Source organism: Mytilus trossulus, chromosome 2 (assembly GCF_036588685.1).
Source record: "Mytilus trossulus isolate FHL-02 chromosome 2, PNRI_Mtr1.1.1.hap1, whole genome shotgun sequence".
NCBI lineage: Eukaryota > Metazoa > Mollusca > Bivalvia > Mytilida > Mytilidae > Mytilus > Mytilus trossulus.
In genome coordinates, this window is record NC_086374.1 from 55,153,274 (window position 1) to 55,415,760 (window position 262,487).

Below are 262,487 nucleotides of genomic sequence, written 5' to 3' on the forward strand. Positions count from 1 at the left end.
ACTTTTCTAGATGCACAGATAAGTCTTCACTCAGAGATGAGGCGAAAGCATAGCAATTTTAGCCAAGGGGTCCACATGCACCTTCAGACACTGAATAGCAATCATTTGAACAGAATTTGAATACATTTTGGTAAACCGTTGATGACCTATATTCGCCTATATATTGGGGTCAGTATCTAATTATCTCATTTTCCTTCTAATTGTAAACTGATATGTATTATTCACTGTTTTCGATTCTAATTTTGTATTCCATTCACAGTTTTTCCATATATTGTTTGATACATTGTACATCTGTTTACTTCTCATCTGTAAACTGATGTTTGTTACTCTTGCTGTTTTCTATATTGTTTAGTGCACTTCACAGTTTCAACCGTTCACAATTTCATTCGTAACAGAGTTTTTTTTATCTTGCTTTACCTTTTGCTAATCTGCAAACTGACATGAAGCACTCAATGATTTTATTATATGTTGTGTTTTATTCAGTTTCATTCGTGACAGATTTTTATCCCTGTTTACTTTCTTCTGATTTGTAAAATAATATCTATACTCACCGTTTTCTATTTTGTTTGTGTACCCCATTCACATTTCCCTATCACAGTTTCATTCATGACAAGAGTTTTTATTCATGTTCTCGTCTATTAACTGATTTTTACTACTCATGCTGCGTTTTTCTGTAGCCATTTCGAGTTACAATGTATATGCATGGCAAAGTATTTTGCTTCTACTCATCCTATAGACTGATTATAACAATTTTGTTTTTCCACGTTGTTTTGTGATCCATTCATAGTTACATTGATAAGAATATTTGAATTATATGTTTATCTTTTTCTCCTCAATATTGTTTAATATTTTGTTAGTTTTTGAGTCTCATTAGCAGTTTTAACAGTTTGGAAAATGTCATCTGACATATTACTTTAGTCTAATTATCAAGTGTTTTATTTATTTGTCAGTAGATAAACCAATTCAAATTTTGGTGTGGATTCGTGTTTCTTTTTTATCTTTATTATTTTATTAGTATTGTTATTATGAACTATGTTGTTTTTGGCCATTCAGACAGCCCTTTAATATATCAGGGTATAATGTACATGGACAGCAATTTCTACGGATCCACCAAATATAAAAAAGAAGTTGTGGTATGATTGCCAACTAGACAACTATCCACAAAAGACCAAACTGACACAAACATTAACAACTATAGGTCACCGTACGGCCTTCAACAATGAGCAAAGCCCATACCGCTATAAAAAGCCCCGATAAGACAATGTAAAACAATTCAAACGAGAAAACTTTCGGCTTTGTTTATGTAAAAAAAAATGAACGAAAAACATATATGTAACACATAAACAAACGACAACCACTGAATTACAGGCTCCTGACTTGGGACAGGCACAAACATAAATAATGTGGCGGTGTTAAACATGTTAGCGGGATCCCAACCCTCTCCCTAACCTGGGACAGTGGTATAACAGTACAACATAAGAACGAACTATAAAAATCAGTTGAAAAAGGCTTAACTTATCAGATGGACAAAAATACAAGTGGAATCTTCAGTACTGTACCTAACGGTCTTAACCACTGCGCTTCACCTTAAGTTGTGTGTGCTGGAAATTTCGATACATTAACAGATTTCTCATTCATTTTCACCATTCAATACATCTCCGGAACTAAGACCGAAGTTTTAACTGGAATGATACTTTGGGGCCCGGGATGGTCAAATTGACTCCGTCTTTGACCTGCAGATCAATCTGAAGATATCATCTCTTCGGTATAAGTATTTCCGTTGAGGAGCCCGTTTGAACACTTAATATGTTTCCTTCACCATAATTACCGACTTCCCGATTTCCTATCACTTACTTGATGTTGGGAATTATATTGTCCGTGATGATGGGCTGCATATAAGTCTGTGAAACCATGGGCATCTTTGTTAAGATAGACATCGCAGATTCTTCTGTTCCCTCGTGGCCCTCGCGGGTTGCCTTGCAAGTAAGCAAAGGAGTTACATGCCAGGATCCCCATAATTTTTAGAGACATGTGCCTGTGTAACCATCATATATATTTTCATGAACATATTTAAGAATTGAATGCTTCTTTTTGTGATTTTATTCGGGTGTAAAAGCGTTGACCAAAGTACATTGTGTATGATAAAAATGTACATACAGTCAACGATTTTACAACACTATATAATTGCTTATAATTACATTTTTCTTGATAGGATAGTAAAAACACGATTTCTATCAAGTTGTTCTTTTATTTACCATGCACTTTATTGTTGAAGCGCGTGTCATCTTGAATGTTACATTTTATTTTGAAATTAAGATCAATTTCAGAATGCTGCTGTTGACCAATCAAAATAATGTACTATAATGAAACATACATGTGATGGAATTATAAATTATTGGAGGAACATATTATATGTTATATAATGAATACAAATATTGCTATGTATATATAGACTATCTTAAATTTATCTTGTCCAAATCTTCAGATGTGTACTGCTTTGAATTGTTATCTTCTCGGACTCTAATAATTCGTAGAAGATTTTCTATAAGCATTTTTAAAATTCTTACCATGAGACCTCGCATAAGAAATGCGGTCACCGCACAGTGCAAGTGCGAAGGAAAAACGTGATGAAATAAACGGTAAACATACGTGGAATGCAGGTGGTGCAAATTGATTCCTTAAAAATACGATTTTTTTTTACACTTAATCATTTAAAAACTGAAAGGTACGACAAAATTTGGTAAACAAATAGAATTGCATGGAAATACAAAAAAAAGACATGACACCTCGCACATGTCGCATTAGAACTTCAGCGAACGCACAGTGTTAGTGCGAGAAAACACCCGCGTGGTGAAATAAAAAGTAAACATATATGATGAAAACTTAAGCGTTAATTAATTCTAAAATCATGTTATAATTTTTAACCCCGCCGCATCTTGCGCCTGTCTTAAGTCAGGAGCCTCTGGCCTTTGTAATTAGTCTTGTTTGATTTTAGTTTCTTGTGTATATGGGGAATGTGTCAAAAAATATTATATTATATCAGAGCCTTTAATATGACGTCCATTATCACTGAACTATTATACATATTTGTTTAGAGGCCAGTTGAAAGACTCCGGCCCCCGGTTGGCTTGCGGGAGTCAGTTCTCGCTGCATTGAAGACCCATTGGTGGCCTTCTGCTGTTGTCTGCTCTATGGTCAGGTGGTTGTATATTTGACACATTCCCCATAATGCATAAATTTTCCATTATCAATTTTATTTTAACACCAGCTTGAAACGCAAGGAAATATCAGAAAATATTCGTATCAAATGTTTTACAAATAAAGTGCACAGAGTTAAGTTAATAAGTTAAGTCTTGGTTCAACAATATCTTTCACATTTAAATTACTAGAACATCGTTTCGTGTCTTTAAACAAAAAAAAACAAAAATATTTTTAAGTCCGGCATTTAATTTTGAGTAACTGGAAAATTATGTAAAATATTTGATTTTACTGATTTGCCACATTGTAAATACCAAAAAGAAAATGAAAGAAAATAATACCTTCGACCCTGATGGGACTCGAACCCACAATCTTCGGCTCCGGAGGCCGACGCCTTATCCATTAGGCCACAGGGTCATCGCTTTGCCTAGATAATATTTTTTATTTTAATGTGGCAGCTGGCCATAAGATATTTAAATTAAGATATTTCATTTCACAGGAACGGTTTTTGCAGTTGATTAGCTGAGCAACAATTTGAAAGTATATAAATGTATTGACCATTCCACAAATCGTTTTCAAATACTTGAAATAACGAACTTACAACAAAAAGTAAAGTCCCGAAAAGTCCGAAAGTAATTTTTAACATCTTGACTCGTGATCAAAGACATCCTCGACACTGTTTTCCCAATAAACTTTGAATACTGATAAAAGGGGTTCATTATAACCGAGACTATTATAAAACTGTTATAATAGTCTCAGATTATACTAGCATGAAAAGCGAACATTCGTGCACAAGTGCTTTTTTCTCCAGAAAACTCTCTATATCAGTTTATTATACAATGTCAATGATCAATAATACACAATCAAAGAGAGATAACGCAAATTTGTTTGAAATATTTTTTTACATGTATAAGTATTTACAAAGATAGAATTGTGTCTAAAAATACATGCTCCCATCGTCATTTTTCTGTATTTTTATCCTCAGAAGGACATATATGATATATTCACCGTGATCCAGTTCCTAATTTAATACACTCGGTATAATAACAGAAAAAATAAATTATTTACCATTTATCATTTATACTCGGAAAGAATATGTAATAAAAGCACAGGCACTTGTCTCAAAAAATATTCCTGTATACCTTAATATAACAATATTAAGGTATATAGGAAATTTTTTTTTTGAGACAAGTGCCTGTGAATAAAAGGGACGGGGAAAATATTAATCAAGACCATAACGTGTTGGATCACCTAGTCTTCAAGAGCATGTACTTTGGTGTGGACCGTGATCGATCACCCCCCACCCCCCAATCCCAGAAGTGTTAAAACAATTTTGATGAGTAAACTTGATTTGGGACTATCAATGCACACCGAATAACCCGCGTAGCAGTTAACTTATAGTGAGCACCACATTTTTTGATGTTATTTCGTAAAAAAAATAATTCTAAATTCCATTTTTAACCGTAGTACCAAAAACGTTGATGACGTCACAGTCACATAAGAAAATTATGTCTATGAGCTGATAAACAAAAGGACGTCATCCAATCAGAAGACGCTTTACATACAAAATTCAAATACCAAGTAGTCCAAATGTCGGGAAGAGCATGACCAGCATATCCAAATGTCGAGACACCATGCATATCAAGCATATCCAAATGTCGGCAAAACCTGGGCTAGTATATTCAAATGCCGGAAGACCATGACAATCATATCCAAATGCCGGTGAATGCATGAAAAACATATCCTAGAAAAAAATCATTAAGTAACACAAACACAATGTTAAAGCTCTTGTTTGGTTCTATTTTGCATGATGAAAGTTTTATGTATCTTATAAAATCATGCCGTCTTTCATTTTCTCAAACAATCGCAAATGAATTTGTCACGGTAAATCGTATATTTTCGCTCAATAGTTATACCAAAATTTATATCTTATTACTCTTAAAGTAAAATGTGCAGTATGTGGATATATATATATATTGCACATTCTATAAACTTTCTATTAGAAGAGAAAACGCCAAAAAATAACTTAAAAAGTAGATCCTCTTAATTTAATTGAAAGAAGTCCCCTTATAGTAAATAAAGCCAACAGTAGTATACCGCTGTTCGAAACTCATAAATGAATAGAAAAAAAACAAATCCGGGCTACAAACTAATTCTGAGGGAAACGCATTAAATATAAGAGGAGAATTAACAACGACACAACATTAAAATGTAACACACACAGAAACGAAATAAGCATTAGACAAAATCCGATAAGAATAAAAAATATAACGCCAAAACTAAATACATGAATTTGGGATAGAAAAGTACCGTCCCACGTCTTATAGTGATGTGAATTCACACTCAAATATAAGAGGAAACAAACGACACAACAGTAACACAACCTTAAAATGTAACACACGCAGAAACGAACTATAATATAACAATGGCCATATTCCTGACTTGGTACAGGACATTTTTTAAAGAAAAAAATGATAGGTTGAACCTGGTTTTGTGGCATGCCAAACCTTCCGCGTTAATGGCAATGTTAAATATAACATTAAAATGACATCACAACATAACAGTACTACAATTCAAATAAATAGGAGAACATATTGGACAAAGAAACAATCGAATAATAGCTAACAAAAGGCACCAGATTTAAAATATAATACGTCAGGAGTGCGTTGCGTCGACACAAGACTTACCAGTGACGCTCAGATACAAAAGTTCGAAAGCCAAAACAATTACAAAGTTGACTGACAGCAAAAGTTTAATAAAAGCTGATCCAAATACGGCCATGGTTTTCTGCTTGGGATACAAACATCCTTATTATTTAAAATAATTTATAATTTTGCAAACAGTAAATTTTATAAAATGACTATATAAAAGACATACATGATAAAACTGAAGTATTAACTAACTACAGGGGGGTCGGATACATTATATAAACCAACACAAAAAATTGACACACCCGATTTAGTCAAGACCTCAGCGCAAAAAGTGATGTCACATTTGAAATTGTAAAAAAGGAATATTAGCCGCTGGGATCCTGGCTCACTGCTCTACCTATCGACGAAGTAATATTAGATTGGTCAGGATGCCGAGGATCAAACGTTTTAATCAAAGTCAGCTATCCCTATATTTTATGGTTTTATGATTAAAACGACGTTTTTTGTAATCTTGATTTGAAGAAAAATTCTTTTTCACCCTATCATATACATAAGATTTTTTTTTAGAAAATGACACCTGCTGAATATAAGGATATTGCAAACTTTATTTCCACATCTGTACCTAGTGCTCAAATGTATAGCATTCTAAAAGAAAACTGGAATCCACCTAGTTTTTTTCCGAAGTTTTCATAAACGATGTACGGGTTAAAATGATGCTTCTAATATGCGTGGCTGCACTATTTCTAATGCATTGTCTATTCAACTTCACAGGACAGAATTTATTGCAAATTTTGCGTTTTGTTCGCTACTGACGACTACCCCGGACAGTTTGTTAAAAAAAAACACGCTCAGAATTGGGTAAAGCAAATGGTGAATGTTAATCTCACAAAAAATACCAAAAATCAGCCTTATTAAGATATCAAAACTTTACCAACACACATGTGACAAGACGCGGCTAGAAAAATAGATGCACCCCCCTTTTTTTTAAATGACTGGATCCGCCCCTGAAGGGCCGATACAGCAAAACGAGCAGATACGATCTGCAATTAAATAATTAAACTAATATAAAAAGTTTATTTAGAGAACACAGTCATGCGGATGAACAAAAAGTGTGCCAATTATTGAAAGAAAGAAAAAATATGGTTTGGTCAAAAAAAATTCTCTAGTGTTCAAAAACATTTGTCACAATCAAAATGATTTTATATCACATATGAAAATAAATGATAACTTATGATCCCTCTGATCTGGCTTCCATGCACACTTGAAATCCGTTAATTCAGTGATAAAGTGTTATTCTGACTTATGATGCATAACTGCGAAAATGCACGCAACTTTTATATCAGATCAATTTGAGGTTCCCGTGATTTCAAAAGTTAGGGGCAACCAACAATCAATCAATAGTTAGGGGGAAATGACACTAAATTATACCGCGAGTGACCAATACAGTGACGAATTTTAATAAGGCCGAGGTTGTCTTAGTCGATTTTCGAATGTCTCTATGTTTTTCTATGAACAAACCTTTGAACCAACGCCTGATCGGTCCAAATACTGTTTATCACTGTTTATATAAGAACATGTCGAAGGACAGGCTAACTGTTGCGAACAAGCACATTTGTGGAAATTCAAGCAATGGTTACAGCTTGACACAATGCAATGGTACAGAGAAAAACAATGTTGCAGGACAAAATGAAGCCCCGTCAATGCCAAAACGCCGGTACGTGATATATAACACAAGCATGGATAGTTTTCTGTGCTTATTACTGTTAGTTATAACAAAAATTTATGGCACATTTGAGCAATAATCCAAATAATTATTATCAGCTGAGAGTAATCAAATTTTCTAAATGTGACATGAATTTCTTATGCAAATAAAAAATCATATTTTTTTTTCATTTATGTCTTAAACCACAGGCACTTGTCTCAAAAAATATTCCTGTATACCTTAATATAACACAAGGTACTTAACTTAATTTTTGAATAATGACACCCAGTCCCAAATTCCCGTTATTTTTTTTATTTCTCGGTTGTCAAACCTACTTAAACTTAATAAGCTGTAAATCTAAATTGATTTATCTACACAATGGTATATGACACGACTATCATTGTTGTCGGGATCATAAGTAGCAGGCCTCAGAAGTCGGTCAACGGGATGTTTTTTTGCATTCGTCTATTTTTTTGGCAACACCCAGTCCGCATGTAATTTTTTACTGGTTTCTCATTGGTCAATCGTCTGGCTAAAAATAAATGTGGGAAATTTTGGTCAATTTATAACTCTACATTAGTGTCGTTGTGTACACGTGTGTTTCAAAACAAACTTATTTGTGTTTGTTTCACATAATCTGTAAAGAATTTACAATAAAGGTAATAATTCATAGTCAGAGGGAAGCTAACAGTTTTTATTTTAATAATTTTTTATAATAATTCAATCACTGCGGGCTGGGTGTTGCCAAAAAATTAGACGAATGCAAAAAACATCCTGTTGACCGACTTCTGAGGCCTGCTACTAATGATCCCGACAACAATGATAGTCGTGTCATATACCATTGTGTAGATAAATCAATTTAGATTTACGGCATATTCAGTTTAAGTAGGTTTGACAACCGAGAAATAAAAAAAATAATGGGAATTTGGGACTGGGTGTCATTATTCAAAAAATTAGTTAAGTACCTTGTGTTATATTAAGGTATATAGGAAATTTTTTTTTTGAGACAAGTGCCTGTGTCTTAAACGGAGACTACATGTACTATAAATTAGGGACTTGTTTCTATCCATGAGAAGATCCAATGTTTCAACATATATTTCTGACTTGTAAATATATGTGTACTTTGATAATGGATCTTCCCATGGAAATGGATAGATATAAGCGGTCCTACTAAAAAGAGCCCGGGTGTACATGTGAAGTAAAGGCGCTGGGGGGAAAGAATAAGCGCCCAGGGTAGAAAAAACAGCGCCCAGGAGAACAAAATAATAATATTTTATAACAATAAATGTTTTCCCATGGCATGATAGCCAGTCAGATGAATACACATACATAACTGGCACTTTTTTTTCTTCCCCAGGCGCCTTTTCTTTTCCCTGGGCACTTTTTATTTATTCCTCAGGCGCTTTTTTTCACCTGGGCACTCCCAGATGGGTTTTAGTAGGACCTGAAATAAATGAACATGATGAAGGTAGTAATGGTGTTACCTTCATGATGAATAACGGTAAAAATTGTTGCCAAATAATGTTTACAGTTATTTTTGGTGCATGATGATAAAAAGAACACTTTCTTTTAGATGATAGAAATTTGGATGATTTAGACGAATCAAGTTGAATTTAACCCAAAAATGATGTAACAATAATTATTTGAGACCTCAGATAAATCATGATAGAATAGTTTGACGAATCATCTACTTTGATGCTTATGATAGCTGAAAATGACCGTTTGACGCCTGATGTTAAAGGGCATTACTACCCTCATAAGTGCCTGTGGCTGTTACCATGATAACAGGCTATAATAAAGGTAGTTTTTTAAAGTTTATTATTAATTTTTGGTTGGTTTGGAAATGTTCTAATCTTGTAGTTGAACATGCATACATGTATGTATATGGAGGGATGAGGAGTAACTTTGTTATTTGTAACTGGTGCAGTACATGTAGGATGCTTGCATGTACCAGATTAAAAACATATAAAAAAAAATAATAGCATATAAATTTTTGAAGTAATTAATTTACTTTCAGACAAGAAGTATTAAAGTGGAATGGTTGGGGATACAAAGATTCAAAGTTCAAGGTCAACAAGGATGGACTAGTAGAGTTCACAGGAGAAAGGTACACATGATTTAGATGGACATTTTGTGCATAGAATTCAGTTGAAATTACAATTTGTAGGTTTTATTCAGCATGTTCAGCAAATACTAGTGATTATGGATGATTTAGTTAGTTTCAAAATATACCTTTGTATATTCTATAGGTAAAGTATAACAGGATCAAATATTAGAGTTGACCATTTCAATCACCAGCATCTGACAGCTGGTTTCACTATGATTGACTCAATGCAAAAAAAGAGGATTTTTAACTTCATTATTTAGTTCATAAAAATTGTGTACATCAGGTATAAAGGTTATGGGGAACATGGGAAGATGTACATGTACAACCAAATCCCTTTCTAATGAAACAAAATTAAAATATATATGTTTATTTGCAGGTTTGACATATTTCGCTAGTTTCATCATAATTGTAGCAGCGTCCAAATATTACAATTATGTCATTTGGATATTCACTTTTTTGTTGATGGGTATTTAAAACATTCCTGACCCCCCCCCCCCCCCCCCCCCCATAAAAAACATAATACTTACATTATCATGATTATACTCTACATTTTCCAGTTTCCTGTGAACATTTTGTTAATGAAATCACAAAAAGAAGAAAAACTTTGGCTAGTGCTTCAGAGTTCTAAAGAAATACCTTTTCTTGATTAAATATGCAAGGATACATTTTTTTCGTTCTTTGTTCATGTTGTATGAAATTTGTGTCTTTGTATTGCTTTATAATAAAATATTGTAAATATTGAAATATCGAATTTCAATATACAAAATGATATATGGGTATACTAAAAATAAAAACATAAAAAAATCAATAAATAATTGGTCATTGGGCATGTTCGGTCGAATGGTATCATTCATTGTATTCATTGTATATTTCAGATACAAACTAAGTGGACAAACCATGCCAATGTTAAAAGAATGGATGATGGCTACAGTTGGGATAAGTCTAGATCATAAAACACCTGCACAGGTATGTTGGTAATGTTTATTTTCTTCAATACCACAACAGCAATGATTGGCAGTTGCATGGGAAACAAACTTTTACAATAATTCTCAGATTTTTCCACTAGTGCTCTAAAGGGGATTCATCAGACATCATTTTGAATGAATACACTTAAATTTACAACAACAACAAAAAATGTATTACCAGCATGTATTTTATTGTATTAAATATCAGTGGAGAATATCTTAAACGTAATGCAGTTTTAAAATGTCAAAAGAAATGCATGGTTGTATTGATATTTATAGGCAATAACAAGACGTCTGGAAAATGCCATGAAGCAATGCTTTACCAAATGTTCTGAACAAATTACCATCCTTTTACACTTTAATGTATAAACTGTACTTCATACTGTTCAGTACCATTACTAAAAATAATATTAAATGATTTATTTTATTATAGTGTCACATATTTGATCAGACATATAATATGTATATGTTCCGGACCATATGAGTATTTGGACCATACGCGTATGGTCATGACCATATGCGTATACTCATATGGTCCGACCATATGAGTATAATACTCGTTTGGTTATTAACGGGCAGGACCATATGAGTATTTGGACCATATAGGTATATTTATTTTTTTCCAAATGACATTATAAACGTTTCAATAATACAAGAACTTTATCTAAAAAAAACAGTGATGGTTTAAAACATGACAATTTTTTAATTTTATAATCCAAAAAACTACGTAAAAATTTAATATTGATGCCATAGTTAGTTTTCATCGCTAGTAACATTTGTGCATGTAGGCTTGGATGACATTCACTTCCACACGGTATCATAGCTTTTTTGCATTTGCAAGAAATTTGTGCACGATCTTTTTCATTTACACATTTCGTTTGCGAGTGAAAAACAAGCCTTTTTTGCAGCTGCGTACAGTGATACCGAGGTCTTTGGCAATTCTGATGTCTACGGTGTTTTTAAGAAGCTCTAGATCTCAAGTATCGTAAAATGATTGACTGCAATACACCATCTTCACAACACAACTTAAATAAACTAATAGTATGCTACTTTCCAGTGACTTCTTATGTAACAGTTCATTAAGAAATTTTTGGAATTTAATTTTTTAGTCGACATATTGCCATTTACTCGTAATAACAAATCGGTAATGACCATCGGTAATGACCATCGGTATAAAATGTGTTTACCTCAAATTTGACAATTAAGTAAAATAAACAATGTGAAACTTCTTATTTTTATTTAGCTTATCTTTTTATTATAATATAATGATACAATAACCTATATGATAGCGTCTTTTGAATGAACGGTCATACCATATGAAGAGTTTAGAAGTATTAAAAGTAAACTGTAACAGAGTGTTAATTACCCCGACCATACGCGTATGGTCGGACCATATGAGTATATACCCATATGGTCATGACCATACGCGTATGGTCCAAATACTCATATGGTCCGGAACATATATACACAATTGCTTAAACAACACAAAATAAAATGACCAAATATCCAGCCTTATGTAGACTTATGAGACACTTATGTACATACATTTCTAAAATCAAAAAGTTAAAAGAATTCACTAAACAAGTCATTTTAATCTAAATGTGTAAAAATTCAAATTCTAAAACTTAAAAAAAAAGATTTAAATAGATTTACTTATCAACATACTGAGCGTTAAAAATAAGAAATAGCAATCGAAAAATATTAATTATCACAGATAAACTTACAAAGAAGTAAAAGATTTTCCAATATGACTAAATAATTTGAGTTAAAATCACTGTTTATAAATATAAATAGAAAAACATTAAATATTATTGCTTGATAAATTCTCATGTGCTAAATAGTTTTCGTCTCTGAAAAGATTTAAAAATTGCATATGACAAAGAAGTTTGTATATCTTCATTCGACATTATTTCGATAAATTTACTGTCCATATCCAAAGTATTGAAACCATCAATTAAAGTTCTAGCTTTAGCAAACAATTCAAATCTAATATCGTCATATAATGGGCAAAACAACAAAAAATGTTTTTCACTTTCAACATCGTTTCTATTACATAGTCGGCATAGTCTTTCATCTACTGGTGTTTGCGGTCGGGCATATCGTCCTGTCTCGATCGCCAACGGCAGAGACCCGCTACGGAACAGGGAAACAGTTCGACACATATTTTTGGGTGATAGTATGTCAGTAAGGAGATGTGGTATGATTGACAATTAGACCTCACCAGGCCAAAGGATGAATATATAAATAGATATAGGACTCTACAGCCTTCATTAAAAAGTAAACACTATTCTGTATAGTGCCCTGTGAAAATAAAAATATATTATTTCTTTCCTGGAAATCTAAAATAAAAGACAAAACTGTGTTCTGTTTGTTACACCTTAAAAATTACAAAAATGTATGTATTTTTGATTACCAGTGCATCTGCACTGATTGTGAAATTTTATTTCATTTTAGCCTGAACTAACCGCTAAAGATATACAGGCACCTATAAAAAATGAAGAATTTATGTCAGACCTGAGACGTACAGGAATAAGTAATACAGATGACTGCCAAGACAGACTTTTCAGAGCTCACGGTAAGATTATTTACTTACACAAAATTCAGTCTTCATAATGTTTTTTTTTTTTGTAAATTGTCAGTCTAATGGACTGTTTGTAGCTTAACTTCATGATCTTGATAAAATTGAGAATGGATTTGGGGAATGTGTTAAAGAGAAAACAAGCCGACCAGAGAGCAGTTAACAGCCGAAAGCTACCAAAGGATCTTTAATCCAACAAGAAAATCTAGCACCTGGAGGCATGCTTCAGCTCACCCCAAAACAAAAAAAGTGTACTAGTTCAGTGATGTCATTATAAACTCCAACTTTAAACTTATGATTTATGATATTTATGTGATTATAAATGACAGTCAATGTAAGATAGATGATGTTGAGATATTTTGTATTTTAAGGCTAAAGGGTTCCAATTTGTGGAAAATGAAAGCACCACAATTCATGCGTTTTTAGTGTAAAAATCAATTAACAGATATTTGCTGTGAATATTTATTATAGTATTTAACAAGATATGAAAGTCAAAAGATGGCATATAATTAGTTCCAAAAATTTGCAAGTAAAAAGCAATAGATTAATCATTTGACACATCTGTTAGTGTGAAATTTTAATACACCTTATTGCTATTTGTCCGCCATTACTGGATATCACACAGGTTCCTGTAAAACTTGACGTCAAAAAACAAAATATCTGACGCCACATTGGAAAAGTGATTGTGTATGACATCAAAAGTTCAAGGTGTATATTTATAGTTGTTAGATTTAAAATAAATAGAAATTATCATTGTTTTCAAAATTCCAATAGGGAACATACTTTATATAATTGTTTGAATAAACCAATTTTTTAAGACGTTTCGGCATTTTCCTCTCAACTACATGGCTGACATTACATTCAATCATTGATAAGATGTTATAGGTATAACTATATATCTTATCAATGATTGAATGTAATGTCAGCCATGTAGTTGAGAGGAAAAATAAAGAACTGAAGAAGGCCATTGGCCGAAACTTCTTGAAAAATTGGTTTATTTAAACAATTAAAAAGAAATTAGTTAAGGATTGACTGCATATTTTTTCTGTCTACGAAGAAATAACATAAAAAATTTGGTGCACACTGAATAACGCATGTAGCGGATTATTTAACAGTATGCACCACAAATTTTATGTTTATATTTCGAATAGACAGAAAAAATATTACAGACATTTCTTATAATTTAATTCTAAATTCCATTTTAAACTGTAGAAAACCATGAAAAATCGTTGATGACGTCATGGTCACATGACTGAATTATGTCTATGGGCTGATAACAAAATAATGTCAGCCAATCAGAAGACACACTTAAACATCCAAAATAAGTAGTGATCTTGCCGCTGTCGAGTCAAGATTTCATATTGAGTCATTTATATGTTTTGAAGGTCATACATTACATGAAGTGTTTCTTCTTCGAGAAGGGAAATTTAAGAGAATTCCAGATCTTGTGGTTTGGCCAAGTAAGTAACAATACTTAATTTATAGGGGGTGCCGCTGGGGTTCAGTTACCCCACCCTTTTCATATAATTTATATTTTTAAAATGTATACCTTTTCAAATCTTGCATAGGTAAAAATGTAAAATTTTCCCATATTGTTTGGGTTTCATGTGGTGTGTAATGTACGAATGGAATCTCAAAGTGTCAAAAGATGAAAAACTGTTGATCCACAAAAACACAACCGAGAACACCAAGAAAGATGACAATGAAATATTTTTGATAGTTTTCCTCAACCTGTTCACATATTTTTAAGCCTATTCCAGGGGCATGTCCTATCGCCTTGTATATGAGTCTTAAGAAGAAGAAAAATGTGTGAAAGCATATCAAATTATAAGCCTGGTACCTTTGATAACTATTTATTAACGATTGTTTTGAATCCTTGATTATCTAAGAATGGAATAGAATGTTAATGAAGTAAAAATTATATTTTTATATTGGAAGGTCCACATGCATGCCTTGAACATGTTAAATGACAGTAAATCATTAAGCTATTTTCCATATTTTAAGATATTGTAACTCTTTTTTTCAGCCAGTCATAATGAAGTTGTAAAGATAGTAGAACTTTGTTGTAGGCATAATGTTGTGTTGATTCCTTTTGGAGGTAAGATAACAATCAGTTTGAATGTCGAAAAAAGTTTGGATTTTATTTATCAGACAGTTTGCTACTTTTGAATTGATGTTCGCAAAAACTAGTTCTGCCTATCTCATCTGCTTTTTTGTAACTCTTTGTTTCATTTAAAAAAAAACTTATGTTTATGAAAGAAAGCTTCCACATATTCCATTATAAGCAAATATTTCAAAGAGAAAATGTGTTTATCATCATGTTTATTTCAGATTTCTCTATAAATATGACATAATTTACATTTAATGTTTTCTTTGTTCTGGAATATTTCTTATTATTTTTCATATAAATATTTGTAAAGGTACTGTGAAAGTATTTAAATTCGTGGGTATCAATTTTCGTGGTTTGACCAATATTTACATGTTCGAGGAGTTTTAAATTCGTGGATTTCAGTTTTCTAAAAAAGTAAAAAATAAATCTTTTAGAAATGTAGGTTACAAATATTCTGGATTAAAGGAAATTGCAAAGTAAACATTGACCTGTGTATATCGTAGTGACAAGACTTATTAACCCAAGGTAAAGTGATCAACAGATTAAGGACCATCAAAGGTGTTAATTAGGCCATAAACATGTCACCTAAAGAAATCAGTATTATAAACAAATGCTATAAACGTATCTATAATAATATTGTCAAATAATTCAAGCCCAGCATGAAATTATTATTTCCCATATGTATGAGAATTATGAGGATATAAAATGAACACTTTATCATACTTGCATATCAATACCGGAAATCTGACTTTCATAAAAAAAAAACTTTTTCATGAGAATTAAGAGATCAAAAGTTGTACAGTTTAGATTATTAAAGATTAAATGGGTATAATCCTGCATAGAGTTGTACAGTACAGTTTTCGCGAAAGCCATCCCATACTCCATACACCGAGTTTTTTTCTGGTGTTACACCAGGAAACTCCGACATCACTCCCTAAATTCTCGGAGAAATTTGGGAGTATTCCCTCCGACTTTCGCGTAAATCCGTTATCTTTTGTTTATTGTATTAGCGACATCTCTCCCAGTCTGGAGTGACGCGGTGTCACACCAGGTAATTAATTGCCCTAATCCTTCTGATCTATGCCGGCAAGCGACAGTCAAGGTATGCGAGATTTCTTATGTAATTAAACAATTGCATTTCCCGTCTATTGATTATCAGTTTATATCTGATTGCTTGAAACAATTGAAAGATAAAGTAAAAATCAAAACGTTGTTTGTTAATTCTTTTAATTGCACTGACTCTGTACATTTAAATCAAGTTTTAAAAACAAACTATATTTGATTTTGACTTCCGTTTTTTATCAGTTAATAAATATATAATTTACTTAGTAAAGAGATATAATTGTGTAACAATAAACAGAGACTAACGCTGAATAAATTTAGGCAGTGTTAAGAAAAATTACAGGTCTCATAATTGTTTATACAAGTAAAAAAGAAAGTATTATTCACTATCTGTTATGCTAATAAGTCTACGTAATTTCCATTTTACGATTACAAAATAAAAGTTTTAAAAAGCAAAAGGTTGTTGTTAATGATTACAATTGCATTAAAGTTTTATAAAAAAAATCTAAACTTGATTATGATCTCGATTTATTTTATCGGTAATTTATATAACTTAAGTTACGAAAAGAGACATACTTGCGTGAAAATAAACGAAATTAACGCTGAAGGTATAAAATGTGAGAAAGAAAGAAAATAACGTTTTAAAACTTGTATTTGCAATATGCAAGAAAAAAAGAAAATACTATTCACCATTCCTTGTGCTTAATAAGTCTACGGCATTTTCTCTTCACGGTTTGTTAGCACTACTTTAGGATAAATAATACATTTCGGCTACAACAGGATTACTTCTATAGCTGCATCAACTTGTCGTTGCATAATATTCATTTACGCACAATGAATGCAAATTTTTGTGTTGTATTTAGAAGAGTGATCTTTAAATATTTTTAAAGCAATTAATTGCCATGGGAAGAAGATACGCATCTCAGTGATCAACAGTGCGTAGTTGAACTTGAACTTGACTTCACTCACAATATTGAATGCTAAAAATAGTGACATCAATTTTTTTATTTGGCGGGAAATAGTATCATGTAACAGTAAACTCAGGTGACCTTTCTGGATAACCGTGGGAAAGTTCATTCAAGGTTTAAACTTGCTTTGTAAAAAATTGACATAAATGTGTGTGCGTTAAGATTGAGGCTCTAGAAGGTCCTTTTACAATTGATTAACCGGATTGTAAATTATATTCCTTTTCTGAATAAACCAACATCAGTCTTTTATTTTTACATTTCTCAGTCAACAGAGGACATAAAACCGGACATTATTTATACATCCATAGTCAACACTATATATTAATGGTAGATGAAAACAGGATGCATGTTGTTCAGTTCCTAATGGGCGTTGGTAGAGACCCTCTGTGAAAATTTGTCGATATCGTAAAAATCCGATCCACATTTTTTTTTACATATTTCTTTCTTGAAATACAATATAATTTCATTTTAATATTCTATTTTATAAATTGTTGAAATACTTCTTTTTATATTTCGCCGAGGATTTTAACAAGCAGTAAGATACGGACGGATTGCGGTAATCCAATTTTATTTTAAATAATTAAAGATCAATAACAGATCATTACGGACAAAAAACACATGATTTTTTTCTCTATATAAATAAATAAGGTTGTGATTATTGTGTTGTGTCTAGGCGGCGAAATCATTTCAGTATTTATGAATATTGGGCTGCCACATTGCATGCATACAAAACTATTTGTCACTTTACAGTTTCTTTTTTAAATTCAAATATTTCAAGTCGGTAATCTAGCGAGGTAGTGAAACATAATATTTTACATTTCAAAATAAATTGAAAGTATTAAACAGAGTTCACTTGTTGATCTGATAAATTAACTCTTGGGTTTAATTTAGATTGAACATATAACCGTAAAAACATCATTCTGTTTGAAGCCAGTTGATATTAATTATATGATATTGAACTATTAATGAACCGAATATTGCTCATACATATAACCGTAAAAACATAATTTTGATTTAAGCCAGTTGATATTAATTATATAATATTGAACTATTAATGAACCGAATATTGCTCACTGAGTAGGTCATAAAAGGTTCTGATTGTGGTAAAATCATCTTTGTTGAAAAAACAAAAATTATGACCGGATCAGCTATAATGAAAATACAAAACATGCGCGTAGCTGCGTTTACGTCAAAACGCCCGGGCGTACACTTGAATTTTGAAAATAAAACAAATAATCGACATAAAATAATAAAAACTGGTCAAAAGCACACCAGCCTTGTGCGTCTTTTTTCAATGGATTGTAATTTTGAATAAAAAGGGACTAAATTTACTCAAATAGATCATTTAATTTATTTGTTGAAATCTTTTGTAAAAGTCTGATTCTACTATGAATTCTACGTACTTTTCTTGTATTTTTAAAAAGCAATTCACTATCTGCTCAGATTCGATATGATGTTTGTATTTTTGTCGAGCCTGTGATTTATGTCCCAAAAACGAGACAAAGTGGCGTCAATATTTGGGTTCCGAATGTGGATAAAGTCTTTTGAATGACCCTCCGTGAAATTTTACGAAAGATGAACAGAAACTGTTTATGATCAAAAGAGTATTCAGAGCAATATAATTATGCAATTATATCTTTTATTTTCCTGCATTTTAAGGACAAAATGTATTTCTTTCTGCAAGTAATAAGTGGTCACAGTTTTGGCTTACATTTTGTTATTTTCTCAATTACAGTTAACTTCTTGTCAAACCTTCAACGAATTTTATGAAAATGCTGAATGTCTAAAGCTGAAATTTTGAAAGCATTTGTTTTCATTCATTTTTCTGTTCTTTTCTGATAGACAGATAGCCGTACTATTCTTAACGCAATTAATTGTTTTACATGCTCAATTTATAAACCTTTCATAGATTGTCGTGAAATATTCCAGATCAAGAAAAAAAAACGTCAAACGAAAATTTTAGATTTTTTTTTAAATCCCTTTAAAGGAACGATAAATTGATTCACTTTTTGTGTCAAGAAATCCTAGGTGTTTCAGAATTATTTTTTTTATATTTCCCCTCTTTAATAGATATTTCAGTTTTCGTGTTCATTAAAAGGTGCTTTTGTCGATTGTATGCTCACTAACGGCATCCTTTAAACTTATTTATAAGTGATATTGGTTTGGACGTTTTCTGTAAAACCAATGAACATTACCAGCTACCTTCCAGGTTAATACGATGAATATAAAGTTAACATATTACAAAATTTAACCAAAACAAATAAACCATTTAGATTCAAAAGTATGTTATAATCTAAACATATTTATGTATAGTGGATTGGGAAACAAGTTTTGCAACTTATATTAATCCCTTTCCACTTTGCGGGTGCGAGTGCTGCCTTGTAGCAGCATTAGCCTACTCTTTTTCGAAATCTACAAGGGTGTCTTTAACGTGCAAGAGATATGGCTCTCTCTTAAAACGAGTCAATGATTTATCGTCCCCTTCCGACGTACTATCATCGTTTCCTTAAGTATGTTGCTATCAATGATTTTTTACTAACAGGAATCATTACGGTATCTCATTCTCGATAGCTTTCGGGGGCTTCGTCCTTTACGAACACACTACCAGCAGGTGCTTTATCATTGAGCGGTTGGCACCCCTCATGTCCCTCGCCAAGGTTCGGGCGTACACGTTAAAATAACTCAGCTACGCCACTGCAAAATAAGTGTTTTATTCGTATTTTTATACGTTGTATGTTGCCTGTCATAAGACAATGACATGGGGATATACATACAAAAATAATTATCTTATTTTAAATAAAAATGTCACACTTTTATCTGACAATGAAAGGACATTTAAATACCGTATTTTAAAGAACACAGGTGCAATCAAGATCGATTAAATGTACAAAGGTAATAAATCTGGCTAATCCGATGATGTTGTCACGCTTCATTAATTTTCAGTTCATACGATGGGCAATAAACCAATTAACAGCCACTCGGTGTTGGGAGGGAATCTTTGGAGGAAATTGGGAGTATAATCTGTGATTCGCGGTGTCAATCCGCTACACACGGAAATCGGTGATTAGAGTTCGCGATTACATACTCTCTGGGCGTACTGTAGTTCTGTGACTGATATTAAAGTATTCTCAGATTCGAGGTTGTTCAATATATTCTCTGGAACATATCAGTAGTCACACCTTCATGGGGATCTTTCCATGTTTTGATTTGGACAATGGTTGTTTATTCATGGATTGAGTCATCCACGAAAACCACGAAAATTGGTACCCCACGAATAAAAGTACTTTCACAGTAGTTTAAATTCACCTACTTTAATCATTTTTTCTATAAAACCTATTTTTCAAGTCGAACAAGTTTAATTTTTTATAAAAACTCTTTTCAGGTGGAACAAGTGTATCGTCTGCTCTAGAATGTCCGTCGGGAGAAAAAAGAATGATTATCTCCCTTGACACATCACAAATGGTATGTATATTTTATTGAGATAAATGCAATGGGATCTAAAGACAATTATGGAGTAGGCAATACTAAAGAGACTTAACTCTTCAAGTCAAAAGAATGTTAAAACAGCTTAAGATATTCAAAATTCCAGAAATCTGCAGTTTTCCTTGATGAATATTTTGTGTAAAATCTACTTGCACAATTTTACTAAAATTTGGTTCAGTTATTAATGCTGAGTTCACACGTAATTCAAATTTGATTCGCATTATCTAATTCGAATTAGTTTAATTTGCATTCGAAACGTTTTACGTCCTAACGTCAATTCTAATTCAAATAAAAAAGTGCATCAAATTCACTTTACTGTCTGATAGACGTTAACTTAAATTCGTATTAACAAAAACATATTTCTAATGCGAATTGGATAATTTGAATTAGCCAATTCAAATCAATATGAAGTAAAGTAGAAGAGTGTGTGAACGCGATTAGTGAATTCGATTCAAATTCAATTTAAATTAAATGTACGTGTGAACCAGGCTTAAATAGTTTATATTTAAAAAAAAATTAAATCAGAAAATAAATATAAATAAATAAAAATAAATAAAAAATAAATAACAATGGGAATAGAAGTATCAAGATGGTGAGTGCTCTTCATTTGATAAAATCTATAAGGTCTATAATTTATTCATATTAGTTATAAATTATCATAAATAATTAACATTGCTGCACACATTTTTAAATGATTGTCTGAAACTAATTGAAGATTAGGCAAACTTGTTTATACCTTGAATACTTGCAGTATTATTAAGGCACATTACCTGACTGTATTATTCAAGCACTTATATTATACTGAAGAAAATTTGTTATACAGAAGATTTTTGATTTTTTTTCACTTGAAAACAATAGTAAATTTGTGCATTCGTTTGTCTGGATATAACCTTAAGAAAATGTAACAATCTGATGCATTTATTATTGTTTCAGAACAAAATACTTTGGGTTGACGAAAAGAATTTAACAGCTTGTTGTGAAGCTGGCATAATAGGTCAAGATCTAGAACGAAGGGTAAGTCAAGCATTCAGGTTGAGATTTAAAATATATACCAAAAAAGATGTTGATTCAATTCATCTGCTATCATTTTGTACTGCTAGGTCAATACTGCACCGATTTTTAGCTCAAGTGAGCTTTTCTCATCACTTGTCGGCCGTCGTCTGTTGTCCGTTTTCTGTTGTCTGTCGTCTTCGTTAACTTTTACAAAAATCTTCTCATATGAAACTACTGGGCCAAATTTAACCAAACTTAGCCACAATCATCATTGGGGTATCTAGTTTAAAATATGTGTGAGTGACTGCGTCAACCAACCAAGATGGCTGCCATCGCTAAAAATAGAACATAGGGGTAAAATGTAGATTTTGGCTTATAACTCTGAAACCAAAGCATTTAGAGTAAATCTGACAAGAGGTAAAATTATTTCTTCCCTGAAATTTCAGATTAATCAGACAATTGGCTGTTGGCTTGCTGCCCCCGAATTGATAATTTTAAGGAAATTTTGCATATTTTGGTTATTATCTTGAATGCTATTATAGATAGAGATAAACTGTAAACAGCAATAGTGTTCAGCAAAGTGAGTTCTACAAATAAGACAACATCACCAAAATGATCAGTTGACCCCTTAAGGAGTTATTACCCTTTATAGTCAATTTTTAACAATTTGTATAAATCTGGTAAATTTTTACAATATATTTTAACTACTGGGATAGATTCTTAGGTTCATTATATATAGAGATAATTGTTAGCAGCAAGAATGTTCAGTTAGGGTAGTTGAAGATCTCCAGACACATCACCATCACCAAAAACAGTTTTTGTTATGAATCAATCTATGTCCTTAGTTTATGATATGCACATAGACCAAGGTAAGCGACACAGGCTCTTTAGAGCCGCTAGTTTTTAATTTCAGAGTTTTCAAAATAACATAAAAAGGCAAATATTAAGAAATATGTAGTGAAAAAAAGTAAATTTTTCATCCAGATACACCTTCAAAAAAATAATTTATCATCCAGACACACTTTCAAAATTTAACCATTATGTTTAAGCTTTGTTCACTATATAGGAAAGAGTTGGGGTTTTTTTTTTTCAATAATAAAATTAGCATGTTTTGATTGCATTCAATGTTGTAAATATTTGTTATTTTCAGTTATCTGAAAAAGGATTTTGTACAGGGCATGAACCAGATTCTATGGAGTTTAGTTCTCTAGGAGGATGGGTAGCTACCAGAGCATCAGGCATGAAAAAGAATATCTATGGCAATATAGAAGATATAGTAAGATTTTTATGAAAGATTCAAAAATATTTTAAACTTAAGAGTTGAAAGTTACTCTCATTAATTTTCAGCTATCATGCTTTCTGATTAGTCCTATAATATAAGACTCTGGAGGTTCATATCATTTACATTCAACGTTTTTTATCGGATATTTTTTTTTTACTATCAATGTTGAACAAGACTCTGGAGGTTCATATCATTTACATTCAACGTTTTTTATCGGATATTTTTTTTTTACTATCAATGTTGAACCCCAGAGTCTTATAACAAGTATCCATTTTCTCGTAGTGGATTCCCAACGAATTTTTGTGGGAACTTTGAACGACAATTTGACAATGTTTACGGAAGTTTTAAGTTTACTTATGTCACTATCCTTTCAAGTGAACATCTCAAATAATAAATAAAATGACTTACCTTATCATATGTTGGATTTATATCCTTTTTTTTAACCACTTTTCAAACTGTCCCCCCTTATTTCAAATTGTCAAGCGGATCAAGTACGAGAAGTTCCGCAGGTCTTTCCGAATGTTAATCAGTTGTACATATTCCAGAATATTCATTGGAAAACGAATTTTGTTTTGACTTTAAGATGATTATGAATGTTGAATTTTTATTTCGTCATCAATAGAAAAGGAAGCTTACCATCAAATCTTTCTAAACCCTTAAGAGACGTCCATTTAGTATTCATAAAAAGGTAAAGGATGGTTGTATAAATGAATGCTATGTCCCGATGATAACAGGAATTACACGGTGATAATTTCTACAAGGAGTTATTGAAGGAAAAAAACCCTGTGTAATGAAAATAATGGTCAAAGCTGGAAATGGTGACTATTATTACATACACGAATAAGGCAGTTGGCTTTCTCGATTTACTTTCTTTACAGATTTTTTTTCATGTTGGAGATTTGCACTACAGCGTCTTTTTTCCTCTCGCGGAAGGCCATGTGGTATAAACTGCTTACATCAACTTCATTTTAAACTCTTGTTAATGTAACATTATTTTGTCTCATCGGCTTCAATACCACATCTCCTTTTAGAAAACACAACAAAGGCATTAGACGACCGTTTTTGTCAGATCGAGTCCAGTACACAGTATATCAGTAACGAATTTGAAACGCAAAAAACCTCTATATCAAATATTAAAACTGAAGTTGACAAATTAGCAAAGAAGTTAAAAAACAACCATGTGAATGATGAAAAGTTAAGCAAAACAATAGACCAAGTAAAAAAGGAAAATGACAGGTTACAAAATGAGTTAACTGATGTCCATATGAGTTCTATGAGAAATAATCTTATATTTTACAATATTCCGGAAAATGAAACAGACCTGTGTGCGGATGTGGTTTTTGAATTTTGTAGTAAATACTTAAAAATTGAAAACCCTGCAGATAAAATTACAATACTTGATTCGTTCAGATTAGGAAAAAAAGCTGAAAAAAAGAGACCAATCCTGGTAAAGTTTGCAAATTTTGAGATGCGGGATCTTGTAAAGAAAAGTTCAAAGAATTTGAAAGATTCACCTTTTGGAATTTCTGAACAATTACCGTTAGAAATACAAAAACGTAGAAAAGAAAAATTACCATTGCTGAAGGAACTGCGCTCTAGGGATATCAAGGCATATTTTGTGAAGGACAAACTTTTTGTGGGTGGTAAAGAGTATGTCCCATAGGGGCATCACAGGGAACAATTGAGCAATTTAAAATGTTTAAGTTGGAATGTACATGGTTTAAATTCTTGTTATGAAGACAATGGTTTTTTGAATTTTGTAAATACTTACGAAATTTTGTTTTTATGTGAAACTTGGTTACAAGAGAAAAATATTATAGAAATAGAAGGTTTTGTGAAACTTATATGTTTGAATAGAAATGTTAAAATTGGTACTCGAAGTGAAGGTGGATTAGCTATTTTTTGTAAAACAAAGTTATCAGATGGTATTTCTATAGATAGAGAGATAGAATGTGGTATTGTTGTAATTAAACTAAATCATGAATTTTTTAATACTGCAAATGACATCTACATATGTTTTTCTTATATTCCACATGAAAAATCAAACTTTTATAACAAATGTGATGTTGATTTTTATGATATTATAGAACGTATTTGTTTAGAGTATAAAGAAAAGGGTTCATTTTTAGTGTGTGGCGACCTAAATAGTCGTATTGGTGAAATTGATGATGTTTTATCAAATGATAACTTAGATCTGTATTTAGAAAGTGTAGACCACGTGGAAACCCCGATTGTTCCGAAAAGGCACTCCGTAGACAAAACCGTGAACGCATTTGGTCGAAAACTTTTACAGTTATGTTATAATACAGAACTTACTATTGCTAATGGAAGACTCGGAAATTGTGTTGGAAAATTTACATTTTGTACAATGAATGGCAGGAGTGTCAACGACTACCTACTTGTTTCACCTAGCGATTATAAACTTATTAAGAATTTTGATGTGCTGAATTTCAACGAATTTTCTGATCACGCTCCATTATTATTTGAACTTGAATTTCGAAATTTCAGACCGGAGTTATCGTTTCCAAAGATTCGCAATTACATAAAGTGGGATATAAAAAGATCTAAAGAATATATAGATATTATACTACAAGAACAAAATAATTTATTGTCTATAGTGAGTAACATTACCAATGAAAATAACTTAAATCATGCTGTTAAAGAAATTACAAACATCTTATTTGATAGTGCTAATAAAGTTTTTGGTAGATCTGTGTTAATACACCAAGATGAAATCAAAGTTAGGCCTAACAACGAGTGGTTTGATAACAATTGTGCGATTGCACGTAAAGATTTTCATGTGGCTAGAAACTTTTTCCAACATCACCTGTCAGACGTCAACCGAAAGGCATACGTTATTTCACGAAACAACTATAATAAAATGAAACGAAAAGCACAATTTAAATACAAACGTCAAAAAGGTATCGAACTTTGCGACTTAGCTAGTACCGAACCGCGAAAGTTCTGGTCGTCGTTAAAACGAAAAGTGAACAACAAGTGTAAAATTGATAACGAAACCATGATGAAACATTTTGAGTCAATACTAGGAGACAATTCGGAGGATCTATGTGAAGAAGTTCGTAATCTCATAGACAATACGGTATTTGGCGATATAAATGTTACACAATTAGACTCTGATATAACTGAAGACGAAGTAGTAGCATCAATAAAAAAAATGAAGTCCGGTAAAAGTTCAGGTAACGATGGACTAATAAGTGAAATGTTTTCTGCATGTCCTGACGTATTTGCGCCAATATTAAAGACTCTGTTTAATTACATTTATAGTTCGGGAATATACCCAGATTCATGGTCAGAATGTCTAGTAGTTGCTGTCCCAAAGAGTGGTGATCTATCCGATCCTAATAATTATCGTCCGATTGTATTGATCAGTGTTTTATCGAAACTTTATACTACTATTTTGACAAATCGTTTACTCAGTTGGTCCGAAGAAGAAGACATATTAATCGATAACCAATTTGGATTTAGACCCGGCAAGTCAACTGTAGACGCTATATTTATTTTATTTGGAATAATTTCGCATACACTTCAAAATAAACAAAAACTTTATTGTTCGTTTGTGGATTTCTGTAAAGCGTTCGACAAAATTAGCAGGAGGATTCTCATTTATAAACTATTACGAAGTGGTGTTAGCTCAAAATTTGTAACTATGGTTAGATCAGTATATTCATCTGTAAAAATGCGTGTCAAAACTGCCGATTTACTGTCCGACTCATTCGAAAATTTTCTTGGTGTAAAACAAGGGGAGCCCTTATCACCTTTACTGTTTTTATTTTTTATAAATGACTTGATTGAAGACATGAACATCAGTCCTTCAGCTGACATAGTTAACATTAATGAAGTTCTGATATACTTAATACTATTTGCAGACGATACTATATTATTTGGGAAATCTCCTGAAATTCTACAGGAACTACTTGATAAACTACTTATTTATTGTAATAAATCGAATATAGAAGTGAATATTAACAAAACGAAAGTTGTTGTATTCAAAAATGGCTGGCAACCCGTAACTGCAAAAATTTTCTATAACAACGAAGAACTAGAAATTGTCGATTCGTATATATATCTTGGTATGCTGATACAATGTAATGGAAAATTTTTAAAAACACAGAAGAGATTAGCCTTACAAGGTTCACGATCTTTGGCAGCTCTGAATAATTCTACAAATGGTTTATACTTGACGAAGAAAAAGAAATGTGATTTGTTCGATAGTATGGTTGCGTCTGTGATAAATTATGCCTCGGAAATTTGGGGTTTCCATCGTGGAAATGATGTTGAAATTATTCATAACCGTTTTTGTCGATCTATTTTGAAACTGGGTAAAAGTACGCCAAATGTATTTTTATATGGCGAACTAGGGCGTTTGCCAATGTATGTAATAAGAAAACAAAAAGTTTTAAAATACTGGTTAAAAATTGTAACTCATAAACCACTTATTGTGTATGATATCTATATATTGTTACTCAGAGATGCAAATACTGGTAAAACTAATTGGGTTTCTAATGTTCGTGACCTATTGTTTAGTATTGGTTTAAACTTTGTATGGTACCAGCAGTCTGGTATGAATATATCATTAGATGTAATAAAAACTAGATTAAAAGATCAATATATTCAAAGCTGGTCTGCATCTATGCAGGACTGTGAGAAACTTACTATGTACAGAATTTTAAAATTAGATTTTTGTTTTGAAGATTACGTAGATTATAACTATAATTCACATTTTTTCACAAAGCTACGTAGTGGTACTATGAAGTTAAATGTTGAGATAGGCCGTTATACAAATATACTAAGAGAAAACAGATTATGTACTTGCTGTAATATGAAAAGTGTTGAAGATGAGTACCATTTTACTCTAGTGTGTCCTGCGTATAGGCATGAACGACTGCAGTTTTTACCAAATTATTACTGTTCATGGCCAAATGTGACAAAACTTATGTATTTGTATCAAACCAAATCTAGATCTTTAGTTGGAAAATTATGTAATTATTTGAAATCTGCCTGGCAGATTAGATCACATTTAATAAGTTGATCATTTTTCTATTGTACTATCTTATGAAATTGTTCTCTGTTGTTTATTGTGTGTCACAATGTAAATATGTTTGTGTTGCTATAGCATGTAACTACTGCTTTGCAAATAAAGAATTCATTCATTCATTTCAATTTTGATTAGGGCTAATTGCATAATGCTTGTAGAGTAAAGCTTTGGTCGACTTGCTACCTAAGCTTTGTAAAAAGATTCACAAATTAATTCAATATATATGTATATCTAGTTATATATGTATATCTAGTTATACATTTAATACATAGCTCACCGGTAATAAGCAGTCTGGGGTCAAATGTAAATAAATAAACTGTAAAATGTGATTCTATAAGTATTGTGTAACATGTTAAAAAGTGATTCAAATGATATGAATATTACACAAATTACGCAAACCAATAATTTTATAAATTTGAATTTATGCATTACAATATCTTTCATGTTTCTTGTGCTGTTAATCTGGCGGCCACTTTTCCCTTTCTTTTTCTTATTTATAATTTTAAACGACTTCATGTACTATTTCCAAAAAACTTATTTTCTTCTTGTCATATTCAAACAATAATAATACTTTAAGCTCTTCAATGAGACATCACACAAAAAAACTAAGGTAAAATTGCGAGATCAACATACAAGGATGAAAAGTTTAAATATCAAATGTCCAAAATCAGTGTTGTCCTATTATATTGGCAATAAGCTGACAGATGCGCTAGGGATGGATTCAGTTTTATTTTATCATGATAGCTTTACTTTGTCGCTTAAAGCCACCGACAAATATATAAGCGATATCATAAACTGCACCAGCACTTGTATCAGATGTTAAATTGTAAATGCATTGACCGTAGACAACTTCATAGAAGATAAATCAGATACAAAGAAAGACGAAGGATGCGTTTTTCAGCACTGTCGGTGTCCTTCTTGTAAATGTTGTGCAGAGTGTTTAAAAAACTTTACTTGTCGAGAAAGGAGCAAATGTAGTGGACGAGTTTCTAAAAACACCCAGAGATTTAAATTGCATTCTTTCTAGAACTTTCTCTTCTAACAACTTGCTATTATTCTTTGTAACAACTCGGTTTTTGCAATACAAATATTGCCTCGCCAGCTATTATTTATTTCTATTGATATATACAAGAAAACGTTTGGTGAATGAGAATTGGCTCGCTCACCCCCGTTGTTGGAACTCGTATTTTGAAAGATATTAATCTACTCATCCGCCCTCACAACTAGAAATTAACTTCTACTGATGCTTAACAACTTGGACAAGAGAACTTTTGGTGAATGAGAAATGGCTCGCTCACTGTTGTATGAACTCGTATTTTAAAGGATTATCGCCTCGCCCGCTCTCACGACTCGCAATTGATTTATGTTCATTCTTAACAGCTTGGACAAGATAACTGGCTTCCTCACTCCGTTGTATAAACTCATATTTTGAAGGACATGTATGGCCCGCTCTCACAACTTGAAATTAATATCTTGTGATGCTTAACAACTTACTAAAGAACATTTGGTGAATGTGAATAGCTCACCTCTGTTTTATGAAGCTGTACTTGGAAAATCATGTATTGCCACGCTCGCTCTCACACTGGTGCACTTTCATGGAACATTGCAACTTCATACCGTTAGCAGCTAGCAGATTTCATGAACATTTGAACTCGTATTTCGAAAGAAATTCATCGCATCGCCCGTTCTATTGACTAGAGAACATTTATTTTGTGAATTTGGCTCGCACGCCTCCGTTACATGAACTCATATTTTCAAAGACATTTATAACTGTATTTTGGACATTGTTCTTTTCAACTGGGGGGGGGGGGGGGGGGGGGGGTTAAAATAGAACCATGCCATATTTTTTTTGTTCTTTATGTATGTTTTTTGCCGATTGTTCTCTATTCTGTTAACCCCATTCGTAATCTCTCAGCACTTTTTATGGTTATCTCAATAATTGCATGACACCATTACAATTGGTCGTGTTTTCGTACTTTGTTCTATACTGGTTCTTAATATTATCGTCAAATTCGTTTTGTTCACGAAATCCTTAAAATAAAGAATCGGCACATATATTTGAAATAAAATGGCGTGAAAAAAATTGTTTGTCAACTCAGGATAAAAGTGATGGATTAGGAACATTATTTTTAACAATTAATACGGTAAGAAGTTACTTTTATTCATATTTAGGTTGTTCCTAATAATTTTATTTGTTTTGGCAGTGGAATATTAATTTAAATTTTTGCTACGAGAAAAAATGACAAATTTTATAAGACTCTGGGGTTCAACATTGATAGTAAAAAAAAATATCCGATAAAAAAACGTTGAATGTAAATGATATGAACCTCCAGAGTCTTATATTATAGGACTAGCTTTCTGATATTATCAGTTATATATTTCTGACAAAAATGTTCAAGATCTCATAGAATAATATTTATATTTCATAATTAGATTGAGAATAGAAATGGGGAATATGTCAAAGAGACAACACCCAACCAAAGAGCAGATAACAACCGAAGGTCACAAATGGGTCTTCAATGCAGCAAGAAAATCCTACCCCCTGAGGTGGGCCTCAGCTGAACTCTAAATAAAAATGTGTACTAGTTAATTGAATATAGCCATCATACTTAACTCCAAAACATAAATGAGCTAAAATTTAAAAACATACAAGACAAGCATAGGTCTGAAGTTAAATAGATTTTAATTGATGTCTGTTCTTTATCTTTAGGGCTGTTCCAGAAAATACTATGTCCCCCCCAGGGACGGCACTTTTTTTAACCCCCACCACCCACAGAAATAAAATTTAATTAGAACAGCACTCCCTTTGCATTTTGGTATTTCAAATACAACCACCCACATAATATTTTAAAAAATTGCCTTCCCTGGGGGGACATAGTATTTTCTGGAACAGCCCTTAGTGTAAAGGAACTTTATTTATTTTATTTATTTTTGGGAAGTGGGATTTAACAGATGGCCATTTACCTATTTAGTTTATCATAGCATATTTGTGGGTTTGTACTGTATAATGATAAAATTACAAAAGAGGTTGAGTTGATTGAGTTGAGTAGGATCTGCTGTTTAAGATCATTAGGTTAAACTTAGTGCATGCTCAAAATTTGACCTGTCTGGCAAAATTTTGTACAAACTTATTAGTAAATAAAATTGTGTAACTTGTCTGAATCTAGGATAATACATTTTTAATTTGTAATGATTGCAAAGTTTCTTTTTATTTCAGGTCGTCCATATTAAGTTTGTAACACCTAAGGGTGTAATGGAAAAGAGTTGTCAAGTTCCTAGAATGTCATCAGGATTGGACATCCATCATTTCATCATGGGGTCAGAAGGTCAGTCAGACAGAATTTGTTAGAATGAAGAAAAAAAATGTTTGTTAAAGGAGAAGTATTTTCACAAAAATATAATATTTATGACAGAAAAAAACCCATATATACATTGATGAAACAAGTGGAAAATGGCTGAAGGCTATCACATCAAAATGTAGGTGGGAAGGTAGGAAACAACTTTCAAAATATTCCTACAACCTATAATAATTTTTTTGATAATTTGCATGATGGTAATAGACTCATAATGAAAAAAGACCCATGACCCACATTCAATAATTAAACATCCCTTCCTACCCTGCCACATACATTTTAATGGAATAGCCCGGAAGGAAAATAGCAAGATGTTAAATGAGTGTGTTTTGGACATTAAGAATATGATTAAAATTTCTCAATCATTGAATGCAAGAAAGAATTGTAGTGTAAGATATTGAATGTGTTATAATTATCGATTGCACATGTCAATTAAAATATGAATTAAAAAGATGCAGTCAACTTTAAAAAAAAAAAAATAATATTTTATTGAAACTAAAAAATTTCTTGACCTTACCCTGGTTAAAATAAACCTATGCGAGTTTTATTTGAACAGAATATTCAGTCTAAAAGTTTCATTGTAAATTATGTAAATTTTTTAAAATTCAATGTTTATGAAATTTATAACTGTTTGTTTTGTGGAGGTTGAAGTTCTCTTTTTTTTCTGAATATTTGGGCCAATTCAAAATAAAAAAAAGTAGAATAGTTGGTTCATATATAGTTATTTTGTAGGCACATTAGGTGTAGTAACAGAAGTAACATTAAAGATCCGACCAATACCTACATGTAAAAAGTATGGTTCTATTGTGTTCCCACAGTTTGAGAATGGAGTTAATTGTATGAGAGAAGTAGCCAGACAGGTGAGCCGATGTATATTTTTACTACAGTAGACTCCGGCCAATCGGATACCCAAAATGTCAGCTAAAAATATCCGATTGTCCGATATATTCAATTAGCCGATGAACGTATATTCCTCCAATTTTTTTTTCAAAATTGACAGACACAACCCTAAGATACCAATAGCTATTATAGCTGCTTTATTAATGGAAATTTGTAACTAATCTCAATGTTTCTTTTTCAGGTACAAGTTCGGATAATTCGGTTGATTGAGCAATAGATCGATCAGTTGATTTTATAATGTATCGTTTTTGTTTATCTATCAGTCTGCTGATTTTTTAATTATGTGTTGATTATCTGAATAAAATATGTACCTCTTAAATAATGAGACTTGTTGTTTTTGCGTGATTTGTTTCGTTTGTGTGTTAAAACAGGTAAAAGCTAAAAATAACTATGAATTCTCGGAAGTAGGCCACAGGTAAATCTATTAATAGCTTAAGAAGTTGATCGAACTCGGATCTAATTTTCTACAGTTTTTTATTTATGAAACACATTTCCAATTTCAAGTAATACAACTACTTTTATGATTATAAAATTGGACATCAAGATCAGTAGAATTAATTTACTTTTCTATCTTATCTGTCATGGTTCAAAATAAAAAGCTGAATATTATGTAAATTAGGAAAATGGCGTACGTGTGTACAAGTTACATAATTCTATTTCACCTGGGATATGCTATTGACACACGATTCCTTATTTTTACACGGGACTTTTATATATATTTTAATAAATTGTTGAGAAAGAGGTACTTTTCATTCATATTTAATAAATATTGATGAACATCACGCACAGTTTATTATTTCTGTCGTGTCCTTGTTTGTGAAGTAAATGGGTCCAAGTAAATGATAACGATCACATTTGGATAAACACATAACAAACACATCTTAGGCAAAATATAATATCCGATTCATAATATAAACAAGACAACAAGAAAAAACATGTTTTATTTGACTATAAAAGATCGTTTTATTAATAAAATGAAACATTTCTGTACTGAAGTTTTCTTAAATTTCGTAATGGCGCAACTTCCGGCTTCATTTCCTGTCAAGAAAAATATGAAATTATTTCAAAATATTCGATTGTACATAGTTTTCAAACACTTTTCAAGAATATTCCTATCCAATTAGCCGATATATTCTAATAACCGATATTCGATTATCCGATGTATTTTGACTGAAATGTATAGGGAATGGTTCGGTGTTTTGAAATAATATTACAATATCCGATATATTCGTTTAGCCGATATCCGATTAGGTGGAGTCTACTGTATAACTAGAATTATTTTGCATTAAAAATATTACATTTTAATATATATATCAAAGCAAACCTATACTTTTCTAAGAATTTTATCAGAAATGACAGTTAATTTTTTTCCCTACAAAATTTTCTGAAGCCTTCCTAATTTTTTGTATGATGGATCAGACGTAATTCTAGGAAATTTATTAAAAAAAAATCCAACAGTAGTACATAGGATATAAATATAAATGTAGAACCCTCCTTCATATTCTTCTAAAATTAGAAGATTTAGGCTGTAAGTCTCCTATTAGAATTGACAATCTATCTATCTACTAGTCAGAATTCATGATACCCTTTATTTTTTATGTAGCGTATTTCTGTGTCTGTTTTATAAAGTTATAACAGTGAGTATTTTATTCTGTATTTTTTCAGCGATGTGCTCCAGCATCTATAAGATTAATGGACAATCAACAGTTCCAATTTGGTAGTGCTTTAAAACCAGAGAGTAAATCACTCCTTCAAAGTTTTATTGAGGGAATCAAAAAGTTTTACATTACAAAACTTAAAGGATTTGATCCACACAAGTTGGCAGTGGCTACTTTATTGTTTGAAGGTACAAATGAGGTGAGTAGACACTCTAAGGGACTTTTTTATTTCAATTTTCCTTTGAGTTCCGTTTTTTTGTTATTTTGCATTTTAACATACTCAAGTAGACTACTGACTAGGATATAAAATTAAGGAAATTGGGTATTATTGCCTATGAGAAAACTTTCCACCAAAGTTCAAATTAAGAAGATGAAAAAACAATTATTGGTCACTGTACAGTATTTAACATTGAGAAAACCATCATAGACAAAATGAACTTAATCATGTTAATTGAATGTTTTAGTAGTACAAATGTTTTGTCTTCTTGTAAAATCAAGTCTTCAACTTTAAACTTTTGTGAGTCCAATACTCCAATGTGCTTTTCTGCTTTACCTTCATCAGGATTGCTCAGACCCAACAATTTGAAAGCCATGAAACTCTTGAAGTTATAATTGTGCATTGTTTTTTACATTTTTAAAAATTTTAAAGTTTAATGGACATGTTAATCTATAATTTGCTGTCTCATTACAGGAAGTTGCTGCACAGGAAAAAAGAGTATATGAAATTGCTGCACAATTTGGGTGAGCAATATACACAATTGAACTAAAAGTCTTTTCTTTTTTAATATATTTCCTATATATTTTATACATAAAAATTGTGAAAATACTGAAATCCATTTTTATAAGCAAATTTTGTTTTAGAAAGTTTTAGGTAAATACTATGCAAACTATTGAAAAATCTGTTCTTATCAGTAAGTAGTACATTTTACAGATAGAATATCTATGATTTGAAAAAAAATATTAGACTTAATTTAACAGATACATCAATTATGTTGTCATATAAACAGCTTATTGGAAACCATTGAATTGTATTAATTTTACAGAGGTCTGCCTGCTGGAGCTGAGAATGGAGAGAGAGGCTATATGTTAACATTTGTAATTGCATATCTTAGGGTAATTATAATTTCAAATAACTAGTTTGTACTTTAAGGAAAATTAGAATTATTAAGGAACAATATGTCATCATATGCATTGATTGGTGGATATTAGACCGTTGGTTTTCCCGTTTGAATGGTTTTACACTAGTAATTTTGGGGCCCTTTATAGCTTGTTGTTCGGTGTGAGCCAAGGCTCCATGTTGAAGGCCGTACATTGACCTATAATGGTTTACTTTTTAAATTGTTATTTGAATGGAGAGTTGTCTCATTGGCACTCACACCACATCTTCCTATATCTATATTTATTATTATAGAGAAATTCATTAGAGTTTTCAGTGTTTACCAAGACAGGAACTCCATAGTAACTTTGTAATGGTTTACATACAACAGGTACTAGTTTTATCTGCACCTTATATATTTTGAGCTTTACGGATTTGAATACTAAACAGTAGTTGACAATTTCATCCCATTATTAGACTTTGAATTTGAATGAAATGTGAAATTACAGATTTTTTACCTATTTGCAGGACTTGGGATTTGAATATTATATTGTAGCTGAATCCTTTGAGACATCTGTACCATGGGACAGGTAATTTATATTGTAGCAAACATTGACTTAGCTTAATTGGGGTTATAACTTTGTTTAGATGTTTGTAAGAAACATTGAATATCCGACATTACGTGAAATGCATTAAAGTGTTTATTTGATGAATAAATGCATATTTTTTTTATTATAGCTTGTACATACATATAAAGTTGATTGATGTAAAATGAGAATTTCTTTCATGTTGGATGATGATTTATTTTGCATTAAAAGAAGTAAATTTGAAAATCGTTAAATGAAGTATCATCAAAACAGCAAATTTTTTCCTTAAAAATCTGTTGAACCAAAAATTTTGGATCTATAACTTAAGTCAAGTCAAGTTCACAGCAATTATTGAGACTGAAATATGGGCAAATTTTGGGTTTGATGTGTGATTCTGATATAATATTTTCTAAAATATGAAACATGGGAATAAAACCAAAGAAAACAAGACCTCCATTTGTTGACCTCCTCTTTTGATTTTAATGTGTTGTTTTGTAACATATATGCAGTCAGGGGTGCTACTTAAACAAGTGATTTCATTATCAACTATTTCAGTGATTTTTTTATATTCAGTTATCACCTATTTAAGTGATTTTGGTGTTTTCTTTGATGTTTAAACGCTAATTTTATTGATTTTCCATATTTTCACACACTTTTCTATGATTTTCCTACATAAATCAATTATCCCTTTATCTATGGATATCATATGAACTTCATCAGTGGGCTTGGGCAGTAATTTAGTGTGCTAAAGCTTTTAAAAGTATCATTGGGAATTGTTCTGTAATCAAATATTCATTAACATCTCTTATTATCAGACAACGGTCAACAATATTAGGTGACCTGATTTGTTTTCTTTAGAATTATAATGATTTATTTTAAGGATATGTGCTGATCTACAAATTATTCCAGTTTTTGCATATTCAAATAAACTAAAAACTGTAATCAAGCAACTGACAATTTCTGCATGAACATAGTTTTTTTTTCAATGGAACTCTGGTCTTTTTACCAATAAAAAAATCAAGCTTGTGGGAAAAATATCCAAAAAATGTTATAAACACTTATTGGTTTGATTAAATTTTAACTTCTCAAATTACTTGTCTCAGTGATTTTGAAAAGTCTGTGCAAAAATTTTAAATATTTCACAGCCACAATCACTCAAAAAAATGATTTTGAAATCACTTGTTTAAGGACCAACCCTGACTGATATGCCACACACAATGACACATCATTTATTCCCATGTACAATACATTTTACAGATGTTTAGACTTGTGCAATAATGTAAAGGATAGATTATATAGGGAATGTAAAGAACATGGTATTCAGTTTCCACCATATATAACATGCAGGTAAGAATAGGTAAAGGATAGACTATATAGAGAATGTAAAGAACATGGTATTCAGTTTCTACCATATATAACATGCAGGTAAGAATAGGTAAAGGATAGACTATATAGAGAATGTAAAGAACATGGTATTCAGTTTCTACCATATATAACATGCAGTTAAGAATAGGTAAAGGATAGACTATATAGAGAATGTAAAGAACATGGTATTCAGTTTCTACCATATATAACATGCAGTTAAGAATAGGTAAAGGATAGACTATATAGAGAATGTAAAGAACATGGTATTCTGTTTCCCCCATATATAACATGCAGGTAAGAATAAGAAAATCTGGGCTCTCTGTCATAAAACTTTACTCAGTACTCGGAGTACAAAATTTTTGACGGAAACACCTAATACAGTATTTTGGTCGAGTCTGAGTACAAAACTCATGCTCAAAAGTTTTATGACTGCATGGCCTGAATATTGTTATTTTGAACACTAGAAGGTTTTTGTAAGAATATGCATGTTTTTATGCTGTTTTAATTGTTGAATAATAATAATGAAGGTTTTGGTTTGAAAATAAAGGTAGTTTAATATAATGTAGAGACAACTTTAATTATGAATAATTAAAAAAAAGTTTGAAACTTGTTTTACTGTTCAGAGGGCAATGTTACATCTAACATTTTAGTATCATAGCAGGCACACATTTATTAATAATTTATCAATCCTTTTGAAAAATAAGATTTTTAATTGCCATTTTTTTACATATTGCAAGTGGGGAACCATGTCTGTTGAATAAATGTATTCTTTTGGCTTTTTTTTCTTTGTTCAAGCTTGATTAGGAAAGATTTATATTGAAATGATATATTGTTTTCTATTTTTAGAGTAACACAGACATATGATGCAGGTGCTTGTGTTTACTTTTATTTCGGCTTTAATTATAGAGGCATTTCTAATCCTGTTCAAGTATATGAAGCAATAGAGGTACGTAATATTATGTGTAGTTGGCTTTGATTTTCTTGTACAATTAGTCACATGACTTGTACAATTGGTCACGACTCGGACGAAATAATCGTTAAGAGCAAAAACATTCAATGCCATTTTCATTGAACACATTGGCTGATTCCTTTTTGCCTTTAATGCAATTTTTGCCTATATATTGAAAAATATAATAGATAATTAGAAACTGTATACTGCATTAACTACAAAAATGCTTACTCGACAGGTTTTTGACGTTACAGATTGTGCAAAATTGTCTGATTTCATATAGATTATGCATGGAAAACTAAATTCTAGAAGTATAATTAAAAGAAAACTACACCATAGAATTAAAAGATAAATTATGAGAAAATGTCTCTTATAATATGCTTACAGATAAGAAAATAAAATGGGTTCACCACTCGTCCAAACACCTGCTATTATATATTATAAAAGTTATTATACCCCACGCAACGGGTTGTCGAGGGTATAATGTTTTTGACCCGTCTGTCTGTCATTCCGTCAGTCCTGTTTCTTGTCATTGCAACTCCTCTCGAACCACACAACAGAATTTAACGAACCCTTTTCTGATAATAAGGACATACTATGTAGTTGTGCATAATGACGGGAAATTGCGATTCAATTTTTTTTCTTGGAGTTACGCCTCTTTGAACTTATTTTACTTTAATGTACTACTGCAACAGTTTGTCATCGCAATTCCTCTCAAACCACACAACAGAATTTCACGAAACCTTTTCAGATAATAAGGACATACTATGTAGTTGTGCATATCGACGGGAAATTGTGATTCGATTTTTTTTCTTGGAGTTACGCCTCTTTCAACTTATTTTACTTTAATGTACTACTGCAACAGTTTGTCATTGCAACTCCTCTCAAACCACACAACAGAATTTCACGAAACCTTTTCAGATAATAAGGACATACTATGTAGTTGTGCATATCGACGGGAAATTGCGATTCAATTTTTTTTCTAGGAGTTACGCCCCTTTGAACTTATTTGTCTCACTATACTGTTGACTCCTCTCACTTGGAATTTAAATTCCCCAAAAATACTTGCGAAGTGAGATTTTGTTTCTCCAGTGCCAATATGAAGATGTGGGGTATGTGAGTGTGCTCACATAGGTTCTTTAATTTTATTTGAGTTATCACCCTTATGTGGCTAAGTTGATATATATTTTGGTATAATACAGCTGAAAATACGATAAAACACATACTTTTCAATATTAACATATATAGTCTTACATATAACTCAGGTAGTTGTAGTTATGTTCTGTACTTCTAAGGTTGGGGCTATGATGTTTTAATACATGTAGATTTCTCAGTTATACAAACTTTATTTTTTTTACAGAATTTAGCGAGAGAAGAGATCTTAGCAAATGGAGGAAGTGTTTCACATCACCATGGAAGTAGGTGTACTACTACAGTCAAATTATATATATCAACAGAATTATGGAAAAATTTTGGTTGATCAATAATTCAATATGGCTGCTAGTTTTAAAAAGTTCAATAATATTTTTATACCTGTCAAAATTTTGACAGGGCGTATTATGTTATACAGGTGTCCGATGTAAACATGTTGCACCATATCTTGAAAACGACTTATCCAAATTTCATGAAACTTATAGTTGTTTCTTATGATGGTCAAATGATCTGTATACTTTTTGGTGAAAATAAGATTAAAACATTTTGAGTTAAGGCACTTTGTAACTAAAACAGGGGGGGTTGTTTCACATGTCACACTGTATATCAAAAGCGATTTTTTATTATTGCCTAAAACTTTACACACTTCTTAGTTATATTAATCTTAAGATCTGCATACTTTTTGGTGATGATTCAAAATTCCTTTTTGAGTTATTGAGTATTTTGTAAAAAAGGGGGAGGTATTTTTTTACATGTCGCGCTGTATCTCAAAAACAATATATGGTTATTGCTTAAAACTTTCTCAGAAAATATTTATGATTATTGCATAAAACTTCCACATAAGACGACAGGCCTATCATGTGCCTATGGCGCAGCTGTTTATTTGAATACCAGAATCTATTAGATTGAAATTGATGCAAAATTTTACATCTGAGTATAAATTTTACGTTGTAGAAGGCTTGTTTGATATCTTTCAGTATTTTGCAGTCAAAATGGGTTTTTTCTCACTGTTGAAGGCCGTATAGTGACCTATATTTTTTTTTATTTCTATGTCATTTTGGTCTTGTGAAGAGTTGTTTAAGTGGCAATCATACCACACCTTCTTTTTTATAAACAGGAATTTTTCGACTCATATGCACAAAAGTACTGAGAAAAATTGCTACACTTAACTTCTGTGAAAATTGAGTTAGTTTTAGTATATACAGTCTAACCTGATTAAACCGGACCCTGAATAAACCGGTTTCCTGTCTATTCCGGCCGAAAATGAAAGTCCTATATTTTTCCATTCAAAGTCTTTGTTAAAATACCCTTTGTAAACCGGACCCTGTGTATTCCGAATTCCGGTCTTATTATGAAGTCCCAATACTCTTCATTACATTAATTATTACCTGTCAAAACCAGTTTGTCTAAATAATTTCAATGATCGATATGCAATCAAAACATATTTGATAATCAATTAGTCAGGTGTCAAACTGTGAACCTACAATCGTACAGTGGTGAGCTGTATTATTTATTAAAACATTATAAACGTGTCAAATAAAAGAAAAGACACACCGAATATATCTCGGATTGAACTTACTTTTTAACTTGGATAAACAAATTAAAATCGCTGAGTAGGAAATTCACATCGTGATTTTTTGGAAATCCTAGGTTCTTTGTTGTGAACCCCTAAACAAATGACCTTGATAATGATAAACACACGGATGACAACAATCAATGGATATTGTACACTGTACGACAACGTATCGAAAGTGATGAAATAATGTCTGATAATATTCTGGCTGTTTAATCGGTCATTCCAACATTTCAAATTATTGATCATGGAAGTAAATCGAAACTCTCGTCTTACAATCCAAACAACGTGAGCATTATGATGCAAATGCAAACAATGAAAAACGAAGTGAAAGTATTTTAATTTATCAGATATAATTTACAATCAGAGAGAACTTTTACATGCAAAATGTTGGACGTCACAAGTGATTAACTTCTGGTAAAAAAGGAAACCTGAATAAACCAACTCACTGTCCAAACCGGCTCTTTTCGTAGTCCCGTAGCTGGCCGGTTTATACAGGTTTTACTGCAGCTGGGTAAAAAGATCAAAAAGAACACATTCAAGTTTCTTTCCACATCAGCTATATATTTTATACATTATTACAGCCTTCTTGTGAACATTTCTGCTCAAATATCAGTTTATTACTGTGGATATTTCCAAAATACAAAGTTTCTGATCATGACTTATTTATAATGATTCAGGCTTTTGAAATCAGTTCAGATCAAAATGGCTGCACAAGTTCAAAATCAATCTGCTTATATATCAGTCATTGATTAACATTTTTTGTATTAATACCTAATCATCTTGTTTTTCAGTTGGAAAGATAAGAAAACAGTTCTTAAAACAGACAGTTGGTGAAGTTGGAGTAGGAACAATGAAAGCTATAAAGAACTACATCGACCCAGAGAACATATTTGGAAATGATAACTTAATGATTGGAGATCTTTCTTCTAAACTATAGACACTGGGCTATTTAATTAAAAACTATCTGTGATATCATTCTTCATAATTCTATTTATACATATTGAACCATGATATCATGTCATTCATAATCGCTTACGCTAGATAAAAGCAAACAGAGTAGATTTGAGAAGGGTCCATACTGACCCTTAAATTCTGTGACAAAACAAATTCCATAAGCTCTGATGCATTTGAATTAATATGATGTCATATTTGTGCACTCTAATGAAGAAAGTAATGTTTTGACTCAAATTTCTCAACCTTTTCTTGTTCTACAGTATAGGAAAATATTTTGAAATACACAGACAGATTTCAATTGTCATAGCTGTAATTTTTTGCAATTCTTTTGGTCAAAATTTTTATGTTATTATCTCCCCTATTTATAATATTATGTCTTATATTATAAGCAAATTTATTTGTTGGTTGTGAGAACAAAGCAAAATATAGTACACATCTAATAGATAATCTATCTATTCTGTCTGTGTGTCATTTTATTAGAGGGTAACATCTAGAACCTCTTACCTCCTTAAAGTGGTACATAACACAACAGGGAGAGAACTCTGCTGAACATTTTATTTTCATCAATTGTTAAGAAAATATAAAACTTCTCAATTATCAAATTTGGTGATTGTCAAACTATCTAATGAAATGTTCAGATAAAGTTTTTTGAAACAATTATATTTTTGTCAAAGTATCAAAATTTTATGAATATTAAAAGAGAGTCAAAATTTATTTTGGTCAATGTGTTTGGTACCACCTTAAATCCCTTCAGAAAGAATTATTACCACTTGAGAATCTGAAAACAGCATTAGACTTTTACAAACTTTAAACATTCATAATAAATGAACAAAATTACAAATTATTTTTATTAATCAGTATTGCACTAAATGGTAATATAATAATACAGTATAATTAATATTTATATCATGTAATTCATAATATGTAGATCTACAAAAATAAATATAAATCCAAACATAAAATGTGTTTCATTTGTTTAATTTTACCTATTTGACAGTAGAACTAATATTACAAGCCTGGAAGTTACAGGGGAAAGAAAAGGCTATGAGATTTATGTTTTGTACTTAGATGCAAGGAAAATCTATGTTAATTACATTCTAATCTCAGCACCTAGACAATTATATATTGAAAGTTATATATAATCATGTATATACAAGACATATCAAGAGACTTCCTATGATTCTATATCATTTTAACTGGTTGATAATGAGTTTTAATAGGAAGATAAGTATAGATTCCACAACTACAACAAGTGTATTACGATATTTATCAACTCAAGACAGTTAAATTTTAATATTTAAAGCGTGAGGCTTGCCGAGCTTTTTAAATAATTAAAATATAACTGTTGAGAGTGGAGAAATATTGTAATATTAGAGTTACAGAGGTGGAATCTGTTTCTCTTATGACTTTTATCCTTCCTTTTCAAAGATTAGAGGAAAATTGTGTACATTTGATGTGACGTCATCAGGCATGGTCGCCTTTTTCATGACATCACAATAAGAAAATTTAGAAAAAACAAGAAAATTTAACGTCATAATTAAATTTCAACCAATCATGTGCCGGGAACAGATTTTTCACTAGTGAGGAGAAATATTTGTTCTCACATCGGTCAGGAAATGTGAAAATAGCACAGAAATTAGAGAAACATATATGCATTATCTTTGTAAGGTCAACTGTGACTATAGGAATACATGAAATACATACATTTGGATATTTTTCAACTTCTACAGACAAGGTTGAATATTGTATTGGTGATGTTTCAACATGTCATAATTATTAAACTACTGAGATTCTGAGTTTGGTAATTTATACAGAAGAAAATCATTATCAGCATAATCATTCAATAACATAAGTGTCAATTCAGTTGTACATGTACAAATATTCTACTTTTATAAATGGTTTACTCAGAAAAAGTCACTCATTACTATTCAACTGTACAACTTTTTTCATATTTTTTTTAGAAAACATCTAAGGATTTATAGCAAAATACAAGTCTACTATAAGCTTGTATGCTGAATTATTTTTTTATCACAAAATTAAATTTCCACAGGAAAAAAATATTCAATCCATTAAAATTGGTACCCTGAAACTATATGAATCAACAATATATAGAAGTCAGTTTTAAGTACACATCATTTTGTTACTTGAATATCTGAGTACATAATATAAACAAATGGGTGACATTGGCATGACTAAGATTTAAATAATGTGTATCTCACTGCACTATGTTTTGTGTACTCTAAAAGACAAGGCCTGAACTATAGAATGCTTTAACAGCATTTGCAAGGGGTTGGATGGGGGGTCATTTAATTTGTATTCTGTAATTTTGTAAGCCATATTTCTCTATTCTTTATAAATTCTACCCATTATTCACTATCTGTTATATTTAAGCACCCCAATTTTTCTCTATTCTTTAGTTTTTGACCTATTTTTCTGTCATTCTTTATTTTTTAAAGGGCCATTATTCTCTTGTTTAAACTCCACCCAGACCCTTCCTCTAGCTGTAAAACTGTTAAGATATGCCTTAAAGTTACACCACACAAAAATATAAAACATACTGTTTCAAATCAGTCAATTCATGAAATTTTCAATAAAGTATTTTTAAATCCATGTATATTGTGTCTAGTAAGTACTTTTTAATGATCTTCATTTGTTCATACTTTTGGTTCAAGGAACTAAATAATCTTCACAGACACTTTTCACATGCAAGGTTCAACATAGTTTCCTGGAAAAAGTCCTGTAACGCCATTACATACACCCTCGTACCATCCATCATCGTTCTTCTTTAAAACATAGACCACTGAGTTCTCACTGAAGGAGAGTTCATCTGCCTTGTCAGCATCATAGTCATAAATAGCGATAACTGTAATGAAATAGAAAGATGTTTTTTTAATTGAATGAAATTATTAAGGTATTCTGTTTTGTTTCCCAATATTCCAGGAACATATTTTATAGGAATTCCTTGATAGTTGGTATGTTTTCTGTGACACACTTAATTGTCTACATCTTGCAGCAGACCAAGAATACCCATAGCCTCAACTTCAATTGTTACAGAAGAGGGTAAACAAGGAATTAGTACAAATGTATCATTGTATGTGTACAGAAATATCAAATAGTAAGGCCACAACTGCAAAATCAATAAAAGTCAAATATTTGTGTACCTCATCTCATTAATTATCTGGCCAGCACTTACAGACAGAGAATATTGACCAATTATAAGTTTCAGAGCCTGTAATTCAGTAGTTGTTGTTGAACCTTGTTGTCTGTCAAACACGATTGATTTGGATTGATTTATTTATTGATGTTTGTTATTTGATGGCTAAAACTCAATTTTAAAAATCCACAGGGAAGCTGGAATAGTTATTGTACTTCACATGTGTCAATTAAAACCTCTAGTCATTGAATAGTACTGTTATATGTATACCTTTCTCTAAATACTGGTTAGGCACCCAATCTTGTGTCAGCAAATTAAGGGGTCCAGTTGGTGCATATGGATCCTCAGGTGGGTCATCAACATCTGTAAACTGTGGGGGTGGAGGTGGCGCTGCTGGATAGTCAAAATTTGGGTCCGTTGATGGAGGAGGAGGCAGTGGTGGAGAAGCTGCAATATACAATCATTTGTTGCATTCTTTATAACATGTGTTGTAGAAACCTTCAACTCTTTCAGGAAAAGAGTCATTTACCCTACAACTTTCAGTTACAATTTTTGATGTCAGACTTAATTAAAAGTTCAGTACAAAATACATAAATGCATTTTTTTAAGGGGCTACATTGGAAATTTTTTATGTAAAGTTGCCACCAAAGACAATACATTGTATCAAGTTTTAAAACCGTTGATTTATATTGACCATGGCCAGTATCCCTTATGCTTTTTTAAATTTTAAAATAAGAGCAATTTATTCTGCATTTAGTCAACTCTTGTACAAATAGCTGATGTAGAGTAATTTTTTGTTTAATTTGTTTGTACAAATAAAGTCATACCGATTCTATCTTGACAAACAGTAATGTAACATTACAATTTACGTAAAAATTCATTTTGGGGTCCTTTTATCTAACCAACAACAACAAGTCAAGCATATACATGTTTATCTAGAAGTATTCATTTATGCAGTGTATGAATTATATGAATAGATTGGAAATGAGATTTTTTTGACAGCGTCATCCATTTTGAAAATATCATATTTGATAGAAGTCGACCTAATGCAAATCAATATCAAAACATCTGTTAGTCTTTTGCAGGTTAAAACATTTTGCAAAGTCTGTATTTTTTTTTAAATTGAGTTGTTACAAAAACCTTACAAAACAGACCAAATTCTTGCTTTTTATCAATTGGTATTGGAATTTTCCAAAATCAATCAAAGTCTTGTACATGTACAAGTATATTATATGTGCAGGAGATCTATTTCTATCAGACGCAGCTCACATACAGGAGCATCAAGTCAGCTTTATAACAAATGCAAGAAGATATTGCCATGTGGGCTAATGAGATCACTTGTCACCAGGTAAACTAAAATGAGTAATACTGAAATGAAAATTTAACTTAAACTTCACCCAAAGATGTAAACAAACATTAAAATCACATGCACACCTTCCAAAATATCGCTGGTCCTGGTGTTACCAGCTATCCCTGGAGATGGCGGTGGTGGTAAAGCATCTGAAAATACAACATCAAAACATTCATGCATTACTACCGATAATAAAGCCATTCAATTAATGCAACATATACATTCTACCCTACATACAAACACAACAAGAGGCTGTCAGAGTGACAGCAAAACAGATTTTTGCATTTATTTGTGTCTTGGTTTTTTTCAATTTTTGCAAGGACCTTAACTCCTGAATGGTAAATGTCGTAAATACATCTTCAAATCGTTAACCAATTTTTACTGAGAAAATCCAGTTCAAAATATTGATTAGAATACAAAACTTCCACTTATTTTGAAAGTGATATATCTTTTCAATTTAATTTATTTATATGTGCATTTATTTCCTTTATTTCCATTTTTAATAGCAGTAAATGCCAGTGATTTACCATCTGAGGTTTTAAATCTATTTCGTTATTTATACTTGGGCTTTTAATTACTATTTAAAATATTACCATAAATATTACTATTTAATGTTTTCCTATCTTTAAAACAAAGCTAAGGTACACATTGATTTTATTAACACATTTTGTGGTGATTTGTTTTATTTAAAGTTTCAGAATTTTGAGGGAAATTTTCTTTAATTATTAAAAGTCTTAGAACCTCTCATAAAATATAATGGCAGATAGAAATTCCTTGAAATGAAATACTGTACACTTATTTTGTCTAAACCCAAAGAAATGTCAACTACAAGTATGTTCAAAACAGAGTAATCTTTTTTATACATAATAATAAAGACCAGCATCTGAAAGCAAAGCAACAACAGTGATTGAATAAACACATGTAGCAGTATGCATTATTATAAAAATAAACATTAGATCTAGCATTTTAAATTTCAAAAAGTTACTTTTGACTGAAATTAAGACTTAATTATAGACATTATTATTTGCTTTATATATAGCTATTATTGTTCTAATTTAAAAAAAAAAAATAATGCAGAGAGGTGAGACTATAATAACATATTTGATTTGATTGGCTTTGCAACTGTTAATAAATGAACTACTGTACGAAAACATCAGTAAAAAATCAAAATTTCCAAGCATGTGTCAATGTAAACCTACCTACAAGTATTAATGAAATTTGAAATAAAGAGAATAAGGAATAAGTATTACAAGTAACTGTATATAGCCTGAAATTTTATAGACTTTAGAAAAAATGTTAATGTACTAAATTATTCATGCATGAGTGGATTTTGTTGGTTTTTCTGTTGTTGTTTTTTTATATTAAAGTCCCTTTTAAGTTTACGGTAGTTCATTTTAATCCATTTGATTTGTAACCAAAACTTTGATTTGCAACAAGATTGAATTGTAGCATTGTTGATATGAATGTAATAAAAATAAAAATAGTTACATATATATTTGATTTGTTTGGTAAAGTCATCTATTATAGATTTATACATTTACATAAAATGTTCTCATAACATATGGAGATTCTGACAGACAAATGCCATTTTTTTTAATATTTAGGCAAACTGCATTGACAACAGACATATGTCAATGTATGTTTGGTTAAATGCTCAAATCTTTTCTCAAAAGCCAAGTTTAGCAAATTTCTCTGCAATCTGATGTGTTGTAGCTCTTTATATAAACCCTATTTGATTATGCCTTTACTTTCAGTTGATTTGTATATTTTCTGTTGTTATAAAGAGTTTGACATAGTGAGAGTAATATTTTAGATTGCAACAACTGCTGAGCTCACTTTTTAGGCAATGTCTATTGTTCATATCAAGCTAATTTTAGACAAAAGATAATTCAAACATGTGTGAACCATAAATATATTACCTTGGGCTGCTCCAGAATTAAGAATGGTAGGGCATTTTATAATAACCCATGCCATCCACTATATTATTTTTTAAAACTACAAAGAATTGGTGTTAAAAATTAAACATCCTTTTATTTTTAATAATCAAAGTCCCTATTCCCAAAAATAGAACAGCCCTTTGTAGAACAGATAAACCCAGTAAGGTGCCATATCATTATATAAGGCAATGTGGATTTCTAGAAATTTTGTCTTAAAACAAAACATGAACAAAAAATTTACAGTACATGTATAACCATACCAAAGAAAGTAAAATGAAACTGAGACACAAACAAAACAAACATGCAAAACAAAATGTACAAAACATGCTTAAAAAGTATCATGTCTGAAATATTTTTTGATAGTAGCTGTGTTATTCTTTTATTTAAAAATTTTTAATGAAACTTTTAGTTGAAGAATATGTAGATATTTAGAGGGTCTACCTCTTGCATGTCTACGCCTCGATCCTACAATACAAAACTGTTACATTTACATATCATCTAGTCAAAAAAATTTAGTATTTTTTTAGTTATAGACGGTTTCCTTCCTGTAATTTGAGCTTCATATGTGGAAAGACTGTTTTCTTCCTGTACTTCTAGCATAATATTTTGTAAATAATGTTTGCTTCCTGTAATTTGAGCTGATGGTAATATGTTGGAATGTTTACTTCCCTTTCCTGTAATCTTAGCTTAATATGTTGTCAAGAATATTTGATTCCTGTAATCTAAGCTTAATCTCTTGTAACCCCTCTTCCTTTTACCTTGAATTGTATTAAAACCATTTTTTCAGCAACCTTTACAAATTCAATTTAATAATACCAGCCACATCAGCAATTTTATCTGAAAAAAAATATCTTTACCTCACATCTCCTTTTAAAAAGGCTTTAATTCATTCTTATGCATGTTGTGTGTCAATCACACTTTTCACAGCCAACGGTAGTTAAGCTAAAAGCTGCAAAAGACTCACAGTTGATTCTTAAAGCTTTTTTTATACATACAATATTTAAGTTACAAATAATAAAGCTCTCTTTTCCACTAATTAAAAGTATTGCATGTATAAAAACTCAGTGCCTTTGAAAGCATCAATATTTGATCTGTAAAATGACTTACCAATAGAAGTTTGTGATATAACTTGAGAAGGTCTGGTCTGAGGATGTGCCATGCCTACAGGAGGTGGTCCCTGTTGACTATATCTTGTGGCACTTGCTCTTCTCTGTCCCTCTTGGTGTTGTGCTATTAATAAAACTTGTGTTTGTAAAATGGTAAACAAACAGAATCAAACTTAATGTACATTATAAAATTCATTACATTTTGGGGTTTTTAGGCAGTTAAGCTGCCTTATGCTAACATCCAGTTCATTTTTTTTGCAAAAATTGTTTTATTTCAAAATTAATTTCCCATTCCCCCTATAACACTGTATAATTTTTAAACAAACCTTTTCTTGGTTGAAATGTGGAAACATAGTTTTACTAAGTATATTTGACTTACTATGCTGTCCAGGTAAGGCTGTAATCTGTCCCATGGAATAATTGCTAGCAACAACACTGTTAAAAGGTCCTGGACCACCAGCCATTGGTATTGAAGGTGGCGCCACTGGTGGTGCAGGTGTCCTGTAATGACCTTGAGGTGGACCCTTTACAGGAGGAGCAGCTGTCTGGGGTGGAGTAGGTGGCCGTGCTGAAGGAGGGGGAGGAGCCTGATGCTGATGTGTACTACTCACTGATGGAGTACGACTTGGCTGCTGTCTAGGCACACCTCCAGTCTATAAAGAGATTACAGAATACATGTACTTAAACAAAGCAGCTTTAAGCTTATCAAATAGTAAAAAAAAACAGCATTAGATTTCATTATATGTTGAGGTCAAGGTAAAATCTGACACCCAGTCAACACTGACCAAGTAATACTTGAAATATTTCCAATACAATGAATCTCTAGACATAAACATCACTGCCATTGGCAGACACCATGTACTAGGGAAGGCAAGACATGGTAAATCCCAAGAAATCGGCATATATTTGTTTCATACAGGATAAAAATCTGGTCTATTCCAATAAAATGCATATATGTACCTGTTATGTCATTGAATTCTTATGGAGTAAAAATTATATTGACAACATGATTGAGGTAAAAGAATTACATTTATTTCTATTTTCACCATAAATTCATGTATTTGTTTTGGTCTATCTATCTAATTACAAAAGTTAAAAGTAAGAAAGTTCTATAAATACCTCCATCATCCCTTTAATATAATGTAATTTAAATCATTGTTATAACATGTACAGAAATCCCTAACCTGCAAAAATTACTTCCTCACCATTTATTTTTTTCTAAATTACTGTGACTTGAGTGTAAGACTAACAAGACAATAGAGATATTTAAGTGGACCAGTTGGTATTGTAAGAGTTTCTGAATGGGTGATCACACATGCATTTATAGGCTTCCTTGATGGTAATCCATCTTTTTATCTGTTTAATTGTCAATGTTGTGCAGTATAGGGTTTTATGATAGTAGTATCCCTGAGTATCATATCCTTGTTTTTTAGTGATCAAAATGTAGACTTGAAATTACAAAATATTCATTCATAAATTTCATGTAAATCAATGACAACATTTTGCCCACATACACCATAACTCAAATATAATCTGAATAAAAGTTAATAGCCTTGGGAAATATGATTAATGGAGGCCATTATCTTCAAATTCAGTTCTCACTTGAACTATCATCTTTTAATAAAGAGGAAATGTTCCAATCAATATGAATATTTGTGACATGACAACCATTTTCTTGAAATACAAAATTGGATTTATTATTACTAAGAATTGATGTTTTTCCTGACTTTTGAAGTCTGGAAAGCTATATTCTACTTTATCCTTCTTTGCAGACCTATAAAATTTCAATACATAATTCTTCTCCAAAAAGAGATAGAAAAAAAAACATAATAGTAAGACATATTTTATTTTGAATGTCGCACATTGAATGATACAGTATTATAAACAAATAAATTTCAGTAATATATCTACAGTCCTTCTATAAAAGCTTACAATGCAAACCATTGATCAACTTGCTTGTTATGTTTGTTTGGATGTTTGTAAACAACAGGTAGATAGTATGTGTATTATATACTGGAATTTGTTGGACATTAAACATAACTTGTTTTATTGTCTGATCAAATCCAAGTATATATTGAAACTCTGCCTACCTATTGTATGCAAATATCCAAGCAAAAATAGCAAGCAAGTCGATTAAAGTTTTGTTTTGCATGCTTTTATAGAAGAACTGTAAAATTTAATCAATGCCAAGCCAAACAGTTGACTTATGAGACACATAATATGTAATAGGGTGCCTATATCATTATGAGCTTACCTTGACTCCATGACCTATTTCATCATACACGGAAAAGTCAATTGCTTTCCGTTGATATTTTGTTGGTTTCTCTGCTTGTTCCGGAAAAATGATTCCATTTTTAACACCCAAGGGTCTCGTAGAACTTTTGTTAGTAGTAAGAACACCAATTTCTCTCCTAGCAACTTTTTCTTTGTGTATATTTACTGTCTGCAGGGAAAAAAAGAGGAATTTCGTTTAATTTGGAGCCGTAGATTTTAACACTGTGTAGCATCATCAACGGATATATGTACCCCCAAAACTGTGGAAAAACCAAATGTGAAAATCAGGTAAGGTCAAATTCTTCTTTCCTACATTTACATTAAATTCTACATTTTGCTGACAAGTAAAGTTTTCTGAAACTGATTCCTATTAATGAAGCTACTTCATCAGACATGTACTTAGGGTTGATTATGATACTTAATCTTAAAATTGTCAAAATCATATAGAGGGTACATGTTCAACGAAGCATGGGAACAGTTACTCCCAATGTGTCATGTCAAACATGTTTATCATGCTGTGAAAGTAACAATTAAACATCATAACTTACATTTCTTAATTTCCAAAGAATATCTACATCATACTACATGTATCTAATTATGTATCAATCATGTCAATTGAAGTAACATAATTTTAAAATTTAAAGGATTCAGAATTTTTTGTGATGTTTTATTTATTGCAAAAGTGCAACAAGATATATACATGATTGATTGCTTGTTGGTTGCTTTACGCCGCATTAGCACAACAAGGATATATCAAGGCAAGTATACATATAAGATAAGATATATAAATGTAAAAATAAAAACTTTCATGTTAAATTTTGATAGCAATATTTGTTCACATCATAATATTGCTAAATTTGAATTAATCTAAAATACATTTGCGCAGATTGTAGAATAATTCATAAATAAATGAATTTACAGTATTTTTGTTACTTCAAAGGTCAAATGGTAAAATAAAATTCTTTAAAAAGCTTGTCTGAGTTCTCCTTTCATGGAACTTATGCTGTAACATCTCAATCTCGTCCCTACCCTTGTCAATTAGCAGCGAATGCTAAATTCCACAACAAGAAATACATACCTGTGATAAGTAGTTCACACTGGACTCCATCTCAGAGACAACATTTTGCTGTAGATCTAATAACTTTAAAAAGTTTGTAGCTAAACTATTTATCTGGTAGGCAACACTGGCTAGAGAATGTGTGGTGTAATTCTTGGTTTCTTCTAATGCTGCTTTCTTGTCTGGTGACTAAAACAAACAAAAAATCAATAATTAGTCAGATTTAGTTTTTTCAATTCAAAATGTGTTTTTTTTTTCGTTTTTTTCTCTAATCATGCTAATTATTTTAACATGTTTAATCACAACAAAATTAATTCCATATCATATTATTTAAGCTTTTTCAAATATACAGGGTTTAACAACATTGTTTGTAAAGGGGGGACAAGAACTATGAATTAGAGGACATAAAGGAGGGGGCCTGAGAATTATGAATTAACATGATTAAGAAGACTTTATATTGATTTAGAATAGATGTAAAAGTAACTTTATTACATTTTTTTTCCTTTGAATAAAGGTAGACCAAGGTGCTTACTCTGCCATCTGCATATCTTTCTTTCTTACCTGTTCACCATTGTTCACTCAGTGGTGAATTCATTATAAAATTCTCTATGGAAAGATCTATTTTTGCGTCCATCATTGCAGTAAGCTGATATCTAAACATACATTTTGTATGTGTGCATGAATGTTGATTAGTTGGTAACATGATTTTAAACTAAATTTTTAAGCAGCATTAATGGATCAAAATGTGAATATAAATTTTGCTGTACGTCACTACAATGCTGTATAAACTTGATAAACATACATTTTTGTCATTAAATCTACATTGATATTGATAAATTTCTTGTACATGTTGAGGAAATCGAGATATTATGGTTAAAGAAGCTCAGTGGCAGATCTAGAAATTTTCATTAGTGGGAGCGCACTGACTGCCTAAGAGGGGGCCTGCTCCTGTCCTGCTTCAGTGATTCCCTTTGCCATATGATTATTAATGACGCTGTCAAATCTTCAGTCAGACTTTTTGCTGATGACTGCCTGTCTGCCTTCTTGACAGAACAGTGAAATCTCAGAAAGACCACGACATACATGTACTTCAAGAAGACCTCAAAAACCTTTAAGTATGGGCAGATAACTGCGGAATGTAGTTCAATGCCAAATAATGCTACATCCTAAGCATCAGAAACAAGAGTCATATATTCTAGTTTAAATGGACACATACTACAGCATACATGTAACCCATACCTACATGACCTACAATGTAGGCCTACAAATTTCGAAGGACCTAAAATGGACCACCCACATATCAAAAGTGGCAAAGAAAGCAAATTCAAAACTAGGCTATCTAAGAAGAATCTTCAAATACTGCTGACAAGATTGCAAAAAAACAGCTTACATTGTTTACACCACTGGGTCGATGCCACTGCTGGTGGACGTTTCGTCCCCGAGGGTATCACCAGCCCAGTAGTCAACACTTCGGTGTTGACATGAATATCAATAATGTGGTCATTTTAATAAATTTCTGTTACAAAACTTTGTATTTTTCGAAAAACTTCTTATCCCAGGCATACATGGCATAGATTACCTTAGCAATATTTGGCACAACTTTTTGGAATTATGGATCCTCAATGCTCTTCAACTTTGTACTTGTCTGGCTTTATAAATATTTTGATATGAGCTTCACTGATGAGTCTATCTGATGAGTTCAGCCTTTTTTAACTGATTTTTATAGTTCATTCTTATGTTGTACTGTTATACCACTGTCCCAGGTTAGGGGAGGGTTGGGATTCCGCTAACATGTTTAACCCCACCACATTATTTATGTATGTGCCTGTCCCAAATCAGGAGCCTATACATTTTAGTTCAGTGGTTGTCATTTGTTTATGTGTTACATATTTGTTTTTCGTTCATTTTTTTACATAAATAAGGCTATTAGTTTGTTTTACATTGTCTTATCGGGGCCTTTTATAGCTGACTATGCGGTATGAGCTTTGCTCATTGTTGAAGGCCATATGGTGACCTAAAGTTGTTAATGTTTGTGTCATTTTGGTATTTTGTGGATAGTTGTATCTTTGGCAATCATACCACATCTTCTTTTTTATACTTAAGTAGACGAAACGCGTGTCTCACTATGGCTTACTAAATTATAATCCAGGTACCTTTGATAGATATTGTACATCTTGCTTGTCTGGAATATGGAGTCATAGTATGGGACCCCATACACAGTAACAAACATAAACCAGTTTCAAATGATACAAAGTCAAGTGGCAAGATTTATCATCAGAGATTACATTTTGTACAAGTCAAGAGAGGACGTGTACATATGTGTTTCCAAAATGCTTGCCCAACTGGACAAATTCCTCAAAAGAGCATGTCCAGAGGGAAGCAAGTTAACTCGTACCAACGGAAACTCGTACCATGTTAACTCGTACCAAAAAAGTTAACTCGTACCAACGTAAAGTCGTACCACTGGGAAGTCGTACCATTAAAAATAAATTAAAAAATATGAATGTTTTGGGAAGCTGGCTTGTCATGATTTAGATATTTTGTCAGATTTTCGGAATCCTCTGGTTTTATCCATTTAAATGCCTTGAAAAAATTTGCCCAGTGACCCCCATTTTTCTTTTATTAAATCTTTTACACGTATAATGATAAGCCATAAATTTGTAAAAGTCTTATAAAATTTTAATTACTTTTTAAAGAGTTTTTGAGAACTTCTTCTTGTCAATGATAAAGCTATGAAAAGTCAAGAGAGAATATTTTCCCGCCAAAATTTCAATTGCTAATATCTCGAAAACAAGCACGGTGACCTTTATAATTTTTTTGCTCTTTGGATTTCTTTATTAATCCTCTACCTATATAAACTAGTGTTTTGAAAAGTTAATTACTTTGAAACTGAGAAGCGAACTCCCTTAAAAAAAGACGTTTTTTTTTAATTAAGACACTAATATAATTTCTTCATTACCTTAATACCCTGCTAATTAATATATGATATTCCTTTGATTGTATGATCAAATTAATACATTCTTTTGATTGTGTGATTATTGGTTGATTATTAACTAATCAACTTGTTTAATCATATTATTACATTTTTATTGTTGTTATATACTATGCAAGCAGATGATGAAGATGACAGTATCCATGCTTCATTCAACGTAGAGCTGCCTTTTGATATTCCTTCTGACGTTGAAGAAGAGTAAGTTAATTTTATCATTTATATTGGCTTGAAGAATGATTAGTGTTTGCTTTATTATGCGTCCTACCTAAGTTTGATATTGTTTAATAATTTGTTAGATATAAGATGTGGTATGATTGCTTAATGACTCAAAAGTACCAGGATTATAATTTTATACGCCAAACCTACATTAAATTTGTTCCAGATTATTAAAAAAGAGACTTATTATGTTCATATATTTATAACTTGTAAGATAAGATAATTATTTATTAATTTGTATACCATGTTCAGTTTATATCATTTTTTTTAAATATACAGCATGTAATTTTATTGATTTTTTTTTTTACAGCAACATTGCAGATGACTCAGTTTACGACGATGATGAAGATGTTCCAGCTGGCCCAGTCACATACACTGTCATTGACAATGCAACACAGCGAGGGAAGCCCAAACTGGTAGACAACATTGGATTTTCATACACATTGAAGGTAATGAATTTATATTTATTTTGAGTATAAAATAAAATTAACAATGAAAATGGGGAATGTGTCAAAGAGACAAAAACCAGAATATTTGAATAACATTAAGAAAGGGACATCAAATTTATTTATTGTATATGCTTTGAAATTCATTTAAAACCCTTTTTTTTAACTATTTAATTTTGATGTCTATTACATGTTTTATTTTATGTTTAAAGAATTAATATACAAAATTTAATTATACTTTGATCTTTTAATTGAATTATTTAATTACTATAATCTGATAATTGGATTAAATGAGATGACATTTGTATTTTGAATTATCCTTAAATATTGATAATTAGATAATTAGATAATTGGATTAACTATTATGTTAATATTTCGTAAATACATTATATTATATGTAAATGAACAGAACACAGTTTATTTTGTCCACTATATATAATATTATAAATGTTTAATAAATTATTAACTGTTATTTTTAGAGAGAGAAGAATGGTGCTAGAACCTGGTGGTGTTCTGTCAGGAACAAGACTACACACTGTGGTGTTATAGTACATGAGAAAGACGGTGTCTTCATTCCTCCTTCCATACAGCACAACCACACAGCTGTACCTGGTACCCTGACAGCTACAAAAATCAAAGTGACGGTAAGATTATAATAGTTTTATGCTTTATGACAAAATTCACATCCCTTTTTGTTTTTAAATATAAAAATAAAGATGTGGTATGATTGCCAATGAGACAACTGTTCACAAGAGACCAAAATGACAAAGACATTAGCAACTATAGGTCCCTGTACGGCTTCAACAATTAGCAAATCCTAACTACATAGTATAAGACAATGTAAAAGAATTCAAACAAGAACCCAAAGGGTATGTTTTTTTAACATGTATATAGATAAGTAGACTGAGTAAGTTGTACCAACATCTTCAACATACGGCTTTCAACAATGATTACCATTTGATGTAATAAATATGAACAATATTGTATACGTAGATTCAGTAAAATTGATAATGAGAAACAAGAACATGATTGCAAAATAAATATACAGATATACTTATTCCAACTTAGGAGTCCATGGAGAGCAAAGTAATTTATTACAATGATTTTATAATTGTTACAATAATGTTGACATAAATTATTATCAGGCAAATATATATATATATTCTCAACGTCAACGTCTTCAATAAACAATTTCTATACTATTTTTGATAGTTTTCTTAGTTCTCAATATATATTATTTATTGATATATCATTATTCATAACATCTCATTTTATTTCAGACAGCCTACTACCAGAAGGACACGGTGTATAAGTTTGTCAAGAATCTCATGGCCTTACCATTTCTACCAGCAGAACACATCCCTTCTACCTTTGAAGACATTGCCACCAAAGCAAAATCCGCCAGAACCAAAGAGCTTGCCGAATACGTTAAGAACACTTGGCTGTCATCAACCGTTTGGCTCGTACCATCGTGGAGTATCTTCATGAGACCAGTAAGAACCAACAACGATGTAGAAGGGTGGCATAGACGTATTAACGACAAGGCAGTAGAGTGCAACAAACCTTTTTATGAACTACTAGAACTACTCCATACCGAAACCACTAAGGTCCCAATGCAGGTGAAACTTATCAGTGAGGGCAAGCTTAAAAGGTGTCAACGAAAGAAGGTTCGAGCAGTCCAGGGAAAGGTATTCGCTTTGTGGGAACAGAACACCACCCACTCCATCACAACAGCAGAACTTCTGAAACAGACCATGCGTTTGAATGGCCCTGTACCAACACCAGAAAACACCGACCAGTAAATTGATAATTGAACATGAACTATTAGTGCGACCATTAGTGCTTCTTGAATGTTTATTTTTCTATATGTAACAATAGTGCCAATTATTATGTAACAATAGTGCCAGTTATTATGTAACAATAGTGCCAGTTATCTTTGAAAACATTATTGTATTAATGTAATACCATGTGAAGTCTTAAATGTAATAAGATGTTATAGATGTGAACAAATAAAAATTAAAATATATATCCTTTGTTATTCTGCCAGTACTACCATTGACCATTCACAATTCCATTATTCACAATACAGATGGACAGTCAATCTCATAACTCATAAGTAGAGATAAATTAAAGAAGGTTCTGCTATCACTACCATTACGTATACTGGCTATTCACAATACCATTAAAACCATAGATCAAATCAAATCAAATCAAATCATTTTATTGGTGTAAAATCCAAATATTGGATTGTTACCAGGACAAACATGACAATCATTACAAACATATAATATATCAATTTAACCAACATTCATATTCTTATAAGACTAATATAAGACTATATATGAACAAGAACATAAGCACCATGGCTTTATAATAGTAGCTCTAAAGTCACACTGACACAGCAACCAATTGATTATTTACTTTCCAATGTATCGTGACTATATATAAAAAGAATCATACTTTTAACATGTTGGTCATAAACAATTTACAACTTTTAAAACACACAAAATTAATTCTTTTAGTGAATAAAATTCCTTTGGGAAACAGAAGAAAAGTACCCAAATCTATTTAATGTAACTGATTTGGAATGATTAAAAATTAATTCCAATGGTTATCAGTAAAAGTTTTAAAAAGGGTGTATTCAAGGGAGACAACAAATCAAATCTGCCAAGGTATTGTCTACATCTAATACACATGGAACATTGGTCATTGTACTTTCAAAATTATATACATTTTATATGGGTATAGAGATAAATAACAGTATATATTCATAATTTAAACACCAAACAAATACATTTAAATAAGTTGGTACGAGTTAGCAGTGGTACGAGTTTACATTGGTACGAGTTGTTTTTTTGTGGTACGAGTTAACGTTGGTACGAGTTTACGGTGGTACGAGTTAACTGTAATTCGTCCAGAGAAGCATTGCTGCCAAGATATTTCGAAGAATATCACGCAACATTTATTGTTGAAAAGCAAATCACTTTAAGTGATTTGACATTCCACCAAGCATAACACCACAACATTCAAACTCATTCTTTGTTAAGACAGTGATTTTGTGGAATCCGCTTGAGGACACTGTAGGAGGCACATCAAGCGTCGAGGACTTCAAATCGGCTCGCACGCCCTGTCAAATAATTGACAGGACTCCCTCAAATTGTTGTATCCATAGGATTTTAAAGCCAGCGTATTCATACCAATAAAGATTATTGTGTACGGGTCATTGACATAGACAGTGTGACAGTTTCAGTTAGAAATAATTTATAGGAAGAGGGTTCGCTGGCTTAATTAATTACTTCAATTAGGCAACTGGCGTTTTTGCAGAAATAAAGGACTACCTTTAGATAATTGTCCCTACAATACTGTGCAACTTTATCAAGATTGATATAACTTTCTTGTAGATGTTGGCGACCTTCTGGAATTTCTTGGTCAAGAAGCTGCGTTACTTCTGCCATTTCTACTACTTCCTGTTTATTATTTAAAGGTTAACTTGATTCGGTAAACATCGGCGTGCGCCAACATATTATTACCGGCGCGTATCAATAACATACATTCGTCCCTTAAAATTCGCCCCTGTGAGTCTTGATGACATTTAAAAGGGACATAAGTTAAGCTGTGTAAATTTTTACTTGGAGGAAGAATTAAAAAAAAATCAAATATGGCATCTAGAGACTCAGGGTTCATTTCCTACACTTTTTTATGTTTATATTAATTTGATTATGAATATGATCAAATATAATTGGAAGTTCATCTTTATCATGTTTATATGAAATAAATTGAACCTTCTAATATTATCCTATTCTGTGAACAAATCTAACCAGGAAACTTGGATAGGAAATATTAAACATATCTTTAAATTAATAATATATATATTATATGTCATGGTGTGTGTAAACCAGTCAAACTTTAAACAACACTGAAAAAGTATGATAATCTGTACTAGAATCAAATTTGATGTTTTTAGTATTCTATGTTGTGTACTAATATTTGTCGGTTTGTCTTTTGTATTTTTTAGCAATAGCGTTGCCAGTTTAGTTTCAATCTATGAGTGTGTCTGTCCCTCTGTTATCTTTCGCCCCTCTTTTAATTGGGTTGATCGTTTAAAAAGTAGTGACTGGCCCTCTGTTATCTTTCGTCCCTTTTTTAATTGTGTTGATCATTTAGAAAGTAGTTCCTGGAAGAATATCAATAACCAGTTTTTTTTGTTTTTTTAGGGACAACATTAAAAGTTCAATGTAGGATTAAAAAAAAACTTAATGCATAGTCTTCTCACTGTTCACCACCTGCTCTGCCATCATGATACCAGAACCCGTGGTTCCATGTCAAATAACATCAGATAGATAAGGACCAGACTGGACTGCTTTAAATATTCATTCATCCCAGCCACCATCAAATCCTGGAACAATATACCTCCAGATATCCGAGCTTCCCCGTCTGCATGTAGAACACTTTCGACACGCCATCCAAGATGTCAGTGTGTCGACACTACTCCACATTTAAATTACAGCACCGTTTTAACTGTACATACAGATCTCTTCAGTTTAACTGTACACACTTGAAGGTTTTTAGCTGTTCACTCACGCCGGAGTATATACACTCAAATATGAGTCCACTCCTTGACGGGAAGATAGATAGATAGATAGATAGATAGATAGCCACCTACCCCCGACTTCACTTAATTTGGGGACAAAACTGACAAATAAGGATATATATAAAATCGATGTCAATTAAACAAAACTTGCAGCAATCCCCCCCCCCCCCCCCCCCCCCCCCCCCTTACCAACTATTTGAATTCAGTTTTTTATCCTTAATTGATTTTTTTTATGTCGTTTATTACTTCAAACTTATATAAATTATTGCACCCCCTTTTTTGAAGAACGAAGCAGTTATTTTCGGCTACCGTTAGCGTCAAATTGGTTATAAAAATTTACCGTGATTCGTCAAAATATCGTTATCGTGATTCATCAGAGGTCTAAAAAAAAATCTCGTTAGCGTCATTTTCAACAAAATTTAACGTGATACGTCAAAATAAGTGGTTTTTGTTATCGTCTAAAAAACATGTGCATTTTATCGTCATGCAATTAAAGTTATCGTTAACGTCATTTGGCAATATTTTTTGTTACCGTTATTCGTCATGAAGGTACCTCATTAAGAAACATAATTTCTCCAGGTCACAGTGGCTTTCAAAATGATTGAATGACCGATTTGTCAATGACATTCTTTAAAATCATATATATTTTTTAATTTACTTTATTTAAATGTGTATACATTTTTATGGCCCCGCAACAAAGCTGTCGGGGCCATATAGTTTTACCCTGGTCCGCCACTTTAATTCCGTCTTTCCGTCTTTCCGTCATTCTGTCTTTCCGTCTTTCCGTAATTCCGTCATTCCGCTATTCCGCAACAAACCATTATACGGAGTTTTTTTCTGAACGCCTTCAGATATTGGGCTGATTTTTGGTATGTGAGTAAATTACGGGCTTTGCATGGACTTTGAGAAATTGTTGAAAATCACAGTTATACAGACTTTTTAAACGCCTTCAGATATGGGGCTGATTTTTGGTATGTGAGTTAACTATGATGGGTTACAGATCAAGTTCAAGTTTCGTTCCGCTCCACTAATTTTTACTGAAATTACGGGCTTAAGACTTTGAGAAATTGTTGAAAATCACAGTTATACGGACTTTTTTCTAAACATAAAAAAGAAGATGTGGTATGAAAACTTTTTCAAGAATTAGAGAATATAATTCCAGATTTCACCAAAATGTCTGATGAGGAAAAATTTGTATTTATGTTTACTTTTAATGAGTATGATGTAACTGAAATTATTGTCAAGGATGTAAATGATTTATATGTATTAAGAAACAGCCTAGCTGATAAGAAAAACTAGTGTACGTATAATTTTTTATAGTATTTGTAATGATATATTTTATAACAACTGCATTGATATGAATGTTTGTACTTGGACTTTTAATTTGCAAAGGTATCACCTCCTCCAAAACATTTAAATAAATAGTCTTATAAGAATATGAATGTTGTTTAAATTTATATATTATATGTTTGTAATGATTGTCATGTTTGTCCTGGTAACAATCCAATATTTGGATTTTAAACCAATAAAATGATTTGATTTGGTATGATTGCCAATGAGACAACAATCCACAAAAGACCAAAATGACACTTAACGCTTTCAGATATTGGGCTGATTTTTGGTATGTGAGTTAACCATGATGACTAACAGATCAAGTTAAAGTTTCGTTCTGCTCCACTAATTTTTGCAGAAATTAAGGGCTTTGGACTTTGAGAAATTGTTGAAAATCACAGTTATACAGACTTTTTTTCTTAACGCCTTCAGATATTGGGCTGATTTTTGGTATGTGAGTTAACCATGATGAGTTATAGGTCAAGCTAAAGTTCCGTTCCACTCCGCTAATTTTCGCTAAAATTACTTTGAAAAATTATTGAAAATCACAGTTATACGGATTTTTTCTTTATTCCCCTCCATATTTTGAGCTGATTTTTGATATGTGAGGCTACTATCATGTTTGTGTCCACATGTGTTTATATTGAAATTGCAGATCTTTCAACTTTTTGGGACGGGGCCATTCGTGTTGCTTTGACACATCTCTAGTTGTTTAAATGTACTTTTATCACTCTAATCGTTTTAATAATTTACTGTGCTTCATTTTGTAATTTATTTGATTATATAGCTTAAATTTTGGTGGAAAAAGTATCTTATACAAGATATGATTTTTTTTTTAAATTGAATCATTGATAACAGTGAAAAAGTGAAAAAAAAATTAAAAAAATAACTTTCAGCAGCTAATAGATATAGGAAGATGTGGTGTAAGTGCCAATGAGACAACTCTCCATCCAAATAAAAATTTATAAAGTAAAACATTATAGGTCAATGTACGGCCTTCAACACGGAGCCTTGGCTCACACCGAACAACAAGCTATAATGGGCCCCAAAATTACTAGTGTAAAACCATTCAAACGGGAAAACCAACGGTCTAATCTATATAAAAGAAACGAGAAACGAGAAACACGTATATATATTACATAAACAAACGACAACTATTGACATCAGATTCCTGACTTGGGACAGGTGCAAACATTTGCAGCGGGATTAAACGTTTTAATGGATCCAATCCTTCTTCCTTTTTCTGAAACAATAGCATTACATCACAACATAGAAAAACACACGATAAAATATCAATTGGCAGACTTTACTCAATCAAAAAAGCTATAAAGTGCCCCAAAATTACTAGTGTAAAACCATACAAACGGGAAAACCAACGGTCTAATCTATATAAAAAAAGTTGGTTCAATTTGATAGAATAAGTAAAAAAATCTCGCTGATGAATTTTACACTTGCAAGTGAATAATTTAATCGAATTAAATCCGTATTCATGTGCCCTTCGATGCAACCCTTCAGCTGGAGATGGTATTGCATGTTTTCAGCTATTTAGATTAAAAGAATGTCTTTATTGAAAGGGAATTAAGTATTAACCATTTTGTTGGCTGATTAAATCCATAAAGATAATTTGTGTATAGGTAGAACAATGTTAAATGCACTTGGAATACTTTCTAACGTACAATATGGAATCAAACAGAGCTATATGACCTATATAAAAATCCAATTAAAATTTGATACCTAAATTAAAGTTTTCTGTCATAACTGGAATATTGATTAAAAATAAGACATATAGTATAGTGTTTTATATATATCTGGTATCTTATACTACTATAACACATAGTAGAATCAGCTGGCACTACCAACTTGGCTAGGGTTTATATATATAGTAAAATATATTACTACATATTAACCGTGAAATCCTTGCATATGTGAGAAAAAAAAAACTACAATCTAAAAAAAATGTATTTAATCCTAAACATGATGAAATATGTTAATTTCGCCTCGTCCTATTTATTTTTATCCTATAGAATGTAATAGGTAATTTTTCGCATATACTTCAGAAATTCAGGCCGAGGGATTATTAATATAAGGGGCGAAACTGTCATATAACTTACGTAGGATATCGCCGGTCTCAGTCAATCGAGTACAGCCGATCTTAACAAAACTGTTTTGCAGAAAACAACAACAGAATGATTCAAACAGCTATGGTATAACTTTTTTACCTTGATTTATCTATAACACCGAAGGAACAAATAAAAACACAAAAACTCTTAGCTGATCTTTCAGAAATCAAATGAGTGCACTAAAAGATCGTTGTCTGTTGAAAAAAACAAGTGTCTGTTTTTAAAGGACTAGTATCTGTGTATAGTAAGACAAAATCCTTGGTCTATTATATATGATTGATTACAAACAATGGAATTGTAGACAAATGCATCTATGCTATTCTGGTGTAAGTACAACTAATTGACTATTCTGCTACAATTTTGGAGCGAACACAATATTTTTTTAATTTGATATCAGTGACGGATCCAGGGGGAGGGTTTCCGAGAGTTAGAACCCCCCTTTGTTTGACGATCAATGCATTTGAATGGGGACATATAGTTGGAACCCTCTTTGTCCTGGGTTGGGAACCCCCCACCAATCCCCCCCGCCCCCACCCCCTTTTTCAGTCAGAGCTCAGACATAAATAAGTATGAATCTGCTTTTGATTCATAGAGGTCTAAATTTATATGTTTAAGGATTTGTCTCCCTTTAATGCAAAACAAAATACAACTTTAATAAGTCAAATATTATTAAGCAAGAAATAATTGACCAGAATCAAAAAGTTGACAATATCGACTCCTACAAGTCGATAGGTTACCAAAATTGGTTAACTTCAAGACCCATGCATATTTATAAAAAGGTCATGCATCTAAATCAAATAATGACAACAATGAAAGACAATGCTTTGTCTTCTAAAGAAAAATATGAATGAGAGTCTAAAAAATCAGAGATAATGTTGATTAACCTTACAATGCAACCACCTGGAACCACACTTAATGAGGTAAAACATCTGTGTTTAGTAAGGATGTTTATTTAGATAATTAAATATAGATAGCTCAAGTCCTTGTGAACTCTAAGATGGTCCGAGAACACAATTAATTCGTAGTGCATTTCTTTTAGAACATAAATGAAAATAAAAAAAATCCCACCTGCGCTTTCTCAAAGAAACTTTTACAGTGTGTTGTACTACTTTTGGGACAAATCATATCAAATTTATAGAAAACTTCATCGCCTCTAACTCAAAATATAGACAATTTTATGTTTAGGGCGTCTTGAAATCTTTTGACAGCTTCCGAAGTGCTCATTTTCAACCTTTTTCAGCTGGACCAAATCACTACTTTCCTTTAAAATTCTGGACCCAAATTTTTTTACAGTGTAATTTCATCCCCTTACTTGCAATTTGAGGCATTGAACATGGAGAAATAAATTTGGAAGGGGTATAAAAATTAATGGCAAGTAACCCACTGTCAACACTAGGGACTATATTTGTGAACAACGAAAATCAAGGGACGACAATGGTGGTCTCGGACCTAATAGGGTAGAAAGAGTTGACAAATCTTAAAAAAACTTGGTATGAACAAAGTTTAATGTATTATAACACTGCTTACAAAGTTTCATGACAATAGGATGTATATTATATATGACATTAAGTTAAGTTCTATACTCATCTTTGCGTGTAAAATTTTGACGTTAAAATTGAAAAATTTCAACTATCAACATTTGGGGCTTTAAAAATTAAAATATTGCAAAAAAATTCTTTTTAAATGCCTTCATATATAACTTATCATGTACTAAAAGCAATAGAGTACTCATTTGATTTATCAGACTTGGCATAATTATTAAAAAGTCTAATTTATATGAGCCCGCGCCTAAAAATTTAAGTTTTTCAATGAAGGGGGGCCTTACATAAAGATGTAATATTTTCCAGCAATTTTAAATTTGTGAAGCTTTTTGGTTATAAATAATCCTTACATATGTATTTAAAGTACTTTAAATGGAAAGAAAAGTTACAAATAACATATCATATTAGTTTAAAAGGGTCTTAGGCCAAGTAAGACTAGAAAAAATTTAGGGTCAATTTAGGTCGTGCCACATATTTACATTAAAAAATGCATATTGAGGCTATAAAAAATAAAAATTTGTGTCTTTTTTATCATTTCTATACTCATGTGACATGATACAACAAATCTGAACACAAAAAGACTCTTACAATTAACTTTTCTTACAAGCAGTATGGGCTGAAACAAAGATTTTTGCCTTTTTAGGGAAAAACTTGCATGCAATTTATTCTCAACAGGCTTATATTTAAACCACTTGCTATCCTACAGAAGAAAAGAAATATATTATGTGAAATGGAACAGGTACAATAGACATTGTAAATTGCATTTGATACAAATTTAGTGAGGTCTCTAATATGGACATCAAATTTTATATACCAAGCTCCCCACTATTGACTTCATCCAAACAAGGCGTTAGACAAGGGTCATTTATACAACACACTTTGCACATTTTATCTGAGATAAACTTCTTTTCTGTAGATTCAGAGTTCATAAATAAGTAAAAGAAGCAGATAAAGGCATAGAAACACAAATATTGACACATAAAAACCTGTCAGATAGAAAGTCAGGATGCCATTTATGCATCAATATTGGAAAAGTTATAAAATGCCTATTTTGACCATAAAATGCCAAAATTGGTCATTTTTGCAGAAATTCTATAAAATAAAAGTTTAAATCCTTTAGTTTCATGCTATTTGACAAGTTGACACCATCAAATCATTTAGGGAAGTTGCCAGAGTACAATTTCTATATTTACAGATTTTACCTCTTAGGTCCGAGAACACAATTAATTCGTAGTGCATTTCTTTTAGAACATAAATGAAAATAAAAAAAATCCCACCTGCGCTTTCTCAAAGAAACTTTTACAGTGTGTTGTACTACTTTTGGGACAAATCATATCAAATTTATAGAAACTTCATCGCCTCTAACTCAAAATATAGACAATTTTATGTTTAGGGCGTCTTGAAATCTTTTGACAGCTTCCGAAGTGCTCATTTTCAACCTTTTTCAGCTGGACCAAATCACTACTTTCCTTTAAAATTCTGGACCCAAATTTTTTTACAGTGTAATTTCATCCCCCTACTTGCAATTTGAGGCATTGAACATGGAGAAATAAATTTGGAAGGGGTATAAAAATTAATGGCAAGTAACCCACTGTCAACACTAGGGACTATATTTGTGAACAACGAAAATCAAGGGACGACAATGGTGGTCTCGGACCAGATAGGTTTTTGCTATCATAGGTGGTGTACTTTGGCCACCAATTGAAATTAAGTTTTTTCATCAACATTTTAATAGACCTACATGTAAACAAGTCTGTCATTTTCTGACTTGGATAAGTCTAAAATTGAAAACATTTTTTATAATAAATACATGTTTTGACTTCTTTAAGTCAAAAACAGAAATCAACTTGTTTATGTTTGAACTCTTACTGTTTTTTCAAATGGCTGGAACCGCCACTGGATATCATAAAATGATAAACATGATAAACAATGGGAACAATTTATATTTGAACATATTACAACTAAAACTATATCATTTAGATGAAACATATTTATTTAGAGCGCTTAAAGCCATGACAGACGATAAAGGCACATAAGGTGTGATCCATTTAGGATAAAATTACCCCTTCTATACACGTTTTTTATGAGGGAATTCTAAATGCCTCTTTGTTGTTATTTCTGGTAGGCCTGTCATTTGGTGCCAGCTAAGGCCCAGCTTACAAATGTATCAGTTTTGACATAGTTGTTCTGAGGTCTGTGTAAAAGGTGATTCTGGACGGTCAAATAATAACAAGTCCATTTCATCTTAGTCTAGGGTTCTTTATTCAACAAAGATGTAATCATATAATTATAAACCCTACAAAATATAACATATTAAACACATACATTTGTACATTATTGTTTACCCTCTTGCTGCAGAAGAGACATGTTTTTTCGTATCAGTGCTATAATCTATTTAAAATTAGAAACCGAGGATAAAACCATTTGATGTTTTTCTTCAATGGATACCCAATGTAACATAATTTTGGCGAGACTTCATCTATTGAATTCAATGACCTCATGACAAATGAAATTACTGCACAGAATCATAATGTACATGTAGATGTTTTGCAACGTGGTATAATTTATAATAATAATAAAAATAATCATGTTTTGAGAAAAAAAATACTATAAATTATAAAGTGCCTTCAATTTAAGTTAAAGGGCAATAAATCATGTTCTAATTAAGTAATTTCTGATAATCTGAATTTCTCAAAATATTTTTTCATCAGAAAATAAAGCTTTTTAGATGGAACAATTTAATTAATTTTAAGAATGTTTCAGTAATTAAAATCACTGCTGGATAACTAACATGACTAACTCAGCCTTAAACAACATGAACAAACTGCCTGTAGCATACTATAATTACAAACACTGTCCAAATGAATAAATACAATTTGTTGTAGGAGGTAGATTCTGGATGGGAATGTGTGAATATTATACTGGCAGACGAACAAGATAAATGGATGGAATCAATTGTGTGAGTATAATGTAATAGTTGTGTATAGAAATAAGAAGATGTGGTATGAATGCCCATGATACAACTCCCCATCCTAGTCACAATGCTGTAAAAAAACCAACATTATAGGACTTATAGGTCAAAGTACATCCAGAAACAGTTGTATGTTTATTTATACATTTTGTAACTTACCCACAGAAATCAAATGTGTATGCTAGATTTCTTAAACAATGAGGGGTCTTAATCCCGAAACCATGTATTAAAAATACGATATCCTGAGGTCTCGATTTAAATAAATCTAAATCCTGGCATCCTAAGATTCGAAATAAGAATTCCCAGATCCAGAAATCCCGAGCTTAAAAACAATGGATCCTGTTGTCCCCATAAAGGTCCTATCCTCCCTCAACAATGTTTCCAGATGAAAACATCAATATCTTTTGTGCTATTTTTAAAGTGTTATTAGCTGAGGTAATTAATACATAAGGATTTTAAATTGTCAGCAGTGATCAGTATGTGTATGAAGCCTTTAAAAAGACTTGATTTTTTAAAAATGTACAGTACCTGGTGTATGTGATCAAGACATTTTTATTTGGGGGAGGGAGTTAATGATTTTTTTAAATCAGTAAACTGCATTATTGTGTTTTTATTATATTTTTTATTTTTTTTATTTTCAACAGAAATGTAAAGAATTCTGTGATTGGCAATAATAAACACAAGAATTTAGCTGTCCAACAGGGAATTATACCTAGGTAAGACATACTCAGTTGATGACCTTTCTATTCTAAGCACTTAAATAATTGTGAAAGATGAAACAGAAAGACGAGAAAGTTGATGTTTTTACTACAAAGTGAAAGAAGCATAAAGTAAAATAACAAAACCACTGAAATCAAAGCAAAATAAAAACAGAAAGTCCCTTATCAAATTGCAAAATCAAAAGCTCAAACATGTCAAACAACATTTTTAACAAATGGATAACAACTGTCATATTCCTGACTTGATACAGGCATTTTCTTCTGTAGAATATGCTGGATAAAACCTGGTTTTAAAAAGCTAGCTAAACCTCTCAGTTGGGGATGACAGTCACATAAAATTCCATAACATTGAGTAACAATGTGCGAAAAAGACAAACAGACATAATAGGTAACAATGTTGAAAACACCATTTCAATATTTCTCAGATTATGCGTAAGCAAAATACATTGTGTTCTCGCCTTCGAAGAATGAAGCAGAATGCAAGCAGAATGCAAGAAATAAGGATGATTAGATCTATTATTTTATGAACAATACAAAATCAGTCCTCTAAATATGCAATGTTCATCCTACTTTGACCTTATTTTTATAGTTATTTTGACAACTTGGTCAATGCCAATTCTTCATGATTAGGTCTGTTTATCAGATACTATTAAAAATAGGTCAAATATTCTTATATGGAATAATTGAAAGAAAGAGATGTTTATTGGGTTGAGTTTTTTTTTTACCATGACCTGATTTTCATGTATTAACTTTTATATATTATACTGGTAGCAAAACCTTCATCTTAAAGACTTTTAAAATAAAATTTAGGTTTACTTGAAATTATTCTATGGTTAAATCACTGAGAAATCTCAGGTGTAAATCACTTTCCTATCACAATACATGCAGTGTCAGGATAATTTTGAAAACTTGGAGGGACAATTCTTACAAATAATTCAAGAAATTAGAGACAACCTCTGGCAGTATCAAAATAGAAACTATTATAATACAAATGAAATTTCCCAAAATGTAAATATAATGAAGTTTAAAATATTTAAAAAAAACATCACAAATTTAAGTATTGAAATTGTTTTACCAGCTTTTGAAATGATTATTTATTTATTTATTTAATCGAGATAGTTAAGTTATCAATTTTAAAGTTCGAGCCGCCTCGGCGAGTACTTTAAAATTTATAATTTAACTATCGAGATTGGATAAATCTGATAATCCACGAGTAACTATGTAATAATCTGTTTCTCTAATGATTGAAAAGACATTTTCTTTTTTTGTTTACCGAAAATCCCCTTCGAGTGCCTTTCACATTGCACGAAGTTGTCAATTTCATTAACACCTGTTATCATATTTTGGTTCATCCAGTCAGCCGAAAAGGTCATGACCCTTAAAATCATCCAATGATCTTCTGAGATCACCAGCAACCACACGTTGATTAAATTTGTTTATACAATGGGTTCGAAAAGGGATAAATTTCCATAGAATTAGAGAAATACATATTATGCCCTATTATTGTCAGGTTGTTACAATGGATGATAGATGATGGTATTCCTATAGAACTAAGAACAGAAGCAGCCATAGTGCTAGGAAGTCTTGCAAAAGGTTCAGAAGAGGAACTACAAACTTTAGTCAATGCAGGATCTGTTAACGTTTTATTAATGGGTAAGATCTGATGTTCAGTGGTTGTCGTCTATTGATGTGGTCCATAAGTGTTTCTCGTTTCTCGTTTTTTATATAGATTAGACTGTTGGTTTTCTCGTTTGAATGGCTTTACACTGTACTTTTGGGGCCCCTTTATAGCTTGTTGTTCTGTGTGAGCCTAGGCTCCATGTTAAAATCTGTACCGTAACTTATAATGGTTTACTTTTATAAATTTTGACTTGAATGGAAAGTTGTTTCATTTGCACTCATACCACATCTTCCTATATCTAGGAACATCTGTATTCTGTGTTTTCCATGTAAAAGAAAAAAAATAGAATAAAGTTGCTTTTTGTATCATGTCATCATAGTACTAGATATGGGATCTTATTGACAAAGAACGAAAAATACTTGTACTGTGAACTTTTGTTCTTTTGACTGTGATAAAGAACAGCAAGAAAAGTGCTAGACCTTTCCTCTTCACAGGGAAGTAAAATTTCTGGTACCTTTTGTAATTGGTTTAGAAAGGACTAAAAGCTAAATAAAGTTTAGAAAGGACTAAAAGCTAAATAAAGTTTAGAAAGGACTAAAAGCTAAATAAAGTTTAGAAAGGACTAAAAGCTAAATAAAGTATATATATGCAAATAAAAATAGTTTGTTTCCTGATATTGAAGATACAGACAATACAAGCTTTTTTGGAGGGTTCATTCAACCTATGCCAACATTTTGAAATTTAGGTATAAAATTGTATGAAAAAAAGTTGGCATAGGTTGAATAATTTGTTACAGATTAAGTGTTATAAAAACATAAATTAATCAGGGGCTAATCAATTTACAACCAGTTTAAACCCACCGTTAAAGTATAAAGTTTTTACAAGTACAAGTGAAAATGTAGTTATAATTGTGTGTGTTGAGGATCTCTTTTTCTTATAGGAACTAGTTAAAAATTAATATAATGAAATGATGAGGGAAAAAAAAGAATTTTATGGATTTTAATTAAAGAAGCAATCATCTTGTCATATTAAATATATATTCAGTGTCATTCTCATGAATACATGTTATACAATATATGATCAAAATATTAAATTTTATATAAGATAGTTTTCTTCAAATTCAATGACATAATACACTTTTGATACTTTGTTGCACTGTCCAACTGGAAAGTCACTGCCTATAAATGAACCAAAAAATATTCTATTTGATATTTATTTTAAGTTTTAAATTGAAAAATTAATTTGATTTAAAAAAAATCTGTTGAATATTGGGAAGTTTGTATAATTGTTAATTGTTTAAGTATATTTCATATTAAAGACAACAAAATAATGAACAAAAATTATCATAAAAATTTGCACCAATAGAATAGCTTTTTATCTCTTTTTTTTCAAGTATTGTTATATTTAAGTGTTTAATTTCAGAAAGTTAGTCTATTTTTTTTCATTATGATTTTTTTATTTTTTTCAACACAATTTTGCTAGTATCAGGGGTTCTATTTAACAATTTTTGTCCTTTTTTTTACTACAACACAATTTTCCAAATACTTTATTTTTGTTTCTGAATTTTCAAAGAGTAATATTTTAATGCTTAAATATACTGACTGTATTTTACCTTTTATTAATTAATAATTGCTATAACAACACCTATTGTATTTTGTTTGTAGGCATAGATTGAATATATTTTTATCAAATGTTGGCATAGGTTGAAGACACCTTTTGGAGAACAACACAAATGTAAATTCTGTTATTTGATGACCTTATAATAAAAAAAAAATAGTAATGAGAAAACATTTTTCAACAACAATGTAGCCATCTTTAATTGTAAGATTTGTCTTTATTTATTTTCTAGGAATTACCAACAACAACATAAAATTTGTTGAAGCTTGTTTGAGATGTTTGAAAACCATCTTTTCGATAAATGATCCACCTGTCCATCTTATTTATGAGGTTAGTATATTGAGATGGTCTCAAGTTTTATTTTTTTTTAATAATAACATGTAAACATATGTTTTCAGTGGTTCTTTCTTGTCAAGTGATTTTAGAAGATTGCTATCATGTAAGAATCATGTCATCTGACATAGTATGTTTTTTTTTTATTCAGGACCAAATATGAATATTTTAATCACTCCCCTAAAAATATCACTAGGGACTTTTATAGCTACAATAAAGTTTTGGTTGTGCTCACTGTTGAAGGCTGTAGGGTGGTCTGTATTTGTTTACCTCCATGTCCTTTGTATCATACGCATAGTTGTCTCACTGGCAATTGTATCACATCCCAAAGTGCTCTGAAAGGCTTTTTCTTGTGAATCATTTATACAAATCTCCTTTTTTTTACCAAAATTTTATTTTACTTAACACAATTAGTATTGTTGGTTGACTTCTTTAATCAAAAAAACATGTACAGTTTAATTTGCTATAAAGGTAGACTATATTAATAAAAAGAATTGTCTTCAAGGCCCCCTTTTCTTTGGTCTCGATTGTGACCTTTTTACAGTGGTACAGGTTCAACTGTTGTCTGTCGGGTCCGTCGAACAAGGAACTAAGTTGGTGTGGCCTAAATGTTATATATTATAATGAAGAAAATTTTTTTTTGTTTTTTTTTTGTTTTCTGTTTATTAAAGAAGATATTATTTTTAATAACTTACATGACATAGTACTGACATGTTTTTTTTATATAGCTCAAATGAATACAGTAAAAATATTTCTTTGATGTTGGTTTTTTCAGAATAAGACAGTAATTCCACACATGATAAACATAATATCAAAGTCACTATGTACACAGGAATGTATAACTACATTATTCTCTAGATGTTGTAATGTAAGTATGTTACATCTTGATCATTGATTCCCAACTTAAAAGTGCTTAAAAAGGGAGATAATTCTATTTGTCAAAAGTTTTTTAAAAAGGGAGATAATTCTATTTGTCAAAAGTTTTCTTATACTCATTATAAATTTATATATATATCAGATATGAAAGAGGGGCGAAAGATACATGTACCAGAGGGACACTCAAACTTTTATTGAAAATAAACTGACAGCACCATGGCTAAGGAAAGAAAAAGACAGACAGACACACAAATATTAGTACAAACAACACAACATAGAAAACTTAGCAACACAAACCCATCCAAAAACTGGGGGTGAAAGTTAAAATACATATTAAAATTTCAGTTAATACATTTGAAGAAATTATGGCCACAAATTGATTTATGTAGACATTTGCTTGTTTTAAGATAACATATGACATAGATAGGTTTTTGAATGAAGAAATTTATTTTGGAGTTATTTCCCTTGGCTACCATTTTGGAGGGTTGTTTTTCTTGTTTGACTTATTAAATTGAAACGTATCCTTACTAGATCATTGTGATGAATTAAGTAAGGATAAAAGAAATAGAAATATTCAGAAGACCTCTTTTTTTTGAAAAAAACAGTATAACATGTTGGATTGGGCTGATGTATGTATACATTTAGACCTTTAACTTGTCAACACAAGGGTGGTAACTCTTGCACATGTTGTGTCAATCAACCCTTTCTATTATGTGCTGATGTATGATTACTGTCATGCTCAGATAGCGATGAAACGATAATGAAAAGTATTAGATGACCTATTCTCCTTTTTCAAATGCATTTGTATGAAAACAATTATTTTGACCCTTTAGAGTCAGCATAGGTTTTCTAGTCATCAAATTTGTTAAGCGTGAACATCACAGCACAATTAATATTTATTTTAATATTTCAAAATACCACTTAATAAGTAAGCAGGTCTTCTGACATATTTTAATATGTTTTATTTTCAGACAAAAGAACATCAAGAGAAATTATGTATGAATGGAGCTTTAGCTACTCTTGCACCACTACTTACCTCAACCATTTATAAAGTAAGTTGAAGTATGATGTTTTTTTACAAAGCTAACCCATTTTTTTTTATGCACAAAAATTATATTGATCAAAGTTTCATTTCAAAAAATCATTTGACAGAAAGTCTCTTTTTTTAAATTTTACTCATTTGTTATACCAAAAAAAATAGCACTACATTGTATTCAATGCACTTGAAGCCTTCACTTTTTTTTCTCCAAAAATATATCATATTGAATTGATTTGAAATATAATGTCTGAAGCCTAGGAATATTTGATTTACAAAGCACCCTTGCTTATAATAAGGCCTATGGCTGATTATTTTTAGTGGTACAAATTATTTTGCTTACATATTCAATAAAATCAAAATTCACCTAATACTGTGCATAATGATACCTTCTGCAGCTGATGACTTTCAGGGTTATTCCTATATAATGCAGTCAAAACATTTTAGCATGAATGCAAAAGGCAGATCTTCAGTATGTAAAATAACTTTTCTTTCCTTGACTTTTACAAATTTTGAATATAAATTGTTTGAAGAAACTCAGAAGAATCTTTTATAGTTTTTGTCTTTGAAAATTTCTAATATTTTTTTTGGTAGAGCCAAGTTTTCATTGGTTGCTTTCATAACAGCAATTAATTTTATTGGTGGCTATATATACCCTATATATATATTAACTTATTAATAAATGAGAGTCAACATCTTCCTAGGTTTATAGCTTTAATAATAAGGATGACTGATACCTGAAATGAATACACAGTATATTAGTAAATGATTAGTTATCTCCTCCCCGGGGGACAAGTTTTTTGTATACGAAAATAAAAACTTAAACCAAGTCAAGTCTATTAGAAAATAGATCTTCAGGAATGTTCTGTTAAAGTCATCCGGAAGCGAACAAGATTAAACGTATGGTGTCCTTTCACCATTTTAAACGCAAAGTCTCTAGATTCACTTATAAATGTCTTTGCATATCTCATTAATCAGTTCCTGATTCATCAATGTTATGTTCTGTTGTGTTGCGGCGGCTCAGTCTTCGTGGTGTCAATAGTTCCTTTTCTCCAGCTTTATTATGTGGCTGAAGACGGGATAGAGCACGTGGTACTCTAGACATTGAAGGTACATCTGGTTCAGGGGTCTGGTGGAATGACTGGTCCAAATCTATTTGTGAAGGCTGTTGAATTGTCTGAGTCTGTGTACCCTGTTTTTGAGTGGGGACTATAATTGGTGTCTCATTCAATGCAGCTGGTTGACTTAAGATTCTTGTTGGTGATAAAGACACTGGAATCTTGGGTACTTGTGGCTGTGTGGTCTTGGGTGTAGATGGAGAGCTCAAGATCACTTCTGGATGTTGAACTGCAGTAGGTGCCATCAAAGTACCATGTGTTTGGTTGGTTTGAAAAGGAGTGAACTTTCGAAGGTGTTGGCGGTTGCGGATAGTTACTCGGCCTGTGCCATCTACACGTATAACATACTGGTGGTATTGGCGTACTTCAACAACTGTTCCTGTACGTTCCCATCTTCTGGGATGGTTGCCTACCAAGTTCTGTATGTATACATGATCTCCAACCTGTAGTGTTGGCAGGTGATGAGTGTGTTCATTCCACCGTTCATGTTCCCTTGAATGACGTTTGGCAAGAGCCATCTCTCGGTGAGACATTAACTCAGTCCATGTTTCATGTGGAGAATATCTACCCATCAGTATGGGAATGGCATCACGAATGGGTCGTCCAAACAGAATCAATGCTGGTGATGCTTTTGTCTCTGGGTCAATAGAATTTCTGTACATTAGTAAGGCTCTCTGGAATTTGTCAACATCCAGAGATCCAACAGCAGTAATGTTGTCCACCAGCATGCGTTTTACTGTTTTTACCGCTATCTCAGCCCTGCAGTTAGCGTGTGGGTTTGCAACTGATGAAAGTCTATGACGAACTCCCCAGGCCTTTAAAAACTCTTGAGTCTTCCCTGCTGTGAACTGTGGACCTCCATCAGACGTCAATTCTTCTGGGATTCCAAATGTCACGAACGTCTCACGAAGTCTCTTGACAAGTCCTTCGGCACCTGATTCAGACTTGTATACCATTGGCCAGTTTGAATACCTGTCAACAATAACTACATAGTCATTACTGTTATATGTGAAGTAGTCACTGCAAATCATCTGGAATGGATAATCTGGAGGTGTAATATCAGATGGTGGCTGCATAGGGTTTGACTTAGCCATCTGATGGCAGTGAACACATTGGTCTCTCACCTGGGCAATATCTACTGTGATCTCAGGCCAATATACAGAGTCCATGGCCCTCGCACGCATAGCGCTGACTCCTTGGTGGGCTGCATGTAAAGCATTGAGTACTGGTTTGCGAAGAGCTGGAGGTATAACAATTTGTTGGCCCATAAGAACTACACCATCCACTGTGCATAAACTGGATGCAAAGCGATGGTAAGGACGCAAGTCTGTTGGTAGCTCCTTGTGGTCTTCTGGGAACCCTGCTTCCAGCTGCCTGATTAGATTTACAAATGTAGGGTCTGATGCAGTGGCCTCACGAACCATGTTCCAAGTAACAACTGTGATAACAGCATTCAAGGCACAAGTGGCAGCAGCGACTGTGGAGGCGTCATTAGCTGTATCATTATCCTCTGTATGTAGACATAGACTGGTAAGTGTATCTGAATGATAATGAGCAGTCATGTTAACTAGGGAATCAAGTTCAGGTGCTTCACCAGGTAAGTTCAGACGATCTGGTGGTCCAACAGGATACCGTGACGCTGCATCTGGCCCAAGGTTCTTTCTGCCTGGTACATGAAGAATTGTAAATCTGTACCCTAAAGTTTTCTCTTTGAGGTTGAGAAGTCGCCTGTTGTCGATGTCTGTGAGTGATCGATCGTTCAGAATCTGTAGTAGTGGCTTGTGGTCAGTTGCAACAAGAAGGTCTTTGCAGCCAAGAACATAGTAGCGTGTTTGGTGAAGTGCATACACAACAGCCAAGGCCTCACCTTCAATAGGAGCATATCTACTTTCTGCTGGATGTGTGAATCTGCTGCCAACTAGACATAGTTTCCAACCGTCATTACAGCAGGTAGGGGTTTTACTTGAGCACTGACAGTACTTCTGCATCAAAAAGAATCCAATTCCGTCAACAGACCAGTCGGTAGCTAGGCATGTCATACGAGCAGGGTCAAAAAGACGAACACCTTCCTTCATCTCCTGGATAATGATCTCTTTTGACTTGTGAAATACTTCGTCTAATTCATTTGTCCAGCAGAATGTGGTGGATGGTTTCAATAAAGCACGAAAAGGTTTCATTTGTCTTGCCATTGCAAATGCATATGCTCCTTGGTTTATGAGCCCAAACCAAGCTCTTGCACCAGTAATGTCAGTTGGTGTTGGGAAGTTGCTAATTGCATCTAGGAACTTAGTACTTGGTCGTATGTTTGTTGGGGTGATTGTAAGTCCTGCAAAATTGACAGTGTCTTGAGCAAATTGAAACTTCTTTGGGTTTAATGTAATGCTGTTACGAGCACACAGGTCGAACCATTCACATGCCTGAAAAAATGCTGCTTCAATGGAGTTCGCCCACATACATGTGTCATCCACACATTTTACCTTGTCGTTGAAGTTTGATATTATAGCATCAAATCGTTGATTGTAAGCGTCACCGCTGGCCATAAATCCCTGTGGAGCAACCTTGTACCTGTAGCGCCCCCATGGTGTGATGAATGTTGTGAAATGGCGATCTTCTTCACGAATAGGCACTGAGTGGTACCCATTCCAAGCGTCTGTCACTGTTTTTTTCATACCTTGAGGGACACGGTCAGCTAGATGAAAAGGACTTGGGACATGATGTGTTTGCCGAACAGAATGTCGATTTTGTGGTTGTAGGTCTACTGTCCGCCTTGGAGTGCCATCCGACTTGCTGGTTACAACCATTCTTGAGCACCAAGTTGTAGGTGTGTTTTGACTTACTTGTTCCAGTACACCAATGCAAACATCCCTCACAAGATCAGCATAAACTTTATCCTGCCAATGGATAGGAACAAGTGCTGGTTTGTGGACAGCTACGGGTGTGGCATTAGGATCAACATGGAGTTGAAGAGGCTCACAATTCATAAGTGGTAGAGGTTGATGTTCACATACATTAAATGTTGTAGCACCATAGTAATCAAGAAGCCACTCTTTTAGTGACTCTACATGTTCCTCTGTGGCCTTCAGACCGGGTGGTAAAGATGTGGGAATAGGTGGTGGTGAAGGTCGACGTCTAGGACAAGAGCAGGTTACATCTTCAGAGCTTTCCATAGATGCAGCAATGTTTGGAGATGTGACTGTTGATACATTAGGAAAGTTGGTGTGAATAATTCCCAGAGATATGAGTGCTTCTCTGCAAATGAAAGCTCTTTCCATGGTATCAGAGACATAACACAATAAACGTGTTGACATGGCACTGCTAGTAGTGTCTTTTGTAGTAACACTTACTGCGACTGCTCCAATTACACCGAGGTCTTCCTTTATAGCTCCACGCATCACAAGTTTTACTGGAAGGAGATCCTTTTCTGTTATGCCAAGACTGTTTGCAGATTGTAAAGGTATGATTGAACTCTGGCATCATGTATCAGCCACCATGGACATAGTGATTGTCTTAAGCTGAGAAGTGTCTTGAATGGGATGTCCAAACGATGAATGGTCCTCAGGTAGGGGTGTCATGTTCACCAGGAGCATTGGGTGGGGTTTTGAGGGTCTAGCCACCCAGTGTCCATCAAATATGTGATGTTCAAGACGTGATACTTGGTTCGTCTGTTCAGATGTAGTGCACAGCTGCTCATAGATATAACCAACTTGTCCTTGTTCTTGATCTTTAGTTGATTTCCCTTGATTGGACACGTTCCTGTGGCCCTTACCTTGAGTGCAGATTCTAGAAGATGCATCACGGTGGCCCCATACGCCACAGGTAGTGCACTTGCTGCAAGATTTGGTGTAATGACCTTTGACTGTACATTTAGAACATGTGAATGTCCAAGCTTCACAGAATCTAGACCTGGCCTTGCGATCATTCCTCTGTCCATGAGCAGGACCACCACAAGCCCAACATTTGGCTCCAGCTGCTTGTGGTCGCTTCTGAGTATTACATGTGGCACTCATAGCACTAGCTGAATCTCCTACTGCACTCCTTGTGACTTTACCCTGCTCTTTCTGAGCAATAAATGACACAGTCTCTTCTAATGTTCTATCTGTCTTGGAGTCGCCTAGCAGGTCAGACATAATTTCTGGGTCTGCAATACCTCTTACTAAATTGTCTTTTATAATCTCATCACTATAGTCAAATATATGGTTGCAACCTAATTCTTTACACGTTGCTTTATACTGGCACAGTGATGCTTGGCCTCTGAGACTGGCCAAAAAAGTTCTGATATTTGAACCTGGTGATTGAGTCATCCTGTTCAATTTTATGCGTTGGACTAGTGTGCTTTCTTCTTTGACAGCCAGCCTTTTGATTGCCTTTAAAAGATCTGTCTCTAGCATACTAGCAACATCACCTTGAAGGTCACGCATAATATCTGTACGCAGATTAGTGTCACAGCAGTAGAAAAGGGCTGTAGGCAAGACATTGTCTGTGATCGCCATCCCTGTTTTATACATCTTCCACTGTCTGGTGAATGCAGACCATTGATCTGGATCACATCCTGTGGCTATAAACGGTGGGTCTAATTTTAACTTGTGCGTTGACGGTTGAGCCAGAGGTGGGTGGACGGTTCTGTCATGAATCTGTAGAGCAGTGGTTAGAGCAGCAGCAAATGCTTCATCCAGGTCCTGAGATTTCCAATTACAGCCGTCAATAGGGCACTGTAGAACTGGCATTGTAAATTCACTGTGGTTAAGCTGTTAGTTGAGTATCAGTCATAAATGAGAGTCAACATCTTCCTAGGTTTATAGCTTTAATAATAAGGATGACTGATACCTGAAATGAATACACAGTATATTAGTAAATGATTAGTTAATTAATTTTGATATTCTACAGGTACAAATGCCTACACTAAAGTCAATAGCTGTGTTATGTTACCAAAATGAAGATGTTGCCAAGGCAACTGCTACAGGTATACTAAGTTCACATCAAGATTATTTTGTTGAACAAAAAAGAAATCATTTTACATGTTATTTAAAGAAAAAATGTTATTTAAGTTTTTTATTGAAATTATAATTATTTCCATATCTTACAAAATGAAAATTTTCTTTATCCATTCCATATGGGCAACATTGACAAATTGCTGTCAGAAATACGTTTTTACAGATGCAGATCCTAATCAATGGAAATAGACAAAAGCTTTTTTTCCAGTGTGCATTCGTAAAAAGTACAAACAATACAAATTGGTGCTAAAGAAGGTTTCTCAAAAAAAAAAAAATCAACCCTGTGTGACTTTATATGTCGTATATGTATGCATAACTGATAATTTTTTTATCAAGTAATTACATGAATGAGTTGATGTGACTCCAACTATAAAACAAAAAGCTCAATAGAAGTGTCAATTTTATACAACAGTATGTCCTAATGAAAATAATATGCCATTTTCCTATTTTCCCATTGACCATCAGCATCCATCCATCATCATCATTTAAGTACAAATGTATAGTGTATATATGTTTTGATTGTGTTGCAGCAACCTACAATGGTGAGTCTATTCCATCATTACTAGTGAAGTTGCTGGCTAGAGATAAAACTTCAGAAATGCAGATGGCAGCAGCCAGGTGTCTGACATACCTCTGTAGAGGAGGGGCACTACAACCATCTAGTAATGTTATTATGTTTAAGGTAACTCAAGATATCAACTTTATAAAGTATTCATGTTATTCATTAATAAAACTGTATGCCGGATGGAATGAGATTTTACTGGATTTGTTTTGGGCATCTGCAAATTTTATTTTCACCCTGGAATAAACGTAAAAATACTTTATGAATTAATTATTGTCTTTCCTTTTTTCTTGTGAATAATTTGTTTAAAAAACAAATTTTAAAAAGAGATTGGGGGTTCACAAAACCCTTAAGCAGTTGTTGTCCTTCATTAATGGACATGATAGACATACTGGTACTAACATTTGTTTTGTCACAGGAAACATTTCTAAGGCCTCAATGAACATAATTTTTGTATGACGTCAATAGTTAAAATGTCACAAAAATTTTACTCACAAACATGTTTAACCCCGCCGCATTTTTGCACCTGTCCCAAGTCAGGAGCCTCTGGCCTTTGTTAGTCTTGTATTATTTTAATTTTAGTTTCTTGTGTACAATTTGGAAATAAGTATGGCGTTCATTATCACTGAACCAGTATATATTTGTTGAGGGGCCAGCTGAAGGACGCCTCCGGGTGCGGGAATTTCTCGCTACATTGAAGACCTGTTGGTGACCTTCTGCTGTTGTTTTTTTATTTGGTCGGGTTGTTGTCTCTTTGACACATTCCCCATTTCCATTCTCAATTTTATAAAGTGTGGCGAAATCCAACATCAAGATAATGCCTTTATTTTTTGTCACTTTTAACAGGCCTTGCCAACAGTGATAAGGATGTGTAAGAAGGACAGAACGTTAGAAGAGAATGTAGAAGGAGCAGAAACATTAGCCTATCTTATTGAAGAAGATCCAGAACTACAGGGTATAGCAGCAATCTCAGACCACATTATTAAAACACTGGCAGAATATCTTAGATACACAGATGTACAACAATTTAATTCTAGAACTACACACAAAAAGGTGGGCAAGATTTTTTTAATTTTAATTCATTCAATGAATATCGAAAACATTATTATGTGGTATCCAATTATTCCTTGCTTAATGGGAAAAAAAGAAGAAAATCTTTATAAAAGTTTATAGGAAATTAGGAATAGAGTGAAATGAGTAAAAGGATATGCAGAGTATACCGGTAAGCCAATAAGAACTATACCAGACTCTTCAGGTATAAGTACAGAAGATTATAAAATATGACTTTGCATCTGAAAGACAATACTATCAAACTTTAAATTAAAAAAAAATCAGAAATCATAAAGAAAACACTTTTACTTTAGGGTTTTTTTTTATGTTTTTTTTTCAATTTTCTTTTATAGAATATGGTTCCTGACTCAAATGATGTATTAAAACATCACAATGGTGCAAAGGAAAAAAAATCTCAATCTTATGTATCATGTATTAAATTGTTCCTAAAATACTGCAATAAATAATCTAATAAAATACCTCTTCGTCAAGCTATATTTAATGCATTGAAATCTTAAATTTTAGGACATTAATTGGAGCAATGAATTGAAGCAAGCAGCTTTCAGGGCATTTGCCTCCCTTGGTGCTAATGATGAAGACATACGGAAAAAGGTTCGTCAGAATCAAAATATTTCATAACTTATTGCTTCTAAAAATATATTTTGTACATTGCAGAGGTAGGAACATCACAATAATTAAAAGTGGGACTTTTAACTATTTTTATGTTCTTCCCTCTGCATTTGACAATAAGTCACACTTTTAATTATATTTTTGTGAATACATGACGTATTGACATAATATAATTTCAATAAAAATCTGTTATTAAAATAATTACTGGGATCAATATTTTAAATTAGATCTACAAGCTTTGATAGTTGGGGCCAACTTGGGGGTCATAGTTATTTTATACAACATCATCAACAAACAGGTACATTAGATAATACTTATAAATTATTGGTGATTGTTGAAGACTTTAATTAATTATTGCAAACATTAGATTCTGGCCAACAGGGTAAGGAACTTTTCAAAAAACGTAAAAAAAAAAACATTGGGGAAATTTACTGAAAATGGATGGCAACATAAACTTTAACAGAAGCTTCTCATATCTAAGTCAAAAACTCTAGGGCATTATTGCATTAAATATTGCTCACTTCCCCTGGTGTAGTGACCCCTGAAAAGATTCTTTTATATTGATACCTACTTATAGCCTTTCAATTAAACATTTAAAGTGAATTGTTTTTGGTATTATAGATCATTGAGACAGAGAATTTGATGGATCACATTATATCAGGAATGAATAGTGAGGATATCAAAGTAAAAGCAGCAGCTGTCAGATGTCTCCATAGTCTTTCCAGATCTGTACAACAACTAAGGACAACCTTCCAAGATCATGTGGTTTGGAAGCCATTAATGAATGTAGGTAGTGCTCAGCAGTGAATATAAGAAAGTCACTGGTGATGTCGTTAAGGGGTAATATTATATATAATATACATTAGGTAATATTAAATATCTCACCTTTTTTTGGTCTTTCAATTTAATAAGATTTTCAGTCAAAACTAAGAAGACTAAGAAGATTTTTTTGGCGATGTCTGACGTAAAATATTATTATAACCTATTTAATCTCAAAGTGGATAAAAAACTATTGAGACAATATCAGCTGAAAAAAACTCTTATAAAATATGCTGGTTTGATATCAAATGATGTTACATTTCCGATATTATAATTGTATTGAAGATTATGAATAGAAAGCATCAATAGGAATCGGCTTGATATGAAGGACAAAAAGACCAGGAAGTGTCAGATGTTCTTTTGATTCATAGTAAAATGTATTTTTGTGGATATATTTGATTTCTAATTTACAAGCTTATATATAAAATGTATAGTTGTAGAATAAATAGATTTGTAGTTCCCCTATACCAACAATATCCATGAAAATTTGTATCCCACGATTATTAATGAATCCACTGTAACTATATTTTAACATGTTTGATGAAAACTTTGATCATACTGGTACTTTAGAATTTAACTATTCTTTTGAGGTTAACTTTTAGCATGATGCAAAAGTTAGTAGTCTTCTCACAAGAGAAAATGCTTTTATGCTTGTTCTTTCTTACAGATGATACAGAATGGACCTGAAGATTTGTTAGTTATCACATCATCAACATTGTGTAATCTTCTGTTGGAATTTTCCCCTGGGAGGGAAGTGAATACTCCCAGAAAGGTGATTTAATAGTTATTTTATTTTTGACTTATATTATATAAGATGTGAAATTGAGGATTTCTATCATTCTGATTTTTGTCATTTTTGTGAAGAAATGGTCTTTTTTGCATATATAAATCTTTATTAGATTTTTTTTTTTTTTTTTTTCATTTAAACAGTGGACAATTTCTTACTTTAATGTTGAATCTGAATTAATTTACCCTTTATCTTATAACAAGTTGTTATTTGAAAACATTGCTTCATAGTACAATGACCAATTGTTAATGATGTAAATGAGACGTAAACTATTGCAAAAAAAATTAAACAATCTGTGATTGTGATGATTTTCAACTGATTCCCTAATTTTCAGAAATAAAGTAGTAATTCTGAGGACAAATGATTTAAAAAAAAAAATTCCAACATCAAATGGTTTTTTTTACAACCTTGACTGGCTATACAGCCTTCCTTGCATGGTTGGTAAAATTTCCATGATCCAGGGACAAAACTTAAAGGGGGCCCAGTCGCCCATGGCTCCTAGATTTTGAGCTGGGCCCCTAAACTTTCAGTTAAATTTTAGTTGAACATATACAAACTAATTATGAAATATCTGGTCTGGGCTCCTAGCTTGAAATTCCCAAGTTTAGTCCCTGTGATCACCAATTGACCCTAAAATTACTTCTTTAAAAGTGGTTTAAACAAGGATCAGCACATATATATATTTTAAAAGACGCAAGAAATATGTATGAATCAGGCCAAACTGTTTGTCTGTAACTATGATATTGAGACATTTCAGTAATTGAAATTGACTGGTTTTTTTCTAGGCAATATTGGATACTGGAGCAATTGGGATCCTGGTAACACTGACAGGAAGAAATGAATCGGAACTAAGACTAAATGGAATATGGGGCTTGATGGTAAAGTGCTTGTATTCATATGTTCTCATATTCTTATTTAATTACTAATGATTCAACTACCCATGAGGAAATGGCACAGTCAGTCAACATTCATGTAAATACCCCAGTTATGCAATCATACAATTATGCTTTGTTTGTTTTTACTGAATTTTTTTTTTCATTCATTCCAAACAAATCTATTGGATTTTTTAATTTTTTAATGAGTGTAAAATGGCTACAAGTATATCCAATATTTTAAGAAACGCTATAAGTAGATAAAGTTATTTACACAGAATATTGCTTAACCATTAAAATCGAAGAAGACACACAAATTCATGAATTAATATAAAATGATTATTTTTTTTTGTAGAATATGGCTTTTCAATCAGAATTAAAAGTCAAATCACAGATTATTGAGGCCATTGGAACAGAACAGTTATTCAAGCTTTTGTCAGATCCAGATCCAAACATTCTGATGAAGACATTAGGTCTGATTCGTAATTTATTATCAGGAAAACCAGTAAGTTAATTTTTACTTTTTTGTCACCATTTTAATTTAAATTTCAAATATTTGAGTATGCCTTTAGCAACCCACAGAAGTCAAAGGTGTGAGTACTGAATGCATATATAACATTAATATGAGGCAGGCATTACCTGTGAATGGGGACGAAGTCTGTATGGTGTTTTTTTTTAAATCAAACATGTTAAAAAAAGAAAAAGAAATACTGTATTGTTTCCAATATTGGTTCTGTTGATTGGGATTTAGTTGTGACGTAATTTAAGTTATGACGTCAAATTCAATGTAAACAAAGAAACACTGTTATCAGGTAACATTTTTTTCATATCAAACAATTATTAAAAATTATTGAGTGTTGAATGTCTTCCTATATTTGTTGATATGTTGATAAATATACATTTTATTCAAAGTCTCATGCCAACAAGACCGGAGTTCATTTGTAGAATGAAAAATTCGGGAACTTTTCCCTCTCTTTTTTTTCCTTTTTTTTTATTGATTTTTTTACCGTTATTGGGAACTTCATCCCCATATTAATTGGCAGTAGTTCTTGAATGGGATGAATAATTGCTAGAAATAATTATGCATTAATCAGAGTTGATTGTAGATATAATATGACAGCTGGTGTTCCATTTCTGTGATTTCATAAGACAGTATTCTGTTTTTATAGAGCAAATACATGTCACAAGGACAAATTGAATGTTTTCCTCCATTTACTACACATAATTAAGTCATATTACTATTGACATGAAGCTGTTTTGTTGTGTTGAAGTGTAACTTGCTCTGATCATACAAAACATATTTTTCTGTTATGCAAGATTATACTTTTTTATACTATCAAGATATCTTGGTTGATATTTATACATAAACTACTTTGTTTTGCAGCATATAGACAGTATAATGAGTGTATATGGTACACAAATAATGCAGGCTGTTGTCTTTATATTGGAGGGAGATCATTCAGCTGATATTAAGGAACAAGTGAGTTTATACAGGGGCATACTAAAACCCTAAGTGTATGATATCCATTCCTGCAACTACTGTGGATTTGTTAGTTTTTCGTGTAATAATTTTTTTTTGTGAAATTTGTGCAGTGTTCTCCCCAGGGCCTTTAACCATAATGGTAATGTGGTGGTATATTGCTAGAATCTGGTGCTATCTTATATTAGTTTCTTATAGATAGTGTAATGAAATTAAATGTGACGCTACATTTTCCAGAAACAAGAGGCATTTCATAATTCTCTGTTGACCAGGAGGATATAAGAAATTTCTGGGGAAAACATTGTTGTGGGTACAGGTGAACCATGAATTTGAATATTCAACTAACTTTAAATTGAAGTATGCAAATTTTGTAAAACTTCATAATCAATGGGAGGTTCAATTTTGATGAAATGTATTTTTACCTGTGACCTCACAGAGTTAAGGGGGCTCGCGGGTCTAAATCATTTTTTTATTTAATGTAAGATTTCGCTATATTTTTCTATAAATGAACTTTATCTTATACCTAATAGAAAAATGAAATAAAAAAAATGGGTCACCGTACATTTACGCTAACAATCTGCCTTCGAAAGAAGCATACATTTTTGTTAATGTCCCTTTTTTCTGTTGAACTAAAAGGAGAAATAGCGGTAATATCGAAATAAAAAAAGAACTTAATTACAGAAATCCCTAAAATTTTACAATAATTTAGTTTATGTACAACGTATTCGAAAACAACAATAAAAAATATAGGTCACCGATGAGTTAAAAAAGATATTTCAATTTTAATGCCAAAAAATGGCATTTTTGCACCAAAGGGAGATAATTTTGAGCTTTTTCAAAGATATCTACATTTTCAAAGTCACCTGGGGCCAACACGTATATAAATTTTTTGGAATGATTTTTGTACCATATGATAAAGTAACAACTTCTTAAGGTAATTAATAAAATTTGTAATGAAAAATAAATGTTTAATTTTTTTCTGAAAATTTTATACCCGTGAGCCTCCTTAATTTCAGAAATTCAGCCATAATCAGCTCAATATTTCTATCTATGTGTCTACTCTTGTTCTGTTCCTCTGTAAGATCTGTAAAGAGATGACAGTTGTGTATATTGGTAATCTTTGTACTTGCAGACATTGTGTATATTAACCAATGTTGCTGATGGTGATGATTCTAAAGGTTATATAATGGAAAATGAAGATGTGCTGAAAAAATTAATGACATACATGGTAAGTATTGTTGTACTGGTGTATAGGCATATCTGTAATATTGATTGAATCAGGGTTTTTTTCCATAAAAGAGGGGGGTAATTTGAGGACTGTTAAAATCAATTTTCAATATTATTGATATTCAGTTTTGTCTTTGATGTCTTAGCATTACATCGATTTTGTTCCCAATTTTAATGCATGTATATAGTACCATTTGTGGTATGTAAGCAATGCTTATATTTGCATTGATTTTCTTCTTTCAAATACTACTTAACAGAATGACTTCATACATAGTTAGCTTATCTGACAGTGATGAAATGTCAGGTGTGACCATTTTTTTCATCTTTCAGACTGACACTTTGAATTACAAGGGGGTGTATGCTAAGCTTAACAACATATGCGTTCTTGTTTACAACAGTAAAAATGATCATAACTACTAGCAATATAATACAATAAGCTGCTTATTTTGGTTTATTCTTTTATAAGGATGACTAAAATTGTTTAATTGTATCTTGATATTTCAGATGCATACAAATGTGAAATTACAAATTGCTGCCACAACATGTATATCTAATCTAGTTTGGAATGAAGAGGAAGGTAAGAACTTTACATTTAAAATTAAATAATTTTAACCATGGGTTGATAAATATCTTTAGATGGTACATATAGATTCTACCACTGCATTGAGTGTAATACGATATTTATCCACTCGAGACAGTAAAATTTTCAAATTTAAAACGTGAGGCTTGCCAGATCGTTTTAAATATTTAAAATTTAACTGTCGAGAGTGGATAAATATTATATTACGCGAGATTTGGTGGTGGAATCTGTTTCTTTAATGATTTTCTAACATAATGCAGGCAAACTTATTCCTTCTTTTTGAATGATCTGCAAAAAGATGTGTTCTTTCTATGTGACGTCATCAGGCATGGTTGCCTTTTTTAATGCCATCACAATAGGAAATTCAGAGGGAAGCAATAAAATTTGAGGTCATAATCGGATTGTAACCAATGAAGTACTGAGATCAAACGATCCACATGTTGATCAAATTTTTTTTTTTATAAAATGGGTGCAGAAAGTGATAAATTGATGAAGAATTAGAGAAATAAAATTACAGGGAGATAACTCTGTAAAAATCAGCTGAAAATTTTAATCACCTTATTGTACAGGAAATATTTACCTTCTAAATGATCAAAATTAGTGTTTGTCAAAATGCTGTATATCCAATATTTTTTTCTTTTGATAAACTATGTGGTTTAAGTTTTTTCAAAATTTGAAATTTTTGTCAAAGTAAATAGTTTGTCAAAATTTTATGAAAATTAAAGAACTAAATTAATTTTAGTCAAAATGTTTGGTACCACCTTTATCAAAATTAAAGGGTGTTAACATTTATATTTGTTTTGCTTGACAAATTTTTATTATAACAGAAAAGGAAAAAATGGTTTATCATTATAAATACATAATATACTTGATAAAAAAAAAAATTTCATTATAGGTGCCTATAAACGCCAGGCAAAGTTGAGGGAAATGGGAGTACAGAAAATATTACAACAGCTGTTGAGTTCAAGTGATGCTATTTTATTTGACAGGCAAGTTTTTAAAAAGTGCATTGCCCAAAAGTACCTCATATGAAATTGGTGTTTTTTTACTATCTCTTTCTCTAAAAACTACCAAATGATATTTTCTTCCTTTAATATAATGTTTTAAGGATTTTTTGTATAGTTCAAAAAAGAATATTGAAACGGTTGTAAATATATATAAAATTGAGAATGAAAATGGGGAATGTGTCAAAGAGACAACAACCCGACCAAATAAAAAAACCAACAGCAGAAGGTCACCAACAGGTCTTCAATGTAGCAAAAAATTCCCCCACCTGGAGGCGTATTTTATTTGTATTTATTTAATCCAGTAGTTATTCCTTCACTTAATGTCTTAATATTCTCCACAAGACTTTTCAAGATGAGAAATAGTATTTTAATATGTCTATGTAAAGGCAATTTGTGATTTATTAGTTCTAGAAATCTCAGATGCTCAAGCAAAACAGCTATAATTTTATTTACAGAACATTTTTTTCAGGGAGTACTGGCTCAGCAGATTTAAAAATTTCTACACATTTAGATATTTCAAAAATCTCTTTAAAAAAATAACACCCAACGAGTATTGGAATATTGTTTCTGGTGTCTGAAAACAAAAACATTGCATTATTTTCTGCTTTATGGGTTAAAGTTTGACAACATTACTAATTTTATTTCAGAGTAAAAGATGCATTGAAGCAGTTTGGATGAGTACAAACTATTGATAAATATAATGACTGAAATAATTAACATATGAGCTAATAGTTCTAGTGTTACATACCTCTGCCATCAGTAATTCCAAGGAGACAACAGGGACAGGGGATGGAGACATTTACCAATGCATGTATCTGTGATTTAACATGAAATGAAATAAAATGTAGAAATTTTGATGTAAACATCATCTTTTATTTGTAATGGATATGGTGATTTGTTGTACAGAAAGTAATAAAATTTTATTTAATGTAATAGATAATTCTCACAGACAGGAATAAAACAGAAAATTCTTGATAAAGGATTAATAGATGTGAATAGATGAAAATGTAGAAAAATAAGACAGCAACCAAACCATACACAAAAAACAGTATACATTTCATTGTACATTAGGCAATCTATTGATATAATTAACAGGCCTAGGGTTTATCGACTTAAAAAGGGGGAAGTTGATGAGACAGCAACACAACAACTACAACAAATAAGAGACTTCTAGAGGGAAACAGTCATCAAAAATCAAATGATGTCTCAATAGTCTTATGTCTATAAAATTGTAAATATATTAAATAAATTGCTTCAAACTTTTAATTAGTGAATTGATAAAATGCCAGATGCAGGGATTAAACAACCATATCAGGTCTATTAATCCATAGAGAAAGATTTATGCTTGTTAGCTTTATGAATAATATAACCATAAAAAAGCGGTTCTGAGATACTATATTTATTAAATTCCTGCAGGTTTGATCATTATAGATCGTTGATTATGAAGAAATATAGTATAATTTTTGTCCAATTGATGATGTCTATTTACCCCAAAATCCCGAAATTATTTTCGGTTTTTATTAATGTCAATAATGCAAATGTCTTGAGTATCTAAATCATAAAAACTTGCATTCTGATATCTGATACATATATCTGCATGAAGCTTTTTCTGAAGGGCAATACACAATGTTGAATTGTGGTTACATACATGAAAATCGCAATAATAAATACTTGTAGTCTCAATCATTTCTGTATCTATAGTACTTGGGTCACTACTTGTAGTGATGTGTGAAAATATTATGCCTGTTAAAGACATTACAGGAAACACATAAGGAAAAGAAAATATATATTCAAAGTGGTCTAATATGTTATTTTACCAAATGTGGCTAATTGATTGATTGTGATTATAAATAAGATGTTGTATGAGTGCTAAGAGACAACTCTTCGTCCGAGTCATAATTTGTCAAAAGTAAACCAGTGATATTGGTCAAAGTATGGCTATCAACACAGAGACCTGGCTCACACCAAGCAGCAAGCTTTAATAGATAAAAAACAAAGGATATAAGGTATCTATCTATGACAAAAACTAAGTACATGTAGAGTGGGGCACTCATATTCGCTGGGGACACAATTTCGCCCTTTCATGATTTTGAAGTGTAAAAACTTCAAATGATGGGTGGAATGGAAGAAATATGCCGGTAATTGTATTATTATAATAGATATGATATTTTTTTAATCTTAGACAAAATTTTAGCACTTACCACAAAGGATCTACAACAAGCAACGATTTTTGGCCAATTTTCTGAATGAAAAAATGATTTCAAAGAAGTATTTCTTAGTAATTCTTTGACTGATTGCCCTAAATTTAAGTTGTTAACATCTTTGAATGTCTGCTATTTATTGATAATGAAATTGATTTGTTAAATATTACTTAAAGCTGCAGTTATTTGGTTTTAAATTGTTGTATAAAAACGGCGAATATGTGTCCCCCTTTGACAAAACATCAGGAAATTTCAAATAGCCTTTTCAGATGATTTTTTTTCAAAGAAACACATTTTCCAACTAAGAATATTTTGATTTTGATGTAATCTTTATATAGAAATATCAGTATACTACAAAAATATAAAGACCTAAACATAAACTGCAAAAAACATGGAAAGTTATGGTGAAAATAAGCACAGTAAAAAAAAAAGGAAAAGGAACAGCACTTTTATCACTGTTCTTCATCTTACAGTCTTAAAGGGACTTTGTGGTGGAGTAAACTAGGAAGTTACTACTGTGAAAACTAGCCAGTCAACACTGAGGTTGTGAGTTATAACCCCTCTTGTGAGGTCGACTCTAATCTTAATTGACTAGGGTTATCAGTTTTCCTGTCAAAGGTTAGTGGTTTTCTTCAGCTTCCTGCGCCAATAAAAACTGGCTACCACGAAATAGCTGAAAAGCGTTGCTCAAGAGAGGTGTTAAAACACAAAAAATCAAATCAAATTAAATCTTTCAGTCACAAAGAGGCCTTCAACAGGAACAAGAAAAAAACTCCAGCATTGTTCAAAGTAAAACTGATGTTGCAGTATCAATTGTGACTTCAACCATGTGCAGCCCAATGGAATTAGAACATTGCTTTGTTTTCCAAAATGAAAGGAGAACGTCCTGTTAGAATACTAGTTCTTAGTTGCAGTAGAATGCATCGAGTGTATAGGAAAAAGTAATATCTTTGGTAAGCTTTCTTACTAGCTGAACCATGAAGTCTGCAAAAAAGAAATGCAGAGATATCAATAGGTGCTAGGTACCTTTTTCCAAACTTGTGTTATGAGAGACTTTCTGTGAAAAGTTGGGGCCAATGTCCCCTGAATTTATTTCATGTCTGAGCCACCATTTCAAAATGTTTTTCAAGCTTACCTTTAAGTCATCTGTATGTACTTTGGGGTTCTTAATTACCTTGTAAACACTATTATAATACTGATCCAGTTCCATCATCATCACCAGGTGGGTTCATTCCTCGACTGTTTCGATGCTATTCCACAACAACCTCCAGTAGTGCGCCAGCTCAGGTGATCAGTCTGAACCTGAAACTGAATGGCTAACATTACTCCCGATATGTCAGCTGAAGTAACTACTGCACTGTCACTAATTGATGTTTTTATCAGAGCTTTTATAAAGTCTCTTCTATCATAAGTCCATTATTAACACTAAATGTCTTTAAATCACATACTAGTATCTGTTATTGCCACTTTTCCAGATCTCATCTCTTTCTGCATATCCACTGTGATGACACTTCTGCTTGTCTACACACTTCTTCCTTTCTGCTCCTACCACTTGCGAGCTTGCCATATTGTCTGTCCTGCAAAGCCTCTGAACATTGCTTCAATAGCAAAGTACCACGTCCTCCATCCTTGCTGTTGGCAATCTGTTACAAGCTGTTGTTATTTTGCCGCCATGACAAGGCCATACTTCCAGCTCCTTTCCAGTTCAACCAATTACCCCCTGGTGTTTCATGCCTACCGCCTTGATATTCCTGCTTTCTTCTTCTATCTGTCGAACTCCCTGCTGTACCAAATTTCTCTTTCTCTTCTGCTGTACCCCATATTAGTTTTTGTTGTCATACCAAATCCATGTCCCTGTACTATACAAGCGATCTCTCCTGGAACTTCTTGGTACGCCAAGTCAACATCTGATCTTTCAGCAAGCACTGATCTTTCTTTCTAAAATCTCAACTTTGGGCATGGGAAACTCAAATACCAATAACAGCCGTAGTATTCTTGGCAAAAACGCCATGTTGATACATCAGAGCTTCGTATCTTCCTGGCAGATCACTTTTGTCTTTCTTCGATAGCCAATCTACCAGCTGCAATTGTAATTCATCGGTGTTTCCACTGTCTGCTAGTGTAGCGTCAAACTTTTCCCCAAGCATTTCACTGGTCTATCTGCAACTGTTGGTATCTTTCCCCCCTGCTAATTCAAAAGTTTCATCTCTAACTTTGCCTTTTCTTACAGCCAAACTTGATTTACTGGGTTTGAATTTCATTCTTGCCCAACTTATCTTTCCTACCAACTCCTCTAAGGTCCATCTTCCCTCTATTACTGTTTTTTGCTGTAACAGTCATGTCATCCAAAATTATTCTTATTGGTGGTTGTCTTATACCTGATAACATTTATGGTCCTCTACTTAGTGTTTCCACTTCACAATGAGGTTCATAGCTGCTGCAAACAATACTGCTGACACTGTACATCCCACTAATATTCCTAAGTCTAGTCTCTTCCTGGTTGTGGTGAAATCTCCTACTGTAAATCTCATCTCAATGTGATCAAAGTATTCTTGCAGCATTGTCCTGATGGTGGTTGAAACATGGTACCTCTGCAATGTGAAATCTACTAGTTTGTGAGGAATGGGTCTGTAAGCATTTGCAAGATTTAGCCAAACTACTGCTAAGTCGCTTTTCTTCTCCTTTGCTTCTATCAAGATCTGTGTCAAAACACTAGTATGTGCAATACATCCGGATACCTCTGACATACCTCCTTTCTGAACTGATTCATTGCTTAACAGGAACCTTGTTATCTATTCGCTTAGACTGATAGGAAGATTGTATCCTCGATGTTCAGAAGGGAGATGGTTCTAAACTACTCAACTTTCCTAGAGTTCTGTTCCTTCGGAATAACACATACTTTCGCTTTATACCATACATATGTCATCTTTCTTCTTCTCCAAACTACCTTCAAAAACTTTCACAGTCGTCTGGTCAGCTTGAGACAGATCTTGTATACCCAATACTGAATACCATTTGGTTTCTGATACTGATGCTGCTCTTGCTTTCTTCCGAACATCCTGCATTTCTTTAAACTTCAGTTCTGACTTATCAAATTGCCCTTTCCTCTCTGTCTCTTCTATGTGTTTCTACTCGTTTTTCAATTTCCCCCTGGTTTCTTCCCTTAACTGTTATAGAGGCATCATTTCCTCCTCCATAGCATCTCTATACCTATTATTTAACCTTCTAATGTCCCCTCTCAGTTCCGTAATCTTCTTCTGTCTCTGCTGACCTTGTGTTCTCTCTCTTTTCCCAGATGTAATCAACCCCAATCTGTCCTTTCATAAGCTGTAAACAATGGACGTCATTGCTCTCATCTTTCTATCTACATTTCCTGCTAATGTTGCTTCTAAGATTTTTTTGATATCTTCATCGAAAGCTTTCCAAATTGCTTTGTCTGCACTTGTTGACCACTTGATATGTGCCTTCCTATGCTCTTATGTGTCTTCTCTGACTGTTGGTTCTATTAGATTCATCTCTTCTTTTTCTTTAAGTTATTCTATCTCTGTAAGCTGATCTGTGTGTTCTTCCTCACATGGAGGTTATTATCAAAATAATTTCTAAACAATCAAATATCTGTGGTCGATTGATTAAGTACCTATAAGCTTCTGTTTCACTACACTAGCCTGTTAACAACGAGGATGTGAGTTCGAACCACGCATCAGTGTCAGGTGCGTTCTTCTCCAATCCTAATACAATGTATATTATGATTAGTACTTTTACTACTGAAGGTCGATGGTGCTCTCGGGGCATTCCGGCTTCCTCTGCCAATACAATCTGGCTGCCACGAAATAGCCAAAAGTGCTGAAAGTGTCGTTAAATGCACATAAAGAAAACCTATCAATCAATCTAAACAATAACCAAATATTAAACGCCTGTATATAGCACAAAACAGCAGCTTATTACAAAATCAAGTATATAAAATGAAGAGCGCTATAACAAAAATACCTAAACAAAACCACGCAGAGTAACTTGAAAACGTTTCTACCTGCAAAACAACGGCATTCTGATCCATTCCAGGACTGAATAATTAGACTGGTGACGCTGGTTTAAAACGAGCAAATCATTTTTGTATGTGATCATTTGTTTTTGCGTCAGAAAACAGGACTTCAAATGGGAAAGCAGAGTCATTAAAGCTGCATACATATCATGGCTAGTTTTTCCGTATTTATATGTACTTCAATAAAATTCTAAACGATACAAATAGCTCTTTCATTGCGGAAAAAAATGCTATTTTAGCCAGGGAAAGGTTTGATGTTCACAGAGTAGAACAGCAGCTGCAAATTTACTGTAAAGGTTTTAATTTATTGTTGTTAAATATGATTGATTGATTCGTAGGTGTTCAATGCCACTTTCGTCACTTTTGCGCTGTTTCGTGGCGATCAGTAAGCCGGTAATCTCGAGTAACTGGATAGAACCACCGACCTTTGGTAGGAAATCTAACAACCCTAGTCAATTAAGATCGGAGTCGATTTCACCTACCACGTCACAGGCACTTGTTTCTATCAATGGGAAGACCCATTATCAACGTAATATACGCTTATAATGGGTCTTCTCATGGATAAAAACAAGTTCCTGTGTCCCACATACGGGATTCGTCTACTTGAACTAATCATGTGAATACTGAATTCATCATAGATACCAGGATAAAAAATTTATATTTACGCCAGACGCGCGTTTTGTCTATAAAGGCTCACCTGTGACGCTCGAAAGGGTAAAAGGGAAATTGCTCAAAATAGATGTCTGGAATATAGTTTAAAAGATTGTTTAGCTTGTCACGTTTAAATAAATCCCGAAACGTTGAATAATACTCAGTTGCTGTCATAAATGCCTTCGTGCATTTTATCAAAATTTAATGCCAAGCATGTCCAGAAGTTTTTCAATGAGTTGATTCACACGAAAGATCGGCATTCTGAATAGAAAAACATATGGGGTTTTGGCTATTTATCTTATCCATTACTTGACTTGAAAATTGCCAGGACCTTAATTTGAAAACCCGGTATATCTATGGATTCGTTAAGTCAATGATTCTGACTTCTACAGGTTTTTTTTCCCGTAAGACGATGGTTTATAGGGCACTAGTATATAAAAATTAAAGGTAATGTTGGGTGCTCAATCATCAATGAAAGTGAAATAGTGAACTGATAATTTGCATTAAGCATCCAGTATGGTTCAATTATGTCAAAATAAGCTAAGGAACATCGATGATGGATTATTCACTTGCAAGTGAATAATATACTTTATTAATCCGTATTCATTTGAACTTCAAGTTAACCCCGTATCTAGAAATGGATTACGCATTATTAATGCGTGTCAGTTTAGTTATTAACTGAGAAAATAATATCAACATTGAACTTGAAGTGAAACGTAGGTATATTATTTGATCGATTGACTGATTTGATCCACAAAATACTCATTATTATACAGGGAAAAAATAGCGAATGTGATTGACTTTTCTTTTTAACCTATGACATGAAAACAAACAAACATAGAAAAATTCAATTGCTCAAGGTCGCTATATCTATTCATGTTTATAATTATATCATGTTTTGTGACCGTCTGTAGTTTTCGGGGGTCATCTCAATAGTTAATTAGACGGCGTCTGGACTAAGATACGCGCGAAATTCTGATATATATTAATTTATCTAGTACTAGTCCAGCACTGGCCTCATCGACGTATATATATATATATTTTTTTTTTGTCACTAGAGTCCAGCTCCCCCTACATTAGCTTCAATGTTCAGTGACAGAAAAAGTCACTGAGGCCAGGGCGGGACTAAATCTAGTACCTGCATTATAAACTGTTTATTCAAGACTTTTTATAATTTGGATATATAATGGGTTTTACTGTATTTTATAAATCACATATGAGACTGATATTTGAGTCAAGTGCCCCTCTAAACATGTTTACATTTTCCAGTATACGTTTGGATTTTTCTATGCTTTGATTTTAGATGTGTATTATTTTTAACTGATTTTTAAACATACGGAATAATATGCCACTCTCCATCCTCAATGATTTTTCCTCAATTTGCACTCTGAACCGGCCTTTGTGTTCGTGTTAGGACATGTTTCAAATTCCGCTTACTGGTTATTGGGGATTTTGTTTTTGTGTCCAACTACTTCCGGCTTGGCTGGGAAAGCACGCTTAATATTTTTATTGATGTTTTTATATCTAAATCTTGAATTATGACACTGGATTTTGTGTCCGAAGTTGACAGAAAGTTCTACTCCAACAACTTACTAACAAATGATGACTGGGGTAGGAACAAAATTATCAAAATTAAAGTGCAAGTTGAACGACATATGACACTGACAGTAGCAAAAATTATGTTGACAAAAACATGTTTACAAGAATATTTAATTATATCGACATTATTAGAATACATACTTATTGTGTGTGTCATATATTATAAACAACACAATATAAATTTTATTTCTATATGAATGACATTGTCTTGTTCAATTTTGTTTTTTACCAAATAATAAGGCCATATTTATGAAGTCCTATGATTATAATGTGTTGGGGATTCCCCAAATGTTCAACCCCTTCGGTAGATAAGACATTTGCTGGTAGTTTTAAATTGTGAAGACCAAGCTATTTTTAGCTCACCTGGCCCAAAGGGCCAAGTGAGCTTTTCTCATCACTTGGCGTCCGTCGTCGTCGTCCGTCGTCGTCGTCCTGCGTTAACTTTTACAAAAATCTTCTCCTCTGAAACTACTAGGCCAAATTTAACCAAACTTGGCCACAATCATCATTGGGGTATCTAGTTTAAAAATTGTGTCCGGTGACCCCGCCAACTAACCAAGATGGCCGCCATGGCTATAAATAGAACATAGGGGTAAAATGCAGTTTTTGGCTTATAACTCAAAAACCAAAGCATTTAGGGCAAATCTGACATGGGGTAATATTGTTAATCAGGTTAAGATCTATCTGCTCTGAAATTTTCAGATGAATCTGACATTCCGTTGTTAGGTTGCTGCCCCTGAATTTTAATTTTAAGGAAATTTTGTTGTTTTTGGTTATTATCTTGAATATTATTTTAGATAGAGATAAACTGTAAAAAGCAATAATGTTCAGCAAAGTAAGATCTACAAATAAGTCAACATGACCAAAATGATCAGTTGACCACTTTAGGAGTTATTGCCCTTTATAGTCAATTTTTAACAATTTTTCGTAAATCTTAGTAATCTTTTAGAAAAATCTTCTCCTCTGAAACTGCTGGGCCAAATTATTTGAAACTTGGCCACAATCATCATTTGGGTATCTAGTTTAAAAATTGTGTCCGGTGACCCCGCCAACTAACCAAGATGACCGCCATGGCTATAAATAGAACATAGGGGTAAAATGCAGTTTTTGGCTTATAACTCAAAAACCAAAGCATTTAGAGCAAATCTGACATTAAGTAAAATTGTTAATCAGGTGAAGATCTATCTGCCCTGAAATTTTCAGATGAATTGGACAACCTGTTTTTGGGTTGCGGCCCCTGAATTGGTAATTTTAAGGAAATTTTGCTGTTTTTGGTTATTATATTGAATATTATTATAGATATAGGTAAACTGTAAACAGCAATAATGTTCAGCAAGGTCAGATTTACAAATAAGTCAACATGACCAAAATGGTCAGTTGACCTCTTTTGGAGTTATTGCCCTTTAAAGTCAATTTTTAACCATTTTTCGTAAATTTTATATATCTTTTACTAAAATCTTCTTCTCTGAAACTGCTGTGCCAAATTGATCCAAACTTTGCCACAATCATCTTTGGGGTTTCTTGTTTAAAAAATGTGTCCGGTGACCTCGCCATCAAACCAAGATGGCCGCCACGGCTAAAAATAGAACATAGGGGTAAAATGCAGTTTTTGGCTTATAACTCAAAAACCAAATAATTTAGAGAAAATTTGACATGAAGTAAAATTGTTAATCAGGTCAAGATCTATCTGCCCTGAAATTTTCAGATGAATTGAACAACCTGTTTTTGGGTTGCGGCCCCTGAATTGGTAATTTTAAGGACATTTTGCTGTTTTTGGTTATTATATTGAATATTATTATAGATATAGGTAAACTATAAACAGCAATAATTTTCAGCAAAGTAAGATCTACAAATAAGTCAACATGAACGAAATGGTCAATTGACCCCTGTAGGAGTTATTGACCTTTGTAGTCAATTTTCAATCTGCTTCCTTTGTTTAATATTCACATAGACCAAGGTGAGCGACACAGGCTCTTTAGAGCCTCTAGTTAATTTTTTTACACACAAATTTCTGATGAGATCATATGATGCATCAAGATAATCATCAAATTAAGTTCTTATAATAATTGTAGCTGGTTTAATTAACCCCTGCATAATTTGTGGTACAGTGTAATGTTAAGTTCCTCATCACTGCTGTGCACTGCAATGAACTGACGAAGGGAACTACTATCATGACTATTGAGTATTCAGTTATTATTTTTTTCTTTGTGATTTTTGTATTTTCACTGAAAACTTATTATTGTATTTACATCAGGGGCGGATCCAGCCATTTAAAAAAAGGGGGGTTGGTCACAACCCAGGACAAAAAAAGGGGTGGGGTGGGGGTTCCAACCACATGTCCACCCCCATTCAAATGCATTGATTGTCCAAAAAGGGGGGTGCCCATTATTAACAGAATTAATAAATAAAAATGTCTTTTGAATATATACAACACACTATACTATGTACAGAATTTAATAAAACCAAGGAATCTTCCAAATACAGATACATTTTACAATTATATCTTTTACATTTTTCAAATAAAATAATTAAAAATTTACTAATTTACATGTACATTTGTACATGAATTAGTCTGAAATTAAAGCACTTCTACAAGGAAACTGTGTCCAGAAATAGAAAAAATATAATTTAATTATAAAAAGTACATAAATTGTTTATATTCAAAGCTAAAGATATTATTAATGTTTACAACTACATGCACATGTACATGTACATGACCTGTAGATGGCAACCATAAAGACTAAAACTTTAATATTGTACATGTACAATGTGTTCACACAAGATTTAAAAGTGCTACATGTATAAAGATTTAATTTTGTTTGACTTGAATTGAAATATGGAATATGACTTTTGGTTTTTGTATACACTTATGTTCAACTCAAAAGAGATCAAATAATGATATGTTAGAACAGTTTCATACAAAATGTACATGTACATGTACATTTGTACCTGTAAGTTGTTTCCCTTAGGGATCAAGATAAATGGTATTAATGATCATTGATTGTTGTGGACAATAGATAACATGTATTTATAAACTGCCTGGACAACAATAAGCCATCTGAATAGACCAGATGTTTAAATTTTGATGATTGAACTATTTCAAAGATCAATTTTACTTGACACCTCTGACAATAGAAACAAACAAGAAATTTCATATGTCAAAATGTCTATGAAGTTTTTGTTTCTGAAACTGAATTTTAAATTATTCCAATGGTATAAATTATAATCGATATCTGATCCTGCTTTTAAAAAATTAAGTTCTACAAAAAAAAGTTACATACAAAAACAAGACAACTCTTCGGTCTCAGCTATCATGGCTATTCATTTAATTTTTATATAAAACATTAACATAATTTTGATAAAACATACAACATCCAATCCAATTATAAAAGAGTTAATTTATGATAATATAAACTATCTAAAATGATTATACATCTATACTAGTCACTATCATGACTATTAAAACTTGAAATATGAAAAACTAATATCTTCTTTTCAATAAATTTTCATTGCAGATTTTGTCTGTATATATATATATACATTTGGAAAAAAAATAAGAAAAAAAATGCAGGTCTAACATTGTTGGGTTGATGTTAAGACGAGTTGTATATACATTATGTACACAGCCATGTATCACCATCATTGATGGCGATCCGATGGATAAATCTGTTGTAGAGTTGTCACTGACTCAGATGTACTTATATATATACATTTGTACATTTCATTCATTTTTGGGTTATATTTTTTTATGAATATTTTTCTTCACCAATTCATATTTAAATAATCTGCAAGTATGTAGTTTGCTATGCTTGTTTGACATTAAATCATTATAACTTTGTTCATGGTGTTCTTTAAATCGATTAAAACAGAGATATTTTTTATAACATGTAACATTTGTAACTTTGTTTATTAATAATTTAAAAAAATCAGTATTACAAAGAACTCCATACCAACTTCCTAAAACTTTGTGTGTACCATAGGCAGATCCAGATAGACAGACAGGGCCCCCCTCTATAGGGAAAAATTTGGTTGATTATATAGGGAATCACTGAAGCATGACTTTGCTTTCAGTCTTGTACAATTGACTGGACTACAAACAGACCAATAAAAATTTGCACAAATTCTTTAAAATATATATGTCGTGTACAAGTTGCGATTTTGTACAGGTTATAACATGTACAAAAATATTGTACATGTTATAACTTGTATGATGCAAAAATGTACAAAAGTACCTCATGCATGTTATAACCTGTACAAAATATTGCTTAAAAATGGTTTTAACTTGTACAAAATTTAAAATAAATCTTAAAGAAGTAAAATATACATTTAAATTCACCAATGCATAAAGAACAACAACAAAAAGGCAATAACGTGTCGTTTTTCTGCAAAAGACAATGATCACAAAGTTTCAGAAATATATGTTTCATGAATAATGTTGGCAAAATGTGTTTTCATGTACTTGTATGTTTTATGCAGTCCATCAAGGTTTAAATAAGTGTGAAACTATTAACTTAAAGCTTGCATTCCTCAATGACAATTACATTATATACAAGTTTCTAAATTCTTCCAAAAAAATTTAAGAACGATTCTTTATAATTTTGGGAAATACTCCTCCCTCTCGTTTTTATAGCATGCAAAGACTAAAATAATGTATTATATGCTTACTCTGTAAAAGCAAGAGAGAGCTGAAATAGTTTTCATTGGACCACGCTTCATTATCAATATCTTTGGATCTACACTTCAACATTTTTGGCCTTCAGCATGACTTATGTAAATTTATTACTCAATTTTTGTTTATAAACTATAAGATCATTGCATGAGGCGAATGTCATTTTGATATTTTAATTATATATCCTCTACTTTGAAAGCATTTATTTGTAGCCTTTGGATGTTGTCTGCTCCATTGGCGGGTTGTTGTCGTTAGACACCTACCCGATTTCAATTCCCAATTTTATTTGTAGACACATCTGTCCTGGATAACTTCTTATGTCTTTTAGTGTCAACTAGAATGAAAGTATTTTACTATTGCCTTCAAAGTGGACACTCACAATTATAATTCATCAAATAAAGATATGTCCAAAGATAGTCGTAAGAGGATCATAAGACATGTCTATTTCTTAGGACAGGTCTTAGGAATGCTTCGTGATACCGACCCCTGGACATTAACTGTATCAAAAAAGGACAAAACACACTAACATGAAGGAGTAATAAAAAAGTTATGAAAAGGTTATTGAGGTCATTAGCCAATATCATATGTTGCGATAATAGGAAAATATCCTTATTTTTCGATTTTGTACAAGTTAAAACCATTTTTAAGCAATATTTTGTACAGGTTATAACATGTATGAGGTACTTTTGTACATGTTATAACTTGTATTTTTGCATTATACAAGTTATAACATGTACAATATTTTTGTACATGTTATAACCTGTACAAAATCGCAACTTATACACGACATATATAAAACAACAATGTATATCTAATATACACATGTACATGATATATATTCAATGGTACATAACAAAAGTATAATACAAATATATATTCAAGGAGGAAGAAAAACATGCTGCATTTCCTGGTAGATAAATCCAAACACATTTACAATATCATGAATATGACTGCAATAAATTTAAACAAATGTTATATTGATTTTCAGGTATGTGAAATGTACATAAAACATACAATCGAAATCAATATTGTCAACATTTGATATAAATTTTTAAAATCCCCTAAAGACTATTAGAACATGGGATAAATCAGAAAATCATTATATTTCTTGAACATGTTGAAGTAATATGGCAGCAGACATAAACATGTTAATATAAATATTTGATGACTTATTGTTTTCTTGTTTATTTTTTTACTGATCTCAAATAAAGAAAAAAAATCAAACTGTCTTAGGTTTGAAATTTTCTGTTAAAGGATCTAAATTATTCAAAATGATATTTTTTTGTTTGTTTGTATAATTGATACTCTAAGATTCTGCCATCTTCTTAACCCTTGGCTAGGGAAGATGAGATTCTGCATGCATATATGTAAAATCCATTTGTGGTTTGTCATGTTTGTAATGAGAGACTTGGGAATTTGTACATAAATAATTTTATTGATTTTGTAACTGTTACTTGACATCTTTATACATGTTATATTGTCTCCTTTAACTTTCTATGTGATGTTGAATATATATGTATGTAAGTTTTTAATGACATTTTATCATTGATCTTATACACATAGATTTGACCAGTCATCTGAATCTATAGCAATCAATGATATTAATTATTTTATAAGGGAGGGGGGGGGGGGCATGAAATAATATATAGACTAATTGTGGTAAATATATATATGTCAAATATATAAAAATATAAGGTTTCCTCTCAATTTTTTGTAATCATTCATTGTGTTTTTTGCCAGAAATTCTGATTATACATTATTTTTTCGTAATTTCCAATGACTAGGATTCAACATAATATTAACATGATTAAAGTAAACTGTAGATTTCATTTTTTATGAAAACACTGTTCAGTTGGAAGTCTTTCTCATATTCTGTTCAGCTGAATCAGAATCTTTTATGTCTAATCTTTGATATCAACATGGAAATAAATTTTGTATATATCATTATAAGGAACTGTAATTGTTTAGTATAATTGTATTTAAAACATGATAAAAGATACATGCTATTAGAAAATTAAAACATTGTAGAGATAACATCAAATGTCCTTAAACTGAAAATTTATATAATTACTTAAAATTGTACATGTTAGGATGCACATGAATGATTAAATTATGTCACAGTGTATTATATTCTAATTTTGGACATACAAGAACATTTTAATGTCTTAAATATCTAGCTAAACTTGTTTGGTTTGTACTTTAATTTGTGCTAGAAATCCCAAGGTTATTAAAAATATTTAGTTTTCCAATAAAACTATGGATGCATATGTTGTGATATATTCAGGAAATTCTACCATTATACATGTAATCATCATGTAAATTCTAGACTGTAGTTATCTTAATACCGTCTGAATAATGACTTGAGCTCTTTTCCATTCTCCACAGGATGACAGGTGTGAATTGTAAAATTAGAAATTTTTGCAATTTAGTTTAAAAATGTTTAAGATGAGCAATGCGACAGGAAAAGGTCTTGAAAAAATACAACTTGCATTTTAAATTTTGTTCTATGTTTTTCCTACATGTATATGGTGTTATTAACTGTGTTGCACGATGACAATCAATCTGAGCATTAGGAGTGTTATTTATTTTTTTGAGTTCAAGAAGGGCATGGAGGAGACAGTAATTATTATATGTAAATATCTGTTATACCTAACTGACAATTTATCTGCATAAAAAGAGCTTATCCTAGGGTGGAGCAACCAAATAATCGGATTATCCTGATAATTCTCCAAGATTTTATAAACATGTTTCGTTATAATTCAGAAAGTACAACAATGGTTCTCAATGATTTTAACATATTTTGTTATATTTCAGAAAGTACAACGATGGATCTCAATGATATTAACATGTTTTGTTATATTTCAGAAGTACAACGATGGATCTTAATAATATTAACATGTTTTGTTATATTTCAGAAAGTACAACAATGGATCTTAATAATATTAACATGTTTTGTTATATTTCAGAAAGTACAACGATGGATCTCAATGATATTAACATATTTTGTTATATTTCAGAAAGTACAACAATGGATCTCAATGATATTAACATGTTTTGTTATATTTCAGAAAGTACAACGATGGATCTTAATAATATTAACATGTTTTGTTATATTTCAGAAAGTACATGTACAACGATGGATCTCAATAATATTAACATGTTTTGTTATATTTCAGAAAGTACAACGATGGATCTCAATAATATTAACATGTTTTGTTATATTTCAGAAAGTACAACGATGGATCTCAATAATATTAACATGTTTTGTTATATTTCAGAAAGTACAACGATGGATCTCAATGATTTACTGGGTATGGAGAACTATCCCAGTGAACTGATGCCTGATTTACCTGATGATTTTCCCGTAAGTTTTACTTGTTCAAATGTAGGTCAACCTATCCTAAATGTGACTATTCATAATTATTATTGTTTGGGCCTGTTTAGTTTCATGAGAAAGGAGTTCTAGTGAACATGAGAAATCCTGAAAATAACCTTTAATTGGAACTATGTATAATGTACAAGTGTACTTGCATGCATGTCATACCCTAGTTATGATGCAATAATTAAATGCTAAAGAAATCAAATTTATATAATAGCTTTGAACATATGACATATATGATGTTGTTTAAATCACAAAAAGTTTTCAACGTTTATAATTTTTTTTGTGTAATCATGAAATGAATAAATCCAATAATCATTATCAATATCTTCATTATGGTCTAATTTTCATCTCTGTATGCAAATTAAATAAACACATGCAATAAGATTATACTTAAGATTGCTTCAAATGTAATAAATTTGAATATTAAATAGCTGATATGTGGTTTCAGATGAATATAGATGATGTACAGACAGATTTTCATGATACTTTACTACAAGAATACAGTGACAGTTCTGACAGTGGAATCAGCAGTAAGTTTAGGACGTCTGCCAAATTTGCCATGGCGAATTAGTTGCATATAAAAGGTTTCTTTAGATATCTTGAGGCTTTTACATTTGTATGTGATTAAAAATTTATTTTTTAATCACTAGAAAAATAATTTAACTGTATAAGTTACACATAATATATTGTATGTTGCATTTGGCAAACAGCGATAAAATATGGTTGATTTCTCTTTATATAACAAATTCAATAACATAAATAAGGAGATTACTGTAATACATTGTATTTATGTAATTTTGCACCAGGTTTGTCTCGTTTATTTGATTAGTTAAATATAAATAACATAAGTACAATACTTGTTGAAAACGTGTTTTAACTACAGTACAATCCAATGGAGTAAGTCAAGTGTTTTAGTTGATAAATTCACTGTAAAATGGCAGGGTTTGAAATTAGCAGGGGCCCACTGGCCAATGGCCCCTAAAATTTGGTGTGGGCTTCATAAATTTCTGCTTTTCTTGTATAGGAATATATATGTTGGCTACAAAATTTAAGCTGTGGGCTACTATGCCAAAATTTTAACTTAAATCCCTGAATGGTATTGTATGATTGATTTGGTGATAAAAATCTGATGTACGGTAGATTCATTATTATTCGTTGGGTACCAATTTTTTCGTGGATTTCGTGGGTTACTTCAAACCACAAATTTAAATGTTCAACAAAAAATGAATTTCATAGGCTTATAGTGAAATTTTTGCAAAACAATGAAATTAAGAATCTACGAAAACACAATATTTGGTGGATCCCAATTGCATGGTTGATTGAGTTTGCTTGCTTAACATCCAGTGGCAAATATTTCATGCATATTCAGGAGATAGGACTAAAACATATAAAATAAATCAGATAAATAAGGACATGTACTTACATTGGGGAGAACTGTGATGAAGAGATGGATATTACATGTATTATTACAAATTACCACAGGAAACAGAGGAACTGTACAGATGGAAGTTTTTGCAAGGGATTAATTTTTAACCGGATTTTTGTCGGTTTGGGCGGTCAGTCGGTCGGTTGGGCGGGCGGGCGGCAATCAAATGTTGTCCATGCAATAACTCATGAACCGTTCAACCAAAGCTTTTAAAATTTTTATATGTTGTTACTGACAACTAAATGAAGGTCAAGTTCAATAATGACTTTTACCGTTCAGGAGTTATGGTTCTTGAAAGATTGAAAAATGGAGTTTCCAGTCGTGTCCTTGCATTTAAGCATGAAGTGCTCTACCAAAGCTTCCCAAATTTTAATATGTTGTTACTGATGACAAAATGGAGGTCAAGTTCAATAATGACGATATTGACTTTTACTGTTCAGGAGTTATGGTTCTTGAAAGATTTAAAAATGGAGTTTCCAGTCGTGTCCGTGCATTTACGCATGAACTGTTCTACCAAAGCTTCCCAAATTTTAATATGTTGTTACTGATGACAAAATAGAGGTCAAGTTCAATAATGACGATTTTGACTTTTACGGTTCAATAGTTATGGTTCTTGAAAGATTGTAAAATTGCTTTTCCATTCATGTTGTTACGCATTTACTCATGAACCATTCAATCTAAGCTTTTCAAATTTTAATATGTTGATACTGATGACAAAATGGAGGTCAAATTTGTTATAGACGATTCTCACTTTCACCATTCATCAGTAATGGTTCTTGTGATATTGCCAGGACACAGATAAATATTAATAAATCCGGTTTGCTGTCGTTGTGACAGCCTCTTTTTGTTAACTTTTTTGTTAACTTCATACATTTGTAATTAGGATAAAATCTATTAATGTTTACAAAGTTAAAATATAAACTTTTTTGGTTGGATTGGACATCTGAATTTCCTGCAACATTTCACATGTTCATGCTTTGAAGAATAGATGTAAGGTTTATTTGGCCTCCAATACTAGAGAGTATACTGGCGTTACTCTCTCATCCATAATAATAAAAGTTGGAAGACAAGTATAATATGTTTAAAGGATGAAAACTCAGACGAAACAGCTTGACAGTGTCACTTAGTTTATCTTAGTTCCACCTGACCAATTTTAGTTTGCACAGCTGGTATTGTTTGTAACAGCTCTTCATAAAATTGAAAATAGAATTGATGTCTTGCCAGAATATTGCAATTTGTTGGCAATTGTTTATTTACTCAGGCTATAATATTTTTGTAACATTAAGAGTCCCTTTTGAGGCATGCATGTGCCTTCAAATTGATCACTGAAGAAATTTGTATAGTTAGTTGAATATTTTTAGCCATACCGGTTGTGCTGGTATTTGAATATAAGGATGTAAAATGTGTTGATTTCTGACAACTAGTATGATATTAAAGTTTTTTTATATTCATTTCACAAGTTATTATAATTTTTAAGAAAAAGGTCTTATTCCACATGTTCCATGTATTCCTTTCCAATTTAAACTCATTCATAATTTCACTCTTTTGAAACTTGACCTACTAATTTTAATGCCCAAGTGACCTGGTTTTAGTTCAAACAATTAAAATGGCATTTTAAAGACCATTTCCACCACAGCACAATCCAAGAAATCTCTGCATATGACAACTAGCTGATTATCAATTATTCATGAGTAAAAGGTCAAGTTTTTTTAAGAGTTAATAGTCTTGTTCCCAATGAAAACTATTCACTGTACATGTAGTATTATACATTTGTACTTGCATGTAGAAAGTGAAATGAAACATTTAAATCTTATTGATATTAAAGACGTGCTCTAAAATTTATAATCAACTGTAATATTTTTATTCAGTTTTTATGTGCAGAGTTGAGCAATGCCCTATTCATAATTGTTTTTCTTTCATTTATTAGGTATCTTGCCAGAAAATGTTTTAAAACATGAACAGAGGTTAGACAGTTCACCTGACATCAAACATGAACCACTATCACCATCGTTTTCTTTCACATCAGAATCCTCTGAATCACAGGTAAATATCTTTCTCATGTCTGCTGAATCACAGGTAAATATCTTTCTCATGTCTGCTGAATCACAGGTAAATATCTTTCTCATGTCTGCTGAATCACAGGTAAATATATATTTCTCATGTCTGCTGAATCACAGGTAAATATATCTTTCTCATGTCTGCTGAATCACAGGTAATATCTTTCTCATGTCTGCTGAATCACAGGTAAATAAATATATCTTTCTCGTGTCTGCTGAATCACAGGTAAATATCCTTCTCATGTCTGCTGAATCACAGGTAAATATCTTTCTCATGTCTGCTGACTCATAGGTAAATATCTTGAAGGTTCCTTTGAATCCCAGGTTCATAACTTCCTAAGGTGCCTTCTGAATCAAATGTATCTACCTGTCCTTCACATGACTTCTGAATCACCAAAAAATCTGTGATAATATAAAATGCTGAATCATATGTATGTACAAATCAACTCGAGACTGCAGGAGAACATGATGTCATAGAAGTGTCAAATATCTAAAATGGGCAGGCATTTTACAAATACTGTCGTGTGATCAACTGTTGAAATTACAACCAAACAGTTATGTTTTATGAGTTATGTTGAAAGTAAAACATTTCTACTCTCATTTTGAAATTTAAATTCACAAAACAATCAACTTTTCAAGCTTTAGGTTCACTTGATGGTGAAATTAATTTAAGGTCAAGGAACAATAAATGGGCTATGTCGCAGATTTTGCTAAACATTTGCATACAATCTTGGCTTGTTGAACTGAAAATCAAAAAAAATAATACATTTATCTCTTTTATTATCAGAAAAATTGCAGATTGATTTCTTTTAATATGGGTGAATATTTGTATAGAAAGCACATAAAATCGGAGAAAAACCTTCTAAAATTTGTCTTAAAACCGCCAAATCTCTAATTCCTCTCCATAGATTTTTCTTAAAAAACTATATATTGTTGACACATAAATTTCTGTTTTAATGATATAAAATAATCATAGGGTCACCGACTTCGTTTTTTGTCTAATAATCAATTTGTTACCTTGTTGGTACATTGTAGTGAAAAACTTCAAAAATCAACGTTTTTCGGCCTGCAACGCAACGTTATGATTATTTCGACGTTTTGTTGGATTTTTTCACAAAGAACGCAACTTTAAATGAAGTATACCGTAAAAACGAAGTCGGTGACCCTATTTATTTTGCATCATTACAACGAAAATTCATGTATCAACAACATATAGTTTTTTAAGAAAAATCTATGGAGTGGAATTAGAGATTTGGCGATTTTAAGACAAATTTTAGAAGGGTTTTCGCCGATTTTATGTGCTTTCTATACAAATGTTCAGCCATTTTGTAAGAATTCAATCAGTAATATTTCAAATGATAATTGAGATAAATGCATTAATTTTTCGATTTTCAGTTGAAGTTCATCGAGCCAGAGTTGTATGCCAAATTTTACTGAAATCTGTGACATAGCCCATTTACTGTAACTTGACCTTAAGTTCCAATACCTGTATCTTTGATGATATTTCAGAATCAAAAAAGTAATATTAAGACACAAATGTTGTAAAACATGAATTTTTTTTTAGACAGGATTTTAATCGTTTGAACTATCCATATATATAGGGAAGGAAAGGAGACCCCCTGAAAGGGTGATAATTACTGTCCTGACAGAAGGTTCACATGTTTGACAACTACACACCAAAAAGCACAATAGTAACATTAATAGTAAATACACATTAGGTAATGTTGAGTCAAGTGTAAGACATACTATAAATTAGGAAATTATTCCATGCATTTATTATTGCAATTTTGTCATTTTTGACTAAAATGCAATTTCTTTTTTGCGATATAAAGAAAAAAACCTGTTTATTTCATTTCAAAATTTTAAAAATGTGAGTTTTAATTATTGCGTTTATAACCCTATCACAATTTTAGCAATTATAACAACCTCTTATAACTTCAGAATTTACAGTTTATGTTTTTCTTTACAGGTATGCCTTGACGGAGTGAAGGACAGCCCACCACCATCACCATGTTATTCACAGCCGTCACCACCATATTCTTCACAGTCATCACCATTACAGAACATTGTCTACGTAGACGACATCACACCAGATCTTAGTAGTGCTATAAACCCCGTTATCATTACACAACCTAAATACAACACAATACTAAACTCTAAAGTCAGAATTAAACCAAAACCTGTATCAGCAGTAAATACTCAAACTGTCAAAATCTCACAACCAAAACCACCAACAGGTAAAGTACTTAAGTCTAGGTTATTGCAATATCACTTTTATTATCTACTTTGTGTTAATTGTAATTAAATTTGTTCAGAAATTTCATTTCCTAACCTCTTTACCTGTATCAGCAGTAAATACTCAAACTGTCAAAATCTGGCAACAAAAACCACCAACAGGTACGGTATTTATTTTAGATTCATCAATGAATTAAGAAAAATATATTCAGTGCTAACCTTCCAACATGTTGAAGATACTGTTAAAATATGTTTCCAGAATCTTCACTGTTTCAATTTATACTTTCCTTCGTATAAATTTTTATGAAACTTCTTTAAATGGACATTTTTTATGGTATCTTTTTTTTCTTACATTTGAGCATGATTCCCTAATGTTTGGGAAAAAATAGACAGAAACAACATTTGAAGGGAAAATCTAAAATCATAAGTCAAAGAAAATTTGTTAATACCATTTGAAAAATACAAGACATTTAATGAAAAAACAGACAGTATAACACTACATAGAAAACTAAAAAATATTACCAAAAATAAGGGGTGACTACATGTGCTCAAGAAGGGTAAGGAGATTTTACTCCAAATATGGCACCCATCTATGTATATTTGAAATTTGTTGTAAAAACCAAAGTATACACACAATAGTTATTACCTCTTTAATCCTTGTTGTCTTTATTTGACTTTCAGTGACTTATTTTCTGGCTATTATTTCTTCTAAAACAAGCAAGTATTAATGGTTAGCATATCAATACAATTCATTTAATTTTTTGTACTTATAGCTCCGGTTCAGAAAACAGTTGTAATAACACCAGAAGAGTTTAACAAACTGAAAGCAGAAGGAATATTAAAGTTCCCACAGCCTGCAGCCCAGCGTCCTGTCCAGATTATTTCATCTACTACAGTAGCTAATCCCACAGTACAAGTTGATAATGAGGTATTTATTCCAGATTCAAAGGAATGTGAAGAAAACTAGTTTAATAAACTGGTTTACTTCTGTCATTTCTGCCTTCTGTTATACCATGACTTTTTAAAAACAGTCAAAAGATTGTGATCAATTTTCAAATGAGTTGGCATTTTGGGTGCGATCAACAGTTTTTTTCTATGACGTCATATTTTGAGCAACCATGTATAAGTGACCCTTAGTGGTGGACTGATTAATAAAGATACTTGTATAAAACTAGATATCACTGGAATCAGAATGTTCTCTAGTTTATAATGAAATAAAAATAAAGTGTACTTTTAATAGTATAAATTTTTTTTATCCAGAGATACTGGGAAAAACATTGCCTAATTTAAGCTTAAAAAACCTGAAATCAGGTCATGTGCACACCCCTGAAAACATGATACCTGCATATTTTTCATAATCAAATTGTATGAATTTCTTAGATTTGTACCTGGTCTTTCAAAAAAATCATGCTTCAGGGTACGTTCACCTGCTCCGAAAAGAGCTACAGTGGCTGCAAATTAGTTTTCACTTTTCCCTGCAAAAAAAAATGACTGTTTACAGTGTTGTCTCCCCTCAAAACATGTATGTTTAATCTAATTTTTAAAATTATTTTAATCATTCAACCTGCTTTAATTGAAGTTAATTAACATATTTTTACAACCAAATACAAAAAACATGATCATTTTTCACCAATTATGTTGATTATAAAATAACTTTAAAATAAAAGTTATTTTACAATGTGATAATTGGTTGATTATAATTGGTTGATGGACTTCCCTCCATGTCTATTTTTAGTCAGAGAATAACCCCTAGTTTTTTATACGAAACTGTTTATAGCACCCTTTTGTTATCTTTTTAATATGATAGTAGGCTGAACAAGCATTCAAGTGACCTGTAAATTGCATTGTTTTGAAACTCTGAAAACAAGAAATAAAAGATTTAGACAAAAATATGAATAGGAGGTGTTCTTGTACACTTCAGAGCAAAACAAAATCATAATGTGTTTTTTTTACCTTTCACTACAAATTTCATTTTTTCTTGCATTAACTTCTTTGTAAAATAGTTTACATAGGTATTAGGTCGATATAGTCCTGAACATGCGCGAATAAATTGCCACTGAACAAGAGCAACCAATTTAATTAAAAAATTAAGGATTCACTACATAGAGCATATAAAGAAAGTAATAAAATCTATTTTGTTTTTAGAAAGCATCATCTTCATTAATCTAGCAAATTTATAAACAAGAGAAGAAAGAGTTAATATTTTATCAGTCCTATTTGTGTGTTTATTTTATGATATCAGACAACATAAGAGAGAAAAACTCTTTTGATAGTTGAACAGCATGAGTTGCATTTTCTGCCTTTCTTTTCCAGATAAAAGCTATAAAAAGACAGCAACGTATGATAAAAAATAGAGAATCAGCCAGCTTGTCAAGAAAGAGGAAAAAAGAGGTTGGTTATAGACAGTGACGATCTTTATTTTAAAGTCTTATTACAATGTGATAATTGGTTAAAGTAGATTTCTAGATATCTTAATTGTAATATGTTATTGAGGTATATCCACAAAGTCTTTTTGTCTCATAGTTAACTTTTTACTTGCCAGCTGTTATGTAGTTTCAAAAGCAAGACTTAGAAGTTCTGTTTCAGGCCACATCCTCAACAATTATTAAAGTTTTTTATTTGTTCAGTTTTAGAGTTTATGCACACATTTAATTGGATTGCACAAAAATGTTATTCTTTGTCTTTTACCATATTTGCAGTACCTCACAGGTTTAGAAGACAATTTACATGAATTTAATGAAATGAATAGAAAGTTACAAGAAGAAAACGAGTTGTTGAAAAAGAAACTAAAGTCTCTGCAAGATGAGGTAATATAGACATTTTATATTCAAATTAACAGTTGTCTGCTAAGTAGCCATTACATTCATAGTTGTTTACATATTGTATCAAAATCGATCAATTAAATGGATGTGTTTGAACACTTTTGTTCCTTGATGTTAACAAAAGCTTACGGACAAAGAGTAGAAGTTGTTACTCTTGTGAGAGAGAAAAATACCCTCCACATGTCTGTTTACTAAATGAGTTAGGGTTACATTTAAAAAAAGTCTCCATAGTAATTTAAAAATATTTTAACCTGTACTTTCCTCTACATATTTAGGGGCATATATCACTCTTCTTATACATCTATTTCTTACAAGCATTTAGATGATTCAAGTCTGAAGCAAAACTTTCTGTTACTAAAGAATATTTTATAGATTATATACATGAGAACAAAAAGGATTTATTATTTTATGATAAGGCTTATTCAAGCAAGAATTTTTTTTTAGCATTTCCAGTGTAGATATATTAAGAATAAAATTGGAAATATGGCATAAATTTCTCTGTTTCTAGTCAGAAAATCAGTTGGGGGAAAACTATTGATAATTTATTTTCCATTGTAGAATGATCGATTGAAGAAGTGTACTGGTGCATCACCAGCTAAAAAGATCTGTTTAATGGCAGTGTTTGCAATGCTCAGCTTGAATTTGATGTCATTGAAGTAAGTTTTTCAGTTTGCTGACAAATGATAATCAAATTGAACAGTTGCTGCTATAAATTATAATGGCTATTCAAGAAAAAAAGTTTTTGTGGAAATTAGGGGCACTTGAAAGGCTTCTTTTCGTACATCTACCACCAAAGATCTGGGAACTAATTTGAAATCAGTTCAGTAACCCAAGACTAATCCTAGAAATGAAACCAGTCTACTTACAGCAGACTATAACAGTATAAAAAGTGTTAATTAGGGGGTTCTTACCTTATGAAAGAGTTAAACATCTTTGAACCACAAGTTTTCTGGTATGTCCTCTTTTATACATGGCTAAAACCCAATTACTGTTAACATTAGTTTGCACATTATAATTGTACTAAGTTAATAGTTAAAGGAAGATGTGGTATGAGTGCCAATGAGACAACTCTCCATCCAAGTCACAATTTATAAAAGTAAACAATTATAGGTCAAGGTACAGTATTTTTAAACACAGAGCCCAGACTCATACCGAACAGCAAGCTATAAAGGGACCCAAAAATTACTAGTGTAAACCATTCAAACGGGAAGTTAAGCATGTATTCATTTTATAAAAAGGTGTTTTTTATGCATATTTTATTGTATTTCAGTGACTTTATTATTAAGCCTAACTCTAAACCTGAACTATCAGTTCACAAGGGGAGACAACTTATGTCTGTACAAGAAGAATACTCAGTCAGTAGTTTGGTGCCTGATTTTTCATGGACCGGACTGAAAAAATTAATGGAAGATAATCCGTTTGAAAGTTTAGATAATAAGACACTGTATCAGATGTACACCTGTCCATCACTCTTCAATAAGACAGAGTCTATAAGGTGAGGATAAGAGATGTCATGTTTATAAGACATTCATAATTATAGTATTTAAATTTTAGTACTGTAGACCAACTAATGTTTTCACAATTTTATTTGGGACTGTTGCAAGTAAATTAATGCGTATTTGAAAAAAAACTTTGATTTTTCTTTATCTAGCTGCATTAAGTAAATTAAAAAATTTTGTAATTGAATCATATCAAAATGGAATAGAAATAGCTAAATAAAGTACCTACAAGTGGGCTGGTTCACAGTAAGAGAAAGTATACAATGAGAGCAATTTAAGGTGGTACATAATACTACTTGAAGATAACTCTGTAAAAAAAGCAGCTGAACGCTTTAGGTTAATCACACTCTATTGTTAAGGCAATGTCAAGCTTCTCAATGATTAAAATTTGTGTTTGTCAAACTGCTGCATATCCAATGAAACTTTTCGATAAATTGTGGGTTTGAAGTTTTTTGAATTTTAAAATTTTTATCAAAGGGTGAAAGTAAATATCGGTTAAGGTTTTTGGTACAATACAAAGGAGAATAAAATAATAGGTCTCTATGCATATGTTGTCTTTCTTTCCAGATTGGCAGATCAGTTATCAGGCTGGATGCAGTCACATGAACTCACTAAGAAGAAGTCAGCAAATAAAGAAAAGAAAAATTCAAATAAAAAGAAAAAGAATCTTACAACACTTCAAAAAGCTGTAAGAGGAAACTTTCATCAACAGAGACCAAGTGATACAAGGTTTATATCTTTAGTTTATTCATTTGTTATTAATTATTTTTGTAGCTGTGAGGCAATCAGGAATATGGGAGTATTGACATTAAAATTTCCTCTAAAATATTTTGAGGACAGGACCTTACAAATTGATCTAAGGTCAACTTTGCCTGAAGTTTTTGGAACGTTAAGCTCAATTTCATAATATTCACAATTTAAAAATAAGAAATTAAAAAAACTAAATGTTTGAAATCATTTTGATACAAAAGCACTGACTACTGAGCTGATGCTGAATTATGTTTGTATATCATTTTTTTCCCTGAACAGAAAGTAGATCAGGTATTTTAGGTGCATTTCTTATTGTGCATGGGTCTGAATTAAATTTGCTGAATTGATATTCTTGAAATTTTTGTTGTAGACACTTTGATCATGGATACCAAGTTAAAGTATTTGATGGAGGAGATGGGAACATCTGGAAGTCAATACCAAGGAGAAATGACACCTTTTATGTTTTGTCATTCAGTGAGGTAAGTGTCATGCAAAAGTTCATATAGGGTCGTAAAGAGAGGGAATATGTTTGGATGAATGAAGAATTAAATGGCACCATTTCAGGATGAACTAAAAGAATAAAAAAATAAAATTGACAAAGAACTATTTTAACAATTTTCTAGCTGTGGTTTGAAGAATTTAAAACCAGCTTTCTTCATTACTATGTCTGGTGGAGGGCAGCCAGCAGATGGGGAAAAGTTGGTACCTAACTAAGTGATTTTTTCAAATGTTTAAAAGTTTTGTTTAGATCATATTCCATCCATTATTTAAGAAACATTCTGTACAACCTGACCATTTGAGTCCTTGATCTATACTTTTTAAAATATTATGGTTGTTGTACCAATTATACTTATATGTTCTAACTTTTGACCATAAGATCAGGAGAAGTATTTATACTGTATTAAAAATGGGGTTTCATTAGTGAATATTTTTTTCTACTTTGTGCATAAGTTTGTATTTTCTTCAAAATTAATGAATACATGTTTTTGTCAAATGATATAAATACGTTTGAATTGCAGGATTATTTCCTAGTGCCAGCAACAGCTCACAACAAAACAATGCGACCAAGAATGTCTTTTGTTATGCCAGCAGTTGGTTTAAATGGTAAGTCAAACTGTAAGAAGACCAATATAAAAGTGTAATTGACTGAGCTTTCAAGCAGTGTCTGATGAATGCAGTAGGCTAGATAATGTTGCTTGTTTGTACCATTTGAATAGTAACCCTTTATTTTATATATAATTATTGAATACTTACGATTTTTGTCAGCCAATCAAAAGTACAGACTCTAATGCAATATTACATGTACTGTAATAATGCACCTTTGACTCATTAACCCAACAATTCATTTTATCACAATTGGACTTATTTCTAAGATAGCTGTATTGTATTTAAGGCTTGGACGGCATCAATTGGGGATTTGATGGTAGCAAATTAAGTTTCCTGGCGACGTAACAGTTATTTTCTAATATAATCAGTTCTAATGAAACTGACAGAAAACAACGCTATAACATGTTTTTAAAATCTGTTATATGATCTTATATGCCAACTGGGCTTGCAAGTATGTCCCATTAAGGTAAACTACCCTCCTTTAATAGTAGACTAGCCCAACAGATAACCAATCTATCTCTCTAGGACTAAGCTACTTTAAAAGGAGGGTAGTATACTTTACCTAACAATGACTTCACGCTTCAGCTTACAAGCAAGCTAACCAAAGATATTACCATTAGCTACATACTGACTGAAATCTGCTGTAAACCTTTATTATAAGCTTGTCCATTTCATAAAGAATAGAAAGACTATTGATCTGATACATGTATCTATAATACTAAAATAACGAGGTCCAATTTGTCAGCCGTCATAAGGGTAAAATGAAAAATCAAAGAATTCATCTTTATATATCGCTAATATAGGACTATGGTGTTGATTTAAAATTACACCACTCCGGACCCTTTTGTTTTCCACATAATTAATATTGCCAACAATTAACAAGTTCCGGGTTGAATCCAATACGGATATCAATAGTATATTCACCTATTTCCTTATCTGCACGTTCTGCATCTGACAGACACACCACCAAACAGTGTATTTTGGATTTTGCTATATACACTGGTCATGCTCACAGGGTTGAAACTACTAAATTCAATCATTGTCACATTGTTACCTATTGTAGTATTTTAATCAGCATGACTTTCTAAGATGACAATACCAATACTAAAAATCTGGACTTAAAAAAAGTCGTATAGGTTTAGTTTTCAATTTGGTTGGCAGCATGACATAAAACAGCAAATTAAAGTATCCAACTTTATAACTAATATAGGACAATGCTGTTGATTAAAAAGTACTCCATTCCAGGAGCTTTTGTTTTCCAAATAATTTATATTATCAATAATTGATAAGTTTCAGGTTCAAACAGAAAGATTTTGAAAGCAGAGAAAATTATGCATCTTAATGACATAATCAGATGACAATACCAATACTTAAATAAGGCTTACACATGGTTATATACTTTAATTCAGTCATGGACCCGCAATATCACGGGTGTGTTCTAGTATCAGCTATATATTTAACAAGTGAATGATTCAGGCACTTCAAAGTCTCTTGATTTTTCTTATTCATTGCATCAAAATAACATTATATTATTTTTTTTGCAGATACAATGCAACCGCCTTCAGGAAATGTCGGAATGATGCAGATTGATTGTGAGGTGTTGAACACGCAGTTAATACACGTTCATAAATCTAGTTTACCACCTAATCAAAGAAACACTACTTTCTACAGAGAGGAATTTTATCCTTGATCAAATGGCGAAAGAGTCATTGTACCAGATTTTAAAGAAGAGAAGATGATTGGAAAATGAGTTGAAGTTCCTTTGAAACAGAGTTAAAGAACTGAAGATTTTAGTTGTTTAATATAAACAAAGTGTCTTGGCAGCAAATTTTTGAATAACCTTGTTTATTGTGGTCTTTAAATTTCAAGAAATGTTGTTTGTTCAATGCATACATTTGTTTTGAAAAAGCAGGAAGATAGAATTGAGTTTTATATAAATGTGTACATATTTATTAGATTCACAATATTAATCAGGCAATTATATAAAAAATAGCTCTTTTTTATGAAATGTTGGTATAAATGATGGTTATATCAAGTACGATTCGCTGTGAAAATTTCAATATGGTCAACAAAAAGAAGTTGTCCAATTGTTTGGTCACTTCAAATCAGGAGTAAGCTACCATTTGTTTTGTCAGTTCAAATCAGGATTAAGCAACCATCATGTTTCAAACTTAAGCAAGAAAGATTTTAATCTGAATTACCCTGTAAATTGTGAGTGAAGTTTTTGTTTTGGTTTCATCACTGTTGTTTTTTCATTGACAATTTTTAATAACCCATACAGATAGTTCAGAGATTTTACTTCTGAAAATTTGTCAGAATTTTAAATCAAAAGCATGACAGTGCACCATTTTTAGAAAGTTTGTTCAATTTTAACTCAAATATTCATTACTGGAGATTTATTTCTTTTTTGTGGGTACCAATTTCGAGAATTAAAGAAGAAAAATTGTGGACATTTTATTTTGTGGTTTTACACATTCCATTTAACATTCCAGACATATTTTGATGTATCTAGTCATGTTTTTGTGATATATTGACAGATGAACCTTTTTTTACTAAAATAATTAAGGTAGAATCTTGTTCAGAAGAGAATGGCATCAGATTTATGTTTTTGATCGTAAATGAGGCCAACTTTATACTTACACTTATCATAAATGATGTAAAAAAAATATTATACTTGCCTCACAGTCCATGTAAAATGTACTTGAATATATCATTATAGTCCAATTTGCTTGTACTATGTATGTTCAAAATCAAATGATGCCGTACAAATTTCTTTAAAAAGAAAACATATTCCTTAATATCGAGAAGAATATTTCACATATTTTTTTGTTCTTAAGAGGTTGAAAGTTGATAGACATGTTCTCAAATATAAATGAGACTATGTAAATGATTTTAATAGATTTGTTTTCTATGAAAGTTTATGTATGTTACTGATGTTATTTTACGTTATGATGCTGTCATTTGTGTGTATTTTAAAATGGCAGTTTATGGATGAAATTCTGGTAAGATGTTTGTATGTTGTTCATATTTAACTAGTGCTAATCATATTCATAACAAATCATATTTCACAGAAATCCCTATACTTCAAAATATTACTCCATAACTTACTTAATATTTGTCATAATAATTTGTTTTCATTATTTTTCATGTTCAATGAATAACTATATAATTTAACCAGAACATAAATATGGTTGTAAATTTATAATTTCAAAATCTAAATAGGTCAATCATGAGCAGGGTTTTGTTTGTTTATGTAATACAAGCATTTAAACCCTTAATTATTGAAGATACAATGTTAAATAAAGAATGAATGCATGTAGCAGACTGTAATCGATTACATTGCAAAAAACAGGTGTAATCATGATTACTTTTAGATTACTTTTAGATTACATTTATATGATTACTTGATGATTACAAATTTTAGAGACATATTTTTTTTTTTAAATAAATCATGCTGGCACATTAAACTTAGGTTTACAATGTTTTACATTGTCCAATTGTCATTGATCTTTATTACTGTTTGAAAAAGTTTTGTATAACTATGGTTAAGATTTGAGATTGATTTAAGATTTAAACTATTTAATTAGAAAAAAGTGAAACATGTTTATTTTCTATACTTCAGTGATCACACTGGTTTAAACTAGAATTTTCTTAGTATTAACTCTTGCATTGAAATCTACTCACTAGTTATTTTCACTCTTTTTATTGGATATTTAAATTTTCTTTGTTGAAAGATTTTATTTATATTATAAGTCTATAACTAAGCTTTTATCTTTAATTTTTGAATTGGATGTTATGTTGAAATTTATATAAAATGTCTGCTTTGAAACACTTTGTGTTTCCCGATCATCAGGCATGGGGTAATCGTAATCAGTAATCGTAATCAGCTGTAATCGATTACATTTTGTCATGTAATCACATGTAATCAGTAATCATTCATTTTCTGATTACAAGTAATCAGAATGTAATCGATTACATTGCAAAAAACAGGTGTAATCATGATTACTTTTAGATTACTTTTAGATTACATTTATATGATTACTTGATGATTACAAATTTTAGAGACATATTTTTTTTTATAAATAAATCATGCTGGCACATTAAACTTAGGTTTACAATGTTTTACATTGTCCAATTGTCATTGATCTTTATTACTGTTTGAAAAAGTTTTGTATAACTATGGTTAAGATTTGAGATTGATTTAAGATTTAAACTATTTAATTAGAAAAAAGTGAAACATGTTTATTTTCTATACTTCAGTGATCACACTGGTTTAAACTAGAATTTTCTTAGTATTAACTCTTGCATTGAAATCTACTCACTAGTTATTTTCACTCTTTTTATTGGATATTTAAATTTTCTTTGTTGAAAGATTTTATTTATATTATAAGTCTATAACTAAGCTTTTATCTTTAATTTTTGAATTGGATGTTATGTTGAAATTTATATAAAATGTCTGCTTTGAAACACTTTGTGTTTCCCGATCATGCACCAAATTCTGGGACTGTGAAGGCAAAGTGCAAATATTGTCCAACATACATCTCTGGCAATGCCAAAACAACATCAAACTTTGTGACACATTTAAAGGTAAGTTAGTTTAAATAATTATTGAAATGTTGAAATATTATCATGATTATTATCATTTCTTGAGAGACCAAAATTTAGAGCAAGGGTATCAGGTCTACAATTTGTACTTTATAAATATTACAATATTTTATGTTTTCATTGCTTCAAACATCTATATAAACTTTGAAAATACTTCCAATTTTTAGTTTACACAAAATGTTTTTTTTAAATGTTCAATATTAAAATATGTTATATAATTGTGCATGTAATTAATATTAGCAATTCATAACATTATTTAATAATGCAATTAACACAACACATTTTTATTACACCTATTGATTGTCATAAAATTTTAAATGGGGATTAACACCTGTAAAAACATGTATACATGTCAATTATGTCCTCAGGTCAAACACAATAAGACTACAATGTACTTGATCATTAATTAGTCACTGTCTGTTTAATTCTTTTTATAAATAATAAATAAATAACCATGTTTTTGTTTTCTTTTACAGAGAAAGCACAGAGACATTTTCATTCAAAGTAAATCTGAGGATGGTACACAAATATCGCAAACAAATATAAGCAACTTTACAAAATCTACATCAGTTTCAAAATACTCTGCCAATGATGCTTCTCAAATGCAGATTACAGATGCTTTGGTTTCATTTGTAGCTGGAAATTTAACACCACTCTCAGTTGTAGAGAGTCCTGAATTCAAGACCTTTGTCGAATCATTGAATCCAAAATATCAACTTCCTAGCAGGAAACATCTTTCTACCAAACTATTACATCAGAAAGCAAGCAATATTCAATCAAATATAAAGGAAAAATTACGCTCAGCAGAAAGTGTGTGTCTGACTATCGATTTATGGTCTAATCGTCAGATGAAGGGATTCTTAGTATCACTTTACTTAACTTGTATATAATTATGATATTAAAAAAATTCTATAGATTTAGTTTGTTGATGTTATGTAAAATATACAATGTAATCACAAGTAATCACAAGTAATCATGATTACAATGGAGAAAAGTAATCTAATGTAATCAATTACATTTGAAATTGGGTGTAATCATAATGTAATCGATTACATAAAATAAGCAAAGTAATTGTAATGTAATCGATTACATTTCAAAGTAATCGACCCCATCCCTGGTAGCAGTAAACCCAAATCACATGAAGTATCAAGAGACTGCTAAGGTGTTTGACGTTTCACTTGACCTTTCATCCAGCAGAAATTTATTGTTTACTAATCAATGTGAAATTTCATTGGACAATCAATTATCTAAAGTTTTAGATTCTAATTTATTAGAGGAACCCTATGAAAATAAGGTCACATGATTGGTCGAACTCTTTTGCATTGGTTGTACTAATTTCAGATATTTTTTTGAATTTTTATGTCAATCTCTTGCTATGACGCAATTTTTGTTGAAAAAAATCGTAAAAATATCTGGATTGACAGTATTTTGGCCGATAATTTTAACTATGGTGGATAGTTGTATCACTGGCAATTATATCACATCTCCTCAATTTTGTATAAAGAAGAGTATTATATAAATATGTTATTATTTGTTTTGTGTTTATCTCTAGTCTTCATTTTCTGGATAATACATCGGATTAGCAAAGTTTTAGTTTACAAGGTTATTTCTAACTTGAAGCCAATTTCAACTCTATACAGATACTTGTTACTGATCTTCAGTTTATTTATTTTTCTCTCAAAGACAATAGCAGCAAGCTTAAATTGTTGCTACTTTATAAAAATAATTTTCACTGGTAAAATATTCAGTGTTTAACCTTCTACCTCAAAGATTTTAAATTCAATAGTTAAGTATTCAGTTCTCAACACAGACAATATGTAGACAAAATGTATTTAAATTACTGAAAAACTTGTATATTATTTTATTGTCTTTTCTTGTCGAAATAAAGATCTCTGCCTGGTCCAAAACTTATAGTAATGATCATATCTGCTGATGAAAACTTCTTGTGTTGCATCTCACATTTTCTTCATATTGTATTATTCAGTAATTGAAAAAAATATATATAAAATGTCATTGAATGACTTTAATCATTTTTGTTATTTATTTTATATAGAAATGAATGTTTATTTATAGTTATTGTATAGTTAAAGATATATTTATTAATATGTATATTGGCTGAAATGATGTTGTAATTCCTTGTATGTAATTTGTTTTTAATGAATAAGATAAAATCCAGATCATGATATGTAAACCATAAACCCAAATCACGAAAAAATGGTGTTGAATGGAACACTCTAATAAAGGCAAGTTTATATATAAATTAGTCAATAATTGGTGCATTGGTGCACATCTATATTAACTATATATGATAGGCCTTTATTCATTCACTCTTTGAACAGTAAGATTTGTTTTAAATATATGTAACATTCAAATATACACTGAAACAGCTGTTATACTACTAGTTGTAATGCCTTACATCTTTATATCTTCAGATTACTTTTTGACATACAAGAATGACTACTCTTCAACTTCTATTAAAATGGAAAAAGTCATTGTTATGCAAATGCATTGGAAAATTTAATAACACAAACAACTTACTGTTTGTCCTTAAAAAAAAAATCTGCTCTTGTGTTGGTTTTTTTTTCTTTCTGTACCAACCTTTTAGAAATTTTGAATTTCAGGAGTGATATATTTTTTTTTTATCAAAGAATATCAAAAGAGTTTTTTTTATCTTTACTGTTCACAGGGAAATGTTTAATTTAATTTTGTCATTACTACAAATTAAAGTGTGCCATTAAATTATGCTTCTTTTTTCATAAGAGCTGAAGAAAGTGGATTTTTTTTGTAAAATTGTCTCTTAAGATATATGCAATTCTATTTTTATTATATTTGTGCAATATGCTATTGTGTTTTATGAAATGATTTTCTTAATGCTGTTTGTGCAAGATGTTTTCATTTTAAATGACAATGAACACACTACAGATTACACAACACCTACACAACACCAAATGACAAAATGCACATATTACAGAATACCCAACACCAAAAGACAAAGTGCACACATTACAGTATACCCAACACCAAATGACAAAGTGCACACATTACAAAATTCCTGACATCCAATACACAATTTACAGAATACCCAACACCAAATGACAAAAAGAACACACATAACATTACCATTGTAATTTCATAAAAAAAGTGGTCATTTTTAATACAGGATCAATCCATATTTGGGTTGAAATATAACAATAGAATAAACAAATAAAGCACCAAAGCTGACAGATGAAATGAAAGATACAAGAATTACAATAATATCAAACCACCGAACACCATTCAAGAGTTAGTTTATTCATTGATGCGTATGATTTTTAATACATCAATTTCATATAATTTCTTATGTTGGGTTTTAAAATAAAATTTCTCATTTTGACTTTTTCTAGTATCACTAAGCAATCATTTGTGTCCAACTGATCTGACAAATAGCAAATCTGCATTTTTCCTGGTCATCCACGATTTGCAAATGAGCACGAAAAAACTTTTACAATGCATTTATTAGTTTCACAGTACACAACTTTTACAACATCCAATATATGATGTGTACAAAATATGAGGAATTCTAGTTATTAATAGTTCTAGAATTAGAAGTTCTGTTGTAGACTCTTAAATGTGTTCACAACATAGTTTAAATGACAGTTATGACTTTTAAATACTACTATTTCCATATTCAAAACCAATTGTTAGCTATTCAGGAAAAGCTGTAGATTGAAGTGATCAGGAACACTGGCCATGTAGGTTTGAATTATCTTTACATGTAGTACAAGGGGATAGTGTTTCTCTCACTCTGATCATTTGTTCATCAGTGAGCTTTTCCTGGAGTAGCTAAATGAAATAGTGCCTTGGTACTTTTTTATATTGTTTTGTATTTTTTTGTGATAGGATGTGTGTTTGTGATGTGTGTATATGGGAATAAAATATCTAAAAAGGTGGCTGGTTGTTATTTTTATTATTTTGCAGAATGGAAAAAAAAGTGTTCTACTAGACAAAACCATTCAAAAGAAAAATGCTTCAATTACTGTTCTAAATAACACTTATCTGAATATTGTGCTTTCAAGACACTTTTCTGGATTTTCTTTTATTAAGAACGCTCAAACCCAAATATTATATATGACCAAAATGACAAAATCTCAAAAGCCTCACTAGGTTTGAGCTTACTAGCACAGATACATGGAATAATATTAACTTAACCCTATTGTGATTGATTGTGATTGACAAAGAAGAAAAATAAAACACAAATGCTGTCATATCATTTTCTATCTCAGGACTAAATAAAGGCAACAGTAGTATACCGCTGTTTAAAACTCATAAATCCATGGACAAAAAACAAAATCGGGGTAACAAACTTAAACCGAGGGAAACCATTAAATATAAGAGGAGAACAACGACACAACACTGAAATGTAACACACACAGAAACAGACCAAGCATCAGACAAAATCCCACGAGAATAACAAATATAACATCAAAACCAAATACATGAATTTGGGATAGACAAGTACCGTGACACGTCTTATCGCAATGGGAATTTACACTAAAAAATAAGAGAAAACAAACGAAACAACGTTAAAATGTAACACACAGAAACGAACAATAATATAACAATGGCCATCTTCCTGACTTGGTACAGGACATTTTTAAAGGGAAAAAATGGTGGGTTGAACCTGGTTTTGTGGAATGCCAAACCTCGCACTTTAATGGCAATGTTAAATATAACATTGAAATGAAATGACAACATAATATAACAGGACTACAATACAAATGAATAGGAGAACATATTAGACAAAGAAACACATGATTAAAAGATAACATAAAGCTTCAGGTTTAAAATTCAATACGCCAAAAACGTGCCTTGTCCACACAAGACTTGACGACATAAGACGCCCAGATATAAAAGATCTAAAGTGAAAAAAAGGGGGTACAAAGTTGTACAGTACTGAAGATCAAAAGTTGAAAAAGGTTGGGTCAAATACGGCTATGTTTTTATGCTTGGGATAAGAACATCCTTATTATTTAGAATAATTAAAGCTATTGCAAACAGTAACTTTTATCAAATGATTATAAAACAGATATACATTATGAAACTGAAGTATAAACTAATTACAGAAAACTACACCCAAATACATAATGCTAAGACCAACACAGAATAGACACACCCGATTCAGTCCAGGCCTCAATGTAATAAATCATAAAAATGACGTCACATACGATGGCGAAAAGGCACAACAAATATGTTACATTTGAATTTATGAAATTTTTGAAACAGCGCAAAAATGACGTCACAGATGAAAAACTATAACTCAAAAGTAAAATGAAATTAGGATAGATTTAAGATTATATTAGAACTAAATACTGATATTACACTTAAACATAATACATATTGCAATACTTATTAATAGCAATTAACTATAATATATATATGTCCAGTTTGTTATGAATCCAACTTCAAACGTAAATTATCGTACAAATTACGTTGAACAAAATTAAATTTAACAAAGGAAGCGGTGATTAATTTTTCTTTCCATAACACATAAATATAATAGAAAAGACGTCAACACATTTGACAAAATCCGATGAAAATTACAAATGTTACATTAAACATATAAACTTAATACATGAATTTGGGATAGACAAGTACCGTAACACGTCTTATAGTAATTCGAAATCACATTCAGCAAAACAGTCATAATCGGGAATAAGTCACGTTTGGAAATTAAAAGATTAGAATGAAAACCACAATCTACCATGTGGTAAAAATGTCCTTAGCTAGTTTGGTTAAAGACACATTGTATGGATCCACCAATTCGTGATGGTGTCCATAAAACTTACGGAGTATCAATTTTAATCTGTCCTCCTCATAACTTTGTTGGAGCAGTTTCTGCGTAAGAGCACACTCCTGTATATGAAGTTCGTATAGTGTGAACAAGCACGTGCATAACGTATCAATTGTGATATGTAAACACCATACGAAGGGGCAGAGGGTATGTTAATGCTGAGAAATGGGAAATTGATAATTGGGAAGTTGAAATCGTCCCGTTTATCATAGATTTTCGAGTGAAGTCGTCCATCTGCGTCAATATTGAGGAAAATATCAAGGTACGAAGTAGTCCTTCTAGTATCAGTAGTATCCTTAATTTCAAGTTCACTGGGATATATGAGATGTATGTATTGGGTGAAGTATGGGTTATTCAATGATAGAACATCATTAATATATCGGAAAGTAAAATTAAAGAATTTCGCAAGATGTTTTTTCTTTTTGTCTTTTAGAAGGTTCTGAATGAATTCTGCTTCATACGAGTACAAAAGAAATCAGCCAGCAGGGGTGCACAATTAGTACCCATTGGAATACCGACTGTCTGTTGAAATATAAATTCTCCAAACTCAACAAATATATTGCCGATTAAAAAGTCCAGCATTTTGATAGTATCATCTTCAGTATATTTTCTGGAAGATTCAGTGTGATTCTTCACAAAATATGAATTATTGTAACCCAAAACAAGAAATTTGTATCTACGATTCCCAATAAACGATACAACGGAAAAAACAACGTTTAAATGTAACACACAGAAACGAACTATAATATAACAATGGCCATATTTCTGACTTGGTACAGGACATTTTTAAAGGAAAAAATGGTGGGTTGAACTTGGTTTTGTGGCATGCCAAACCTCCCTCTTTTATGGCCATGTGAAATATAACATTAAAATGATAACACAACATTACAGGACTACAATATAAATAAATAGGAGAACACTATTTACAAAGAAACACACGAATAACAAGAAGTCCAAATGTATGCTTATGGGATCTGAGAGAAAACTTGAAAAATTGTAACGATGTCTTGTGTGTATTATCACAAAATCAAACTGCATTTGACAATGTAGAAGTGGAAAAACTTCTTGGTATCCATATTGATAAAAATCTATCATGGTCAATTCACATAGATAAAGTATGTGAAATATTTTCAAGCAGATTATACTTGCTAAAAAGATTAAAACGATATTTACCTCGAAAAGGTCTTATCCTTTTTTATAATAGTTATATATTACCATTATTGATTATTGTTATTATTGTGGTTTTACCACAAATTGTAACATTGAGCGGATTCATAAACTACAAAAGCGCACAGCAAGATTAATTTTGAATAAGCCTTTTGATTATCCATCAATATCAATGTTCAAAGAACATAATTGGATGACCATTTTTACTCGGATAAAATATTTTCAAGCCATTTTAATGTTTAAATGTATGAATGGACTAGCGCAAGATTATCTTACAAGTAAATTTACTGCGTACAGTGATCTATATAGTTATTCTCTGAGGTCAACAACATCTGGACATCTTCATATACCAAGGCCAAAGTCTGAATACTTCAAAAAGACTTTTCAATATTCGGGTCTAATCATTTGGAATAATTTGCCAAATGATATAACGCATTTAAAACATAAAGAAAGCTTTAAGATGAAATGTTCTTATCTCTTTATCATAAAACAAAATGAGTAGACAAACTCTTTTTAGGACATTCTTGCCATGCTAGTTCTACAGTTTGTTTTCATGCTTGTATATATATGTATTTGTAATTGTGATTATTGTTCTATATGCATTGATTGTTATGTGAATTATTCATTTAAATGTGTAAAGGCCTTGTGTGAGATTAACAATTGTATGTTAAATGAGTAACCTTCGTTAAATAAAGAATTTATAACTATTATTATTATTATTATAATAATAGCTAACAAAAGGCAATAAGTTAAAATTTTAATACGCCAGAAGTGCATTTTGTTTTGTCCACACAAGACTTACTAGTGACGCCCAGATACAAAAATTTGAAAGCCGAAACAAGTACAAAGTTAAACAGCATCGAGGACCAAAAGTTCAAAAAAGTTGTGCCATAAACCGCCAGGTTTTTTTCTGTTAGGTACCAGAACATCCCTATTATTAAGAATAATTTATACTTTCGCAAACAGTAAATTTTATAAAATGACTATACAAAAGATATGCATGATTAAACAATGACGTCACATTTGAATTTGTAAAACAGATCATCAAAAAATGAAAAATGACGTCACATCTGAATGAATGAGATAGATATTTTTTTTTAAATGTCGTTTTGTATAAAGTGATCTTGTACATCCCTAACTTATAGATTATAAATACAAACACTCATTGTTTTTGATTGTCATCAATTTAGGAATGTCAACACTATACTGGATACGCATATCCAAGTTATTATCAATTTCATTGTATTATTTCTTGTATGGAACAACTGCCGACGTACCCCATCCCAAAACTATTATTAACGATAGGAAATCTCTCATGATTAAGGCAATACTAGTTGGGAACTTATTTTGAATGAGGTTCATAATATGAATACGTGTTTTGCCACCAAACAATCGGCATTCATATGCGAACCATTTTTGTTCCTTTTCAACCGTTGCTTCCACGAATGAATGACAAGAAGCAAGCTTTATTTTTAACTTATTCTTCCTCAATATACAATGAAGATATTGTCTTCGCACTAAATAATTCAAAATATACAAAACACAACACAGAGAAAACTAAAGACTCAGCAAAACCACCCTTCCAAAAAAGAAGACGATCTCTTAGATGTCATTCATCATTACAAATACTGACGGAGTTTTAATTTCCCGAGGGAATCACCAGCCCAGAAGTTAGCACTTCTGTGTTGACTTGAGTTATCATTGATATATTCATAAGTATAAATTAACTGTTTACAAAACATTGAATTTTTGAAATACTAAGGCTTTTCTTCATCAGGAATAAATTACCTTACCTGTATTTTGCAAATCTTTTAGGATTTTTGGTCATCAATGCCCTTCAACTTCGTACTTTATTTGACCTTTTTCACATTGTTTTAATTCGAGCGTCACTTATGAGTCTTTTGTAGACGGAACGCGCGTTTGGCGCAATTATAAATAAAAAAATCAATACTGGTGTCTATGTTTAGTTTATACACTTAGGCAAACTTCCAAACTAAAGTTTGCAATCACGCCAACCAAAGTTTAGTAAACATGAATTAAAAGTTAGCACATCAAAAATGTGCTTTGTATATTGGTTTTATTTCTTTTTTGGCTGAATTTTGGCTTTCTTGCCATTTTTCTGAGCTTTCTTTTATTCAGTTAGCGTCTCGTTTTTTTTTATATTTACAATGCTTTTCATATCATTTAATATATTTTACGCATTTCATTTTATTTATATCTGTATGTTTTATATGGCGACTATACTTATAACTTTTTTACTTGTTTACATGTTTACTATATTCTATGTAATCAGTCTTAAAATGTTCAAATGACAAACAATTCTCGCAAATATACCTTGACCTCATAACAATACTGAGAAACGTAAATGTGTTTAAGATAGCTTAAAGGCATACTCATAAACTGTCTATTTTACTTACAAGTACACCTGGTACAATAAAAACCTGATAACAAATAGTTCAAATAAGGCCTTTGAAAATAGCGAAATAAATTACTTTTGGAGTTTCAACAATTCGTTGGAAGTACTTGATTAATTGCATGTATATATCGGTGATATTGAATCTGTTCAATTTTGATTTTTCTACCCTATATATCACTCTGTCTCATATTAAGAAAAAAATCACACATATAATTAAATGGGCATTTAAAAAGTCAGAATGCGAATACATATGTTCAAACTCTTTTAAGTCATTTTAGTAGCAACGAACAAAAGAACTATGACAATTTGACATGCTTTGATACTATATCTGCCCTTGAATTTTTACTTGATAACATTTTTGTCTGCTTTGGAGATTCTGTATATCGTCAAGCTATAGGAATTCCAATGGGGACTAACTGTGCACCAATTATTGCGATCCTGTTTTTGTTATTGTTATAAGTTACAATGTATGACTAAAATCAATAAAGACCAATCGAAACAACATTTGATACAAAAATTTAACAATACTTGCAGATATTTGGATGATATATTGGCTCTCAATAATTAAGACTTCAGTATGTATACCAAAGAAATTTATCTTGTTGAACTAACTTAAGATAAATGTAATACTAACAATGACCACTGCTCTTTCCTCGATATTGATATCAATATCATTAACGGGAAGCTTATTACAAAAAATTATGATAAACGAGATGATTTTTCATTTCCTATCGTTAATTATCCATTTTAAGATGTTGACGTTCCATATCAATTTTACGGTTCAATTTTTGGGTCTCAAATGACCACACTAAAATTAATTTAGGAATGTATATGTTAGCGACAATAAGTGAAATTAGGCATTAAGCTTAATTCCTAGGCAATAAGTTAACGCCTAGGCAGTAAGTCTATTACCTAAATGATGTTAGGCATTAGTCTTAAATCCAAGGATTTAAGCTTCAAGCGTGAAAAGTGTGTGCAGGCATTAAGCTTAATGCCTAAAATTTAAATGCGAGTAAATAAAAGACATTTATTCGTTTAAATTTAAAAAATACATTTGTTACATAATACCAGTACGATAACTGTGGCCTGTTTATCGACACTGTCCTAAGATTAGTTCTATAAGATATTCTAAGAACAGAAAATATGATATAGTAAGGATCGACTTACGACATTTCGCAGCATGCTGCACATCGAAGCTAGGATTATATTAGCTGGGATGTCCTAAGTTTTGGCGTAAAAGAAAATAGCAAATGAAAAAAAATAAATATTGAAAAAATCAAATTCAACCAAAAACTTTAATTTATAAACCGATTAATTAATAGAAAATAATTATTAGTTTTAAATGAAAGGTTATAAATAATTTTTATATTATAATTGTAGATCTAAACTCTTTGAAACAAAATATAAGGAAAAAATATAACTACGTTTTATATTAGAATAGAACAAAATAATTGTAAATAGTTGAAATTAAATAAATAATCGGTAAAATCATTTTTTGCTTTGAGTGACCTGAATTCGAAGCGTCACAATTTCATACTTAAAGTCATAAGAAAAAATTTAACCTCCAATTAAAAAAAGATATGCATATGTTTTTTATAACTAAATGGATAGTTTTCATTATTTAACTTATGTACATATACTTTTTTTCTGAGGAAAATTCTTTTATTTGTCCACATTTAGAAAAGTTTACTTTTTTAAATTGATTCCTTCCAGGAAGCAATTCGCCGACATATTTTCCGTATGCATAGTGAATTGAGCGTAACCCTCCTCGTAAAAATCCGATGGTCGCAATACGCATATATATGTCATCAAAATAATCACATATCTGATTATATATGTTAAACACGTGCTCAATATCCATGCTTATTGTTATTTGTTTACTATTAGGTGACAATCAGTAAACTTCGGCTTCAAAACACGGCATTTAATGAGCAGTCATATTTGTTATATCATAACAGAAAGAAAGAAAAAAAAAATGACGATAATACGATATCTTTGCGTAAAAAATGAGAAAATCGTGCACAGAGGTCCTTAGTTTATGTTATTCCATATTGATAAAATATTAGTAGGGTTTTCTATATGAATGGGATTTTGAATAAATAAGCATATTCACCTGCGGAAAAAGGATACTCACCGCGCAAAACGTCGCGTGCTTTTAGGTGTATAATTTTGGTAAAAAAACGTTTGATGTTCAATTGGTTTTAGTAAAATTTTCCATTACAATTTAATTTCTCTCGGAATATGGAATAAAACATTTACTGTCTTTTGTTTCGGTAAATATGTGGTTTTATTGACTTTTGAAAAACTGATATTCACTTCGGCCGTTGGCCTCAGTGAATATCAGTTTTTCAAAAGTCAATAAAACCGCACATTTACCTCACCAAAAGACAGTAATTGTATAATATCATTGGTTCAAGAATCGGATAAACATTATTTTTCACCACTCACTCGTTTCTTATGACTTAAAAAGTTCATAGGAAAATCTCGTGCATCTTTCATATGAATACTGAATACTTCAACTATTTTATTTTATTACTGCAAATAACATACGTTTGAAAAAGAGCAGAAGAAAAAAAAACGAATTTCACCGATTTTAACGATGCAAAAGTACAGGGCCCAGTGTCATCCTAAATATAAAAAAGAAGATGTGGCATGATTGCCAATATGACAAATCTTGACAAAAGATCAGAAATAAATTCACTAATAAAATATGTTATATATATTAAAATGTACCAAATAATAATTAAGAAATATAAAAACTCGATAGAAATTTGTGTTAAAAAATCATTTTGTTATCACATATTGTGGAACTATTAACAAAGACAATTTACTTATCCAATAAAAAAAAGGCAAATGGTGTAAACAAAAAAACTTCACCATATGGAACTCTTGGTTTAATAGCTTCCTTGTGAGCAGTAACCCTCTATCAAGAAAATCATGATAGGAAATGCAAGCACGGGAATATCGTATCAATTGGGAGATATATACCCCGTATGCAGGTGCTGCTGGAATGCTACTTAGAAATGGAAAGTTCACAATTGGAAAGCTGAAATCATCTCTTTTGTCGTAAAGTTTTGTCTTCAACCGACCCTCATTGTCAATTTCTAGATGTAAGTCAAGATATGAAGCCGACTTAACTGTATCTGTAGTATCCTTTATCTTCAATTCGATGGGATAGATGCGATCCACATAGTCACCAAATTTTGAATTGTTTAGTGAAAGAACGTCATCTATATAGCGGAAAGTAGAGTTAAAGGATATTGCTAACTTCTTATTATTCTTAAATTGTTATACGATGATGACTGATGTTCCCATATTTTGACTATTTTATTGATTGTGACTGTTTATTTAACGCATCATGTAAATGTAACGGAATTTGATGAGACTGTTATTAAAGTGAGAGGGTTAGCGCTATAGAACCAGGTTTAATCCACCATTTTCTGCATTTGAAAATGCCTGTACCAAGTCAGGAATATGACAGTTCTTGTCCATTCGTTTTTGATGCGTTTTGTTTTTTGATTTTGCCATGTGATTATGGACTTTCCAAATTGATTTTCCTCTGAGTTCAGTATTTTTGTGATTTTACTTTTTTCTTATCTTTCTTCCTAAGAAGTTCCTGCATGAAGTCAGTCTCATAATAATAAAGAAACAAGTCAGCAAGTAGAGGGGCACAGTTTGTTTCCATTGGGATGCCGACAGTCTGTTGAAAAACACGTCCTCCGAACGTAACAAATATGTTGTCAATCAAGAAATCAAGCATCTTGATAATATCGGTTTCAGAGAGTTTTTTGTTTGAATCAGAATGATTCTTCACAAAGTAGGATTTATCTCTCCCTAAGACAAGATACTTGTATCTACGTTGGCCATTCTTTTTTATGAAGCAAAGTAATAACAACTCTTTTAATTTGTCTTTTAGTTTGGAATGTGGAATACTTGTGTAAAGAGTAGAAAAGTCAAATGTTTAAATACTGTTACAAGAACAAAGAGAGTTAGATTGTATGTACTCTAAAAGATCTTTGGAATTTTTAAGTATCCACATCTGATTCACGCCACCTCTAGAACAGGCAGTTTCACAATAACTTTGAAGCCCGTCTTTGATTGCTGATAAAATAGATGTTAATACTTTAGAAAAGGGAAGATCCAGTTCTTCATCTTTGGTTGAAATACCAAAGGAACAAAGAACAGACCTATGATTATCCAGGATTTCCTCTTTGGTAAGTGTCGTGAGGGTATATGTTGGGTTTCCAAGTAAATTGTCTATACCTAATTCGTTTATCAAGCAATTAGCAATTAGACTGGTTCTTTCTATTTTGCTTCATGTCTTTTATTTTGCTCTTGGTTTGTTGCTAATCATCTTTCTGGATGCTTTTATAATTATGTTTGTTTTTATAGGTATTTATGCAGTAATTTGATACAATCGGTTGTCAGAGCTCCTTATATCCCATGTTTCACTCGTTTTGTACATATGTACAATATATAATAGAGAATGACAACGGGGAATGTGTCAAAGAGACAATAACCCAGACAAAGAATAGAAAACATCCAGTCAGCAATTAGTCTTTAATACAGCGACAAAATCAAGCACCGGGCTTTAGCTCGCACCTCAACAACAGTGAAAACTAGTACAGAGAAATGGAATTTTTATTCCTAAAAAAAATAAAAACTATGAACAAAAATTTTAAAACACACCAGACTTACTAAGGCTAGAGGTTCAGTTTAGTAGTTGCACAATGGCTTGAATACGAAAACAATCTGTATTTGCAAGAAATTATGTGTCGCTTTCTGAAGCATAAAAACATTACATTACAAGGGAATGACTGACGAAGAAGAATGGGTCTAGATAATGGTGAATGAGTTTTGGATAAATAAAAAAAAAAAACAACACTTTATGTTATTGATATAGACATATATTGAGGACTTTTATTGTGCATGCTCATCGTGACATTTTGGCTGAGCTATCTAATTTAGTGTCATGATTTCTAGTTTCCTATTTTCAATGCTGTTGCATATGGCTGCATTGATATTCGCTACTTTTTATTTTGTATTTTATCCATATTTTCATATACGTGCCGACTTTTAAATTGGCTTACTTATTTGACGCGAGTGAGAGGTTTACCTCGCTATAATACCAAATTTGATTCACAATCTTCTACATAAGGAAATGCCTCTTCCATGTCAAGAATATGACAGATGTTCCATTCGTTTGATGTGTTTGAGCTTTTGATTTTGTCATTTAATGAGTATCTTTCCGTATTGAATTGTCCTTGTATTTCGTTATTTTTAATATTATACACTTTATTTACTTATTTGTTATGAATCTTAAAATATTCAAATGACAATAAATTTCCAGAAATATGCTTTTACCATGTTTACTTCATAATTATACCGAGAAAAGTACTTTCTTGGAAATGGTTGGTTGATATATGCTAGATACATTATATGAAGGGGTATTGAGAAACTGCAGAGGAACCCTACTCAAATATTTTTTGTAAGATTGGAATATCTCATCATAGATACCGGGAATAAATTTTGTATATACGATTGGAATCTTTCAGATTTGAGGTGACACTAGTGAGTCTTAAGTCACAACCTCATTTCAATCTAAAAAAAAAAACCGGATGAAATGTAGTTGTATTGCATCCAAACGTGACATGGTGCTGCCCCACGATTTTGTCATTGCTTCATGCTAGATTTAACAAATGTGTTGTCTTTTTTTTTTTTATATCGAATTGGTGTTTTTTTTCTGGCTTGATTTTTGTTTTGTTTTCTACGTTTTACATTCTGTTGAGCTTTTATTTTAGTGTCATGTGTTTGCTATTTACAATGCTATTGTATATGCCTCAATTTATATTCTTTGGTTTTTTATTTTCCTTCTTGTTTATATTTTCATATGCCGGCTATTATAAAAACTTACAGACTTATTTACATTTCAACTTACTTCTATGTACTCGTTGAAATTTGTTTTACTGAAAAAATAATATTTTATAAAAATAAACTATTGCAAAGAGCGTTCTCTTGCTGGAACCCCTGGCTCCAACTAATAGAATGACTATACAAGTAATCTTTTACCTAATAAAAATATCTATCCAATCCATGCTTCCTCAGGTTTAGATTTTCTTTTTTTTTACATTATAATAATTTACTTATACGTTTGTCGAATGATTGAACATATCAACTATATGTACTTGTCTTGATTTTGCTAATGTTCTATGGACTTACTATGATTAATTACATATGTAGTTTTAGCCAATAAACACAATACAAAAAACAATAAAAACATCTATGTACTCAATCTAAAAAATATTTAAATGACTAACAATTCCGATAAATTAACCTTGACTTCATAATATTACCGAAAAAAGTATTTTGGTTATCTGGAAATGCTTTGTTAAGAAAGCCTAGACATATAATTATGATGATTAATTTTCAGTATAAAGTAACTGTACACATTTATATCTATCATTTTTATTAATAGATCAACTTGGAAACGTAACGTCGAAATGTGGAAACTTATTTTAACTATTTCACTTCTGGTGGTGTTGAATACAGGTAAGTTGATCATTACATGCACAAGCGCTATAAAACAAGATTCAACCCACCATTTTCTACATTTGAAAATGCCTGTTCCAAGTCAGGAATATGACAGTTGTTGTCCATTCATTTTTGATGTGCTTTGTCATTTTATTTTGCCATGTGATTAGGGACTTTCCGAATGAATTTTCCTCGGAGTCCAGTATTTTTGTGTGATTTTATTTTGTATACGGTTAAAGTTGAAACTTCAAGAATAGAGAGTATAAAAATTGATAACTAAAGAGCTTGTTTTGTCGGCATTCATTTGATTTCATATATACACTTAATCTCGTTAACAACTAGCATAATCTAAACTATGCACGAAAGTACGTATCATTCCAATTAGCTTTCTGAAGAAGTGTTTTAATAACATTTCAAAGATTACTTTAACTATCAGAAACTACTTCACAAAAACTGCCTTGAAATTTTCTTTTAATTTAATTCTTATTATAATCCGCTGCAACTACAAAAGCAACGACAATATTCAAATATCTGCTTTAAATTTTAAATGTTATTTTTTTCGATCATTATAATGATTACTGAGAGAACCTCTTTATAATGTATTATCACGTGCTTTTCGTGTATCTTTACATAGATATGGAAAGATGTAGTGTGAGTGCCAATGAGACAACTCTCCATCCAAATAATAATTTATAAAAGTAAACCATTATAGGTTAATGTACGGCCTGAATCACGGAGCTTTGGCTTAAACCAAAATATGACTGATACGGCAACATTTATATTTAGTGAAATACTCATAATGATATCATTCAAAATTTAAAAAAAAAAACCCAACAATATAAATTTTCATAAAGCATACATAATTTTTGAAATCAGTTACTGAAAAAAATGTTTTTCTATGGTGGCCGGTTAAGGCCATTTCGCGTTTTCGCGTTTTCGCGTTTTCGCCCATCATATTATATAGGTCGAAAACGCGAAAACGCGAAATCGCGAAGTCGAAAACGCGAAAACGCGAAGTCGAAAACGCGAAAACGCGAAATATGTTTTCTTTCCGATTTCGCGTTTTCGCGTTTTCGCGTTTTCGCCTTTTCGCCTTTTCGCGATTTCGCGTTTTCGCGTTTTCGCGTTTTCGCGATTTCGCGTTTTCGCCTTTTCGCGATTTCGTGTTTTCGCGATTTCGCCTTTTCGCCTTTTCGCGATTCAGTTGTACAAGATTTGATATTCTCCAAAGAACTTTAATTTTCTTTCTAAGGCTAAGTACATTTTTTGTTAAATTATGTTATAAACAAAGTGGCATCTCACCAGAAACATTTTTATCAGATTGAAACAGCTTCTTGCACCAGCAATACAACCTACAAATTTTAGCGCTAGAAAAGCCAATCAATTTTATAATGAACTCAAACCCTTTCAGGACATATTAAATATTATTTAAAAAAATTTTTTTTCACATCATATATAATTAAGAATAAACTTTAATTTAAATTTTTTTTTTAAATCCCCGATATTGGTCTAATGTAAAATTTTGGTTAAAAAAAATCTGATTCATATTTTATTTACCATGTTTATAGTGTATAAAATCTATTTTTTTTCACAAATAAATACATTAAAATGGTTTGATTTTGGATTCATTAATCATGTTAATTAAAAGATGACAAAAATGTGAAAAAATGTACATTTAAGGTACATTTGTAATATCGATTCTATCTTGAAGAAAACATGCAACTTGGGGGTATAATTTAGAGTACCAAAAAATCAACATAAGCTTTATGGGGGATATGGAAATGTCTGTGTCTGTCTGTCTGTCTGCCGGTTTGTCTGTCTGGTTTGTTAGGCTCTAGCCTCCTTATTTATTTTAATTGATTGAATTATTATTTATATACATGTTACTTTATTCAAAAATGCACAATTATACCCGTATGTAACACCATTGAATGCAAAATAAAACAATCATTAAACATACAAAATAATGAGATCATAAGTATCATCAACATTATTACAGTACATATACATATATATATATATATATATATATATATATATATAATGTATCCTTCTCAGACTAGGCAGTTTCCGTGTCCACTTTCCTCAGTGACCAGGACTTTTTGATAAAGGGACATGCTTTGTAACCTGCACACATTCTTTAATATTTAAAATACATATATATATACCAGTTTATCTGAATCATCTAATTCCTCTAAATTTTTATTGCTTTTTTTTTTACAATTTTCAATAAATTCTTGTCTTAATGATTTGTTTGAAATACAGAAAAGAAAAAGTTGATTTCATCTTCTATTTGGTTATCACAAAATGTACATATATGTTTTTGTCTTTCTATATTTTTATATATTCCCCTTTCTATCTATTAAAATGATCCCTGATTCTGATTTAACATATTAATGATCATTAAAGCAGGGTGAATGATTCAGGCTCCTTAAGTAGCCAGTAGTTTTGATTCTTAACTATATAAATGTATATATATAACAAAAAGGCGAAAAGGCGAAAAAGCGAAATCGCGAAAACGCGAAAAGGCGAAATCGCGAAATCGCGAAAACGCGAAAAGGCGAAATCGCGAAAAGGCGAAAAGGCGAAATCGCGAAATCGCGAAAACGCGAAAACGCGAAAACGCGAAGTCTAAAACGCGAAATCGGAAAGAAAAAATATTTCGCGTTTTCGCGTTTTCGACTTCGCGTTTTCGCGTTTTCGCGTTTTCGACTTCGCGATTTCGCGTTTTCGCGTTTTCGCCCTATATAATATGATGGGCGAAAACGCGAAAACGCGAAAACGCGAAATGGCCTTAACCGGCCACCATATTTTTCATTTAAATTGATGTGAGTTCTAATGTTTAAAGGTCAAATCCCTTTTGTGACACAATATCATAAAAGTAATTGTCCAATTAAATTGATGCATATTTTAAACAGACTGACTAATCATTATCTTCAAATATAAATCTTCAATTAAATGCTTGAAAAGATTAGCTAGGATGTCAACAGAACTTTTGGTCAGCATTGGTCTCTTTAAGTTTTTTTTATCATGACGATCTTTGTTTGATAACCATTTTATACACTACAGGTAATGATAGCTTTAATTGTATAGAGAGCTTTGAAATATATATTGTCGCTCTTTATATATTATAGTCTGTATAATTTTGTAGGTATCGGCATGGCCCGAACATGTAGTAATTGTCCTGATAGTGAGCAGGCGAGATGTTTCGTTAGTCCATGCCGCGATCATAAGTGTCCATGGGGCACAAGATGCTGGTAAGTATATACGAGAGAGAGAGAGAGAGAGAGAGAGAGAGAGAGAGAGAGAGAGAGAGAGAGAGAGAGAGAGAGAGAGAGAGAGAGAGAGAGAGAGAGAGAGAGAGAGAGAGAGAGAGAGAGAGAGAGAAAGAGAGAGAGAGAGAAAGAGAGAGAGAGAGTATCATATACATTATACTTATTTGTTTACATTGATATTTCTTTAAAGTTTCTAAACAGCAGGGGACGTTAAGGCGTTGTAGGCAACCGTTTTGACATAGCTTAAAACTATTGACCTAATGAAAAAGAATTAAAAAAACATATGCTAAACTCATTTTCTTAAAATCAATCAGACAGCATTCGAAGCCAAACTTCAAATCATTTTTCTATACTTACTTTTAACAAATACATAATTATTTTATACTGAGAAATAACAAATCTATCTTAATCCTAGAAATAATGTGTACACATATGTATATATATGTTTCAATTTGTAGCGAGTAAACGAATTCGATGACCAAAATTATCTGTCTATTTCCTTAAATCTTAGCGGTACTGTTTTTCATATTTCATTTATAATTTTCTTCTGTTTGATTTTTGTTTTTCCTCTATATAACTTTATTCAGGAATTTAAAACAGCTATTGATGTGAAATTTGTAATGAATTTGCGTTGATCCAAATCGTTCATGCCAATTTGCGGATTTCTGACCTATAAACCATTTTTTTATTTTATATATCTGATATAAGGAGCCAAGTAAATTTGTATTTGAATAAATAGACACCAAAAATTAACATATCTGCTTTGTTTTTTTTCAGCGAAAACTACTGTGGAGGATGTTATTACAAGTGTATCTACTAATGGTATGTCTTGTGAAATGCCGAATGAGCACAATTTATTCTACTGACAAAACTAATGTTTGAAAAAAATTTCAAACACGTTTACGTACAGAAATAAAGAGTTTAATCTCCTTAAATGTATTTATTTCTTCTTCTTTCCATTTTAAATCCTTAAAGCGAAATCCCTAAAAAGAAAAAAGAGGTAAAAAGTAAAACTACCGAACTTCAAAGAAAATAAAAAAAAAGTACAATTATTAATCATATGGCACAATCATAATCTCAAACACATCAAACAAATAGCAACAACTGTCAGATTCTTTACTGGGTACAGGCATTTCCAAATGTAGAATGTAGAAAATTGAGGATAAAACCTGGTTTTATAGCTAGCTAAGCCTCTCACTTGTATGATAGTCGCATATAATTCCATTATAATGACAACAATATATGAGCAAACAAACCAGACATTATAGGTAAAATAGTCAAATTAAGGGTACAGCAGTCAACATTGTGTTAAAATCTTAATCAATATAAAAACAAATAACAATTTCAGCAAAGGAAAACAAAAGTGAAAGACAAGAATACAAAAATCACCATAGCACAATAACACAATAACACAATAACACAATAACGATTTTGTTCTTACATAGTCAGTCGTCGTTGACTATGTTTACACCGATTGTTCATTGTACATTTTATAAAAGTACAGCGTTCCTAATGAAGGTAAACAATGCTTCTAAAAAGCATTAACAACAGAAATGTGTCCAAAGTACACGGATGCCCCACTCGCAATATTATTTTCCATATTCAGAGGACCGTGAAATTGGGGTAAAAATATAATTTGGCATTTAAATAAGAAAGATCATATCAAAGGGAACATGTGTACTAAGTTTGATTGGACTTCAACTTCATCAAAAACTACTTTTTTTTTACCTGAAGCGGGACAGACGGACGAACGGACGAACGAAGGAATGAGCAGGCGGACGGACAAACGAACGCACAGACAAGAAGATATAATGCCCCTCAACTATCGTGGGGCATACAAATACCGAACTAATAGGTAATTCAAAAAGGGTGAGTCCGTACAACACTGACAAAATCAAATGTAGGCTAAATCAACCAACAAAACGAACAGAAAACAACTGTCATGTTCCTGACTTGGTACATGCATTTTGCGAATAATGTATTTATATCTCAGTATGCATGCGATTCTATTTGCATTTCAGACCATATCCATTCTTTTCAACTGATGATCAGATTCTCCTATATTGTGTGAAGGCCTCACAATATATCATTGTGTTTTGATGCGTATGTTGTTAGAGATAAAAAAAAAAAAAAAAAAAGAAAAGAAGACTCGGCTCTCAGCTCAACCAAAATATACACCAGAAAAAAGCCACATCCAGGCACCAATCTTCCTAGCCCCTTCGGTCAAGGTAGGGTTATATCATATTCTTTGGTATTTCATCGTTTGGACAATTTCAGTGTACTATTTACTGAATAATTCAGTCATTAGAAAATACATAATAATATATATTGGAAAAGATAACTAATTGTTTGTTTGTGTATAATTGGACCCTGAGAAATACAAGAACATTTCTTGGAAAACAAAAAGTCCTTACCATAATTGGTTACTGAACATTGTGAATTCTTTATTTTTCGTTTCATACCCATTTTTGTTGGTTTCGTGGGTATAGGTCAACCACGAATTCAAATGTTCAACTAATATCATATAGGCTTTGTATACAGAGATTGGCAAAACCCAAAACCACGAAATCAAATATCCACTAATATGAATACCCATGAAAATTGATAACCACGAAAATAAATTAATCCACAGTTGTATTTCCTCAGGTTAAAGTAAAATATTTATCTTTGCAATGCGAAAAAGAAAATGTGGAGTATATACAACTAGACAGCAACCCAAAGAGATTAAATCTGAAAGACTAGAGGTCAATATTCAGGTTATCAAATTATAGCCAAGAGTTTGTTTTCATTAAACAATATTGAAAATATTATCTTACAACATGAAATGAGTGACACTGGATATAAACTTTGCGTCATTTTTTTTTATAATTATAGAAACACTGATGTGGGCCAAAGTTAGGGTAATTGTAATCGTTAATCAGCTGAAATTGATTACAATTGTTCAAGTAATCATTGTAATCATAAATCTGGTTACATGTAATTCAATTTAATCAACTACTTTTTAAAATACCCTGTTATCCTGATTACTTTTTGATTACATTCTGATTACAATGAAAAATAATCCAAAACTGATTATGGTCAATAATTGGACCTTTTTGATTTTCATATTTGATAAATATTTAACATGCTAAAGTAGTTTTCTTTACTTGAAACATGTTAATTGATTTTTATACCTGAAACTTCAGTTAAAATAAACTGTTACAGTATTGAAAAGTCATCATTAGCCTAAGTAAAAGATATTGTTTATTGTATTCACAATTTAAAAAAATGATTAAACATTTCTATAAAATTTTAACTAGTAACTTTATTTTCATCCATATTTTAACTTTAAGAAACTACACCTTGAATTACATATATTCTGGAAGAGGTCAGAAGACAAACCTTAAACTATTTATAAAACTTTATCCTGATTATTCAATTGAAGTCAACATAATTCAGAAATTAATTATGATAAAGAACAATTGGCCATAACCAGTGACACAAATTGTAATCAGATGGAATCAGGATTCCTTTGCCAATGTAATCAGACCCATCTCTGGTTGAACTAATAGAAGAAATAAAGGTAATCTTGAAATAAAAAAAGGAACTAAATTACAGAAATTGTTAAAATTTAACAAAAGTTTACTTTACAGCTAAGTTGTAAAAATATGAAAAATTATAGGTCATCGATAAATTAGAAAAGATATTTCAATTTTTATGCCAAAAAATGGCATTTTTGCAACAAAGAGAGATAAATTCAATTTTTATGCCAAAAAATGTAATTTTTGCACCAAAGGGAGATAATTTCAAGCTTGTTCAATGATATATACATTTTAAAAGTATTCTGGGGCCAAGACAAATTGATGGGTTTGGATGTTTATTGTACAATATGATATTTGTAATGAAAAAACAAAGGTTTATTTTTTCTGAAATTTTGGTATCTTCGAGGCTGCTTAAGACGATTTGATTATTATCTAATATTATAAAAAAAGAAGATGTGGTATGATTGCAAATGAGACAACTATCCACAAAAGACCAAAATGACACAAACATTAACAACTATAGGTAACCGTACCAACAATGAGCAAAGCCCATACCGCGTAGTCAGCTATAAAAGGCCCCGACAAGACAATGTAAAACAATTCAAACGAGAAAAAACTAACGGCCTTATTTAAGTAAAAAAATGAAAGAAAAACAAATATGTAACACATAAACAAACGACAACCACTGAATTACAGGCTCCTGGATATTTGGATAAAAAAATCCGAGATGTCTACAACGAATTCATAGTTTGTGTGCGTGTGTCGGTGTGTGTGTGTAATAATGTAAAATTAATCTAGTGCGTAATACTATATAAAACTGACTGTTGCTTTTGCTGTATATATTTTGCGATTTTCTTTCTCATTGCGATAAACTCTGAATCTCTTTAATTGTTTTATTATATCTTAATTCGTACGAGCATTTAGAAATACATGACAAGCGATCACTCAGTGAAAAACATTAAGACAATTTAGATGAATCATTGAACTAGATAAAAAATATCACTGAATTTGAAAAAAAACTGTCTCTGAATGTAATCTTCAGGTTTTCGTTTTCATGAATTTTTTGCCGAAAAAAGCGAGCATTTTGGAGATATCATTTCTTAACGACAAAAAAAAACACCATTTATTATTTTTGCATTAATTCAATTTTAGATTTACGAATTAAACGGTAAAAGAAAACCGAATATACATCATACGTTGATATCGAAATAAGACTTTACTTTGTACTGAGTTGTATAACAGAAAGTGGTAATGTCAGTATAAAAAAATAATATAACTATACATCATATCAACATCGATATAAGCCTATACATTCTATAAATTCGTAAAAACTACATGCATAACGTATTCATCAGAAATATAACAGTTGTCTTTCTTTATCTAAAAGATTTTCTCATACATTTTTCAATACAATGTCATTTATGATGTATAATATTACATTAGGTATTGCGAATTCTCCTTCAAGAAATGCATATAAATTTTATAGAAAAGAGTAAATATATTGATTTCCTATATTATCTTTTATCTAATTCTAATATGGAATTTGATGCGACTTTCTTACAAGTGAGAGGTTTAGCTCTATTAAACCAGGTTTAATCCACCATATGCATTTTCTACATTTGAGAATGCCTAGTCAGAAAAATGTCCATTCGTTTGATGTGTTTTATCATTTTATTTTGCCATTTTATTAGGGACTGTCCGTTTTGAATTTTCCTCGGAGTTCAGTATTTTAGTTATTTCACTTTTTTATTTACTGTAAATTAAACCGCCTAAAGAATATAGAAATCTGGGAAATAAATCCGAACAATCCTGCTTTTACTTTATTAAAGGGGAGACTACCGCTGATCAATAAATGTGGTCTTGGATTCCATAACTGCAACAAGTGGGCTACGATATTTCTCCACTCGTAATTATAATTCTCAAAGCGCAAGGCTTGCCGAGCATTTTAAATACTTTCAATTTAACTATTGAAGGTGGGGAAATATCGTACTGCACGTGTTATAGTGGTGAAATCTTCTTCTCGAATGATTTGTAGACCTCATTTTCAAAGATTTGAAGAAATATGTGTACTATTTATGAGACGTCCTAAAGCATAGTGGCCTTTTTTCATGACGTCACAATAGGAAAATTCAGAAATGGGGGTTTCACCCTGCTGTAACAGATTCGTTCATATATAACTAGTCAACAAAAGAAACGATACACGACTTGGGAACAAAATTTATCAAAAAGAATTAAACATGAATCAAAATGAGATACACCATTTCAAAAAGCTTTCATTTGCAATGTATGCACATACGATAATGAATTTAAAACCGGTCGGAAAATAAATACATTCCGTGTAAACGATCATAGGGTGCACATTATTTTTGCGGAAAGTTGGATAAAAAATCGACACACAAAGTACTAAATGATTTTTCAAATTTGGTTAAAATTATTCAATATGCTATACAAGTTATGTTCATGTTGTAACACATGTTTTAAAATAATCTTTCTTTTTTTTTTTAAATTTTTGGTTAAAAAAGTGTTTCTTTTAAATCTCAACAAAATGCAAAAAAAAAAATCCGTTTCAAATCACTGCTTTAGAAATGAAAACAACACCCTGTAAATTTGGGACCTTCCGGATAAGTTTTAAGATTGTTATTGTTTTTTAATTTCACTTCACACATGGTGAATCAATTCATAATGTATACATTTTAACGATTTTTCGTGGGGCCGAACTTTGCCTTACAAATAAACGCAAGAACTGTAAGATTTCTATAAAAAGAATTGATGGCAAACATTGTCTTTACCGTTCAATGAGAGGTTAGCATCATTAGTTGGAACTTCTGGTTTTTTTTTAAATGTCATTTTATGACAATTTTGTCAAAAAATTTAAATTTCGCCAAATGACATCATGAAAGCAATTTTTTTAAACAGATTTGTACTTCCATGGTCATTAGATATTACTACCTTCAATATTGTTCCTTCAAAAGGAAAACTTCATCTTTGATTTGGAAAAAAAAATCGTGTATTATTGTACCACATGTTTTTGAGACAATCACAGAACGCGATTTCAACCGGAATGAAACGTTAGGAGAATACATAATCAAAAGAAAGATAGAGATTTATAGATTATCGTTGACCTTCTCAGCGAATATTTTTTTTTCGCTTAAGCCGGTATGGCAAAAGTGAGAACATCGATCTTGTTGAGATGACCATTTTAATCTGTTTATCGCTTTTTTACATATGACGACGTTGTCAATTTCATGTCAGTTTAATTGACAATACCACGTTAGTTTTAAGCGATTATTTTTATATCCCTCGACTCCGGTGAGAAAGGAAATTATCAGTCATCATGATCAAATAAAAAAATTGTAAAATAGCGATAATTAGAACGACTCAACGTTAAAATGCAACACACACACAGAAACGAACAATATTATAACAATGGCCATCTTCCTGACTTGGTACAGGACACTTTTAAAGGGGAATAAAAGTAGTGGGTTGAACCTGGTTTTATGACATGCCAAACCTCGCACTTTAATTACACAGTTAAATATACCATTGAAATGAAAACAAAATATTACAGGACTACAATACAAATAAAAAGGAGAACATATAAGACAAAGAAGAGCATGATTAATAGATAACAAAAAGCATCAGGTTTAAAATTCAATACGCCAAAAACGCGTCTAGTCCACACGAGACTCACCAGTGACGCCCAGATATAAAAGATCGAAAGTGAAAAAAATACAAAATTGTACAGAACTGAAGATCAAAAGTTGAAAAGGTTTTGCCAAATACGGCATTGTTTGTATGATTAGTCTTATGTAGACGAAACGCGCATCTGGCGTACTAAATTATAATCCTGGTACCTTTGATAGCTATTTACACCACTGGGTCGATTCCAATGCTGGTGGACGTTTCGTCGCCGAGGGTATCTCCATCCCAGTAGTCAACACTTCGGTGTTGACATGAATATCAATAATGTGGTCATTTCTATAAATTTCCTATTTACAAAACTTTTAATTTTTTTCGAAAAATTAAGGATGTCAAATATTTAAAAAATAAGCACACAAAGTATCTTTCAAATTTAACAACCACAGTCATTGCTTACTTATATATGTAATTTAAATTAACCCATAAAGGATTCAAGATCTTCGTTAATTTTATTTCAATAAGACTGGACTCATGCAATGGAAACATCTATAAAAACTTAGTACAATGGTGTACACGGAAATAAAGTTCATAAATTGCTGGCTAATTTTTCGCTAATAAAGTCTACGTAAAGGAAGAAAATATTTTATTCATGCAATTATAGTTCAAGCAAAATAATACTGTTCTAATTCGTTTTCAAAGGATGAAATAGTATCGCAGACAACAGTCAAAATAATAAATGTACATCCTCAGTAAGATGACTAGTAACGAACTTTCACCTTGATAAGCAATACAAAAATAGAAAAAAATATATGTAATGTTTTTGTTTTTTGTCAATTGAAGTCATCTTTTCTAATAATTTTAAGTAGTTATATACGCTCATCTAATCAAGGCAACATCAAATCATAGTTCATTTGTTCTGTAGTAATAGTCATCACCAGGCGCTTCTGTAAACAGGTTATTCAATTCCTCCTTGATCTGAGAAAATCCAGCTCTCTTACGAGGATCATAGTGCCAACATTTCAGCATGATTTTGTAGAACCTATTTGTCAATAAACAGAAAATACATCTTATTATTATTGACTACTTGGTTTTGTGTCAACCACATCATTCATTATGAACGAAATGAGCCGGAAAATAAGTTCGAGATCCGAAATATATAGATTTGAAACAACAATATTATTGCAAAAGGTTAATGGTATATATTGAGTATTCTCAAAAAGATTGAAAATATGATTTTACATTTCAAACATAAGTGCTACAAAATGTATCCAAAGCATGTTTTAGTTGTATTTTTAGATCATTTTATACTATTCTAAATTCTCATTTCCATCTGTTTTTGTCATCAAAAAGAGGATTGGATGTATACTTAAAAATTGATAAGTATTTAGTGTGTATAACACTAACGTTACCATTTAATTGATTTAGATGTGCATTTCGACATTAAAAGGCCAAAATGTTCAGGTATAAAAATTTTCAGGGATAATATAGGTCACAAATCGTCTGACCTTCTTTTCACATCACTTGTGAATACAAGATAAAGGCAACGGTATTATACCGCTGTTCGAGGTTTTCCGAGCCGGTGTATTATCCAATGTCATACAGAAATTGTTATGTAATTGAACTTTCATATTCCATGTTAAGTATTCATAATAAGCACTTTACAAAAACTTCGCTTTAAAAGCATTATCCGTGGTGTAGTTGTAAGCGCATCGGACTACTAACACAAAGATTCCTGGTTCGATCCCGGTTCCGGGGAAAGAATTTCAGGGACTGAATTTTCGACTCTCTCTTGACACCATTTGTGAGTATGTTCTTAAGAAATGACGAAAGTCCGTCGGAAGGGAGCGATGAATGGCTGACCCGTGTAAAGAGAAAGCAATATTTCTTGCATGCAAAAGACACCCTTGTAAAGCCGCTACAAGGCAGCACTTGCACCCGCAAAGTTGAGAGGGATTAAAATAAGTTGAAAAAACTTGTTTCCTTATCAACTATAAACACATCTATTGAAACTAAAAGCATTATCAATTTCGTGTCGTTCTACACATGGGATAATAAGCTATAGAATACGTAGGAAACATTTAAATACCAAAATGTTATAGCAAAATTAAAATTGGAAGTACATTTAACCCTGTCAATCGTGTACAGTAAAACGTTTAGAAGGAAAATTTAAAAATCAATACTTGGACACTTTGAAAAATACCTTCTTTGTAAGCAAAAGCACATTAGAAGGACATCAAAACAGGATATTAAATCAACTGGATTTTATTTATACTCAATATGCCGGCGCTGTTGGAATCAGTGTTCAGTATTCGGTTGCAGTTGGCATAATTTTAGTTATGATGCAAAACAGTCGTCATTTCAGAAATGAGTGTAACATGTTTACGGCTGTAAATACTTGGTTTGATTGATTACATTTTTCAGATGATGTAAAAGACGTAACAGTAAAAATAGATATCAGAACAAGATGCTAACATGTGTACTGAGGATTCAAAGAAAGATAAAAACAGAGAATGCATACTTATCTGGATGTTATGAAAAGAATCAACATTTTCATCTGTACTTTGCCCTTAATATTTATAACATACTTCAGAACATAGTGCTTCACAACTTAAAGGACTTAAGACTGATACATACACATCATCACAATGCTCTGGCTTCTTCATCTTATAACCACGTTTGACCATACCAGGTACATCTCTACTTTGCACACCTGGATAAGGAGTCTCACCTATAAAAATAGTTTAGATTATATTCGGGGTTTTTCTTAAGAAAAAAAAATATATTAACAAGTTTGTTAAATATATTATCAGCAACTAGCACATTTTCAGCCGTTTATTCTGTTCTTAGCAGATTTTTTCCAAAGAATGATGTCTTATTTCATTAAAAATGTATGAATGTCCCTCCACGTCAACTACAGAAATGAATGAAAGATTTTTGTAAGTTTATTGCAAATTGTTATCACATAAGAGTAGTATTTTATTATTTCAAGACAGACATCGGTTAAAAATTAGGCATTATTCAAAAGCAGAATATCTGATACAAATATGATAACAATTTTAAAAGTAAACAGTTCGTAATAAAATTAATTGAAACACATACTAGTATTATTAATATAATAACTTATATGATATACATAACGATGGCACTTTATATTCAACGTTATTCTAGCACAGTTTTAGAACCACTTATTGACAACATATAAATATGATGGAGAAAAACTGTTAAATACATACCCAGAGAAAATATCTCCCACATTACGATGCCATAGGACCAAACATCACTCAATTCATTTGCATATGCAGTGGTTTTCATACACTCTGGGGCCATCCATTTTACCGGTACTCTTTCCTGCTAAAGATTGATTATAGAAATAATAGTATACTCAGTCAAATATAAAGAAATTAACTTTATTAAGTGACAAAGGAGCTTTAGTTAAGATGTGTTTTCTTTTCTTAGACCTCACGGGCCTCCTTTTTCAGTGTTGTGCTGTAATGAAACCTAGCATCTCTGAATATTTACATGATATGATAGTTTTGAGTAGTTATCATAACAGTTATGCCTGACAATAATTCAAGTTTTAATATCCAAAATAATGAAATAAAATAAAAACAAAAACGGATTGTATATTTTAAAAAATAATTAACAAGTGAATATACGATATAATTAAAAATGTTTTTTAAAGACGTATTATTTTGATATTTGTATTGATGAACAATACCTGATAAGTTATTTCTAACTATACCACTGAATGTAAAATGCATAAGTAAAAACAATATTGGTCATAATTATTTCGTATTATCAAATATGTTTTCTATCTATCAAGGCAGAACTTCAAATATTGTGGCGTTAAAAGTCTGTTCAATTTCCATTTTTTTTTATTATGAATACATTCAAACATACGATAAATCAAGAATGTAATAATAGAGGTCATATCGTATTTTACAGATTACATGGTTTAAATGAAGAGGTATAATCACTACCTGACATAGTGATTGAGACTTCGATCAAGCATACAACTATGTGAAACATACAATCAATGATTCTCATCAGATCTGTAATAAGCACAGGTATTATGTTTTTGCGACGAAAATGGGAGTAACCCCAGTATATGTTCTCATTTTTCAACCCAAATGTTTTAATATCAGTCTTAAATTCTAAGACTATATAGTGCATTACATCAGATATTTCAATGTTATATTAAATTGTAATCTGAGTCTTAAATTGTTACTTGTTTTCTATCAATAATATTACAATGCAATTCCTTTTTGATAGAACCGTTTCAAACACTTTAAAGTGCACTATATCTGGTACTTAAATTTTATATTAAATTGTACATTTACATTGTTTTTCGCTTCTTCCTCTTGATTTGCATCTGGATCGGGACCAAATCCAGTGAGCTTTGGTTCATGCAGATCATTGAGTAACACATTACGTGCAGCAAGTCGTCTGTGAACTACCTGTAATTAAATTTAGAAAAAAATGAAGTCACAAAACTTTTTTATATCACTAATGAAGATATAAAGACACAAATGAAACAAGAAGACTGCGTTCGCGTACACCGACAGACATACTGAGTAGCAAAATATAAAAATACACACCACTTAAAGATGTGAGGTAACAATACGAATTCAGATAACAGGACCTAATTGTTACAACACGTGTAATACAAAACTTTAACTTAGACATGTAGACGTCCGTTAACAATCAAATGCGATAACTTGACTTCTACATTTTGATTGTTCAACTAATATCTCCTGAATCGCTTTTTTTTTCATTCTATTATCATCAACTATTGATTCATGACTCTTTTGAAGCAAACTTGTATTTAAAACTCTCAATCCCATATCAAATTTTATTATTTTGGTGTAATACCAACATTGATGTCCTTTATGTGTCTGTTAAATATGTACTTTTCAAAAAAGCTGTGAAGAATTTGTATTTTTTTTTTTAAATAAAAAAAAAATGTGCATGGGTAAAGATTTATCCTGTCTATTACTATAGAAAAAAATATGGTGGTATTCACCATTTCATCTGTTTATCATGAAATACAATACTCGTATCTGAATGGTTATGAGTTGTTTCCCTCTACTGTAGTTTAACACAAATAGTTTTGTTTGAACACATATAGTTTCACATGTTAATTTCTAAATTATAAATTGTTTGATTGTATATCATACACTGACTTAAGGACTGGCATTTCCATTTTTACATGACAGTCTGTTTCTGATTGAACTTTCTTACAAATAAAAAAATTCATACTAAATAATTGAAATATATAAACGCATACCCATAAAACATACCTTGTTAGAGGCCAAATAATCCATTCCGTTACAAATACCAAATGCCATTCGGAACAATCTCTCCTCTAATTCTACTGTTATATTTGATCTTGCAGATTCAAGAAATTCTTTCAACACTCCTTTCGAACAATATTCTAGAATCATCATTGGACCACCTACCAAGTAAATAAAGCAACTTTATTGTTCTGTGTAGTCTTCTCCATTTCTTTCAGCTGATTTATTATCAATGTGAATTATTAAATCGAAGGTCACCGCTTGTGAAATAGAATGTTTTACTATATAAGTTTAAAACCTTGTGTTAATTGGCCGTTGATAAATTATATTTTTAAAGAAACTAAGGTTTTCAACTCCCTCACACAAAGTTGAGCTTTCATAATTTTTTTCGTTTTTATATACTTTTGGTCATATATTGTTATTCATACTTGGCTTTCAAATGTTGTAATTGGAAAGTTTCTGATAAAAATGCTTCAGAGGCACGAAATAATATAGTGTTATTTTCATTTTCTTGACCACGAGGTCAATACCACTACTAGTGTTTATGATTTTTACCTGATTTATCACAAACCCTTTCGTAAATCTCCGTTGTTAAATTCAGAAATTATTAAGAAACTAAGGTTTCAACTTTTAAGCCAAAGTCCTGTGGTGAATTTGGATTATTGTTTATTTTTTTTTTATTATTTTGTGAATCAAGTAAATCACGTCACGTGTTCCGTTTATACATGTGTTTCAAAGCTGAATGTACAATTTTTTTTTCGCGAATTTGAATTCAAAAAACTCATCATTGCTACCAGGATTGAAATTTTATATTTACGCCAGACGCGCGTTTCCTCTATAAAAGACTCGTCAGTGACGCTCGACTCTAAATATGTTAAGTCATAAGCCCAAAGTCACTTTTAATTCATATAAAAACTAAACCTGTCATTTGAATAAAATAAAATTAATTATATTTACTCACGGACATCATCTTCAACTGAACCGATGAAATCCAATATATTTTTATGATGTCCCACTTTAGTCGCATAAAAATTAATCTTAGCTCTCATTTTTATCACGTTTTCCTCATTCTGGTCATCTAGAATTGGTAATAATATATGATTGCGTTTAGTACAAATTTAAAGCAACTGTACTCACTGCAAACTACGGTTAATTACTGACTTTCTTCTAGTTTTCAAAAAATAACTAATAAACAATGCTTACAATTCTTTCATTTTAAAGACATTGCTTTGATAAACTTATAAATTTTCAGTATTGCAAAACACGATCCTTTACAGCATATGTACATTGCATCCCAAAACATTTTCATCATTGCAGTGACATAATTTAATGATCTTATAAGTCAAATTAAACTATGGAGTAGTATGTTAAGATCTGAATGAGAGACGTTTTGGCGTGATGCAACTGATAAAAATCCAAAACCATAGCTTGCTCAGATAAAGCCGTAGACATCAAATGCAGGCAGCTATGATTTTTATGATGGTTTCCGGCGCTAAATATATTTGCCAATTTGCAGCCCATTTTTATGACGTTCTTTTCACTATAATAATGATAGTTCAAAGCGGTTACAGTAATTTACTAATTTGGAAGTTATTTGAACACAAAAGATATTTGTATAGGACAGCATATTCAATGTAATTAAGGAACTGGGCTTATATGCATAAAACTTTTTAAACTAAGATCTTTTCCGAACGGACGGTTTTTACAACATGTCCTACGATAAATTAGTCCTACGATTGTATATCTTAAATAAAAAAATAGTTGTTATTGGCTTTAAACTAGCTGTCAGATAACTGCGAGTACTCTCAGATCTGTTCCTAGTATCTTTTTGTTGTCGCGTTGTACAATGTACAAGTACCCGGCCACGTCCCCATGTATGTTTGTCCATCTGAGATGAGTAAAGCCTTTTTCAACTGAGTTTTATAGTTCGTTCTCATGTTTTACTGTTATATCACTGTCCCAGATTACATGTTTAACCCCGCCATATTATTTATGTATGTGCCTGTGCGAAGTCAGGAGCCTGTAATTCAGTGGTTGTCGTTTGTTTATGTGTTTTATATTTGTTTTTTTGTTTTTTTAGTTTTCTTGTTTGAATTGGTTTACATTGTCATATCTGAGCCTTTTGTAGCTGACTATGCGGCATGTTTAACCCCGCCACATTATTTATGTATGTGCCTGTCCCAAGTCAGGAGCCTGTAATCAGTGGTTGTCGTTTGTTTATGTGTTTTATATTTGGTTTTTTTTTGGTTTTTTTTTTCTCGTTTGAATTGTTTTACAATGTCATATCTTGGCCTTTTATAGCTGACTATGCGATATGGGATTTGCTCATTGTTGAAGTTCGTACCTATAGTTGTTAATGTCTGTGTCGTTTTGGTCTCATGATGAAAGTTGTCGCAATGGAATCATACCACATCTTTTTTATATTAAGTGGTAAAATGCACATCAGCCTTCATCAGATACGCATACTTGACTAGTTTTTTATTCACTGTGCGGTCCAAAGCAAATTTCTTTGTTGATGAGTTGGTTTTTATAGGTGTACATGTATTCAATAGAAGCATTAAAGCAATTGTAGTTTCAAAAGTTATTTACAGATATATAACAGTATTTTAACCCTTAGCATTTAGTTTAAATGCCTCAGTAAGCGAGAAAAAAAGGTTAATGATACAATACCTTTAAGCGATTTAGCAATAACTGTTTTAGCTTCTTGGTGCGTATAGTATTGTGCTAAATATATGATTGCGAATCGTCCCCGTGTAAGTTCTGATTCTAAAGAAATATCCTTTCTGGACAAAACCCAAGATTTCTCTCCTTTGGTATCCATACCACCGTAAAAATATATGTCATCGTCTTCTTTTGAAATAACTGCACGGTTCTATATAATAAAATGATTGATACTTAAAAACCTAAAATATATTACAAACAAACTTGACAATTTGAAAAAGGGGCAAAAGATACCAGAGGGGTATTCAAACTCATAGATAGAAAATAACCTGACACCCCCAGGCTAAAAAGGAAAAAGACAAACAGACAAGTAACAGTTCACAAGACACAACATAGAAAACTAATGACTCAGTAACACGAACCCCACCAAAACGGGGGGTAATCTCAGGTATCCCTGTATTTTGCCTTGGCTTTTTTTGTAGATGAATTTAGAACATTGAAATACGATATAAATGAATATCATTAATCTGTTAACTTATTTAAAGGATTTAAAAAATAGTACACTAGACATAACAGATGAAAATAAAAGTACTTCTTTTTTTAATGTGGATACAATTTTCGATGAACTTAAAACTCGTTTTTTAACAGGTCAGGAATATGACAGTTTCGTCCATTCGTTTGTTTGAGTTTTTAATTTTTGCCATTTGATTAGGAACTTTCCGTTTTTAGTTTTCCTAAGAGTTCAGAATTTTTGTGATTTTACGTTTTGCTTTGTCTTCCTTACAGACTCAGTTCAAAGCATTTTCATATTTATCAAATGCAATAATAATTAAGTATGTATAGTCTTCATTTGAAGTGATAAGAATACTCACATTCAGCCCACTACTTGTACCACGTACTCTTATGGTATTTCTAATTGTGCGTATACCTGCAGTAACTTGTTGTTTAGCAGGTTGTAGTCTACCGGTTCTCCCAAGAAAGACTAGCACGGCAATAACAGCAATCAGGATTATAAGAAAGCCTAACAAATAACAATTATGTAATTGAAAATCCAGCATTGCAAAAAAATACGCATTACTACTATTCTCGAAAAAGAATTACTTTCAAATTCGAAATCGAAAAACACAAAGCAATAAAGCCGTGACAAATGATTAATTAATGAGCTATATGGTAAAAATTACTTAGTTAAAATTGCCAGAAACATCTTGAGTCAATTTGGCCAGAGGAAGCATGAATTTGTTTTATAAGACCTATTTTGTTTGGAGTTTGAACATTTTTAATCAACTTATGTTTTGGATTGTCCCTTATTATCGTCTCTCTTTCTCTTTGTCGTTTTTCGAAAACTTGATAATTTCAAAATTTCAAAATCAAACTGTTCATTCAGAATGTTTTTCTTTTTTTTCAGGAAAGTTAAGATGCGAAAATATAGGAATCGGTTGAGCTAAAATTAATCGAAACAGAATTACTAGGACTTTGTGCTGTCAGCTTGTGGGTTAATTGAAATGGAACCTTGATTACTGATTAATTCTGGTAAAAAAAGCCTCTATAGCTACCTACGTGTAAACTAAGTGTATAGATTTTGTTTTAAACAAAAGGAATTAAAAATCAAATCTATTAACTTGTGTTGGTTTAAGATAAGATAGAAACATCTGACTTAATTGTATAATGTTCTATTGCCATGATTACGTTTTTGTTTGTTTATTTGCTTTGTGATGAGTTTTACTGTTTGCAATCTATTGTTAAAACTAATACACGATTACCTGCAACTAGTCCACCAACTCCACCGCTGGATAGTCCAACTTCTAAAAAACAACAAGCCGAAGTAAATTAAGGAATTCGATTAAGCAGAAAATCTTGACGAGTTAGACAATAAGATTTTTTTTCATTTTTTTTCATTTCTTTTTATTTTATTTTGTTTTATTTTCTTAATGCACAAATGGAAAGCAAAGCGGTTAACTGGAAAAATCATTTTAAATCAAACAAATAAATTACAGATTTATTGAATATTCAAAAGTATATATGAGATAGCAGTCTCCTAATAATAGTAGCGATAAGCCAAACATAAGGGGTCAAAGACAACGAAAAATAAGTACCATAAAAACATCTCCCAGAATTTTAAAACATAACAGAAGCAGAACTAAAATCGTTTTATCGTTTCTTGCGTGTATTTATACTGTATTCCTGTCCGGAAGTGTAGTCAATCTTATCGATAATTTTTAAATTATCATATAAGAGGGAGGTTTTGTTAGCAATAAAAACAGGTTCAACCCACCATTTTTTTCTCAAAATGTCCTAAACCAAGTCAAGAATAAGCCAGCCTTTTTTCAAATAATCTGTTTCTATGAATGTTGACGGCTGTTTGTTTGTTTTTTTGTTGTTTTTTTTTGCCCTTTAGTGTTTCTGTTGTTTCCGTTGGTTTCCCTAGCAGCTTATATTGCCTTTTTTTTTTTATCGGGAAGGCTTGCATATGTAATAGTCAACTTATTTGTTTACTTCTTCACATGGTAATACTCATTATCACAGACATTTCGTATTTTTTTAAACGCGTTATAAACTTTTAAACAACGACTGATAATAAAAGTTTTGTGTCATTCATTTGCATTTTGTTTTGTCTCTCTCAAGGTACAATGTGATCTATTATACTAGGAAATGTATAACCAAGCTTGCATTATAGTTTTTTCCCTATCTAAACATGAATCAGTAGCTAGATGAACAAAAAAAATCCAGCCTTGGTTTTTCATATTTACCTCAAAATTCAAACGTAACCAAGAGATGAACAATCGGGCCCTGATGTCAAAAAAATATGTAAGGAGGTATAAATTAAAGGCCTTAATATTTTGTCGATTTTTAATTCTAGGCGTTTACTGAATTATTTTGTAACTTTAAAATAAATTATATTGTAACTTTAACATAAATTATATTGTAACTTTAAAATAAAAAGTGTTTTGACAAACTAGTTTTTGGAAAATAAATACTGTTTACACCTTCTTGCTTTAAAAAAAATATCTGTACATTTCAAAGGCTTGCAGTGTGCAGTGATGAAATAATTTCACATACATTTGCATATCAATGTAACTTTTCCCTCTTAAAATGTCTGTTGTGCATGAAGGCTTACTGTTCTTCGTTCGGTATTAAGACTTGATGTGTTCAGAGGAAATTTAGATAATTTTTATACAAAATTGTTAATTCTGAATTAGTATATATAAATCGAGCATGTAGCCCCATTTTAATTTTGTTTTGGATGGTTTGGTTTGAATTGGCAACGATTGGCATGGATTCTTGTTTTTTCATAATTCCGATACTCAATTTAATTTCATTCACGACTTTTATCATATATACGATTTAAAAAAAATGCAAAATACCTTCTTCGGTAGTAACAAATGAAAATTTAGTCGGAACAGAACTGCTGACAAAGTTAGTATCATTTCCATAATTGGTCGTCATGTTAAACCAGTATGATGTTGTTGCTGATAAACCTGTTAGGTCAAAGGTTGTTGCTTCTTTATGAACTTTAAAAACCTTAGTTGAATTATCTGGTCTAACAAGAGTAATCGATATCCCTGCCCTTTCATAACATGTTGGGGCTTGAATCCATTGAATGCTGACACTAGTACCTGTTGCTTTCAAAACTGTTATATTCGAAGGACTGAAATCTAAATAGAATGGTTAAATTGAAGCTTTTCGAATTAAAACGTGTTACCTTAAGTGTGTTTTTTATAACTTGTTAACCAATAAAACACACACTTGAGTTTTGGTTCTCAAGGCTCTTCAACTTCGTACTTTATTTGGCCTTTTTAACTTTTTTGGATTCGAGCGTCACTGATGAGTCTTTTGTAAACGAAACGCTCGTCTGGCGTATATACTAAATTTAGTCCTGGTATCTATGATGAGTTTATTGATATACCAGGCTGTTACCGCGAACAGTCCGTGTGATTAGAAGAATCGCTAATATCACGTGGTTATAATCGATGACTTGGTAATTAAAATACAGGTGTAATTATCTATAATAATCAATACAAATGTGTTTTCATTGTTCGATATCATTTTACGCGAAATATGAAAGTATATAGTCTAACTACGGTCAAAATCGCCTAACAAATGAAAGAATTATAAGAGTTTAAAGAAATTTAAGAATGTATTTTTATTGATCCCCACCGTGCTGTAAACATAGATTTCGCTTTACCTATATGGCGCTGCCCATGATAATTTGTAGGTAATATCATAGAAAATAGCGGAATATGTAAGGTACCTTCGTTACGGTGATTTTTTGCGACCGGATCGAATATTTCTAACTGAAACGAAGAGAAGTGCCAGCGTAAAGTTTGTTTCTCATTGCGTTATGTTTCAGATAAAGGAAGACGCCGCGTAGATTTTCAGTTTTTATGATGGCTCTTGGAAATGGGAAATGGTAGATTTTCTCCTCAAAAGGAATATGTGAGAAACCTTTGTAAAGGTGACCGGTTGCAAACGGAGCGATTTAATTTTATTGAAACAAAGGAATTTATCCGTGAACCACCAAAACGTTTCAGTAGGTATGCGGTAGACATCAGGACATGGCAATGTTTTTTCTCTCGTAAAATTGTGTATGTGCAAAATTAAATGTTTTTGCATCTCCAATATTTAAAATTTTTGTTCCCTTTTATGTGTCGGGCTCTCACTGAAAGCAAAGGAACAAAACAAATAAGAAAAATATATAAACATGAATTTTTTTTTTTTTTTGAAAATACTCAATGTGACCAAGCCAAATCAATGCCTTGTTATACACTGAGTGTTATTACGATTTTGTTAAAACTGGTACTTCATTGGCTTAATAAAACGGTAAAATGTCAGAAAATTAAAAAAAAGCATTGTGTACATTAATAATAGGATTGCCAGGCATGAATATTGGTACCTCATCATATTGGATTTTTTCTCCCGACAATACATATGGTATGTGTAGATTTCTTCTTAATCAAGTCTCTTAAGGTCATGCACGGTTGTAATATCTATATTTTTTTTTTATTAAAAAGTCAATATATTTAAAGATACAACGACAGGAAAGCGTGTCTCTTCATTTATTTACAGACATGTTTCCATTAATTCCATATATATATATATACATTATTACGAATCAATTCAGGTCGACTGAGTCGTTTGTCTTGCAGATGAAGAATTTTTCTAGATGATCAATTTCTTTTTTCAAGCACCAACACTAAGGCATCGCTTATAATTAAATAGGCGACCATGATCAAAATTAATGAAGATTGAAAAACATCAACAAAAACATCCGGTGTGTATTTTTCAATAGCCTTGTATCTTGACCAAACCTTCACTTCTCATAAGTAAGGATATATATACTGTGGAAAATCTGAGACTACAGTGGTGTATTTGTTTTAGGAAGAATTCAGCCAAGATCTCAGGCTTATTTTTATAAAATCTCGGTCGGTTTATAACACTTTGTGTGTTTCCGTTCTTATTCTGATGTGCAATTAGGACAACGTCTCCCTCTATGACCGAATCGATCTCAACTAATTAACACCCACTTACAGAAAAGACGGTAAAATTTCATGTTTATTTAGCGTATTTTGTCCTCTCTCCTTCTCATATAACCTCCTTGGTTTAAGTGAATTATTTTAACTGATTTAGTCATTAAAAACGCTCCGATTCAAGCTTAAATATGGAAAATCTATCAAATATGCAAAAAAATGTCACTTTTCATATAGTTTTTGTCAAAAATGAAAGTGCCCGCATCCGTGTTCATCCTCAACCTTTATATATGTTATGTATTATCATCAAATACAACTTACATTTCAAGATTAAGAATGAACACGAATGCGGCCACTTTCATTTAAGACGAAAACTTTGATGTAAATGAATAACTTTCAGTTTAGCATGACTTAATGATGCTAGTTCTCGATGCATGTGCATCGCGTGGTTGCAAACAGCATATATTCATGTAGCAGAAGCATTCTACTCTCCAATAAATAACTAAAAGGTTTCATTTTGATAATTTTGTTAAACTGCTATATATTTGGGCCAAAAAGGGGTCTTACTAGACCTACTCCTTTTGCCCACTAAAAAATATTTCATATAATGCTTGACGCCGCCTGTATTTGAATATGAAAGTTCGAAGAATTTTGTTGTTGTTATTGCATTAACATTGATTTAAGTATATTTTTTTGGTCATATTTTTTTGTCAGAAAGATCATGCTAATCTGTTTATGTTAAACATGCTGAAGTTGAATTCAAATTATTAATGGTAGACGATACTTTACTTGTTTTCATATCCTTCAAATATACAGATCAGATGTCATAGAAACGCGTGAATGTTTTTGTTTCATGAATATTGTATATTGTGAAGAAATGTGGATTGCAGAATAATGAAAACCAACTTACAGTCTTGAATACCATTAATGTTTTTAACCATTCCAATCTATTAAAAAGAAAGGTAAATGTTAGGTAATCTTTGATACTTAGGCAATAGTCCAGAACATATCTTCAATGTTTATCATGAAAGTTTGATTGGATGAAATGTCAAAGACTCTTTATAAGTTTTATTTGAACAAATATCATTAATTTAAATATGAAAACATTAAATTAAGACCATCAATCTGAATCAAACTGTTTCTTTTTTGCATTAAATAATTTAAATACAAGAATGAATTTTTATTGTTGTTATCATCCGCTTAATCAGTCCTCCTCTATCATGTAAAAATATTAAGTATGCGTACTGATTTTGTTATGCTTGATTGAAGCATTGCAGAGTTAAACACCGTAACCTCTAGTACATAAACATCATTTTCAATGTCCCCAATTGGAACTTTCATCCAGCAATTGTTTATTTCAAGTTTTGTGTCTATCATAAAACAATCATTCATCCGAACACAGTAACAATCTTAAGTAGTTTGTGGCAGTATTCTCGAGTCTAAAGTAGAAGAAAAGAAACAATGTCTGCAGATGTTAGATATTTTGAAAAGACGAGTTTGTCAAAAAAAAAAAAAATTTAATAAGCTATATACTAAATTGTAATTCTTCATATGTTAAAATGGACTTGGTGCATATGATAAAAAATTCGAAGCTAAATATTGATGACCTAGATTCTACGACAACATTTCTGTATAAGCGTACATATTCAGCATATGGTAAATTGATTCAAGAGTATGCTAAATTGATTCAAGTGTATGCTAAATTGATTCAAGCATATGGTAAATTGAGTTAAGCATATGATAACGGGTAAGCTTAAATGACTTATACTATGCATAAATTATTTCAGCATTTTAATAATTGATTTATATGATCAAATTAATTCAGCCTATGCTAAATTGTTATGCTTATACATAAATGTAGGCGCGTAATCAATGTCATCAATGATAAACTTCGCATATATGATCATACATACCAAGATTATTTGAGCATATGCTAACACGATATGAGCATATCGTGACTTATATTAAAATTTAATTAATCGATTGTGTTCTCCAATAAAAAGCTCGCTTTCTTAACTACTTGGTAGATCAGATCATCTGATTCGATGAGTATATACAATATCTAACAGAAGACGTCGCACAAACCATCATTCTTATATACTTTTTTTTGTCTACGCGTAATAGAACTGTGCAGGATTGAATACGTTAATTGAACAGTTATCGTTTTTTACATTATTAAAGATCCGCAGTGAATGTAAACTTTTGTGAAGGGAACTTCTATTTGATTTTGAAGGGAGTATGCTAGGAAATAAAAAGCAGGATATTTGGAGACAGCTTGCGAAAAAAAGAAGAATAAACATTTCGTGGAAAAAAGTCAGGATAAAAAATCATTCCCTTTGTAAATCAAATGGTTGCTACCGTATGATACGATTGAATTGATTATATGATATTTTTTCCAAAATTCAACAATTCAGTATATACTTTTTTAAACTAAGGATATGATGAAGTGAGTTAAGTATGTGCTGAAATCAGTTAAGCATATGCTGAAATAAATTTATCAAAAGAAATGACTTGGATTGCACCAACATTTATTTATGTCTTAAATTGAATTTATCATACCCTTAAATTATTTTAACATATCTAAGAATCAATTAAGCATATGCCTAGATAATTTCAGCATATTCTAAAATCGATAATCGTGACTCTGTATATATAATTGCGCATCATAGCAAAGGAACATTATTGTTGAATATGATATTCTGAGGTTGACATGTTTTATTGTTTGGTCTAGATGTCTTATTGACGCATATCACACATCTCAATATATTGAATGAAATAGTTTGTAATAACATGAGCACCACGACAGTGTTCCATATGAAGCTGGAGCTGTCTACCTACCCCGGATCATCTGCAATCAGCCCTGTTTGTTTTGTATTCGTATACGTCAGCCTTGAGTTTTGTACTGTGTGTCACTTGTGGTTTTTTACTCTTTTTTTTTGCATTTTGAGTTTGTATTCCAGTTTGACTTTCCCTTTGGGTTTGTACACTATTTTTATATACTATAATTAACATCAACAAAAATATAAGATGCACTTGTCTTTTAACGTACACCAGTAGTACATAAGTATGTTTATCACCTGTGTTTGTATATCAAAAGTATGCTCGCTTCTGACCTCTTCTGTTTTGTTTACTTTGAATTTAAATGACACTTTCTTTATACCACTGTGTTCATCCTTCGCATAAACAACAACGCTGAAAGAAATGTTACTTTTAATTGATACTTCAAACGCCAATTGATAAATGCTGTCATTATAAAAGTAACTTGTTTGTCATATTAATGAAAAAAGTAAAAAGTGACGGTTGTAAAAAAAGGTTATATTTTTCATAATAAGTTGATCTATTGAGGATATTGGGTGTTAAGTTAAACAGCAACTTGATGGTCTCCAATCGGTATGAGACAACTATGCATAGTTAAGAGTATTAAGAAAATTAAATTCGAAAATTTGACTAAAATATTTTACATATTCTACTTTGTTTATCGGTACAAAACTGTTGTCTAATATATTTCGCCTTTCGCGTCAATTCGTAATTCACAATTATTACCATAGAAAGTAGTCGAATAAAAATAAAGTTACCTGCTAGAGAAAGGATAATTTCCATCTTTTATGTTAAGATCTATCATTGGTTCGTATACAAACGGTTCACTGCTATCAAAATGAACAACGGTAGAGTCCACTTTTGTATTACCCATGATATCAAATGCTCGAACCCAAAATTGGTGTGAATCTCCATCTTCTATATCAATTCCATCCAACCTAAACGTAAAGTTTTCCCGAAGAGGAAAAACAGGAACCCATCCGATCTGTGGTATTTTTGAACTTACTTTCCCATGTATGGTTTCAAATCGTACAATGGAGTTTATGTTTTTTATAGCCGTTTTATTTCTGATGCCCTCAGTGTCATCAAATATTGGTAGAATTTTCTTGTAATCGACTCTTTTTATTTTATCACTCAGTCTGGGTGTATAATCTAAAATCTTGGCCAAAAATTGTCCCTTTTCGTGCACATCATTTACAAAATGATTTGTCCATGACACATTCATGTGCGAACTAAATTTCGTAGTCCATGAGAAATGCGATTCATTGGATGCAGAAGTTGCATATAAGCGATTAATTTCACTGGTAATTATTTCTGACGTATTGTCATAAATGACAAATCTTCTGGCATACTTTGAATTATTTGCTCTGTCATTAACTTCTATAATGACAGAATAAACACCGGGATCTTTTGGTTCGAATGTAGGAAACTTTATGGGGTTCTCAGGTAGTATTTCCTGTATATAATCCGGAACTGGATTGAAGTTTGTTGTTATATCTGGTTCTCGTAAACCTGAGTAATCGATACTATACTCCATTTTCCAAAACTCTATGACATATTTCCCTATTCCCGCTAGCGTGTCTTTCCATCCAGACCATCTTGGTGAGATTGGCGACTTCAAATTAGAATAATTTGAATAAAACATATATATTGCGACAGTTTATATTTAACATTCCCACGAAGGCGGGAGGTTTGGCTAGCCACAAAACCAGGTTAAACCCATTATTTTTATTAAAATTTCCTGTACTAAGTCGGTAAAATAGCCATTGTTATATTACTGTTCGTTTCTGTGTGCGTTGCATTTTACTGTTGTGTTTCTGTTGTGTCGTTCTCCTCTTATATTTTAGTTTTAGTTTATAACCCGGATTTGCTTTTTTCAATCGATTTATGAATTTCAAAGAACGTTTACTACTGTTGCATTTATTTATTTACATGTATCGATATTTTTTCACAATTTTTTCAGGTATAAGGTTATAAATAAAGTCAACAGTAATATATATATATATATATATATATATAACTCGTCTAAACATCAACCCAACAATGTTAGATCTGTAAATTTGCTTTCGCAAATTTTTGGTTCTTCCCTCGCCGGGATTCGAACCCATGCTACTGTGATATCGTGACACCAAATCGCCTGCACTGCAGCCGTCCCGCTAGACCACACGACCACCTGGGCTCTCAAAAAAAGAGCTTTTGGTGGGCATGTGTTACCTTTTCACGTCAGTTTTAATCTAGCGGCGTACTACAGTACATGATATATAAGGCATGAAGATGTTATTGTTACAGATCAGCTAAATTATCTATAGTAAAGGATCCTACAAATTAATGTAAGATACAGTCACAGAAAATAATTATATTCATAAGTACGTCTGAGTCAGTGACAACCCTACAACAGATGTATCCATCGGATCGCCATCAATGATGGTGATACATGGCTGTGTACATAATGTATATACAACTCGTCTAAACATCAACCCAACAATGTAAGATCTGTAAATTTGCTTTCGCAAATGTTTGGTTCTTCCCTCGCCGGGATTCGAACCCATGCTACTGTGATATCGTGACACCAAATCGCCTGCACTGCAGCCGTCCCGCTAGACCACACGACCACCTGGGCTCTCAAAAAAAAGAGCTTTCGGTGGGCATGTGTTACCTTTCCACGTCAGTTTTAATCTAGCGGCGTACTACAGTACATGATATATAAGGCATGAAGATGTTATTGTTACAGATCAGCTAAATTATCTATAGTAAAGGATCCTACAAATTAATGTAAGATACAGTCACAGAAAATAATTATATTCATAAGTACGTCTGAGTCAGTGACAACCCTACAACAGATGTATCCATCGGATCGCCATGAATGATGGTGATACATGGCTGTGTACATAATGTATATACAACTCGTCTAAACATCAACCTAACAATGTTAGATCTGTAAATTTGCTTTCGCAAATTTTTGGTTCTTCCCTTTACTATAGATAATTTAGCTGATCTGTAACAATAACATCTTCATGCCTCATATATCATGAACTGTAGTACGCCGCTAGATTAAAACTGACGTGGAAAGGTAACACATGGCCAGCGAAAGCTCTTTTTTTGAGAGCCCAGGTGGTCGTGTGGTCTGATAATAAATAAAGCAAATCAGTACAAACTACTACGCAACTTACAGGTTTAAAACAGGTTTAAAATGTCAATCTCGATGGTGGCGAATCATGCATTTAACGTGATGTTGAATGTCTATTAATTCAAAATTTAATATTTTTTTGCAAATTTTTTTTTTTTTTCATTTTTACTTGCGGGTAAAGATAGAAGGGTTAACATTATTTCTGCACCATTTTCCGGTGCTGGAGGATAGTCTTGCCTCTTTCTGTTTCTATTGCAAATAATCAATCTCTAGAAATACACTAAACTAAACAATAGGATCGTCTTTATCACGTGTTTTTGTTTTCACCTTGAGTTGTCTTCTTAATAAACGTATGAATAAATAAATAGGTTAACAAGTGTTGTCCTATTTTACCTTAGTTATATCTTTCAACTGCAATGGGATTTCATTTGAAGTGCAACTGGCATTTTCTATGCAATGGTTTGGTTCATCATAGTCAAACCTGAATTCCATGGAATTTTCTTCGGTGATACCGGAGTACGTTTCCCTTCTCAAATAGTTCCAAGTATGGGTATTTCTAAGCTTCCTATACCCGCCAGTTGTAATGGAATATTTTAATGTATACCTACAATAATATGACAAACAATGATAAATGTGGAGTGGATAGCAATAGCACAATTTCAAGGGGTACAATCAAAATCACGTGATGGATATACACACACCGGAAGTAACAGTCGAGCAGACCGCTTGAAAGGTAAGTAGTCGTATTTATTTGTTTATATCAATAAAATTTAATGAATAAGGTAGTGCACCGAATGTCGGATACTATCTAGTTTTGAAATACACAATTGTCCTTGCTGGAAAGCGTGCAGTTAATGCTAACACTTCGACACAGTTCCAAAATTTCACCAGATAACTGTGTCGAAGTGTTTGCAATAACTGCATGCTTTCTAGCAAAAACAATTGTGTATTTTAAAACTACATACTATCCGACATTCGGTGTGCCAACTTATTAATCAAATTTTAATTGATATAAACAAGAAAATGCAACTTCTAACCTTTCAAGCGGCGAGTTCGACTGTAACTTCCGGTGTGTGTATATCCATCACGTGATTTTGATTGTACCCCTTGAATTTTAATTTATAAAATAAGCTTTATTATTACTTGAGATTTATTGAACTTATTATATGTTTCAAAAATCAATTCTTTAGATCCTTATTCTATTTAGATTTGCATATATTTTTCAAAACCGCATACAAATTTTCGAAAACAAAACTAAACACTGCTGGCATGTTTTTGTGCCATTGAAATTCACAAAAATACCTGAAGCCCGCATTTTTTTTTATAGAATATTGGAGTTAATGAATTCGGTTATCTTCTCATTTGTGTTTTAATTCATACATATATTACTCAATTTGTATCATCCGTTTGTGTTTTACAAATGGGTGAATTCTCATAAATATACGTCTAAATTGAGGAGAACATTCGTAATCAAGGCAGCTTGACAGAGAGACGACAGCAGACAGTCTAGAAGACAGAACGACGGACGGACGGATAAACTGCATGAGTTATATTTTTGTGTGCACTGGTACAGTAAAAGAATATAATTTCATTGAGCAGAACTCAAATTATAAATTTTAACCTAATAAACTAGAAGTGTACAAGCATCATCGTAACCTACCTTTCAATTAAAACAGATGCTTTATGCTTTTAATAAATCAAAAGTCAACCAGAAGTAAAGTACATCACTTGTATTGCTATTTGAAATATTTAGAATTAAAACGATTATACATGCTAATTGTTCAAAACGGAGTTAACCACAATAACCTTTTCAATTAAATACGTTAAACTTTGTTTGGTGAGACAATATGAAGAACCTTGTTAAAATTCCTTGTATAATTGAAAATTAAAAACTATAAGAATAAAAATAACTCAATACATAATTGCAGTATCTCTTGAATAAGACCATTACAGTTACTCATATATCGACTGTTAAACTTAAATCATTGCACTTTATGATTAAATTTTAACTCTTTGTGTAAAAAGTTATTTTGATCAAACTTCAAACAATAGTAAGATCCTGTAGGTGATATGTACAGATTATCGGGTTTTCTACTCATTGATATCGTAAAATGTCAGCCAAGAGCCACAATGTGAACCTTTTTGGCGAGTGAGCGCAGCGAACTAGCTTTAAAGTTTCACATTGTATCGAGCGGATGATATTTTACAATATCTATACAAAGAAAACATGATTATCTGTTTATCGTTTTATTACTGGCCTATTCCCTCTTTCTAAAACAGTTTTGCGCTTGACGTAAGCAAACTTGATAACGTCTCTTCTCGCATTGTGACGTTACTATTAACTCCTCCTCTAACATTGTGACGTCACTGATAATTCCTGGTCTCATCTTGAAGCCTTGAAGCGAGCATTACGGAGCGACAGAGGAGGGTGATATAGGCTTAAGGAATGACGATAAATACGCTTAACAGCTACTGCTAAACCATCATTTCAGTTGAACGTATAATCAATCATTAACTGAATATAAACACGCTTAACAAAAAACTGATACAATATTGTTTGAATAAACAATTTATTTGTAATCCATTTACCGACACTTTAAAACCAAAAAGACTTAAATTCACGACGAAACAATATATTTAAGAATTGAATGCTTTTTTTTTGTAAATACATTTAGGTGTACAAGCGTTGACCGAACTATAATTTGTATAAAGTGCTTAAAAAGGTGTTTTCTTGTTAAATTTGGTAATAACCTGATTTATATCCTGCCAGTTATCGGCCATCTATTTGAGTGTAGGCTTAAAAATATTTGAAAAGACATTCCAACAAAACTTCACATGTAAGCAATTTAGCTTTAAATTCAGTGGAATTTGACTGAAATGAAATTGACAATTCAAACACTTACAACTTGAAACATTTTTTTCAAATTTCTTGTATAACTTATTCCACTATGTTTATCTACACACTCAGTTCACTGTGCTGTGAATCGTTAAACTACCTCTTAACTTGATTATGTTTTGTATTTCAAGATTAATATTTTCTTGACCATAGACAAATTGTATATTAATGGAATGGAACAGCTTAACATTATAGATGGACACACCTGTCTCCGGAGTCAAACTGAGTTATATAAGATTCTTTTTTATAGCACTTGAAACGTGTGTCACTGATAGGTGGCCCAGTTGACACGCCAGGACAAGAAAGAGTCTGTTCCTTTGCTGTATATCTCCCACCTACAAAACAATAGTACAATCAAAGCCTATTATTTATACATACAATACGTCTCACCATAGTCTTATTATTGTAAACAGGTACATACAAAGATTAAAGTTCACAAAAACTGTAATATATATTGAGAATGAAAATAGATCAAGGATGACTAAAATTGAATGTAGACTTTATTTCATTGCAAAAGTCATGCAAAATCTAGATTAAAGGTGCAAAATCAATCGATTGCGACAAAATAATAATTTGATTATTTTATTTGTGAATTTAAGCGTCTTACTTTTAATTCTTTCTCGTATCAGAATCATCATATCTGTTGCATTTTCATTTTTTAAAAAGAAGCAAGATAGTCTATCAAAGTTCTTATTCACACATTTAAAAAAATCACATACACTGCAAACAAAATGATAGAACTTCGTGGATCTCAAAGACAGCGAGACCCTGCACTTTGTTGTGTAGGAGTATCATGCTGTTCATCCATCGTTATCCATGCGAATTCAGATTTTTTCACAATATAACAATAGTGTTAGTAACCACGAAGACACATCAGTTAAGTTAAGTACAGATACGCCGTTCACTGAACCAATTTTTTTTATGTAGACCATAAGTCTCTGATGCATGATTGTTTTTTTTTATTACTAATTATTTGTTGGCTTTTAACCAGCTGTTAGTAACTGGAAGTACTCTCAAATCGTATTTTCTTGTTAATTCGACCTGTTGATACTGTTTATTATGTTTTTTTGTTATTCTATATTAATATGGATCTTGTCTATATACCAGCTTTGATGAATTGGAATATTTACTAATTTTCACTTCGTCGTACTACATTTGTATGGAAATCAGGATTATTCTCTTTTAATCTGTACAGCGAAGTTTAAGCTAGCGCTAATTGTATTGTTATCTATTGTTATTGTTGATATTCACCCCAGTTTGTATCTAATGTTAAATTATGTATTTTAATGACAGCACGTTCTTGGTATTCCTAATTATTGGAAGAATTGTATGTTTGAATGTTTGTCCCTAATATTTTACTAACTGTGTATTTACATTAATTATAAAAAAAGAAGATGTGGTATGATTGCCAATGAGACAACTATCCACAAAAGACCAAAATGACACAAACATTTACAACTATAGGTCACCGTACGGCCTTCAACAATAAGCATCTCAGATCAAATTTATTCGTTCATAGTGTGTTAATTTATGTTTTTTGATTGAGTTAAGACTTCCAATTGAGATTTTATCGTGTAATTTTCATTGTTGTGATGTCATGTTATTGTTTCAGATAAAGGGAACAGGTTTGGTACCATTAAAACGTTTAATCCCGCTGCAAATGTTTGCACCTGTCCTAAGTCAGGAATCTGATGTACATAAGTAGTCGTTTGTTTATATTATTTATACGTGTTTCTCGTTTTTTTTTATATATGAGACCGTTGGATATTCCGTTTGAATGGTTTTACATTAGTAACATCAGTAAATTTGGGGCCCTTTATAAGTTTTTGTTCGGTGTGAGCCAAGGCTCCGCGTTGAAAGCCATACATTGACCTATAATGGTTTACTTTTATAAATTGTTTTTCTGGATGGAGAGTTTTTCATTGGCACTCACACCACATCTACCTGTATCCATAAAACCTTTCTATCGTTGATCTTAGTCGCGTTTCCTCGTTTCTCTGATAAAAACACAGCAGAAATTAATATGATTTCAAAATAAAAGCTATGAACTAAAGTTTTAGTTAAAAAATAGTTAGAAAAATTACCCTGGTGGAAAAAAAAATCATGCAGGAAAGAGACATTACTCTTTCTAACAATACTACCTATGATATATATATATATATATTTAAAAAAAAAAAGATTAGCAGGATAGCAAAGGAACATTTCAACTCACAGGAAGAACAAAAAACTTTAAACGACTTCTCAAAAAAATAATCAAGTCAAAGAGAAAAACAACAGTCACAAAACAAAAAAGAAAATAAAAAAACGGAGCAACACGAACCACAACAGAAAAAAAGTGTAATATCAGGTGTTCCGGAAGGATTAGCAAATATCATACGGCACCCGTTGTGTTAAACTGAATCAATAAACAAATGCCTTTTCACAAAAAGTGAAAATATATTATTAAAAAACTGTTTTTATGTTATATTGCAGATGCTAGACAAACTTTTTTTGAATAACTTAATATCTAATATGTCTGTTTGTCTTTTTAATTGTTAACCATGGATTTTTCATTTATTTCGATCTATGAGTTGGCTGTCCCTCTTTTAGTATATTAGTCTTGTTTAATTATTTAAGTTAATTATCTATCAGTATCTTGCATACAGACATTACTTAATATATGATAGCTTCATTAAACAAAACTGTAATTTTTGAATTTACATTTATTTGATAGAATATTGATTTTACCTGTTCTCAGTTTTTCGTGTATGATTTTAACACTTGCAGCTACAATACCCAATTTGTTTTCCATAATGTATGAAGGTAATGATGGATTGTCAGGAAACACAGTTTTAGTATCTACGTAGGCTTCAAGATCGAATTCTAATTGGTTGAATTTATTTTGATTTGTCCACACAATGTCACCATCAGTTCTGTTCGTCGCATCGGCCATGTAGTTGTAGACATCTTTATTTTTAGTAAAACTGTGGTAAGTGAAAGTTGAATTAATCCTCTCAATTAGTGGCTTAAACTTTTGGCTTCTTACTGGGGAAAAAAAGAAAAAGATAACAAGAAAACATAGAATATTGAATTTAGCATTAAACACGTTTTTGATAATTCGAAGTCATATTTTGAATTCATGGAATATAAAATGATTCAGATTGTAATGATAATTATTTAACCTGATTCTTTGTTAAATCAAATAACAACGATTGGTTATATTTGTTGATGCATCATGACCAGTGACAGATATTTCAAGTCTATTACAAATGTTTAGACGAATAAATAAGTTATAAGAAAGTCTGAAAGCAGAAAGAGAGGACAATTGGAAGACATTTATTTTTTCATTCCTTTTTCCTAATAAATATTCAAGATTCAAAACGATTTACCTTTATTTTAGTGAAGTTAGACGTAAAGAAAAACTTTGCGGAGCTCAAAATTACTTTTTCTTTAAACAATATTTTCAACGTCGAAGCCTTAGAAGTGTATCATAATAACCCTGTGTTTCTTTTTATATAAATAAACTTATAATAGATACCAGAATTGAAATAAACAAACATAGATAATTAGTATATGTCATTTTAATAAAAGAAACAGAAATAAAGCTAACATATATTTAATTATTTACCTCTATACCATATTGACTTACGTTCTAAACACGTTCTGCCAGTGAATCCAGGAGTGCAACTACACCCACTACCACCATAACACCTTCCTGGATAACAAGGTTTGTTGTAAGAACACTGAGATACTGTAAAGATAAGTATATACAATGAATAGTCGATACAATCTACGACGTTATATAAATGCAATAATTGGACTGAGTATACTCTTGTGTGGAACTATACATCTCTGCTAGCCAAGGGCCACGATCCATTTCCATCTTCTCCAAACTTGGCGAATTGAGATAGAATTTAGGAGACACAAGGAAATGATTTTTATTGGTTGCAGTCAAAGCTCGCTGCATCAAATCAAAAAGCGCCTATAACATGATCACGTATAAATTTAGGAAGTGAATGTAAATAATTGCCACGTGTTTATTATGCAACAAGACTTTACATCCCTTAACGAACGACTATTTTTAATGATAATTTGAATGCTTTTAATCAACTCATAAAAGTTCCTGTGTATGTTTCTTGCACAAATACATGAATGTCAACGCAAATTTTCGTTTTCTGCTTTACCAAGTGTGTAGAATCTAGACGCTACCGTGTTGTTATCTTCAAAATAAAGAGTTCAAATGTTATCAATAGTAAGCATAATGTATTTGAAATGGGCGTGACTCTAATCTACAGATAGATGGCGCAGCATTGTTATCACAAATCTTGGCTTAATCTGCCAAGGGTGGAGAGGAGGAAAGTTGATCTTAACCCTTGACTAGCGAAGATCGGAACGATAAAACATATTTCAAGTTGATTATCTCTCTTCTTGCAACTTCCACTATATTATGTTCCGTCGCTTATTAATAATGTGGTATGCATGTAATTGATAGTTTTATACTGAAGTAAAGTATAATTAATGTCGCTACCCCAGACAGACTTAAAAAGAGATTTTGGATAAACACTTATGTGACAAACGACTGAATTATAAAATAAAAAAAAAAAGTTAAAAAAAACCATTGTGAAGTCATGTTTTCTTTATAGTTTGTTGACAAGAATATAATGATATATAATAATAAATGTGACTTAGTCGGAAACGGTCATTTTGATTTTAATATGATTGAAAACGTTATAACTTAATCCCATAGTGTATTCTTATATAGATATAGGAAGATGTGGTGTGAGTGCTAATGAGACAACTCTCCATCCAAATAACAATTTAAAAATTAAACCATTATAGGTTAAAGTACGGCCTTCAACACGGAGCCTTGGCTCACACCGAACAACAAGCTATAAAGGGCCCCAAAATTACTAGTGTAAAACCATTCAAACGGGAAAACCAACGGTCTAATCTATATAAACAAAACGAGAAACGAGAAACACGTATATATTACATAAACAAACGACAACTACTGTACATCAGATTCCTGACTTAGGACAGGTGCAAACATTTGCAGCGGGATTAAACGTTTCAATGGGCCCAAACCTTCTCCCTTTTTCTGAAACAATAGCATAACATCACAACATATAAAAACATACGATAAAATATCAATTAGCAGACTTAACTCAATCAAAAAAAAAAAAAAAAAAAAAAAAAAAAAAAATGTTGTTTTACTCGACTGATTCATATAAGGGGGCACCAGGCAAACGTATTTAAGGTAGATCACCAGTATATATTTTTTGAGACAGATTTTTTTTATAATTTGCCAAAATGAAGATTTTACTATGCTCTTTTAAAAAAATTAATAAAAAGTATGGGTCACCGTGCTATTTTTCAAGCTATGAGTCGTTGAAAATTGCCAAAATTTGGTTAGTTTGTTCATGAAAAAACACATTAGTGTGCATAAAAAAAATTCTATGAGATAGAATTTTGAAATAAATTGTGAGAAGAAAGGTTTCATAATATGTTTTAATAAAATAAAAAGAAAACATGGTGTCACCGAACTTGTTTTCTTGCTACAAGTAAAAATAAAAAATTTCCCTATTAGCCCAGTATAAATTTTGTACTTAAAGAGTTATCTCCCCTTAAATGGCTCATTTGAAAAAAATGATTTTTAAACCAAAGAAAATGATGTTTGTTAAAATATTTTGTATAATACAATTAATTAACAAGTTTTCTTTAAATTGAAAAAACTTCTAACAATTGAATTGCAAATCTGTCTCCTAATTTGCAGATTTAGGCAAATAACTAGACCGATTTTGTACTGTGATTGTACAATCCAAGATGGTGGTATACCATCAATCTACCTTAATTGCGCCGAATTTTGAACATATTATTCTTATATTTTTGTTCATTGCCTTAAATAATATGGGGACGAAGTCCCATATTACGGAAGAAAAATTTAATAAAAAAAAAATTAAAAAAAAAAAATCGGGGAAATTTCCCGAATTTTTCATTGTACTAATGAACTCAAAATCGTTAACCTTTTTTTTCAGATCTACTTCCTGTTCCGGTTTTCCCCGCATTTGCGCATATATCTGTCTTGTTTGCATGAGACTTTGAAATAAAAATTATATTTATCAGTCTAGTAAAATATAAGATTGGATCTCAATACAAATTCAAATTTAATAATTGTTTGATATGATAAAAACGTTACCTGATGAAAGCGTTTCTTTTGTTTACATCGAATATGACGTCATAATGTAAAGAACGTCACAGCTAATTCCCTAACAACAGAACCAAAATCGGGAACGTTACGTACGGTATTTCGGTTTCTTTTATCAACATGATTGCATTAAAAAAAATACATACAGACTTCGTCCCCATTCACAGGTTATGCCTGCCTCATATTAGCTTTGATTATACCTTATATATATTTTAATCAATTCTATTGGGTGAAACGTTATCACGTGACATGAAATAATTTAGTTGTTTATCATTTGATTGCAGGGAAGGCCGAATTACCATAAAAAAATACACCAGCGGTGAATAAACCTATTATTCACCGGCGAATAACCTTTTGAAATTGTTGATTTGTACTTGAATTATCTCCCATCAAAATAACGTCACAGACGTAAATAAACAAAATGGCAGCGTTCACTTTAAACTGCAAGCCCACCGAGAGTAGAGGGGGCATTGAACATGACTATAGTGCCAGCAGCTGATTATAGCTCTTATAGAGTATTGGTCCTCTTCCGGGCCATCCATATTTTACAAAAAGATTCTACCGTTGTTATACATGATCATTCATTCCAGAAATTCTAAAACACAAATATATTTTCAAACATCAGCTTGTGTTTGACTTTGTAATGTAAATTAAAAAAAATAGGGAAAATGTTCAAAAGGCCTTTCTACGGTTAGGTCGGTATAATAAAACAATTATGGTCCCATAGAATCGATATATCCAAAATTGTCAACCCTTAAAAGTTATTTCACTTCGGGCTGCACCCTCATTGAAATAACCTTCTCGTGTTGACAATTTTGGATAATCACCTCTTCAACGAGTCCTAATTGTATAATGTAAACTGGTGTGTACTAAGTTTTCTTTCATACATCTCTTGTGATGGGACGATAAAACAAAGTTGAAGTCGATTATTGCATGTCTTGTTAATTCCGTATGATACGCTGTCACAAACGCAGCTACTATAACCTAAAAATACATAAATATCTACCAAGTACTACATACATTACCTACTCGATAATTGTAAGAACTTGATATAAGATGTTGTATTTTGTGCATACATTTTCAACTACAGGACAAGTTATATTCACCTCTAGTCATTGGTAACTGTAGGACAATTATTCTACAATAGTACGTCCACCACAAATGCAAACTTGCAGGAACATTAAACAAAATATAAACATCCAATGCACATATGGCCAATTTAACTATCACAGCAAACTAACCCAAATATTACTTACGGCCAGAACATATGTCTCCTTGAAAACCACTGGGACATGAACACGTATACGGCCTAACACATGTACCGCCATTACGACACGACGGGCTACAAATAGCTGTAATATAGAAATGTATTTAATTGACGAAAAATCCCCTAAAAAGATATTATGATTTCCGACCTTTCTAAAGTATGTTTTCAATTATCTTCGAAAACATTCAAACTAAACCAAACTTTACATTACATAAATATCAATTAAAATTAAGCATCTGTTTATAGGAACAGCTAGTATATGTGCAGAAAGTTTTATCCTATTAGCATGATTGGATAAACAAACAAAAAAACAAAAAAAGTTCTTCAAAAAACACACTGACCGCTGCGGATCATAAAAATACATGAAGACGATCAAAAACAGACGTAAATAAACAAAATGGCAGCGTTCACTTTAAACTGCAAGCCCACCGAGAGTAGAGGGGGCATTGAACATGACTATAGTGCCAGCAGCTGATTATAGCTCTTATAGAGTATTGGTCCTCTTCCGGGCCATCCATATTTTACAAAAAGATTCTACCGTTGTTATACATGATCATTCATTCCAGAAATTCTAAAACACAAATATATTTTCAAACGTCAGCTTGTGTTTGACTTTGTAATGTAAATTAAAAAAAATAGGGAAAATGTTCAAAAGGCCTTTCTACGGTTAGGTCGGTTTTATAAAAATAAGATTTTAGGGATATACAACTGAGGTTTGGTGGTTTTTTTTTAAAGAAAAAGTAGGTGGTCAATGACACAAAAAAATGCGTTCTTGTTTATATAAAGTACACATTATTGTAAACTCTCTGTGTTTAAATGTACACTGTGTCTAAACCACACCGGCATAATTTGCTCGGATTCGATGCTATCTAACATCCGGCACAATGACGGAACACCAATAGACAAAAGAAAGGTAGGTTTCTCCTTATTTTTTTATTCTTTTTATGATATCGAAGAATATATATACATATACAACTATTTTCTATTGTGAGATGCAATATTTTCTACATCCGTTCTCTATTAACGGAGAAATAAGTCAAAATGCATGTCAAAATGACGAATTGAGTGAAACTTGCCTCGAAATTGTTTAATTTCTCGTTAAATTGTTCACATTGTACGGAAAGAAAGGTACGCGAAGATAGATATTGACACGGAGATTGCAAATTAAGTTATTATGAGCATCTCATTAATTGTATCTCTGTGTATGGAACGAAAGAAAAGGGTCATGTCAAATTAAAATAAACCGGTTTCGTCAATGTTGTTACTACACAATCACCCGGTTTCGTCTATATATATCACCCGGGTTTTTTTTTTTTTTTAACAAACAATTTATGAAAAGCAACTTTGGCACGGATCTGAACATTGTATTTCGAGAATTTAAATATATATTTATTGTAAGGTAAACTTGGCATGTTAAAATCTATTTTAAACAGGCACTTTTGGACATAGTTAATTATGATAATACACATTTTCCTAATGAAAGGCGTATCCCTTATTTCACTTAACTTCAAACTAATTTTAAATGGAATATAAGTACTCTATAGCAAACACTGGTATCTAATTATTTTGTAACATTATTATATTTTCTTTGTTTATAATAGTAGTATGTAAAGATGAAAAATAAAAGTATGTGTTTTGATTGTGCCATAATTTTAATTTACTATACTAAATTATACACTATGCATTCAATCATTGACGAAGAGTCCCAAACCGACTATAGTCTATACTGTTCTGCACAAGTTTATCATGCATGCAGTCCTGCCAGATTTTCTGGTACTATATATACTGTGTTCCTTGCGCACTAAAGCAAGTTTTCACACTTAAGCATCCATAACATAGCAATGAGATTTGTAACTTTCTCCCCGTTTCTGGTAAGCACATTTATTTTCCTATAGGCATGTTTTTCACATTATTTTAACAGTTCAAATTCATTTTTTTTTAAAATCAAATTCATCTTTTTTACAGTTTGAATTCAATTAAAACTTCAAGATATCTTTCGAAAACAATATCTGACAGTTTTGTATTTTCAATGTGAATAAAAGTTGGTTTGCAAAACATGACCGTCATTTATATCTAGGTCTTATTTAGAAGAAGTGACGGTAACCACTTATCCCATACACATTGACAATGAGACAAATTTCTTTTAGACACAAAAGTGATGTTGAATTAATCAAGTTTAGGTCATCGTATGCCTTAAACAATGAGAAAAACACACAAACCGCATGAAAGCAAGCTTTAACAGGGCCCTAAATTATAAATGTAAAACAATTCAAACAAGAAAACTACCTGCCTATTTTATGTTCAAAACACATATGGTATAAAGCAACCAAAGACAACCATGGAATTACAAGCATGTGACTCGGGAAATGGACTGAGTCAAAGTGTTGTCGCTGACACAAACAGTACAACAAAAGTACAAATAATAAAAAATGATGAATAAACCTTAACTCGTCCTATGACAGAGCCTTTATAGTAAATTCGCGATTTGTGCCAAAACTTGTATCATATTTAAAATTATCCAATAAATATGATAAATATACATGTATTCGCAGTTTACTATAAAATCCACTATCACTGAACTAGTATACATATTTATTAAGGGGCCAGCTCAAGGACACCACCGGATGCGGGAGTTTCTCGCTTCATTGAAGACCCATTGTGGCCTTCGGCTGTTTTCTGCTCTATGGTCGGGTTGTTGTCGCTTGGAATTTGTATGAACTTTTCATGTTTAAATGCCCCCCTTTTGTTTTTGTTTTACCAAAAAAAATCAATCCCTCTAAACCAAAATTTTAAACATCACCAAAAAGTAAACAGAAGTATTTATATAACTAAGAAGTGTATAAAATTTGATGCAGTCATAATACTTCGTTTTTGAGATATGGCGCGACATGTTAAAAAAACCCACATTCCTGTTTCACTTTCATGTTCTGTAACTCAAAAAGATTTAATTTGATTTTCACTAAAAGGTTAACAGATCATGTTAAATTTTAAGAAAATAAGATAAGCTGTCCTGAAGTTACGGTGCGACATGTTTATGGTGGACAGACGGATAGATAGACGGACGGACAGAATGACTGATAGATGGAGGAACGGACGGATGGAAGGACGGACGGTTAGACGGCTGTATACAATAATACAGCCTGTCAAAATTGGGACGGGCGTGTAAAAACGCAAAGAAATGGAGAAAAAAATCGTAATTAAAGGTCAATAATTTTTATTAGGATATCGGCCAAGTCGATTTATTTGTATATTTGTCTGCCTTATCATTTTCCTATATAACTTTTATATATATTTGAGAGAAAAAAAATGTATAGAAATGGATAAAAAGAACTTGATATTCGGCATTTATTATGAGAAACATAATTCAACTGACATAATCCGATTTCCCGGGTGTCCCTGTTTTCTCATTTCTTACAATATTTTATTTAGGTATACACTTTATAAGATAAGTGGCGAATCTAGATGACGTATATGTTGCACGCCCCGACCCTACCTTTGGTTGCCAAACCTTTATTGATTCCTGTATTTAAAGATTTTGTAAAGCAAAAAAAAAAAAAATCAAAATATTGTTCGACTCGCTACGCTCGGCGGTATGTAAAAGTTGTTCGAAATACGCCCACTTTGAAATAAACTGAATCCGTCTGTCCGTATATATTGTCAAAATATATTGACCAACATCAGTGTATGATCATCATAACACAATGGCGACAGTGCAGACTCGTTTTTTTTAATAATGTTAACAAAATAATTATTATTGAATTGTATTGATGACCTGAGACTATTATACTAATTTGTACATAGCAGTATAGTTACAATTAGTGATAAATAAAGTTTATTTTAATGCATGGTAGTTGTAACCCTACATTCATTTTCTATGCCGATTATGCATGTCTTATTATCAACGTTTATCCTTAAGAAGATTTATTTCTAACGATGGTAGAAATGATTACATACATGGAATGATTAGATTACTTATAAAGGTGTCCATTATTTTGTGCGAGAAAATCACATATCAATTGTGTGTTTCGATTTTTAAGACCGTAAACTTTAATTTCAAGTTTAAAAATGTTCAACATATTTTCCCATAACTCATATAGAAAAAAACATATTTAGAGAGCTTTAATCTCAATATGCTGTTAAAAAAATTCGGAATGCAAAGTAAAATTAAAATATTTGTGTCGGCTATAAGAGTATGAATTTGCTTATTATTTATTTGAATCTGAGACTCATATAAATAATAAGCCGCTGTCCGGTGAACGAACTTGTTTTCTTCGAACGACCCACAAAACTCCTTTTGAACGCTGAAGTTAAATAATCAATTCTAATGTAATGCGATAATGATTTTTTTTTATTTGACCAAACCGGATTATGCATTTTGAAATCTATGACGAAACCGGGTTGTATACATTGACGAAACCGGCCAGTTCGATTTTGACATGACCCTTTTCTTTCGTTCCATACACAGAGTTACAATTATTGAGATGCTCATAATAACTAAATTTGCAATCTCCGTGTCAATATCTATCTTCCCGTACCTTTCTTTCCGTACAATGTGAACAATTTAACGAGAAATTAAACAATTTCGGGGCAAGGTTCACTCAATTCGTCATTTTGACATGCATTTTGACTTATTTCTCCGTTAATAGAGAACGGTTGTAGAAAATATTGCATCTCACAATAGAAAATAGTTTTATATGTATATATATTCTTCGATATCATAAAAAGAATAAAAAAATAAGGAGAAACCTACCTTTCTTTTGTCTATTGGTGTTCCGTCATTGTGCCGGATGTTAGATAGCATCGAGTCCGAGCAAATTATGCCGGTGTGGTTTAGACGCAGTGATGTAGCAGTGACGAAAGTCTGATACCAATCATTCAGGTTTGTAGTTCGTCAGATCAAAACAAATATATCAAAAAATTTCTCAGACGTGAAAATTGTCTTTATAGGTATAGAAATATATTTACAATACATTATTAGTCTAATGGCTTGTTTTCCTTTTTCCTTTTATAGAAAACATTGCATTGAAATTTTGTAAAAAACAGAAATATTTTAATATAAATTTGTTTTAATCAATAACCCGATGCAATAACTATATGAGCCATGTGTTTGAAAAATAAGAGAAAAGAAGTGAAACGAGTCCATAACGTACGTGTGTTACATCTATATCCTTTCCAACCAGGACAGCAGTAATCGTCATATGTATAGTAAACTCTCCAAACATTTCTATGCCCGCAACACCTTTAATTGATTAAAAAAAAATGTTAAGTAACATGGTCAAAATTCTTATATACTAGTATATCTTTTGTGTGGGTTGCTTATACATTTTAGAAAAGATAGAATATAGAATGTTTTTGTGGTATTTATCGAAACTTGAAACATAATAAGTCCAACTTCATTAATGTGGTGTGTCATGGTCAACTAAATAAAGGCAACAGTAGTATACCGCTGTTCAAAACTCATAAATCCATGGACAAAAAACAAAATCGGGGTAACAAACTAAAACCGAGGGAAACGCATTAAATATAAGAGGAGAACAACGACACAACACCGAAACGCAACAGCACACAGAAACGGACCAAGCAACAGACAAAACACCACGAGAATAACAAATATAACAGTGTTGTTAAACAATTGAAAAACTAAGATAATTCATATTGTATTACTGTGTACATACATGTATGCTTGTGTGTCTTAAAAATTGATGAATATTTTTGCTACATTCGTATAGAAATGCTGTATTGCTTTTGAATATAAAGTGTTACTGATTCATTTAAATTTAAATATATATTTTTTTTTTTCATAAAAGAAGGATTTTAAGATGAACGATAATAATAGTGTATGAATCGGACCACAACCACACTTAATTCTTTTATAATTCTTTGAATCGTAGTTTAGTTTTGTTGTTACCTTTAAGAGAAAAGATCACTTGAGTTTCAAATCTATAAGATCTAATAACGACTAAATGATGGTGTGTACAATTCAAGCGTTCTTTATTTATCTCTTCGAAATGTAACCTGCACATTTATGGCCAAAAATAAACTATAATTTCAATTTTAACCTCAATGATCTAAAGCTGTTAAGGGTATTTTCATTGATACCATAAATCTGTCAATAGTTAAACAGCTATGCCCAACTTCGTGATTGACTTTCAAGTGAACATCTATTTCTAGTTAACTAACTTCTAACTTTGTCACCTGCATTAAAAAAAGTATTTGTCAATGCTCAATCTTTTCTTTGTAGTGTAGTGTTAGAGAGAGAGACGATAGATACTAATGGGCTTGATATTCATTAGTCGAAAATAAACTGAAAACGACATCGATAATAACAAAACTCATCATAGATACCAGGATTAATTTTCGTATTTTAGCCAGGCGCACGTTTCGTCTACAAATGACTCAATAAATGACGCTCCAATCCAAACAAAAGTTAAATAGGGCTTATAAAGTACGAAGTTGAAGAGCATTGAGAACCAAAATATCTAAAAGTCTTGCCAAATATAGCTAAGGTAATCTATTCCTGAGATAGAAAAACCTTAGTATTTCAAGCATTTTAGTTTTGTAATTTACAAATATGACCATATCAATGATAATTCATGGCAATACAGAATTGTTGACTCCTGGGATGGTGAAACACTCGGAAATAAATGTCCTTTCCTACATTTAGATTTTTTCCAGAGTTACTTGGGAAATTCTAATCCAAAAAAATACAACATAAGGAACTTGTTCGTATTGCCTGTGACGTCTGTATAAACGTTTCGTTGTCTTTAAGAATAACTTAATAGTACATACCACCACCAACACCTATGAGAGCACACGCTTACTGTATACCATACGGCTCTCCGTCTTGAACAGGTACCACTGAAATCAAAGTACGGAGATTTTGATATACGAATGAGTAGGATTTCCACTTTTTGACTAGACAACTTCCACTACTTCAGAAGCAAAAACAAGGTTTGATACGATTTGATGATTTTTGTAATGTTTGATATCATTTTTGTGTGCACAAGAATATATTCTTACTTTTATATAGCATTTTATTCAATCGTCTTTCATGTACAAACGGAATTGAACATGAGTTATAACCATATAAGTGACGTCAGTAAACATTCATTAAACAATGCCAAAAACCTTGTAGGAAAACATTTAATACAAACATCAAACAAAACAAAAACAAAAAATAATAAAATCATATATAAAACCGGATTAGAGTGATACGTCTGAAAGTTGAAATTCGGAATGTTAATTGAATTTGTTAAAGCTTTACTTCATTCTAAAATAGGATTCTACAATTTCAAACATAATTTTGCCTCGCTAAAATTCTATATTTGACCAACATGTGGTGAACATGTGGTGGTATCAAATTGAAGAGATAATCAGTTGCAATCCCGTTATGTAAAGATAAGAACATAAAGCTTTCTGAAATTTCTTTTGGACGCTATCAGTTTCCAGTCTGTTTCAAAATATTTAACTTCGCAACAAGCAAACATGGGAAACCCAATGACTAATCTTCTGACTTCCAAAAGAAAATGTTCTACTTTGTCGGAATCTTGCTGATTACAACCATTTCATTACTCTCTTGCATATTCACTAATTGGCATTCATGAATGTTGAGTTTAAAGAAACAGGATAATTTCATATTGCATTTTTTTTAAAACATTAAGTCATGCGCCTGCACAATTTAAAATATTTTTTTTTATATGTATGGATTTTGTGACCTTCTGTAGTTGTTTTTTTTTTGGTCGGGTTGTTGTCTCTTTGACACATTCCCCATTCCCCATTTCCATTCTCAATTTTATTTATCGTTGTAATCTAAGTAAAACCTATGTTTTAATGACAACTGACAAATTTTATTGCTTGATTTTGAAACTCTTTTTAAATATCATCAAGGGAAGTATATAAAGCACATTTAATTATTCAAAGTTAAATTATCAAATGTTACATAACTCTTGACTCAAACAAAACATAATCGTCTTCGGTCAGTGGCCTCGGTGGGAGAGTGGTCTAAGTAGTTACTACTATAATCACTTGCCAGTCAACACTGTGGTTGTGAGTCCGAATCCCGCGCGTGCGGGATCACTCGACCCGAATCGCAATTGACCAGGGTTGTTAGTTTTCTTATCGAAGGTCGTCGATTTGCTCCGGACACTCCGGCATCCAAAACAAATAAAAACTGGCCGCCACGATTTATCACAAAATCGGTGCTTAAATCACAGAAATTCAAATCTTCGGTTATTTGACCTATAGTCAGTAATTTTATCCATGTTTATCTTCTTGCGACTTAAATGGTAAATAAAACACAAAACAACAATATTCGTCTCAGGAAAACTTTTATCAACGGAGTTACAAAGACATTTAAATTGAGTATTTCGTTAGTTCTGACACAAAACATAATTTTATGTATGGAAATTCGATTTTTGACGGGTGGTATATGCGGTTATTAAAAGTCCATCATATATCTACTCGTGTATAAATGAAATCAATTGGTAAAGACTGCCTCGCCAATCCAACTGTATCATTGTATTTGGAAGATCTATGTTTATTGTTTAAAGAAAAAAATAACCAGCCGTTCGGCGTTTTGTCTGTTTGTGTCGACGAGAATGCTAACTCTGAATGTTTGTATACGCAAGATGTTTTTGATCAGTATCGATGTTCTTTCGAAGGACCATTTTGACTCAATTTATGATAAACTGAAAATTTTATTTTCAATAAATATCCGATCCCGACATTAGACTAGCTTATAACGAAAAGATAAAGGTGTTCGGAACCCCGAGATTAAAGGCTACCATGTATGACCAGGAGTAAATTATTCATATTCACATGAGCTTATTTGGCGACTGATTATTTACGGACCCATAAAGTGGTAGTTAGACTTCAGTGGCTTATCCTATGGCGTTAAGAAAATACGTGTCCAGACTACAGAGAAACAGTTTATTGGGCCAAACACTGAGCTTAAGACTTATGGCAAAGTACCATTTTTTAATGGTAGGTTTGCAAAGGAGTGCTTTAGTAGTCAATTCGCGTTATATCAGGAACGTTTGATAGCAAAATTGCTTGTTGTCATATTTGAAATTCTTTTAATAGAAATATTGAATGCAGGTTACGTTCATCGAATACTACCAACAGTCAAAATATCAAATATAGAACCTGTGAATGAAAACATCGAGATTACTGAGGACATTTCGTTCCTGTGGACCCGAGTAAATTTGAAAATTGAGGTCTAATCATTGCTGCTGAATTGTGCAGAGTATTTCATTAATCAGAAGATTTTACTGCAACACAACTGTTACAATATCTATGAAAATCGAGATTTGTTTGTCACAAAAGATAATCCAAATATCGGATTAACATCTCTAGTTAAAGATAAGATATATCTCAGAGTATCTTAAATAATAAAACACTGGTGACTGTATCATTTGGTTACCTCGAAAAGTTAACTTTACAGAGATTCTTTTTAAGAAGGTTTTGAATAATCGTTTACCTATCTTCAGTATGAAAATATGTATATGTGTGATATGAAAGTGAAATCGTTGACTAGATAACACCAACAGTATGGAGGAGTATTAAACAAGTTATTTAACAAACTTATAAATATTCACATTATATGTAGTCATCCTAGCCTTGTAAATTTTTTGGACTCTAAAATCAACCCCTTTTGTATTTAACGTACAAGTTATTATTGCGTACTTACGTAAGGTCATCAAAAGTCATTTCGACATCAATTGAATTAAAGTATAAACCGTCGTCGGATTTATGTCGCTTTCTTCACAATTCGACGTAAGCAAAGTTTAAAGAAACGGAAGAAGTTATTATGGAATATCCCGTTACTGACCCCCTTTTACATGAAAACATATGTTTATATTGGGTTCTTCTGATGCAGTTTTTTAAAGATATATTGACTAGTGAGTTTGAATGTCCCTTTGGAATATTTTTGACTTTATTTAAAAAAAAAAACAATTACAATTACATTGTCTAAAACATTTGTTACTTTTGTGAATATATGCGAAATGTTCCTCGACTACACATTTAAAAATGTAAACATTTAAGGGATGAATAGCATCTTAAAAATTGGCTTACCCATAGGAAACGTAACATAAGGATAAAACGAATAAAATTCCTAATAACCAGTTGCTTATCTGTGCCATATCAAATTACTGAATGAAGACAGGGAAGACTTTTGTCAAGTTTATACTTCTTACCAATTGAAGCACTTACAAGAGGGAAGTTCCTATGATGGTCTTTCAAATGTACCTAAAGTTACAGTGAAAACTATATACTGTAAAATCTACTACATTTTGTAATATTTGGCCGAACAGAGTCTCTACAAGACAAAAGAAAAGCTACTCTATGTACTCCAAGAATAATAACATGTATCACTCCTCATTGCTACTCTTTGAAAAACCATACAATATCAATACAGTTAAGTTTCAAAACGATAAGTTTCATAGTAAGATTAAGGAAGATGCAAAGTTCACGCAACCGGGAAGCTGCTTTAGTGTAGTAAACTTCGGTACATACTTACAAGCAAAAAATCACCAAACCTTTCTCTTATACAGAAATATAGTATACATGTTTGTTTTCCTAATACTCTTTTTGGGTCTCTTTTACCAATATGTTCCGATCTGAATCGATGATATTACAGGCTGTGTTAGTTAATAGCAGACTTAGTTCGCATTCATAGAAACATATAGAAGGTTTTAAAGGTCTTTGTTGTTGTATAATTTAGGATGCCTATAACTAACCGTTGAACAGTACAAACAAACCATTTTTCCAGTCTATTTTATGCATTCAAAATCATTCTCCAATTTCAATATTTGTCTTATATGTTTTAGAACGACCAAAGCGATCTACTGGCTGCGAAATCATCCATATTCATAATGTAATTGGTTGCAAACTGATATAATTTACAATAAAACTTCATAATATAACACGATTTTGCTACATATTATGTCGAAAATGCATCTCCATAACTGTTGACACGTGCACTAAGCTGTAAAAGCCATTTACTATTACAAATTTCCGAAATGTTCAGAGCTTAATTTTTTTTATATTTTTCAAAATTATAGTTTATAGATCATATGTCTTAGATAAGTATCGTCCTGAATATGCATGAAATATTTGCCACTGGACGTTAAGCAACCAACAATCAATCTTAGATAAGTCGAGGACAACCTGAAACTTTTCATTATTGAAAGATTAAAGATTAACCCTGTCAACGGAATGATTTTTTTAAGCAATTTTATTTCCATTTTGCCAATTGCCAACAAAATAAAAAACTGTTAAATCTATATTGATATAATGCTTCAAGCAGTTGTTCATAAGTGTTGTTGAATGACGATCATATAAATACATAATGTTCTATTTTTTCGGGCAAAATACAAATTTTACGCAGTTTTATGGATTTAAAATTATGCAACCAAATAAGAATCGGAAATGTAACACAAGTATCATCGTAGGAGTACATATACTTGTAGTTATTTATTTACTGTACATTTATACGTTTAATTATTATGATCGTTTTAAAGCAATGCCATGTGTATACAAACATTAAGCTTGTCAATACCGGTCGGGTACTAGTATATGTCATGGTTTTTTTTATAATTCTTACAGGAAGAGAAACACGTACTGTTTTGAGTATTAATGGGGCAATTTTATTTTCTTCCTTTTCAAAATGGAAAATAATAGTTTGACCTTTTACTCAGACAATCATGCATCATATACAATTCAGAATCACATACAATTAAACAGTAGTAAAACATTAATGAATACTCTTTGAATATATTAGAAAATTAAACACCTATTACTTAATTTTCATCTCTGTACAATACTGGTATCAAATTTATAAGATGATAGATTTTTTAGGTGACATCGTTATGGGTACTGAACTTGAATCGTGTAACAAATTAAGATTGTATTCAATATTTCATGATAACTCTTAAATATTATTAAACAAAACCTGATATCAATAAATTATCTCAATGAAAATCTTATTTTTTTATTGTAGGACTTCCTCACTAGTCTGCATTTTGTCTACTACTATGAAAAAAATTTGTCTAAAGTTCTGGCACATGACGTATGTGAAGTTATGTGTCTATCCATTAGTAGACAATCTAACATATCCAATGTGACCTGCATCACTAAATTGTATTAAACAATAAATACATTTGGTGTTTTACTGTATTCTGATTGGTTAAAATTTTCTCTCTCTCTCTCTCTCTCTCTCTCTTTTCGAAATCTCTTCATATAGAAATATATATAGATTATATAATAGGAAAAAAGGTTTACATGTGCTATGCATATATTACATGTTGTTTGCTCTGTTCCATATATAGGTGAAAAAGATATATATTGATTTCAATATTATTGTTTAAGATTACCATTCAGGATAAATAATAAGCATAGGGGCCCAAAGTTTTTCAAGTTCAAAAACTTTGTTGTATTTTTTTGCTGTATATAACTCTAAGTTATATATGTTTTACAGTCTATTTTTTTAATTAAATTGCATTTGGAAGCTTTTCTTCTAGCTTGCAATTATAGATGTACTTTTTGGCAAAAATTACAAGAAAGTGTAGAAATAAGCTTTCTTCTACAAAACCAAGAAAACTGTTTTACCTCCATAGGGATATTTGATATTAAACTGTAATAGTGCATATCATTATTTGTCTGTACTTTTTGTTTAATCTGATCAAATGTGAAAAAATCTCTCCTTTGATTGTAGAAAATGTGACAGAGGTTTTGCACACCAGCAACTACTCATCTGTTATATAATGGGAAGTCTTCAGTTTTCGCAAAATTCAAGATATCAAGCGAGAGGCACTCCTTGACATCAGCTTTAACATGTGGTTTAGATGAGTGTAAATCTTGAAAGACATCTTTCCAAAAACGATGTTGAGTTGATTTCCAATCTCCAAAAGTTTTACTTTGTAAGGAAATAGATCTTGCACCTCCAAATTTTTTCAACATCAACTTAAGAATATTTTGCCAGTCCCATTCAAATTTTCAAAAAATCGCCTCAACCAACCGACTTTAAGATAAAAGTTGAAAGATTGCAAATAAACTATTTTCAAACCTCCCTCCTTTTAGTTTAAACATATTTATTTATAGTGGATTGGGAAACAAGTTTTGAAACTTATATTAATCCCTTTCCACTCCCTCCTTTTAACTGCAATCAGTGTATCACGTTTGATTTTTTTCTGTTTTTCCATCCCATATAAAATTGAAGAATAATCTGTTGATTTCATCCAACATGGATTGACATATAGAACCAAATTCATAACAGTGTGGTCGATGGTAAAACGTTTGTTAGTAATTGTACTGAAAAATTTACCTATTATAACTTGTTTGTCGTTGGCGATGATATTATGCTCACTCAGTCTATCGGAGGCCTTCAAGTGGGGATGTCACTTGTTACACAAAATGAAACTTTCTTTTCACAAATCAATTAAGGAATTTCTTTTAAATAATTTTAATACCATCACTTACAACAGTTTCACTTTTTAGAATAATAATGTTCAGAGCTGATATCAATAAATAAGAATAAAAATAATAAGTTGATTCATTGTAAAAAAAAAACCACCAAACTTTTAAGTTAATGGGGACCCGCGTTATTTCACAAAATATCTTATTGATTAAGAGAATAAAAACTTCTACGTTGTGATCATTTAAGAGTGGCCTACTATTTATTCAATGCTAACCATGTGGGCTTTGCTTTTGAAGAGTTCCGGATAAAAACAAATCATTTAAAAAAAATAAAAAAAAAATTTGTTTGTTTTATACCATAAATCGATTCGTTCATTCAGATATTTGTTAGTTTGCATTGGCTCTTCAAGTCCAACACACAACTTCTCACGAAATTGGTATTTTTCTTACAAAAAATACATTCATATGATGTATTCTTTTGATGGAGAATGAATGTTGCACTTGTTTTATTTTTTTGTCGGGTTTTTTGTGTGTATCATTGACGTATAAGACAACCTGACTCCCCTTTCAATTCAAATTTAAAAACATACGAGATGGCATTCATGACACAAAATAACTAAATTAAACATACAACAGAAGAAAGATAATGAACATCGCTTTTATAGTCTACTAAATATCGAAGTCCCAAAGTGGTCTTTTTAAAATAGATGTAAATTTATAAAGGAAACAATAAACAAAATAGTTCGAATATTTATATTGGAAAAAGTAACGGTGTGTAAATCATTATTTCAATTGAAAATCAAACTGTTGAATTTTTATGCTGCGAGCAAATTTTTAAATTTGGTCGCATTTTTGAAATCAATAAATCTTGTATTCTTGTTGGAAGTTGCACTGTGTAGTTTATACTCTTGTATTTTTTAATGCCCCACAAATCCAACACAGACAAAAAAATGGTAGGTTCAAGAAATAATTGATACAAACTATACTTTATTGTAGTTTTAACATGGGTAGGCATTATATTCGTGATTATTTCTGCCCGAGCGATATCGAAAAACTATTATAAAAAATGTACTACTTCAGTGATAATGTACGTCATACTTAACTCCTAAACAAATAAATGAACAAAAATTAGTAAACATACAAGACTATCAAAGGCCAGAGGCTCTCTACTTTTGACAGGAGCAAAAAATGCGTCCTTCATGATTTTGTAAAAAAAATGCATCTTTTTAAAATAGTCGAAAACAAAATTGTCTGTCCAATGGAAAAAGTCGAAGCCCAAAAAAGATAAACGGTCATTATAGAAACATAGAAGCTGATTGCAAAAGTTGACGACAAGATCTATTTTATAACTTGAGTATGGCCTAATACTATTAACCTGAAATAAATATATTTCTAGCAATTCCCTTGATACTTGATACCTTGATACTCCCAGGGACCAACAGACGTTAGCAAACTATAGGTCCCCGTATGGCCTTCGGCAATTAGCAAAATACACACTTTTAAGAATGAAAGCCCCAAAAGGTCTTGGCATGAAACAAAACAACACGAAAGTTGAGCGAGAAAAAAATAGGGATACCGTATGAAAATTAGAAAATTGTCCGCAACATTACTTTATAGTCAACTCACTAAGTTGAAATTAAAAACTTGGCGAATTTAAGCCTTTTTCTACGGAGCCCCGCTAGGGACCTGCAAAGAAAAAAAAATATATTGTGCGCACAACATAATATATTGTGCGCACAACTTAAATATATTGTGCGCACAACATAATATTTTGTGCGCACAACTTAAATATATTGTGCGCACAAAATAATATATTGTGCGCACAACTTAAATATAGTGTGCGCACAACTTAAATATAGTGTGCGCACAACTTAAACATATTGTGCGCACAACTTAAATACAAAGTGCGCACAAAATGTTATTCAAATTCATTCAGCGCTCTCATGGTACGGCGACTAATATCTCCTCTTAAAACGGTGAAAGAATGGAGAAATACATAAGGGTTTATTTCGAAATGGGACTCGATTATATGGAAATACTGGCACTTTTAGCAAAACATCATCACTACATTATTTCTTATCGACACCTGAAACGAATATTGAAGAAGCTACGTTTATTTCGCCGAAAACACTACACGCCACTTGAAGATGTCGTTGCTTTCATCAAAGACAACATTAAAGGATCTGGAAGGCTTCATGGTTATAGCTGGATGTTTATGAAATGTAGACAAGCAGGGTTAACTGTACAAAAAGAGTATGTGCGAATTTTGATGCAAATTATAAACCCTGAAGGAGTTGAAATGCGACGAAAAGGTCGATTACATAGAAGAGAATATTGTTCGAAAGGGCCGAACTTTATATGGCATTTGGATTCCTACGATAAACTTAAACCTTTTGGAATATGCATAAATGAGTGCATAGATGGCTTTTCTAGACTGATAATATGGTTGGAGGAAGGACAGGCTAGTAGTGACCCTCGGGTTATTTCTGGGTATTTTATCAAAGCTATTCTTCGGAAGGGAGGACCTATGGTGATAAGAGGAGATCTTGGTACCGAAAATAGTAAGGTCGCTGAAATGCAGTCTTTTTTACGACGCAATGATAATGATATGTACGCTCGAAATAACAGTGCGTTTATTTACGGCACAAGCCAACATAATCAAAGAATTGAATCATGGTGGGGAATTTATAGAAAAGAAAACTCACAGTTTTGGATGACATTTTTTAAAGATATAAAAGAGGATGGATTATTTTCAGGAGATCATCTTCATAAAAACTTGATAAGGTTTTGTTTCCTGAGACTGATACAGGTACTTATTTACGAACAAAATTATGATATCCTTCCTATTTCCCTATTTTAACGCTAATATAATAATATAGACCAAGCAGAACAAAGGAAAATTGTTTAAGTCCACAGTTAATGTAATTGTGGATAAATAAAAAGAAGTCATGATAGTGACTTGTGTACCCATCAATGGACATAGACCAAAAACGCCCTTTAAACTTTTATCCGCCCGCATGTCCAATTTTAATGCTTAAGTCCGTTTATCTGTTCACGTATACCTTTTTAAGGCTAGCCATTTGTTTTAAACTTCAATATTTGTTTGTTATTATACATAAGAATACAAACCTCTCTGAATAACAAATCAAATGTCATTACAAGGCAGATGAGTACTCCCGACATGAAATTCATTTATAGTGAGGAAATTTATTGTTTTTATTTTAAAAAAAAAGTGTAAAGAAATGTATATACTATAGCATTAATATAAATAAATCTGTTTATTTACGTTAAGCAGACAGCAACTTAACTGTTTTATAAAGCCATCATAATAATTATCAAAGGTATCAGGATTATAATTTAGTACGCCAGACGCGCGTTTCGTCTACATAAGACTCATCAGTGACGCTCATGTCAAAATATTTACTGACAAAAAAGTACAAAGTTGAAGAGAATTGAGGATCCAAAATTCCAAAAAGTTGTACCAAATACGGCTAAAAGTCTTTTCACTTAGATAATAATTGTGAACTAAAGACTATAATACGAACATAGTTTGTGCAATAAAAATGTTATCCAAATTTTCCAATACATCAGCCTTAAAATATATGTTTATGTCTTTGCATATAAAGTGTTTTATACACGAAAATTCATCGACTGAAACCTGAAACTAATTATTTTATATTTTCAATTCCAGAAAGAACTTTTAGAGGTTATTAGTATTTGGAACGCCCATAAAATCAGAAAAAATAATAAACAAAATGGTGTGTATGGACGACCGTATGTGCTCTACTCGGTTCCTGAAGTGTACGGAACAAGTGATTATGTTACTAGTCCTGACATCGATGAAGTTGAATTTGTTTAGAGCAATCTACGTATTGTAGTCTACCATGCGATGAAGACATTTACGATCTCGCAAACTTATACATGGAAGAATTAGGACATAGCTTACCAACAGATGCTTTTGAAGCTGCCACTTTGTATCGGTGTTTACTGGAACGGTTTGAAACGGACTTAGCATTACAGTGATATTACTATCAAACTTATGTAGACTTCGATATTATGATTAATTATTATCTGGTAACATGTACAATTCTAAAATTATATTTGTGTTTATGCATTTTACCTTAATTATGTCTGGTTTCGTTATAGTACGAGATTACTGTGACGTCCAACGGCTTTTTTGGCCAGACAAGCTGGGACCGTCCCACGGCCCGATCTTGTCTGGCAAAACAGCCGTTGGACGTCAGAGTAATCTGGAACTAGTTTCGTTATGAGTGCCAATGAGACAACTCTCCATCCATGTCACAATTTATCAAAAGTTAAAAATTATAGGTCTAGGTACGGTCTTCATCACGGAGCGTTGGCCCACATCGAACTTTAGAGGTTCTCAAAATGACTAGTGTAAGACAACTTAAACAGGAAATCCAAATGTCTAATATATAAACAAAACTACATGTAGGATCACCTATGATCACATCAACAAACGACAATCAACAGGCTCCAGAACAGCATGCTTATTATGATGAAAACTTTGTAAGAGTTGTGTAAAATGTTTTAGGTCATGTTTTAGTTTCATTCTGGTTAATATGAGAGATATTACAATAGGTCACAATTATCTTTGATCTACGATTAAATTGTACAAAAGTTGTCAGTATACATTTTGAAACTGAAATGTAACAAAGCAATTTAGGAACAGTCAGTGAAAATGTATACCTCAGTAGTATATTTTGAAGAAAGATACAAATATGATTCGTTTTCCCCCAAATATGGTTCCTATTGGTTCATAATTCATTCAAATACTTTTTTGCGCGATTGATCGCGGTCAATGAGACAAATTAACTGCACATCCACCATAGCCTATAAAAAGAAAAAAACAACGAAACCAATTTTGACAGACGTTTATCGATGCAAGCCTTAAATTACTGACTCCTGACTGAAAGCAGGCAAACATAAAATGTCATAGTTTAAACATGTGTGGGAACGAGCAATCACCCACACAACTGTGACAAAGCTGAATCAGCACAAAACAAGAATAACTTGTGGAAAATGGATTTATTAATGAAATGAAAAAAAGACACATAACTTGTAATAAAGAAACACTACAAAGTAATTAAAACTAGTTTAGTTTCAATTGCAAAAAATGGTAATCATTTTCCCTAGTCTAGGATAGTATCAATAAGCATATACAGGTATAACGAAAAAACAAGAGTGGCTATATACCTTATGATGTCTGCTCTATGGTCGGGTTGTTGTCGCTTTGACTCATTTCCTTTCTCAATTTTATTTATAAGATATTTTATATACAAATCACAAAAAGTTAACTTTGCAGGACCACTGAACCAGTATTCCTTACCGAAAAATCAGCCTTCTAAACTGTTGGTGCCGCAAACACTGTGGTATGGTTGCAACAAATAGTTTGCGGTAACTTCACTACGACTTTTTACCATGCAAACGAAGGTTGCAGCAGACTTGCCGCAAAGTTTTATAGCCTTACATAGTTTGTGGTGAATTTTTGGCGACTATTTGTGGTGAACCTCCGGCAAACTTAAATTATAGCCTGATATAGTTTGTGGCAAACTTCTGGCAATTTTTGTGGTGAATCTCCGGCAAACTTTTAAAGCCTAGTATATATAGTAGTTTGCTGTGAACTTCTGGCAAAACAAATGATAATGATGCCTTATGACCACCTTTTTGTTAATTCTTTTTCAAAACTGCAATTCCTTTTCAAAATGATGCACATGAGAATAAACCTTTAAATTGCATTAATTATTATGAACAAAAATATTATTATGCAAAAACTGTCCAAATTAACTTACAAGGAGATGATCAATGATGAATGGCCTGTTCTAGAAACTAATTGAATCATATATAGTTCAGACATCTATCATATATAACATCCGTTTTCTCAATTTTTACATGAAAACACCAACATTAAAACTTTCCTCCTATTTCAAATGCAAAGAAGCAGGTAAATCTAACTTTAGTACAGGGAGCATGCTCAGAATGCTAATAAGTGTGCAGCGAAGGATTGCTTTAAAGTTTGTTTACCGTCAAAGTTCTTTCAAATTAAAGAAAGTTAAGAGTTTGCGGCAATATTGCGGCAACTTTTTACATATATTTGCCGAAAGGTCGCTGCTAGTGGCGAACACTGGTGAACAACTTTCAGGTCTTCTGGCGAACTTAAAAAATGCCGCAAGATTGCAGCAATGTTTCTCTTTTCATAAGGGATAATGAGAACAAGGTCAGATGCCTGCTAGCTGGACACCTTGGGTAAAATCATTCCATACAACCAAACAAAGATGGCCTATTATAACGAAAACATAAGTCTACTAGTAACACAAGGATCTTGCTAGATATGCACACACCAAATATAATCATTCTTATAACAAGAGACATATTAATATAAATAGTTTCCAAGTAGTCACTTTAATTCGAACATAGGTGTATGTCCAGACTACTCAGTGAACAATCTTTTCTACGTAGTCAAGTTCGTCGCTTGTTGTTAGCAAATGCGTGTATAAGAACTCAAATTTTACTTTTATTTTATCAAACTATTGCTTGTATTTGTCTGGAGTGTCATTATGATAAAATAGTGATCGTCTTCACCGTTTGACCAAACCATGTACTTTTCTACATTGGCTAGATGTATAGGAGGAGGGTTGAGATCTAATACACATGTTCAACCCCGCCGCAATTATGGAGCCAGGAGCCTCTGACCTTTGTTAGTCTTGTATGATTTTTAATTTTAGTTTCTTGTGTATAATTCGGAGTTTAGTATGACGTCCATTATCACTGTACTAGTATACATATTGTTTAGGGGCCATCTGAATGACACCTACGGGTGCGTGAATTCTCGCTACATTGAAGACTCATTGATGGGCTTCGGCTGTTGTCTGCTCTATGGTCGGGTTGTTGTCGCTTTGACACATTCACCATTTTCTTTCTCAATTTTACTTTTGTTTACCCTTACAACCCATGTTCCCGCTTTATAATATTTCTGTTCTATTTGAGTAAGGCCTGACTATTGTAACCGAAGTCCTTTCATGTTTAGGATAAGGTAAGTTAAGCTCCCGTTGCCTATTTTCAGTGAACTTGTAACCTTAGATCAACAGCTTCAAGCAAAAGGCAACATTTACCGGAGACACAAGTTTGTGTAACAGAAGTATAAATACAAGTGCAATCAAGGGTTCTGCAACCAGGGTATTCACATTCAGAAAATGGCCAGAGAAAATCAAAAGTGTCACCATAAAAATAGTACACATTGAATATGTTTACAAGACAAGACAACAAGATATGTATATATATACATGAATCTAAAACACACTTTCATGTTTGTTGTCTAGTTATTAAAAAAACCCCATACATATATCTTACTGAAATTATTTATTTCAAATTTAATAAAGTATTCAAATATGTTGAAATTAACAATCACAAAAGTTGCATTTCAGCAACCATTCATTAAAAATTAACAATGCAAAACTCTTTAATCAGTAAAATCTTTTCTTTCTCTTAAGCTGTATTTCACCAAAAAAAAAAACACTCTTTTTTGTCATACCTTGCTTGTAAGCTCTAGTTTGTTTATTTTACATTCATGAAATAACAACAAAGTGTATGTTTGAGTATGAAACAAACTGAAAATACTGAACATGACCACTCAATGATTTTTCCACTGGTGATTATGTTAATTAATGCAATAATCATACAATGTTTATCAAAACATACACAAGTACTTAACATGCTGTTAAATTCACCACATGAAGAAATGACTGCTGGTCAACGTCCAAATCATTTTAGGAGAACAAGGTCTACACAAATAAAAAATTGTGAAAAATCTCTCAAATAAAATATAAAAAAAGTATACAAAAGTCAAGTTAATCCAACTTCCTTATTTAAGGGTACTATGTATAGCTAATAATGAAGTTGCACTTCAGCAACAAACAGTTTTATAACAAAGTTAAAACTGTATGGACTAAAAAATCAGTTGCATTTCAGCTACTTGCATGACTAAAAAAACAATTGAAATCTCAATAAAAATGTTAAATCTTAATATTTAATAATAAGTTGTGTATTTCACACAAAAAGACTTAAATGAACAAAACCAATATCTTATTTCCATTCATCATAAGCTATATCATGCCTAATTTGTAGTTTCTTAGGCTAGTTTCTTTTATTGTCATGTGAAAAAAACCCAGGAAATACTGAACATGATATTGATACAAAGGCAATCAATGATAAAATCCTGCTGCTGATTTTACCTGGTTTGATGTAAATCAATGCAATTATACAATGTCCATTACCCATACAGAAGTATTTAAAATTTTGTTGAATTCGCTACGGAAAATAGTAAAATTTTCATAATTTCTTGGTATTCTGAGAACACGACCACATGTATGGGCTATTGGTCGACGCCCAAAGCCATCAAGAACTACAAATTCAACAGTGATTGTATCCTTCCCATCCAAAATTAAATCTGATCCAGTGCAAAATCTGAGAAATTTTTTCAACAATACTTTATCAAGTTGTCTAACATACCGCTGAAGGTGGTTCATAACTTCACGTTCCAAATTAGACAAATTATCTGAAAAATGCAGCATTTTGGTAACTTTGCGATTGCTGGGTTCCATTTTACTGTATATTTCTGTCAAATTCTCATAAGAAAGAGACTGTCCGAGTTGAGTTAATATCTTGGCCCAAGCATCAGTTATAAAGTTGCACTCATGAACCATTTCCTTATGTGCGATTTCTAGCAAAATACGCTTAATGCTTTCTTTTGTGACTGCAGACCTGCAGCTATGGTTCTCTAAAGCTTCTATAAGTTCATCATCATCAACTGACTCGTAATCTTTTAAAGCAGTTGAAAATAATGTTTTGTCTTCCTCAGTGATAAAACAAAGAAAATATTCCATTAAATCTGACTTAAACTTTCCATACATTGCATTTTCCATAACAATTATGGAAAGTCCAATGGGCAAGTAATTGGCTATCTGCCATCCTTTAAATATAATTCTGCCAATGGACAGCCACTGCTCCTCTTGAAAATCGTGTCTTATTGTAGGGACTATCTGTGAATTTCCAATGCAACAATTGTCCATAAACTCATTCCAAAATTCAGTAAGGCAATCTCTAAAAATTCCTTCCCCTACCCCTTCTTCTGCTTTTCCAGTTGGCAATATCATACTGACATCAAAAAATGTAGCATACATTATTGTTGGATCTAAAAATATTTTCATCATTTCTATCATTAAATTTCCTCTATGAACCCTAATTTTCACAGAATGTAATGGATCAAGAAATAATTGTTCATTATTTATTAATCCAGGACCATCGGCGATTATTCCAAGACTATTAGTGATTATTCCAGGATCATTGGCGATGTAACTATTCTCTGGCTGACTGTCAGATTGAGTGTGGATATCATTCAAAGGAATTGTTGAGTCATAGATATCATCAATATCAGCCAATACAGGTCCAAACTGAATTTCATCATCACTGCACATGTTGAAACTGGTATGCTCATTATAAGAATTATGAGAACTGTTATTTTCATGGTTTTCTAACCTCAACAGCTGTGAAACACTTTCTTGGTCTTCATTTTCTTTGGTCATTGTTGTTGAATTCTTTTCTTGTTCAGTGTTATCCCTTTCTTTAGGTACAGTTAGTAAATAAAACCTTAACAGCCTCATTTTGCTTCGGTCATAAACATTCTCTACAGACAAATCTAAATTAGCTGACTGGCGTTTAAAGTCCATGATGTCAACCACAAAATTGTCAATCTTACCCCTGGGTGATATTCCTTCTGGAAAGTAAAGTGTTAAAGCTGTTTCTTTTATGGTACTCACTAGAGTATATTTATCAACAATAAGATGTCTCGTCCCCCCTCCAGTTGGCCCGCGAACTTGTTTCATCCTATCTCCTTCTTTCATCAGCCAACCAAGTTCTATACGCCTTTCACTTTTTGCTGCATGATCATTTCCCATATTCTTGGAAGAAGAAGGATTGTCACTATCACTTGAGCTTTCATCTATATCTTTTTTGGTTTTAAACAAGTTTCTTGTTGATGATGGATGGAGTCTTTTTCTTATCTTTTGTAATAGTGTCTTCTTTTTTTTTTGACTTTGAACCTGTACCACCCTGGTTCTTACAAAAATCTTTCACAGCTATCCTGTCCCCATAGATAGAGATGTACTTTGTCAGTTCATTATCAGACAATAATAATATCACTTGGCAATCAAGCTGAAAATATCAAAGAGACAAATGTTGATATAAGAGCTTGTATCATTTTGTTTGTACAACAGATGTATGTCAATATACAACAGAGCCTAAAATTGCTCACCTTGCAATTTACACTTTCTATTTACAACAATATTAACTAGAGGCTCTTAAGAGCCTTTGTCGCTCACCTTGGTCTATGTGCATATTAAACAAAGGACACAGATGGATTCATGACAATATTGTGTTTTGGTGATGGTGATGTTTTTGTAGATCTTTACTTTACTGAACAATCTTGCTACTTACTATTTTCTCTATCTATAATAAACTTGTCCCATTAGTTGCAGAGGAAAATATTTTGTAAAAATTTACCAAATTAATGAAAATTGTTAAAAATTGACTATAAAGGGCAATAACTCCTTAAGGGGTCAACTGACCATTTTAGTCATGTTGACTTATTTGTAGATCTTACTTTGCTGAGCATTGTTGCTGTTTACAGTTTATCTCTATCTATACTATATAGTATTCAAGGTAATAACAAAAAAATGCAAAATTTCTTTAAAATTACCAATTGGGGGCAGCAACCCAACAACCAGTTGTCCAATTCATATGAAAATTACTAAGTGTATATGTATTGACTTGACAAACGATTTAACCCCTTGACAGATTTGCTCTATTAAAGTGCTTTGGTTTTTGAGTTATAAGCTAAAAACTGCATTTTCCCCCCGATGTTCTATTTTTGGTCATGGTGGCCATCTTGTCGGTCAGCCGGGTCACCTGACACATTTTTTAACTAGATACCCTAATGATGATTGTGGCCAAGTTTGATTTAAATTGGCCCAGTAGTTTCAGAGGAGAAGATTTTTGTAAAAGTTAAAGACGACTGACGACGACAGACAACGACGGACGCAAAGTGATGGGAAAAGCTCACTTGGCCCTTTGGGCCAGGTGAGCTAAAAATATTTAAAAAAAAAAAAGCTGTTTGAAAACATTTTATTTCTAATTTCAGTCTATCCTTTGTTAGTACGACTTTGACCATGACATTTGATTGATGGATGGTGGTTTTAAAAACATGGCATTCAGATGCATATATTCAGTCTTTTTCTTATAAATTGTAATATATTCAAATTCATGCTTACCTTATCTTCCTCTACCTTGTCTACAGGAATGTTTCTTTCTTTTAAAAATTCTATCAGGGAGACCATTTTTCTTTATAATTTCTATCAAAGATACAATCAATAATTAATTCTTATCAAAATACATTCATTTTGCAATAAAAATATGTTTTGTTTTAAACTGTGAGGGCTACAATACTGTTTAGCTACTAATTTTTTATACACAATAGTTTCTGTCTATTGCATCAACTCCTTAACATGCTGGATAGCTTTAAATTTGACAATATACATAGATGTTTATTTACTGAATAATGTTAATTTTAGTTTATGACATGTGTAAAATAAAATTGAGAATGAAAAAAGGAAATTTGTCAAAGAGACAGCAACCTGGTGCAAACAGAGAGCAGAAAACAGGTGAAGGCCACCAACAGATCATCATCACAGCAAGGTAATGCTTTGGCTGGCCCCTAAACAAAACAATGTACACATTTAATAGTGATAAACGACTAATTATTAATAAAGGCCACATTTAATGATTCAATATCAATTTTATCAGAGATTATTATTATATGTCTCTGATTTTATATTGTTTTACTTTTTTAACCAGATACAGTAAGTGGTGTCATATATGCTACTTATTTATATACAATGGTTTGCTTAGTAAGCATACCCATACTTGGATGATGGTCAAATTGAAGCGTTTAAGTAATGAGGGGTGAAGCCGGACCATGCATACATTTTCTGCTCAGTTTAGATCAAATTTTGGTGGCCAAGGTGTTTTTGAGATTTTACCAATTTGTACAAAAATATGGAGAATAATTCAAATATTGGTCAAATTCAGTCTGCCTCCTAGTTTATGGACATACACATGATGTGACATAAATCACCTTCTTCGTTCGGTTGTACGATCTTTGCCTTTGGGATCAGATTAAATTGCGTTCCAAAGATGGGTGGGGAAAGGAACGATTATCGTCACGGTAGTAACTTAACTATTTTTTTGCAAGATGTCCCCGGGTGAATGTGCCATTTCTCCATTTAAAATATACCCATCTTTCTATTTATATAATACATTAAAATTGTGTATCCATATTATTCACATAATAATAAACAGAGATTGATCTGTACGTATATATATAAATATATATTATATTATATATACAACTCGTCTAAACATCAACCCAACAATGTTAGATCTGTGCTTTCGCAAATTTTTGGTTCTTCCCTCGTCGGGATTCGAACCCATGCTACTGTGATATCGTGACACCAAATCGCCTGCACTGCAGCCGACCCGCTAGACCACACGACCACCTGGGCTCTCAATAAAAGAGCTTACGGTGGGCATGTGTTACCTTTCCCCGTCACTTTTAATCTAGCGGCGTACTACAGTACATGATATATAAGGCATGAAGATGTTATTGATACATATCAGCTAAATTATCTATGGTAAAGGATCCTACAAATTAATGTAAGATGCAGTCACAGAAAATAATTATATTCATAAGTACGTCTATATATATATGTAATTTTATTAACCAACTAAGAGTATGTTGGATGTGTGCGGATTGAGTGTTTAGTCTTAGAGGCATGATTTTTTATAAGTTGTTAGTGGCTTTGAACTAGTTGTCAGATAACTGCGAATACTCTCAGATCTGTTCATAATGTCTTTTTGTGTCGGGATGTATAAATACCCGGCCACGTCCACTTGTAGTTTGTGTCTATCTGATGAGTTAAGCCTTTTTCAACTGATTTTTATTGTTCGTTCTTATGTTGTACTGTTATACCACTGTCCCAGGTTAGGGACATGTAATTGGAACCCCCCCCCCCCCCCCTTTTTGTCCTGGGTTAGGAACCCCCCTGTTTAAAATGGCTGGATCCGCCCCTGCTGTAATTCAGTGGTTGTCGTTTGTTTTTGTGTTACATATTTGTTTTTCGTTCATTTTTTTCTTAAATGAGGCCGTTAGTTTTCTCGTTTGAATTGTTTTACATTGTCTTATCGGGGCCTTTTATACGCGGCTGACTATGCAGTATAGGCTTTGCTCATTGTTGAAGGCCGTACGGTGACCTATAGTTGTTAATGTTTGTGTCATTTTGGTCTTTTGTGGATAGTTGTCTCATTGGCAATCATACCACATCTTCTTTTATTGCCAAAAATTAATACTGCCAGTTTATTAAAAAACCTAACTGGACTGCTTAATACAGACAAACTGGACATTAATACAGGGCCATAACAGAAAAAAACAGGGCAATTACAGAAAAACACATACACTTTTGTTCAGTTTGTTAATAAATGTATTAAGAAATGGGTGTTTTTATCACGGGGGGGGGGGGGGGGGGGGGGGGGGGTCAACTTCCTATTATTGGATATACGGGGATGTGCCAAAAATATGAGTAATTTTGCGAGATTTTATATAAAAATGACCCTCCTTTTTAATGACATCCTATATTGAAATGCATTTACGTTTGATAACTGTATATTGATTTAGGGAATGAATTTCATATCATATATAAATATGCTATTGAGAATGTCAATTCATATATACAAAAATAAGGGTAGATAGTATATTTATGAATTATGAGTGATGATGATCAAACCCAATGCAATTCTATAACGTGATTCTAATATAAAATATAAAATCATGACCCGTATATAATAAAGAAGATGTGGTATGATTGCCAATGAGACAACTATCCACAAAAGACCAAAATGACACAAACATTAACAATTATAGGTCACCTCACGGCCATCAACAATGAGCAAAGCCCATACCGCATATAGTCAGCTATAAAAGGCCCCGATAAGATAGCCATTTCAAAAAAGAAAGTACCCCCACCCTTTCCCATTTCCGAAAACCACTATATAGAATACCTTTTATTGTTTTGAATAAAAAAAGAAGCTTACCTTACATACATAAACCATTTTGTACACCTCTTTCAAATTAGTCTTCTTGAACACATGGTGATGTCAGCTTGAGCTTTATTCTTCAAACGTGTGGAGCAACATGCAGTTATCTGTTCCTACTTATTTTGTGAGCACATTATATTATGTCGTGCGCACAGTATATTATATTGTGCGCACAGTATATTATGTTGTGCGCACAATATATTTAAATTGAGCGCACAATATATTATGTTGTGTGCACAATATATTATTTTGTGCGCACAATATATTATTTTGAGCGCACAATATATTTAAGTTGTGCGCACAATATATTTAAGTTGTGCGCACAATATATTATTTTGTGCGCACACTATATTTAAGTTGTGCGCACAATATATTATTTTGTGCGCACAATATATTTAAGTTGTGTGCGCACAATATATTTAAGTTGTGCGCACAATATATTATGTTGTGCGCACAATATATTTAAGTTGTGCGCACAATATATTATGTTGTGCGCACAATATATTATGTTGTGCGCACAATATATTTTTTTTTCTTTGCAGGTCCCTAGCGGGGCTCCGTATTTTTCAATGGATGTCAGTATGTTTTAAAAAATCATGGTTTGTTTGGACATTTTTATAATTCAAGTCTTTGTTTAAATTATTCGCAAGTAAGTTTAAAGTCATTAAAAAATAATTAATAGTTATCCCACAAGGAAGCGGTGTGTCAGTGTAAGATCACCCCAATGGCCGGAGGCCAGAGGGTGATCTAACACTGACACACCAAGTCCGACTGGGATAACTATTTTATATCCCAGCGGTTTCAGATTTGACGAAAAACCATTTACAATTCATAAAATCTACTTTAGAACGCAACACAACCATAACAATATACTTTATATATTACTATATGATATATACCCTTTTTGACCCTCAAACACGATGAGTAGATATCAAATAAGGTCAACTCGACCCACTTGCCAATCGACCCTCACTATATCGCCACTTTATAAAAATATCGTACCACTCTTGTTTACCGACTAGCCCCAATTTGAAAAAGTGTAAAATCAAATTGAACAATCAGTTCGAAAACTCATTTATTAACGAAAAATGTTTAAACCCCACTGAATAAAAGTCTGACAACTCGCCCCACTTATAAAAAAAGATATTGCTTCCTTTAAGTATGTCAAATTACTATTATTTCGTATCCAGTCGATCTGGTGTAGTGGTATGTGTCGTGGCTTGATATGCTAAAGGTCTTGAGTTCGAATCCCACTATATACACTGACATTCCCGCGAAAATGTTACAGAAAAAAGGAAAGCATGCATAACAATGAAACGCCAACTGGGGTGATATGATAGGGGTGATCCGGCTCAGATCACCCCTGTTAGAACAAAGGAGCTGGGATGTAATGTCAAATCTATCAACAAAAGAAAAAAATGAATAGACGATCTACAACGCACAGAATAGCATGTATGTGTTCCGGACCATATGAGTATTTGGACCATACGCGTATTCTCATATTTTCCGACCGTAGTCGTAGTTTAGTAAAGCCACGTTTAATTAATCAATATAAATCAAAACAAAAATTCCTGATTAGTATTTCGAATTATTCTATTTAGGCGTTGAGAACCTTTGGTGACCCCACGGTTTAAATGTCTATACTAAGGACGTCGTGAGCAATGGGCGTTATAGACGAACGTTCACCTAATCTGTCCCAGTCAATGGGCTATTAAAGTGCGCCAATCAATGTCCACAGCCACACTGTTATGAATTCGATTCTATTAGGTAAAGATGTAAGCAAATGAATCACTTTCGAGAGTCTTAATAACAGTAACCTTACCAAGTAGTGTTAGCTTCCAATGCTGCCAACTTTTCAACAATTTTGAAATACCAATGATTTTTTCTCTGAAATTCAAACTGGGCATGCACTCTAGATCTAAAGAGAAATTTAATCCTAAAACCTTAAGTTTGAACAGGACCAGCTTAGATTTTTTCAGGACACAAAACCAAGTCAGAGTACCTCTTACTTCCAATCCAAACAATTTTTGTTTTAGTTGTATTTATCTTTAATCCTGAGACTGTGTGAAATTTTTCAAAACAAAAAAGGGTCTCTTTTAATGGATCTTAACTTCCATTCAGTGTAAGAAACGTATCATCTGCATACTGACTTATGAGTGGCATATTCCCATTTATATTCCCCCCTTTTATTTTTTGATTCCCTTTCAGCTGTATTGAAAGTAATTCCACCCCAATAAAAAACAAATAGGGAAACAACGGCCCTGGCGACAGCCTCTCATAAGGTTGAAAAATTGGGACATATTACCATTATTAATGACACAGCTCTTAGCATCTGCATAAAGCACATCAAACCATTTACAAAATGAAGGACCAAAATTAAACTTATCAAAGCCTGCTTTAAAAAATTCCATTCTATAGAATCAAAGGCTTTTTCAAAATCTACTAGTAATAACAATCCTTCTATATCATTTTTTTTTCTAGATAGTGCACTAAATCATATAGAAGTCTAGTGTTCTCTCCTATGAATCTCCCTTTTATAAAGCCCTTTTGTGTGTCACCAATAATGGCGAACAGTACCTTTTTAGCTCTACCAGCAAAAACTGCAGATGCAATTTTCATAATTGTGGTCATCAAACTGATCGGTCGCCAGTTACCCATGTACCTCCTATCTTTCCCTTCCTTAGGAATACAAGTAATAATACTTTGGTATTGATAATCTGAAAAATTGCCCAACTCATATCCAAATTGCAGAGATCTAAAGACAAATGGACAAATATCTTTCCAAAAACATTTGAAAAAATCTACTGTAAATTCATCAGATCCAGATTACTTGCCATTTTGCATCTGTTTTAAAGCTTCCCAACATTCCTTAAAAGATAAGTTTCCCTCACAAAGAAGTTTTTGTTCTGTACTGAGTTTTATGTCATGAATAAACAATTGATTGTCATAATTTCTGAATGACTTAGATGTATAAAGTGTCCTATAAAACTGCTCCTGTTCAAACAATATTTTAGATTGGTCAGAAATTGGATTTCCTTGGTCATCAATGAGTTCAGTCGTGGTTTTATTTATGAAGGCTTTCTTTTCTAACTTACAAAAATACTTAGTCCATCTTTCTTCATTCTCATGCCAGTTTACACGAGAACGGAGAATGAGACCCTCAACTAATGTCTGTCGTCGCTTCTCTATTTCACACTTTTTCTGATTGAGTGACGTCACACTAATTCGCTAGGGTTTAGGTTTACACTGTTTTTTAAAGACTGGATTTCTAACTCAAGTCCCTTGAAAACACCTTTTTCTTCCCTTGATTTTTTAATACAATAGGAGATAGAAAGACTACGAATCTTCATGTTTAGAACCTCTAAAAATAGCTGATCACTGCAAGATAACTGAACATGAAGAAAATCTTCGAAATCACCACCAGAGAAATACTCAGTAACAGTGTGTCTGATGCAGTTTATAACTAAATCTCCATATGCAGGTTCTCTTAAAAGCTGAGAATTAAATTTTCAGTATCCTTTGCCCCGCTTAGCTAAAGATGCTGTAAAAGTAAATATAATGGCAGAGTGATCTACCCAGTATCCAGGAATAATTTTTGTTGATTCCATCAATGTAAAAGATCCTCAGATACAAGATAATAATCAAGACGGCTCTGTTTAATGGGTGATTTCTGACGCCATGTAAATTTTCTATCACTAGGATAACAAGTCCACCAAGGGTCTAACAGTAAAAGTGTGTCCTTAGTTTCATCAATCTTTCTCCTGGAGTTGGAGTTTCTGTCATGTATCACATTATAAGTATCATCATTTTTATCCTGCACTACATTCCAGTCGCCCAAGAAGATGAAACTTGTATTCGAAAATATCATAGTTTTCTGTAGGATATCACAGAACAAATATGGTTTATCTGTGTTCTACCCATATAAACATACCAAAGTTAACCTTTGATCGTATAGAGTCAAGTCTAATATGATGTATCGTGCATGTTGGTCTATAAGAGACTCATAAACTTCGTCATCATAACCACCCCTGAACATGACACAAACTCTAGCACTTCTATTATCACCATGACTGAAGTAACACTGATGACCCCTTTCGTTCCCCATAAAGTTTTAATATCTCTTGTACTGTGTGTCTCTTGAAAACACACAATCGAACAATTTTTTGATTTCGCTTCGCGAATTATTCAATGTGAAGAGTCAAAAATGATTTTTATGGTTCAATAAATTCAAAATAGATAATAGCCATTCATTAATTACAAAACAAATGTCAAGAAGCAAAGAGACTTTATCTGACTCAATCATACGATACAACACCAACATGTAGAGCAAAAGAGACATGTATCACTTATTTGTCTTAATAACGTATTACAAATGTCCGACATTTAAAGCAAAGTGGCATGTGTCCCTTACCTGCTTCAATCATGTGATAAACGCTAACATGTAAAGCAAATGAACTCATCATATATACCAGGACTTAAATTTCACACTTACGCCAAACGCGCGTTTTGTCTACAAAAGAATCATCAGTGACGCTCGAATCAAAATAAATTTAAAAGGCCAAATATATTACGAAGTTGAAGAGCATTGAAGACCAAAAGTTCCTAAATGTTTTGCTAAATACAGCTAAAAATATCCATTCCTGAGGTAGAAAAAGTCTTAGTATTTCAAAATTTCTCAAGTTGTGTTAACAGTTGATTTATTATTTTGAACATATCAATGATAACTCAAATCAACACAGAAGTACTGACTACTGGGCTGGTGATACCATCAGGGAAATAAATCTCCACCAGCAGTGGAATCGACCCAGTAGTTTTAAATAAAATCATCAAATGAGACGTGTGTCCTTTTCCTACATGTCCAACATAAAAACATACGTCAACTCCATGCCTTTTTTTTTTTTTTTTCGAGGTAAGCTATTTCAGTTGATATTTTATAGTGTGTTTCTTTTTGCTGTAATTGTATTCTACTGTCTCGGATTAAGATGAAGTTTGCTTCTCTTTTTGCACCTATCCTAAGGCAGGAACCTGTTGTTTATCATTTCTCGTTTTTAATATGGCTTTGACCGTTTAATTTCCTGTTTAAATTGTTTTACACTCGTCCTTTTTGGGTTGCATTATAGCTTGCTGTTTGGTGTGAGACAAAGCTCCGTGTTGTAGATTCTAATATGTACTTTTAACTAGAATTCGTGTTTACTTTTTCATACATTCTACTGGGATGGGTAGTTGTCTTATTGGTACTCATATCACATCTTCTTATTTGTGGAAACAAGTGCAATACAAATCGTATTACATTTATAGCAAAGAGAAAATGTGTCCATTACCTGGCTCAACCAGATCAAAAAGTCCCTTATCAAACAACAAAATCAAACGCTCAACACACCAAACAAATGGATAAAAGAGGGACGAAAGATACCAAAGGGACAGTCAAACTCGTAAATCTAAAACAAACTGACAACGCCATGGCTAAAAATGAAAAAGACAAACAGAAAAACAATAGTACACATGACACAACACAGAAAACTAAAGAATAAACAACACGAACCCCACCAAAAACTTATAACACATGTCATATTCCTGACTTATGTGGAAAATGGTGCAATATTCTTTTTTTTTATTATAGTTATTTGGATTATAGCATAATGTTAACTACTGAACCCATAAGTTTTCACCTATTACATGTATGTCTGTTTGTATCATTTTGTGTCACTTTTATCAAATTTAGCTAGCATTAAAAAAGGTTTTATCCACCATTTTCTACATAGGAAAATGCATGTACCAAGTCAGAAATGTGACAGTTGTTATTCATTCGTTTGATGTGTTTGAGCTTTTGATTCTAGCATTTGTGATAAGGGATTTTCAGTCTTTAATTTTCATCGGAGCTGGGTATTCTTGTAATTTTTTTCATATTGAATGTACATACTGCTTTGAGTGAAGATGACCATGTGGTCAGACTATAGTCCAAAAACAAATGACAATATTTTCTATTTCTGTGTGTTTTCTAATATTTTCTTTTTAATTAATTATTCTCTTTGTTATTTTTCATTTCTATGTGCTAGTTTTACTATCAGTGTGTCGCTTTGCATTCCAAAATGAAAATATCACCATGAAAACCTTAAAATGGACTAATAATGCATAGTCATATGTTTGTCAAGGACTACTATATATAGGCATGCCCGGCAGTATGTGTTTGTAATTGAAATTGAAACAATAAAAATATTATGATCATAAAAAAGAGAAACGAGTGCACAGGCAAGTGGGAAGGCGTAATTTGCGATAAAGGTAAAAATAAGGCCAAGCATCGCGGGTAAAAATATTCTTGTGCTATTCCAAGTAATGGTATTTTTTTATATAGTACGGGCGTTTATTCTCTACGGTTCGACCTACGTAACTATCACTACAAACTGCTCAGAGTCTGAATTGACCAGTTTTTGTGCTCGACCAGTAAAATCGAGCATATTTTACTCGACTAGTCTCGACGTTGTCTCGACTGTACTTAACTGTTCTTTTTAAAAGTGTAATCGACTAGGTCTCGACATTACTTAATTAGTTTGATTCAGTACTTGATGATCTTTGTGTAGTCTGAAATGGTCTTGCCATAGGCTCGATCTGTCTCTACCTGTCTTGACTAGTCTCGACCTGGCTCAACTAGTCTTGACCTTCAAATTTGGTTTTGAATGGTGTAAATCAGCCCATCTAACTAAACTAAATATTGATCTTACAAAATTCAAGCTTATTAGGTAGATTGATTTTTTGCTGTGAAATGAAAGAATTTAATTTTACAATATGTAAAACTAAAAATTATTATATAAATTAAGATAGGCATCTTTATTTTTTTTTATAACTTTTTCAAATCAACTTGGATTTTCATCAAACTATGCAGCTATCTTAGATATATATCAAGCTTACTGAATCCAAGGTCATTTAGTTTTTTTGTTGTATTGCTGTAAAATTTAAGAATTAAAGTAATCTTGGTAAAAAAAGCTAAGATTTGCAATTCGGACAACTAGAGATAGTACACGTTAATTTTTTTTGTAACTTTCTTCAAATCAACTTTGATTTTTTTCATCAAACTAAGCAGCTATCTTAGATATATATTAAGCTGACTGACTCCCAGGTTAATTCGTTTTTTTTTAATATTGCTGTTAATTTTAAGAATTGAACTAATCTAGGTAAAAAGAGCTAGAATTTGCAGTTCGAAAAAAATAGAGGTAGTACATTCTAATTTGTTTAATAACTTTTTCTAATCAACCTTATCAAACTATGCAGCTATCTAAGTTGATTTGAGAAAAAGTTATGAAAACAATTAAAGTGTACTATCTCTATTTTGTCAAAATTGAAAATCCTAGCTTTCCATTGCAGTTCGAACAAAATAGAGATAGTACACTTTAACAGGTCGAGAACTCTAGATTTGCTGACGTCAGAATATATTTGCATAGTAATTTCCAAAACACAAGGCCAATATGGCCTTGAAAAACCGACCAATCGACTCAATGAACTACAATGCATTGTGGGCTACTACGAGTAAACTACTGCTTAAAACACGTGGAATTAGTGGGAAAACAGTCAACTAATATACTGTCTGGGACTCTCATTACCAATATTTTTATTCTGCAAATATATTTAATGTAAAATATATAACGTAATCTTCAATTTTCATGCTCAGATTAAAAAAATATTGTTTACTGGCTTCACGATTCGACTTTCTTTTTCGCCTTGCAAAAGTAGTTGAACCGGTTTTGTGCATTGTTATGAATTGAACCTGCATTAATTTTACAACATGAAACTGAAATATCCTATGAAGTAACCACTGTCCAGTAAGAAAATCATTTCAGCTCTTTTAAACCGGTATATTATTGTCATTCCAAAATCATTTCTGCCGAGAAACAAACGAAAACCTTCTTTCTGTACTGAATGTGTAATTTTTTTTTTTATCAAAACCTGAACTAAAAGTAAGATCATCATAATTATATTCAGTATGCTAAAAACATATGTTATGAAAGCGGCAGGGGCGGATCCAGCTATTTAAAAACAAATGGGGGGTGGGGGTCCTAACCCTGGAAAAAGGTAAAGGGGTTCCAACTACATGTCCCCATCCAAATGCACTGATCGTCCAAAAAAAAAGGGGGTCCATCCTCTGGAACCCCCGCCCTCCTGGAGCGGGTACGGTATATAGCTCAATACAATTTTTATAGTTTCATCCATCGAAAATATCCGTTTGTTGCTAATTTTATCACAAAATATACCTCAGAGGTTTTTTATCGTTCGACTGCTGTCCTGTTGACATATGTAAAATATCTCCAATATCAAAAGTCTCTAGATCATGGTGGGTGCCATATTACCTATTATTTTTTTTTAAACGTGCTTTGTAAAAATAAGAAGATGAGGTATGAGTGCCAAATGAGACATCTTTCCAACAAAGACATAATTTAGTAAAATAAGCAGTCATAGGTTCAATACCGAAAAGTAAGGTATAAATGACCCAAACATTACTTGTGTTAAACAATAATAAAAAAAACCCGGCCCAATTAAATATATAAATGGAGAAGAGTTCTATCCCATAAAAAAAAATATATTGTATAGGAGCCTGTATTTTAGTGGTTGTCGTTTGTTTATGTGTTACATAATTGTGTTTGGTTCATTTTTTTTAATATATATAATTAAGGCCGTCAGTTATCTCGTTTGAATAGTTTAACATTGTCATATAAGGTCCTTTTATAGCTGACTATGCGGTATGGGCTTTGTTGAAGGCTGTACGGTGATCTATAAATGTTAATTTCTGTGTCATTTTGGTCTCTTGTGGACAGCTGTCTCATTGGTAATCATACAACATCCTCTGTTTTATAATAGATCCAACGCTGCAAATTTCACAAAACATATAAAACTTTCCACCTTGTCGCACATACATATGGATAACATCATTACAGCTTATTTCCTAATGCTTGTAAAAAACATGCAAAAATAAATACTTATAGATTTTGTTAACACTGCCATGTAAATATTTCTTCGCCTTTTTTACGAACACAAAATTCAAGGATCACACATTTGCCTTTAATCATCTATACGAAAATTGCTGTACTCGTGAATACCAGCACTGGCTGTTATCGACGGCTTACTTTACACTAGTAAGTTTGTCTCATGTGTAGTTGTGTTTTTTCGCTGTTGTTTTGTTGCTGTTTGGTTGACAAATACATTAAATATCTGTGCCATCATCAAACATGTTAATGGCTATATATCGGGTAATTCAAGTCCTGTTTTCTTCGAATAGAAACAACTCTTCATTAATCTGAGCATGGAAGTAATACTTTATATCACGAACTATAAATGAGGATACACAAAATGAAAAACTAAGCGAAATTGTGAATCCCGCATTGCACGAAAAAATGTGTTGTATTTCAGTAAATAACACGTGTTCTTGGTTGATTATATACACGTAGTAGTCCATCATGCATTGTAACTCATTTAGTGGATTGGTCAAAACCAAGGTAAAAATAAATTGCGTCACATGTAAATAAACAATTACATGTGCGAGAACATAAGTATGCTAATTTATGCATTTCCATATAAGGTAGTGGTCCTGACCTGTTTAATGTTTTTTAGAGTTTGATGAAAATCTAAGTTGATTTGAAAAAGTTCTAGTTCTCGACAGGAAGTTAAAAAACATAACCACAATCTTTCAATGAGCATCAGAATACCACGTGTAAGCACTTCGTGAAAATAATACTGAGTGTGCTTTCAACAAACTGAGTGAAAATGTACAAATTTTAGAAACCAAAATTAATGAAGTCTTGTTTTACATAATGAATAAACAGTTAAACCTGTTCAAAATACGAAATCAAATATCAAAAGACCAAAAAAATATCAACATTCTATTTTTTTCCCATCTTGAAACTTGAAAAAAGTCCAAATGTCTTTTTACTTTCCATTTGATAAAAACACAGCGGGCATAAAAGTTAGCTGTAGGTATTAGCTTTGCAAAAGAATCGTGTTTAGCCTGTAGGTATGCCGGTCCATTAAAATCGTAAAATAAGCACCCTTTTCTTGATCTGTCACTCCACTATAAGCATGGTGAACCGTATTTCACCGAGCCAGTTAAAACATATATCAAATTAGAAAATATAGAACATTTTAGAACATAAGGTACATATAGGTAGTAGTCACTTAAATTAAGGTAATGTTTTAAACCGGTCTTTTCCGTATCGTTACGTTATTTGATAAAGTCTTGGGTTTGATTTCGTCCGTTCACATGGGGTCTGGGTTTTTTTGTAATACAGTTTTACTTACCCATACGAAACGTAACATAAGGAGGAACATAGTATAACTCCTGTAAACCATCTGCTTATCCGTGTCATATCTTATCATGGAACGAAGAGAGCATTCAGGTTACATCTGATGTTAACCTAATAAAAGAAATACAGCACCAATTGATTTATGATGCATCTACATACAATAGATTTAGCATTTTCAATTCACATTGAGCAAAACACATACCAGATGGTAAGCAATAATAGGCCAGACATGAAAAAATATGAAATTAACTAAAAAATACCGACTGATTTATTCTGAAACATAAAGTCTGCTTACATGATTCTTTATGTTCTTCTCACAAAAAAAGTGTTAGCTCAAAAAGGTTACGTATATTATCTGCCAGTAATTTAACCGGCATTAGAAAAAACAATAGGCAGCGATAACTTTGAAACCGAATTTTAGACATCTTTTACATGTTCTATATGTATCCCGTAATATAACCTTCTCGTAAGCCGACAAATATCATAATTATACAATAGTTCTCAAAACTGTGATTTAACAGTTGTCTTGTGGTAACGGGTTGCCTTGAGTTCAAATGGGTCGTTGGTTCGAACCTCGGCCGCGTTAGTCCTGCGACTTTTAAATTGGTGCTAGTGTAAACATATTTTATTAATTAAATTCAGGTAAAGTTATGTACACAAATAGGCATTTTCATAATAATACAAGTAAAATAATTAATAGGATCCAGAAACAAGCTGTTAGCTGATATTAATCCGTTTCATATTGCAATAATTAAGGAGAAGAATGTTAAAAAAAAATAACAATCTTACACTAGATGGAAAGAAAAAAAAACATATAATAAGGTTGTTACACACAAGAAAGAAGAAAACATTATATACATCGGAAATTCAATAATAAAGTATATGTTTCTGAACGGACACAATTATTTAAGATATAAGTCTTACTTGTTGAACAAGATGTGTGCTATCAAATAACAAATCTTTTGCTCCAGAGTATAAATGTTTGAACTGCCAAGAATATTTCAATGTTTTGTTCGTAGCTAAAATCCGTTGAACCGTGTAGCAAGATTTCTTTCGACAATAAATGTATAATTCTAAATTGGTGTTACATGCTTCTCTGCTAAGCACATGGTATTGTGACCTTGTTTGCACTTGTCGTTCGCTTTTTAACATTTGTGTTTATTATTCTTAGTTTTGATGAAGTGAAAGCGTCTTTCGTTTTCTCCATAAATTAATGTAAATATTCTGAGAACGCATATCTTTTTTGTATCATGCAATAAATGTTCATGGTTAACACCTCAAACTAGAATCATTGCATCAGTATTTTTTTTCTAAATAATCAAGTAAACTTTAACTAATATTTTTCCCGTATGAACTTTAGAAATTTCTGTTTGGTAGTCTTGATATTTTATTACGTGTATTCAGTGTCATGCCATTGTACAAATGTTGTATACTGGTGATTCTTATATCAAGTCTTAGTTCATAATCGTGCATTTGCAGACGGTTTAACGTAAATACTCGCCACGAAGAATGCATCTAACACCAGTAACACTGTTTTATGATAATCTCATCGCTTTTTGTTATGAATAAATTAGAAATCTCAAAACAATATACATATATAATCTATAAGTAAGTAAGTAAGTAGGTAAGTAAATTATGTATTATAGTGACATGTGTACATATGTACAGATTATAAATATACAATATATGATAAATATCAATACACCCGGCCCAATGGACCTATAAGTCACCTCAAATGAAATTAAGTAATTTTAAAACAATATATATATATAATCTATATGTGTTCACTAATCAATATTTCTAGGATTCTGATAAGTTAAAAGTTACATATGAACTGTGTATTTACACAAATAGGCCATTTTCCTAGTATGATGTCCTTAAGAACAAGAAACATCTGATATATATTGACATTGGTATGTTTAAGATGGTCGTGTCATTATGTTGATGTGTTTATGCATATACAATTTATATCAAGTAAAAAATCAACCATAAGATATCATACATCGATTTAGATTGTTCCTGTATCAAGTCAGGAAAAGCCATTGTTATATCATAGTTCGTTTCTGTGTGTGTTACATTTAAATGTTATGTTTCTGTTGTGTCGTTATTCTCCTCTTATATTTGATGCATTTCCCTCAGTTTTAGTTTGTTACCCGGATTAGTTTGTTTTTTTCTCAATCGATTTATGAATTTTGAACAGCGATATACTACTGTTGCCTTTATTTATTAGAAGACAACATAAGGTTATAAAAAGTAAAATTACACAAATACTGAACTTCGAGAAAAATTCAAAACGGAGAGTCTCTAATAAAATTGCAAAATCAAAAGCTCAAACACACCAAACGAATGAATATCAACTGTTATATTTCTGACTTGCTACATGTATCATAGTAACAAATACGGATGAACTCAAAAAGGACAGATACCGGGCAAACGTTAGGCATATTTGAGGTAGTTCATCTGTGTCAGTATCGAAGACGTTAAAGGATTGGATGCAGGTTTTTTTTAATGTAATATTCAAAACTTAAATGAAAAAGAAAATAATAGATGCAAGCGCGCACTATATCATATATCAGTGTATATAAAGTGCGAATCCAGCTAGTTCATTTTTACTGTTATATGCGAGTATGTCTATTGTAGAATAAAGGATCATGGGAAAACTGTATTTGTTTACGTTTTGAAAATATCAAGTTAAAGGATTTTAAGTTAAGTTTTAACATATTTTCATTGTGATATGTCTTTATAATATACAAATATAGCATTAAAGTTTAAATAAGTGTTATAAAAGCATCATAATATAGCATATCGATTATTGAAAGCGATCCATTTTAACTATAGATGCGATGAATTATCACTGTCAGTGCAGTCATTATTAATGTAGAATTTTCAAAGATGCGAGGAATTTTTATTGTAGAATTATGTGGTAAATGCACTTTCAACAAATGAAAAAAACTTAGTTGATGACTTTAGGATTTATGATACATTTTTTTTCAAATTGAAATACAAACTCCTCATTCATTCTTCATCAAATATATAGCTTTTCAAACTTGTTACAAAAGCGATTCTCAAAATGTCATATTGTATTCTTCAGATTACATTTCTCCTTGATTTTAACTTATATAGGGAATCACTGGAGCGTGGCAGCAGCGGGTCCTCTTAGGCAGTCAGTGGGTCCCTACTTAATTCTATATCCGCGAATGGATACTACCGCAGAGGTAAAACCATGCACATTTCGGTTATTGTACACGAAATGCATGCTACAATTCATTTTTGTTGATTTTAGACCCTTTGGAACTCTATGTGGGCTATTTCAGCAACTAGGCAAAAAATTCCCAAACTAGATACACGGTTAGATTCAGCATGTCAACGAATTCTAAATATCTATATTAAAGGACTTTTGTCTATAAATTTGGACCCCACAAAATTGAAAAAGGGACCAAAAATATAAAAAATGCATGCATCGGATACATTTGTTATTGAAGGCATGACTGTAACAATAGGATGAATATACAAAAATATCTTATTCTGGGGTCTGATTTGGGGGGGGGGGGGGGGGTTCTGATCCCGGATCCCGCTTACTGTTTTGGCAGATTCCCGTATTCCTTTATTGTTTTGTCAGATTCCTGCATCCCGCTTATACTATGCAGTTCTAATTTTTTGTAATTATCCGTGTTTCGCTAGACTTCATTTCCCGTTTTTCACGACACAATCATTTGACTTTCACCTGTCACGCTTGCAAAAAATCGGCAATCCGGCGTCACGCTTATACTCAATTGCCGAACAGCAAGTTATAAAGGGCTCCAGTGTAAAACCTTTTAAACGGGAAAACAAAGGTGCAATCTATATCAAAATGTACGTAATTAGTGGTGAAGTGTCATGGAAATGGATAATAAAAATAAGGATAAAGATCCCTATACGCTTTATAAGAAACTAAATGGAATACATTTGAAATAAATGTTATTTCTATTGAATTTATTAGAGTGTTTTAAACCAAACTTTCCTCCGTAAGTTAAATTTTATCAAATCTTTCTTTTACTTTATCTATTGTTTGAGCAAGTCGGCTAAATTAAGGCTTTACAGCTAATTTCCTAATGCATGTAAAGAAAAACTTTGGTTGGCTTGCTTGCTTGGTTTGTATAATTGTTTATACAAACTTTGTATAATTGTTTATACAAACTTTGTAAATAAGATTGACATTTTTACACAATATGAATAGGCATAGTTTAACCTTGTATTTTTAATATTTGAATTAAATTGGGTGTTATCATAATGATAATCCAATAAAAAAAGCAAGTAAGTCAACTAAAGTCTTGCTCTACATGCTTTAAGAAATGAGCTGTAATAGAATTATACAGTGAAAATGCACCGCATATACAATACTAATGATTCGCTCCACAAAGAAAATGAAAGAATAGTATCATTATTCGACAGTATTTATGACTAGCATTACGAAATCATCATATTGGAATTTAGTTAAATATGAAGAAACTGAATGACAAAACATATTCTACGTTATACAACTTTAATAATTGTATTAAAATGAATATTTTTTACTGCAACAACATCTTACCTGTTAGTTATAAAGCACCTGCACGATCTGTTCGTGAAATGTCCTAAACATTCACCTAATTTGGTATATATTTCACAGCTGGATGGCTTTAGGCGCGATAAAACCCCGCTCGCATCTCTTACTTTGTTTTATTAGTATTATGTATTTCTGAACATATACATTTTAACTCATTTTCTTCATTTTCTTCAAAAATTAAAAAAAGTTCGTCTGTTTATTTATCATTCTACATTAGACATTAATGGCATACACAGTAAAAATGATATTTTAGGATCCGCACTTTACATACACTGATATATGGTATTAATAAATAAGCAAGACATCACTTCCATATCTAAAAGAAATTTTAAAATACTATGCAAGATGTTTTGTCTGAAAGTGCATTTTTAAACTATGTCTGTATTCAGATTGACATTTGTTTTCATAACTGCATTTCAATTATAATTTATACAGATGTACATCAGTTGACACACAAACAGATGTACATTGCAAATGAAACATTTATCGTAGCAAAATACATGCACTAACGTCACTTTCTTACAATCTGCAATTGATATGATCATTCCTTATATATAGCAGAAAAGTAAAGCATCAAATGAAATCAACATTTTGTTTTTTTGCTTTTTTAATTCTCGCTATGTACTGCTAATTAACCATTAACATGTTAAAAGCTTCAGGATAGGACAATTGTGTTATATATATATTGGTGATCAAACCACATTTAAAAATTATAAAAAGAAAACTCACACTCCTCAGGATGTCTTATGCAGAATGATTCCTCCATTATCATGTTAATGTAACATGTGTAACGCATTGAATTTTTGTTTACAGTCTGTGTGTTACGTCATGTACGTGTGCAATTATATTTTCAAATTGCAAATTAGATGTAGTTTTACAAAAACAGATAAAAGCAGAGCTGGCGGCTATCCATAGTCAGTCTGAATTGTATTTATAACCGCTTTTGTAGTAGAAAAAATATTAAACAATATATACCTTAAATCATTATAATCAAATCAATCATAGAAGTAGGTTATAAGAAGGAAGATGTGGTATGCCAACGAGACAACTATTCACAAAAAACCAAAATGACACAGACATTAACAACTATATGTCACCGTATGGCCTTCAACAATGAGGAAAGCCCATACCGCATAGTCAGCTATAAAAGGATCCGATAAAACAATGTAAAAAGTTCAAACTAGAAAACTAACGGCCTTATTTATGTAAAAAAATGAACGAAAAACAAATTTGTAACACATAAACAAACGAAAACCGCTAAATTACAGGCTCCTGACTTGGGATTTGAAAAAGTTATTAAACAAATTAAAGTGTTTTATCTCTATTTTGTTCGAACTGCTAATTCTAGCTAAATAACAACCTATGATTCAGTAAGATCAATATATTTCAAAGATAGTTGTAGAGTTTGATGAAAATCTAAGTTGATTTGAAAAAGTTATGAAAAAAGTTAACGTGTGCTTTGAGACATTCCCCATTTCCTTACTCAATTGTATCTCTATTTTGTCAAAACTACAAATCGTAGCTATTTATACCTAGATTAAATCAACTTTTAAAAATCAACTTTGGTTTTCTTCAAACTATATAGCTACCTTGGTGATGTATTAATTCTACTGAATCCCAGGTTGTTGTGAAGTTTGGTGTATTGCTGCATATTTTAGAATTAATTTAATCTAGGTATAAAAAGCTAGGATTTTAAGTTTTGACAAAATAGAGATAGTTCACTTTATTTTTTTTCATACCTTTTTCAAATCAACTTAGATTTGCATCAAACTCTACAACTATCTTTGCAATATATTGTTCTTACTAAATCATAGGTTGTTATTTAGTTTGGTGTATTTCTGTCAATTTAAGAATTTAATTAATCTTAATATCTGTGAGATAGATATTTAATTTAGCTAGATGGGCTGATTTACACCAGTCAAGACTAAATTTGAAGTTCAAGACTAGTTGAGACAGGTCGAGACTGAGTCGAGACTAGTCGAGACAGGTCGAGACTAGTGAATACAGGTCCAGACTAGTGAATACAGGTCGATACAGGTCGAACCTTGGTCAAGACAATTTCAGACTACACAAAGATCATCAAGTACTGAATCAGACTAATTAAGTAAAGTCGAGACTTAGTCGAGTACACTTAAGTACAGTTATATATAGCTCGATTTTACTGGTCGAACACAAAGACTGGTCAATTGAGACTCTGAGCAGTTTGTATTGTATTATCAATGTCTGTTTTATTTGTATCATTTGTTGTTAATTTCATTACTTCTAGTTTGGTTTAAATGTAATCTGTGTATGTATTATCTTAAGTATTGTTTATTAACCGATATAGGTTTCCTTCTCTAAACCTCTGTCAATTGGTTTTAAATTAAAAAAAAAGGTATCGATATATCATACTTATTTTATTGTTATAGACAAAAGCAGCAGCAACAACAACTACAACAGCAGCACTGCTACTGAGATATTTACAAATATACAACTTACAATATACAATATGATGAATCTACGTGAATGAATCTCAGTTGTTTGTACAGTAAATAGGGAAAAATATCAGCAGTAAATTCCATTGCACGAAAAGCATCAGATGTGTATGTAAGTAACGTTATAACATCTATATTCATTATATTTAGATCAATAAAATTTAAAATAAAACATAAGTTTATCAAACATTGGCTTGCTATATGGAATCGTTTTGAAAGAATCTGCCATGAAAACTAAAAGGCATTGTGGTAGGTAAAATGCCTTTACTCAAAGTTTGCATAGTTGTTGCATTGATAAGTACAAGATAACTTTCTTTCTTGATGCCATCAAATACGTGTGTCATTAAAACACCGTCATCTTCTCTGGTACTATTAGGTGTAGGTTCAAACCAAGCTTCAGAGGGATAATGATTATCGATTGCCCATGATAAATCGCCGTCTACTCTACATACATCTTTTTTTACTAATGCCCATTTATTAAAATGTTTGTTGTCTGCTTTTATGACTAGTCCATAAGCGTAACAGTATTTAACGTGTCGGAAATTCTCGTTGATCGATGGCATATCTAAATTGTTCGCAAATGAATTATTTTTTGATGGTTCGAAAGATTCTGCAGAAACCGACTTCGTATTTAAATCTATTGTAAAGCGTTTGATACCACTATAGATAGTGATATTATTGCGCAATGTTACAGAACGAATATAGTTCAAGTCCATGGAAAACATATTGGATGAATTTTGTGTACAAATGTCAACAATGATCTTGTTATTTTCTTCGTAAGCATTAATTTGATGGAAATATGACACGAATGTATCATATTTCACAGTGGTCACCTTATTTGTTCTTAAATCAACAACGTAAATAAAGGTAGAATCGTTATAGCGATATTCCATTGCGTCTTGTATGTCACCATATTCAGCTACTTTCATTATATTTATTGAAACTGGCTGACCAATGAAAATCACATAGTTCTTTGTGACAGAAAATGAGTGCATGTATGTCTGTGCTTCAATATCCCACGTGACAATTTCCTCTCGATCTCCAACTGACGTCATTCGGTACAAGGTTATGATACTTTTCATGTAAGGAACTATGCTAACACTCATCTGATACGTAAGATAAGTTTCTTTGCCGAATTCTTTGATTGGGTGAGCTGATGAAAATCCGGGGATATAGACATGGGAACTTGATTTCATTGGAGGTGCAATAAGTTTCAATGTTTGTAATGTCTCTTCCTCAATTTGGTAAACGTTCCAAACATCATTTACTGACATGTATTCATATTGTCCGGTCTTTGAATTACGTACCCTATATACATTAACGTTCAAGTTTTCCATGTTGTTTTTAATCGACTCCATTTTTTCTATTTCATTATAAGGGGGAACAAGTTTACCAAACTGAAAATAAGGTGCAATTGTATTCGTAGCTAGAGATTGTTTATAGTATTCAGTCTGTAGAAATCTTGCAGACATTGAAACCGTTCCGTTGCCATAAAAAGTAAAACTGTGAAGTTTCCCAAAACCATCAAATACGTTTGTGAATGACCTTTGTCCAATTTCATACATAGCACCGCCATTTCGAATCTGAAAAAGAATAATAAAATTCATAACAAACAAATTTAAAGGAAACACAATTTTAGACATGTCAGTAGGTCGTGATAACAATCAGCACCATTTGCTTAATATATTCAAATTTTGATAAAGATAATAACCTCGAAGTGTCGTTATAAGTGAATACGGTATATCTATCAAATGTGTATGTGATCATCTTTTTAATTCTTGTAATTTGCACTTTGGAAAACAGCGGTTTCTTAGACCATTCCTTTTTTGGGAAGGTATGTAAAATTCATAGATAATTAATTATGTTCATGTACTGGTTCCCGTATGCGATCTCTATGTTTTATCTTTATAACTTGTTTATGTTTCCAATAAATATGCGTTTGTGGTCAAATTGAAATCTGTGGGAACCCTACAGTCAAGGATGGGATAGTAAAACAATTAAGTGTTAGTTTGAACTCTTAGAAGTATTGGACATATGAACGCTAAACATGTGCCGCACAGTCCAATATTATGACCTGTTGAAAAACATAGTAGTGCCTATGAACTCTCTATTCAAGGAAATATTTTTTTTTCAAAACTTCATGGTAAAAGTGGTACAGTTTAAGCCGTAAAACGAGTAAATTGAAAATGGCATTCCAGATATTTACAGAAATGCATCCTGTCATAGTCTTTTCTCAAGACATTTAAAAAATAGATAAACTATTGAAATACACATAAACGAAAAAAAAGGGGTCAAGATCAGGTATTTTTTTGTTATAATGAATGAATATATCATATAGATATGCAAATATAATATTACAGCAACTAAAAAAAAATAAACCAAACGAAATCCACAAATGGTCTCAAACCATTTCACAAAATCTAATATAACAGTTGTTATTCATTCGTTTGAGGTGTTTGAGCGTTTAACTTTCCATTTATATTTATAGTTATCAAAAGTACCAGGATTATAATTTAGTACGCCAGACGCGCGTTTCGTCTATATAAGACTCACCAGTTACGCTCATATCAAAAAAGTTATAAATCCAAACAAGTACAAAGTTGAAGAGCATTGAGGATCCAAAATTCCAAAACATTGTGCCAAATACGGCTAGGCTAATCTATGCCTGGGATAAGAAAATCCTAGTTTTTCGATAAATTTTAAGTTTTGTAAACAGGAAATTCATAAAAATGATCACATTATTGATGTGCATGTCAACACCGAATTGCTGACTACTGGGCTGATGATACCCTCGGGGACGAAACATCCACAAGCAGTGACATCGACCCAGTGGTGTATATAGTTATCAAAGGTACCAGGATTATGATTTAGTACGCCAGACACTTGGATATATTAGGATAGATTAGGGGAATTTGATAGATTCTTAAAAATTCTGTCTTGTTAAACAAACGATCAGTAGTAAATGTGTTTGTCTCATTTAAAAAAAATCATAAGTGTTTTTCACCGTTTTCCGATCTTTAACAGGACATATTTTCACAAACGAATAATATTTTTAACAGAGCATAAAGAAAACTTGCAAAACAACGAGATGTTCCTTTTTGAAGAAAGCGAAATATGAGGATTTTTTATCAACAGATTTTCAAATGTTTTACAAAGTTTTTTTTCAACCGAAAGTAAGAAAAAACATGTTCTTTATGACGAATATAACACCCGACCCCCCTTTTCCCCCATAGTAGTTCCATGTTTATTTGCGTAAAAAAAAATCATAGACTAGGGAACAAAATCACGAATAATTTGAGTCTTATTGTAAATGAACATATAGCATTAAGTATTTAGCATAAAAACATTTTACCCTCTTATAAAATATTTACTTACCAATGCTCCTTTGAGCCATCTTGGAACAGGGTATGAAAATGTTATTGGTTTGTCATTAAATTCGTGTAAATTTGTATGGAAAAAGTCGACAAAGCCAGAAGGATCATCTTCTACCAATGTTGCCGCATCACAGAAAGACAAAGATGAAATAAAGACAATTATACGTACTGGAAACACCATTGTGTTGTATATTTGGTTGAATTATCTTGGGAGAACGGAGTTTATATACCATCGAAAGTGTTAAAGAGTTAACCACCGGATTAACCAAGGTCACTCTATATGGAGGTGATCACCCTTTTCAACTTAGTGACGTATATTTCATTATGTGATATATTCGGCTGAGTCATCTAGGGATAACGGAATTTCTTACCTAGTTTTAACCAGTTTTAAAGCAATGACCATTGGATGAACCAAGGTCGGTCAAAACGGATGTCATCACGATTTCAACTGAGTGACAACATTATCATTGTTATGATAAAAAGCTATATCAGTATTTAGATATATCGTGCCTACCTGTAGCCATGATCCTTACAAGATGAGAATATACAAAGTGTAGTTTTGTTTGTAACATTATGGTGGCATCGTACATCATATTATTTTCATTCCGCGTTTGTCTATAATTAAATAGTGTTTTTTTATACAGCCTACTTTTGTATCCGGAGTTTTGAATTATTTAACCTTACTTATATGAAAATGGTCCAATATTTTCTTAATTAATTCTTTAATAATATTCTTTCATATACAAGTTTGGTGTTATTTGCTCTTATCAGAAAATCGATGCTATTACAAAAGTACCAAGTAAGTCTAAAAATGATGTGTAATGACAGTCATTTTCTCTACATTTTTTAATTTAATATTCTCATATTGTCTATACCTTTAATTTGATTGTGACATTTGGTGTTCAGATGTTCTGTGTTAATACCGGGCACATTAAGTTTGCGCGGATTCGTCCTACGTTTGCACGAGAGAGATAAATTACGTTTGCGGGAGAGAGATAAATTACGTTTGCACGATATTTACCTGATGTAAATTCAATACATTTTCGCGGTTAAACACATTTATTTGGTTGCTGCACATTGAATATGTGTGCAACACAATTTTTTTTATGTTATTTCGAATAGACATAAAAATTTTACAGTCTAACAATTAAAATCAGTATTAAATTTACTGTTTACAAATTTTTGAATTTTTTGAAATACTAAGACTTTTCTACCTCAGGCATAGAATACCTTAACTGTATTTGGCAAAACTTTTAAAAATTTTGGTCCTCAAATGCTCTTCAACTTCGTACTTTATTTGGCCTTTTTAACTTTTTGGGATTCGAGCGTCACTGATGAGTCTTTTGTAGACGAAACGCGCGTCTGGCGTATACTAAATTTAGTCCTGGTATCTATAATGAGGTTATTTTCAATAACTGGGTCGATGCAACTGCTGGTGGGCATTTATATTCGATTATTTATATTCGATATATTTCGGTGTTGTGTCTCTGTTGTGTCATAGTTTCTCATAGTTGATAAATTTCCCTCAGTTTTGGTTTGAAATCGGATTTGATTTTTCTCTATCGATTTATGAATTTTGAACAGCGGTATACAACTGCTGCCTTTATTCACCCTGAGCGTTAGCCAATCAAATCGAGAAATAACTCTAAATCAGGAAAATAATAATCGTGAGCATACTTAGATACAATACCATTTTTTTATAATTTAATTGCATTATTTTTGCTGTTGTTTTTTATAAATACACTCATCATAGATACCAGAATTGAAATTTTGTATTTGCTCCAGACGATCGTTTCGTCAAAGACCTATCAGTGATGCTCGAATAATAATTCCAAAAATTTTAACCAAATGCAGCTTTGGTAATATATTCCTGAGGTAGAAAAGCGTATGTGTTTTAAAAATTCAAAGTTTTGTAAACAGTTCATTTATAATTGTGACAATATCAATGATAGTTCATGTCAACACAGAAATGCTAATTACTGATACATTTGTAGGATGTCGACGTTTAGATAGTCTCCAATCTTTGACATAATTTTATTTGATAGTAAACTAAAAATGTTTTATCATATATATTACTGGAATTTACTGGACGAAATTAAATTTCTGTTGACCCAATGACCTTTAAACAGTTCGAAGCCAAATCTCTCATGATAAAGGAAGTGTCACTGTCCGTGAACTATCTACTCTTTTTGTTGAAGGCCGGACAATACACTACTCTTGTTTCTGTACATCCTAGTTCATTTGCTCTCTGGTGGATAGTTATGTCCTTGGCAACCATACCATTCAAATCAGTCTACGATCATAGCAAACCCATTATAAAGCAAGTTTTCGTCTTGCCTCAAGTACGACTAATTTTCAATAAAAGATATTGTTTTTAAATTTATTTTCCACAGTTATAAAACATTACTCAGTTCGATGAGCACTAAAAACGTGCTCGAAACATCAAATCCAGCATTCTGATTGGTTTATATCTTAGTCCAAGAAAAATAACTGTGTCTGAAAGTTTAATGACCGCAAGGCCAGGAATGCATTTGGCCTTCAGAGTTGCTCAAACTACAGATGGAAGGACGTTTTTTTGTTAACTGAAGCACAAGTGCTAAACCTACTTTCAAAGGAGGCTCAAGTCAATATATCCTTTGTTCTGTTAAAAAGAAATAAAGATAGCTGGTAGAGAGGAGATCACAAAATGATTTAGTCATGGCTTTATTGATCGACATATGCTAATATGCTTTTTATTGTTGTTTTTCATAATTATATCACTATTGTATAAATGTTTTTATTATGTTTTTTGAATATATATATTTTTTTTGTGTATATATGCAAATTTGTATGCAAATGTTTTATACAGTCGTTTGTAGGGCCACTTAAAAGCTAATGTTACTTTTAGTAATGCAAAAAATATATAATGTGCCGATTCTAAATAAGATTTTGTTACTTACTTAGAATGATTTGTTTCGAGTACCACTGGTGAGTTAGATAACGACAAAACTCACGTCTGCCATACTGCAAACTGCATATTAATATGTATTGGTACTTAGTGAACCTTGTCCTTTCTTAAGAAGATTTTTTAATACAACTTTTCAAAATGTGTATGCTCACTCGTCATGAATTCCTATGATCGTACCTGTTTTTTTTTTGGTTTTTTTTTTGGGGGGGGGGGGTTCCTGTTAGGTTGTCTTTAGTTTCTATGTTGTGTTTAGTGGACTTCTTTGTCTTTTGGTTGTTTTTGTTTGTTGATTTGTTGTTTTTTAATACAGCATTTACATTTGTTTTCGAGCTTTGGTGTTTAACACATATTATTCGAGGACTAATATGAAAAGTACAGTTTTCGTGAAATTGAATTGAAGTTTAGTTGGAATATTGTACGCCCTTGTTCAACAATGTACAAAAATTAGAAGAATTACGAAAGAGTAAAACAAGCAATATTTTATATTGATAAATATTTTTTCTTGATACATATAAAGATTCCTAAATATGTACTACAAGTGGATTGTCGGATTTATCCAATCGAGAAATATAAAACTACATAAGAAAATGCCTGTAGCAAGTCAGGAATATGACAGTTGTTATCCATTCGTTTTGTGTGTTTTGTGTTTGAGCTTTTTCCATTTGATAAGGGACTTTCGTTTTTGAAATTTCCTCGGAGTTCAGTACCTTTGTGATTTAATTTGTTTAACTATCAAGATTGAATAAAATCGGGTAATCTACGACTAACTGTCATAGTTTGAGAATCAGTTCTCACAAAATAAAAATGAAATAAGTTTTCCTTTTACAAATTACATTCGACTGTATTCAAAATTATAGATTTCAACGTCTTACAAATGTGGAGATGTCAATTTCTGTAACACAAGTTCATTTCAAATGGTTCAGTGGCCTTATAAAGGTTATGACCCTTAAACGCAGTCTTCTAACAACATCGGAAACCGATAGTTGATTACACATTCTGATACAGTGGGTCAAGTAAGGTTATTCGGTCAAAGAATTAGAGAAACAAATCACCTGGAATAAATAAACGCTTGGCCTTAATAAGAGACATACAAGTTATTGGTAATCTGGCTAACTTTTATTTGAACTCAATTCCAGATTTATCCCCTTTACTACCATACCAGGCATGTTTATAATCCAGGTACTTTTGATAACTATTGTATGCACATTGAACGACAAATTTATGTGACGTATATAATTTTTCTGACGTCAGACACTCAAATCAATCCATGTGTTCGTAGATAGTAGATGTTGTTGTGTCCTGTTAAATTGTTATACGATGATGACTGATGTTCCCATATTTTGACTATTTTATTGATTGTGACTGTTTATTTAACGCATCATGTAAATGTAACGGAATTTGATGAGACTGTTATTAAAGTGAGAGGGTTAGCGCTATAGAACCAGGTTTAATCCACCATTTTCTACATTTGAAAATGCCTGTACCAAGTCAGGAATATGACAGTTCTTGTCCATTCGTTTTTGATGCGTTTTGTTTTTTGATTTTGCCATGTGATTATGGACTTTCCAAATTGATTTTCCTCTGAGTTCAGTATTTTTGTGATTTTACTTTTTTCCAATCTCGCATTGTACATGAGGACGTCAAATCTATATTTGGTCGATTCAAATAACGGACTCTGGTATTTGCTACTTTCGTGCAAAGCCAGAGACAAAGATGGGTGAATCATATGCCCGTAAGGCGTAGCTCCCTATACGCCAACACGCAGTTGCGTTCACATCTATTCCGCATGCAAAAAAAATGAGTAAAAAAAATATAGATAAAATGTTTAAAGGAAACGCATGTATGTTCATGATGTTGTCTGTTTTATAATTGAAAGTTTTATTTAAATCATGAACGATTGCAAGATGGAGGAGTTGACAAAGCCGGACAGTAACTTGCATCTTACAAGATAAAAATGAAATAAGTTTTCCTTTTACAAATTACATTCGACTGTATTCAAAATTATAGATTTCAACGTCTTACAAATGTGGAGATGTCAATTTCTGTAACACAAGTTCATTTCAAATGGTTCAGTGGCCTTATAAAGGTTATGACCCTTAAACGCAGTCTTCTAACATCATCGGAAACCGATAGTTGATTACACATTCTGATACAGTGGGTCAAGTAAGGTTATTCGGTCAAAGAATTAGAGAAACAAATCACCTGGAATAAATAAACGCCTGGCCTTAATAAGAGACATACAAGTTAGTGGTAATCTGGCTAACTTTTATTTGAACTAAATTCCAGATTTATCCCCTTTACTACCATACCAGGGATGTTTTCCAATCTCGCATTGTACATGAGGACGTCATATCTATATTTGGTCGATTCAAATAACGGACTCTGGTATTTGCTACTTTCATGCAAAGCCAGAGACAAAGATGGGTGAATCATATGCCCGTAAGGCGTAGCTCCCTATACGCCAACACGCAATTGCGTTCACATCTATTCGGCATGCAAAAAAAATGAGTAAAAAAAAATATAGATAAAATGTTAAAGGAAACGCATGTATGTTCATGATGTTGTCTGTTTTATAATTGAAAGTTTTATTTAAATCATGAACGATTGCAAGATGGTGGAGTTGACAAAGCCGGACAGTAACTTGCATCTAACAAGATTTGTAGTTTTAGAGTACGATGTGACTGTCGAAATACCTCCAAGTGCAAGGTATCGAATATGATATGTTCGAGGCGACATAATAATGGGAAACTGTTTTTGAGATGTTACGCCCCGAATGAAGCGATGAATTTGTTTGAAATGAGATATTCCAATCGGCTTTATATTTATCCGAAACCTTTGATATCGTTGAAAATATGCAAAGGCGATGTGGTCTACAAACTAGTACTGAGAGACAATCACACTACAATACGTCAAAACAGTATTATAAAGTCTCATTATGTTTTGCGTTCATAAATCACATGATAATGGTACTGGAGTCACGTCTGATTTCATTAGAAAATAGCTTTTTTGCGCTGTATCTGCTTCTTCGTCTTGTCAGGGATATACATATAACAAAAGAACGATAATGTGTACCCAGTTAATCCCTATTACTGATTATGGCCACATACCACAATTAAATTCCTCTGTTAGTTTATTATAAAGTTTTGTCTCATACAAAAAAATGCACAATCCGATTTTGTCGAATCCTTTTTGTGTGAAATATATTGGACAAGTCCAAAAATCTCTTTTCAAAATTCAAAAAGATTGAAGCAATTACTTTTACAAATTTGGCCAAAACACATCTATAACCATATTGACAAGTCAAGAGATGTTCCGAAAACTGTGAATATCACCTTTTTGTATTTGGTCGAATCACTCTTTCCATATCAAGACCAGTTAAAATATAACCTCTAAAAGTTTATTTCTCCTCTTTTCCTTTACTTTCACCCCTAAAAACCCAAGAAATGAAGGAGGAAGGGAAAGAAAAAATTTAATAAAAAATACACTCTAATTACAAGGAATTATATTCGTTGGAAACGAAAAGTGTGGTACCGGGATTATGATGTGGACCGATCATTGTTATTGAATCTACATTCAATCTGTTGATGCTTTTCATACGAGTATATTGTTTAAAACAGACAGTGCATGAGTGTGTATAGTGAATTAAATGCCCTTTAAACTGGACACTGGACCAGTCCATAATAAATTTTATCAATGAAACTAAAACTATGAAAGGTATAGGTGTGTGATAACATTGTGTGAGGGAATTCGACGTTTGCTGTACCACTGTTCATTCAAACGCAGTTTATGACAATACCACTGCATCAATCAGAATGATTTTTTTGCAGTGTTTCAAGAAATGATTTTACTTTGTTGTCGCGTATTATTCATGAAACATTCAATGTTTTAAAAACGCGAATTTTCTGTATAAAGTCAATGATTATGTTGACTTTTGAAGGCCAAACTTTCTACAGCCTTAAATACGCAGATGAAAGATCCAAAAACTATTCCAATACAGAACGACTTGTTTATGAAATTATAGCAAATCTATTGGTCAACAATTTTTTATTCTTTATTGAAAAATAGTGAACTTAAAATATCTGACATTTTCTCCCTACCCAGTTTACCCCTATACATTTTTATGATGTGGACTGGTCATTGTTATTGAATCGTAGGCAATTTGATTGGATTAACTTGCTATTAGTGTACCTTCAAACTTGTTTAAGCTTTTCATATATGACTATTGATTTATTAGAACGTGCTTAAATGTGTACGGTAACTAAAATGACCTTCAAACTGGACACTGGACGAGTCAATATTATGTTTTATCAATGAAAGTTAAGGAATGAAAAGTAAGAATTGCCACTTCTTCTATTTTCACAAAATTTTCTGAATACACAGTTGAAAGATTTTTTTTTTAAAGCCTATTGTGGAGATAAAAGAGAAAGTGTACAAATAAGACGTTTTGTTCCATTAAACCAGTCATTTTCTTAAGAGAAATGCCGAAATATATTTTATGCACGACTACGGCAGATAAATTATTATTTATCATAACAAACAAAAAGCATTTTTCAGTATCATTAGAATATGTTAATTACAATTAATCTCAAACTTAAGAAGTAAGTAAATAACGTCAAAATATATCCGATCTGCCTATTTCTGAAATTCAAAAGTCAATACAATCGTTTTTAAGTCAATTTCGTCTACTTCACAAAATCTTGTTAGGCACTATAGTAATTGCCACTTTTTATATTTTCGCATAATTTTCCATATACACATTAAATTAAAAAAAATGATAGTATTTTGCCAAAAAAATATGTTTTCTATAATTGATAAATTCCATTAAACACGCAGTTTTCGAAAAGAAACTAAAATACATTTTACACACGGCTACGCCAGGTAAAAAAAATATTGGTTATTTCAACATTTTCAGTTTCAATGGAACAATTATAATAACAATAAATACCAAATTTATATAGTCAGTATATGTCCGATTTGCCTACACCTGGACATAAAAAGTCAATAAGATGGTTTCAAGGTCAATTTCGTTTACCTCTCACAATCTGGGAAGGCACGTTAGTAGCTACATTGTTCGAGACATACGAGACTGACCTGACATGTTATTTAGAAAGTTTAGACGCAATCAATCGGGGTGTCGCTCGTTGGAAAACACATTGGTGTATAACACCTCATGATCAAATGTCGCGGAGTGAGACATTCGCTGCGGTAGCCAAATGCTAGATCCTTCTATAGATACTATTTTGACTATTATTAAATTGAGAAAGGAAATGGGGAATGTGTCAAAGCGACAACAACCCAACCATAGAGCAGACAACAGCCGAAGGCCTACAATGGGTCTTCAATGTAGCGAGAAATTCCCGAACCCTGAGACGGTCTTCAGCTGGCCCCTTAAAATATATATATACTAGTACAGTGATAATGGACGTCATACTTAACTCCGAATTATACACAAGAAACTAAAATTAAAAATCATACAAGACTAACAAAGGCCAGAGACCACTGACTTGGGACAAGCGCAAAATTGCGGCAGGGTTAAACATGGTCAAGAGATCTCAACCCTCCCCTTATACCTCTAGGTAATATAGAAAAGTAAACGCATAACAATACGCACATTAAAATTCAGATCAAGAGAAGTCCGAGTCCGATGTCAGAAGATGTAACAAAATAAAATAAATAAAATGACAATAATACATAAATAACATCAGACTACTAGCAGTTACTGACATGACAGCTCCAGATTTCGCGGAGAGATCATTCAATGTTATAGGTCGGTTGTAAACAGATGTACGATCAACCATGAATTACGATAGGCTATCATCGCTAGCATAAATGCATATATTAATCAAGATATTGACAAGGTAATGGAGAAGTCGTTTCTTAGTCAGCTAAGACCCGAAGAATAGATTTTGGATAATGTTCCATGCTGTAACCTTTTATAATTACTAGAAGTTATACATTCATGAATTGTCCATAAGTCTATAAGTACATTCAGCACCTCTTTTAACCTTCCTTTGACCAAAAAGCAAAAACAAAATCATTTGCTGCATGAAATGGTACAAAAAAATATATATTGTGTTAATTGATAAATTGTTTTTCGTCCTGAATATGCTTGAAATATATGCCACTTGACAATAAACAAACAGTAATTAATCTATCAAATTCACTTTTTAGCGGAGTGTTTTTAATGAAATAGTAAAATCACACTTTGTACCAGGATGGCAACATGTTGAAAGGTTGCAGAGTACCTCAAATTTAAAGGATCATGGTATTACTTACATACCAAACTGTATTTTCCATACAATTCTTTATACTTGAAGGGAGAGTCGACACTTGTTCAAATACGGCGTTTTCCGATGATGTGAAGTCGTTTTGTATTACTATTACTGCACTTGTACAGGCTATTGGATAGATGGGGTGTTGTACTATTTGAGTGTCGTGAAAATGATTTTTCGTACCAATGTTGGGGCGTTTGTTAGAAATGTTTCCTTCTCAGCACCATTGTCAATTGTTTTTATATGATAAATATCTTTAATATATCATAATTATTATATTGTTTTAAAACAATTTACGTTTTAAAGTTGTACGTAAAGTAAATAGAAAAGAAACATAAATATGTTTTGATAATGACGTTCATATTTTCATTTAGTTTAGTTTAGTTTAGTTTAAACATATTTATTTATAGTGGATTGGGAAACAAGTTTTGCAACTTATATTAATCCCTTTCCACTTTTCATTTCATTGAACAATCTGAAAGTAACAAAGGAAACAAAGTCAATCCTATATAATACGATTTATTTAAACAGTAAAAACAATAATAAAATTAATAAAAAAAAACAATAGTTTCTTGAAAAATGGCATTCTGTTTTAAGCGTCTGAAAAGAATCTGCCATGAAAACTATAAGGCATAGTAGTAGGTAAAATGCCTTTACTAATAGTTTGCATACTTGTAGCATTAATGAGCACAAGATAACTTTCTTTTTTGATGCCATCATATACATGTGTCATTAAAACACCGTCATCTTCTCTGGTACTATTAGGTGTAGGTACAAACCAAGCTTCAGATGGGTAATGGTTATCAACCAACCATGATAAATCGCCGTCTACTTTACATACATCTTTTTTTACTAATGCCCATTTATTAAAATGTTTGTTGTCTGCTTTTATGACTACTCCATAAGCGTAACAGTATTTAACGTGTCTAAAATTCTCGTTGATGGCTGGCATATCTAAATTGTTCGCAAATGAATTATTTTTAGATGGTTCGAAAGATTCTGCAGAAACAGACTGTGTATTTAAATCTATTGTAAAGCGTTTGATACCACTATAGAGAGTGATATTATTACGCAATGTTACAGAACGAATATAGTTCAAATCCATGGAATACATATTGGATGAATTTTGTGTACAAATGTCAACAATAATCTTGTTATCGTCTTCGTAAGCATTAATATGATGGAAATAGGACACGAATTTATTATATTTCACAGTGGTCACTTTATTTGTTCTTAAATCAACAACGTAAATAAAGGTCGGATCGTTGTAGCGATATTCCATTGCTTCTGCTATGTCACCATATTCAGCTACTTTCATTGTATTTATTGAAACTGGCTGACCAATGAAAATAACATAGTTTTTCGTGACAGAAAATGAATGCATGTATGTTTGTGCTTCAATATCCCATGTTACAATTGCCTCTCGGTGGCCAACAGACGTCATTCGATACAAAGTCATGATACTTTTAATGTAGGGAACTATGCTAACACTCATCAAGTAGGTCAGGTAAGTTTCTTTACCGAATTCTTTGATTGGGTGAGCGGATGAAAAGCCGGGGATATAGATATGTGACTTTACATTCATTGGTGGTTTAATAAGTTGTACTGTTTTTAATGTCTCTTCCTCAATTTGGTAAACGTTCCAAATATCATTTACTGACATATATTCATATTGGCCAGTTTTTGAATCACGAATTCTATATACATTTACGTTCAAGTTTTCCATTTGGTTTTTCAGCGATTCCATTTTTTCTATTTCGTTATACGGGGGAACTAGCTTACCAAACTGAAAATAAGGTGCAATTGTATGAGAAGCTAGAGACTTTCTATAGTATTCAGTCTGTAGAAATCTTGCAGACATCGATACCGTCCCGTTGCCATAAAACGTAAAACTGTGAAGTTTCCCAAACCCATCAAATGCATTAGTGAATGAGCGTTGTCCCATTTCATACCTGGCACCACCATTTCGAATCTAAAAAAGAAGAAGAATATTCAAATATACCAACTGTAACTTGGCAAAACGTTGGCTAAAATATTAATGAAGCGAGATAATTCAACAACATTTGTTTAAGGATAGATTTTTGTAAATATTCCAATAGGAACTCCTTTTAATTTTTTTTAAATACCTAGGCTTTTTTTTTTTTTTACCTCAGGCATAGATTAACTTAGCTGTATTTGACAACACTTTTGGGAATTTTGGAATTCAATGCTCTTCAACTTTGTACTTTATTTGGCGTTTTATTTCTTTTGGATTCGAGCGTCACTGATGAGTCTTTTGTAGACGAAACGGGCGTCTGGCGTATATATAAAATTTTGTCCTGGTATCTATGATGAGTTTAGTTTACGGCTCAAACTGTATCCCTTTTACTATGAAATCTCGAGATCAAAAATTTATCCTAGAATGCAAAACTCATATGTACTACTATTTTTTTTAAAGGACATACTATAGGGCTGTGCGGCATATTTACAACATGTATGTGCCTCGAACTTCTAGGAGTTTTAACTTGTACTAAAATGTTGGTCTCCCTCAGAAATCACCGCTACATTTCTTTTATACCAGTAACATTCCCAAGTTATGTCTCTGAGAGATAATATACCTAGGAATCAATACGAAAACAAAACAATTTATTTGTAATCAATAAAAATACAATGAGAACGTGCAGACAACGGGACGTTTTGTTTTGAAGAAAAAAGTAAAATCACAAAAATATTGTTCTCCGGGGAAAAATCACAACGCATAGTACCTTATCAGTTGGCAAAATGAAAAGCTCAAACACATCAAACGAATGGACAACAATTGTCATAATCCGGAATCTAAGGAGAAAGTGGTGGATTAAACCTGGTTTTATAGCTAGTAAAATCTCGCACTTTTATGACAGTCGCATAAAATTCCATTCTATTGAAAACGATATGTGAAGAAAACAAACAGACATGCTAGGTAAACATGTCAAAAATAGGGGAACAGCATTCAGCATTGTATTATTATCGTAATCACTATAAAAACAAACAAATATGTAAACAAACATATACTATGGCAAAACAACGAGCTGTATAAGTACAGAGCCATGTCACATTTAACAAACAAAAACAGAAGTAATATTTAGATAAAGCATATTAGAGAAAATAGGGAAATATTTAATCTAAATTATCATAGAACAAAAACACAATGACGGGATGCATACGGACAGAGCCACGTCAAATGGATAAGACCAAAAACAGACTTAACAGTAAATGTAATACTAATACAGACAAAAAACAGAACTATATAACTAAGATGATAAACAACGTCAGTACCAAGAATCTATACTTCAAGACCAGTATTTGTGAAGTTGATACGGATAATTTATCAACAAGGTCTCTGTACCTTCCAATGAACTTTTTTAGAAAATGGATGAGACGTTCTATGACACTCCCCCTATTTCATCACCTTTCTGTTCTGACAATGGATTTATTTGTAATCAAACTTTGAAACGTTTGACAAAGTTTGTTGCTGCCTGTATATGGAAATACAAAGAAAAACAAAGAAAATTCTGCATTTCGCAATCATATCAATTCAAATCTGTTCAATTGAGAAAAAAGACAAAAAGACCAGAAACTAATTTCACAGGTAAGTTTTGTCTTCTCCAAAATGAGCACATAGCATTAAGCATCTTAACCTCTTATATCATATTTACTTACCAATGTTCCTTTGAGCCATCTTGGAACAGGATATGAAAATGTTATTGGTTTGTCATTAAATTCGTTTAAGTTTGTTCGGAAAAAGTCGGCAAAGCCAGACGGATCATCTTCTATTAATGTTGCTGCAACACAGAAAGACAAAGAGAAAATAAAGACAATTAAATATGACGTACACCTCATTTTGTTACAAATTTGACTGAATTAATTTGGGATAACGGAGTTTATATACCATCGTCAATTCTTGACCATTAAATGACCCAAGGTCAATATACAGATTACAATTAACACGCTTTAAATTTACCATGACCAAATTATTATTGCCATGATGAATTATTTATTTAGTGTATAGCAGAATTTAATAACAGCGTGTCTTCTTACAATATATAAAATATTAATAGTTTATAAGTGGGTTTAGTTTTTTGGTCTGATACAGTAATACATCGTGATTATTGTATGCGATTTTGTTAATTATATTATTTTGTACTTTTCTTGTTATTTCTTTAATGATGCAATCTTTTGGTACATATGTTTTTTTTCTTCCATCATCTAGTTAGCAAAAAGATGTGTTTTATTTAGATAAACGTTTTTTTTGTTTTTATCCACAATAAAGTGTTTTCTCTCTGGTTTTATGCATTTTTTCACAGACTAATTTGTTTGTGACATTTAAATATTTAGCTGTCTGTGTAAAATATATTCTTAAATTGTCCAGACTCAGTGCTATTTAGTGTCCGCCAGTTGTTATCCATTAGTTTGATGTGTTTGAGCTTTTTATTTTGCCATTTGATAGCTCTGTGGGACCTTCTGTTTTGAATTTTCCTCAGAGTTCAGTATTTTTGTGATTTTACTTTTCATACAATTTACATTCAAAAATATCAATAAATACAGTGAATGTATGTTGGAAATATACTGTTTCAATTCAGAAAAAAAAACCGGAAGTGTTCTGGTTACATCACCAATGATACAAATGTCCACCGGAATTCAAATGCAATGGATTCTAGCAATCATAGGCCAACGATGAGAAAGACTCGTTCCGTAAAGACAGCTATAAAAGTCTCCGATATGGAGAGGGGGAGTTATATTTGTCGTTTGTAGCTGTATATCATATTTGTTTATAGTCCATATCTTTTGCATTTCAATCAGACCGTTAGTTTCATTTGTTTTAAATTTTTCATATCGGGGCATTTTGTAGCTGACTTTGAGGTATGTTTATTTTTTTTACTGCATTGAAAACCTTGAAGACGGGTTGCAATGATTTGATGTTAATGTAGGATCTTTGCTAGGTATATGTTACAAGTCTACGGCAGCCATGAATTATCTCGAATCTAATATGACAAATTCGGTAATTTTGTTAACAGCGAAAGCCCGATACATACGATACTGTTTTGGCTGTTCTGTTTTACCCAATTTGATAATATAAGTAATATTATATAATTCAATAGTAGATTTTTTTAATCGCATTTTTCACTTAAAATTTTTCTTCCAAAGTAATTTTACTCGTTCTGAGGCGGTCAAAAAGATTTAAAAGATCTTAAAACGCCCGGTATTTACATTTGATTTTTTGTTTACGGAAACATACTTGTGACAACTTTCTTCGTTGCCATGACAAGACAATAACATCATTTCGTGGAGTTTTCGTTTTATGAATTTTTAACCATGATAATAAATAAATTAAAATTGACTGATTTGTTTATTTTGCTGTAGAATAGGGATAAATATATTAAATCTGAATCTTGGCCTTCGTAAACTAGGGATTTTGATGTCGACAATTTAGAATAACGGACAGTATAGATAAGTTGGTCGTTAGGCGGAACAGCCGTTTTAGTGTATTACTGCGTTTGCACGAAAGGTAGATAAATTGGAATTTTATTGGTTGACGATAATAGGTCGTCATATTAGAATATATTGTATTACCAGGTCTATGGTTGATGATAATTCATTTTAGAATGTTGACGTTAAGAATTTTTTTTTAAGTTGTTATATCTTTATAATTACATTACAGGTATGTTTAATTATATTTTATAATATTTTATTTATTTTGATTGGCTACTGGCAATCCCGCGTTGTTCTGAAATTAACCTTCATTTCAAAATAAAATTTAATATTCAAGATGACACAGTGCAAAGTGCACAGTCAAATATAAGAAAAACTTGGTAGCAATCGTCTTTTTATGATCCTTACAAAAAAAAATGTGTGGTTCATTAGTTTTTCTATTTTTTACATAAAGATTAGACCGTTGGTTTCCAGTTTAAATGATTTTGCACATGCCATTTTGGGGGCCTTTTTAGCTTGCTGTTTATTGTCAGTATTGACTGCTTCTTTTAGTAAATTTATAGGGTAATAAAAGCATTGACCGTGTGCACTTTTTAAATGAATTACATACAAAATGTACTTCGGTCAAGTTGAACGCTTTTACATCCCAATAAATTTACAAAAAGAAGCATTCTTAAATGTACCATATTTTCGAGCTTATACAAAATGTTTCAGTGAACTTTTACATGTGTAAGCTTGATTGTATTAAATAAACTGGTCATTTGCGTTACAATTTCGGCTGCTCAAACACTACGAGAATTAAATTCCTGTTACCATTTGGAAATGTTACGAATCCAAGGCATAGTTTTTTATGATATTGTTAGTTTTGGAAATGTAACGAATCCAAGGCATAGTTTTTTATGATATTGTTAGTAAGTATAACTCTCTGGAATTAGTTTGGGAACCTGACACAATATTCTCAGTACCGTAACGCGTAAGCGGACTTCCGGTTTAAATATATATATATATAATTTGTAGGATCCTTTACTATAGATAATTTAGCTGATCTGTAACAATAACATCTTCATGCCTTATATATCATGTACTGTAGTACGCCGCTAGATTAAAACTGACGTGGAAAGGTAACACATGGCCAGCGAAAGCTCTTTTTTGAGAGCCCAGGTGGTCGTGTGGTCTAGCGGGACGGCTGCAGTGCAGGCGATTTGGTGTCACGATATCACAGTAGCATGGGTTCGAATCCCGGCGAGGGAAGAACCAAAAATTTGCGAAAGCAAATTTACAGATCTAACATTGTTGGGTTGATGTTTAGACGAGTTGTATATACATTATGTACACAGCCATGTATCACCATTATTGATGGCGATCCGATGGATACATCTGTTGTAGGGTTGTCACTGACTCAGACGTACTTATGAATATAATTATTTTCTGTGACTGTATCTTACATTAATTTGAAGGATCCTTTACTATAGATAATTTAGCTGATCTGTAACAATAACATCTTCATGCCTTATATATCATGTACTGTAGTACGCCGCTAGATTAAAACTGACGTGGAAAGGTAACACATGGCCAGCGAAAGCTCTTTTTTGAGAGCCCAGGTGGTCGTGTGGTCTAGCGGGACGGCTGCAGTGCAGGCGATTTGGTGTCACGATATCACAGTAGCATGGGTTCGAATCCCGGCGAGGGAAGAACCAAAAATTTGCGAAAGCAAATTTACAGATCTAACATTGTTGGGTTGATGTTTAGACGAGTTGTTTATACATTATGTACACAGCCATGTATCACCATTATTGATGGCGATCCGATGGATACATCTGTTGTAGGGTTGTCACTGACTCAGACGTACTTATGAATATAATTATTTTCTGTGACTGTATCTTACATTAATTTGAAGGATCCTTTACTATAGATAATTTAGCTGATCTGTAACAATAACATCTTCATGCCTTATATATCATGTACTGTAGTACGCCGCTAGATTAAAACTGACGTGGAAAGGTAATACATGGCCAGCGAAAGCTCTTTTTTGAGAGCCCAGGTGGTCGTGTGGTCTAGCGGGACGGCAGCAGTGCAGGCGATTTGGTGTCACGATATCACAGTAGCATGGGTTCGAATTCCGGCGAGGGAAGAACCAAAAATTTGCGAAAGCAAATTTACAGATCTAACATTGTTGGGTTGATGTTTAGACGAGTTGTATATATATATATATATATATATTTGAATTGAAGCTTGCAAAATCGAAGATATGTCATCAGTATCTGCACTGAATTATTAATACACAAGACCTTGCAGTGCCATTTATCTTAAATGTAACACATGAACACAAGAAAGCAGTATACATTTTGGTCAATAACACATTCTTTGGATCCCATAACAGCAGATCACATGAGGTGATACCTTTGGTTTGACTCCAATTAAACCATGCACCCCTAAAGCCATAAGTGAATAGATATATTGGTGAGCTACAAAGTGTAGAGGTTTTTTGTTTAGAAAACGGGGAAGCTTATAATGTAGAATACTATATGAACAGTGTAAGCTTGTGTATCTAGAAGAGTAAATAAAGACACCAGAGAGACAGTCAAGAAGCGCTACGTTTATGGACCAGTGATGACAGTCTGTTATGAAGTATTATATTGCCTGATTTTTTACTACTAATTATATACCGGAGTTTACATGAAAAGTTTGAACATCAAGCATTTCCTGTAATTTTTTAAGGCACTTTGAAAGTAGGATAACATCATCTGCTTTCGATGGCTTCTTGCACAAGTCAACGAAAAGAACTGTTGAATTTATGTTGTAAATTAAAAAAAAAAGTGTATACAGCTACGTTGGATTTTAATGTTTATAGGATGAATATTTCTTTTACTAGTATAAATTGTGAGTTTTCTAGAATTTTCCTTCTCCAAGTATTGAAATGTTCGTATCATATTGTAATTTCTAGCCATTTCTAACGATCCATAATGCAGGACAATTTTAAAAGGATGTACACCTCTGAGGAGCCAAAACATTTTTGAATTGAACTTGTTTTTGTTATCTTATTTTTTGGGTTTATTTGACTGTTAACGATGATTGGTGAAGAAACAATCACATGTTGGTGCACATCATGTTTGCTAAGGCCCTTTGAGAGTACCGTATTTTGACGATTTTCACATGTTTCATAATGTTTACCCATGTTTTTACTATTTTTATGAAAAAAATCACAGTTCCACAATTAAACTTCTTTTCATACTTTCAGTAAAGATGAAGTTGACTAATTTGAAATTTAACCAAAAAAAATAACAACTATAGGTAGGTATTAAAATGAGAAAGTTTTATCATATTTTAATGCTACCAAATTTACCATGCTGCCAATTTTGTTAATTTGTGATTTTTCTCTATTATAAGAACAAAATGTATATCATTTCAACTTCTTTGTTCAAGTTATTGAAAAAATACATTTCTAAGAAATTTTAAAAGAAAAAAGAGTTATAGGATATACATGTTTCTGGTAAAATCAGTTCTGTAAATTCACATAGTCATGAAGTTAAAATAAGTGTACATGTTTGAAACCATTTTAACTTTTAATACCCCTGCAATTGTTTGCACCTGTCCTCAGTCAGGAATCTGATTTTTAGTAGTTGTCGTTTGTTTATGTGGTTCATAAGTGTTTCTCGTTTCTCGTTTTTTCTATAGATTAGATCGTTGGTTTTCCAGTTTGAATGGTTTTACACTAGTAATGTTTTGGGTCCTTAATAGCTTGCTGTTCGATGTGAGCCTATATTCTGTTTTGAAGACCGTTCCTTCACCTATAATGATTCACTTTTATACAATGTTGACTTGGATTGAGAATTGTCTCATTGGCACTCATATCACATCTTGCTTTATCTATGATACACAAATATAAAATGTTTTTGATTTTAAGAGATGCCACAATTTCATTCAAGATATATTAAACTCGGGAAAAAATGATGCCTCATATATATTTCAGCAAAATTTAGAAATAAAACACACCTTCAAATGGTAGTTTGAGTTTTGCACAATCATAGCAGCCTGATATAAAAGGGGAACAACTCAATAAACCAGAATGTCAATCAAAGCACCAGTAGAATGATATTAAACATTGTGTAAAAGACTATCATATTTTCGTTTGTAGTTTTTTCAGAAATCAAAATAGGTTGTAAAGTAAGAAAATAAACCTAATTGGTAGAATAAAAAGAACTATTTATTAATGGAAATGTTTTGTTAAATCCACAAGCCTCTTAATGCTGTTATGGCAAATCATATTGTTGTGTATACGTATTTAGGGAATAGTTAATTCATAAAACTAGTCATGAGACATTGATATCATATAAGGTTTTTTCATTTAATTTTATTGGTATTTCATGGCAGAAAGAGGGTTTATAAAACTGGGTTTAATCCACAATTTTCTACATAAGGAAATGCATTACCAAGTCCGGAGTAAGTCAGTTGTTTTCTATTCATTCGATGTGATAAGGTTAATGATTTTGCCAATTTTCGTATTGAATTTTTATTGGGGTATTTTTGTAATTTTACTCTTTTTTGGCAACTATTTTCGTTATCAAACACATTTCCCTTTAATTACAATGTATGTTTTTTTTAAGGAGGAATACTACTTTCTCAAAAGTTGCTAAGACAGGGTTATAAATCAATCAAATTAAGGTCATCACTCAAGAAAGTTTACGGTCGCCATCATGAGCTGATTGGTCATTATGACGAATGTGTCAGAAATCTTTTCCTCCTCAGTCATAATTACCTTCCATAATTACCGAACTGAACAAAGAAATAACACGACGGGTGCCGTATACGGTGCAGGAAATGCTTACCCTTCCAAAGCACCTGAGTTCACTCCCAATTTTTAGTGGAGTTCGTGTTGTTTATTATTTATTATTTATAACTGTTGATGTAAATGTCCTTCGGTTTTGTGAATCTTTGTTAACTCCTTGGTTTTGATTGTTATTGTCTTTTAAAATTATCTTTCTTCCCATTTTTTTTCCTTGCTGTTTAGGATGGAAATGAACGAAGAGAGCAGAAATAATCAGTTTTTTGTTTTATTTTTACTGTTGTAGGTAAGGAGTGATTATGCCAGGTGCAAAAAGAAAATATTTACAGTTTTTGGAACTCCTCTATGTATATTTCATTAGAAGCATAATTTTTTTTAATCAATAACCGATTTTGGTTTTGAAATAACTGTAAATATCAAAGTAATCACAACTCTTTGATTTTGCGCACAACTTGCAATTTCATTGGCCAAACAAATCTCTCATTTTCGCCACAACCTATAAATTATTTGCGTCAAAAATTTAAAAAATACAGGTAAACAGTGTAAAGAATAGATTTAATTTATTCAAAAGAAATTTTAAATATTAACTTTAAACTGTAATAATAATTATCTGCGTTTATTTCGGTAACTTATGTCTTTGTTGGTATTTTAGTCAAGTCATCAGGTGATTGTCGAAACTGTCCAAAGCCAGAACCCTCGTCAGTTATTATCTTTTGCTATATCTTAATGTTTGTTATTGAAATGAAGGTTTTAGTGATGATCTTTAATAGTCTTTATATAGTGCATAACAAAATTTTATATCATGCTATTAATACTATTTGTCGTTTGGTTGCTGATTCGTTGATGTTTATCCTTTTAATCATGTGTTATCAGTTATCGTACAACCATCGAGTATGTTATCTCTAATACAAATACGAATGTCTAGGTCATTTGTAGTCGTGGACATATGTACGTAATAAAAGTCGATGAACACTAAATGTGCTACGTCACATATTTTGATAAAATCGTGCATACAAAATCACACAACTTTGACTTTTTGAACTTTAACATAGAAAAGACACATGCTACTTTCTAAATTAGAATTAAAAAGCAAAATGTAAACCGGAAAACGCTGAGAAGTCGACAAAAGTGTGTTTGGTTTTTGATTTTTGCTTTTGATATAAAATAAAACACAAAGGTTCTCATGATGAATAAGTACCTCTGTTGGAATATTTTATTTTGACATTTGCAGGTTTAAGTTCTTCTTAAATTGTGAATATTCGTGCACAATTCAACGATTGTCGGTTGTAAGTTGTAAATAAAAGTGTCTACAGCTATTGTTTGATAAACACCTTAAAGGGTTGATTATTTTGATTTAATTTATTAATTGGATTTTCTCTTCTTTTTTTCTTCCCCTAGAGTATCCTTTTGTAATTGCCAGTTTCTGCACACAAGAAGGCCAAAGAACCATAAATGCATTCATGCAAATGTTGATTCATATGTTTTTGTGTTTTTCTCCTCATTTTTAAATATAAAATATCAGTGATCTTTTAACCTTCATATCTATTATCTATATGTATATAATGCATAATTAGGGTGTCGACGTTATTTATATTAGTGAAAATATTATGGTGATAAAGGTCAATTACTATGTACAGTATTAAAATCGGGCAATCGACTTCAATTAATAGATTGGTCGATTTAACTTTTCCAAAAAATGGAAACAAATTGCTTTCTTAAATATATGCAACACGTAAACACAAGAAAGCAGAATACATTTTGGTGCATAATAAGTTGTTTGGATTGCATAACAACGAATCTGTTCATCAGTGTTCATCTTAAGATTTAAACGCCCTTAAATTTCAATTTCGAATCCAACAATGAATTTTTAATTTTAAGGAAATTTTGCAGTTTTTAGTTATGATCTTGAATATTATTAGTATAAATAGAGAAAAACTGTAAACAGCAATAATGTTCAGCAAAGGACGATCTACAAATAAGTCGACATGACCAAAATCTAGGAGTAATCGCCCTTTATAGTCAATTTTCGGGGTTGACATGAATATCAATTGTTTGGTCATTTTTATAAATTTCCAGCTTACAAAACTATGAATTTTGCGAAAAAGTAAGGATTTTCTTATACTAGGCATATATTTATACCTTAGTCGTATTTGGCACAACTTTTTCAGAATTTTGGTTGTCAATGATCTTCAACTTTCAACTTGTTTGGCTTAGTAACTATTATGATTTGAGCGTCACTGATGAGTCTTATGTAGACGAAACACGCGTTCCCTATCAGAGACAAATTAAGGCGTCCTTGTTAAACAAAGATAGATATCAAAAGATCTAATTTTCAGTTTTTACAGGGGCGGTATAATTAGTTACTATATTGTCCACTTTATCCAGCATCGTGTGACGATGTTACGTCATTTCCATTGGCATTCGCTATGTCAATGATGACTTCCTAAGGTTACGGCGATGTGCACCAAGTTAGAAAAGTGGATGTGCCATAATTGTCAATGAACGTGTATTGAAGACTTAACAAACAAATATTTATTTTTCTCCAGGTCTTTTTCGCAGCCACCCCTTGATTGTGCCGCTGCAATAGTCTTTAAGTTGTCTCAGTTATAATCCTGATAAAATTTGAAAGCGCTGTCCATTTGAAGTGAAGTTGACTGCGTTCTGAAAGTTCTACTTCTAGAATCGGACATTTGGATGTTCTTCTGAAACTAAACATCCTTCCGTATTTCTGGAGAAAATAACAGTTTAGCAAATTAACACTCAGTGCTATAAGGTATATTTCAGTTTTGTTTGTTTGGTCATATAATTGAATACTGGTGTATTCTTTTGTAAGGCAGGTATCGTTTAGGGGCCAGCTGGAGGACGCCTCCGGGTGCGGGAATTTCTCGTTACATTGAAGACCTGTTGGTGACCTTCTGCTGTTTTTTCTATGGTCGGGTTGTTGTCTCTTTGATACATTCCCCATTTCCATTCTCAATTGTATCGTGTATCTCGACAGATAAATGGAACAACTCCATCGGTTGGTTGCAGCATCACCTGTATAAACAGCAATACTCAGGGAGCAGTCATCATAATTGCAGCGACGAGTTGCATCAAGAACTTTTGGTAAGTCTTTTTTTCCGATTTCGTCGATTATTTTATCATAAATTCCATTGGTTTATTTACTATCATTGAAGATCTAAGCTTCATATCTATGCGCTGAATGTTGTGTTGATTTATTTCCTCCGTTGTTATGTGCTGTATTTTGCTCCAAAACAGGCTCTTAATTATGACTCATTTGAAATGCTGATGTATCTACTATCCCCAGTAAGGTGAATTTGATTCTCTGGAACACCTTTCTCTTTTGAATTTTATTACTTCAGGTGTCTGTGCCATGTCTAAATGAATAGGTTTGACTGTTTTACAGCTGCTACTCGATTAGATGTGCGTTAAGGAGGCTCGCAGGTATAAGATTTTCAGAAAAAATTTAAACATTTACTTTTCATTACAAATTTTATTAATTACCTTTAGTAGTTGTTACTTAATCATATAGTACAAAAATCAATACGTCTTGGCCCCAGGTGACTTTTAAAATGTAATTATCATTGAAAAAGCTCTAAATTATCTCCCTTTGGTGCAAAAATGCCATTTTTTGGCATTAAAATTGAAATATCTTTTTTAACTCATCGATGACCTATATTTTTTATTGTTGTCTTCGAATAAGCTGTACATAAACTAAACAATTGTAAAATTTAAGCGATTTCTGTAATTTAGTTCTTTTTTATATCGATAATACCGATATTGCTCCTATTAGTTCAACAGAAAAAAGGACATTACCCAAAATGTATGCTTCTTTCGAAGGCAGATTGTGATCGTAAATGAACGGTGACCTCATATTTTATTTCATTCTTCTATTTAGTATAAGATAAAGTTCATTAATAGAAAAATATACAGGAATCCTATATTAGATTAAAAAAAATGATTTAGACCCTCGAGCCCCCTTAAGTACTGGTTCGAAATAATTGTTTTGTGTTTACTACCGCAAGAAATTTCTGCATTCCTGTAAACCTGAAGCAAGAGCAACATTTTGTTACTCTGGGTAGTGAACTTGTTTTCCATTCGCTATTGTTTTGTTCACCTTATGTCTGTCTCAAATAAAGTAGAATGTTAAGCATAACAGGGTATATTAGCAACAATTTTCTTTTTTTTTATGATACCTAACATTAAACTTAGGACAGTATGGTGAATTCACTTGTTGTTTGTCGATATTGTGTTGATCACTCTCACTGTCAGATGACTGTCACCCAGCGCATTCCAGCATGTAATACCCGGTCTGTTTCCTGTTTTTTTTTCATGTCAGCATTAATTTTGATGTCAAAGAATACATACGAGACCCATCGTCTCTTCATAATCAGGAGTTTGGAATTATTGTCGTATGTAGGAAGTATATAAACTCATCATAGATACCAGGATTTAATTTTTATTTCCGCCATACGCGCGTTTCGTCAACAGAAGACTCATCAGGGACGCTCGAATCAAAAATGTAAAAAAAAGGGCCCCATAAAGAACGAAATTGAGAGCATTTAGGACCAAAACTTCGTAAACGTTGTGCCAAATACAGCTAAGGTAATATTCATACTAGCATATTTATGAATCATCGATTTGTACCGGCTTAAGGCTTCTCCTATGTTGAGTCGTACTAACTGGGATCCTTTCAGGGTTTGTTTGAGATTTGCCATTCGTCGGGAAGTATCTGTAGAGAACATGTGGAAAATAAAACTGGATCAGTAGTATCTTAATTTAACCTAAAAGCATAGACTTACGGGCCGTACGCTGACCTATAGTTGTTAATTTTTGTGTCAGTTTGGCCTCTCTTGTGGAGAGTTGTCTTATTGACAACCTAACCACAGCTTCTTTTTTTTATAATTTGACATATTGATAATCAAGTGTTGAATAACCTCAACTGTCATGCAACTTTTCCTGTTTGAGGCAATATGTAATGTGCTATTTTTAAGACCACTTGCTGATGCAACTCTGAATTAACAGTGTTTTGTAATCAGTTTCCAATAAACTAATCAAAGAAACCAGTCTTCAAATTTTATTCGCAGTGGCCAGTTTCACCAACAAGAGATTCATTAGTCAGCAAAATCTAATGCTGATTGGTCAGCAAAAACTAATGCTGATGTTTTTACTTCATAATTGATAAGAAACTAGATATTTTCGCATATTTTTTTAATATTTTATTGTAAAAATTAATGGTTTAAAGTCAACATAATGTTTATATGTTTGCATAGTCAACGAAAAGAACTATTGGAATTAAGCTGTAAATTATAAAAAAAAGTGTATACAGCTTCATTGGATTTTACCGTGTAAGGGTTGAATGATTTACTAGGAATTTTCGGTATTTTTCATTTACCTTATATAACAAGTACGTTTCACATTTTAATATCCAGCTTCTGCAAACGATCCATAATGCAGTACAATTAAGGGGTTTGTATCTTTCAAAATACATACCTTTAAAGTGTCTCATGTCATATCCGACTGATATGAAATAGGAACAACTCAATAAAAGTACTATCAGAATTGTGTTACAGATGATGTAAAAGACTCATATTTTCGCGATAGCAGTTTGTTTTTCAACAAATCAAAAAAGATCGTTTAAGTTCTTTTAAGTAGTAGAACTGTCGTATTTAATGGCAAAAACAAGCGTTTATTGATGAAATACCATATCACTAAGCATTGCTATTGTAATTCATATTTTCGTGTAGTATTAATACGATCAGTTTGGGTACTTAGTCATAAGATGTCGTTTGCTTTTCTTATTTCCAGTGTTAGTATTAAATCGAAATTAAAAAAATATTTGAAAAAACTAACAATTTTTTAACATCTTGTTTAACAAAAAAATTTTGAACCTTTATCTTTTCCTGGTGATTGCTAGTTTTGAAAATTTCAAACCAAACAATTGTTGGAATTTACAACAACAGTGTAGTATGATGAAAACTTTCAAAAATGACATACAACTTGTCAAATTTATTTAAAATTCCGTATGCTGGTTCGATATACTAGTATGATAAGCTTATTGTCCGGCCGCAAACAAAGTTTCCCTAAAATCATTAGGGCTTTTTTTATATTTTATAAAACTGTTGGATGTTTCATTTGAACTGTTCAGCAGAGATTATGAGAATTTATGGCAAGTGAAAAAATGTAATATTGATAGTTTTCAGAACACTTATTGACTTATCCATATCTTTTTTTTTTACTTCTTCTAAACATTGCACATATCACAAATTTGTTAAAAAAACGCTGATTTGATTTTTGTCGTGTGACAAAACGTTACATTAACATAAAGGGGGAAATAAGTTGTGGTGTATGGCCTAGATTTAGACGTTAGTTATATTTATGATAATATTTGTATAATGACGGTCAATGTACAGTAAGTGGTCTATATCACAGATTTTAATAACATTGTACAAACATCTGTCAACTATTGAACTTTAACTGAAAATGAAAACAAGTTGATTTTCTTTAAAAACAAAGAGCAATGTGTAAACCCGGGACATTTGAAAGGTCAGCAATAGATTGCTACTGATTTCTTAATTATTTTTTTATATATATAAATAATTTACTAACAAAACGTATGAATTAGGAACTAGATATTTTAGGACCTTTTTTAAATATATATATTTTTTGGGTTAAAAATCAGTACACTGTGTAGATTCTTGCACAAGTAAAGGAAAAGCACTTTTTGATTTGAGTTGTAAATACAAAAAGTGTATACAGTTACCGTTAGATTTTACCGTTTAAGAGTTGAATATTTTATTTCATTTATTACTTGGGAGTTTTCTTCAATTTTCTTTTTGTGTCGTATATACAGTCCTAATTCTTTAGTAATTTACAGCTTCTGCAAACGGAATCTCGTAAGAGATCAATGCCTTTGTAAAACTGAACTGTTTTTTAATGGAATATTACTTAATATTCATATGTTCAAGATTTTTAAATATGTGTGCATGATACTCTAATATTACACATTGTGTAAAAGACTATCATATTTTCGCAAGTAGTTTTTAATCAAATCAAAATAGGTCGTAAAGTAAGAAAATTAACCAGATTGGTAGAACGTTTATTAAAGGAAATGTAATGTCAAATCCGTGAGCCTCTTAATGCTAGTATTGCAAGTCATATTTTTGTGTTTTGATAATATATAATTAATTTATGTAGCTAGTCATAAGACATTGATGTCATATAAGCTTTTTTCTTGTAATTATTCGTGGTATTTCATTCCAGAAAGAAGATCTATAAAAAGGTTTATTTCACAATTTTCTACATAAGGAAATACCTTACAAAGTCAGAATTATAACAGTTGTTTTCCATTCATTTGATGTGATTAAGTGTTTTAATGTTGCCATTTGATAAGAAAGTTTGAAATATCCTTGAAGTTCGGTATTTTTACTTTTTAATGGCAACTATTTTCGTTATCCAACATCGTTCCCTTTAATTTCAGTGGTTGTTTTCACAACATGTTTTATTGTTCTTTTATTTGTTTTTGTTCTATTATTAAGATTACTTTTACTGTTGAATGGTTTTATGTGATATCCGTTTGACGTGGCTCGGTACTTATACATCTCGTCAATGTGTTTGTATTGGCTTTCATTTTTTGGTGATTTGTTTTGTATATGTGACTCTTTGTATTTCTTTTGTGCTTATAACGTGACTCTGTACTTTAAAAGATCCCGTCAGTATGATATTTGTCTATAATATGTCATTATGATATATTTCTATTATGAATTACTATATACGTTGAACCATAAACGTCAAAATCAATCAATGGCGTAGTGGAATTGACAATTTTTGGATTCTCATAAATTCTATGTATAACTTTTGAACTAGTTTGAATCTCGGTCTATTTCTGTAATTTATTCTTACATACTTTTGATTTTTTAACTCTGTATGCGTACATTGCCTATGAAAAAAAATTTAAAATTGTTTGTATGAACATTGAACAACAAATTTATGTGACGTATATAATTTTGATAACGTCAGACACTCAAATCAATCCATGTGTTCTTAGACAGTAGATGTTATTGTGTCCTGTTAAATTGTTCCCTTTAAAAAGTTTTGGATTCTCATATATTCTATGTATAATTTTTGGACTAGTTTGAATCTCGGGTCTATTTCTGTAATTTATTCTTACATACTTTTGATTTTTTAACCCTGTATGCGTACATTGCCTATGTAAATTTTAAAATTGTTTGTATGCACATTGAACGACAAATTTATGTGACGTATATGTTCGTGGATAAGTTTTTTGTGTCCTGTTAAATTGTTCCTTTTAAAAGTTTTGGATTCTCATAAATTATATGTATAACTTTTGGACTAGTTTGATTTCTGTAATTTATTCTTACATACTTTTGATTTTTTAACCCTGTCTGCGCTCATTGCCTATGTAAAATTTAAAATTGTTTATAATCCAGGTAATTTTGATAACTATTGTATGCACATTGAACGACAAATTTATGTGACGTATATAATTTTTCTGACGTCAGACACTCAAATCAATCCATGTGTTCGTAGATAGTAGATGTTGTTGTGTCCTGTTAAATTGTTATACGATGATGACTGATGTTCCCATATTTTGACTATTTTATTGATTGTGACTGTTTATTTAACGCATCATGTAAATGTAACGGAATTTGATGAGACTGTTATTAAAGTGAGAGGGTTAGCGCTATAGAACCAAATTTAATCCACCATTTTCTACATTTGAAAATGCCTGTACCAAGTCAGGAATATGACAGTTCTTGTCCATTCGTTTTTGATGCGTTTTGTTTTTTGTTTTTTTGATTTTGCCATGTGATTATGGACTTTCCAATTGATTTTCCTCTGAGTTCAGTATTTTTGTGATTTTACTTTTTTCAAAATTATGTTCCTTTCCCATTTTAGTTTTATGGTGTGAAGGTAAAAGAAAAGAGTTGACATAATCTTTTGGTTTTTTTTTTAGTGATTCTGCCATGTGCAAAAGGCAATATCTACAATTATCTGAACCCAACTCTGTACATTTCAAAACATTAATTTATTAATAACCGATTTTGGTTTTGAAATAACTAATCATTTTAGTAATCACAATGCTTTGCTTTTGCGAGCAAATTGCAATTTCATTGGGCCAAAAAATATCTTTCATTTGCAAACTATAAATCATTTGTGTCAATAACTCAGGAAAATACAGATAATAGTAAAAAAGAATTTATTTAAAAAAAAATTTAAACATTACCTTTTAACTTTAAAAAAAAACCAGTTCTTGTTTGCTTAACATAAATCATAAATATTTGCTATTATTTCGGTTAAGTGTTATAACATTTTCTGCATTTTTCGGTATGAATACCATTCTCCAAAGAAAGGAAGAAAGTGAAATCTTTGTAAAACTATCCATAGATTAAAATTAGAAAAAGGTAGACAATGGAAGACTTGTATCGTATTTGGCAACAAAAAGGGAATTTACCTTGAATTTCTTTGAAAACAATCTTTAGTGGTCTTTAAGTAATGTCATCAGGTGCTTGTCGTAACTGTCAAAATCCATCAACGTCGTCAGTTATTATCTTTTGCTATATCTTAATGTGTGTTATTAAATTGAAGGTGTTGGTGGTGATATTTGATAGTCTTTGTATAATTCATTAAACAATTGTCTTTGAAATTATTTTATTGATAATGTGTTGTGTGGTTGCTGTCTCATTGATGTATATCCTACATCTCCTCTTACTCATGTGTTGATGTATTTTATTCCATTAATCTTTACTTAGATATAAGAAGATGTGGTATGGATGCCAATGAGAAAACTCTTCATCCAAGTCACACTTTGTAAAAGAAAACCCAGTATAGGTCAAAGTACGGTCTTCAACATGGAGTCTTAGCTCACGCTGAACAAAAAGTTATAAAGGGCCTCAACAACGACTAGTGTCAAACCATTCAAATTGGAAAACTAACGGTCTTATCTATATCTTAAACGAGAAGCACTTATGAACCACACCAACAAACTATAACCACTGAACATCAGATTCCTAACATAGAACAGGTGTAAACAAATGCAGTGGGTTTACAAGTTTTAATAGGTCTGGCGTACTAAATTATAATCCCAGTACCTTTGATAACTATTAATAGGTACCAATACTCACCTTTACCCGAAACAAAAGTGTAATATCACAACAAAGAAAGACACACCATGAAATATCAATTGAAATGGCTTTACTCAATCAAAAGACAATTAACACAAATTAAGAGACATACACTGAATAAAAAAATTTGATCTATGAAACAATGAAGATACAAAATCAATAAAATAAGGGGTGAATAAATAAGGGCAAAAATAGTATACCGCTGCGAGATGTTTAATAATTTCAGAAAGACAACAATAACCTTGAACAAACAACCTTGCAGCCAAATATAATAATATACAAAGGTAAAAGAAAATATTTTTTTCTAGGTTAATAGTATAATTGAAGAACAGTAATGTTTGTATACAGGTGATTTGTGATATACGATTTATTTTAGGGTTTTTTTTCTTGCTCTATTTATGTTTGGAGAGATTATTAAAATATCATTTATCTTACAACCTTCGCGGCTGTTATCATTAATACAAAAACGTCTATACGTAAATATGTCTAGGTCAGTTGTATTAATGGACATATTTGTGTATTTAAAGTCAATGTACAGTAGATGGGCTTCGTCATGTCATATTTTGATAAAATCGTGAATACCAGATCACGCAATTTTGGTTTCAGTTATTGAACTTTAACATAAGATAGAAACTCGCTGCTTTCTTAATAATAATTAAAAAAAAAGCAAAACGTGGACTGGAGAATGCTGACAAGTAGACGAAAGTGTTTCTGTTTTTATATTTTTGTTGGTTTTTTTTATGTTTGTTTGTGGTTGTTTTATCTTATTTTTATTTAATTTTTTTTGGGGGAAGGGCCAGCTTTTGATATAAAAAAAAATACTAAAGTTCTTATCGTGTATGAGCATCGCTATTGAAATATTTGATTGTAACGATTGATGGTTTTACTTCGTCAAACTGTAGATTCGAGCATAAGTCAACAAAAAGTAGTCGGATTTCGGTTGTTTATAAAATTGTCTAGAGCTACCGTTTGAAATAACCCTTGTAAAAAGGTAAATGGGTTGATTATTTTTATTTAATTTATTACTGGTAGTTTTTGTCGTTTTTTCCTACGCCTATTAAAGTATAAAAATTCTAAATCATATTGCATTTTCCAGCTGATACCATAATGGTTTACTTTTATAAATTGATATTTGGATGGAGAGTTTCCATTGGCACTCACATCTCATATTCCTATACCTATATTCCAACAAGAAGTCCAAAGAAACATACATGTTAATTGCATACACAAATCAAATTGAATCTATCAAACAAATGCAACGGAATATTAACATGCAATGATTTGATTTATAACTTATATCTATCTTTCACACCTTCCTGTTTTGTATCCTATATGTATGCCTTCCATATATTTCCCATTCAGTGTTCGTCTTATACTCATTTTTGATGCTCTCTGTGCCAACCATACGATACCATTCATCAAATATCAAACATTTCGGAATGGCTGCCGTTTAGTTGTAATTTGAGGACGGGTTGACATCCGCTATTGTTTGCAGAGTTTGATCTTTGATAGTCTCTTTTATATATTAACAGAACTTTTCGAGCCACGAGGTAATTCTCCTATTGCATCAGCAGAAGTCTATGGTTTAGAATCATACCTATGTAGTGTGTTGACGCTACGTGCCAATAGTGAAAGGGTAAAATTCGCTATTGCTTGCAATGGCAAATCTAGTTTTTGTTATAATTATTTAACTTCGCATATACTGCCAAAATTGGATTATGTTACCATTATAAACTTAACAAGTTCAAATCATAGTTTCATATGATGTGTTTATAATTATAACTGTTCAACAATGAACTATATTTTGCACACAAGGCCGCACAGTGCATAGTCATGCTTACAGGAAACGGCATCACTGTTCACCCAATTGCCATTAATAAATTCAAAATTTAAATACTTATGATAAAGGAGGTGTAACTGGCAATGAACTATACTATATATTGCTGAAGGACGTGCAATGCCTTGTACTTGTTTCTGTATACCCTAGTTTTTGGTGGATGTTTGTCTCATTGGCAATCGTACAACTGTTTATTTTTATTTCAGAATACGATATCGGTGGATAGTTGTCTAATTGGCAATCAAACCACATCTCTCTTTTTTTTTTTTTATATCAGAATCCGTTATGGGTGAATTGTCTCATTGGCGGAACAGACAGACAGTCCGGCGGAAAAAGAACATAATAATCGCATAAAATCCCATTGACTTTCAGTGAAGGCGAGATGAAAATGGAGTTTTTAATACAGCAAGATACATTAAAACATTTATCACAGTGTAATACTTTTCTTACCAGCTGGTTTTTCACAGAAAATTTACCAAACTTTTAAATTATTGAAATTACTAAGGCTTTTATACCTCAGGAATAGATTACCTTAGCTGTATTTGGTAAAAGTTTTAAGAATTAAGGTCCTCAATGCTTTTCAATTTCGTACTTTATTTGGCCTTTTAAACTTTTTTGGATTCGAGCGTCACTGGCAAGTCTTTTGTACACATAATAAATACAAAATTTAATCCTGGTATCTATGATGAGTTTATTTACAACCACTGGGTCGATGTTACTGCTGGTGTAGTTTTAATTCCTCGAGGGTATCACCAGCTCAGTAGTCAGCACGTGCTGACATGAATTGTCATTGATATAGTCATATTTATAAATAATTTTTAATTTTTTGAAATACTAAGGCTTTTCTATCTCAGGAATAGATCACCCTAGCTGTGTTTGGCAAAACTTTTAAGAATTTAGGTCCTCAATGCTCTTCAACTTCGTACTTTATTAGGCCTTTTTAACTTTTTGGATTAGAGTGTCACTTATGAGTCTTTTGTAGATTGAATATGATGGTTTAAAATTTGGAAACTTAATTTTTAAATTTTTCATTATGTATATAGATATAGGAAGATGTGGTGTGAGTGCCAATGAGACAACTCTCCATCCAAATAACAATTTGAAAATTAAACAATTATAGGTTAAAGTACGGCCTTTATGTATATCTCTTTCATATTCATTTGTTAAAATTTACTGTTTGCAATAGCGTGAATTGTTTTATATAATATGAATGTTCTTATCCTGAGCATACAAACAATGCCGTATTTGGCAAAACCTTTTCAACTTTTGATCTTCAGTGCTGTACAATTTTGTATTTTTTTCACTTTCGATCTTTTATATCTGGGCGTCACTGGTGAGTCTCGTGTGGACTAGACGCGTTTTTGGCGTATTGAATTTTAAAACTGATGCTTTTTGTTATCTATTAATCATGCTTTTCTTTGTCTAATATGTTCTGCTTTTTATTTGTATTGTAGTCCTGTAAAATTTTGTTTTCATTTCAATGTTATATTTAACTGTGCCATTAAAGTGCGAGGTTTGGCATGCCATAAAACCAGGTTCAACCCACCACTTTTATTCCCCTTTAAAAGTGTCCTGTACCAAGTCAGGAAGATGGCCATTGTTATAATATTGTTCGTTTCTGTGTGTGTGTTGCATTTTAACGTTGAGTCGTTTGTGTTTTCTCTTATTTTTGAGATAAGACGTGGCACGGTACTTGTCTATCCCTAATTCATATATTTGGTTTTGATGTTATATTTGTTATTCTCGTGGTGTTTTGTCTGTTGCTTGGTCCGTTTCGGTGTTGTGTCGTTGTTCTCCTCTTATATTTAATGCGTTTCCCTCGGTTTTAGTTTGTTACCCCGATTTTGTTTTTTGTCCATGGATTTATGAGTTTTGAACAGCGGTATACTACTGTTGCCTTTATTTATACATGATTGTGATACCGTGTTTTTAGCATGACCTTGAAAGGTATATGACCTTGAAAGTTCAACTGTAGGTGACCTTTTGTAAGACCGAAGTAGCCATTTGATGCACTTATAACACTTTAAAGTACATAGAACCACACATCATAGTTAATTTACCTATCATATCAAAATGGAAGTGTCATTTTTCAAACAGGAAGTAGGAACCTATCTCAAACAAAGTATACAGAAAAAATATAATTTTGAAATCAGTGACAAAATAGCTTTTATCTTGAAATTTATTATTTTTCTATCAAAATATGTACAGTTGAGGTGGAAAGACCTTCAACTATATAGTTGGGTTTTTATGACCACAGCATTATTTAAGAATTGAATGATTTTTTTGTAAATTTTTGGGGTTTTAAAAGTGTTGATAAAAGTACAATTTGTATGAAGAGCAAAAGCACTTCATTCTATAAAGTTTGCAGGGTCAACGCTTTTACAACCCTATAAAATGAGCCTCATCATGGGGATTTTGATTACAATATATGTCATACCTGCCAACTTTTCAAAATGCCAATGGGGGTTTTGCGTTCAAGATGGCTGCCATAGTCCTAAAAAACCTTCAAAGGGGCCTTCAAATACATTTTAATGTTGTTTTTGGGCTTCTCCATAGTTTTTCAAGCCTATAGTCATTGTAAAATGTATTGTTTTGTTTAAAATTATGGGCAAAGTTGCTATTTCAAAATTTCAATTTTGGAGCCTCCATGGGGGAAATCCCCTGCAAATAGTGACAGTTGGCAGGTATGTATATGTGAATACTTGACCGTTTTTATATTGATAACTTTTTTCTATCAAACCAAGTATTTCATGATTATTTGATAATCTATGACTGTATTTTTTGCTTATTTGATTACCTTGTTTGATTAAATAATTAACGATTACTGTGAAAGTACTTTAATTCGTGGGTATCAATTTTCGTGGTTTCAGGAATATTTACATGTTCGTGGGTTTTGGAATTCGTGGATTTTAGTTTTCTAAAAAAAAATGAAAAATTGAAGTCTTTAGAAACGACGGTTACACTGAGTCTGTATTGAAGGAAATTTCTAAGTAAACATTGACCCGTATAAATCGTAGTGAAAACACAAATAACTCAAGATAAAGTGATCAACAGATTAAAGACCATCAAATGTGTTAATTAGGCCATAAACATGTCACTTTAAGAAAACAGTAACATAATCAAACATATCCTGAATTGTAAAATAATTCTTATCATAATCAATTCAAGCCCAGCATCGAATTATTTTTTCCCATATGTACGAGAACTATGGGGATATACAATGAACACTTTATCATACTAGCGTATCAATACGGAAAATCTGACTTTCATCGATCAAAAATAGTGTATGAGAATTAAAAGATAAAAAGTTGTACAGTATTAAATGGATATAATCCTGCATGTAGTTGTAGTTCATTGTTCATTTGCCCTGTGACTACTATTGTACTGAGACTACTATAACACAGTAT

At 31.8% G+C, this 262,487-nt stretch overlaps 9 protein-coding genes, 1 long non-coding RNA gene and 1 other non-coding gene across 16 annotated transcripts; 6 read left to right on the forward strand and 5 right to left on the reverse strand.

Annotated features, from left to right (window-relative positions):
• Positions 1-3,542: 3,542 nt before the first annotated feature.
• On the reverse strand, positions 3,543-3,615 carry Trnar-ccg (transfer RNA arginine (anticodon CCG)). The gene has a single exon. It is a non-coding gene; the product is annotated as a tRNA-Arg (tRNA).
• Positions 3,616-7,342: 3,727 nt separating this feature from the next.
• On the forward strand, positions 7,343-42,295 carry LOC134707604 (alkyldihydroxyacetonephosphate synthase, peroxisomal-like). The gene is made up of 19 exons (XM_063567533.1): positions 7,343-7,563; positions 9,569-9,658; positions 10,534-10,624; positions 13,078-13,198; positions 14,587-14,661; positions 15,228-15,299; positions 20,724-20,803; positions 21,758-21,838; positions 22,968-23,093; positions 31,373-31,481; positions 32,241-32,368; positions 34,074-34,265; positions 34,758-34,807; positions 35,110-35,179; positions 35,691-35,752; positions 37,007-37,096; positions 37,961-38,060; positions 39,424-39,481; positions 41,583-42,295. The coding sequence occupies exons 1-19, from the start codon at positions 7,358-7,360 to the stop codon at positions 41,726-41,728; spliced, it is 1,947 nt and encodes a 648-aa protein (XP_063423603.1). The 5' UTR covers positions 7,343-7,357; the 3' UTR covers positions 41,729-42,295.
• Positions 42,296-42,588: 293 nt separating this feature from the next.
• LOC134707605 (abl interactor 2-like) lies at positions 42,589-59,777 on the reverse strand. 3 transcript variants are annotated; one of them, XM_063567534.1, is made up of 9 exons: positions 59,617-59,777; positions 52,646-52,813; positions 51,548-51,736; positions 49,673-49,946; positions 49,295-49,417; positions 48,629-48,652; positions 46,334-46,399; positions 45,170-45,346; positions 42,589-44,608 (listed from the first exon to the last, which is right to left on the reverse strand). In XM_063567534.1, exons 1-9 carry the CDS (start codon positions 59,731-59,733, stop codon positions 44,445-44,447), a joined length of 1,302 nt encoding a protein of 433 aa, XP_063423604.1. In that variant the 5' UTR covers positions 59,734-59,777; the 3' UTR covers positions 42,589-44,444. The 3 variants fall into 3 exon arrangements, with proteins under 3 accessions (XP_063423604.1, XP_063423605.1, XP_063423607.1); XM_063567535.1 differs by lacking the exon at positions 48,629-48,652; XM_063567537.1 differs by lacking the exons at positions 46,334-46,399; positions 48,629-48,652.
• LOC134705246 (uncharacterized) lies at positions 55,326-58,832 on the forward strand. Its single transcript, XM_063564009.1, has 4 exons — positions 55,326-55,814; positions 56,143-56,281; positions 56,758-56,922; positions 57,559-58,832. The coding sequence occupies exons 1-4, from the start codon at positions 55,729-55,731 to the stop codon at positions 58,078-58,080; spliced, it is 912 nt and encodes a 303-aa protein (XP_063420079.1). The 5' UTR covers positions 55,326-55,728; the 3' UTR covers positions 58,081-58,832.
• A 4,520-nt stretch (positions 59,778-64,297) lies between the features above and the next one.
• LOC134707606 (armadillo repeat-containing protein 8-like) lies at positions 64,298-91,021 on the forward strand. The gene is made up of 20 exons (XM_063567538.1): positions 64,298-64,405; positions 68,748-68,821; positions 69,478-69,549; positions 71,063-71,205; positions 73,023-73,120; positions 73,899-73,991; positions 74,971-75,051; positions 81,038-81,113; positions 81,675-81,826; positions 82,553-82,759; positions 83,282-83,368; positions 84,008-84,172; positions 84,873-84,977; positions 85,778-85,870; positions 86,220-86,369; positions 87,249-87,344; positions 88,477-88,572; positions 89,076-89,148; positions 90,047-90,140; positions 90,806-91,021. Exons 1-20 carry the CDS (start codon positions 64,388-64,390, stop codon positions 90,834-90,836), a joined length of 2,004 nt encoding a protein of 667 aa, XP_063423608.1. The 5' UTR covers positions 64,298-64,387; the 3' UTR covers positions 90,837-91,021.
• A 7,474-nt stretch (positions 91,022-98,495) lies between these two features.
• LOC134707607 (cyclic AMP-dependent transcription factor ATF-6 alpha-like) lies at positions 98,496-121,936 on the forward strand. Its single transcript, XM_063567539.1, has 14 exons — positions 98,496-98,660; positions 106,596-106,681; positions 107,148-107,229; positions 110,053-110,168; positions 112,152-112,419; positions 113,191-113,345; positions 114,731-114,808; positions 115,117-115,224; positions 115,798-115,895; positions 116,510-116,734; positions 117,306-117,467; positions 117,859-117,967; positions 118,508-118,592; positions 120,140-121,936. Exons 1-14 carry the CDS (start codon positions 98,588-98,590, stop codon positions 120,283-120,285), a joined length of 1,791 nt encoding a protein of 596 aa, XP_063423609.1. The 5' UTR covers positions 98,496-98,587; the 3' UTR covers positions 120,286-121,936.
• A 764-nt stretch (positions 121,937-122,700) lies between these two features.
• LOC134707608 (E3 SUMO-protein ligase ZBED1-like) lies at positions 122,701-127,129 on the forward strand. Its single transcript, XM_063567540.1, has 2 exons — positions 122,701-123,182; positions 123,677-127,129. Exons 1-2 carry the CDS (start codon positions 123,048-123,050, stop codon positions 124,088-124,090), a joined length of 549 nt encoding a protein of 182 aa, XP_063423610.1. The 5' UTR covers positions 122,701-123,047; the 3' UTR covers positions 124,091-127,129.
• Positions 127,130-139,012: 11,883 nt separating this feature from the next.
• On the forward strand, positions 139,013-143,354 carry LOC134705248 (uncharacterized). The gene is made up of 3 exons (XR_010105506.1): positions 139,013-139,162; positions 142,296-142,401; positions 143,197-143,354. It is a non-coding gene; the product is annotated as an uncharacterized LOC134705248 (long non-coding RNA).
• Positions 143,355-150,274: 6,920 nt separating this feature from the next.
• Positions 150,275-222,613, reverse strand: LOC134707609 (fibroblast growth factor receptor 2-like). Of its 4 annotated transcripts, none has more exons than XM_063567544.1 (13): positions 166,077-166,190; positions 164,245-164,438; positions 163,910-163,946; positions 160,897-161,187; positions 159,295-159,336; positions 158,407-158,555; positions 157,544-157,745; positions 155,835-155,951; positions 154,880-155,034; positions 153,920-154,036; positions 152,813-152,927; positions 152,214-152,307; positions 150,275-150,618 (listed from the first exon to the last, which is right to left on the reverse strand). In XM_063567544.1, exons 2-13 carry the CDS (start codon positions 164,389-164,391, stop codon positions 150,480-150,482), a joined length of 1,605 nt encoding a protein of 534 aa, XP_063423614.1. In that variant the 5' UTR covers positions 164,392-164,438; positions 166,077-166,190; the 3' UTR covers positions 150,275-150,479. The 4 variants fall into 4 exon arrangements, with proteins under 4 accessions (XP_063423614.1, XP_063423613.1, XP_063423612.1 ...); XM_063567543.1 differs by having other exon boundaries at positions 152,813-152,930; XM_063567542.1 differs by lacking the exons at positions 150,275-150,618; positions 152,214-152,307; positions 152,813-152,927; ... (6 more) ...; positions 160,897-161,187; positions 163,910-163,946 and adding exons at positions 166,575-167,431; positions 169,337-169,547; positions 172,045-172,174; ... (5 more) ...; positions 217,211-217,326; positions 222,530-222,613 and having other exon boundaries at positions 164,258-164,438; positions 166,077-166,191.
• A 1,858-nt stretch (positions 222,614-224,471) lies between these two features.
• On the reverse strand, positions 224,472-227,829 carry LOC134705876 (beta,beta-carotene 15,15'-dioxygenase-like). Its single transcript, XM_063564591.1, has 2 exons — positions 227,650-227,829; positions 224,472-225,857 (listed from the first exon to the last, which is right to left on the reverse strand). The coding sequence occupies exons 1-2, from the start codon at positions 227,827-227,829 to the stop codon at positions 224,472-224,474; spliced, it is 1,566 nt and encodes a 521-aa protein (XP_063420661.1).
• Positions 227,830-237,459: 9,630 nt separating this feature from the next.
• Positions 237,460-240,725, reverse strand: LOC134705877 (beta,beta-carotene 15,15'-dioxygenase-like). The gene is made up of 2 exons (XM_063564592.1): positions 240,546-240,725; positions 237,460-238,839 (listed from the first exon to the last, which is right to left on the reverse strand). The coding sequence occupies exons 1-2, from the start codon at positions 240,723-240,725 to the stop codon at positions 237,460-237,462; spliced, it is 1,560 nt and encodes a 519-aa protein (XP_063420662.1).
• Between the last annotated feature and the right edge of the window lie 21,762 nt (positions 240,726-262,487).

Excerpts from the sequence above, each read along its gene's own strand:
- LOC134705246 (XM_063564009.1), top strand. The coding sequence starts at position 55,729 with ATGCAAGCAGATGATGAAGATGACAGTATCCATGCTTCATTCAACGTA. Across the intron at positions 55,815-56,142 it reads CCTTCTGACGTTGAAGAAGA|CAACATTGCAGATGACTCAG; the intron begins GTAAGTTAATTT and ends TTTTTTTTACAG. Across the intron at positions 56,282-56,757 it reads GATTTTCATACACATTGAAG|AGAGAGAAGAATGGTGCTAG; the intron begins GTAATGAATTTA and ends TGTTATTTTTAG.
- LOC134707605 (XM_063567534.1), bottom strand. The coding sequence starts at position 59,733 with ATGGCAGAAGTAACGCAGCTTCTTGACCAAGAAATTCCAGAAGGTCGC. Across the intron at positions 49,418-49,672 it reads AGCCTTACCTGGACAGCATA|CACAACACCAAGAGGGACAG; the intron begins GTAAGTCAAATA and ends TTTTATTAATAG. Across the intron at positions 45,347-46,333 it reads GACCAGCGATATTTTGGAAG|CTTCTCCACCACTGCCTCCT; the intron begins GTGTGCATGTGA and ends TGTATATTGCAG.
- LOC134707609 (XM_063567542.1), bottom strand. The coding sequence starts at position 217,278 with ATGACACGGATAAGCAGATGGTTTACAGGAGTTATACTATGTTCCTCC. Across the intron at positions 186,149-217,210 it reads TTATGTTACGTTTCGTATGG|TGGTACCTGTTCAAGACGGA; the intron begins GTAAGTAAAACT and ends CTTTGATTTCAG. Across the intron at positions 174,864-175,467 it reads TGGCAGAACGTGTTTAGAAC|TAAGAAGCCAAAAGTTTAAG; the intron begins GTAAGTCAATAT and ends TTTTTTCCCCAG.
- LOC134705877 (XM_063564592.1), bottom strand. The coding sequence starts at position 240,725 with ATGAGGTGTACGTCATATTTAATTGTCTTTATTTTCTCTTTGTCTTTC. Across the intron at positions 238,840-240,545 it reads GATGGCTCAAAGGAACATTG|ATTCGAAATGGTGGTGCCAG; the intron begins GTAAGTAAATAT and ends CTTCTTTTTTAG.
- LOC134707606 (XM_063567538.1), top strand. Across the intron at positions 73,121-73,898 it reads CTGTCCATCTTATTTATGAG|AATAAGACAGTAATTCCACA; the intron begins GTTAGTATATTG and ends TGGTTTTTTCAG. Across the intron at positions 84,173-84,872 it reads TTTGGAAGCCATTAATGAAT|ATGATACAGAATGGACCTGA; the intron begins GTAGGTAGTGCT and ends TCTTTCTTACAG.
- LOC134707608 (XM_063567540.1), top strand. The coding sequence starts at position 123,048 with ATGTCTGCTTTGAAACACTTTGTGTTTCCCGATCATGCACCAAATTCT. Across the intron at positions 123,183-123,676 it reads ACTTTGTGACACATTTAAAG|AGAAAGCACAGAGACATTTT; the intron begins GTAAGTTAGTTT and ends TTTCTTTTACAG.
- LOC134707607 (XM_063567539.1), top strand. The coding sequence starts at position 98,588 with ATGACACTGGATTTTGTGTCCGAAGTTGACAGAAAGTTCTACTCCAAC. Across the intron at positions 107,230-110,052 it reads TTCTGACAGTGGAATCAGCA|GTATCTTGCCAGAAAATGTT; the intron begins GTAAGTTTAGGA and ends TTCATTTATTAG. Across the intron at positions 116,735-117,305 it reads AATAAGACAGAGTCTATAAG|ATTGGCAGATCAGTTATCAG; the intron begins GTGAGGATAAGA and ends CTTTCTTTCCAG.
- LOC134707604 (XM_063567533.1), top strand. The coding sequence starts at position 7,358 with ATGAACAAACCTTTGAACCAACGCCTGATCGGTCCAAATACTGTTTAT. Across the intron at positions 13,199-14,586 it reads CAGACTTTTCAGAGCTCACG|GTCATACATTACATGAAGTG; the intron begins GTAAGATTATTT and ends TATGTTTTGAAG. Across the intron at positions 21,839-22,967 it reads GTCAAGATCTAGAACGAAGG|TTATCTGAAAAAGGATTTTG; the intron begins GTAAGTCAAGCA and ends TGTTATTTTCAG.
- LOC134705876 (XM_063564591.1), bottom strand. The coding sequence starts at position 227,829 with ATGGTGTTTCCAGTACGTATAATTGTCTTTATTTCATCTTTGTCTTTC. Across the intron at positions 225,858-227,649 it reads GATGGCTCAAAGGAGCATTG|ATTCGAAATGGCGGTGCTAT; the intron begins GTAAGTAAATAT and ends ATTCTTTTTCAG.